This window comes from Balaenoptera ricei, chromosome 6 (genome assembly GCF_028023285.1).
Source record: "Balaenoptera ricei isolate mBalRic1 chromosome 6, mBalRic1.hap2, whole genome shotgun sequence".
Taxonomy (NCBI): domain Eukaryota; kingdom Metazoa; phylum Chordata; class Mammalia; order Artiodactyla; family Balaenopteridae; genus Balaenoptera; species Balaenoptera ricei.
The window spans coordinates 112,713,987-113,002,344 of NC_082644.1; the positions used below are offsets into that span (position 1 = coordinate 112,713,987).

At 39.2% G+C, this 288,358-nt stretch overlaps 5 protein-coding genes and 1 non-coding gene across 18 annotated transcripts; 3 read left to right on the forward strand and 3 right to left on the reverse strand.

Annotated features, from left to right (window-relative positions):
* Positions 1-365: 365 nt before the first annotated feature.
* SCAI (suppressor of cancer cell invasion) lies at positions 366-131,166 on the reverse strand. Of its 3 annotated transcripts, XM_059926572.1 has the most exons (19): positions 131,018-131,043; positions 130,263-130,307; positions 127,051-127,103; positions 63,506-63,637; positions 42,001-42,096; positions 41,346-41,432; positions 40,041-40,139; positions 31,967-32,063; positions 30,815-30,913; positions 30,511-30,663; positions 28,691-28,792; positions 28,024-28,125; positions 27,203-27,281; positions 25,383-25,482; positions 23,178-23,259; positions 12,966-13,038; positions 9,925-10,098; positions 9,632-9,732; positions 366-537 (listed from the first exon to the last, which is right to left on the reverse strand). In XM_059926572.1, exons 4-19 carry the CDS (start codon positions 63,610-63,612, stop codon positions 391-393), a joined length of 1,698 nt encoding a protein of 565 aa, XP_059782555.1. In that variant the 5' UTR covers positions 63,613-63,637; positions 127,051-127,103; positions 130,263-130,307; positions 131,018-131,043; the 3' UTR covers positions 366-390. The 3 variants fall into 3 exon arrangements, with proteins under 3 accessions (XP_059782555.1, XP_059782554.1, XP_059782556.1); XM_059926571.1 differs by lacking the exon at positions 127,051-127,103 and having other exon boundaries at positions 131,018-131,166; XM_059926573.1 differs by lacking the exons at positions 127,051-127,103; positions 130,263-130,307; positions 131,018-131,043 and adding an exon at positions 86,462-86,502.
* LOC132368277 (small nucleolar RNA SNORA64/SNORA10 family) lies at positions 66,335-66,462 on the forward strand. The gene has a single exon (XR_009504018.1). It is a non-coding gene; the product is annotated as a small nucleolar RNA SNORA64/SNORA10 family (small nucleolar RNA).
* A 3,586-nt stretch (positions 131,167-134,752) lies between the features above and the next one.
* On the reverse strand, positions 134,753-165,472 carry PPP6C (protein phosphatase 6 catalytic subunit). Its single transcript, XM_059925601.1, has 7 exons — positions 165,201-165,472; positions 149,391-149,486; positions 143,948-144,013; positions 142,781-142,922; positions 138,764-138,843; positions 138,372-138,581; positions 134,753-137,439 (listed from the first exon to the last, which is right to left on the reverse strand). Exons 1-7 carry the CDS (start codon positions 165,273-165,275, stop codon positions 137,191-137,193), a joined length of 918 nt encoding a protein of 305 aa, XP_059781584.1. The 5' UTR covers positions 165,276-165,472; the 3' UTR covers positions 134,753-137,190.
* Positions 165,473-165,638: 166 nt separating this feature from the next.
* On the forward strand, positions 165,639-190,357 carry RABEPK (Rab9 effector protein with kelch motifs). Of its 4 annotated transcripts, none has more exons than XM_059925607.1 (8): positions 165,639-165,659; positions 171,785-171,849; positions 174,969-175,126; positions 179,886-180,038; positions 184,201-184,362; positions 187,221-187,370; positions 189,616-189,765; positions 190,046-190,357. In XM_059925607.1, the coding sequence occupies exons 2-8, from the start codon at positions 171,797-171,799 to the stop codon at positions 190,336-190,338; spliced, it is 1,119 nt and encodes a 372-aa protein (XP_059781590.1). In that variant the 5' UTR covers positions 165,639-165,659; positions 171,785-171,796; the 3' UTR covers positions 190,339-190,357. The 4 variants fall into 4 exon arrangements, with proteins under 4 accessions (XP_059781590.1, XP_059781587.1, XP_059781591.1 ...); XM_059925604.1 differs by lacking the exon at positions 165,639-165,659 and adding an exon at positions 170,486-170,566; XM_059925605.1 differs by lacking the exon at positions 165,639-165,659 and adding an exon at positions 170,753-170,835.
* Positions 190,358-191,523: 1,166 nt separating this feature from the next.
* HSPA5 (heat shock protein family A (Hsp70) member 5) lies at positions 191,524-196,264 on the reverse strand. Of its 2 annotated transcripts, XM_059925602.1 has the most exons (9): positions 196,159-196,264; positions 195,854-196,076; positions 195,529-195,760; positions 194,948-195,085; positions 194,527-194,639; positions 194,039-194,429; positions 193,670-193,907; positions 193,199-193,366; positions 191,524-192,433 (listed from the first exon to the last, which is right to left on the reverse strand). In XM_059925602.1, exons 2-9 carry the CDS (start codon positions 195,976-195,978, stop codon positions 191,871-191,873), a joined length of 1,968 nt encoding a protein of 655 aa, XP_059781585.1. In that variant the 5' UTR covers positions 195,979-196,076; positions 196,159-196,264; the 3' UTR covers positions 191,524-191,870. The 2 variants fall into 2 exon arrangements, with proteins under 2 accessions (XP_059781585.1, XP_059781586.1); XM_059925603.1 differs by lacking the exon at positions 196,159-196,264 and having other exon boundaries at positions 195,854-196,152.
* Positions 196,265-210,105: 13,841 nt separating this feature from the next.
* GAPVD1 (GTPase activating protein and VPS9 domains 1) lies at positions 210,106-282,829 on the forward strand. 7 transcript variants are annotated; one of them, XM_059925609.1, is made up of 26 exons: positions 210,106-210,234; positions 236,131-236,348; positions 237,146-237,989; positions 239,524-239,610; positions 241,584-241,718; positions 241,865-242,054; positions 245,734-245,894; positions 248,139-248,268; positions 249,367-249,492; positions 251,451-251,624; positions 253,491-253,631; positions 254,685-254,819; positions 255,283-255,402; positions 259,072-259,149; positions 259,279-259,649; positions 262,814-262,901; positions 263,890-263,970; positions 267,360-267,482; positions 268,697-268,826; positions 270,899-271,008; positions 271,702-271,861; positions 272,888-273,075; positions 273,566-273,779; positions 275,796-275,868; positions 277,478-277,675; positions 279,424-282,829. In XM_059925609.1, the coding sequence occupies exons 2-26, from the start codon at positions 236,164-236,166 to the stop codon at positions 279,562-279,564; spliced, it is 4,383 nt and encodes a 1,460-aa protein (XP_059781592.1). In that variant the 5' UTR covers positions 210,106-210,234; positions 236,131-236,163; the 3' UTR covers positions 279,565-282,829. The 7 variants fall into 7 exon arrangements, with proteins under 7 accessions (XP_059781592.1, XP_059781594.1, XP_059781595.1 ...); XM_059925611.1 differs by having other exon boundaries at positions 268,700-268,826; XM_059925612.1 differs by having other exon boundaries at positions 248,139-248,205.
* The last annotated feature ends 5,529 nt before the right edge of the window (positions 282,830-288,358 follow it).

The window sequence follows — 288,358 nt, forward strand, 5'->3', positions numbered from 1 at the left end:
TTACATATTTTCCAAATCCACACATTTAAGGTCCAAGTATAAGAGTTGGGTTTTCCTCATTATACAAAAATAAATGATTTACTCTTCTCAGGGTGAGAATAGTGACTATATGAGTGTAGGATCAGATGTTAGAGGTAAGTATCCGTACCTCAAAACCAAAAAATAAAAATTCCAAGATTAATCGAGTTTTTAAAAGACCTGAAATACTGTATTTTAAAACAGTTACCCTAAAAGTGTGAACAATTTTTTTCAGCTTGTTTTTAAAATGGTGGTCCTAAATTGAAAAATAAAAGCTAAATAACACCACTATGTGTCTGTCATCACATTAGAAAACTGCACCATTTAAAATCTGTGGCAAATGAAAACTTGTTTCAACAGAGGATTTTTGTTTTAATAGTCGTCTATGGTATTCTCAAGGAACACGTTTCGCACATCCAGAATGGATGCTAATTCCAAAATGTGCTTCTGGAGGTGAGGGTTCTCCACTGTTTCATCCCTTGGCAGTTGTGGATATGATTCTGGATAATTTCGTGTTTCCTGGTAAACAAAGAAGAGAAAAGTCAATTTTATAGTTTAAGGAAAGAAAATTATACACATTAATATTACTGTTAATATGAACAGTATTAAGAAGTAACTTAATATTAATATGCACATTCTCCTTCCTATTGGTAATATAGTTGTTGAACATACAAAATTGCTGACATTTGACCATTTTGACCCAAAAAATGATAAGTTCATATGGTTCAACCCAATATATTCATTTAGTGAGTTATTTCATGAATATTTACTGGGGCCTATCATTTCTGGGAACTATGCCATATTGTGGAAACCATATAATTCCTACTTGCTGGGGGGAAAAATCCTAAAATACACAGAATTTCAAAAAGTATTTGTTAATGAATAAATAAATACATGTTTCAGTAGAAATTAAAATGAGAGAAAAGACATGGGAAACGTTGAAAAGGTCAAACTAATGGGCCTGGGCAATTAATTATAGGAGAAGGAGGTGTCAAAAATGACTAAGATTTCAGGAATGGATGACTTGAAAGAAGAGTTGAGAGCTACTCAGAGAAAAAGAGATGTAAAGGAGGAGATAGTTTGGGGATAGTATAAAGCTTCAGGTTTCAGGTATATTTTATTTAACGTAATGGGCTATACAAAGAGGACAGCCCGTCCACCAGAATTTGAAAATTCAGGACCGTATCTCAGAAGACAGGTTTGAGGGCTTCCCTGGTGGCAGAGTGGTTAAGAATCCGCCTGCCAATGCAAGGGACACGGGTTCAAGCCCTGGTCTGGGAAGATCCCACATGTCGCGGAGCAACTAAGCCCATGCGCCACAACTACTGAGCCTGTGCTCTAGAGCCCGCGAGCCACAACTACTGAAGCCCGTGCGCCTAGAGCCCGTGCTCTGCAACAAGAGAAGCCACCGCAATGAGAAGCCCGCACACCGCAATGAAGAGTAGTCCCCGCTCACCGCAACTAGAGAAAGCCCATGCACAGCAATGAAGACCCAATGCAGCCAAAAAATAAATAAATAAAATAAATAAATTTTTTAAAAAAGAAGAAGGACAGGTTTGAGCAGTTTATGTCATACTATATACTATATACATATATAATATATACACTGATACAATCTACATGAAAATAAATATTAAAAGCCGTGAAAATGGATGAGGTTTCTAAGCATATTAGCAAAGAGAGTGAAAAAAAGAGTCCCTAGAAAGAGAGATGAAAGATCAGGGGAAAAAACAAAAAAAGGACAGAAAAGGACTAATAAAAGAAAATAGTTTTTGTAATCACATGGAAGCAAAAGAAGAAGACAATTTCAAGAATAAAGTGATTCTCATTTGGAAATTCTTCTTCATTTGGTACTTTCTATAGACTACAATTTTGCCACATACTTAAAATTTACTGAAAAAATAAATTACCACTTTTCTATACATCTAACATGACGGTCCATATATTCAAAGGTCATTCCTATCTCTCTTGTGCCTGTAGGCCTCAGTAATTACATATTACAGAGACCAAATTTTCGTTTTACCACACTAAATACTATGAGGAGTGACAATAATGAAAAGCTCAAAAACCCTAAAAAAAGAAAAAAACAAAAAACCAGGAACTGCTGGGGGGCTACTGTAATCTGAACAATTCTCTCAGCTCACACAGGGCTGGGACATGTTTGAATTCCGACCAAACACCCCAAGGGTGGAGAATATGTGTTGAAACAGTGGACATATAAAAGAGACCCCAGAGAAATCATGCTTCTTAGTACTAGGCTGAAATAAATCTACCTCTGTATGTTAATGCTACTGTAATAAATCTGCCCTTAAAAAGCTTAAAAACAAGCCAGGGAAAGGTCAAAAAGATGTTCAAGTAATTTAACTCCTGCCAGAACAAAGCCCAACACTCTTTAAAGACAACAAAATACAGAATTCAACATCAGAAAATTCATAATGCTCACAGTTTAACAGAAAATTACTAAACATACAAAGAATTAGAAATATGAGACCCCTAACCAGTAGAAAAAACCAATAAAAACAAACCTATAAATGATAGAGAATACAGTATATTAGTAGGTAAAGACTTTAGCTATTATTATTCATTCAAGAACACAAAAGAAAACATAAATATAATGAGGAGAAAAATGGAAAATGTTATAAGAACCAAAAAGAACTTCTAGAGGTGAGAAAAATGTAATCCCTGAAATGAAAAACTAAATGGATATAGGATTAAGAGCACATTAGACACTGCAAAAGAAAACATCAGTAAAGTTGAAGACAACAGAAACTGAAACACAGAGAGAAAACAGACATTTTAAAAAATGAAGAGCATGTAAATAAACCTTTTTTCACTTAAAAAAAAAAAAAGAGCAAATCAGTGACCTGTAGGACAATATTAGGTTGTTTAACATATATGTAATTGATGCTCCAGAAAGAGAAAGGGAGAAGTAGAGAAATGTTTGAAGAAATAATGGCCAAAAGTATTCTAAAATATCTTAAATATCTTGATATTTAGATAGCTCCAAGATGCTCAATAAACCCCAAGCAGGAAGAAAGCAACAAAGAAAAGCATATCAAGGTAGTACATCATAATCAAATTGTAGGAAACCAATGTAAAGAGAAGATCTTAAAAACAGCCAGAGGAAAACACACATTACACATTGTAATAATAGAACAATTATTCAGAAAATCAGTAAGGCTATAAAGAAGTTGAACAACATTATAAACCAAGGAGATCTAACAGACATTTATAGAACCCTTCATTCAACAGTAGCAGCATATATTGATACATTCATTTCAAGTGTCCCTAGAACATTTACCATTATAGACCACATTCTAGACAATAAAGCAAGTCTCAATAAATTAAAAGGACTCAAACCATACAAAGCATACTATTTGACCACAAAGGAATTAAATTAGAAATCAGTAAGATATCTTGAAAATTCCCAAAATTTAAACACTAAGTAACATATTTCTAAATAACCCATGGTTCACAAAACACCAGAGTGAAATAAATACTGTTTCAGATAAATAAGCAATGAGAGAATTAATCACCACCAGATTTGCACTATAAGAAATGAAAAAGGAAATTCTGTGGTAAGAAAAATGACACCAGATGGAAAATTAAATCTAAAGAAAGAAATCAAGAGTGCCAGAAATAATAAATATATAAGCTTTTTCCTCTTCATTAAAATTTTTTTAGGAATTCCCCTGGCGATCCAGTGGTTAAGACTCCACACTTCCACTGCAGGGTGTGCGGGTTCGATCCCTGGTCAGGGAGCTAAGATCCCACATGCTGCATGGTGTGGCAAAAAAAAAAAAAAAAAAGATAATTGACTGTTTAATGCTATGATAACCACAAAGTATCAAATAGTATATATCATACTCAAAAGTCAAATGACAATAATAGTAGAGACTGGGAGGGAGAAAATGGAATGATACTATTGTAAGATAATTACATTAAATGTGAAGTGATATTAAAAAAGCAAAACAAGAGATACAGCATAAATCTACAGTGTTATTAAAATAAAATTCTAAAACAAAACAAAACCTCAATTAAGTCGAATGAAAATGAAGGCAGGAGAGAAAGAAAAAAGGTACAAACTGCAGCCAGGACAAATAGAAAACAAATAATAGTATATTTAACTCAAACTATATTAAGAATTATACTTAATTTAAATGTAATTTAAAACTACAAATGTCAAGTAAAAGGTAGAGATGGTCAAACTAGATAAAAAAGCAGGACCTAATGTTGTTGAAAAGAATTCCACTTTAAATATTAAGACAGATATAGGTTAAAAGTAAAAGAATAAAACAAGATTTGCCATACAAACACAAACCAGAAGAAAAGTGGTATAGTTATATTAATATTGCACAAACTAGATTGCAGATCAAGGAATACTGCCACACATAAAGACAGTTCATAATGATGAATGGGTAATTTCAACAAGACATAACAACTCTAAGTATGTACAAACTCAATAACAGCTTCAAAATGAACAATGAAAAAACAGCACCAAAATGAGAAACTAACCAATTCACAAGTATAATTAGAGGTTTAGATACTTCTCTATCAGGGATAGAATAAGGAGACAGAAAATCAGATAAGAATATGGAAGACTTGAAGAACACTATTTAATATACTTGGAACATCAAGCTGAATTGACATTTATACATCACTCCATCTAATAATAGCAGAAGCATACATCTAATAGCATATATTAGAATAGCATCTAATACATAGTCTTTTCAAGTGCAGAAAGAATCTTCACCAAGATAATTCACATGCTGGGTCATAAAACAAGTCTCAATAAAGTTAAAAGTATTGAAATCATATAACTAAATCATATAACTAAAGCAGTTAAGCTTAAAGGGTAGGTGCTTGTACTAGAAGAGAAAAAAGGTTTTCAATCTAAGCTTTAAAACATAGAAATTAAAAGAGCAAATTAAAATAAAAGTAATTAAAAAGAAGAAAAATAATAAAGTATGAATGGAAATAAATTAAGTAGAAAAGAGAAAAACAGTAGTAAAAAAAAAATCAATGAAAGTAAAAGCTGTTTATTTGGAAAGATCATTAAAATTAACAAACCTTTAGCTAGACTGGAAAAAAAAAGACAGGAAACATTACCAATATGAGTCATGAAAGATCACTAGAGAGTCTACAGAGACTAAAAGGATAAAGAAATATTATCAACAATTTTTTGGCAATAAATTAGAAAATGACTTGCAAGACACAAGTGATTAAAACTAAGAACAAAATAGAAAACATGAATAGCCTTTGAAACTGAATTCATAATTTGAAACATCCCCAAAAGGAAAACTCCAGGTCCAGATGGCTTCACTGATGAATTCTACCAATCATTCAAGGAAGAAATAATGCCAATTGAAAAGAAACTCTTTAAGAAATACAAGAGAATGAAACACACCCCAACTCAATTTATGAAGTCAGCACTAACCTGATAACAAAACCACATGAAGACATCACAAGAAAAAATTAAATACTATAATCATTCATAAAAACAGATACAAAAATCCAAAAGGAAATACTAGCAAAATGAATCCAACAATGCAAAAGGATAATACATGACCACAAAATGTGTTTAGCCCAGATATACAAGGTTGACTTACTAATAGAAAATCAGTCAATGCTATTCACCATGTTAACAGAATTAATATATATCAGGATCAATTAATGCAGAAAAAAAGTATTTGACAATCTTTCATACCCATTCCTGATAAAAACTCTCAGCAATAGGAATAGAAAGGAGCTCAGTCAACCTGAAAAAGGGTGTGTATGAAAAACTAACAATTAACATTATAATTTATGGTAAATGATTAATTTTTCCCTTAAAACCAGGAACAAGGCAAGGATATTCATTCTCATTACTTCTATTCACCATTTTGCTAAGACCTAGCCCTGAAAAAAGCACACACATACACAAAATAAAAGGCATACAGATTGGAAAGGAAGACGTAAAACTGCCTTTGTCTGAAGATGACATGATCATGTAAATAGAAAACCTTAAGGAATACACAGAAAGGTAACAAAGCAAATACTTCAATTTAGCAAGACTGCAGGATACAGGTGAATTTATTATTATTTTTTTAAGATTTTTTTGATGTGGACCATTTTTAAAGTTTTTATTGAATTTGTTACAATATTGCTTCTGTTCTATGTTTTGCTTTTTGGCCGCAAGGCACATGGGATCTTAGCTCCCTGACCAGGATCGAACCTGCACCCCCTGCATTGGAATGCGAAGTCCTAACCACTGGACCACCAGGGAAGTCCCCCAGGTTAATTTAGAAAACATTATTTGCTGATAATACATAAAAACATTTGTTTCTATGTATCAGCAACAAATAATTGGAAAATGAAATAAAAAATATAATTCTATTTACAAATCATCAAAACTTGAAATACTCTGGAATAAATTTAATAAGACACATGTAAGACCTGTATGATGAGAACCACAAAATATTGGTGAGAGAAACTAAAGAAGACCTAAATAAATGGGAAGATATACCATATTAATTCATTGGAAGACTCAATATTATTAAAATACAACTCTCCACAGATTGATTATATAGATTTAAATGCAATCCCAATCAAAATATAAAATTCACATTGATATGCAAAGGATCTAAAACTATTAAAACACGTAAAACATTTTGGCAGTGGCGGGGGGGCTCACACTACAAGGATTTCAAGACTTATTATAAACCTACAATTATCACGGCAGCAGTATATTAGAGAAAAATGTTATCAGTCAATGGAACAGAATTTAGAGTCTAGAAATATCCCTATACATATATGGTTGACTGATTTTCAAAAAATAACAAAAGTAACTCAATGAAAAAAGGATAATCTTTTCTACAAAAGATACTAGAACAATTTCATACCCATACTGAAAAGAAATTTTAACCCTTACTTCACACTGTAAACAAAAGTTAACTCATATCATAGAACTAAATGTAAAAGCTAAGACTATAAACTCCTAGAAGAAAACATAGGAGAAAATCTTTGTGACTTTGGGATAGGCAGAGATTTCTTAGATAAAACACACCACAAAAGAAAAAAAAATTGATTAGTTCAAACTTCATCAAAATTTTAAAAGTTTAGTCTTCAGAAGCCACTGTTAAGAAAACGAAAAGGCAAGCCAACAGAATGGGATAAAATGCAGCTAACAAGCACATGAAAAGATGTCCAATATCCTCATTCATCAGTGAAATGCAAATTGAAACTATGGGTTGGCCAAAAGGTTCGAATGAACTTTTTGGCCAACCAATACAAAGAGATACCACTATAAATCCAACAGACTGGTTAAAATTTAAGACTGACAACACTATGTGTTGGCAAGGATGTAGAGCAACTTTCACATGCAGTTGCTGGGAACAGAAAATGACACAACTACTTTGAGAAAAAGTCTGGCAGTTTCTTATAAAACTAAAAACATACCTACTCTATGACCAAGAAAACTCAAAACGTTAAGTCTTTGGAAAAGACTTGTATAGGAATGTTCATGGTCACTTTATCTATAATAGTCAAAAGTTTAAAACTGCCCAAGTGTTCATCAAAAAGAGAAGGCCTAGGGGACTTCCCTCATGGTCCAGTGGTAAAGAATCCACTTTCTGATGCAGGGGACGTGGGTTCGATCCCTGGTTGGGGGACTAAGATCCCACATGCCGTGGGGCAAATAAGCCCACGCGCCACAACTACTGAGCCTGTGGGGCTCAATGAGAGAGCTCTCGCGCCGCAAACTACAGAGCCCATGCACCCTGGAGCCCGTGCACCACAACTAGAGAGAAGCCCACGTGCCACAACCAGAGAGAAGCCTGTGAGCCACAACGAAAGATTCCACACACCTCAACGAAGGTCCCGCATGCCACAACTAAGACCTGACGAAGCCAAAAAAAAAAGAGAAGGCCTAAATAAACTGTGATATATTCAGAAAATGGAACTATTCAAAAGGAATGAGTTACTTCTACATGAAACAACACAGATGAATCTTAAGAATAAGCTTGATCAAATAAGGTTTACACTGTATAATTCAAGTTCATGAATAGGTGACATTAATCTGTAGTGAAAATAATAAAAAAAGCATTGTCTCTGGGATAATGGGTAGTGGACTGACTGGAAAGGGGTGTGGAGAAAATTTTCTGGAATGATGCTATGTTGTATGACTTGATTGGGGTTTGAGTTACAAAGGAGTACGTATTTGTCAAAACTCATCTAGTGGTACACTTCAGTTCTGTGCATTTCACTGTATGTAAACTTTACATTAAAAAAAGAAGTAAGTAAATAAATATAAATTTCAGTTATTTATATGCATGATGAAGTGTTGAGGGGTGAAGTCCACAGTTTACTTCAAAATGCATCAACAACTGAGATGAACTGATGATTGAAAAAAGAGAGATGGATAAATGGACAAATATGTGAGAAAGCAAATATACCAAAATGTTAACTGCAGAATCCAGCTAGTGTGTATATGGGTATTCACTGCACAACTCTTTCACATTTTAAAATTATGATCATAAAATGGAAAAAATATCATATTTTAAAACTAAAAATGGCAAAAGACTTTTGAAAATATTTAAGCGTATTTGAAAAAGAACCAAATGTTACTTATAAGAAGTGAAAAATGGCTAAATTTTTTAAAACCTCACTGAAGAGTGTTACATAGTTACATGAATACACAGAAAGAAACAAACTACTTAGAGCAAAACAGACCAAAGACTTGAACACACTCTTCATAAAGAAGAACACAGAGTAACACATATGAAAAGTTGTTCAACCTCAAGAGTAATCCCAGAAATGACATTTGAAACCACAACCAGCTACTACTTACATCCACCAGATCCACATGAAACACAAAGAATGACAGCAACAAGTGTTGGCAAGGATTAGACCAATAGCAACTCTTACACACAGCTACTGCAAGCGTAAACTGGTATAACCAGAGCTTTAACTAGTAAGGCTGAATACATCTATAGTGTCTGACTCTGCAGTCCACTACTAGTATGTTCTGCAGAGAAAATCTTACACATGTGTGCCAGGTAACTGATGGAAGATTTCACAGTGGCATCGTTTATAATAATAACAAACCAGAAACAACCCAAATGGCCATTATCAGTAGATAATGAGTAATTTGGGATGTACAGTCAAACAATTGAATCCTATATAGCAGTGAAAACGGATGAATGAAAGCTACAGTCAGTCATCAACATGGCTCAATCTCAGGAACGTAACAGTGAGTCAAAAAGCAAGATGTAGAAGAATACATACAATATGGATCCATGAACATGTTGTGTAGGAACACAAAAACATGTGACAAAACCATAAAGAAAAGCAAATGACAATTATAAAATTCAGGGTTTTAGTTTCATTTGAGAGGGGAGACAGGATCAGGAGGACCCACAGAGGGGCCTCAAAGGCAATGAAAACTTTCTGCTTCTTAAACTGGGTGGTAGCTACTCAGATGTGCCTTAGATTGTTCATCTTTATACCTTACATATTAATGTGTGAATATTATATTGGATCTAGTCAAAGTTTATTTAATACAAGTGAAATATAATATATGACTCTTAAATACCTAAAATGGCAAAATTGATCTTTAATGATATTCTTTGCCTACCCGAAAAATCTTGTGCATCCTCATGGTGGCTGAACAAAAGATAAATCTTGTGAGAAGCAAGCGAAGAAATTCATCTCCAAAGAACTGGAGAAATGCCTGATCTGCAAAGAGGAGAAAAGTGACAGTAAAAGGATACTTAAGTGGAAAATACATTTCAAAAGGGAAGAAATGTTCAGGAAAACCTTCTCAACTTTCCTGCCTTCAACAAATACCTTTACAAATTCAAACAATTTAAACAATTTTAAACCATTATAGTACATTCTGTTAAGTGTGCAGTTAGATTAGTAGGGTACCTATTGAACGTGAATGGGTCAGTAGCTGGGCAATATCGCGGTTGATTTTTCGAAGATATTCTTGACACTTTTCCCATAGGCCTCTACGCATGCTTGACAATCCAGAGACAAATAGGAAGGCCATTAGAGGATTGTTCAAAAAGAGAGTGAACAGGCTACCTCGTTGAGACTGATCTGTAATAACAAACATGTTATATATATAGACAACAGTTTTGCAAAAGAGAGGCAGTTGAGGAACATTTTAATATACTGACAATGTATAAAATTAAAGCTGTATCATTAAAGTATAATTCAACAAAGTACATTTGGCTTGGAACTACAAAAACATATCCCAGGTACATTGCTTTCTGCTGAAAAAAACTTAAGATAGAGCCTCGTAAACTTAAGAGGAATGGAAAATGAACATATTCCTTTGCTTTTTTTTCCCCTGCAACTAACAACTTCCATGCAAATATGGCAAGTGCTGGATCATGGGCAGCTCCTAATGGAACCCTCTGAGAAGCACCAGAACTGCCAATCTCTTTCATTCTCTTTTGTTAGTTGCTCTTTCTCTTCCTATCCCTTAAATATCAGTATTTTCTTTCTACACATTGCTGATCTCACCTATGCATAAATTTCAGTTATCATTTATATGCATACTAATTCGCAGTTCCCAATCTGCAGCCTAAATAAGCTCCTTAGGTCCAGAACGGCACTGTCCTACGGTAGCCACCGGACACTTCAAAATGATGAGTCCAAATTGAGACACACTGTGAATTATAAAATATAAATGTCTCATTAACATTCATTTCACCTGTTTGTTTCTACCTTAAAAAAAAAAAGTGTGGCTACTAGAAAACTTAAAATCACATGTGTGACTCCCATTATATTTCTATTGGACAGAGGAGCTCCAGACTACTATACTCAACTTAACTCTCAAAGGTAACCTCAAACTCAACATATCAAAACTTGTCAGTAGATTCTTTCCCCTGTTGTTTCCTACAGATCTGCTTCTTATCCAGGATTATCATTTCTACCAGCACCTCAGCCAGACACCTGGCCGTCCATCCCTGCTTCCTTCCTCTCCGATTCCCTCTCATCCAGTCCATCATCAAGTCCTACTGGTTCTCCAGGATTATTATCTCCAGCTAACCAGCCACTGTCCTCACTCTGGCCAACATCATCTCCCCATTTCCATCAAAGCTCCTCCCCAATTCATTATTCACATGCTCGCATGCTTTTTCTCTGCTAGAACACTCTCATTCAATCATTTCCCACCCCCATCTAATTCTACGTATCCTTCAACTCAACTTTAGATATCATTTCATCCACTTTCTTAACCCTCAAGGGCTGGTCAGGAGTTCACCTTACATGTGCTTCCTCCTGTGAAACCCTCAGAGCACCTACAGTAATTGCCCGTTCGGTTGTCTATATCTTCTACCTAGCACAGCACCTGATAAATAAATGTGGAATAAATGCTTGCTGAGTGAATGAAGTGACTCTTGGTTAAAGAGAGAACTGTAGACTTCAGATACCAGAGGTGCAGGGACGTAATTTGACATTCCAAATACTTAGGTATCTGCTAGTTTTGTGTCCAGATGGGACACATTTAAGGGATTAGAGGTCTAAGTTTTACAGCACAAAAAATAGGATACTGGACTAAGAAATGTTAAGGACATATATTTCAATTAATCATATTAATAATAACAATAGCTAGCACATATTGAATACTTACTGTGTACCCAGAATTATTTAATGAGGTAGGTACTATTATTATCTCCATTTGATAGGAAAGAAACTGAGGCACAGAATGGCTAAGTAACTTCCCAAGGTCACATAGCTGGTAAGTGGCTGAGTTGGGATTCAAACACAATCAGTTTGCCTCCGGAGTCTGTGTTTTTACCCTCTTCACAATAAAACCTTTCAGATTAAATAATTGTGGTATTAACCCATTAGGTTCATGCAATTTAAAATAAAGCTGCATCTTGATAGGAAAACTTGATAGCAAAAAGTACTCGCAATTGGAAGGGGTTACATTTCTCCAAAAATGATAAGAAACAGGTTAACAAAGTCCTCAAAGCAGGAGAGCTTTACCGTTGTTTGAAGGTAAGTTCTATCCCTTAGTGATTTGCCTTTTAGATACATGAACTTAGTATTTCTACATGTTTTTCCCTGTTAAATAGCAGAACTTACCTTAAAACAACGGTGAAAAGTCTCCAGCTTCTCTTGGGCATTCAAATGCTGACCATCACTTCCTGTGTCAAACTATGTCAGCAGACAGGACTTCTGGCTGGGAAGTAGCAGTAAAATGCCATCTCCCACAGAGAGACATCAGCACTATTCACAGTTAGGGAGATAGTGAAACAGTGACAAGTACTGCTAAAACAGGATTAAGGTTTGTTTAGTATTTTACCTAGCTTAATGACTGGGAATTAGATTAGATTTTGTGTGTTGCTTACTGAGGACAAATTATTAAAGACAAAAAGGTTTTCATTTCTCAGCCACCTGAGAAAAGGCAGAACACTGACCTGTCTCTCTGGCACCCTGAGAAGAGGTTCTTTTATTTTAAAAATGCGAGGTAAAAATGTGAATAAAAAGACACCCTTTAAGTTGTGCCAGTTAGGTTATTCTAACACTTAGGCATAGATTGAGAAGCGTTCTAGACCAGAAATCTCAAGGTCTTAAAAGATACTTAAAATATGTAGCCAGAGCTGGAGGAAGTCATGCTATATGGATGACGACCAGCACACCTGCAACACAAATTTTAAAATTCACAAATCATGAGCTCCCCAGTAGCAAGGGACCAAAACCACTCTTTTCTCAGGGATGATTTATCATTTCTTTTAGAATTATCTCAAGGCCTAACAGTAGCCCATTAAAGAATCCTGGTTGTTGGCAAGACTTCGGGGTTTATTTCAGACTGACACTTGCCACATTAAACACTATAAATCCACAATTGACCACTATAGGTGGGGGAGACAAAGATCAGAGCAGTATTATTCAAAATGTAGACATAAGTTTATTTGCAACCTACGGATACAACAGGGAATGACAGAACATACCTTGTAAAGCTTTTGGATATGCTGTAGGAGAAAGCAAGCAGACTAGTGGCTGTCCAAATAAGTTTGTGAAATTCTGTAATATATAAGAATTTAAAACTTTCATTAAAGATTTGACCAATGATAGTAATTTTCCAAAGCATATCATTAGTGTATAGATTGGGTCCTTTTACTTATAAACAGATGCAGAAACATCAGTAACAGCTGAAGAGACTGTCATTCAAGTTTAACTAACATGCATAACAGGTTTTCTTAAAGTGGTGAAGTTTATTAAGTGAGCTATTGATTTTTAAAGTAAAGGCACACACATGGTTGAAGTGTCACAGGGAGAGGGTATCTGGCTGTTTATCAAGAGGCTGCTCCACTGGGCAACATACACTAATATTTACAAGGGTAAATTTGCCAAGATCTATGATCTGGCTCTCAGCCTCACAGGCTCTAAAACCTGACTTACTGGTATGTGAAGACTGGATTCATCTCTCATTGTGAATCATATTAATTGCTCATACAGAATGATGTATAAAACCAGAATGTGAATGTGTTAATTTATGGTGAGAATTAAACTGACACTCACTACTCTTTGCATGATTAAGAATATCCTTTCCCTAAAGGCAGATCTACATGGGAAGTAAAATCATAGACTGTTTGGTAAAACAAGAAAGAAAACTCCTAGGAGTAAACTTAATAAGAAGTGAAAAAAACAAAAATAACTAAAAAATGCTCCTGAATGATAAAAATGAAGACTTGAACAAATGGAAAGATATACTGTGTTCTTAGAGGGGAACCCATTCTAAAGATGTCATTTCAATAATTTATTAAAATTTAAACCAACCTCAACAAAAATGGCCACGGATTTTTTTCCCCTGCAACTGAAAGAAATTCTAAAGTGCATACAGATAAGGTACATTAGCCAGGAAAACTCTGAAAAAGAAGAGCAAAGAGGGGGAACTAGACTTATCAGATACCAAAACATACTCCAAAGCCTCAGTAATTAGAAATATGTGCCACAGCATAAGAGGAGGCAGAAAACCAATGCAAGAAAATGAAGAGTCTAGAATTAGACCCCAAAATAGACAGGGCTTAAGGATATATGATAAAGATGATGGTTGGAATTGGTAGGAAAAACTGATAGCTATCTAGAAAAAAAGTTGGCTCCATACTTCATACCAAAACCTAGGATGAATTTCAAATATATCTGATTTAAATGTAAAAAAAAATTAAACAATAACAGTACTGAAAGAAAATAAGGGTTATTTTTGTCATCTAGAAGATCTTCCTAAACTATTATAATTAAGATTAATAAACCCAGTTACAAAAATCAAAAATACAGCATGAACTAAATCCAAAGCTAGATGATGAATTGGGGAAAAATATCTGCAACTCACATTATAAAGGATTAATCTCCTTAATATAGAAAGAGCTTTTCCAAATCCCTAAGAAAAAGACCACTGCCCTAATAGAAAAATGGGTGAAAGGTAACAGGGAATACAATATTGATTGATTTTCATATATGGAACCTTCATGCATTATTCAGATAGATTATTCTATTAGTAGGTCTATTTATTAGCATTTTATTTAAAATTTTCTCATCTATAATTATAAACTAATCTGGGATAGAGTTTTTTGTATGTGCTATTTTTGTCTTGAAATAGTATCATTATCATAATGATTTCTAACATTTACTGAGTGCTAACTATTTTCCAGGGACTATCCTAGGATTCTTAGCTCCTAATCCATAATCTTAACAATCCTATAAAATTATTACAGAGAAGGAAAAAGAGTCTCAGAAAAGACCAAGGAAATACTCAAGGTCATATAAATGTCTTGTGGCCTGTTATAGAATGAATTGGATATTTCTGATATTTTCCATTGCTCTGGAATTGTGCAGATTATAAAAGTTTAAAAAAATTTATTGGTGAACTCAAAATGGCTAGAGCCTTTAAAAAAACTTTTTTTTAATTAATTAATTTATTTATTTATTTTTGGCTGTGTTGGGTCTTTGTTTCTGTGCGAGGGCTTTCTCTAGTTGCAGCAAGCAGGGGCCACTCTTCATCGCGGTGCGCGGGCCTCTCACTATCGCGGCCTCTCTTGTTGCAGAGCACAGGCTCCAGATGCACAGGCTCAGTAGTTGTGGCTCACGGGCCTAGTTGCTCCGCGGCATGTGGGATCTTCCCAGACCAGGGCTCGAACCCGTGTCCCCTGCATCGGCAGGCAGACTCTCAACCGCTGCGCCACCAGGGAAGCCCTAGAGCCTTTTTTTAATGGAGAAAAAGGAGATAACTTTGATCACTTCCCTCATACTATTTCATACCCTGTGATTGGGCTTTCAGATTTCCCTTCTTGTAGTCATTAGATATTTTTTTCCCAGGAAATTATCCATTTAACTGAGACTTTAAAACATCTTACAACTTTAGGGACTTCCCTGGTGGCGCAGTGGTTAAAAATCCGCCTGCCAATGCAGGGGACACGGGTTCGAGCCCTGGTCTGGGAAGATCCCTCATGCCGCGGAGCAACTAAGCTCATGTGCCATAATTACTGAGCCTGTGCTCTAGAGCCCGTAAGCCACAGCTACTGACCCCGTACGCCACAACTACTGAAGCCCGCATGCCTAGAGCCCATGCTCCACAACAAGAGAAGCCACCACAATGAGAAGCCCATGTACCTCAACAAAAAGTAGCCCCTGCTCACCACAACTAGAGAAAGCCCACGTGCAGCAACGAAGACCCAACGCAGCTAAAAACAAATAAATAAATAAATAAATCTTTCTTCAACAGATATTCATCGAACCTACAAACTAGACACTGTTCTAGGTGCTAGGGATACCGTAGTTAAGAAAAAAAGAAAAAAAACAGATTAAAAAAAACTAAACCTGTCTTCCTGGAGCTGACATTTAGATGGGGGTGGAGGTGGCAGGTAGAGACCCACAGTAAACAAAATAAAGAAGTTATATAATATTACAGAAGCTGACAAGTGCTTCATATGGAAAGACAGAATAGAGTAGTTAGCAGCACAGAAAGATTTATAATCAGACTGTATTTAAATCCCAAATCAGCCACCTTGTGCCTTGGTTTTATCAGTAAAATGGGGATAACAAAAGTAACACGTTGCGTTGTGAGGATTAAATGTGTTAGAATAGTGCATGGCATTATATAGAAGCTAACTTATGATTATAAGAAAAATAAAGTAAGAAAAGTGGATAAAGAGTGCTGGGGAGGCATATAATTTTAAATAGGGCAATTAGGGAGAACTCTCTTAAGAGGCTTCAGCTGATTAAACACCTGGAAAACAATGTGGGTATCTTTGGAAGAGGATTCAGGGTTGGGGGAACACAACACAAAGATCCTAAGCAGGAGGCTGCCAGGTATGATTGAGGAACAGCAAGGTCAGTGTGGCTGAAGAGAACTGAGTGAAAGGGAGACCAGCAAGAGAAGATCAGAGATGCACTTGAGGTGGGGAGGAGGCGTGTGAGGGCAGAAAACATGAAGCCTTTACTCTGAGTGAGATGAGGAGCCTTCGGAGATTTTGAGTAGATAAGTGACATAATCTGATTTACAGCCACACCCTGTAGGAGAGCAAGGGCAGAAGGAGGAAGCCTAGTTAGGAAGCTACTGCAATAATTCAGGGGAGAGATGATGGTAGCATGGACCAGGATGGTGGCGGCAGAGGTGGTAAGATTCTGGATATATTAGTTATAACCAATAAAACATTCTGAAATGGATGTGGGTGTGAGGGAAAGAAGAGTCCAGAATGAAACTAAGGATTTGGGCTAGGGCAACTATAAAAGCACAATAGTCATTAACTGACATGGGGAAAGCTGGACCTGGAAGAGGTCTAGAAATTCTGTCCTGGGCATGTTAGCTTTGCAATCTCTATGAGAATCACCAAATAGAGATGTAGAGTAGGTAGATTATATTCAAGTCTGGAGTAACTGAGAAAGGTCTGGGCTGGAGATATAAATGTGGAAAGTGTCAGCATAGAGATAGTAATTAAAGTCATGAAATTATGTAAGGGCATCAAGGGCAGTCTGTTGTAGCTGGAAAAGAAGAGGAAAAAGGACGGAGCCCGGGGGCACTCCAGTGACAGGTCAGAGAGATGAGGCAAAACCAGCAGAGGAGACAGAAAATCAGCTGACGCCGGGCCTCCTTTGCCCTGAGGCAATCGAGCCACTTGCATTTAGGTTTTAAAGGCCTTATGCATAGAAGGGGACAGCAGTCAGAGCTCAGGGTCTGCCTAAGATGGAGTCTAACAGAAAATTGGCCCTGCTAAATTGGAATCCCAAAGGGCTACACCCTTACTGTAAGGATGAACCAAAACCAAATTTCACACCTTCCTGCCCCCCAGGACCATGCCTCGGGGGACCGCAGGAAAATTTTCTTGGTGCTGAGCAGAGCAGAGACAGAGCAAACAAACAAACGAACCAAACAGTCCTGATGGTTGTAACCGTAAGCCAGCCCTCTTGCATGTTTGTAGCCCAGATTCATACCACCTAGGCAATCCCAAACACATGGTCCCCAAATGGCAGTGCCTCTAGGTGTCTAGCAGAAGCAAATGCAGACCCTCTCTGGATGAAAGTACCATCATTCTAGGACTCAGTGAATTTCCCACAGATAATTTTAAGGATAACAAGAAGAATCCAAGGATAACAAGAAGAATCTAATCAAAGATAATCAAGCATACAGGGATACAAAAACAGCAAAGGGTGTCTTTAAGCAGCAAAAGCAGATTTCAGGTGAAAGAATTACTAGATAGATAATAAATAATACAGTAAGTACGCTTATTAAGTTTAAAGAAATAAAGAACAAACTTGAAAACAGAAAATAGGGAACTATAAAAAGGGCAATGAATTATTTGAAAAAGAACCAAACAGAACTTCCTGAAATGAAAAATACCACAACTAACATAAAACTCAATAAATGGGTTTAATAACGAGTTAGTCACAGCTGAAGAAAAGAATTTGTGAACTGAAAGCCAGATCAGAAGAAATTATCCAAATCTCAGCCAGAGAAACAAAAAGATGGAAAATATAGAAGAGAGGTCAAGAGACATGGAAGACACAATGAGAATGATGTATGTAAAATCAGAGTTCCAGAAAGAGATGAGAGAGGATCTGCAGCACAGCCAAGATTTGAAGAGATAATGGCTGAGAATTTTCCAGCAATAACGAAAAACTCTAACCTACAGATTCAAGAAGTCCAGCAACTCCCAATAGGTTAAATATAAAGAAACAAAACCTAGATAACTGCAGAACGCCAAAAACAAAGAGACGGCCTTTCAAAGTAGCAAGAAGGAAATGGAGTGAGTGAGGCTGACTGTCAGAAGAGCTCTTAGGTAATCTTGTTATGAAGGTGAATGCCTTCATAGACCACAGCAACCTACAGTCATCAGTCAAACACTTTAGGACAAGGCTGTTTAGATAAATATGACTGTTTTGACAAATGTGTAAGTCATGTTTACTGGCAGGGATCCACCTCTGTCATAAATAATTAAATACTCAAAGGATTTTCTTCTTACAAAGAAAAAAAAAGCAGAATTCAAAGAAGTGTTCCCCAAAATGACAGGTTTGTGTTTTTTTTAACCCCACTAGTACTACATTACTACAGATAAAGCCTATTCCCTGATGGAAATTTGAGAGCCAAAATGTGAGCCATACTTGTTATGTTACAGATCTCGGCATTTCAATTCCTCTCTTCTGAAATGAGGCTCAGACTAGCACAAAAAGCTCCTCTTTTTCTAAATGTAGAAACAGCTTGGGCTTTGGAATGAGAAAGACTGCTGGAATCAATTAGGCAAGATACTTAACCTCCAAGAGCAGTTACCGCAACTATAAAATAAGGATAATGGTGACTACCTTCATTTAATCATTCAACATATATTTATTGAGAATCTTTTAAGTATGAAGCACTGGGTACATAAAAGTACATGTATATGCAGATATAAACACACACGGGGGACTTCCCTGGTGGTGCAGTGGTTAAGAATCCACCTGCCAATGCAGGGGACAAGGGTTCGAGCCCTGGTCCAGGAAGATCCCACATGCCGTGGAGCAACTAAGCCCGTGCGCCACACCTACTGAAGCCTGAGCGTCTAGAGCCTGTGCTCCACAACAAGAGAAGCCACGGCAATGAGAAGCCCGCACACCTCAACAAAGAGTAGCCCCTGCTCGCCGCAACTAGAGAAAGCCCGCATGCAGCAACGAAGACCCAACACAGCCAAAAATAAATAATAAATTTATATTAAAAAACAAAAACAAAAACACACAGACTTCAGGAAAAACATAGCATAATGCTGATAGACCTTTACATTCTGGGCAGAACAGCTGAGCTTGCTCCAGTGAATATGACTAGACCACGAAGACGTAAAGACACTGACATCAGAGATTACCCAACTAAATGGCCCAGCTAGATCGCCACACTGAGCAGCTCACTGTGACAAGTCCTACCCACAACCTCAGAGATTCCAACCATTTTGCTAGCTTCCACTCTTATATCTGAGCAGAAAGGAAAAATTATGAGTCTCTAAAATGACATATTCAGGAAAAACACCAGAAACAAACCATAATGGAGGAAAGAGACACCATGCAGGGAGAATTTTTAAAATGATCATTGACATTCTCAAAAGGAAGAGAAGATATTTCAACCAGGATAAAAACCAATTATATACGTGTATGTATATATGTTTTACATACACACAGATACATCTATATCTTTGTGAAAGAAACATCTAGAGAACAAATGAAAAGCTCAATAAAAGGGTTAGAAGATAAAGGCAAGGGAATTTCCTACAGAGCAAAAAGACTGGAAGATGGAAAATAAAGGGCAAAAAAATCAGAGGACTAGACCAGGAGGTCCAATATATGAATGACAAAAATTCTCCAAAGAAAGAACAGAGAAAATGGAAGGGAGGAAACCACTGAAACAACTCAAGAAAATGAGCAGAGTTTCCAGATTGAAAGGACTCACTAAGTACATGCCAAGTACCATGGTTAAAAGTAAACCCAGACCAGGGCACTCTGTTAAGAAGCTGAAAAACACTGGAGACAAAGAGAAATCCTATATATTTCCAGGGACTGAAAACAAGTCACACAAAAGAACTCAGAATGCTTTGTACCTCTTAAGAAATACTGGAAGCTAGAAAGCAATGGAACAATGCCTTCTAAATTTTGAAGGGAAGTAATTTCTAATCAATACCAAAACCACCATTTAAGTGTGATGGTAAATCAAAAACATTTGCAGAAGTGCAAGACTTCAAATATTTTACCTCATATTCACCCTTTCTCAGAAAGCTCCATTTTGCTGGAGATGCTACAGTAAAATGAGAGAATAAACCAAAAGGAGAGAGTAAATGACAGTGTCCAAGAGGAAGACATAGGATTCAGGAAACAGGGATTCCAATATAGAAGAGAGATGAAGAATTCCCAGAATAATAATGAAAAGAGATTCGGGGAGGAGAGCTGTGCAGTACATGTAGAGGGCACCAGCCCAGAGGCTTTGGGAGAGAATTCATCCCAAAGATAAAATTAAGAGAATGATGCATCTGAACAACCTGAAAGAAGATTAAGCAGTTGGTGAGGAGCTTGGGGTTGAATTTGTGATAAGTTCAGAAAAAAAAACAAGGAGCAAGATAACATTATTTGCTCCAGGAAAAGTAGAAAGTTGCATAGAAAAGAAAAAGTTTACTATGTGGCTTAGATGTTAAAAGCATTGTATAGTCATAATAATATAAGCACTAAATATTCAGTGAATCAAAATTATGATATGTCTATTGTGTGGATAAAAGTTTATAAAAGGTATGAATATGAAATGGGGATAGGAAGGGGAAAGAGAGCTAAATTTTTCTTCCATAATGGGATATCAATACATGCTGCTTAAAACTGAAGAATCAAGAAATATCAATACCAGCATGTGATTTAGAAAAATAATGGTTAAATACCAAAATAATTAACTAAAAAAGATGTAAATGGTAGCCTCTGGGAAGAGGCAAACAGGGGTAGGGTATGAGAGTGGGAGACTGCTGTTGTTAGTAACTCCTGGTGGAACTTGGTTGAGCAGATCTCACCCTGACCACACAAGGGAATTATGCTGGTACCTGAGACCCACCCCAGGCCAAGCAAATTAGAATCACAGGAGTTGGGACCCAGGTACAAGTGGTTTTGAAGAGGGCTCTGAATGTTTCTGATGCACAGAAAGAGAACTACAGCTTTCAACTATATGCATGAGTTACTTTCATAAAAATTAAAAAGTAATACTGAAATGAAGAAATAACATGAAGTGTTTGTATTTACATGAAGAAACATTTAGAAAACACATATATGTTCATAAAACATTCATATGGATGAAATGGATATAACAAAGTATGTACTGAAGAAATAATACATGTCACCCAGTTCTTTTTCATTAGAAACTTGCAAAATGATAGTTTAAGAATTTTTACGTGCTTTGTGGGAAAAGTAAATGTCAGACACTTTCATATGTTAACACAGAGAACTGCACACTTGATTCAGAGGCATTAACTAGTTTTTTAAAAGACCAAATTAGTCTACGTCATGCTCTTATTTGCCTACTGCATATGGGCTCCCCATTTCATTTCTAAAGATCAGAATGTTCTTGACAATTTAATTTTTTAGAGGAGTGATACTGCATGTGCCATCAACACCAAACACACACAGAAATCTTTCTATTATTCCACTGTTATCCTGGGTGTTGGGATATTGAAATTTAGAATTAAAATCATGAGACATAATTCCAATTATGCACAATGGTGTTTTTTCAAAATCATCATCCAATACGCATTGTACATCCAAACGACACTCTGGAAATAGCAGGTACATAACATGAATGATATTCTTGAGATTATAAAAGATGGTATCAAATAACATCCAATTAAATTGAGAGAAATTAATAGATTGTGAAAATACTTTCAATGCATGCTAGATCATAGTAAGCAATACACTTGCTTACCGTGTATCAACACATTCTGTTACATCGTTAAACTGTAGCAAATGTTTCCTTTTCATTGACAAAGGCACAGAATGCTTTTTTTGAATTCTGTGAAGACACAAAATGCCTGGACTCTTCTGATTTCATATGTTTAAATGGGGCAGCCAATAAACCGTTTCCTTCAGCAGCCTCCCACCCTCTCAAAAAGATTAAAAATGACAACAGCACACTCACAATTTAAGAGAGTACATAGCTAGTTTTCCTAAAAATCAGAAGTTGTAACGTTAAACTTGACAAAATGGGTAGCAGGAAACATGCTGAACAATATAGGGTGGGATGGATGCTCTTGGAATTCCGACTTTAAAAAGTGAAACTAAGCATGAAAATTAGATGGAAAAATATGCTTGGGGTCAGCTTTTTTGGCTACCAGACATTTCTATTGCTCTCCTGAAATAAACCTATTAACGTTTCCTTCCCCATCTAATTATATGAACACCCACAACAGAAATAATTTTAATTGGCAGATCTGTGTTTCCAGCATATTTCTGAGCATACTGTCCACTAATGAAATATTCCAACCACACACAAAGGGCTCCAAAAATTCTGTTTTCATTTTCCTGTAAATTACTATTGTTTGAATTCTAATGTCCAACTTTAAAGTGTCTCACTGCTGCCATTCTTCATACAATCATTGAAAACCACTGCTTCAATAGCAAAATATAAAAGAAAGGATTTTCACATTAAGTCCCTGTTACTTATTTCAGAATTCAGGGTCATCTTTTCTTACTTATTGTCACAAATTAAAAAAAACAATAATAAGTGCATCTAAAACAATTTGTGTTGATATTCAATGACTATAACTCTATAACATGGGATAGAAATTCCACTTAAACTATAGTAGCTCAGTGTATAGAGGGGAAAAAGTTTGAAAATTAGAAAATAAAATGTTCCCATATATTTCAACCTCTATAAAAGAAAACTATTCTGGGTTATATAACAAAAATAAACCTCCCACCAGTGATCTTGGAAATCTTGAATTTTTTTTCCTGCAGGAGGATTTATTATTTTCCACTGAGTGTCCATTCATGCGTTTTCTTCTTGTTTCTATTCATAGCACCAGATCCTGACTAGCATGCACAACCTCAAAAGAAAAGAAAGACTAAATACAAACTGTGTAAAATTAAATAAAATAAAGCAAAATAAAAAGGCACATGTTCAGATTGGTTACCTCAGGGTGGTGCCATAGTGTCTAACGTGCAATAGCGCTCATGGAACTCACCTTATATGCAACACTATTGGATGAATCCACAATGATGAACAGGGGCTTCCTTGTGAAGGGATAGAGATCTCCAGGATGAAGGCTGGGAAAACAACAACAACAGTAACAATGAATGACTGTATAACTCTTATCAGCCAAGTCTCAGAAATCTTATTCATCAGTTTGGTCTGCTCACACCTCCTTTTTGTCACAGCACTGGGAGAAAAACAAAGATTAATTAAGCAAAAGACCAAAAAAGTCTGTATTTACTGGGGTAGACAAGTTAACAGCTTTATTTGGAAAAGAAAAATTCGGACATAATTATTATTCAAGAATATTCAAGCTAAAGAGAAGTCTACATATTTAATATATATATTAATATATTTAAAGATGGATTAATAAACACACATGAAAATCTCAGAAGTCAGCATTTAGGGCCTTACTTAGTATTTAAAAGTTCCTCCTAAGAACATGTTCTGAAAACAAGATGTAATAACACAACAAGATTTCTATTTCAATGAGTCTTTCAAAATCTATATCCATTTTAAAGATTTTTATTATTTTAAGCTATATCTTAATATTGCAGACAATAAGCAGGGGCTCCCCTTCTATTATGTACATTTCCTCTGGACATGTGCATCAGAATCAGCTGGGGTGCTTGTTAAAGATACAGATTCACTGGCCCACAGAAGGCTAAAGTCCAGTAACATGCTTTTTTTTTTTTAAATAATGATTTTTTTAATCTTATTTTAATTAATTTATTTTTTAATATTTTTTATTTTTGGCTGTGTTGGGTCTTCGTTTCTGTGCGAGGGCTTTCTCTAGCTGTGGCAAGCGGGGGCCACTCTTCATTGCGGTGCGCGGGCCTCTCACTATCGCAGCCTCTCTTGTTGCGGAGCACAGGCTCCAGACGCGCAGGCTCAGTAATTGTGGCTCACGGTCCTAGTTGCTCCGTGGCATGTGGGATCTTCCCAGACCAGGGCTCGAACCCGTGTCCCCTGCATTGGCAGGCAGATTCTCAACCACTGCGCCACCAGGGAAGCCCCAGTAACATGCATTTGAGAACCACTGCTTAAGGTCGTGATTTTGGTGTGCATGCTCCTTCCCATGGTTGGTGGACAACGTGGGTAGTTTACAAATATTAATGTAAATGTAAATGTAAATATACAAAATGATGTTGTCAATGAGCAATATCATCAAACCCCAATATATTTCAAATACAGGCTTTTCTGATATAAATCATTTACAACTATGGTCAACTACAGCACCAACACATGGCTTGGGGGACCGTTAGCTATTACACATATAATTTGAAACATTTCCCTCTCTGCCCTCCCTTCCCCACTCTTTAATGTGAAGAGTTATGTTTTTATGTAAAGTGCTATTAGAAATGCAGTTTCAAGCACGTCCAGTTTCCTCTATAATGAGACTGCTCTCTCTCAGCTAGGGAAATTTTAGAGCCCATAATGGCCCAACCAGTGAATGCACTGAGCAAACTTTCATGGATGAAAGCTCCTTGAAATCATACAGCTAACTTCATTTTTGCTATATCACACCAACAGAACCTTATATTAAAAAGCTTATATTGGGCTTCCCTGGTGGCACAGTGGTTAAGAATCCACCTGCCAATGCAGGGGACACGGGTTCAAGCCCTGGTCCGGGAAGATCCCACATGCCACGGTGCAACTAAGCCCGTGCGCCACAACTACTGGGCCTGTGCTCTAGAGCCTGCGAGCCACAACTACTGAGCCCGCGTGCCACAACTACTGAAGCCCACGCACCTAGAGCCCGTGCCCTGCAACAAGAGAAGCCACCGCAATGAGAAGTCCATGCACCGCAACAAAGAGTAGCCCCCGCTCGCCGCAACTAGAGAAAAGCCCACGCGCAGCAACAAAGACCCAACACAGCCAAAAATAAAATTAATTTTAAAAAAGCTTATTTTGATATTAACATGCATCATGTCCTGACTTATTATTTATGTATATATTTATTGTCTCCTCCAACCTGAATGAACAGATCTCCAGTGACTGAATAGTTCCTGACATATAATACATACTCAATAAAAAATTGTAAAATAAATATTAACCAACAATTCTAATTGCCTAAGATAGTCAGAGCCTGAGATATTGCTGGAATCCAAATAAGTGTTATGAATAGCAGTCTAAGGGAACATTCCATTTTACTTAATATTTTATAAGAGAGAACTATAATTTTTATAATACATACCAGTGCATTTCCTTGTGAGACTGATTTCGTTTGTGGATGGCATCTCCATTTATAATATCCCGGTTACTATTAGTAAGTACCCCTCCAAAATCATAAGGACCTATAAAAAGAAAGGGAAGAATCCTAGACTTCAATTGGAGAGTAGCATTGATCTGATGTTCAAACACAAAGGTGTTGGGTGAATCTTTCATTGATACAAGTGGACGATAATTACAAAACATTTTTATTAATTGAAAATTTAGCATTTTAGTTTAACGTAGCATTTAAATGATTTCAGCATGTTGCCTGTTCCAATATTTTAAAAGATCATCTGACCATCTTCATCAGTTCTTCAGATTATAATGAGAAACAAAACAAGAATCTACTGCATCCCATTATTCTGGGTAAAAAAGAGATGGAGATCTGGGATGTTCAAAACGATCTTCTCATTTCAAGCAAAATTAAAATCTCAAGTTCAACAAAATTATTTAAGTAAGAAAGTTGCAGAATGAAGTCCTAATAATTTCTTAAATATAATTTTAAGAGGACCACTAATTATAAAATGTAGGGAAATTTTTGAATGGAACTTGAAAATTCTCACTGACAAAAACTTCATTTTTAAGAAAAGAATTAAAAAAATTTTTTTTTTAATTTTAAAAAAATTTTTTAAAATTAAAAAAAAAGAAAAGAAAAGAATTACCAAATACCAGTGTAGGAAAAAATCCACTATCATTATTATTACATCAACCACTGTAATTCTGGTTTGGGAATTAGCCTTTTCCCACTGGTCCTATCAGTTAGTTAAACTCTTGTGTAAATGGAACAGCAACTGTGGGATGTTGGAATAATCTCTCTCAAAGGACCATTCAGTTAGTAACTACTGTACTTTGAAAAAAGTAAAACAAGATCAATACATTAGGCGGGGCCCAGAAAATCTGATTCAATAGTGTATAAGATATGGAAATAATTATTTATAAATAAAAGTACTAACTTTATCACCAAAAATTTAAAGTATTTATGATTTTGCATCACTTTTCATAGTGTTATATTTTATCCCTTAAAAAAATCACTGCAATGAAGAGAGATTTATCTTGTTTTGTTTTCATTTTAACACTTTAAGAGGATCTGTAGGTCATGCAAGGAAGATGGCAGGGACATGCATTGTATAAAGGAATGCAAATTTCAACAAACAAATGAGGAGGAAAATGTTAAGGATGTTAAGAACAATTTTTTCTTGTCCAGGTAAAGATTTAATTGCCTTGTTTACATCCAAGCTACACATATAATTCAACCAATTTCATATATTCTGGACTCACATGTTCTAGACAGCTTCAAGTTTTTATTCTAAAATAGCATCCCAATATTCTACAGATTGAATCCATAAAACCAAAGAAAGGACACAAAATAAAATCATGTCAAGGACTTGAACTTTCACAGTTACAAAAGTGCACTGATTTCTACAAGACTTTCAGCCACAGTGAAACCGCTGACCAGATTCCCTAACACACTGAAGGCTCAGAAAAATTCAACCATGTGAAGTAGATAATTAGGCTTGGTTATTCCATGCACATATATGTGTTTGCTTAACAGCAAATCTGTTAGAGAAGCATGCATGTAGTATGTGAAGTTGCTGATTTTTTTTAACTTCACCGTATAATATTTCAGCAAATAAAACAGACTGGGGTATCTACAAGATTGCCGATTCAGCAAATAGACCAGGTTTCAAATTTGGGAGCCTCCCTAGAAAACTTGAGATTGTCTGTGGGCTATGGGCCATCGCCTTGTAGAAAATAAAGAGAATTCAAGCCCTGCTCACGACAGGGAGCATTCCTTTATTGTACCTTCACTATCAGAACGACCTGTGGGGAAAACGCCAGTGGCTGACAGGTAAATCAGAAGCACACTATTGGCAGGCAGCTCCTGAAATTAAAGAAAATCACATATACAAAACGACAAACAGAAAACAACTGTTTTATTGAAAGTTCATGACATTTTAAAGTTGTAGGGAAAACAAGAACCTAATTTAACATATAATGGTCTCCCCCAAGAGAAAAGTCACTCTTGCTAGTTCCAACTTATAACTGTCTACACAGCAAAGATTCATTATTAACCTATAACCATTGCCAAAAGTTTTGAAGACAATCTCTGCTTCAAAACCCCATCATTTAAAGAACGTTCTCTGGAAAACTTAAAATGGAGAAGTAAAGATCCTGACTATAGGTCTAAAAGACAAACTTCCATCCGTGCCTTTCTCTATAAACTGAGAGGAATTCCCTACTCATGGTTCTTTCAGACAACCAAAATGTTTCCCAGAGCCACCATTCAGGTGGCTATTCTATTCATAGAACACGCCTATAAAATCTGCTCCTGTTTTTCAGTTCTGCATTGACTACTATGCCTAAAGCTAAGTTTAGCAAGAAAAACCTGGAGGAAGGAGAATGATAGTTAATCAATATTCTCGTTAATTAATGGTAGGGAACATTCATAACATAATAAGCAATTTCCATTCCAAAAATAGCTATGATTAGGATATTCTAAGGCAGTTTTCATTTTCATATTTTTCCTAAATTCTTGACTCAAACATTCAAAGAGAAGAGTGACTCTCAGATTCCATTTAAGGCACACTTTCACCATATACTAAAAAGTACTGGATGATAGATACCTTAAAAGATGCTGCTAAGAATGTGTATAGTTGGCTGAACGTTGGTTTGTAGAGCAGGTACTTGTGGGGGTTTTCTCGCCTGGTAGGCTTGTCAGCTGATTCCTATGTTTACACACAGAAAACAATGCACATACAGTCGGTCCTCTGCATCCGTGGATTCACCCAACCATGGATCAAAAATATTTAGAAAAAAAATTCCAGAAAGTTCCAAAAAGCAAAACTTGAATTTGCTGTGCACCAGCAACTATTTACATAACATTTACATTGTATTTACAACTATTTACATATAATTTACATTCTATTAGATGTTATAAGTAATCTAGAAATGATTCAAAGTATACGAGAGGATGTGCATAGGTTGTATGTAAACACTATGCCACTTTATATAAGGGACTTGAGCATCTGCGGGTTTGGGTATCCACGGGGGTCCTGGAACCAATCCCCCGTGGATACAGACGGATGACTATACAAACTGTACTTGACATATGAATTATCAATGCCTATTTTTACTATCTTCTTCATTAAATATCTTTTTTTATTAGCATTATGCTTATCTATTTCTCCTGTGTCTCATCAGGAGAATTCTTTATTCACACTCATGGCATTCGTTGAATAACAGCATTCCATGAGGAGCAGAAGCAGCAAATTGCAGGTGTAGGGAGATCACCTGCATTCCTGGTTTATTCATCTGGGAAGCTAAATTCATTGGCTCCCTTTCCAGGGCTTGTAACATCCGGAACATGTCAACAGTTAGTTCACTGAACTTAACCTGCAAGGAAAACAAACCTGACCGTTAATGCAGTACGCAGACCTTGAAGTGTTTAATCATATTATTACTCTTGACTTTCATGTGTACCTGATGACATTGGATATTTTATTCCAAAAAATTTCAAAAGACAGAAAGTTAAAAAAATTGTACAGTGACATCCTTATGCTCAATAGCTAGATCCTATAACATTAACATTTTTCTATACTTGCTTCATCATGTCTCGCTCCATCTATCAACACTTCTATCAATCCATCAATTTCCACGGGTATTTTTAAAAACAAAAAGTAGTCACGTAAACACAGAGACCTATATTAGATCTCATAAAACATGTTAACTTTTGGCAAAACAGCCAGGCTGAAATATGACTATGGCCCATTTTAAAATCACTTCATTACATTTTGGCACTACATAATGTTTAAGGTTGAATCCTGAGAATTGCCTGGAGGTCCAGTGGTTAGGACTTGGCGTTCTGACTGCCGGGGCCCTGGGTTCAGTCCCGGGTTGGGGAACTAAGACCCCACAAGCCACGTGGCATGGCAAAAAAAAAGAAAAAGAGAAAAGACTGTATCCTTTTCTATTTTGTTTTTTTGTTTTGTTTTTAACGACTTATTTTTTATTTATTTTTGGCTGCGTCAGGTCTCAGTTGTGGCATGCAGGCTCTTCACTGCAGTGTGCGGGTTTCTCTCTAGCTGTGATGTGCAGGTTTTCTCTTCTCTAGTTGTGGTGCGTGGGTTCCAGGGCGCCTGGGCTCTGTAGTTTCCGGCACACAGGCTCTCTCGTTGAGGCACGCGAGCTCAGTCGTTTTGGCGCACGGGGCTTAGTTGCTCTGTGGCATGTGGGATCTTAGTTCCCCGACTGGGGATCGAACCCGTGTCCTCTGCATTGTAAGGCGGATTCTTTACCACTGGACCACCAGGGAAGTCCCCTCCTTTTCTATTTTGAATAATACTTCTACAGAACTTCATGTAGGCAAGGTTTTAATTTAAATTAAAATGTTTTAATTTAGAAATTTGCAAATTAAAGCTTTAAAATCCAAAATTGGAGAATTATAAGAAAAAGTTAACAACAACAAAAATGATAGATGTAAGGGAAGGATCCAAAATTAAAACTTGTGTAAGTAATGCATATAGAAAAGTGTATCCACTGGTGACTTTTCCAATATCCCATAATTTTCAGTAAATTACATTTCTAGTACCTTAAATCCTCATCGTCATGGGACTATTCTGTCATGAAAAAATATTTGAAATCTGCTTTTGACAAATGTACTTAAAAATAACTCCTCCCCCATTTTTGCCTGATTGTAAAGGTAATATACAGATTTAGAAAGTTGTAAGGAAGAAAATAAAAATCACTTAAAATTTTGCTAAATTTTTTAGAGATAAATCTTTTACGATATTGGTAAATTTCTTCCTTGTCTTTTTCTTGTGCATATATGTATTATACGTAGACATTTTAACATATATAATAAAATAATTCTGTTTACATAGGTCCATATTATTTTCACTTGCCATATCATAAGTATCTTCTTCTGTGATTAAAAATTCTTTCTAAACCATTTAAATGTCTGTAGTACAGTCCATATATAGACACAGCATAATTTAATTAACTATTTCCTAGCAAATGGATGTTAGGATATTTACAAGGAAATAATTCTGTAACAATCAAAAGTACTATTTTTCAAAGTGAATTTTAAGCATAATTCCTTCACAATTCTTTACCTGGTTATTACAATTACCAATAATGAGTGCATCAGCCAGAGACAACTGTCCCACAATCATGCCCTGTTCCAGCAATGGGGCTCCTGTTTCAGCAAGGCGATTAGACGTGATAACAATGGTATTATCATCATTTAATACCATCACAGGGTCTGCCTGGAGAAAAAGCAGTAAGTGGTTGATGGCCAAGACAAAATGTCAATATAAGAAGTTATTCCTTCTTTTTGACATATACACACAATAAAAAAGTATACCACATATGCATTTACATACATAATTATGACAACCTTTCTTGTCAAGAACTGACCTCAATGAAAGCTGCTACTTCTTGAAGCACCAGGTTCCATTCCACTTGATCTTCAGTATTAAAGCGGTGAGTATAATCTTCAATTTCATCCGAGAGTTCCTGATTTTACAATATCATGAAGAGAAATGGTTATCGAAAAAAACCCATAAAAGTAGATTGTATATTGTACCATACTCCTGACAGAAACTGATACAGTTAAGAAGTTTGATTATTATCAATATACGGTCCCAGTTATAACCAAAACAAAGAGTGAAAATTACATGGGCTTGCTTCAAAATCAAAAACTCCAAAATGATAACACATCAATAAGATCTTCATAGAAATCCACAGTGACCCATACCTACTCAGTGCTACATCAGCAATGACTTTAGTAATAGGAAACTCTTAAAGGTAAACCCCCAAAATTTTAACATAAAAAAAAATGAATATAAATTCTTTGTCTTTATATCATACTATTTCTTTTGGAAATAATCTTATTAGTAACTGGGGATGGAGGAAGAAGGCTTGTCAAAACTAGCATGTTATACTGAATCACTTTGCTGTACACCTGAAAATAACACAATACTGTAAATTAACTATACTTCAATAAAAAAAACCCCAAAACTAGCGTGTTATACTTGAGCACCAAAAAATCAAGAAGTATGCCATTGAAACCACTAACTGAATACAGAGTGTAACCAGAACGTAGCATGCAATAATTACAGATATTAAGTGAATCTAGAATGCAGTTAACTCTTAATTACCTGAGTTAATGAAGGACAGAGTGATGCAGACATACTAAAGGAAGGAAAAATCAAAACTCATTCACACCTTTGTAAAACATTTTTCTTGACCTAACTTTTCAATTATTTTCTTAAACCAAATATTTTAACTTTTGTTTGCATTTGCCAACCATTCACTGATGGGTGATGAAATGTAAAATAAGCTGAGGGGACAAAAGTAAGAAATTAAGACAATTATCTCTGGTGTATTTGAAATATGAAGAGCTGGAAAAATTTTTTATCATTACCCTTGTCAGAAGTTACCATACTCTCAAAGTTGTAATGATTTAGATATATCAAAATTATTTTAACCTTAAATCTATTTTTAAAAAACAAAATTATCCATAGACAATGAGAGATTAGGATTTTAATTATTTTAAAGTACATTTACCTTCACCAGATCCTTTACAACATCCATTTTGTTGAGAAGAAGACAAACTACTATAAATCTTGCATAGTATCGTAGCTTCTTAACTACCAACTCAGGTCTATGGTAGATAAATGGAAAATTATTCATGAGATTTAAAAAAATATGCTTTTTGATTTTTCTAACTTTCTGATAGCTTTTTAAACTCTTCTGATACTATTTTGCACAGTTATAAACATTGCTTCCTATAACCTATAGTCTTTTAACACATTTCTTACTCAGTGGTTCATTACATTGTTCATTCATATATTAATTCATTCAACAAGTATCTATTGAAACTTAGATGCATCAGGCACTATGCTAAGTACTAGATTACAATGATTTAAAAAAAAAAAACTATAGACACAGTCCCTTCCCTCACAGACCTTACAGACAGAAAAGTATTTAAAATGTAGAGGAGACGGATAAATACTTAAAATAGTGGAATAAATATTACAATGATGTAATATTACAAAATATTACAATGATTACAATTTGAGCCCACAGGACAGGATCTTGGGTGAGAGAAGGCGTCTTAGCGAGAGTAATGTTTAAGTTAAGACTATAAGGAAGACGTTACAGTAGAAACTAACACAACATTGTAAAACAACTATACCCCACTAAAAAAAATTAAAAAAAAAAAAAGATTATAAGGAAGATGATGGCTTCCCTGGTGGCACAGTGGTTAAGAATCCGCCTGCCAATGCAGGGAACACAGGTTCGAGCCCTGGTCCTGGAAGATCCCACATGCTGCGGAGCAACAAAGCCCGTGCGCCACAACTACTGAGCCTGCGCTCTACAGCCTGTGAGCCCCAGCTACTGAGCCCGTGTGCCACAGCTACTGAAGCCTGCGTGCCTAGAACTTGTGCTCTGCAACAATAGAAGCCACTGCAATGAGAAGCCCATGCACCACAATGAAGAGTAGCCCCTGCTCACCACAACTAGAGAAAGCCTGTGTGCAGCAACGAAGACCCAACGCAGCCAAAAATAAATAAATAAATAAATAAATAAATAAATAAATTTTTTAAATTAAAAAAAGATGAGAAGACAAAGTCAGGAAAATATGAGGCAAAAAGAGTTCTAGGAGGATCAGTCTTTGTTTTGAAATCTTATTTTTCTAACGTTAATACAATCAAGCCAGTTTCCTTATGCTTACTATTTGTATGCCATATCTTTTTCTATCCCTCTACTTTCAAGTACCTGTGTCTTTTCATTGTAATGCATCTTTTGTAGACAGTATATAGTTAGGTCTTGCTTTTTTATCCACTTTGGCAATCTCTGCCATGTATACTCAGGAACTCAGACCATTTACATTTAGCCTTACTGTTGCCTTGGCTGAGTTTGCAACTCTCACTCTGCTATTTGTTCTCTACTTGCCCCTTCTGTGTTTGTGGTCCTCTACTGCTCCCTCCTTGCTTTCTTTTCAGCTAATCAAATACATTTTAGTATTCTATTTTATACCCTCTATCAGCTTCTTACTTATACTCCTTCATTACTGTTCTTTTCGTGATTGCTAGGAATAGCAACACACGTCCTTAACTTATTAAAGGCTATTTACAATCTATATTACACCTCTTCACGCCTGACCCTTAATACTTATCCCTATCTGGAATTCCCTGGCAGTCCAGTGGTTAGGACTCCGAGCTCTCACTGCTGAGGGCCTGGGTTCGATCCCTGATCGGGGAACTAATATCCCTCAAGCCTCACAGTGTAGCCAAAAATACATATATATATTTATCCCTTATCAATTCAAACCGGACATTTCCAATTTCTATTTCCTGTTTTCCACACCCTGCATTACAAATATAATAACCTTACAACAATATATTTTTTGTATATGTTTCCCATTTTCCATAATAAAAATTTTTTAAATTCCCCTTTGACCCATGAATTATTTAGAAATGTGTCTACTGATTAACATAATGATTTTTTTAAACTATGTCTCGTTCTTAATTTTTAATGGAATTGCACCACGGTTAGACAATGTATACTTGAAAAATTATTGAAACTATTTTTGTGGCAAATATAAGTCAACTTCACAAAAGTTTCATATAAGCTTGAAAATTATGTGCATTCGCTTATTGTTATGTGCACTTTCATGCACATTAGAACAAGTTTTCAATTATGTTGCTCAAATCTTACAGTTGCTTATCTTCTTCACACATAAATTATTAAATGTTATATTAAAAATCTCCATGTACAATACATGTGACCATTTATCAATTTCTCCCAGAAAATATGCCATTTTTTGCTTTGTTTATTATTATGCTACATTACTGGGCATATACAAGTTCAGAAATTTTTTATTTTCCTGAGTTGTTCCTTTTATCATTATGAAGTAAAGCTCCATCCTTAATAATATTTTCTGCCTTAAATATAAATAATGTATACATAAATAGAGCAGCATTTCTTCCCCTTAGTATCTGTCTCATTTGTCTTTTCCTATGTACCTTATATCTTTGGAGGACCTCTTGTAGATAGTATATTATTGAATTTTTCTTAAAAAGGCATACTGATAATCTCTGACTTTTCCCTAGGAAGTTTAGATCACTTTCATTGACTATGATTACCAATGTACTTGGACTGGTTTCTACTTTATTATTTCATGCTATAATTATACTTTTCTTCATATATATTCTTTTCATACTTTTTACTGGAATGATCATAATTCACTTTCCTCCCCCTTCAACCTGTTTTGAATTTACACCTTCTCCTTACGTTCTTTAAAAATATTTTTCTTAATATTTTAATAAGCAAACTTTACTTACTCTAAGCTTCCTCTGAACAATAAATGGATCTTATTAGTATGGTTGAATTCTTTATTTTCTCCCTTCTTTCACGTTGTTTTCCAGGATTTGGCCCGATTTTATCTTAATAACCTCAATTAGCCATTATTACAATGATTACTGTCTTATAAAGTCCATGCCTTTTTAGCAAGCCAGGGGATAATTTCTTCTCATGAATCCTTGTATATCATCCTTTCCTTTTAGTTTCAATTTTCCTCTTCCTGAAGAAATCCTTAGAAGTTCCTTTATGTCACCAAAACCAACCATGCCCCTGCAAGGCTGTCATAGCACTGGTCAGAGGGTTAATGACCTGGGGATTTCCCTCACGTTCTTGACAGCTAAGTTTTCCATTTAAAGGGATGGTTGATCCTTTTTTATTAAATAAATTTATTTATTTAAAAATTTTTATTTATTTTTAATTTTATTTATTGTTTCTGGCTGCGTTGGGTCTTCACTGCTGCGCACAGGCTTTTCTCTGGTTGCAGCGAGCGGGGGCTACTCTTCATTGCGGTACACGGGCTTCTCATTGTGGTGGCTTCTCCTGTTGCAGAGCACAGGCTCTAGGTGCGCGGGCTTCAGGAGCTGTTCCACACGGGCTCAGTAGTTGGGGCTCGCGGGCTCTAGAGCGCAGGCTCAGTAGTTGTGGCGCACACAGCACTGGTGCACTGTGTTGCTCCGCAGCATGCAGGATCTTCCCGGACCAGGGATGGAACCCGTGTCCCCTGCACTGGCAGGCAGATTCTCAACCACTGCGCCATGAGGGAAGCCCCAAATTTATTTATTTTATTTATTGATTTTTGGCTGCATTGGGTCTTCGTTGCTGTGCGTGGGCTTTCTCTAGTTGTGGCGAGCAGGGGCCACTCTTTGCTGCAGTGCACAGGCTTCTCATTGTGGTGGCTACTCTTTGTTGCGGAGCACGGGCTCTAGGCACACGGGCTTCAGTAGTTGTAGCACACAGGCTTAGTTGCTCTGTGGCATGTGGGATCTTCCCAGACCAGGGATTAAACCCGTGTCCCCTGCACTGGCAGCCGGATTCTTAACCGCTGCACCATCAGGGAAGTCCCGCAATGGTTGCTCTTTTTTAGCCAGTACTTCTAGGTGTTTTGAAGACACTATTTTAGATCATCTAGGCTGACACACTGTCAGAAGAGGAATTCAAAACGGAAGGAAAATTTGTAGGAGGTTGATGTCAATTCATACTTAAAATATTAATAAGACAATTCCATTAATTTTTTGAGAAAAAAACAGGTTCTATGAATCTATATGATAAATTATACAATCATGTAACACAGGCTACATGAACATATACTGAACCAGGGATTGGCAAACTTTCTGTAAATGGCCAGACGGTGAATATTTTAGGTATTGCAGGCCAAATACGGTGTCTATAGCATATTTAACTTTTCTTTTTTCACAACCCTTTAAAAACGTATAAAGGATTCTAAGCTACCAGACAGTACAAAACCAGGCCATAGTTTGCAGATCCCTGTATTAAATATACATACAGAAGTGAGTAGAGGCATTCTGTTTTGGAAACCACTGTGTTGAACTGCTATCCACTCATACACACGAGAGGCTATCCTATCAAGCCTGAAAACCTGAATGATGACCCACAGCCTTCTGCCTGCTGCAGAAGAAGTCATCCTGTGAAGCTCACGACTGGGAGGTGTCAAGGTCTTCAAGTTTAGTTTCACATTTTCCACTATTAAAAACTTCAGGGCTTCCCTGGTGGCACAGTGGTTAAGAATTAGCCTGTGAGCTCTATTTACAATAGCCAGGACTTGGCAGCAACCTAAGTGTCCATCAACAGATGAATGGATAAAGAAGATGTGGCACATATATACAATGGAATATTACTCAGCCATAAAAAGAAACGAAATTGAGTTATTTGTAGTGAGGTGGATGGACATAGAGTCTGTCATACAGAGTGAAATAAGTCAGAAAGAGAAAAACATATACCGTATGCTAACACATATATATGGAATCTAAAAAAAGAAAAAAAAATGGTTCTGAAGAACCTAGGTGCAGGACAGGAATAAAGACGCAGATGTAGAGAATGGACTTGAGGACACGGGGAGGGGGAAGGGTAAGCTGGGACGAAGTGAGAGAGTGGCATGGACTTATAAATACTACCAAATGTAAAATAGATAGCTAGTGGGAAGCAGCCGCATAGCACAGGGAGATCAGCTCGGTGCTTTGTGACCACCTAGAGGGGTGGGATGGGAGGGTGGGAGGGAGACGCAAGAGGGAGGAGATATGGGGACATATGTATATGTATAGCTGATTCACTTTGTTATAGAGCAGAAACTAACACACAAACAAACAAACAAAAAGAATCCGCCTGCCAATGCAGGGGACATGCGTTTGAGCCCTGGTCCGGAAAGATCCCACGTGCCATGGAGCACCTAAGCCTGTGCCATAACTACTGAGCCTGTAGTCTAGAACCCGCAAGCCTCAACTACCGAAGCCTGCGTGCCTAGAGCCCGTGCTCCGCAACAGGAGAAGCCACTGCAATGAGAAGCCTGCGCACCACAACGAAGAGTAGCCCCACTCACCGCAACTAGAGAAAGCCCGTGTGCAGCAACGAAGACCCAATGCAGCCAAAAAAAAAATAAATAAAATAAATAAATTAAGAAAATAAAAAATAAAAACTTCAGTACTGTCACCACTAGAGGTGACATGATTCTCTTTGGCAAAGTTCTTCTGGCACTCCAGAATTGCCACCTCATCCAACCTGTTAGGACCACTACTTGTAAGATGCCGACTCTTGACACATCTGCCTGAGAAACTGTTTTTCCGGGTGGCTGACTGAAATATCTCCCCCCAGCCTCTGTGTGCTTGGAAACTTCACCTTCTCAGTATCTAACTCTGACCAGATTCAGCCTTAGTCATTTACAACCATCGGGGTTTGCAGCTTCTAGGACAAGTGATTATGTGCTATTGTCTCCTCTGCTAAACAGGATGGGCCACGGAATTGAGACATGCTGAGAGTTGTGTATTTTTGGTGATGGGCAGTCACCTTGGTAATTGTTGGAACATACCATTCCTCCTGGCTTTGACACAATCCTTAGGTACTGAGACAATGCAGAGAGAACCTGGCCTTTGGAGGAGAGATTTTTGCTTTTTAAAGCTACTGTGAAATCGTGGAATACTTTCTTACTCAGTTTTAATCTACCAGCTGTTAATTTTAGCAGCTGCTGCCAACTGCTACCTTGACTGGCCCCCTTGCCCTTGATGAACTGAGAAACAAACAACTTACCAACTGAACAAAATCCTTCCTAAGGTACAGGGAACAAGGTCAAGATTTCACAGACTGGACTGTCCTTTGATGCTAAGTTAGTGGCCTAAGGCAAGAGATTTTGTCATCCTGGTTCCAAATAATCCCACCTCTGTTCGTCTACCCTGCTCTAGGAGGCAGCACAGGAAAACAATTCATATGTGGTGTTTGCTATTAGGGTAGCAAATGATTTTAGTAAGTCAGACTGTTGGGTTTTAAGCCAAGGGACCTAAGGCCAATTTCCCTTTTGGCAAATTAGAAAATGCAGAAAAGTGAATTATATAAGGTATTTTACTATTGCTTAAAATAGTTCTTTGCTTACATGTATTTTTCATACTCATAAAGTGTTACATAGTCCTTTTGCATTTTTTTAGGGATATAATTTATCTCACCAAGAATTCAGACAAATTGTACAACATGAACGCAAAAAAAGGGGGAGTTGGAGGAAAGACATCTATGGTGAAAGTATCTGAAGCAAACCATAAGAAAATCTGAAAGGATAGTAATTGATGGAACCTCCTGATAGAAGGAGGAAGTAAGGCCAAAAAGACTTGGGGGAAAAATGTAGACTTCGGCATCCACACACCTTACTTGTTTCAAGCAAACTCCTCTAGACAAGTTTGAACAAGATTTGCAAGGGAATGAAGGGGATTTACAAGAGTGGGACTTTCCCCAAAATGTTGCTATTTAGCTGGAAAGCTTATGGTAGCCAACCACAAAGTGTTCTCCAGAAAAATAGGTAAAAACTATGTTTTCTTCTATTCCTAAGAGAATATAATCTTTCCACTTATATAACAACTGTGAGTTCTGTTGCTGAGAGTAGAAAGAACTTTCAGATATTCCAACAATTCCTGGAATGCTAGCAATAAAGATTCTCCAGCAGATCCCTGATTTCTTCAATAATTACTTTCTCATCTGGAATCTACCTGTACTCCAAATATGTCTGGGACACCCATGAAAAGGTAATCATCTAAAAGGAAAAGAGAGGGATTTCCCTGTAGTCCAGTGGTAAAGAATCCACCTTCCAATGCAGGGGACACGGGTTCGATCCCTGGTCTGGGGAACTAAGATCCCACATGCCGTGCGGCAACTGAGCCCGTGCCACAACTACTGAGCTCATGCGTCTCAACAAGAGAGCCCGCATACTGTGAACTACAGAGCCCATGTGCTCTGGAGCCCACACACCACAATTACAGAGCCCACACGCCCTGGAACCCGCATGCCACAACTAGAGAGAAGCCCGCGTGCCACAAGAAGAGCCCGCGCACCACAATGAAAGATCCCGCTTGCCTCAATGAAGATCCCGCGTGCTGAAACTAAGATCTGACACAGCCAAAAAAATAAAGAAAATAAAGAAATAAAAATAAATAAATATTAAAAGGGAAAGAGTACACTTGTCCGGCTTCTTTTCATTTTCCTTCTCTCACCCTAGCATTGACCACGCTGCCAGATACATAATAAGTGCTCAACAGATTACTATTGGGGTTGAATAACTTCTACATGATTTCTTTTTTTTCCCTAACAGTGGAGCTACACAACTGCAAAATGGTATTGGATTTATAAAAGAAAATTCAAACAGCATTACAGCCTTTTCTTTAGTCCTGTATGACAGTTGTCAACAGGGTTTTGAATGTATACGAACTAAGATGACACAGGCTAAACAGAACAAAGGTATCAGCTAAGCCTCATTTTGGAGTTGTTTCTTTTCTATGAAACTCTGTGTGACCCCAATCTCTCATAAAGAAATAATCCACCCTTCCTTTGTGCTCTGACTCTACCCTGGTACTGTGACATCTGTTACAACATCTGTAATATTTATTGTTTTTAGGTAACACATCTCCATATGCTTAAGAAGGTCTAGTATATAGCAGGTACTCAATACAGCCCATTAAATGAATTAAAGTTATAAAAAAATGTGTGATTTTCTGCATAATTTCCACAGACTAAAAATGCTGAGTGCTTTATCTTCTTCTTTCTGAAAATGGTAGGTGCATACCTGTCCTCTTTATTGACTTGAGAATAATATGATCTCTGTCTGATTGCAGAATAGAAGGAGAAAGCCTCATTCAGATAGCTGGTCTCAGATGTGCGCAGGCTGTGAGAAGAAAAAGAAACTCTTTACATTTGACAGGATCTCAAACTCTTCACCATGATAAATACTTGTTCCATTATTCCTCTCTTCCTCTACTCCAGGGGATGGGAATGACTATCCTAAATTTGAATCAGCAAAGCAATAATCATATCACCCTTAAAATATATAAAAAGAATAGTAACGATAATAAAAAAAAAACACCTCCCCGCTGCTCCCAAGCCTTTTTTGATGGCAACCCAGAGTACGCATTATCCTCATTCTTCGAAGGGCCTCTCCAAACAGCCTTCCACTCAGTTAAATCTTTCCACCTGGGACCAGGTCTTTCATGACCTTCCCCAAATTCATATAGTAATTTGCCCTTTGGCTCATTTCTTTAGTTTTTTCTCAGAGGACTCAGAAATGGACTAATCCATATTAATCTTCATAGGATGCTGGTGAGTTGGATTTTCTGTTTAACATTTCTAGTTTGTTTTTTTAATCAGAGTCTAGTTGACATACAATAACATTTGTAGTGTTACAAGGGATTTCTTAAGAAAATATTCTACCAGGGAAGGTGATTTTAATGATGGGAATCTGGGTGGCATGCCAAAAGACAGGGAAAGGAAGGAATTTTCTGGCCTATTGAACTACAAATGGTCCAAGCCTTTTTATGAAACACCTGGTATCACTTAATGATAATGAGCGATTTAGATCCTAAAAGGAGCTCTCTTCTTTCCTTGACTCATGGGTGGGACTATATAGATGATATTGCTCTAAGGATAGAGTCTAAAGTATCTTTATTGACTTCATGTAACCTTTTAGACATATATGAGGATGAGCTTTAAGGTATCCTCCTGAAAACCACTCCTTCAAACATACCAGTTATGATATGTCCTTGTACAGTATCAAGATTCAGGTGAAGCCATTAAGAACCATGTAATTCATTTAGTATTTATCTTTGATCTAAAACCAAGATCATACTCCTTTAAGTTTACAAATGAGTCTGACCAAACGAACTGTGTGGAAGGTGAGCCTCTGAAGCAAATAATGTCACTTTGATTATGGAAGGTCATTTAAAAATGCTGTCTTGATCAATATGATCTGAACTTTTAGGATTTCATTTGTAACTCCTCAGTTTTCCCTCCTACCAGGTATGTATCGATGCATACTTCTGCATGCTGTGTTTAAATCAGAACAATGCTTTATGTTTTCCATTTGCAATTCACTTACTAATAATGGTAGTAGAGCTGCCCAATCTTAGAAGCAATTTCCCCTATTTGCCACCGCTTCAAGCCATACCGATTATCCAAGACTTGTCTGTTGTACATAGGAAATAAGAAAATAGAAATAAGAGACTATAAATTTCAAAAAATAACCAAATCTGTTAATTTAATAGGATAAAGTACCACCCAATTCATCATGAAATTTTGAATACATAAATTGAAATTCATGAATTTTTCATGAGAGTTCAACATAATCATTCAATTAAATTCAAAAAGCATTTATGTCTATTTAAAGTAAGTTGAAATATAAAAACAAACTTCTTTGAGCTACATGCATGAAAATTAGAAGCAACACCCCCCTGCCAAATAGCTCTGCCCAAAAAACAACATCTATTTTTAGGATGAAACCATGACTCTGCCTATCCATGTTAGAGTTAATCTGCACCATTTCAGATAATATTGTCTTTAAAAATCAAATAGTATTTACATTTGACAACCTTAAATAAACAGGGAAAAATCAGTTTGTTTTCATTTGGGTCACAAAGATGAAATATATTAAGATACACGAAGAGATAAAAAGCACTGCGGCGGTATATATTAGTCAAAACTGTTACTAATAAAAAATGGACCCTCACTCTCCTTTAACTGTAAAAATCCTTTACCGGTGCTGCTGCTGGAACTTCCAGAGTTTGGTGTAAACATCAAAAGTTCTTCCAAAATAAGACTGCCACTGCTTCTGCCCATATTGTGGCAAATCTCTGTAATGACAAGTAAACATACATTAATTTTAAAACTCGTATGCTACTTGGAAATTGAGTCTTATGATGATACAAACTGGACGGATTTAAAGCACTTGCATTCAGGCTTTCCTTAAAAAAAAAAAAAAGGTACATTTTTTAGAGCAGAAATAGTTCTATTACGGGGGTCCAGTACACATTCTTTCCTGTTCTTCTCTCCTACCTCTGACAGCTCCTTTGTAGGCTCCTCTGTAGATGCCTCTCCCATGAGGTTTCTAGCACAATCTCCCTTCTTTCTGGGTGCTCTTATTCATACTCACTTATATACTGATAACTTCCACATGTTTGTCTTCAGCTAAGAACTCAGCACTTGGAAAAACATTGCTTTAGGGAATAAATCTAGAAGTGGATGTGCAGGTGGTATTGTTCTCAACTATTCTACCCCCTCCCTATAAGTGAAACTATATATCCTTGTCCTTGGGCCTGGCCATTTAACTTGCTTTGGCCGATGAAATATAAGTTATTTACCACATGTCTGAGAAGAAGATTTAAGAGGTATTACATGGTTCAGCATTTTTACTTTTCCCTCTGACCTAAGACCAAGATAGGGCTGCTCCTCAGCCTGGAACACAGAAGGCACATTTAATGGAGCCTCAGAACTGCAGACAACTTGTAGCTAAAATGGGAGCCGGAAATAAATCTCTACTATAGTAAGGTACTAAAATTTTGGAGTTATTACAGCAGCCAGTAGAGTTATTACAGCAAAAGCTAGTACAGAAACCGGTACCAGGACTAGGTTATTGTCCTAAGAAATACATTATGTGACACTGGCATTGAGACTGAGTGTCAAGTAACTGTTACTGAAAGCTGTCATATAATACAGTGGCAAAACTGCATTTGCCTGCAATAACTTGGAAAGTAGATAATGTGACTAATGAACTTGTGGATTTATACAAATAAGCCAGGAAACAGTATGCTACTAGGCACACGTAACAAAATATGAGAAAGAGATGAACTCAAAAAAACTAGCTGCGAGCAGGGCTGAAAAGGAAAAGAGGAAATCCACAAATTCCAGAACTTTCAAGATTGACAAATACAACAATTTCTAATGCATAAATGTAAAAGACCCAGCTGAGACATGCTAGCTATGAACAGCACCTAGACAGTCTCATCCCCAGGGCAAAACCTCTTCATTAAAGCCTGTGAAGAAATTTATGAAAGCGGTGCCAAGTACATTCTTTCAGGGGGACAAAATACATCTGGGGAAAGAATCTAAGGATTTGGCTGTCTTGTAGAAGCTTGATAAGCTCAAGGTTACCTGTAAAAGAGTCTAGAAGTGAGAGAGGGGAGTGTCTCGAAATATTGTGGCCATGGCTATTGGTACATGGAAGCTAACCTGAATCAAACAGAGTCAATGAAATCTTGAGAGCGTTGTACTCTCAAAAGCCATTTGTGTTATAAAGGAATAATAAATATTCATTGATTACAGCATGGAACACTTCTTATCTCACTCATGCAACTGTGGACAGCTAGTAGCGGATGGTCTCCCCTGAATGTTTAGCCTGGCTGGCGGCTAAGGTGCTGGGTCACATGTTTCTCATCTAACAGGCTAGCTTGGGTCCATTTACATGAGGTGGTTGCAAGGATCCCAACAGCAGCAAAAGGGAGGGCAGCTCAGATATGCATTTTTCTTTTCAAGTCTTTCCATCATGTTTGCACCGTCCCATCAGGTAAAACAAATCTCATGGCCAAGCCCAGCGTCAGTGTGAGAGGGGGATGACTCATGGGCATGGATATGGGGAAGGGAATGACTTTTACAAACAATCTGTCACAGAGACCTTATGTTTTTCTTTATTTTTCAATTTCTTTTAAAATAAACAAATAAATAAATTTATTTATTTATTTACTTATTTATTTATTTATGGCTGCATTGGGACTTTGTTGCTGTGCATGGGCTTTCTCTAGTTGCGGTGAGCGGGGGCTACTCTTCATTGCGGTGCACAGGTTTCTCACTGCGGTGGCTTCTCTTTGTTGCGGAGCACGTGCCCTAGGTGCACGGGCTCAGTAGTTGTGGTGTACGAGCTTAGTTGCTCGGCGGCATGTGGGATCTTCCCAGACCAGGGCTCGAACCCATGTTGCCTGCAGTGGCAGGCGGATTCTTAACCACTGCGCCACCACGGAAGTCCCTCTTTCTCAGTTTTGAAAACATGTCTCTTAGAAAACAAAAATACTATACAGTGTATAAAGCAAGAAATAGAAAACACCTTACTGCTTTTCCTTTCTAGTTCCCAGAAATAACCCCCATTGAAAATGCATTTTCTCTATATATTTAAACATATGTCAGTTTATCTATTATTTTACATAAATGTGATCAAACTATATATAATATTCTGTAACATGCTGTTTTAGTTTAATAATATATCAGGTTTCTTTAATGCATATAGAATTACATCAGTATTTACTGTGTACAGTGTAGTATATAATGAACCAATTTACTTAACCAATCCCCTCCTGATGGACAATCATATTGCTTCCAGTTTTTCCCTGTCATAAAAATGCTGCAATAAACATCTTCATACTAATAAACTTGAATAGTTATGTGATATGAGTAAAAGGCAAATTTCTGTAAGTGGAATTAATGAGTAAAAGATTTGCATTTCTGTACCAGATGTTAAGACAATGAGTAAAAAAGCAAAAGGTTTTCCTACCCAAAATTTTCAGACACTACATTACAAGAATGAACTAGTAATTCCAGTTTTAAATCTATTTCCATTATCCTTACGATAAGTAGAAACTCATTTCAGATTACCGAATAGGTTAACTAGAGACACTAGTTTCCAAATTTATTGCAAGTTTTTATCCTTTTTATGTCTCCATGGATCCCTAGTGAGAGGTTGCATTAGGAAGAGCTAATCAGTTATTTTTATTTTTATTTTTTAATTTTTTTTAGTTATTTCTGAGATATACATTTTAAAATAATAACTAGAAATATGACTTATAACATTATACCAGAACATATAAGATTTTTAGGAATTTCATGCAATGTCTGAAACATTTATATTAACATATTTCCATACAAATAACCCCAAAAAAGTTTAGTATTAGTTTTGTTTTTTTTTTAATTTTTGAATTTTATTTATTTTTTTATACAGCAGGTTATTAGTCATCAATTTCATACACAACAGTGTATACATGTCAATCCCAATCGCCCAATTCAGCACACCACCACCACCACCCCCGCCGCCTTCCCCCCTCGGTGTAAATACGTTTGTTCTCTACATCTGTGTCTCTATTTCTGCCCTGCAAACCGGTTCATCTGTACCATTTTTCTAGGTTCCACATATATGCGTTAATATACGATATTTGTTTTTCTCTTTCTGACTTAACTTCACTCTGTATGACAGTCTCTAGATCCATCCACGTCTCAAAAAATGACCCAATTTCATTCCTTTTTATGGCTGAGTAATATTCCATTGTATATATGTACCACAACTTCTTTATCCATTTGTCTGTCGATGGGCATTTAGGTTGTTTCCATGACCTGGCTATTGTAAATACTGCTGCAATGAACATTGGGGTGCATGTGTCTTTTTGAATTATGGTTTTCTCTAGGTATATGCCCAGTACTGGGATTGCTGGGTCATATGGTAATTCTATTTTTAGCTTTTTAAGGAACCTCCATACTGGTCTCCACAGTGGCGGTATCAATTTACACTCCCACCAACAGTGCAAGAGGGTTCCCTTTTCTCCACACCCACTCCAGCATTTGTTGTTTGTAGATTTTCTGATGATGCCCATTCTAAGTGGTGTGAGGTGATACCTCATTGTAGTTATGATTTGCATTTCTCTAATAATTAGTGATGTTGAGCAGCTTTTCATGTGCTTCTTGGCCATCTGTATGTCTTCTTTGGAGAAATGTCTATTTATGTCTTCTGCCCATTTTTGGATTGGGTTGTTTCTTTAATATTGAGTTGCATGAGCTCTTTATATATTTTGGAGATTAATCCTTTGTCCGTTGATTCATTTGCAAATATTTTCTCCCATTCTGACGGCTGTCTTTTCATCTTGTTTATGGTTCCCTTTGCTGTGCAAAAGCTTTGAAGTTTCATTAGGTCCCATTTCTTTATTTTTGTTTTTATTTCCATTATTCTAGGAGGTGGATCAAAAAAGATCTTGCTGTGATTTATGTCAAAGAGTGTTCTTCCTATGTTTTCCTCTAAGAGTTTTATAGTGTCCGCTCTTAAAATTAGGTCTCTAATCCATTTTGAGTTTATTTTTGTGTATGGTGTTAGGGAGTGTTCTAATTTCATTCTTTTACATGTAGCTGTCCAGTTTTCCCAGCATCACTTATTGAAAAGACTGTCTTTTCTCCATTGTATATCCTTGCCTCCTTTGTCATAGATTAGTTGACCATAGGTACGTGGGTTTATCTTCGGGCTTTCTATCTTGTTCCATTGATCTATGTTTCTGTTTTTGTGCCAGTACCATATTGTCTTGATTACTGTAGCTTTGTAGTATAGTCTGAAGTCAGGGAGTCTGATTCCTCCAGCTCCGTTTTTTTCCCTCAAGACTGCTTTGGCTATTCGGGGTCTTTTGTGCCTCCATACAAATTTTAAGATTTTTTTGTTCTAGTTCCGCAAAAAATGCCATTGGTAATTTAATAAGGATTGCACTGAATCTGTAGATTGCTTTGGGCAGTATAATCATTTTCACAATATTGATTCTTCCAATCCAAGAGCATGGTATATCTCTCCATCTGTTGGTATCATCTTTAATTTCTGTCATCAGTGTCTTATAGTTTTCTGCATACAGGTCTTTTGTCTCCCTAGGTAGGTTTATTCCTAGGTATTTTATTCTTTTTGTTGCAATGGTAAGTGGGAGTGTTTCCTTAATTTCTCTTTCAGATTTTTCATCATTAGTGTATAGGAATGCAAGAGATTTCTGTGCATTAATTTTGTATCCTGCAACTTTACCAAATTCATTGATTAGCTCTAGTAGTTTTCTGGTGGCATCTTTAGGATTCTCTATATATAGTATCATGTCATCTGCAAACAGTGACAGTTTTACTTCTTCTTTTCCAATTTGTATTCTTTTATGTCTTTTTCTTCTCTGACTGCCGTGGCTAGGACTTCCAAAACTATGTTGAATAATAGCGGTGAGAGTGGACATCCTTGTCGTGCTCCTGATCTTAGAGGAAATGCTTTCAGTTTTTCACCATTGAGAATGATGTTTGCTGTGGGTTTGTCGCATATGGCCTTTATTATGTTGAGGTAGGTTCCCTCTATGCCCACTTTCTGGAGAGTTTTTATCATAAATGGGGGTTGAATTTTGTCAAAAGCGTTTTCTGCATCTATTGAGATGATCATATGGGTTTTTTTTTTCATATTTAGGCTCAATAACCCTCCTAGATTTTTTTTTTTTTAAGGTGTAGGCTTATTTATTTATTTTTATTTTTCGTTGTGTTCGGTCTTCGTTTCTGTGTGAGGGCTTTCTCTAGTTGTGGCAAGTGGGGGCCACTCTTCATCGCAGTGCGCAGGCCTCTCACTTTCGCGGCCTCTCTTGTTGCAGAGCACAGGCTCCAGACGCGCAGGCTCAGTAATTGTGGCTCACGGGCCTAGTTGCTCCGTGGCATGTGGGATCTTCCCAGACCAGGGCTCGAACCCGTGTCCCCTGCATTGGCAGGCAGATTCTCAACCACTGCGCCAGCAGGGAAGCCCAGATCATATGGTTTTTAGTCTTCAATTTGTTAATATGGTGCATCACATGGATTGATTTGCGTATATTGAAGAATCCTTGCATCCCTGGGATAAATCCCACTTGATCGTGGCGTATGATCCTTTTAATGTGTTGTTGGATTCTGTTTGCTAGTATTTTGTTGAGGATTTTTGCATCTATATTCATCAGTGATATTGGTCTGTAATTTTCTTGTTCTGTAGTATCTTTGTCTGGTTTTGGTATCAGGGTGATGGTGGCCTCATAGAATGAGTTTGGGAGTGTTCCTTCCTCTGCAGTTTTTTGGAAGAGTTTGAGAAGGATGGGTGTTAGCTCTTCCCTAAATGTCTGACAGAATTCACCTGTGAAGCCATCTGGTCCTGGACTTTTGTTTGCTGGAAGATTTTTAATCACAGTTTCAATTTAATTACTTGTGATTGGTCTGTTCATATTTTCTGTTTCTTCCTGGTTCAGTCTTGGAAGGTTATACCTTTCTAAGAATTTGTCTATTTCTTCCAGGTTGTCCATTTTATTGGCATAGAGTTGCTGGTAGTAGTCTCTTAGGATGTTTTGTATTTCTGCAGTGTCTGTTGTAACTTCTCCTTTTTCATTTCTAATTTTATTGATTTGAGTCCTCTCCCTCTTTTTCTTGATGAGCCTGGCTAACGGTTTATCAATTTTGTTTATCTTCTCAAAGAACCAGCTTTTAGTTTTATTGATCTTTGCTATTGTTTTCTTTGGTTCTATGTCATTTATTTCTGCTCTGATCTTTATTTCTTTCCTTCTGCTAACTTTAGGTTTTGTTTGTTCTTCTTTCTCTAGTTCCTTTAGGTGTAAGGTTAGATTGTTTATTTGAGATTTTTCTTGTTTCTTGAGGCAGGCTTATGTAGCTATAAACTTCCCTCTTAGAACTGCTTTTGCTGCATCCCATAGGTTTTGGATCGTCGTGTTTTCATTGTCATTTGTGTCTAGGTATTTTTTGATTTCCTCTTTGATTTCTTCAGTGGTCTCTTGGTTATTTAGTAACGTATTGTTTAGCCTCCTTGTGTTTGTGTTTTTTACGTTTTTTTCCCTGTAATTCATTTCTAATCTCATAGCGTTGTGGTCAGAAAAGATGCTTGATATGATTTCAATTTTCTTAAATTTACTGAGGCTTGATTTGTGACCCAAGATGTGATCTATCCTGGAGAATGTTCTGTGTGCACTTTAGAAGAAAGTGTAATCTGCTGTTTTAGGATGGAATGTCCTATAAATATCAATTAAATCTATCTGGTCTATTGTGTCATTTAAAGCTTGTGTTTCCTTATTTATTTTCATTTTGGATGATCTGTCCTTGGTGTAAGTGAGGTGTTAAAGTCCCCCACTATTACTGTGTTACTGTCGATTTCCTCTTTTACAGCTGTTAGCAGTTGCCTTATGTACTGAGGTGCTCCTATGTTGGGTGCATATATATTTATAATTGTTATATCTTCTTCTTGGATTGATTCCTTGATCATTAGGTAGTGTCCTTCCTTGTCTCTTGTAACATTCTTTATTTTAAAGTCTATTTTATCTGATATGAGTACTGCTACTCAAGCTTTCCTTTGATTTCCATTTGCATGGAATATCTTTTTCCATCCCCTCACTTTCAGTCTGTATGTGTCCCTAGGTCTGAAGTGGGTCTCTTGTAGACAGTATATAGATGGGTCTTGTTTTTGTATCCATTCAGCAAGCCTGTGTCTTGTGGTTGGAGCATTTAATCCATTCATGTTTCAGGTAATTATCGATATGTATGTTCCTATGACCATTTTCTTAATTGTTTTGGGGTTTTTTTTGTAGGTCCTTTTCTTCTCTTGTGTTTCCCACTTAGAGAAGTTCCTTTAGCATTTGTTGTAGAGCTGGTTTGGTGGTGCTGAACTCTTTTAGCTTTTGCTTGTCTGTAAAGCTTTTGATTTCTCCATCGAATCTGAATGAGATCCTTGCAGGGTAGAGTAATCTTGGTTGTAGTTTCTTCCCTTTCATCACTCTAAATATATCATGCCACTCCCTTCTGGCTTGTACAGTTTCTGCTGAGAAATCAGCTGTTAACCTTATGGGAGTTCCCTTGTATGTTATTTGTCATTTTTCCCCTGCTGCTTTCAATAATTTTTCTTTGTCTTTAATTTTTGCCAGTTAGATTACTATGTGTCTCGGCATGTTTCTCCTTGGGTTTATTCTGTATGGGACTCTCTGCGCTTCCTGGACTTGGGTGGCTATTTCCTTTCCCATGTTAGGGAAGTCTTCGACTATAATCTCTTCAAATATTTTCTCTGGTCCTTTCTCTCTCTCTTCTCCTTCTGGGACCCCTATAATTCCAATGTTGTTGCGTTTAATGTTGTCTCAGAGGTCTCTTAGGCTGTCTTCATTTCTTTTCATTCTTGTTTCTTTATTCTGTTCCACAGAAGTGAATTCCACCATTCTGTCTTCCAGGTCACTTATCCGTTCTTCCGCCTCAGTTATTCTGCTATTGATTCCTTCTAGTGTAGTTTTCATTTCAGTTATTGTATTGTTCATCTCTGTTTGTTTGTTCTTTAATTCTTCTAGGTCTTTGTTAAACATTTCTTGCATCTTCTCGATCTTTGCCTCCATTGTTTTTCTGAGGTCCTGGATCATCTTCACTATCATTATTCTTAATTCTTTTTCTGGAAGGTTGCCTACCTCCACTTCATTTAGTTGTTTTTCTGGGGTTTTATCTTGTTCCTTCATCTGGTACATAGCCCTCTGCCTTTTCATCTTGTCCATCTTTCTGTGAATGTGGTTTTTGTTCCACAGGCTGCAGGACTGTAGTTCTTCTTGCTTTTCTAATCAGTTATTTTTAAATTGAAGTTGCTGTTAGAATCTTTAAGACCCCTACCAAGGGGCTACTGCTAGGAAGACAGTATTTTATATAAAAGCATTAGGCAGCAACATCAACTTCATGAGCACTGATAACCCTTGAGTGCTTCTTTAAAGATACTATGTAAAGCCTCTCTGCAAATTTTCAAGTAAGCATTTGCCTATAAGTTCCTTTGCATTTCGAAAACTGACAAATTTAATAAACCTCAGTAATACATCTCGTTAAGGGAGAAAACAGAATTAGAACTCAGTATTTTATCTCATGACTATATAATTTCAGGTGTTCAGTGGAAAGGGCTTTAGGGGAAGGGACTTTTCTATGAGGGCTAAAAGCACATAAAAGGTGGTCGGCCTAAAAGGGTTAGAACAAGGCTCCAAACGTAAGTTGTAATATACAAGTATTTTCTGATTTATAGCTATGAACAATGTTGACTAAATTCTATACAATTTTCGTTAAAAGAATTTAGAGCATCTACCAATCCAGTCTGAAGACTCAGCTATAAAGACAGCAATATCTTTTTCAAAACAGTGTTTAAGTTTTTTTAAAAAAAAACTTCCTAAAGGGTAAGCCCCATGATCACCCTTTTTCTAGTGAAACATCTCGTAGAAGCTATTATACTCTAATATGATTAGAGTCCAAAATTAACTAAGGTACTTTATAAAGAGTTTTAGATAATTTCCTCTACTATTCAGAGCTTGACTCTGGTTTTAAACTCTGAATATACCATTTGGTCATTATTACTGTCAGTAGAGATGGGAAATTAATGGTCCATGGAATTAAATTAAATGGGGCTGTGTGAATTATCCCATAAGCTAAATGACCTTATATTTCACATTTTGCAAAGGCACCTCTGTTATAAATTGGCTGCTCATATTCTTTTGCCAAGTTTTCAGAGGAAATCGAAAGCACGATGCTAATCTCACTGTTTTAAAATCCTCAACTCTTATCAGCGAAAGTTGGGAGACTATTAGTGCAAATGATTAAACCTACTTCTCAGAGGTGTTTCAAATGTAAAGTCGAGATGGCACTTACGAAGTTTCTTCCAAGTTTCTATAAATCGACCACCTTACTAAACTGAATTAGCTAAGATCACTGATGCCTACCAACACCTAAAATCCAAGTCCAATAGCCACTTTCCAGTCCTCATATCAGTTCTCCCTATGGCATTGACATGGCTCATCACTTCCTCACCATCCTGTAACCCTCTCTTCTTTCTGTTCTAACAGTCTCTTTCATTGGCTTCTGTTTCCTTAGTCCGGTCCTAAAATGCATGGCTTCCCCAGCATAGGTATGTGTAATACACGTAAACACACACACACAGACACACACACACACACACACACACACACTAAAATGAGGATCAGAGAGCTTAAATGATTTGCCTGGGAACTCATGGCCAGTAAATTGTTGAGTTATGACTGAAATTCATAACCCCTTTGCGCCTGTAATCTAATACTCTCTCCTTTCTACCACAGGGAAAAACAACCTAGATTTTGATTCTACATTAGTAAAGTCCTTCTCTGAGAGCTCACTCTTGGAATGCTGTTGACAACAACATTGTGACTTGTTTTGACAACAAGTCAAAAACCCTGAGTTGTGTCCTAATAAGCAGAAGATTAGGGCACACAGAGAGACACCTGGGATTCACGTGCTCAAAGAGACGACCATGTGAGGACAGAGCAAGAAAATAGCCATTTGCAAGCCAAGGAGAGAGGCTTCAGCAGGAACCAACCCTGCCGACATGTTGACCTTGGACTTCCAGCCTCCAGAACTGTGAGAGAATAAACTTCTGTTGTTTAAGCCACCCAGAGTGTGGTATTTTGTTATGATAGCCCTAGCAAACTAAAATAGTAAGTGATAAGGTAGCCTTCAAATCCCAAAATACAAACGGGTGGGAACAAATCACCAACAGCCAAAAGACCTGCACGCTATCAGTATCTGTGCAGGAAGAGAGAGAAGAAACAATGGGGACAGAGGATGGACTATGAAGAAGAGAACCTCCCAAAACAGCCAGTATGTATCCACTGGAAAGCACAGTGGACCATTTTGAGAACAGAAGCTAAAAGGTGGAGGAATTCTGCCTGAGCCAATAGCCACATGTGGCTAATGAGTACTTGAAATGTGTCTAATTAGAATTGAAATGTGTGAAAGTGTAAAATATTCAGTGTACTTCAAAAACTCAGTATGAAAAAAAAGAATGTAAAAGATCTCAATACTTTTTCTATATTGGTTACATGTTGAAAGAAAATATTTTAGATATAATGGATCAAATAAAATATACTGTTAAAATTAATTTCACTTTTTTCTTTTTACGTTTTTAAAATCTGGCTACTAGAAAAATTTTAAATCACATTTGTGGCTCACGTTAAATTTTTGTCAGTCAATGCTTCTCTAGATCACGTGACTATGACACCTACTGCACCCTGGTGGTAGCCCACCTCAACTGCAAGTGCAACTATTTTGGGTAGCAAACCATATAAAATGAAAGCAGGCATCACAAGCTTGTACAGATAGTTTAGGGTATTAGCTCTGAAATAACATATACTTTATTATTACCTGTTCGCAGAATTTTGCCTCTAGGAAAGTATTAATTTTTTGAAGAAGGAAGAGAAAGGGGAAGAAAAAGAGGGACAAGAGAAGTAAGAGAGAGCGCAAGAGGGGGTGGGGGGAGAAAGGGGACAGTGGAAAAAACTGTTAACTTCTCAGTTATCCTTTCCTATATAGGAACCAGGGCATCCTAAAAATAGGCTGTTGAAGAAAGCATTGTAGATGATTTCTTCTTTACTTTGAAATATAAGGAGCATATTTAATAAAAATTTCTGCCATTATTTTTATTTAAGATCAATACACTTCACTTTGCTGCACTCCTTTGTATATCTGTTTGTTTATTTATTGCCTCCAACATTTATTTTGGCTTTGAGTATTTGCTCCTCTGGAGTCAAATAATTAGTGATTTGCAGGCCTCTGCTGTTTCAAAAGTCATGGATATCACTGGTAGGCACAGGTGCATATCTCAAATACATGTCTCAAGATGCTGCCTTAAATAATCTCACCAAGTATTCCATTGTGCTTCGACAGTCTTAGTCACCATGGTAACTAGAACCCTGCAAGCACTTAGGCTTTTGATGGTTTTCTGACATTATTCAAAGCTACTTCTAACATCATTCTCACTTCATTACTACTGTAACTACATATGCAAGAGCTATTATAAGCAATACGCCATTCATTTTATCTATTTCTCACTCTGGACTATGTTTTCTTACACGGTGAGTGGATAGAAGAGATTATTTATTATGCACATATTATAAGGAGGTATTTTCAGTCAAGTTGTAGTGATGTGCATGAACCTAGAGTCTGTCATACAGAGCGAAGGAAGTCAGGAAGAGAAACACAAACATCGTAAATTAACGCGTATATATGGAATCTAGAAAAATGGTACTGATAAACCTATCTGCAGGGCAGGAAAAGAGACACAGATGTAGAGAACGGACTTGTGGACATGGCAGGGAAGGGGAGGGTGGGATGAACTGAGAAAGTAGCATGGACATATATACACTACCATGTGTAAAATAGACAGCTAGTGGGAAGCTGCTGTATAGCACAGGGAGCTCAGCTCGGTGCTCTGTGATGACCTAGAGGGCTGGGATGGGGGGTGGGGGTGGGAGGGAGGTTCAAGAGAGAGGGGATATATGTATACATGTAGCTGATTCACTTCGTTGTACAGCAGAAACTAACACAACATTGTAAAGCAATAATACTCCAATAAATAAATAAAGCTGGTTTAATAGATCTACATCAAGCCCTGCTGCCTGATATCAGAAAATGCACCTTTTTTACTTACTGTTGGAATATTTACATATTTGGCTGTATATTGGGCCACTACAAAAATCTCACTCATTTAAAAAAATATTTTAAAAAAGATATTCATGGCTGGGAAAATGAAAAGGCTCTGACAACTTGGATGACAACTTACTACATATAAGGCGAAAAGATACACCTTCAAGAGTAAAGAGAAAGTTTATTGTACCCAAATAAGGCATTACGTATATAGAAACTCTAGCCTTTCATGCACTGAAACATACTTTTTCACTCTGCTCATAAACAGTTAAAAAGCCCACGTGAGGGAATACAAGAGGGTTGCTGCCGTGCTGTATGTTCTCTTTCTTTATCCAAGTACAAGGCCCATAGATATGTTCAGTTCGCAAAAAATACACTTATAATACGTGTACTTTTCTGCAAGCATATTAACACTGCAATAATAAGTTTAATAACCAGCTTGTGAACTCAAGAAAGAAAGAGAAAACACAAAGGAAAGCTTGCCAAAAGATAAGCACCAACAGTGAAGGGAAGGCTGGGAATCACAGGCCCCATGTTAAAAGCTGATTCTGGGACTTCCCTGGTGGCGAAGTGGTTAAGAATCTGCCTGCCAATGGAGGGGACACAGGTTCGAGCCCTGTCCTGGGAAGATCTCACATGACGTGGAGCAACTAAGCCCGTGCGCCACAACTACTGAAGCCCACGCGCCTAGAGCCTGTGCTGCACAACAAGAGAAGCCACCACAATGAGAAGTCCGCACACCACAACGAAGAGTAGCCCCAGCTTGCCACAACTAGAGAAAGCCGCACACAGCAACGAAGACCCAAGGCAGCCATAAATAAATTTATTTAAACAAAAAAAAAAAGCTGATGTTATTCCATCTGGACTCCCACTTCACCCCTTTCCCCAAAGTTCCAAAACTGGTCCAGAGCCACTCCCAATATACTTCTCTTTCTCTATAAGCACTGTGATTCTGTTTTCTATTCAGACCAACACAAAAATGGGGTTGGGAGGGGGACAACCAAAAAACCCTTCTTTTAATTATTCCCAAGGAATCTTTTCTATTTCAAAAGAAATGTGCAAAAACTACATCAACGCTTGAAAGCAGAGATGTGTTTAATTTCCATAACTCAAAGAGGTTCTTTGGAGAAAAGTGTGGGGAAGAATGCCACACATCCCTCCAACCCACCACCATGGGCAACTAACAAAGACCTACAGATCTTCTGATCGCTTTCCAATCGAGGTCTAACAATGAACAAAACGCTTTCATTTATATAAACAAGCACAGAAAATGCACACACTCACATGCACCAGACACCGTGAGAAAATCAGCCCCCCAGAAGAAAGAGACCAAACTGAGCACTAAGAGCAAAGAGTCCCCGCTAAGAGTTAATATGGCTTATAGAACATAAATTTAACAGAGAACTTCTGATAAAACAAGATCATGTAAAACATACTATTTTCACAATTTGCTTTTTTTAATTTAACCACATACTGTGGGCAACTTTTCATTTATATCTCCACCAACATCTTTTTAATAGTTCTATATTATTCTGTGTGTGTGTGTGAAATGAATTTTCTTTAAAAATGAAAAGAAAGGGGCTTTCCTGGTGGTGCAGTGGTTAAGAATGCGCCTGCCAATGCAGGGGACACGGGTTCGAGCCCTGGTCCAGGAAGATCCCACATGCAACAGAACAACTAAGCCCGTGCACCACAACTACTGAGCCCGTGAGCCACAACTACTGAGCCGGTGCACCTAGAGACCACGCTCTGCAACAAGAGAAGCCACCGCAATGAGAAGCCCGTGCACTGCAACGAAGAGTAGCTTGCTGCAACTAGAGAAAGCATGCATGCAGTAATGAAGACCCAACACAGACAAAAATAAATAAATGTTTTAAAAAATGAAAAGAAAAAGGAAAAGAGTCAAAGTACTAATCTCTCAGTAAACTACAGACTTGCATTGCCACTAGCCACATGTGCTCAAACAAAACCCCAAAAGCATATAGAGAAGATATACACTTTACTCACCATAAATCTAGTTTTTGTAGAAATAATTAAGGCTGTTTAAAATGAAGGGGACCTGGGACTTTCCTGGTGGCGCAGTGGTTAAGACTCCACACTCCCAATGCAGGGGGACCGGATTCGATCCCTGGTCAGGGAACTAGATCCCACATGAATGCCGCAACTAAGAGTTCACAGGCCACAACTAAGGAGCCCACGTGCCGCAACTAAGAAGGCACTGAGCTTCAACTAAGGAGCCTGCCTGCCGCAACTAAGACCCAGTGCAACCAAATAAATAAATAAATAAATAAATATTTAAAAAATAAAAATAAAAAAATAAAATGAAGGGGACCCTTCACACAAAACACTGAAAATAAATCCCTGGTGGATTTGCTTACCCACTTTTCTAGGTCAGAATGATATCATGAAATGACCACCACAATAAGTCACAATAATAACATCCATCACCATACGTAAATATCAAATTATTTTTTCTTGTGATGAGAACTTTTAAGATCAACTTTTTAGCAACTTCCAAATATACAATACAGTATTATTAACTATAGTCACCACATTGTACATTATATCCCTATTACATATTTATGCTATAGCTGTAAGTTTGCACTTTTTAACCCCCTTCACCCATTGCATCCCCGCGCCCCTCTTCTGCCGCTGGCAATCATCAATCTGTCCTCTGTACCCATGAGCTCGGTTGTTTCTTTTGTCTTTTGCTTTGGTTTTTGTTGTTGTTGTTTTTAGATTCTACATAAAATGAGATTATATGGTATTCGTCTTTCTCTGCGTGACTTATTTCATTTCAGCATAATGCCCTCAAGGTCTATCCAGGTTGCAAATTCCAAGATTTCCTTCATTTTTAATGGTTGAAGAATATTCATATGTATATATATATTCCACAATTTCTTTATCCATTCATCCGTCAGTGGACACTTACATTACTTCCATATCTTGGCTACTGTAAATAATGCTTCAATGAATATGGGGGTGTATATATCTTTTCAAGTTAGTGTTTTCATTTTCTTCGCATAAATGCCCAGAAGTAGAATTGCTTGATCCTGTGGTAGTTTTAACTTTTTAAGAAACTCCATACGGTCTTCTATGGTGGCTGCACCAATGTACATTCCCCCCAACAGTGCACAAGGGCTCCCTTTTCTTCACATCCTCACCAACACGTGGTATTTTTTTGTCTTTTTGATAACAGCCATTCTGACAGGTGTGAGGTGATATCTCATTGTGCTTTGATTTGCATTTTCCTGATGATTAACAATGTTGGGCACGTTTTCATGTACCTGTTGACCATCTGTACATCTTCTTTGGAAAAATAACCAGTCAGATCTTCTGACCATTTTCTAATCAGATTGTTTGTTTTTTTGATTTTGAGTTGTACAAAAAGGATTAATTCCTGAACCCAATATAGTTTTAAGTACTCAAGAACTAAACTGAAATAGGTATCCTAAGCATTATAATAAACTTCTCTGACAATGAATAAACAGTCCTAAAGATTAGATCTCACACAATTTTTCCATGTATTAGGGTTTCCTACTATTTCCACAGACACAATTTTACTCTGCAGTTATTTTAAAAATAAATAAAACCTTTGTTATAGTTAAAATGGCACCTTAAAAGAATCAAAATGAGGGAATTCTCTGGCAGTCCAGTGGTTAGGACTCGGCGCTTTCAGTGCCATAGGCCCAGATTCAAGCCTTGGTTGGGGAACTAAGATCCCACCAGCCGCACGGTGTGGCCAAAAAAAAAAAAAAATCAAAATGAGAACAGTTTTGAGCTGGTAAAATATATTTATACAACCAAAACACTGAAAAAGAAGGTGAAGTTCACCTTCATTTTCAGGTAACACGCAGTTTTGTTATGTGGCCAAAGGATAGAGATGTACCTGAAAGTGATTTATACATCGTGGAGTGCTATGTGGAAGTGTGTTCTGTCATTGTTACTGTTTCAGCAGTCACAGAGTGATGTGAGTCCAGCAGAGAGTCTCCAGCAGAAAACTACTTGAACTTTATGATTCATTTATGATTCAGAATTAGATCCAGAAAATAACCCTTTTTAAGAAGAGAAATGCCACTGCTAAATTCAATATGCTTCTCAGACATGCTGAATAAAGAATTTCCATTCACAAACACATCAAAATTTCTAGTGTCTGTCTTATTTGAATATACAGATAGAACAGCTAGTAAACTTTGGATCAAATACATAATATCTAGTTTTTTAAAAAGCGGTATAGCAAAAACCACTGATATGAAATGACAAGGTGAAACGTGTTGGGCATATGGTGGACAAATTGAATACATTTTCTAAAAATGCTGAGAAAAAGAATAGAGATGAAAATCAAAAGAGAGTAGATAGTTAATAGAGGCTTTAGATTGCAAATTCAATCTAAGCATTACAGGTATGAACAAGAAAGGAGAAACAAGGAACAAGCAAGAAGAAAGAAAAAATGAATTAATCAATTGAAAAAAAATATGTTTTCTGATAAAGAAATGCCTAAGATCTCATACCATACACAAAAGTTAACACAAAATGGGGCTTCCCTGGTGGTGCAGTGGTAAAGAATCCACCTGCCAATGCAGGGGACATGGGTTCGAGCCCTGGTCTGGGAAGATCCCACATGCTGCGGAGCAACTAAGCCCGTGCACCACAACTACTGAGCCAGCGCTCTAGAGCCCGTGAGCCACAACTACTGAGCCTGCATGCCACAACTACTGAAGCCCACGCACCTAGAGCCTGTGCTCCTCAACAAGAGAAGCCACCACAATGAGAAGCCTGCACACCGCAATGAAGAGTAGCCCCCGCTCACCGCAACTAGATAAAGCCCGCGCGCAGCAATGAAGACCCAACGCAGCCAAAAATCAGAATTAAAAAAAATAAAAATAATTAAAAACTTATAAAAAAGTTAACACAAAATGGTTCACAGACCTAAATGTAAGAGCTAAAACCACAAGACTCTTAGAAGGAAACATCATCCGAGTAAATCTCGGTGATCTCAGGTTAGGCAATGATTTCTTAGATATGACACCAAAAGTACAAGTGATGAAAGAGAATGATGAGTTGGACTTTATTAAAATTAAAAGCATTTGTGCTTCAAAGGACACCATCAAGAAAGTGATGAGACAACTCACAGAATGGGAAAATATATATATATCTGCAAATCATTACATCTTACAAGGGACTTGTATCCAGAATATATAGAAAATGACTACAACTTAAAAATTAAAAGATAAATAAACCTATCTGAAAAATGATCAAAGGATTGGAATAAATATTTTCTCCAAAAAAAAGACATAAAAATGGCCAATAAGCACATGAAAAGATGCTCAACATCATTAGTCATTAGGGAAATGCAAATCAAAACCATAATGAGAGGGCTTCCCTGGTGGCGCAGTGGTTGAGAATCTGCCTGCCAATGCAGGGGACACGGGTTCGAGCCCTGGTCTGGGAAGATCCCACATGCTGTGGAGCAACTAGGCCCGTGCGCCACAACTACTGAGCCTGCATTTCTGGAGCCTATGCTCCACAACAAGAGAGGCTGCGACAGTGAGAGGCCCGCACACCGCGATGAAGAGTGGCCCCCGCTTGCCACAACTAGAGAAAGCCCTCGCACAGAAATGAAGACCCAACACAGCCAAAAATAAATATAAATAAATAAATAATTTTTTTAAAAAAACCAAAACATAATGAGATACAACTTCACACACACTAGGATGGCTATCATCAAAAAGACAGACAATAACAAGTGTTGGTGAGGATGTGGAGAAATTGGAACCCTCATACATTGCTGGTGGTACAGTCTCCTTGAAAAACAGTCTAGAAGTTCCTCAAAAGGTTAAACTTAGAGTAAGTACTATGTGAGCCAGCAATTTCACTCCTAGGTATATATTCAAGAGAACGGGAAACACATGTTCATCCAAAACCTTGTTCACAAGGTTTTGCCTGAGACCCAACTCAGTCAAAAATAAAATAAATAAATAAATAAGTTTATTTATTTAGTAAAAAAAGAAAAAAAAGACTTCAAACCAGGGTGTACTGGGGTCATTTTCTGAATTAGAATAGTGACAGAAAAGAATTCCTTAAAAAGATGCATTTAATCTATAAAGCAAAAGAAACCAAACTAATCTCAAAGATCTCTTCTGTAGCACAAAATAGGAAACAGCAGAGTGTGGGAGTTAAGAACACTGTCTTTGGAATCCTTCATTTAACAATTGTTTGTGAAGCACCTGTGACGTGCAAGTCCCTGGCTTAGATAGCAGAGAAACAGTGACACATAGGGTCCTACTCCTAGGGATATTTCATTCTAACGTAGAAAGACATCATAAGCAAATAAGATCACTTCAGGTAGTGATGAGTTTTATGAAAAAAATTAAATGAATATAGAGATAAGAAAGTGACTGAAAGTGTAGCTTTAGATTCAGTGGTCATGGAGGACTCATTTGATGACCCTGTATTATCTTTATAATTGTAAATTTTTTTAAAGATATATCTATATATATTTTTTTATTGTGAAGACATATTTACTCTCATGCAGTTATTTAATAACCGATGTGAGTTAAAAGCTCCTTCAGTATCTCCAAGGTGAGCAGAAAGGTGCATTACCCAGTGCAGGTTACCCTTCTCACTTAAGGGCATTCTTCTTTGGGGAGGTGGGAATGAAAATGGGCATAGCATTTTAGTTGCTCAACATTATTTACTGTTTACAAAGCCAGGTAAATTACATATAAGTAGACTCCAAACATTCTACTAACACCACAACTAAGCAGCAGAGTATCAAAATGATTAAACCTTAAGCAACTATTAATTAGAGTCAAAAAATCTACAGGCAAGATTTAAAAAACTTATAAAGCAGAAGGGCAATAAACTTATGATAGGCAGTAAACTTAATTCACACAACTTTCTTGTCCTTCCTTATTCTCTCAGCCGTATGTAACTCCATGAAGCAGGCTTTGTAAATGCGTTCCAACTCCTCCCAGTCAGAGGCTTTGCCTTATTCCTAACATTGCATTTTAGAGACTTATTATTTTGATAGATTGGACTTTTTTTTTAATTTTTTTAAAGAGTGTCTTGGCGTATAGTTGGTTAAAGATATATTCTTTAGGGACTTCCATGGTGGTGCAGTGGTTGAGGCTCCATGCTCCCAATACAGGGGGCTGGGGGTTCGATCCCTGGTCAGGGTACTAGATCCCACATGCATGCTGCAACTAAGAGTTCACATGTCACAACTAAGGAGCCCACGTGCCACATCTAAGGAGCCAGTGAGCAGCAAATAAGGAGCCCACGAGCCACAACTAAGGAGCTCGCCTGCTGCAACTAAGACCCAGAGCAACCAGATAAATAAATAAATAAATAAATAAATATTTTTTAAAAGATACATTCTTTAAAAAGAATTTTTTTTAATTAATTAATTTATTATTTTTGGCTGCATTGGATCTTCATTGCTGCATGCAGGCTTTCTCTAGTTGTAGCGAGCAGGGGCTACTCTTCGTTGCAGTGCATGGGCTTCTCATTGCATGGGCTTCTCATTGCAGTGGCTTCTCTTTTTTTTATAAATTTATTTATTTATTTATATTTTTATTTTCGGCTGTGTTGGGTCTTCGTTTCTGTGCGAGGGCTTTCTCCAGCTGCGGTGAGTGGGGGCCACTCTTCATCGCGGTGCGCGGGCCTCTCACTGTCGCGGCCTCTCCCGTTGCGGAGCACAGGCTCCAGACGCACAGGCTCAGTAGTTGTGGCTCACGGGCTTAGTTGCTCCACGGCACGTGGGATCCTCCCAGACCAGGGCTCGAACCCGTGTCCCCTGCATCAGCAGGCAGATTCTCAACCACTGTACCACCAGGGAAGCCCTGCAGTGGCTTCTCTTGTTGTGGAGCACGAGCTCTAGGTGTGCGGGCTTCAGTAGTTGTGGCGTGTGGGCTCAGCAGTTGTGGCTCATGGGCTCTAGAGTGCAGGCTCAGTAGTTGTGGCACACGGGCTTAGTTGCTCCACGGCACGTGGGATCTTCCCAGACCAGGGCTCGAACCCGTGTATCCTGCACTGGCAGGTGGATTCTTAACCACTGCGCCACCAGGGAAGCCCAAAAAGATATATTCTTTAAAATAAACCCTGTCAGTACAATTCCAATCCTAGGGATGTAGAATAAAATTATAAAACATGTGAAAAGAAGACTGCATTTTTACCCAGAAATAACTTGCTAATGAAAAATAACTCACTAAACACAACACTGTAAATCAACTATACTTCAATAATTAATTAATTAATTAAAATAAAAATAACTCACAATCTTTACAATTATTCACTCCTATATAAAGTTTCCCAAAAAAACCTATTTATCCTTAGTATTTTACCCATAGCATGAATTTATTTATGACTGAAACTAAGGTAATGAAGCTTTAGGTCTGAAGTAAGTCAATATCCTAAGAATCTCATGAAATGAAATACGGCTAAACCATTTAAATAAAACAAAATGGTACAAAATTATTTACTCACCACACACAAGAATACACAATCAAAGACACATTTTGACAAAATTGCATATAGCTTCCGCTACCAGTCAAGGCACACACAACTAATGTAAAAATAACTGTCTAGAACACTAGACTGTCTAGAACACTCTTATTTTAGTTAACAGATACTTTATCCTAAGAAAAAGAAAGAATAAAAGAAATAAGCAAATAAACAAGTATACAAAAAATGTAACAGAAGAGAAGCCCCAGGTTCACTTGCATATGCATCCCAGGCTCCTTAGTTATTGCAATGTGTAAAATCAGATGTAAAATAGGTATGATGTGGAGTAAGGTATACAAGACCATCTAACAAAACAGCTCTCTCAACTTGAGTAAAACAATATAAGTTATCCTCTTCTGTTGTTTTCTCACCTGAGAATGAAGAAAAAAAGCATGATCATCTCTAGTACAGACATTTATATAACATTCTATCCATAACTTTTCAGAAACTTACCACACATCAGCCATGGAAAAAAAAGATACAGAACTAGATAAAAGTTTAAGGCATCAAGAGTCCACTAACCTTAACCCGTTGAACAGTTGCTTAGATTTATCCAGAAGGTAACAAAAATCTGTAACTGTTTTCCTCTCTCCCTGTGGGATGTCATCTTCAGCACCTCCAGAGGACATGATTTCTTTAAGAGCAAATTCAGTCCTGTAAGAAAACATATGTCTATTTACCAAGTAGGTGAAAATAAAAAGAGAAACAGACCTTAGTTATATCATCTGATAGCATTTTTTTTATGATACAGACATCTTCTGATTACAATCAAATCATCAAAGTAATTTAAGTATAAGATGGTGTGGAAGAATAGACAATCTCATATTGTGGGTGGGAATGAAAATTGGTACATCCATTTTAAAAAGCAGTTTTTATAATATTATTTCATCCAGTAAATATTATTTGAATGGCTAAAATGTTCCAGGCACTCCTCTACATGATTAAGAAATGTTGATCCTTTTAACCTATTTATCTATTTGATCCATTCTGTATATCCATCCCAGAAAACGATCCTACAAATGGAAAACCCTTTGTCCATAAAGATATTTATTTCGGTACCATAGTATTTAAAAGCTGTTATGAAACCAAAAAAACCAAAGAGGGAAATGGCTAAGTACTTCATAGAACACTAATGACTACACTCTACCCTATCACTAACTTACAGTTATACTTAAGATGATAAAGCAATAATATGGATATACTCCAGTATAAAAGGGATATTAAAAACAACACACATCAAAAAGAAAAAAAAAAAAACCACACACACACAAACACACACGTACATATATTTTAAAGCTATTTATTACTGAATCCAAGCTATCTTCCCATGTAATCCATCATGTTAATCAGCCATTTTAAAAACAGCAAGTTGCCGGATAGTACACATGGTATGAACCTATGCTAAAGAAAAAAAAATTCATTTGCGTTCACACACAGATAGAAGTCCCTGGGACAACACAGGGAAATCTGGTCCCAGTGCAGGGTGAAAAGGCAGAGCAGACAAGGACCAGACACCAGAGATGGTAGTTAGGGGGTGGCACAGTTATTTTGGCAAATATTTTTTTCTCCAACATGGTCTTCAACAGACAATTGCGGTTGCAAGGCAGGAAAATTGTCAGCAAGCCTAGAAGTGTCAAGGGGCTGCAGGGTAACATATGGGTGGCACTGCAGCCAGCTGGTGGGGAAGTAGTTTACAACACGCATGGACAGCACTGGGTGGTCCCTGCGTGTTCACAGGTTCCTTCTTCCCACCACCTCTTTCCGCACGTCATGGACTAGGTGGTTTTAACAAAGGGAAACAGACCTTGAAAAGTGCAGAGTCTGGGAAGGGGTTCCACACTACAGTGATCCTGGGTAAGTCATCTCCCACACTCAACAACCCCCTGCCTTCGTTCTTTAAACCCAGAAGGAGATGCAGAAACAAGGCACAAACTGTACTTTCTCCAGCCCTCCCCATACAGTTCATGAGCCAAGGTGGCTAATATCCCCAGGACACAGGAGTTTACAGGAGAAAAACACAAAATAAAAGTTCAAAATAAACAAATTCAATAAGAAAGGATATTAGATATAAAGCAGGAAGAAAATATCACATAATGAAGCAAATAAAAATACTGGGTATGAAAAATATAACCACTGAAATAAACTTAGTAGATGGATAGACTGAAGAACAGAAAAGATACAGCTGAACAAATTAATAAGCTAAAACATCAGGTTTAAGGTACTCTGCCAAAAGACATCAGGAAGAGATAGAATACACAAAAGAAAATTCAAGAGATATGGAAAAGGTAGTGGCAAGACGTGAATAAAGACACAGACCTACTAGAGAATGGACTTGAGGATATGGGGAGGGGGTGGGGTGAGATGTGACAGGGTAAGAGAGTGTCATGGACATATATACACTACCAAATGTAAAATAGATAGCTAGTGGGAAGCAGCCGCATAGCACAGGGAGATCAGCTCGGTGCTTTGTGACCACCTAGAGGGGTGGGATGGGGAGGGTGGGAGGGAGGGAGATGCAAGAGGGAAGAGAAATGGGAACATATTGTATATGTATAACTGATTCACTTTGTTATAAAGCAGAAGCTAACACACTATTGTAAGGCAATTATACTTCAATAAAGATGTTTAAAAAAAAAAAATTCTGAAAACTAAAAAAAAAAAAAAAAAAGAGATATGGAAAAGGGAAATGAAGGAAATCAACATCCACATCATAGCATATAAAGAAGAGAGAAAAAATCACACGAAGGCAATAAATACTTGCAGAAATAAACTTCTATAAACTTCCCAGAATTAGAGAAAATATAAAACCTCAAACTAAAAGGACTCAAAGAACGTTAAAAGAAAGAAAAGATAAAGAAATAATCCCACAGCCAGAAATATTAAAGTGAAACTTAAGAATCCAGAGAAGCCCTCTCCCATTCCCAACTATCCAGTCCTACAGCCATTAGGTGGGGCAGAGCACAGCAGGTGTCCACACAGAGGGTAGCCTCCTGGGTATCACAGCACAAACTGTGAGGAGACCATCCACATCCATACAAAGGGCCAGCTTGCACGGGATGGTGGCGCCTGAGTGCACTGAGTAGGGTAATCACGAGTGGGGACTGGCATGGGGAGTGAGAGCCTGAGCAGGGTGAGGAGGGCATGTCCACATGGAAGAGTTCAGAGGTAGAGAGAGATCTGTCATATATAGGGGATTCATCAAATAAGAAAATCTTTTAAGGAAAAGGGGACCGAGAGTTCTCTCTGTAAGAGAAAGGAAACACAAACGTGGAAAGGGAAAAGGTTAGAATGAACCCTGTGGATTGAAACTGGAGGTATGGGTGAACTAATGGATGTTTAAGAAGAGTGATATATCTCTCAGCTCCCTTAATCACATTCTGAGTGCGGTTGGCGTATTTTCAGAGAGGGAGAGGAACGTGCACCTAATGCACGACAGACTGGCCCACAGTGGCCACTCTGTTCCTAGAAGTGCAACAGCTTCCGTCTGCATCTGGGGTTTCACCAACCCTCTCTTGTTTTTCCTTTTCCAGCCAAGGCCACTTTTGATGCCATTCCCAAGACCTACAGTTATCTCACTCCTGATCTCTGGAAACAGACAGTGTTCACCAAGTCTCCGTATCAGGAATTCACTGACCATCTTGTCAAGACTCACACAGAGTTTCTGTGCAGAGGACCCAGGCTCCAGCTGTAGCCACCACGTATTTTTATATGAGAAAAGTAAAGTGAATGAAGCCAGTTAAAAAGAAAAAGAAAGAGAGAGACATAAATGTCTGGGTGCGGGGAGGGGGGCGGCGTGATGCGTACATAAGTATACTCCCCAGTTCTGTAAATCTGTCTAGTGAGAGGGCCTGGGAACAGTGACCATTCCCCCCCACGACCCCCACCAATGGTATGAACATACCTAGCACCCAAATCTTGGCTTCTAACACCATTCTCCAATAAAGGGAACCAGAGCTCCTTGGAGAATTGTAATAGTCTAATTACAGCCCTGGAGCAGAAAAAGTACAAGATGAATCTGGAATATCCTGTGCCAGAGAGCAACAAAGTGCTCAAAGAATGATAGAGACATAAGAAAAGGATATAGGACTTAAGTGTCCATCAACAGATGAATGATAAAGAAAATGTGGTATATGTACACAATGGAATATTATTCAGCCATAAAAAGGGGAAGTCCTGCTATTTGCAACAACATGGATGGACCTTGACAGCATTATGCTAAGTTAAATAAGTCACACAGAGAAAGACATATACTGTATGATCTTACTTATATGTGGAATCTTACAGAAAAAACCAAACTCATAGAAAACAGAGAACAGATTGGTGGTTTCCGGAAGTGGGGGTGGGGAGTGATAGAAAACTGTGAAGGTGGTCGAAGGGTACAAAATTCCACTTATAAGATAAATAAGTTCTGGAGATGTAATGTACAATATGGTGACTATAGCTAACAATATTGTATTATACATTTGAAAGTTGCCAAGAAAGTAGATCTTAGTTCTTATCACAAGAAAAAAATTTTTTGTAACTGTGTGAGGTGATGGACGATAACCAAACTTATTGCGGTAATCATTTTGCAGTATATAATACACCAAATCACTATGTGTACACCTTAAACTAATAGAATGCTATATGTCAATGACATCTCAATAAAACTGGGATAAATAAATGAATAAAAATAAAAAATAAAATCAAGCATTAAAAAAGGACCTAGGATCTAGCTTGAGGGAGCGTCCACTAGCCAAATTGGGGATAATTTCAGCATCAAAACAAATAATAATAGTAATGGATTATAACCTGTTAAATAAAATAAGAAATGATAAAGCAATACTGACATAAGTGAATGAATAAATGTAAAATTTGATAGTGAATGGGATAGTTTCAGAGTACTTGCCCACAAAATACACATTAATTCCAAAAGGAAAAAGTAACATCACAACAATGAAATCTGGCAGACATCACTTTGATTAAGTGACCAAAATGAACATCATTCATAATCAGATCAAAGTCCTGTACCACCTGATAGGATGAGAAGTGATATTCCTGCCAAAGAGACATAACGTAAACCTAATCATGAGGAAACAGACAAAACCAAATTGGGAGACATATTCTACAAAATAACCAAACTGTAATCTTCAAAAATGTCAAGGATATTCCCCCAAAGAAAAGGGAAGACTGAAGTGCGATGCCTGATTCAGAGCTGGATCTTTCTGCTGTAAAGGATGTTATTGGGACAAGTGGCGAAGCTTGAATGGAATCTGAGAAATAGATGGTAGTAATACATCAATGTTAATTAGAAAAAAATATGAAACCTGGAATTCCCTGGCAGTCCAGGGGTTAGGACTCTGCACTTCCACTTCAGGGGCCACAGGTTCAATCCCTGGTCGGGGAGCTAAGATCCCGCATGCCGTGCAGTGTGCCCAAAAAAAAAAAAAAGAGAAAAAAACCCCCTAATACAACAAAGTTAACACATTAAAAATATACTAATTATTTAGCACACTAAATGTGTCAACAGATGAATGGATAAAGAAGATGTGGTATATATATATATATATATATATATATATATATATATATATATATATATATATATATATATATATATACAATCGAATATTAGCCATAAAAAAGAATGAAATAATGCCATTTGCAGCAACCTAGAGATGAACCTAGAGATTATCATACTAACTGAAGTCAGACAGAGAAAGACAGATATCATATGATATCACTTATGTGTAGAATCTAGAAAATGATACAAATGAACTTATTAACAAAACAGAAACAGACCCACAGACATAGAAAACAAACTTACCATTACCAAAGGGGAAGGGGAGGGATCAATTAGGAGGTTTGATATTAGCAGATACAAACTACTATATATAGAATAAATGACAAAGTCCTACTGTATAGCACACAGAACTATATTCAATATCTTGTAATAAACCATAATGGAAAAAGAATATGAAAATGAATATATATAATACCTACTTTGCTGTACACCAGAAGTTAACACAACATTGTAAATCAACTATATTTCAATTTAAAAATAATAATAATATGCCGCAACTAAGACCCGGTGCAGCCAAATAAATAAATAAATATTTTTTAAAATACAAATAATAATAATAAAAAAGAAAGTCTAAAACTTTCAAAAGGCAAAACAAAGTAATGAACATACAAAAAAAATACAGTAATTACCGCAGTTGAGTATGCACTGAAACCAGCATATTCACTAGGGGCAGTGTAAAACAGTGCAGACCCTTGATATTCACTGCATGTATCGGGGGATACATTTATTCTTTCTATTAGACTCAGCAATTACACTCCTGGAAACTTATCTTAAGGAACATGTTAACCATCATTACTGATAAATTACTCATAACACAGGGAACTGGTGTTCCCATCCACCCTACACTCTCACATAATTACCTATTCTTCAACCTCACTGAAATATGGGCAAGTCTCTGAACCAATTCTACTCTTACATAACATCACATTTTTACACGTTATTCTCTGCGCCTATTTTGGTCACCTGGCAAGTTTATATTCATAGTTTAAGACATTACTCAAATGACACCTTTTCAGATTTTCCTTGAAAACCTAATCTCTCCCTGGCACTTACATATGATCAAGTTGGTAGAGGCTTCTCCAGTGACACCATAGAAAGTTATACATGAAACAACTGTTTGTTAAAAAAAAAAAGTCTGTCTCACTGTCTAGACCTACACTGTCCGAAACTATAGTTACTGGCCACATGTGGCTACTGAGCACTTGAAACGTGGCTACTCTAAGTTGAGATGTGTTGTAAAGGTAAAATACACCAAATTTAGAAGATTTAGCATAAAAAAAGATGTAAAAATCTCATTAATAATTTTTATATTGTTACATGTTGAAATAATGTTTTGGTTATTTAGTAAAATAAAATACATTATTAAAATTAGTTTCATCTTACTTTTTAATCTGATCATATTTCTTTTTTTACCAATTTTATTTTATTATTATTTTTTATTTTTTTTTAAACATCTTTATTGAAGTATAATTGCCTTACAATGGTGTGTTAGCTTCTGCTTTATAACAAAGTGAATCAGTTATACATATACAATATGTTCCCATATCTCCTCCCTCTTGCGTCTCCCTTCCACCCTCCCTATCCCACCCCTCTAGGTGGTCACAAAGCACCGAGCTGATCTCCCTGTGCTATGCGGCTGCTTCCCACTAGCTAGCTATTTTACATTTGGTAGTGTATATATGTCCATGACACTCTCTCACCCTGTCACATCTCACCCCACCCCCTCCCCATATCCTCAAGTCCATTCTCTAGTAGGTCTGTGTCTTTATTCCCGTCTTGCCACTAGGTTCTTCATGGCCTTTTTTTTTTTTTTTCCTTAGATTCCGTATATATGTGTTAGCATACTGTATTTGTTTTTCTCTTTCTGACTTACTTCACTCTGTAAGACAGACTCTAACTCCATCCACCTCATTACAAATACCTCCATTTCATTTCTTTTTATGGCTGAGTAATATTCCATTGTATATATGTGCCACATCTTCTTTATCCATTCATCTGTCAATGGACATTTAGGTTGCTTCCATGTCCTGGCTATTGTAAATAGAGCTGCAATGAACATTTTGGTACATGACTCTTTTTGAACTATGGTTTTCTCAGGGTATATGCCCATTAGTGGGATTGCTGGATCGTATGGTAGTTCTATTTGTAGTTTTTTAAGGAACCTCCATACTGTTCTCCATAGTGGCTGTATCAATTTACATTCCCACCAACAGTGCAAGAGAGTTCCCTTTCCTCCACACCCTCTCCAGCATTTATTGTTTCTAGATTTTTTGATGATGGCCATTCTGACCGGTGTGAGATGATATCTCATTGTAGTTTTGATTTGCATTTCTCTAATGATTAATGATGTTGAGCATTCTTTCATGTGTCTGTAGCCCATCTGTATATCTTCTTTGGAGAAATGTCTATTTAGGTCTTCTGCCCATTTTTGGATTGGGTTGTTCGTTTTTTTGTTATTGAGCTGCATGAGCTGCTTGAAACACAAAAGACCCCGAATAGCCAAAGCAATCTTGAGAACGAAAAATGGAGCTGGGGGAATCAGGCTCCCTGACTTCAGACTATATTACAAAGCTACAGTAATCAAGACAGTTTGGTACTGGCACAAAAACAGAAACACAGATCAATGGAACAGGATAGAAAGCCCAGAGATAAACCCACACACATATGGTCACCTTATCTTTGATAAAGGAGGCAAGAATATACAGTGGAGAAAAGACAGCCTCTTCAATAAGTGGTGCTGGGAAAATTGGACAGATACATGTAAAAGTATGAAATTAGAACACTCCCTGACACCATGCACAAAAATAAACTCAAAATGGATTAAAGACCTAAATGTAAGGCCAGACACTATCAAACTCTTAGAGGAAAACATAGGCAGAACACTCTATGACCTACATCACAGCAAGATTCTTTTTGACCCAGCTCCCAGAGAAATGGAAATAAGAACACAAATAAACAAATGGGACCTAATGAAACTTAAAAGCTTTTGCACAGCAAAGGAAACCATAAACAAGACCAAAAGACAACCCTCAGAATGGGAGAAAATATTTGCAAATGAAGCAACTGACAAAGGATTCATCTCCAAGATTTACAAGCAGCTCATGCAGCTCAATAACAAAAAAACGAACAACCCAATCCAAAAATGGGCAGAAGACCTAAATAGACATTTCTCCAAAGAAGATATACAGATTGCCAACAGACACATGAAAGAATGCTCAACATCATTAATCATTAGAGAAATGCAAATCAAAACTACAATGAGATATCATCTCACACCGGTCAGAATGGCCATCATCAAAAAATCTAGAAACAATAAATGCTGGAGAGGGTGTGGAGGAAAGGGAACTCTCTTGCACTGTTGGTGGGAATGTAAATTGGTACAGCCACTATGGAGAACAGTATGGAGGTTCCTTAAAAAACTAAAAATAGAACTACCATATGAACCAACAATCCCACTAATGGGCATATACCCTGAGAAAACCATAATTCAAAAAGAGTCATGTACCACAACGTTCATTGCAGCACTATTTACAATAGCCAGAACATGGAAGCAACCTAAGTGTCCATCGACAGATGAATGGATAAAGAAGATGTGGCACATATATACAATGGAATATGACTCAGCCATAAAAAGAAATGAAATTGAGTTATTTGTAGTGAGGTGGATGGACCTAGAGTCTGTCTTACAGAGTGAAGTAAGTCAGAAAGACAAAAACAAATACTGTATGCTAACACATATATATGGAATCTAAAAAAAAAAAAAAAGGTTCTAACGAACCTAGGGGCAGGACAGGAATAAAGACGCAGACATAGAGAATGGACTTGAGGACAAGGGGAGGGGGAAGGGTAAGCTGGGACAAAGTGAGAGAGTAGCACTGACATATATACACGACCAAAGGTAAAATAGATATCTAGTGGGAAGCAGCTGCATCGCACAGGGAGATCAGCTCGGTGCTTTGTGACCACCTAGAGGTGTGGGATAGGGAGGGTGGGAGGGAGATGCAAGAGGGAGGGGACATGGGGATATATGTATACATATAGCTGATTCACTTTGTTATACAGCAGAAACTAACACAACATTGTAAAGCAATTATACTCCAAAAAAGATATTTTTAAAAACTTAAAAAAATAAAAAGGCAACTGTACTTCTATATCCTAAGAACAAATAATTAGAAAGTGAAACTTTAAAGAAAATTATAGCATTGACATTAGCACCAAATAATATCAAATAACTAGGAATAAATATAATGCAGATGTGTAAGACCTCATCACAGAAGACTGTAAAACTCTGAGAGGTAAATAAATAGAAAATTAAGAATATGCCATTTTTTTTACTGGAAGCTTGAAAATTATAAACACATCAATTCTCCCTAAATTGGTCTATAGATTTAATGCAGTACTAATCAAAATCTTAATAAACTTATTCAGATTTGTGGTAATGGACAAGTTGATTCTATAATTTATATGGAAATGCCAAGAGCCAACAGCAGCTAAATTAATCTTGAAGAACAACAAGATGGGAAGACTTACTCCACTGGATATCAAAATTTTTATAAAGTTCCAAGATTGAAGACTGTGGTATTGGTGCAGGAAGAGAAAAACAGACCAATATGACAGAACAGAGTTGAGAAATGACGCACAAGTAAACAGATACTTGATTTATAACAAAGGTAGCAGTGTAAAACAATGAGAAAAAAGTTTATCAAAAAAAAAAAAAAAACGCAAGAAAGGAAAGGAAGAGAAAAAGAGCTAGTGTGGGGTCAACTGGATATCTAAATTAAAAGAAAAATCATGAATCTTGAGTCTTACTTATGCCATACACAAAAATAAATTCTAGGTATACTGTGGATATAAATGTAAAAGGTAAAATAAAGTAGTACTTACATCATAATATAAGAAGCTATCTTCATGACCATGGGGTAAAAACTGATTTCTTAAACAGATCACCAAAAGTACTCATCATGAAGGAAAAACTGCACAATTTAAAAAACCAAGTATGTATTGTGTTGCTCAAAAGACACCATTAAGAAAGTGAAAAGACAAGCCAGAGAGTAAAAGATGTTTGCAATATATATATTTGACAAAGGACTTGTAACCAAAGTAATAAATGAAGAACCCCTATAAATCAGTAAGAAAAAACAATCAATCCAATAAAATAGGAGATGGTGGGCAAAAGGCTTGAATAGATACTTCACAAAGGGGATGGCCAAATGAAAGGGTGCTGACTTTCATTAGTCCTCAGAGAAATGCAAATTAAAGCCAAATGACACATCTACCAGAATGTCTCGAATAGTTTTTAAAAACCTGACAATCCCACATGTTGGAAGAATGTGCAGCAACAGGAGCTACTAGAAAACTATTTAGCAGTATCTACTAATGTGTACTCAGCAACTAGGAAAATATACCAACAGATGTGCACCGTGTGTGCACCAAAAGACATTTACAAGTATGTTCACAGAAGTAAAATTTGTAACTGCCAAAATCTGGAAGCAATCAAGTATCTATCAATAATGAAATAGATAAATAAGTGGAATACTATAGTATAATGAAAATGAACGCACTACAGCCACCTGCAACAACATGGATGGACCCAGCATAACGCTGGGTGAAAGGAAGCAGACCCAAAAGAACACATATCATATGACTCCAATATACAAGGCACAAAACAGATAAAATTAGACCTTGGTATTTGACAGACTGATCAAGATAGTGATTACTTTTAGGGAGGAGGCAGGAAATAAGAGGAATGCTAAAAATATTTTATTTTTTGACCTGGAGTTAACATTGTGAAAATTCATTAAGCCATACATTTATTATGTATAAAGAAAGAAGGAAGAGGGAGGACAAACACCAGACTCAGGTGGTTTTTAAAAGTAAGTTTTACAGGGGCTTCCCTGGTGGCTCAGTGGTTAAGAATCCGCCTGCCAATGCAGGGGACACAGGTTCGAGCCCTGGTCCAGGCAGATCCCACATGCCACGGAGCATCTAAGCCCGTGCGCCACAGCTACTGAGCCTGCACTCTAGAGCCTGCAAGCCACAACTACTAAAGCCAGCATGCCACAACTACTGAGCCCACATGCTGCAACTACTGAAGCCCACACGCCTAGAGCCCGTGCTCCACAACAAGAGAAGCCACCGCAATGAGAAGCCCACGTACTGCAACGAAGAGTAGCCCCCACTCGCCGCAACTAGAGAAAGCCCGTGTGCAGCAGCGAAGACCCAACACAGCCAAAAATAAAATTTAAAAAGTAAGTTTTACCAAATGCTTGAAAAACGTAACACTGAATATACTTCCCTTCCAAGATTCATTTTAATAAATCTAATATAATTTTGACACCAAGGGCAAAAGAAGGGCAATACAAAAAAGCAGAATTACAAGACAAAGTCCATATTATATAAACAGTTGTTACTGCCTCAAATGTTTGTAATGTTAATAGATTATGGATAATTGAAATTTTAATATAAAGCAGCAAACACAATTTCACTGGTTTACTACAAAATAAATGGTAAATTAAGACTTATGAATGAAATATGTCTGTACCTATATCAATTATTTGCAGAAAATATATAATATATGGTAATCTATAAACATTAGTTCTGTAGACATTTATGGGAAGCATACGTGTAAACATACCACATGGGTAACAATAAAAGATGATACAAAGAAAAGGACATATTTTGTTGTGGGTTAAATTGTGTCACCCCGCAAAAAAAAAAAATATGTTTAACTCCTTACCCCTTGTACTGTCAATGTAAACTTATTTGGAAATAGGGTGTTTGCAGATATAATTAAGATGTAAGTTAACATGAGGTCATATTGGAATAGAGTGAGCCCTTAATCCAGTATGACTGGTATCCTTATAAGCTGAGGAAAAAAGATACAGAGACAGACACCCACAGAGAGGAGAATGCCATGTGAAGACAGAGACACAGAGGGAAGAGAGTCAAATGAAGAAAGAGACAGAGATTGGAATTATGTAGCTACAAGCCAAGGAACCGCCAGAAGCTAGACAAGAGGCATAGAACAGATTCTCCCTCTGAGCTTCAAAAAAGGAACCAATTCTGCCAATACCCTGATTTTGGACTTATGGCCTCCTGCAGTATGAGAGCACAAATTTCTCTTGTTGTAAACAACCCAGTTTGCGGTAACTTATTACAGCAGCCCTAGGACACCAATGCATATATGATACAGTCCTAACACAGATTACAAAATAGGCACAGGAGCATAAGAGCACTGAATGCACACAACTGCTCAAAGACTTGTTCTCCTAAGTACAGAGCATCTGGCAAATTATTGACCTGCTTTGTTGACAATTTCTTTTTAAAGGAAGTCTTGACAAAGCAACAAGAGAAACTGCTACTCTGGACTGAATTCTAAGTAAATGGGGGGCAATACAAAAGCATGAAAGAAATCTATGCAGAGTCACAACAGCAGCAGAAAGGGCCTCGGAATAAGACAGAAGCAGCATTCCTGTTCCAAACACTTTCTAGTTTTGTGACTGTAAACAAACAAAAAACTTCAGCTAACACTGAGTTGCACATTTTTAATCTACAAAAACAAGCAATTTACACTTGTTCTGCTACCTCAGATAACTGCTGTGAAGACAGGTGTGAAAGAAGTCTGAAAACACTATATAATGTATAATACAACCATCATTATTATTCTGCAGTTTAGTGATGTTTCAAAAAGATAGGGAACGACCCTGTGATTAGACCTAAAAGGGAAATAGGCCAAGAAAAGAATGGAAGTACACAGGAAATGAAACCAAAGTATAATAAAAAAGATTTATTCTGACAAAGTAGAGAAGATATTTATAGAAATCACATGGTAGGAAAGAGACATTTCCTTATGCATTCAGATTTTTTAAAAGAGAGGTGAAAGAGATGGAATGGCTATATAATTAAGCATCAGCATTAGAGAGTCTCACACATATGTTTTCTCAGCTATAAAAATGGAATATTAATAATAGCTTCCTCATAAAGCTGTTAGACAATAAAATGAACTAATGGATATAAAATTGCCCTGTAAATTATAGTGTACTTTAAAATTATTAGTTGTAAAATTGTTATAAATGCACTCAAAACAGAGCATAAATTGAAAAATAGCAAGCACAAAACAATGTTGAATGTGTGTGTGCATATGTGGGGGGTGATTATGACGGTTTTGCTATATTCAATGAAACAGGAACAAGAAGCTACTGCTTCAGATGGCATTCCTATAATAGGAACCAAATAGAGTGCAAAGCATCTTCACGTATCAAAGAGAGCAGAAAAATATCCTGAATTATATACAAATTATATTCTGAAAACAATTTTTCTGACTTACTCCAACATGCAATTGCAGTTAAGTTTCAAGCTATAATAACAATTCTAAGAGAAATGCATAGGTACCAAACTGCTCATGGTTCAATACAGAAAGAGACTGAATGAACTGAGGGCAAAGAGAGGTTAAGAAAAAAAAGCCAGAAGAGCGAAGGCATGGAGCAGAGGTGATATACAGACATATAGCCAGAAGGCCATTTGTAAGATACTGTCCAGGAGACTACACAGATATCATTTTGCCTACCAAATGTGGAGAAAGAGAAGTGTTTACCTAATACATCCACATATGCAAATTCCAGTACTTATTCAACTGAGACATAGCACACAGCCTAACAGAAAGGAAAGGAAGCCTGTCACTCAGTCAGCCATCTAAAAAGAACAACTATCAGGACTTCCCTGGTGGTGCAGTGGTTAGGAGTCCACCTGCCAATGCAGGGCACGGGTTCAATCCCTGGTCTGGAAGGATCCCACATGCCGCAGAGCAACTAAGCCCATGTGCCATGACTGCTGAGCCTGCACTCTAGAGCCCGCAAGCCACGACTGCTGAGCCCTCGTGCCACAGCTACTGAGGCCCGCGTGCCTGGAGCTCATGCTCTGCAATGGGAGAAGCCAACGCAATGAGAAGCCTGCACGCCGCAATGAAGAGCAGCCCCCGCTTGCCGCAACTAGCCCACGCACAGCAATGAAGACCCAACGCAGCCAAAAATAAATAAATAAAATAAATAAATTCTAAAAAGTAAAAAAATAAAATGAAAAGAACAACTATCAACAAGATACATGCAAAGACTATTTATGAAGCTAATGGGGCAGGAAACACAAAACTATGCAAAATGAAAGAAAGTAACAAATATTTATACCCTGAAGAATGATGTGAGGAAACATGACTTGAAGCAGCCTGGGGCTAATAAATCATAAAAACTGTCTTGGGTGGAAAACCCACAGAGGCAGCGGTCAAATACTATGTAGATCAATTTAAAGGGCCATTTACTCACAACACAAAAACTCGAGAGGGAACAAGACGTTCAGGCAAGAGTCTCAATCAGCTACCACGACACTACTCCTATTCAGTAGGTAAAGAAGCGCAGGCCACACAGAATTTTCCTTTTTTTTTTTTTATAATTAATTTTTATTGGAGTATAGTTGCTTTACAATGCAGACTTTTCCTTCTTAATCACATACAAAGATAGCAGCAGCAGCAGCCAAAGGTCACGCAGACAATACGCTAAACAGGTACTACGGGGACTTCCCTGGTGGTCGAGTGGGTAAGACTCTGTGTTCCCAATGCAGGGGGCCCAGGTTTAATCCCTGGTCAGGAAACTAGATCCCGCATGCCACAACTAAGAAGGCTGCATGCCGCAATTAAGAAACCCGCATACTGCACCTAAGAGTCCACACGCCGCAACAAAGAAGCCTGCATGCCACAACTAAGAGTCCGCATGCTGCAATGAAGAAGTCCGCATGCCACAACTAAAGATCCCTCATGCCGCAACGAAGATCCCGCGTGCCGCAACGAAGACCTGATGTAGCCTAAATAAATAAATAAATAATAAATTAGCAAAAAAGAAAAACAGGTACCATGCAAATCATTTGAGGCCACCCAAAACCAACATCTCAGCATACTCTGAGAGAAGGCTGTTAGTCATGCAAATGTTAGTTAGGTCATACCTAATTTGTATTAAGAAGAATTAAAGGGGCTTCCCTGGTGGCACAGTGGTTAAGAATCTGCCTGCCAATGCAGGGGACACAGGTTCAAGCCCTGGTCTGGGAAGATCCCACATGCTGTGGAGCAACTAAGCCTGTGCACCACAACTGCTGAGCCTGCGCTGTAGAGTCTGTGCACCACAACTACTGAATCCCAAGTGCCGCAACTACTGAGCCCGTGTGCTGCAACTACTGAAGCCCATGTGCCTAGATAGAGCCCATGCTCTGCAACAAGAGAAGCCACCACAATGAGAAGCCCACGCACCGCAACGAAGAGTAGCCCCTGCTCACCACAACTAAAGAAAGCCCGCGCGCAGCAATCAAGACCCAACGCAGCCAAAAATTAATTAATTAAAAAAGAGAACTAGTGACTTCGCTGGTGGCGCAGTGGTTAAGAGTCCGCCTGCCAATGCAGGGGAAACAGGTTCGAGCTCTGGTCTGGGAAGATGCCACATGCTGCGGAGCAACTAAGCCCATGCACCACAACTACTGAGCCTGTGCTCTAGAGCCTGTGAGCCACAACTACTGAGCCAGCGTGCCACAACTACTGAAGCCCGTGCGCCTAGAGCCTGTGTTCCACAACGAGAAGCCACTGCAATGAGAGGCCCGCACAATGCAACAAAGTGTAGCCCCCCACTCACTGCAACTAGAGAAAGCCCGCGTACAACAACGAAGACCCAATGCAGCCAATAAATAAATAATTTTTTTAAAAAACTAAAAAAAAAAAAGATAGTTGTGATTTATACTGTAACAATTTTGCTTTCCTAAATTGCATTTTTTATCTGCAATAAGCTGGAAGCAGAAGTAAGAAAATAATAAACTTTTCAACAAAAGAAAAAGTTATTCTTTTAGCAATAACTGATTGGAGATATCTATATCTATATCTATATATATATATAAGATATATATGTTACAACTTTATTGAGATATGATTCATATACCAGGCAATTTACCTATTTAAGAGTACAAGTCAGTGGTTTTTAATATATTCCTAAGTTTTGCAACCATCACCACATCCAACTTTAGAAATTTTCATCACCCCCCAAAGAAACCCCAGATTCATTAGCAGTCATATCCCCATTTTGCCCCCATATCTTCTCCCTCCAACCCTGGGCAACTACTAGTCTACTTTTGGTCTCTATGCATTTAACTTCTGGATATTTCACGTAAATGGAATCATACAATATGTGACCTTTTCTGACTGGCTTCTTCACTTAGCATAATATTTTCAAGGGTCATCCACATTGTAGCATATATCAGTATTTCATTCTTTTTTATGGCTGAATAATATTCCATTATATAGGTATATCATATTTTGTTAATCCAATCACCAGCTGATGGACATTTGTACTGATTTCACTTTTTACCTATTATGAATAATGCCACTATCAACATTTGTATACAAGTTTTTGTGTGGCCATGTTTTGATTTCCTTTGGGTATACACCAACTAGTAAAATTGCTGGGTCATATAGTAACTCTGTGCTTAACCTTTTGAGGAACTACCACACTGTTTTCCAAAATGGGTGCACCATTTTATAACTGCAGCATGCATGAGGGATCCTACTTCTCCATATCCTTACCAGCACTGTCTTTTTCATTCTAGCCATTCCACTGGGTGTGAAGCAGTATCTCACTGTGGTTTTGATTTGCATTTCCCTGATGGCTAGTAATGCTGAGTATCCTTCCATGTGCTTATTGGTCCTTTATATATCTTCTTTGAAGAAATGACTACTCAGATCCTTTGCCTATTTTAGGGGTTATTTGTTTTCGCTATTATTGAATTGTAAGAGTTCATTTATTTATTCTAGATATAAGTACCTTACCAGAGACTTCCCTGGTGGTCAAGTGGTTAATACTCCATGCTCCCAATGCAGGGGGCTGGGGCTCGATCCCTGGTCAGGGAACCAGATCCCGCATGCCACAACTAAGAGCCTGCATGCCACAACGAAGATCACACATGCAGCACCAAACATCCTGCATGCTGCAACTTAAGACCTGGTGCAGTCAAATAAATAAACAAATATTTTAAAATAAATAAATAAATAAGTACCTTACCAGCTATATGATTTGCAAATATATTCTCCCTTTTTCTGGTTTGTCTCATCACTTTCTTAGGTTGATTATATTTCTATTTTTTCTTTTGTCGTTTTAACCTTTATTTTTATCAAAATAATATATACAGAATTAGAATTCAACAGTACCCAAAAACACTTAAATAAAAAGCAGCAGCCCACTGGCTCACCCTTCCTCCACCAGCTCCATACCACCAGTAACAACAACTTTCAACTCTTCTGGATGATTCACCTGGTAGTTTCCCTACCTAAGTCTACATAAGAAGAATTTCTTGCAATTGCTTGATTCATCCATTTTTGACATTACAGATTTTCTAAAATGACAAATAAGGAATTAGTTCTCTTATACTTCTAGAACCCCTCCCAATATTGTTATATCATTATTTGGGGTTAAATCAGTGAATCTTTAAATTATATACCTTCCAGTTAAATCAATAATTAATGTTTAAATAATGAACCCTTTTATAACTTCATTATATGGCATCAAATAGGGTATTAAGAGAGAGGGAAGATCAGCATATAACTGAGAAAGATCCTCAGACATCTTTAACTGATAGTAGGCTGCACTTCTTTTAAATCCTATTTGTCATTTCTTAAATAATTTTTCACAGTTGTTAGTTAAATGTTATACTGTTTAACCTAACTTCAGAGAGAGAGTCTCTTCATATAAAAAATGCCTTTACCTACCTCAATTACTCATTAGTTGAGGGAAACCATATTCTTCGGGTCTGTGCATGACACTATTATTCTGTGGACACGGTGACAACTACAGAAGTTATAAGATGGTGCTTAAGAAGTTCTAGTAAGCGTCCAAATCTATATGTGTTAGCGAACATGTGCTGGTGACTTTTAATATAATGGTATTTCACGGAACATGGGGAGAAAGATGTGAGAAACAAAGTCAAGAGCGCGTCCCAGTTATTAACACACAGTTTTCATGCAAGATTCAATCACAAAAGCAGCAATCAGATCCCTTCCCTTTGTGAAGGGAGTAAGTGCACACCACTTATTAACAAAGCACATGAATTAGTCCTTGAATTATAATGATAAACAAAATGACATGCAAATTATAAAAGGTACCTTGATTGCCTACATACTACCAGAAAACAGCTTAAAATATGGGATTACTTGTCTAGAGGAAAGTTACCAAGAAAAGAAATCACCCCTCAACAACCCGGACTTGTGGTCACTTGCAGCTGAAGGAAGAGAAGGGCAGGAGGCAGGAGAAATCTAACTCCCAGCAGCCAGAAACTATGCCAGGCACTTTATATACCTATTTCATCTTCACACCTCTCTAAGGCAGGCACTGTTACCAGCATTTAGAGATGAAAAAAGAGGCTCAAATAAGTTATTTATCCGAAGTTACACAATTGGAAAAGTACTCCAAAGTCATGCTCAAAGGAACCTCACAGTCAGCACCCTTGTATGAGAATGCAAAGATTACAAAATCGCGTTGTCTGATCTCATTATCCCAGTGCTTCAGATCCTGTGGGCCCTGTCTCCCCTTCCCTTAAAACATAGCTTAGAGCATTTTTAAGGCTTTTCCCCCCAGTAATTGGAAATCAAATCACTCTTTGAAAAAAACTTACAAGACCCAAAAGAATCACTACAACAAATATTTTTAAAGGAACTTTGGTTATCAGATCATCCCGTTAAGGAATGAGTCCAACTACTAGATATTTGACTTCGGGCATGTTATTGAACTTTTCTAAGCTTTGAGATTTCTTCAACTCCAAAATGGGGATTATAATATTTACCCTTCATATAGCTATTATGATGATTCAATTAGACAATATTCTTAACACTATAGTCCAGAAAGTGCTATAGTCAGTAACATTAAAACTGGTATACGAGTCTAGCAATCACAGTACAAACAGTCCAGTGTTAGTTCATTCACTTGACAAACACTGACTGAGGGCCCCCTATATGCAAGGTATTTTTTAGGTACTGGAGTACAACAGTGAACAAAACAGGCAGAGTCCCTACTTTCACAGAATGTACTTTGTAGTGGAGAGAAAAAAATAAAAAAATAAAATAAATATAATGTTCCAAGTGCTAAGAAGTACTATGAAGAAAACACAGCAGAGAGTGTGATTGGAGGTAATATTTTAGTTAGAGTAGGTGAGGCGACCTCTGGGAAGGTAACACTGGAGGGGTGACCCGAATGAAGTGACAGAGTGAGCCAAGTAAAGATTAGGGAGGCTCAGGTTCCAGGTGGAGGGAACAAGTACAAGGTGCTGAGGCAAGTATGTACTTGGTAGACGGAGGAACAGCAAGAGGTTCTGTCTATAAGTACAACACTGAAAAAAAACCCCAGAAAAACCCAGCTCCTCATAAACAAATATAAACAGGATTCATGGCTGCTGCTTTTTTTTTTTTTTTAATTATATTTTGCAAATTATGTTTTTATTTATTTATTTTATTTTTGGCTGTGTTGGGTCTTCGGCTCGTGCGAGGGCTTTCTCTAGTTGCGGCAAGTGGGGACCACTGTTCATCGCGGTGCGGGGACCGCTCTTCATCGCGGTGCGCGGGCCCCTCACCATCGCGGCCCCTCCCGTTGCGGGGCACAGGCTCCAGACGCGCATGCTCAGTAGTTGTGGCTCACGGGCCCAGCTGCTCCGTGGCATGTGGGATCTTCCCAGACCAGGGCTCGAACCCGTGTCCCCTGCATCGGCAGGCAGACTCTCAACCACTGCGCCACCAGGGAAGCCCAATGGCTGCTGCTTTTTAAGCACTACATAAAAGAGGCAGACGCATAGCACAGGGAGGTCAGCTCGGTGCTTTGTGACCACCTAGAGGGGTGGGATAGGGAGGGTGGGAGGGAGGGAGATGCAAGAGGGAAGAGATATGGGGATATATGTATATGTAGAACTGATTCACTTTGTTATAAAGCAGAAACTAACACACCATTGTAAAGCAATTATACTCCAATAAAGATGTTAAATAAATAAATAACTAAATAAATAAAAATAAAAGAGACAGAGCAAGAGACTAAAATCCAGACACTCATTTCCCAAGCCCAGTATCCTGGTGGGGGCTGAACCTGCCCGTAGCAGGTATGCATTTTTCTGAATGACCCATCTAGCCAGAGAGACTGCCTTGGTCTAATTTGCACATAGGTTCCAGGTAAGCCCCTGCAGCTCCTACAGGACTTCCGTTTCAGTAGAATTTATTGGATCCACAATCATCAAAGTGGTGTTAATATGCCTATCAACTGAGAAATGGAAATAGACTAATTATGTTGAACTAGATTCTATAATGACATTAACAAAGAGTTATAATGTGAGATAATCACAACTTTCATTGTTCTTCTTGATCTTGATAAAATGTTTTAATCTAGTAAGTTAAAATATGGCTGTGTGATATACACTGGATCTGGACTCTGAAGACCCAAGTACAAGTCTCAATTGTGCCATTTTCCCCAAAGTCATTCAGCTGACAGTTTAACCTAACTTCGGTTTCCTCACTTGTAAAGTGAGGAAATTCTATTCAAATGTACTCATTTTCTCATTAAGACATCAAGTAAAAAAGCAAATGCAATTATAAATATTATAATAAAAGGAGACTGATTTTTTCAAGGAAAAAGACCTTGTGTATATCAATTGACGTTAAACTAAAAATCAAATAAATAACACCAGGCTTCCACATTTAAAAAAATAAAATTCTTTGCTGCTGAGGAGTTCCATCTGTTCCTGCTGCTTATAACCCACCTAGAAGGTCAAAATGTGCCATGATGATGATGATGTCATAAAAACAGAGCAACACCGCTGACTGAGGATTTCTCACGAGCGGACCAAGCGTCAAGTTGATCAGAGTCCTCTCATCTGGGCTGATCAAATCTTAATCTTCTGCAGCCCTCTACTCTTGGCAAACTTCAGGTCTGCCTTTAGCACAAGGAGGCAGCTATTTTTTAGCCAATTAGAAGTCATTAAACTGACAAGTGTCTCCACCTTCTCAAAATGTTCCTGGATCAACCCTGTCAGAAACTGTTTTTCTCCGAACGCTAAATTACTCTCATTTAGCTCAGCTGCCATATATCAGTCATTCATGTACATTCACCATCCTCTTACTAAATTGTAAGTTACTTGAAAGCGGTAGCTGTCTGAAGTCTCCTTCCTCAAAGCACCTTGTACAAGGGCTCTGAATATTGTTCCCAGACAACTCCAGAAGATGAATTGATCAAAGGTAGTGAAAAAGTCTGTGTGTACCCGCCATATGGCAGGCCCTGTTCTGGGTGCTGGAGAATTTTTTTTTTTTAGTATTTATTTATTTGGCTGCACCAGGTCTTAGTTGTGGCATGCAGGCTCTAGTTCCCTGACCAGGGATGGAACCCGGGCCCCCTGCACTGGGAGCGCAGAGTCTTAACCACTGGACCACCAGGGAAGTCCGTGTGTGTGTGTGTGTGTGTGTGTGTGTGTGTGTGTGTGAATTTAAGATACCAAAGATGACCAGAAGTAAAGAAAAGCGACTGTGGCAGGGACCTGAGAATCTGCAAAATCTGGAGATGTTCATCACCTGAGCATCTAGGGAATGCCAAATAGCTGGCATCTAGAAAATGAAAAAAGGTAAATGTTCACCCTTCTGAGAAAGAAGTCTATAAATAGATTGGCATAGTGATGTATGAAGAGCCTATAAGTGTCTTGTGAAGACAAGGAAATCCCTCAAATTCCCAAAGCCTTCACCAGACTTCCGATCTAAAAATATGCAGATTGGGACTTCCTTGGTGGCGCAGTGGTTAAGAATCCGCCTGCCAATGCAGGGGACACGAGTTCAAGCCCTGGTCCAGGAAGATCCCACATACCGCGAAGCAACTGAGCCTGTGCGCCACAACTACTGAGCCTGTGCTCTAGACCCTGGGAGCCACAACTACTGAGCCCGTGTGCCACAACCACTGAAGCCCGCGCACCTAGAGCCCGTGCTGCGCAACAAAGAGAAGCCACTGCAATGAGAAGCCTGTGCACCGCAATGAAGAGTAGCCCCTGCTCATTGCATCTAGAGAAAGCCCGCGCGCAGCAACGAAGACCCAAAGCAGCCAACAATAAATGAATAAAAAATGAATAAAAATAAATAAAAATTAAAAATATGCAGATTAATTATCAGGAGACTGATTTCTGGTATCAGCATGTGTTCTACAAAGATATATTTGGTACCAGCACAGAGGCGACATAGCAGAGTGGTTAAGAACACTGGCACCAAACTGCCTGCGCTCAAATCCTGGCTCTGCTACTAACTACTCAAATAGAGCTGTGTGATACTTGCCAAGTTATTTAACCTCTTTGTGCCCCAACTTCTCCATATGTAAAATGTGGATGAAATAGGATCTGCCTCTTCGGGATGTCATGAAGACTAAATGAGAATGTATGTAAAGTATTCAGAAGAGAGCCGGGCACACATTAAATGTCATTATCATAGGATTACCATTTAATTTACCATCTAAACTGGGACAATTTGGTGAATAAAAAGAGACATTATTAATAATGACATCAAGACACTGCAAAAACTTAGACTGTATCAGGCAAACCAGACATATGGTCACCCTATGAGTCAGTGTTCAAAGAAACCTAGTGAGTGTGACTGGAGAATTCCCTCCTTCACCTCTTTACATGCAGGCCACCACAGATGCAAATGCCAAAGGTTAACAAGTGAATTATATTCATCTGCATGCACATGTGTTGGCACTAAATGAGCATACTTAGTTTTTCCTGTAAATGGCTTCAACTGTAATACACCAATCAATATCAGCACAATCCCTCAAGATCAATGACAAGCATCCAACAAATACTGAGGACATGATAACGGTAACAAGCAGAAAGGTCACCTTGCTTGTTAGGTAAGTTGTAAGGTAAGACTTGCTCCTAGCCCTCAAGAAGCTATCCACCAGTTAAATGATTCCTGCAGGTAGTTTCCTCCAATCATTCCCCAGAGGCCACCGCTATAGCAAATACACCAAAGCAGGAAGGAATCTCAGAGAAATACTGAAAAAGATGAAAAGGCGACTTGAAAAATGAACACAGTAAAAAAGAGAAATAAAATACTTCATTATTTTATATGGCACTGCCAAACAGTTTAAGACATTCTTCAAAGAAAAAACAAAATTTGCAAAAAGCATTTGTGACAGATAGCTTTTGTTTTGGCCTACGCAGCATCCACTTCCCTTTCTTTGCAGAATTAATGCTCTTCTGTTACATGCAATCTCATTAGAAACAAAAAATCCAACTCGGAAGAAAACATAATTCAAGAGAGGGAGAAAGAAGGAGAAGGAGAGAAAATGAATCAAGGAAATTGTGTGTGATAATGGCTCAAAAAGAGTTCTCATGTTTTAGAGACAGGTACTGAAACATTTACAGATGAAATGATGTGACGTCTGGGATTTGCTTCAGAATACTCAGGGTCAGGGGAGGGGGTGTGGATTTGGATGAAATAAGACTGGCTATGAATTCATGACTGCTGATGCTTAGTGGTAAGTACATTGGGGGTTAATTATTCTACTTGATTTTCTCTAAGTTTAAAATTTTTCATAGGAAAAAAATTTAGTTCATATACAGTATGGTCTTAACTTTATAAAAGCATTTCTCTATTCTTCTGTATATATGCATGGAAAGATAACGGGGATAATGTTCATCTAGTGTTAATGATTTCTGCATGGTGAGATCTGGGATAGCTTCATTACTTTCATCCTTGAATTTTCTACATTGTGTTAACCTCAAAACAGTAACTGTGCATTACTTCCCCAAACATAATGGAGTGATATGTCTTAAATCAAAAGCCTAAAATCAAATATGACAACAAATATGTTAACATTGGTTAAATTTGGTGCGAATATGGATAATTATTTTCTATTTGTATTTTCTGTATTATTTTTAATTTAAACATTAATCAAGTACTTGTGAAGGTTCTCTAACATAGGTTTCTCAACCTTGCCACTACTAACATTTGGGGCCAAATAATTCTTTGTTGTGTGTGGCTGTCTGGTGCACTATAGAGTGTTTAGCTGCATCCCTGGCCTCTACCCACTGGATACAAGTAGCACCACTACCACCCTACTTGTCGTGACAATTAAAAACACCTGCAGGGCTTCCCTGGTGGCGCAGTGGTTGAGAGTCTGCCTGCCAATGCAGGGCACACGGGTTCGAGCCCTGGTCTGGGAAGATCCCACATGCTGCAGAGCAACTAGGCCCATGAGCCACAATTACTGAGCCTGCGCGTCTGGAGCCTGTGCTCCGCAACAAGAGAGGCCACGATAATGAGAAGCCCGCGCACCACGATTAAGAGTGGCCCCCACTTGCCGCAACTAGAGAAAGCCCTCGCACAGAAACGAAGACCCAACACAGCCATAAATAAATAAATAAATAAAATTTTTTTTAAAAAAATCCCTTATTAAAAAAAAAAAAAAAAACACCTGCAGATATTACCAAATGTGCCCTGGGAGGTAAAATCACCCCTAGCTAAGAACCACTGCTCTAACATAACATATATCTTATCCAAAGCATTCTCAATTCTGCAAAACACAAATTCCCCAATCCTTAAGTATATCCTGCACATCTAAAAATAATTTTCAACATTATATCACTTTCTCTCTTATTCTTAATTCAGTTACAACTCTACTTGTAGTTCAGACTACCTCAAGTAGATAAACCAATTTTGCTGCTACACATTTAATGATTCAATAAAAATTATACTATTTATGACACTTACTTAGTTCCAAAGCCTGAAACTAAAAACCTTAGGCTATATATAGTACTATAACCTTCAAAAATATGGGGAACAAGCATTAAAAGGTTACATAATCCAATCTTCTTAAAATGTACTACTCAACCTTTGGTCGAACTAAACAGTCCCCAAACTAGCCCCAAAGCAGAGTAACTCACACAAAGATGAACGATCAAAGGATAACACAACTATCATCTAGCCTCTTACTACTCAAATGAGATCTGCAGACCAAAAACATCAGCATCACAGCAGAGCTCATCAGAAATGTAGAATCTCAGGCTCCATCTCAGACCTACTCAATCAGAATCTGCATTTTAACAAGCTCTCCAGGTGATGTCCAGGCACATTAAGTTTGAGAAGCAGTGATCTAGCTTTATACAAACTTGCTGGAAGCTGAAGTTTAGAGGGCTATATTCTTGTAATATAGAGAACAAGTTTCTTATACTTAAGGAGATGAAAGAAAAACTGTGTAATTACAAAAAAGCCACAGGATCAAAGAAAAATTAATGTAATCCACCTCTACCACGCCCCCCCAAAAAACTATCTCTAAGCTTATGAAATCAGTCTCAAGGATGACACAAATGCCTTATTTTAAAATCAAGCTGAGAAATCCAAATAGTCATCTATAATGGATCCCTCCCATTAAGAAAGAATTTAATTAACTCTCCCTGTAAAGAGTAAAACTAGTCTGAATAGCATAAAGCTATGGTTCCTAAACCTGGCTGATTATCCAGGAATTTTTAAAAAATATTTATTTATTTGGCTGCATCGGGTCTTAGTTGCGGCACGCGGGATCTTCATTACCATGTGCGGGATCTTCATTGTGGCATGCATGATCTTTAGTTGTGGCATGCGGGCTCTAGTTCCCTGACCAGGGATCGAACCCGGGGCCCCTGCGTTGGGAGCACGGAGTCTTAGCCAGTGGACCACCAGGGAAGTCCCTGTTTTTTTTTTTTTAAATGAAGATTTCTGAGACCTACTTCCAGATATTATGATTCAAGAGTGCTGGGATTGAGAAAGATAGAGAAGATGAAAAGGCAGAGGGCTGTGTACCAGATGAAGGAACAAGAAAAAACCCCAGAAAAACAACTAAATGAAGTGGAGATAGGCAACCTTCCAGAAAAAGAATTCAGAATAATGATAGTGAAGATGATCCAGGACCTTGGAATAAGAATGGAGGCAAAGATTGAGAAGATGCAAGAAATGATTAACAAAGACCTAGAAGAATTAAAGAACAAACAAACAGAGATGACCAATACAATAACTGAAATGAAAACTACACTAGAAGGAATCAATAGCAGAATAACTGAGGCAGAAGAACGGATAAGTGACCTGGAAGACAGAATGATGGAATTCACTGCTGCGGAACAGACTAAAGAAAAAAGAATGAAAAGAAATGAAGACAGCCTAAGAGACCTCTGGGACAACATTAAACGCAACAACATTCGCATTATAGGGGTCCCAGAAGGAGAAGAGAGAGAGAAAGGACCAGAGAAAATATTTGAAGAGATTATAGTCGAAAACTTCCCTAACATGGGAAAGGAAATAGCCACCCAAGTCCAGGAAGCGCAGAGAGTCCCATACAGGATAAACCCAAGGAGAAACACGCCGAGACACATAGTAATCAAAGTGGCAAAAATTAAAGACAAAGAAAAATTATTGAAAGCAGCAAGGGAAAAATGACAAATAACATACAAGGGAACTCCCATAAGGTTAACAGCTGATTTCTCAGCAGAAACTCTGCAAGCCAGAAGGGAGTGGCATGATATACTTAAAGTGATGAAAGGGAAGAACCTACAACCAAGATTACTCTACCCAGCAAGGATCTCATTTAGATTTGATGGAGAAATCAAAAGCTTTACAGACAAGCAAAAGCTAAGAGAATTCAGCACCACCAAACCAGCTCTACAACAAATGCTAAAGGAACTTCTCTAAGTGGGAAACACAAGAGAAGAAAAGGACCTACAAAAACAAACCCAAAACAATTAAGAAAATGGTCATAGGAACATACATATCGATTATTACCTTAAACGTGAATGGATTAAATGCCCCAACCAAAAGACATAGACTGGCTGAATGGATACAAAAACAAGACCCATATATATGCTGTCTACAAGAGACCCACTTTAGACCTAGGGACACATACAGACTGAAAGTGAGGGGATGGAAAAAGATATTCCATGCAAATGGAAATCAAAAGAAAGCTGGAGTAGCAGTACTCATATCAGATAAAATAGACTTTAAAATAAAGAATGTTACAAGAGACAAGGAAGGACACTACATAATGATCCAGGGATCAATCCAAGAAGAAGATATAACAATTATAAATATATATGCACCCAACATAGGAGCACCTCAATACATAAGGCAACTGCTAACAGCTATAAAAGAGGAAATCGACAGTAACACAATCATAGTGGGGGACTTTAACACCTCACTTACACCAATGGACAGATCATCCAAAATGAAAATAAATAAGGAAACAGAAGCTTTAAATGACACAATAGACCAGATAGATTTAATTGATATATATCGGACATTCCATCCAAAAACAGCAGATTACACGTTCTTCTCAAGTGCGCACGGAACATTCTCCAAGATAGATCACATCTTGGGTCACAAATCAAGCCTCAGTAAATTTAAGAAAATTGAAATCATATCAAGCATCTTTTCTGACCACAACGCTATGAGATTAGAAATGAATTACAGGGGAAAAAAACGTAAAAAGGACAAACACATGGAGGCTAAACAATACGTTACTAAATAACCAAGAGATCACTGAAGAAATCAAAGAGGAAATCAAAAAATACCTAGAGACAAATGACAATGAAAACACGACGACCCAAAACCTATGGGATGCAGCAAAAGCAGTTCTAAGAGGGAAGTTTATAGCTATACAAGCCTACCTAAAGAAACAAGAAAAAGCTCAAGTAAACAATCTAACCTTACACTTAAAGAAACTAGAGAAAGAAGAACAAACAAAACCCAAAGTTAGCAGAAGGAAAGAAATCATAAAGATCAGAGCAGAAATAAATGAAATAGAAACAAAGAAAACAATAGCAAAGATCAATAAAACTAAAAGTTGGTTCTTTGAGAAGATAAACAAAATTGATAAGCCATTAGCCAGACTCATCAAGAAAAAGAGGGAGAGGACTCAAATCAATAAAATCAGAAATGAAAAAGGAGAAGTTACAACAGACACTGCAGAAATACAAAGCATCCTAAGAGACTACTACAAGCAACTTTATGCCAATAAAATGGACAACCTGGAAGAAATGGACAAATTCTTAGAAAGGTATAACCTTCCAAGACTGAACCAGGAAGAAATAGAAAATATGAACAGACCAATCACAAGTAATGAAATTGAAACTGTGATTAAAAATCTTCCAACAAACAAAAGTCCAGGACCAGATGGCTTCACAGGTGAATTCTATCAAACATTTAGAGAAGAGCTAACACCCATCCTTCTCAAACTCTTCCAAAAAATTGCAGAGGAAGGAACACTCCCAAACTCATTCTATGAGGCCACCATCACCCTGATACCAAAACCAGACAAAGACACTACAAAAAAAGAAAATTACAGACCAATATCACTGATGAATATAGATGCAAAAATCCTCAACAAAATACTAGCAAACAGAATCCAACAACACATTAAAAGGATCATACACCACGATCAAGTGGGATTTATTCCAGGGATGCAAGGATTCTTCAATATACGCAAATCAATCAATGTGATACACCATATTAACAAATTGAAGAATAAAAACCATATGATCATCTCAATAGATGCAGAAAAAGCTTTTGACAAAATTCAACACCCATTTCTGATAAAAACTCTCCAGAAAGTGGGCATACAGGGAACCTACCTCAACATAATAAAGGCCATATATGACAAACCCACAGCAAACATCATTCTCAATGGTGAAAAACTGAAAGAATTTCCTCTAAGATCAGGAACGAGACAAGGATGTCCACTCTCACCACTATTATTCAACATAGTTTTGGAAGTCCTAGCCACGGCAATCAGAGAAGAAAAAGAAATAAAAGGAATACAAATTGGAAAAGAAGAAGTAAAACTGTCACTGTTTGCGGATGACATGATACTATACATAGAGAATCCTAAAACTGCCACCAGAAAACTGCTAGAGCTAATTAATGAATATGGTAAAGTTGCAGGATACAAAATTAATGCACAGAAATCTCTTGCATTCCTATACACTAATGATGAAAAATCTGAAAGAGAAATTATGGAAACACTCCCATTTACCATTGCAACAAAAAGAATAAAATACCTAGGAATAAACCTACCTAGGGAGACAAAAGACCTGTATGCAGAAAACTATAAGACACTGATGAAAGAAATTAAAGATGATACCAACAGATGGAGAGATATACCATGTTCTTGGATTGGAAGAATCAACATTGTGAAAATGAGTATACTACCCAAAGCAATCTACAGATTCAATGCAATCCCTATCAAATTACCAATGGCATTTTTTACGGAGCTAGAACAAATCATCTTAAAATTTGTATGGAGACACAACAGACCCCGAATAGGCAAAGCAGTCTTGAGGCAAAAAAATGGAGCTGGAGGAATCAGACTCCCTGACTTCAGACTATACTACAAAGCTACAGTAATCAAGACAATATGGTACTGGCACAAAAACAGAAACACAGATCAATGGAACAAGATAGAAAGCCCAGACATTAACCCACGCACCTATGGTCAACTAATCTATGACAAAGGAGGCAAAGATATACAATGGAGAAAAGACAGTCTCTTCAATAAGTGGTGCTGGGAAAACTGGACAGCTACATGTAAAAGAATGAAATTAGAATACTCCCTAACACCATACACAAAAATAAACTCAAAATGGATTAGAGACCTAAATATAAGACTGGACACTATAAAACTCTTAGAGGAAAACATAGGAAGAACACTCTTTGACATAAATCACAGCAAGATCTTTTTTGATCCACCTCCTAGAGTAATGGAAATAAAAACAAAAATAAACAAGTGGGACCTAATGAAACTTCAAAGCTTTTGCACAGCAAAGGAAACCATAAACAAGACGAAAAGACAACCCTCAGAATGGGAGAAAATATTTGCAAATGAATCAACGGACAAAGGATTAATCTCCAAAATATATAAACAGCTCATTCAGCTCAATATCAAAGAAACAAACACCCCAATCCAAAAATGGGCAGAAGACCTAAATAGACATTTCTCCAAAGAAGACATACAGATGGCCACGAAGCACATGAAAAGATGCTCAACATCACTAATTATTAGAGAAATGCAAATCAAAACTACAATGAGGTATCACCTCACTCCTGTTAGAATGGGCATCATCAGAAAATCTACAAACAACAAATGCTGGAGAGGGTGTGGTGAAAAGGGAACCCTCTTGCACTGTTGGTGGGAATGTAAATTGATACAGCCACTATGGAGAACAATATGGAGGTTCCTTAAAAAACTAAAAATAGAATTACCATATGACCCAGCAATCCCACTACTGGGCATATACCCAGAGAAAACCGTAATTCAAAAAGACACATGCACCCGAATGTTCATTGCAGCACTATTTACAATAGCCAGGTCATGGAAGCAACCTAAATGCCCATCGACAGACGAATGGATAAAGAAGTTGTGGTACATATATACAATGGAATATTACTCAGCCATAAAAAGGAATGAAATTGAGTCATTTGTTGAGACGTGGATGGATCTAGAGGCTGTCATACAGAGTGAAGTAAGTCAGAAAGAGAAAAACAAATATCGTATATTAATGCATGTATGCGGAACCTAGAAAAATGGTACAGATGAGCCAGTTTGCAGGGCAGAAGTTGAGACACAGATGTAGAGAATGGACATATGGACACCAAGGGGGGAAAACTGCGGTGGGGTGGGGATGGTGGTGTGCTGAATTGGGCGATTGGGATTGACATGTATACACTGATGTGTATAAAACTGATGCCTAATAAGAACCTGCAGTATAAAAAAACAAACAAAACAACTAATACTAAACTTTCATTGGGTTATTTGTATGGAAATATGTTAATATAAATGTTTCAGACATTACATGAAATTTCTAAAAAAAAAAAAAAAAAGAGTGCTGGGATTCTTTTTTTTTTTTTAACTATTTGAGTCATTTCTGATGATTAGTTCCATTTAAAAATCACTGTTTTAAGAGGATTAAAAAAAAGATACTGTTTTCTTTCTCATTACATTTTTTAATAATGGATATGCATTTGGCCTATTTCAAATAACCAGTATACAATAAAAGACAAAAAAAGGGACTAATGAGTCCTGGAGAAAAAAGTTTAGATGAAAGTGAGATTATGTGGTGTCAATTAACCACACCTAGAAAAAGGTTGGTCAGTCTATTTAGCAATCATGTAGTGCCCTGGAAGAAAGGAATCATTTCTGAGTGTCTAGACTTGAACTCACTTCTAGAATGACTAAAACTAGCAACCCCCTTTAGCACCACACTGTACGTAGAGAAGCTTAGACAATTTTTCTTAATGAATTCAGGATGTTATGAAATATCTGCTAGATTAGTTACACTGCCCTGTGCAAGATAAGATTGCATCAAGGCCTCTAGATAGGTCTGGAGTCTGAGAAATAAAAAGAAGGAAGAGAAATAGGAAAAGAGGAGGGAAGGAAGGGAAAGAGAAGAAGGAGAAAGAAGATGATGAAAAAGAATTTTTCCCCAAAAAAGAATTTCAGTAGCAACCTAGTGGGTTATTTCATGAATCTGTCCATTTCTTATCCGTTCTCCTGTCACTATCCTAATCTAAGTCAACATCATTTATACTGGAGTCTCATGACTGGTTCTCCCCACTTCTACTACTAAACCCCTTACTCCATTCTTTTTTTTTTTAAATTTTATTTATTTATGGCTGTGTTGGGTCTTCGTTTCTGTGCGAGGGCTTTCTCTAGTTGCGGCAAGTGGGGGTCCCTCTTCATCGCGGTGCGCGGGCCTCTTACTATCGTGGGCTCTCTTGTTGCAGAGCACAGGCTCCAGACGCGCAGGCTCAGTAATTGTGGCTCACGGGCCTAGTTGCTCCGCGGCATGTGGGATCTTCCCAGACCAGGGCTCGAACCCATGTCCCCTGCATTGGCAGGCAGATTCTCAACTGCTGCGCCACCAGGGAAGCCCCCTTACTCCATTCTTGATGTAGGAGCCAGAGTAATCTTTTTAAAGCTCCTTGAGATAGAGCCAGTGACTCAAGAAATGGTAAGTTCAGGGACTTCTCTGGTGGTCCAGTGGGTAACACTTCATGCTCCCAGTGCAGGGGGGCGGGATTAGATCCCTGGTCAGGGAACTAGAGCCCGCGTGCCAGAAGGGGCAACAACAGTGTCTGTCTTAGTGCATTTGGGCTGCTATTAAAAATAATCACAGACTGGATGGCTTATAAACAACAGAAATTTATTTCTCACAGCTCTGTAGGCTTGAAGTCTGAAACCAGGTCGCTAGCGTGGTTGGGTGAAGACTCTCTTCCAGGGTGCACACTTCTCGTGATATCATCACACAGTGCAAAGGGGCTGAGGGATCTCTCTGTTGCCTCTTTTATAAGGCACTAACCCGTGAGGTTCCACTCTCATGATTTAAACACCTCCCAAAGGCCCCATCTACTCTGGGGGTTAGGATTTGAACGTACATATTTTAGGGGAACACACTCATACCGTTAACAGTATCCTTAACCACACATCTCTAACCAAGGTCTTCAGGTGGTATGACTTTGGCAGTAATTCCAGGCCTTTTGATTCCCTTGTTCCTGCCTGTTTTTTGAACCAGATTCTCCAGTCTTTCCATCAGTGCTATGAGGTACTTGACAATCTTCCAATAAATTCCTTTGCTGTTTAAGTTGGCTGGAATTAGGACCTGTAATTCCCAACCAAGACCCTTTCCTGGAACAATGCCGTGCCTTTTTCCTTTTTTTTTTAAATGACCTGTCACTAAGTTTAGCCTTTCAAAAATGCGTAGAATTAAAATTTTTATTTTCTTTATTCTAATAACTTTCAATACATCAATACTTAAATATGTAAATATATTTAGATACATATAAAATTCAAATTAAAAATCAGAATGTTCTTCCTTAGAGTCTTGTGATTTAAGGAGGCAGGAAGAAGAGAAAGAATTGTATGAACTGTATGTGTATTGTTAGTCTCTCTAACTCCTATGTGAAGTTTGGTGCTTCCAAGGAATATCCTTTACTTATTGGCAAAAAATATGCTGGATATTTCAGAAGGATATGTGGCTTAAAATATATCTGCATTTCAAAGAAGAGATTACAGATGCTTCATGAACCTTCAAGAATTAAATAACAGTCAACAAGCAATAGAAATTTCAATATTTCAATACCAACATTTAAGAATATAAACATATTCAGAACATAACTGAAAATATAACAATAAAAATGATCTCTTACTGGATGTTAAACCTGGATTAAAAGAGACTTACTAAAGCAGCGTAACATTTATTTACCGCGAAATGATTATACTAGTGTACAAAGTCAAACATAAGCCTTCAAGATATAAACTCTTTCGAATGACAAGATTGTTTTAAACTCATTTGGCACTGTTCAATGTTATACACCAGAAAAAATTTGGCAGGCCAATAACCCATAACATTATAATTGACAAAGATGAGGCATGGCAGTGAGATACAGTCATACTGCTTGTAAATTAAGAAATGGAAAGGGTGGGGGAGAGATGGATTGGGAGTTTGGGATTAGCAGATGCAAACCATTATATATATGTATAACTGAATCATTTGTTGTTGTACACTAGAAACTAACACAACATTGTAAATCAACTTCACTTCAATTAAAAAAAAAATTTTTTAAATAGAAATGGAGGAGGTAGATGTGGGAGAGAACTTCTTTGGTGGTGTTTTTCCTATTTGTTACTGCAAAGGAAACTTCCAATCTAGTTATTAAACTTTCAGTCTGTCTGAGGTAATAGCTATTATGCCAAAAGCAATTACAGAGACTAGAAGTGGAGATCTGAGGTTTTCTTGTTGTTTTAGCTGAAGTAAGATAATTCCTGGGTCTGTGTGCATGTGTTCTTATCCCTTAATCAGTAAGTACATTTACAATTTCAAAACTCTCACTCCTTTTTCCCATTTCTTCTCTATTGGAAAATCACAGATTAAGAAAAACCATTACCCTAGATAAATGTCTCCAATATTACTTTTGATGCAAACATTTTTAGACAATTTTTAAAAACAGATTGAGTAAATAATGAACACGGGAAAATTACATGCCTGTTAGTAAGTGGTGTTAAATTTATATTAATCACTGGTACAACAAATGAATGTATGTTTTGTTTAGTGTAACTGTCTCATTGGAACAGTATCTGTAGTTTAAAACCAGTCTCTGCTGACCTTTTTAAAGCTCTATAAAAACCATCAGCAAAGCCCTTGACTGCTAAATATTCTAATGTGAGATTTGTTTTGTTTTGTTTTGTTTACTGTGTCCATACATAACATAAAATTTACCATTTTAACCATTTTTAAGTATACAATTCAGTGGCATGAAGTACATCCACACTGTTGTGCAACCATCACCACCATTCACGTCCAGAACTTTTTCATCTTCAGATCTGAAACTCTGTACCCACTGAACAACTCTCTATCCCTCCTCCCCGAACCCCTGGCAACCACCATTCTACATTCTGTCTCTATGAATCTGACTAATCTAAGGACCTCAGATAAGTGGAATCACACAATCTTTTTTCACTTAGCATAATGTCCTTTTGAGTCTGGCTTATTTCACTTAGCATAATGTCTTCAAGGTTCATCCATGTTGTAGCATGTGTCAGAATTTCATCCCTATGACAGTTGAATAATACTCCATTATACGTATATACCACATTTTGTTTATCCATTCATCCGTGGATGGACACTTGGGTTGTTGCCACCTTTTGGCTATTGTGAATAATGTGGCTATGAACACCGGTGTACACGTATCTGTTCAAGTCCCTGCTTTCATCCTTTGGGTATGTATATACACAGAAGTGGAATTACTAGATCGTGTAGTAATTCTATGTCTAAATCTTTGGGGAACCACCACACTCTAATGTAAGATGTTAAAAGCACAATTATCAGTGTATTCTACAGACCTATGAGAAGTAGCTCTTATTTTTTTGTGTTGATTGTTCACATTGCCTACATTTACCTTAAAATTGTAACTTGTAACACATTTGTCAGAAGTGGCCCAGGATTTCACATCTGAAAGGGGGAGGGATAGTAATAATAGCAGCTATCATTATCAATAGATTCTGAGCTAAGATGAATACACAGTACCAGCCAGCCAATAAATTAAAGTACAGTCTTTTCCTAAACGTATTTCTCAGAAGGTTAAGAGTTGTTATAATAGGGGTTGGGGGGAGTCAGTCAGTCAAACAGTTTAGATTTTCTCCTGAGGATTTTTCAGACTTCAATACGTCCTGTGACTTTCTAAGAGGTGATATATCAAGCTGTTATTCAAACTTTTTGCCTTTTGTTGAAGATCATGTTGCAGAAATGTTGTGATCTAGGGCAAGGTTCTCAACTGCAACACTCTTAGCATTTGGGCCCAGATCATTCTTTGATGCGGGAGGTTGTCCTGTATGCTGCAGCAGGCCAACAGCATGCCTCTCCCCTGTACACTAGATGCCAGTAGCACATTCCCCAACTTAGGACAATCAAAAATGTCGCCAGACATGGCCAAATGTCCCCTGGGAGGCAAAATCGTCCTCAGTTGAGGGCCACTGGTCTGTTATTATCTCAATAAGTTCACTGTCCATTTCCCCACTTAAATAGAGGCCCTCCTGCCTCAAACTTACGTGTCATCCTCCTTTCCGCCTTTTCTACCAAAGAACAGCTGCTCCTCTCAGCCTCCACCCGTGCACTGGATCCCATTCCCATTTGTCTCACGCCACGATCTGCCCGGCAGTTATTCTCTGGACAGTATGTTTAATTTCTCCCTCAGACTCCAAACATGCTCATTTTTTTCTTTCCTAAACAAAACAAACAAACCCAAACCCTTTCTCCTGCCCCTTAAGTTCTCTCTCTCCTTCTCTGTACAACCAAATTTTCATAAGGATCCATCTTATACTCATGGCCTCCACTTCCACTTTTTTACTTTTACTACTTTTATACATTTACTTCTCTACCCAAGAAAATCTGAGTCTACGGACATTTTTCTATTCTCTCAAAGATCCTACCTGCCCAGTTCAGCGGTCTCCTCAGGGTCCTTCCACTACCTCACATCACAGGGTGTTTTAAAATATTTTTGAATGAACTTCTGAAGAAAATATTTGACCTGGTGAGCAACCTACCTCTTGAATTCCCTGACATTATTCTCTTGGTTCTCTTTTCACCTTATTGATGGCTTTCTCTATTTCTCTGTTTCTTCTGCATCCCCTAAATACAAGTACTCCTTTGGGGATGGTTTTTCAGTACTCTTCTCAACAATTTCCATGACTCCAAATACCCCTAGGAATTCCCTGTTCACCTCTGCCCCCATATTAAATCCTGAGCTCTAAATTAAACTTTTTTTTTTAACATCAATGTGGCATAATTTTCAATAAAAGGAACCAAAAGTAATATTACCATAAACAATAACTCCCACCAAGCAATGCCTTCTGCATGCAGGCACTGAAGAAAGTGTTTTGCAAAAATACATGTTAACTCACTTAATTTCCTCCTCTGCAGCCCTATGAAGTCGGCTTCCTATCCCAACATTATAAATGAGGTTATAATCTCCAAGAGGTTAAGGAACTTTCTCACACAGCTAGTAAATTGTAAATATAGGATTGGAACTACATTTTTACTTCAAAGCCAATTCTCTTAATCAAGTGTATTGTTTCATCTTATCTTCTAAAGTTCTCCTCAAAATTCAATTCTCTTAGCTCTTCTTGATTTCCACAGAATTACAGGATAATTTAAAGTCAACGCTGGAAACTGTACACTCTTGGCCTCTGTATCAAAGAAAACATTATTTTTCTAAGAATCCTAGGGCTAAAAGAAAGTCTGCATTATATAATTCATCTCCAAGCCTGTAGGCAGAATTGTATCTAAACCATTCCAGACAGATGGGTATCTTCTATTTTTAATGACATCTACCAAAGGAGATTCTCGCCTACTAAATTTAGATTGTGAGCCAAAGGAAGGAAGTGTATCTAATTTTATGCTCCAAATAGCTACACCTTCACATACAATTGGCAATATGTATCCTAATAGGATTACTACCCCAAGTAGAAATGAACACAAAATCTACAATCAAATACTAAGGCCAGCCACTAGAAAGGGATTCAGCTAGTCTCTTCAAGTTGACAAGAGAACAAAATCATTCTAGTCCAAAGTATGAAAGAGCTGACATCATATTCTTCCTATTATATTAAAACCCATCTAGCAGAGTAACTGGAAAAATGACAAAGGAGTTTCTAGTATGAGGTATACCTGTTACATGGCTGTAACTAGTTACAAACACTTAACTCCAAATCTTAATGGAGAAGAGTCATGAATGCATCTTAACTGAGTAACAATTTTAAGATTTATAGTTCTACCCTTGCCAACACTTCCTCTAGGCATCAGGCTTGAGGATCCAAACACCTAACAATCGCCCCAAAGATTTCAGTCTAATTCTGCCTGTCAGGTCATCTTCTTTGCCAGCTCTCAACACATCAAAGGAAAAACAAACAAAACAAAAATTTCACAAAAGCTGCAAAATGAAGCGATTTGTTGCAGTGTACTTTACTTAGTAATTCTTTGCAGGGAAAGCAAGGGAAAAAAATTCTCTGCACTGTTCATTACAGCAGAAAGCTAAGATCACTTTAGGATAGTTATCTCAAAGAAGCTACTGGCTAGAGCCAAAAAGAACGCTTAATTGGCCCTTAAGTCAAATACTTTCCCAATTTAACCATCTGAGCATGCTTCTTCACAAAGTTGGGAGGGCTTTAGCATTACTTAAAATAACATAACCCCATGGGTCAAATCGTACTGTAAAATTAAGTTCATCTTTTTTTTTAATGATTAAAGGAAATTTGAAGTGGATAATCACGAGTATAAGTTTTGACTTCCATTATCATATTAAAATCTAGTACGACTAGCAATAAATGAAAGATGATAAACCCAGGGAAATGTTTATATAAAATTACAACAGTACTGTTGGTAGAATTCCTAAAATCCGGGTCATAGCTAAACCATCTTTTAAAACAAATATTCAGGGACTTCCGTGGTGGCGCAGTGGTTAAGAATCCGCCTGCCAATGCAGGGGACACGGGTTCGAGCCCTGGTCCAGGAAGATCCCACATGCCACAGAGCAGCTAAGCCCGTGTGCCACAATTACTGAGCCTGCGCTCTAGAGCCCACGCGCCACAACTACTGAGCCCACGTGCCACAACTACTGAAGCCTGCACGCCTAGAGCCTGTGCTCCACAACAAGAGAAGCCACCGCAATGAGAAGCCCACACACCACAACAAAGAGTAGCCCCCAGTCGCCGCAACTAGAGAAAGCCCGTGCACAGCAAGGAAAACCCAACGCAGCCAAAAATAAATTTTTTAAGAAAAGAGCAGACTGCTCCATCTCCTATTAAAAAAAAATATTCATCAGAAATAGCAAATGTCAAAGATAAAAATACTGACCTGACCCAAATCAGGCAAATCACCAAATATCTTTCTGAAAGTAATTCAAGATGCTTCCCAGAAGACAGCATCTATTTCTATCTAAGTAATAATGAGGTAGTACATTTGCAGCCCAAACAATTCTTTCTCCCATTTGTTTAGTGAATAATTTGACAACAAATTGGAATTCAGGTACAAGGTTTTATTTTGTCACATTCTAATTTTGTAATCACTGTTTTAACCCACCTAAGTAAAAACCTGTTACAAGCACAAAATATATATTTCAAACTAAGAACCATCTTCAATTTAAAACAAAATGGCTTACTCCAAAAAAGTCTAGACTAAACAAAAATGCTACCTTACATTTGGCCGTACAGCAGCAACTGTATAACGCCAAGTTTTATTTGGTGTCTGCTGGAGGCTCATGCAATTTTTTTCTCAGCTGCTTCTCAGTCGTCACCTGACCTGGAAGTGGTTAATTGCTTTATGATTCCAATTCATTTTTTATCACAAACAATCTTTTATTAGTCATTAGGGTAAGTTATTTATAACACAGGGTATTTTTAATAACAGCTTACTTGAGATATAATCCACATGCCATAAAGCTCACCTCTTTAAACTGTATAACTCATTGGTTTTTAGTAAATTCACAAAAATTCTATGTCGATCATCACTACCTAATTCCAGAACATTTTCATCACCTCCTAAAAGAAATCTCACACCCATTAGCAGTCACTCTTCATTTTCCCCTACCCCTAACCCTGGCAACCATGAATTTACTCTCTCTCTCTATGGATTTTCCTGTACAGGATGTTTTACATAAATGGAATCACACAATATGTGGACTTCAATGACTGGCTTCTTTCACTTAACATAATGTTTTGAAGATTCATCAATACTGTAGCACGTATCAATATTTCATTTCCTTTATGACTGGATAATATTCCACTGTATGGGAATACCATATCTAATTTAACTCTTCATCTGTTGATGAACATTTGGGTTGTTTCTACTTTTTGGCTATTATAAATATGCTGCCTTGAAAATCTGTGTACAAGGCTTTGTGTGAATATACGTTTTCATTTTTCTTGAGTATATACCTACAAGTGGAGTTGTTGGGTCACACGGTAACTCTATGTTCTTAACTTTTTGAGGAACTGCCAAATTATGCAAAAGCAGCTACATCACTTTACAATCCCACCAGGTCTGTAGTGAGGGCACAATTTCTTCATCAACCTTGTAATTGTTTTTCTTTTTTATTATAGCCATAGTAGTGGGTACAAAATGGTATCTCGTTGTTTTGATTCAAATTTCCCTAGTGATTAGTGATGTTCAGCATCTTTGCATGTGCTTGCCGGCCAAGTATGTATTTTCTTTGGAGAATTGACTACTCAAATCCTTTGCTGACTTGTAAATTGGATTATTTGTCTTTTTATTAGTTGTAAGAGTTTTTTAATATTCTGGATACACTCCTTATCAGATACATGATTTGCAAATCAATTCTCCCATTCTGTGGGTTGTCTTCCCAGTTTCTTGAGGGTGTCCTTTGAAGCAAAAAAAAGTTTTTAATTTTGATATAGTCCAATTTATCTATTTTTTCTTTTGCCACTTGCACTTTTGGTGTCATATCAAAGAAACCATTGCCTAATCCAAAGTCACAAAGATTTACTTCTATGTCTTCTTCTGAGTTTTAGTTTTAGCTCTTACATTTAGATTTGTGATCCATTTGGAGCTAATTTTCATACATGATGTGAGGTGAGGGGTCCAGCTTCTCTTTTGCATGTGGATGTCCAGCTGTCCCAGCACTTTTGTTGAAAAGACTATTATTTCACCACTGACTTCTCTTGGCATCCCTACTGAAAATCAATTGATCAGAGATGTATAGGTTTCATTTCTGGACTTTCAATTCTATTCCACTGATCTATATGCCCGTCTTTATGCCAGGACCACAATGCCTTGATTACTGTAGCTTCGTAATAAGTTTTGAACACTTAGTTTTTTAAGGAATAAATGAAGAATATTTTTAGACTCAGAAACTCCAATTACAGGAAGACTTTTTTTGCTGATTTCAAACTTATTCTCATTCAAGAGAAATCAGCATGTTAAGCTACTTATGTAACACATTTCAGAGGTATGGCTTTTATGAAACAGCATACTCAGTTTCATATACAAAACTTTATATCCTTTTCTTTTTCATTTCATTTCATAAAAACGGTAGAATCCTAGTTTTTAAGCTCTGTTCCAATACTGGCTCTGCTGTACAGGCTATAATGCAGCTGCAATCTGAGCTCAAAATAAAACTTTTCTATAAAAAGAAATTTTTCTCAAATTAAGTGGCAATTTTTTTTTTGCTTCTTCAAAAATTTCTTTAATGATGTTTTGAGTTGAATGCATTTTTTAAATTGTTAATATCAATGCTCTATGAACCAGAAGTGAACCAAACTTATTTTAAGTCTTGCCCTAGGTAAGATTTCAATGTACAACACAGTTACAAGGACTGCGTATAACTGAAGTTACGGGACCATCTCTATTTCTTTTAATATTCTTTAACATTAGTTGAAAACCTATCTGTGAACCTCAAGGGGCATGCATAATGAAAGACAGAAGAGTGCATCACCAGTGTAGAAGCAGCCTAGAAAGCTTAAATTAAATAATCTCATAATAACCTTCTCTTAATTCTAAGAACCGAAAGCTATTCTTATTTAAAGTGTCAACACTGTTTTTGTTTCCTAAATGATAATGACCTTCAAAGGGGCTTGACAGTTTTTACTTTTGCTGGCAGTCACTAAAAGCGACATACCAACTTTGAGAAGCCATCTGGTGGTGAGAAAACCAAGCCATCACCACACATGTCAAATTTCAAATAACTCACTAACACAACAGTAATTAAGGAAAAGTTCTATTTCCTCAAGTGCTAAAAATGTTCCTATTCCCTTCATGACACTAGGCAAATTACTTGTATCTCAAAGGTACCTTCCTTGTTCCTCTTCCCCACAAAATAAACCAATCCCAGCAGATGTTCCTTCAAAGTCCTTTAGGCTCAATGATTCTGTGTAATATATCTGAATGCGTACAGTGGAAATGGGAAATGTTGTACTTTAGAAATAAAGAGAATCACAGATAAATACTCTGGTACAAAAAAAAAAATACTCTGGTACAATTGCTTATTTATGCTTTCTGTATTTCCATTTTTGGCACAGAAAAGTAAACTGCTTTAACTACTTACTCTATTTTATCCCCAAGAACTTAAAACCCCTCTCTTAATGCATTTCCAAACCTTAATCTCAGAGAATTAAATACTTTATAGGAAAAAGATATAAATAAGTTAATATTTATTCAATATGATCTTAGAAAATTTCTAAGAAAATTTCTAAGAAAATTTTGGTTTAAATTTTTTAAACAGTTTAAATTACTTAAGTGTAAGTAACTGTCTATTCAACATAGAAGCCCAACAGGGACTCCCTTAGTGGCGCAGTGGTTAAGAATCCGCCTGCCAACGCAGGGGACACGGGTTCGAGCTCTGGTCCGGGAAGATCCCACATGCCGCGGAGCAACTAAGCCCGTGCGCCACAACTACTGAGCCTGTGCTCTAGAGCCCGCGAACCACAACTACTGAAGCCCGTGCACCTAGAGCCCGTGCTCCGCAACAAGAGAAGCCACTGCAGTGAGAAGCCCGCACGCCACAACTAGAGAAAGCCCGCACACAGCAACAAAGACCCAACACAGCCAAAAATAAATAAATAATAAAATTAAATAACATTTAAAAAATAAAATAAAAGCCCAGTAAAAAATACAAGCACTGGAAGATTCATTTCCAATGGCCTAGCCATCCAGTAAAATTTTTTTAGCCTGGTAAGCTTTATTTCCTGCCTGACATCCTCAGGGATCTAGTTTCACAGCTCTCCTGTATAATTTCTACTACAATACTTTTCTGGCCTCTCTTGGCACATGTAAACTGCTGCTAGGTAATATTTCTGTTGGCAACAGACTACATATTTTATAGAAGGAGACCTTCAATTGAACCCTCTCCACTTCAAACTCACATTCTTCCCTAACAGGTGAATCTTAAACTAAGTCTACTATAACAAGATGGAAATGTTTTATGGTATTGAAATGTTACATATTCACTAAATCTCCCTGATAACAGAATTAAATTCAAGTTATAATCTCTCTTGAATAGAAATAAAAAATGGTTTTGGTAAATCATATTCTGAACTAGAGTTATTTTTCTTTCAATTGCCCTAGAATTACAGACAGATATCTATTCTACTAAGTTTTAGGAAGTAAAAAAAAAATTGAGTGAAATCTAGAAAAATAAATACAATAATATAAATGGTACTTCCAAAATTTAAGAATACTTTTTTTTTTTAATTTTTAATTTTTATTTATTTATTTATTTTTGGCTGCGTGGGTCTTAGTTGCTGCACGCAGGCTTTCTCTAGTTGTGGCGAGCGGGGGCTACTCTTTGTTGCAGTGTGCGGGCTTCTCATTGTGGTGGCTTCTCTTGTTGTGGACCACGGGCTCTAGTGGTACAGGCTTCAGTAGTTGCAGCACGCGGGCTTAGTAGTTGCGGCACACGGGCTCTGCGGCATACAGGCTTCAGTTGTTGTGGCACGTGGGCTCAGCAGTTGTGGCTCGCAGGCTCTAGAGCGCTGACTCAGTGGTTGTGGCGCACGGCCTTAGTTGCTCCGTGGCATGTGGGATCTTCCTGGACCAGGGATCGAACCCTTGTTCCCTGCACTGGCAGGCGGATTCTTAACCACTGCGCCACCAGGGAAGTCCCAAGAACTATACTTTCAATTCATTATTCCTATCTTTTTATTCAATACATACTCTAAACAACAATACCCACTGTCAAAGAGGTAAAACGTACATTGCAGAGACTGACGGAGCCCAAATGAAGCATTGCAACAACCACTTAAATCAAGGTCTCTCCATTTAAAATCTCAATACAAACCCAAGTATGCTTTAATTTAATTCAAACATCTATTTGGTCCTAAGCTTCAGATGATACTAAGTTTTACCAGAGATAGAACCTGCTTGCTAGTTTACAATCTACCAGAGAGGATAAAAAAGTATACAAATTTAAAAGTATATATTAATATGGTATGACATAGTCTGAAAAAGAACAGGACTGGAAGTTTTATTCATTATTAGACATATGACCTTGAAAGGATCATTTGTCTTCTTAGAAAAACAGCTGACCAAAATTGAAACAAAAATAAAAAAAATCTCAATAGTCCTAAATATATTAAAGACATAGATCTGTAATTAAACAGTTTCCCAAATAAAATCATCACATGGCTTCACCAGAGAATTTGTCTAACCATTTATGGAAGAAAAAGCATCAATATTATGCAAATCTTTCTAGAGAAAAAGAAGGAATGTTTCCCAATCCATTTTATAAACCAGGATAACCCTGATGTCATAACCTAAGGAAGGGCAGTATATGAACATAAACAGATGCACAAATCCTAAAAAATATACTAGTAAATTGAATACAGCGAAGATATTAAAAAGGATTATGTATCATGTACAAGTAGGGTTTATTCCAGAAATGCAAGGTTCATTTAACATTAGGGAAAAAAAATCAATGTAATTCAACACACATTAACAGGGGAAAAAAAAAGAGAAAAAAAAATCATACGATCATCTCAATAGATATAGAAAAAGGATTTGACAAAATTAAACACTCACTCAGGATTTAAAAAAAAGATTTCAAGGACTTCTACTTCTGGCCAAGATGTAGTAACAGGGACCAGATTTACCCTCCTACATTAAACAACCAAAAGAAATCAGCAAAATAGATAAACAATGGTTTTTCAAGACACTGTACATTTAGAAAGAACAACAACAACAAAACCCAGTGATCTCTGAGGACAAAAAAAAGGTGAGTTCTATAATTGCCCCCAAGACACGGCCTTGAGAGCATTTCCAGGGTGTGGTGCAGGGAAAGGGAACCCAGGCAGAGCCCAAGGGATATCACAAGCTGAAAAGACAGAGCTGAGAGTCCAGGGAGACCAACGCAGCTAGAGTTCACAGGGCAGGATATCGTATAGGAGAGAAAATGCTGGAGATGTGCGGGGAGTTCCTCTCAAGTATTCCACTGAATACACATCAGCCCATGAATGGAAGAAAACCACCAAAGACAGAGGAAAGAATCATCAGAGAGGACTAGAGGGAACAACGCTGGGAGTTTACACAGGACCAACAATAGTGTCTGTTCCCACCAGCTAGACTTGGAAAACCTTATAATTCCTTGGTAGAGTATTCAGAAGGGTCTTGCCATAGTAGTAGAGAATGATAAGCCCTAGTGACAATAGCCCTAAATGCTGCCCTGGTCCACCCAACAAAGCTTAAAACCAAGACCCAGAAGCATCAAGATATTTCCAAATAATTTAACTGCATCTCAGGGAAAATATCCAGAAATTTATAAGAAGAAAAACAAAACTCCAATCCCTCCACAATGTCTAGCATCCAGTCAAAGATTACCAGGCATCCAAAGAAGCAGGGGGAAAAAAAGAAAAGAAAAGAAAAGAAAAAAAAAAAAAGGGACTTCCCTGGCAGTCCAGTGATTAAGACTCCATGCTTCCAATGCAGGGGGCATGGGTTTGATCCCTGATCGGGGAACTAAGATCCCACATGCCGTGGGGCATGGCCAAAAATAACAATAATAATAATAAAATAAAATTTTAAAAAAGCAAAGAAGCAGAAAAATACGACCATTGATGATGAGAAAAATCAACCAATCAAAACCAACCCATTATAATAGTTATCATAACTATTATAAGAGTTATGATAACTATAGAGGTAAGAACTGACATTATAATAGTTATCATATATTATAATAGTTATTATAACTATAGAGGCAAGCAAACTTTTCCTATAAAGGGCCACATAGTAAATGTTTTAGGCTTTGAGAGTCATACACTCTCTGCTGCAACTCAACTCTGACAAAAGTCTTGAACAGGCTTGTTACATAACAAACAGGATATACAAATAACCAATAAACATATATACAAATAACCAATACCCCAGTACCAAATACCATTTTCCAATAAAATGAAAGTGTTCCTTGGAGAAATGTCTGAGTCTATGACTGAGGCAAGAAATATACAAGATGAGCCTGGAGCATCTTGTAGTGTTAGAAAGTAAGAAGTGTTCTAAAAAAATTTTTTTATTTTAAACCCACAATGACAGGAGTATGTCAAAGGGATACAGCAGCCAACTGAAGAACTCTCAATGGTCAAGCTGGAACAATTTCAGCAACAACAAAAAATAAAGCAGTAATGGATTATAACCCAAAGTATAAAAACAAATCCTTGAGTTCAACTATATAAATGATTGAATACATAAATAGATAGACAGACAATAAATTAAGTAAATAAATAAGTGGGAGAACAGACAAATCGCCAATGAAGAAGAATTTAAGATAATTTACGTATTTTGCCTTCAAGGAAGTGGTGCATAACATCCATTCTTTGAGTGTGGACTGCACATAGTGACTTCCTACCAAAGAATACAGTATGAAAGGGAGGAATAAAGGAGTAACTTTACAGTGAAGAACTCTGATACTCAGCTAGGCATCAAGGTTAACATTAACAGTGATAAGTCATGTGGATAGCATGGACCCTCGATATGATGTGATGAGAATGACATTTTACCCCATGGTCTTCCCCAGTTGAAAGACATCTGAAAAACTACTTGACCAATACACTTTAAACTGTCAAGGTCGTCAAAAATAGGAAAGATCTGACAAACTGTCACTGTCAAGAGATCTCTGAGGAAATATGATGACTAATGTGGTATCTTATGTGGAACAGAAAAAGGACATTAGGTAAACACTAAGAAAAAAGTAAAATAAAGTATGGACTTTACAAACAGGACACATATATAATATTTTCTCTGATGTCTCTTAAGCATTATATGCTCATTATAAAAAAAATGTAGAAAATCCAGAAAGTATAAAAAAATAAGTAAAAATCCTACTTCCTAAAGATAACCATGATTAATATTCCAAGGCCATGGTTCCTAAAATGTGCGTCCACGCACCTCAGGGAACCACAGCAAACTCACAAGGATGCTGCGGGTTATTTTAAACTTTCAAGGGAAACACAGTGACATCTGTCGGATACTCCACAAACAACAAGCTCAGTGTTCAGCAGTTCAGTGTTAACATTAGATCACTTCACATTCCTTGCCATAATGCCATATCTTTGCCATATCTTTGTGAAGCTGGTTTTTCCAGTGGTTGCTGCAACAAAAAAACAAATACCATGTGAAAATCACGTGGCACAGGAAAGGAGGTGATGACACCCAATATGACCCCAAGATTTGAGAAGCTGTGAAGTGCCCAAGCATCTGTGGTTAAGAATGAAATAAAAAATGTTTTCTTAAAACACACACACACACACACACACACACACACACACAGAGCACTATTATTATACACCTACCACAGTGGTTAAAATTTTAAAATATCAAGCGCTGCCAAGGAAGTAGAGAAACTGGAACTCTCAAGGAAGTGGATGATAGGAGTATAAATTGGTACAACCATTTTGGAAAATGATTGTCATCACTGAGTTGACAAAACCCAATGACCCAGAAAGTCTTTAGATACTTACCCTAAAGAAACTCTTGCACATGTACATCAGGAGATATTTTTTTAAATGTCTGTGGTTGCATAGTTTGTAACTTAGAAACAATTCAGTTACTCACAGATCAGATAATGGGTAATTGTGGCACAGTCATGTAGTTGAGTTCTATATAACACTGAAAATGAAGGTTAAACATCTACATGTATTAACATGAAAGAATCTCAAACTCCTAATGCTGAATGAATAAAGCAAACTGAAAAGGAATACAAGCAGTATGATTTCATATATATATATATAAAGTTTAACAAATCTAAAACTAAACAGTATATTTACAATTACATCCATATGTCAAAAACAATGAAGAAAATACAAGGTAATAAAAACCAATTCAAAGTAGTGCTTTCCTCTGACTGGGAAAGGAAGGAAGTGAATGCCATAAAAGGAGGCATATAAGGAACTTCCAAGAATATTGATAATGCACTATTTTTAAAGTTGGCCAGTGAGACAAAGATGTTTATTTTATTGTTCTTTTTTAAAGTACCCATATGTCCTATATGCTTTTTTGTACATATATTAGATTTCATTTTAAAATAATTAATTAAACTAAACACTATTTATTCAACAAAATATTTCTTGAACACCTACTATATTCTGGATATTTTGAGTGCTTTATGAACAAAGAAACGTCCCTGCCCTCACAGAGCTTACATTCTCCTATAGCTGAGGAAGAAGACAGAAAGCAAAATGCAGCAACACACACACTCTTTTTTTTTTAATTGTAAGAGCAGAGAAAGGGTTATCAGGAGTATAGGGCAGGGCTTCCCTGGTGGTGCAGTGGTTGAGAGTCTGCCTGCCAATGCAGGGGACACGGGTTCGAGCCCTGGTCTGGGAAGATCCCGCATGCCGCGGAGCAACTGGGCCCGTGAGCCACAACTACTGAGCCTGCGCATCTGGAGCCTGTGCTCCGCAACAAGAGAGACCGTGATGGTGAGAGGCCCGCGCACCGCGATGAAGAGTGACCCCCGCTTGCCACAACTGGAGAAAGCCCTCACACAGAAGCGAAGACCCAACACAGCCATAAATAAAAATAAATTAAAAAAAATTTAACAAAAAAAAAAAAAAAAAAGGAGTATAGGGCAAATTGTAGTATGAAACACTCACTGGATTACTCTTGAGATGTTAAAAAGGAAAAACCCCTACTTCCTTCCTATGTAGGGAAAAACCCAGTTCTTCCCTACTATTTTTCTCCTGTGAATCTCCGTTACTACTCACACGAAACACTTCACTCTGGTCACCCAATGTGTGGCGGTTTCCCCCGGCACCACCAAGCAATTCCCTGACACCGGCAGGAATTCAGCTCAATTCTGACACTGTCTACCTGGAGCAAGCATCAGATTCCACAGGTTAAGGGCTCAGTCCCACGAGACTGCCACCTCCCCTACTTCAGATATCAGTCACAAGCCCAGATTACCCCCCGTGCTTCTGACTGACCAGCTACAGACTGGGGGTTCCAATGACCCCCTCCTTAGGTTTGCTTAATTTGCTAGAGTGGCTCACGCAACTCAGAGAAACATTTACTTACTAGATCAAGTTTACTGTAAAAGGATATAACTCAGGAACAGTCAGATGGAAGAGAAGCATAGGACAAGGTATGTGGAAAGGGGTGTGGAGCTCCCATGCCCTGTCCAGTGGCTTCCATGCCACTCTGCCAGCACCTCCCAGTGCTCGCCAACCTGGAAGCTCTCTGAACCCCGTACGTTGGGAATTTTATGGAAGCTTCATCATGTAGGCATGATCGGTCATTAACTCCATTTTCAGCCCTTCTCCCTTCTCAAGAGAATGGGTGGCGGGGCTGACCAAGCTTCTAACCATGGCTTGGTCTTTCAGGTGGCCAGCCCTCATCCAGGAGCCCAACCAGTCACCTCATCAGAACAAAGACATTCATCACCCAGGAAATAATAAACGTTTCAGGGGCTCCGGGTCAGGAACTGAGGGCAAAGACCAATATTATTTTCTATTATCTCACAGTAAAAACTCTTAGGTTTGTACCAGTTTATAAGAAACTAGGGGGAAAAGATCTAAGAGATGAAACCAACAACAATACGTTAAAAGAAAACCATTCTCTGTTTCCAGTATTCTTGAGAATGTCAAGTAGACTATCTAGCCATTAAAAGTCCTCAGAATTAAAAAAAAGAAAACAAAAACACTTAGCACATCTAGATGCTTTTAGAATATCTGTTGAACAAATGATTGTTTACACATGAAATCTGTCTTAACCATCTCATTTTCCGTGCTAGTATTTTTCATAAAATGAACAAATTTTTAAAAAGAATTTATGAAAATGGCTGAACTCTCGGTTACCCTTTCATCTATTATATGTATTTCTTTATCTGATGTCAATTTTCAAACAGAACAACAAAAAAATAGAACATGCTGCAGAGAATAAAGAAATCTAAACTATGAGAGAAGAAAGAAAAACCTGAGCTGTTCAGGAACTCTATGCTGACTGAATCAGAGACTACATTCCTACACCTGAAGATGTTCTTCACCCAGTGACATGGCAAATTACTTGTCCATCATCCAGTCTCAAGCATGAGGCTTTGGCTGTTAGCCAGTAAAATGAATGTCACTTAAACATTTCTGCTTTTAAATCTTGTATCTAAGAGTCCTGTAATAGCACGAACTGTCTAGAAACTGAATTCTTTTCATTCTTAATGGTCTATACTTTCTTTGATACTTAAAAGTAAAAATGCACTAGGTTACCCACAACAACTACTTTTATCTAAGTACCTGAACCACTGGAGAGGAATACTTGCTAAAACTATACTATATCAATTATAGAAATTGGTAAAACAGAAAATAATGGTTTTGGAAGCTTTAAGGAAGTTTGAAGCATTCGAAACCAGAAGACACCCACATCAAGAACTGTTTTCATTTTACTTATGGGACTTTAATAAACCCTCATAGGAAATTATCTCCAGCAAAGTTAAAAAAATAAATTCCAATGTCACTATTTCAGTCTGTAATAGCAAAAAATTTATAGAGCCAGACAAAAACTGTTTTGTCTTGACTGTGCCACTTTCTAGCTATGTTACTTTGGGTAAATCACTTTATTTTCATGAGCCTCAGTTTCTCTATTTGAAAATGGGAATAATACCGTCTGTCTTCTAATGAAGTAATAAATACAACCTTGATCTGCTAATAAACACCAGCACCCTAGGGATTAAGTTATTCTCCCTGGGGCCCCTCCTCCCATTTAGTTCATTTACTCTACTCTGTAATCAACCAAAACACTAAACAATTAAGAATTGATAAAAACACACAGTGAACTGAACACGTCAGATCTATACATTTTATTGCATGCAAAGTATTCATCAATAAATTCAAAGGGCTTGCAAAAAAATAAACTAGTGACAACAGGTAATATATCTGAGACATCACTGCATAATCAGTAAATGCCAGTCATTAAGAAGTCCGAAAACCAGCATCAGCTCACCCCTGTTTTCGAAATCTCTCCATCACCTTCCCTAATCTTTTTTCCCAAAGAGGTCATTCTGCTCTTCACCTCTTCAGTAAACCTTTAAGCCTTGAACAATCTAAAACATGCTTAATAATTCCTTAGTCCCTTCAGACTTCCTAACATCCTTCTGTCCCTAACTTCTTGGGAGTATTTACTCCATCATTCCAGATTTCTGCTGGTTATCCTTCCCCTCCCTAGTCTAAAAATAATAAGGCCAATAACAATAATCGTGATTAGCAGTAGTAATGAACAGCCAACATTTTGTGACAGGCACTATCACTTGATGTGTATATATCACCAAAGTCTCTCAACAACCCTATGAAGTAGATACCTTTTTTTTTAACTTTTTATTTTATTTAAAGTATAGGTGATTAACAATGTTGTGTTAGTTTCAGGTGTACAGCAAAGTGATTCAGTTATACGCACACATGTATCCATTCTTTTTCAAATTCTTTTCCCATTTAGGTTGTTACCATTTTATAGATAAAGAAACTGACTTACAAAGAGGATGCTGCTTTCCAAGGTCACACATCTGGCCTGAGTCATTCCAAAGTCACTGTTCATTATTAACATGCACACAACCTTCTAACTTACAAGGACATGAGAATGGAGTTATCTGGGCAGGGATATTATTGTCCAGTTTTTGCTGTTTTGTACTATTCATTAATTTAAAAAAACAAAATTTAATAAACATGTAAAATGAAAGTCAATGAGATAAAAATCTATACAGGAGGAAGACACAGAATCTGTTTTTCTTCTCTTATGATACTGACAGTGCTCCTGAAGGTAGAAATACATCAGGTTCTTAAAGCTGAGGCAGTTTAATACATAGTATGGTCTCTACTCTAACTCTGGCAAAATGGAATGCCAATTCGGTTATTTTCTGTTGTACAACTTAGTGGCTTAAAACAACCTTTCACTGTGATTGTGAGTCTGCAATTTAGGCAGGGCTTGGCAGAGATAGCTCTTCTCTGCTCTACGTGGGCACCCACTGGGGCAGCCTGGTGGGGATCTGGAGGATTATGATCTGCTTTTAGGACGGCTCACTCGCACGGCTGGCAAGCTGATGCTGGATAGCAGTTGGGTGCTCAGCTGGGGCTGAGGGCCAGGAGCTTCAGTTTCTCTCTTACACGGGCCTCTCACTTGGGCTGGCAGCTAGGTTCTAAGCATCTATCCCAAGACAGGAAGGTGGAAGTACATGGCATTTCAATGACCTAGCCCCAGAAGTCATATAGTTTTGCTGGAGCCATGCTCTACTGGTGGAGACAGTTATAAAGGCCTGCCCTGGTTAGGAGATGGGGACACAGACCTCACCACTAGGTGAAAGGAATGTCAAGGTCACATTGTAAGAACATATGGGATGAAAAATACGATTGCAGACATCTTTGGGAAACACAATCTACCACACCAATGGAATAGTTATGTTCAGAATATATTGAAATTGACTTTTTGCTGGTGTTTATTGGTCTTTATTAAGTAGACTTTTCCTGCAAAAAGCAATGGGTAAAGAGACTGAAAATAACCTTGAGGAACTCCCTGGCGGTCCAGTGGTTAGGACTCTGTGCTCTCACTGCTGAGGGTGTGGGTTCAACCCCTGGTCGGGGAACTAAAATCCCACAAGCTGTGCGGTGGCATGGCAAAAAATAATAATAATAATAATAACCTCCTCTGTGATGAAATGAATTCAGTGGCCTACGAGTAATTACCTTCAGGGCCAAATGATAGAGAAAAACAGAAAAAAGGATGGGTAGGTACTTCCCAGAATAAAAAACATAATAAAATAAGGAAACTGAGCAATCTCTCACTAAAAATTAAACCTATTTGAGCTGGAAGAAACTTTGACATCACTTAGTCCACTGCTTTAATTCTAGCAACTACCAGAAAATTGAGCTTTTCTCATGTACCTTACAGTAAAGATTAGGGAAACCTCTTAATTTTAGTAAAACTCTAAATTCTAAAATGCATAAATTTTTATTCATTCATTTCATTCCCTATTGTCACTGGCAATGAAAATGCTTAAAAATGAAAATGGATCAAATACGTTCAGAGTTAACAGGGTAAGGGAAAAGCTGAGGCACCTGCATCCTGTTTCAAACCCTTTTAAGAACGGTTTATGAGCAGAGAGAACAGCAGATTACATAATAGATGTGGTGAAAAAAAAGATGAATCAAACCCCTGAGGCACACAGGAAAAAAAGAAATGGGGTGGCTAGAAACCAGCCAAAGCTCTAGGGATTTCACCAGCATGCTGTACTGTGTGCTCTTTAAACACGTTCTTATACAAAGACTCCATCCTTAAACCACAGTCCTATCTCCACATACTAGAGCTAGAAATAGCTCCAGAGATATCTAATTCAGTGCTTTCCAACATTTTCAAGTATAAGAACCTTTTTTTAAGAGTAAAACTTCCGTGGCCATCCATATGAAAATTGTTGTGATTTTATTATCTGGTTATGAGAAAAATCAATAATGACAGAAGTACCACGAACTCACTAACACCTCTACTAAATGCTACTGGTCTTTCTGTTACAAGCGCAATAGCATGTACATGAGACATTCGATTTAGGTGAAGTTCTTAGGAAACACTGAATACAATGTCGGGTATTGGTAAGCACGAAGTAAACCATATTTGAAAAGACTGAGACCAAGTAATTTTTAAGAACTTCCTTTTTTAGGTATGTTACAGTAGGATTTCTCCTGCTGTGCTTATGGTTGTATTCAACAACTAATCTCTTCCAACACAAATTCTATAATTCTCTTATAAATTATTAAAGGCATTCCCCTTCCTTTTAACTTACATCTTAAAGATTTAAAACTGGTTTGGGACAATATAGATGCATGTGTCTATTTTATAAAAAAGTAAGAATCCTCTTATTTGTTGATGACAATTTTATTATCACCATCCAGGAGTTACCTCAATAGGTAAATGGCTTGCTTATCTATTAGAAAGAGAGGCTAATGGCAATAATTCTAAATCTAAGATCTTTATTTTGGGCAGCTGTTCTCTAAAAATCTATACGTGATAACTCTACAGTTTGGCAATGATCACAATAGTTTAAAAGTTCTGACAGCTACTTTACAGGCTTTTGGGAAACCATGTGTGAGCACTTTCAACATGGCTCCCCATCCAGGAAGAACTCACAGGATACTGCCAACAAGCACATATGCTTTCAAGGCCCATGGACTATATGGAGAGAGCTTGACAGAAAGAAACCCAATTTCAAAACAAGACTATAAAGAATGGTGCCTAGCCTGAGAGTGAAATGTTTCCAAGACAGCTGCCAAGTTTATGAAAACACAGCACCCCTCCTGCTTAGTTTGTGGTGAAGATGGCCATTTCATGGCAGACTGCATCCATGAAGAGAACCCACAGCTAATAATGCAGAAGCTATGACAGCTTTAGGAGAACTATGGAAAACCAGGAATGAAACAAAGGCCACAAAAAAGACTAGGTTTATGTATTGGCCAGGGTTCTCTTGAGAAACAGAACCAACAAGATGTGGGAGGGTGTGTGTGTGTGTGTGTGTGTGTGTGTGTCTGTGTGTGTGTGTGTACATAGATAATAAGGAATTGGCTCACACAATTATGCAGTCTGAGAAGTCCCAAGATCTGCAGTCGACCAGCTGGAGACCCAGGAGAGCCGATGATATGGTTCCAGTTTGAGTCTGAAGGCCTGAGAAACAGGAGGGCTGCTGGTTTAAATGCCAGTCTGGGAGCCAGCAGCCTTGAGATCCAAGTAGAGCAAGGTTTCAGCTCTCATCCAAAGGCAAGGAGGACTGAGGTCCCAACTCAAGCAGTCAGGCAGGAGGAGTTCCTTCTTACTCAGCCTTTTTGTTTGAGGTCTTCAACTAATTACATGAGGCCCACCCACATTGGGGAGGGCAGTCTGCTTTACTCAAGACTACTGATTCAAATGTTAATCTCATCCAGAGACACCCTAACACACCAGGAATAATGTTTGACCAAATATCTGGGCACCCTATGGCCAAGTGTCGACAGATAAAATCAGACATCATCACAGCTTACTTGACTCTGATTTGCCTACTCTTCCCAGACAACCAAGAAGGGGTCGAAACAGAGTTCAAAACCTGGTGACAGGGCTTCCCTGGTGGCGCAGTGGTTGAGAATCTGCCTGCCAATGCAGGGGACACGGGTTCGAGCCCTGGTCTGGGAAGATCCCACATGCCGCAGAGCAACTAAGCCCCTGAGCCACAACTACTGAGCCTGCGCGTCTGGAGCTTGTGCCCCGCAACAAGAGAGGCCGCGACAGTGAAAGGCCCGCGCACGGCGATGAAGAGTGGCCCCCACTTGCTGCAACTAGAAAAAGCCTTCGCACAGAAACGAAGAACCAACACAGCCAAAAATAAATAAATAAATAAATTTATTTTAAAAAATTAGAGATTTAAAAAAAAAAAAAAACCTGGTGACAGGTACCAGGCAGAGGAAAACTGACCCCTTCACTAGGCAACTACCTTTTGGCTCTTCCCTTAATAAGAGTGAACATGAGCAGGGGACTACCTCCCAATCTGTGGGACAAAAGACCAGGGAGAGAGCAAAGACTCTGAAGATGATGACATGCAAATGGCTGGAGATTCAGTTATCAGCACAGGGACACATCGCTGTCTGAAAGTAAACTGTCCTTCAATGCCTTTAATCAAAAGATAGCTGCTTCCAAAACACACACATGCACAGAGCACATCAGAGACCTCTCCAGAAGGAGAAGAAGCTTAGCCAGAGATTGAGCCCTTTGGGTACAATGGAGCCAGTGCTGGAAGAAAGGAGACTCTCTTTAAAAAAAAAAAATCATGGGCTCACATAACTCAGACCTTGTGAAACCAGGATAATAAAGTCAAGCTGTTGGAGAGGGCTGTAGTCACCTCAAGGCTCAACTAATGTAGGACTCCCTTCCAAGCTCACTCATGTGGTTGCTGGCAGGCCTGGCTTCCTTAACAGGGGGCCCTCCTCATAGGCTGCCTGAGTGACTGCACGGCAGGCAAGTGGCTCCCCTCTATGCAGGGTTGCCTTGCGTCATGGCAGGCAGCCCCCTCCAGAGGGAGTGAGCCGAGAGAGAGAGAGAGGGAGAGAGAGAGAGAGAGAGAGAGAGAGAGAGGGAGAGAGGGAGAGAGAGAGAGAGAGAGGGAGAGAGAGGGAGGGAGAAATACCCAAGGTAGAAGACGAAGACTCCTTATAACCTGATCTGGGAAATGACATCTCATTTCTGTATTCTCTTCCCTAGAAGTGAGTCACTAAGTCCACCCCACGCTCAAGGCGAGAATTAAGCTCCATCTTTTAAAGAAAGGAGATCAAAGAATTTGTACACAGTTCTTTAAAACCACCACAGGGACTAAAAGAATTATTGAAGGGAAAAAAAGAAAAAAAAAGTAGCTGGGTAAGTTATTAAGACATCAATGGATGTTTTATTCTCACTGTATTCCCCAATCCCCAAGAAAACAGTCCTTGCCTCAAGGGAGATTTGTGTTTGTTTTCTGAAAATGTGAGCTCCTTGAGGAGATTACCTGAGGGAAGGGTGGAAAGATAGTGCCTTTGAGGGCAGAAAGGTAGAAACTAGAAGAAAAAAGGCGGTAATTTAACTGGGAAGAGGAAGGAGAGCTTTGGGACTCACAAAAAGAGGGACCTTGCAATTCCACCTCCTAGCAGTGTTCTAGATAAAGGACAAGTGACAAGTCTTTACAGGGAAACAGGTATGTATTGTACCTGGGAAAGCTGAAACCTCTGCACCAGAATCCCCATACCTAGCAAAGATTCTTGTGCCTCAAGTCAGCCGCCACCAAACACCAAGGACCCACACCCTCTTAGACAACATGCTTACCAGGCACAGCCACAGTGGACGTAAAATAACCTTCCACCCTTCTCCTGGTTCCTCACAAGCCTCTCAGATTCTTGTACAACCCTAAGGAGGGGTGGATGCCCATTTTTAATCCCTAAGATTGAATTTTTCATCAGTTTGATAGGACTGGGGGGAGAGGGGGTGTCCCAAGGTTGGATTTAACTTCATTTAAAATAAATAATATATATAGTAACGTTTCATGGTTACCTGATTTTGTGAAATAAGATTCATACTGACTATATGGTCAATTAATTCACTACCTTATGGATATCTTTTACAATTCACTAATCTTGGTGGTTTCAAAAAAAGTTCCAAACAAGTTGTTCCATCAAAATATTAAGATTTTTCCATCACCAATATATTACTCCCAAATTTTTCCAGGCTTTACTCTCCTAATATATAGAATATTAAGCAATTAGTTATATATCCATGTGTATCTGCCTGGGTTCGCTACCCTCCCTGAAAAAATCCTGGCCTTGGACTTCCCAGGTGGTCCAGTGGTTAAGACTACAGCCTTCCACTGCAGGGGGCACGGGTTCAATCCTTGGTCGGGGAAGTTCCGCATGCCGCGCAATGCGGCCAAAAACAAAAAAAAAAATCCTGGCCTTGTGGGAAAGCCATCCATTTAGGTTGGGGATTCACAATTTCCATAAAAAAGAAAAATCAATTCTACCACATAATTCACAAGTCACTTACCTGCTCTCTCAATAGATCCAACCATAACCAGCACTCCAGATTACCTATACTTCAGGATCTTAACCTAAAATATGTCCCAATTGTGTGCTATTCAACCTTTATAAAAAACCTAAATGAAGAAATACATTTTTGGTAGATTATGAAAGAACACAGTATATAATCAATTCTTCTGGATTTACTGCTTTCAAAACTACTTTTAGGTTATACAATTCTTTCTTTCACATAGACTCTCAGGATATAAAACAGATAGTTAGAAGCAGAGAGATACTAGAATAGATAGGTCTCCTTGGAGAATGGTCGATTCTAGGCCTAAGTAGAAAACATACAAGATGCGTCTGGAATACCCTGTCCAACGAGGAAGCTACCAAAGTCTACTGGAGTTGTGTCAAAAAGACCCAAGAGCCAATTTAGAAGAGACTTCCACTGGTCAATATGAACATCAACATGAAAAATAATCAAGCTGGATGGAAATTCATTGCATACGTTTAAATCCATGAGTTGATAATGTTATTATTAACAAAAGAAAGAAAGAAAGCCAGTCACCTTTGGAGCATGCTAGGAAACCAATTCATATTGAAATCTGCTATAAAAAAAAGAAAGGGGTAGGGGGACAAGCATTTATCCTGCTTTTCCTTTTACAAACTGTACCTAAGGAAAATTAAACAGTCAATGAAGAACAGATCAGTTGCCAAGGAGCTGGGCGTGCACAGAGTATGTGACTGCAATAGGACAGCAAAAGCAAGTTTCTGGGGTAATGGAAATGTTCCTTACTCTTCTTGTAGTGGTGGTTATAGGAATCTATACATGTGTTCAAATGTCATGGAACCGTCAATTTGCATGTTAATTAAAAAAACAAAATTAAGTCAACAAGGGAACTTCTCTTTACAAAAGCACTCCAGCTAGTAATGAAGAAGGAATGAAAGATTTAGAATGTCACCATTTGTAACCTCAAATGAAACTATAGACACTGATTACTATGAGTTCCTAACAGCAAAAATAAGAAAAAAGAGGCCTTGATGGAACTACACACCACTCCTATTAAGTATTCTTTCAAAAACAAACAAACAAACAAACAAAAACCAACAAAACCTGAATCTCATCATGTCTCTAAAACTAGTTCTAACTACAAATTTATAAGACACACAGGGAATAGAGAAACATGGTAAATGATACCATGGGGAGAGAGTCAGCAAAATTCAGACTGGAAAAACTGGTCAGTGGTTGCCAGTTGGTCAGTGGGGACAGAAGGGAATTTGGGGGAGTGAGGAAAATGTTTTATATTATGATTGTAGTGGTGGTTACACAACTGTGTGCATTTATCAAAATTCACAAAACTGTACACTAAAATAGGTAAGTTTCATCATTATAAATGTTATCAATATAAATTATACCTCAATCTTTTAGAAAATTAAAAATTCAGATTGTGGGAAACTCTTAATAACAAGCATGCTTTCTTTAACAAATAAACAGCATGGGAGAAAAGAGACAGAGTGGGGAAACTATAGATTTTTTTTAAAAAACTTAAGATCTAATCAACAGATTGCCAGTTCTGAACCTTATGTGGATCCTGAGTTGAACAATTTTTTTTATAAATGATTAGTCAACTGTGGATATCTGAATACTGATGAGATATTTAATGATATTAAGGAAATACTGCTAAGTTTCAAGTTATTGTTAATGGAATTGTGGTTATGTGCTTCAAAAGAGTCCCTATCTTTCAACAATACATACTAAAATGATACAGATGAAAAATATGTATAGAATACACTTCAGGTGGAGTATGTGGGTATATAGGTGAAATGGGAATTGAGCTGATAATTGTTCAAGCTGGGTGATGAACAATTCAGGTTCACTGTAGTATTCTAAGTTTATCTGTATTTGAAATTCTCCATATTAAAAATATACATACATACAGAAAAGTAGATCTAGAGCCTTAGAGGCGAGCTAGCCTGCTTAACCCTTTTCTGACTACTCCTGGCATCCCAACCCCCAGGGAGCCCTTGAATTACTGCCAAGGAACCTCTGGGCTCTTTTTGAACACCGCTGAAAACCACTGCTTGAGCTAGTCTAGGTTTAATTCTTGAATAAAACATTACCATGAAAATACCGAATACTTGACCATCCTGTCTTGGGCTCCCCCTACCACAGAGTCTGCTTTCACGGAATTAAATTTTGGCATTTTGCCCTAGGTTTTCACCGACACATGCTACAAGAAACAGCTTTACCAAAACCACTGCCTTTCTGTAGAGATACTGCTGAGGCAAACACTACCACAAAGAAACTCCGCAATATTCCTGTGTTTCAATGTAGATTAGAAGACATTCCCCTAGTTTTCCACATAAGTACCTCCAGAGTCTGTTTCTCACCAAAGAGTGTACTCGCTGTATAGAGATCTGTCTCCCAGAGATAAACACTCCTTGTTTGATGACTACCTACAGAAAGACTGCAATGGACAGATAATACTGCAAAGACAGAACATCCAAAAGACAAAGCTGTCTGGTTTACTTCCACACCATGTACTGTAACATTCTATTGCCATCTGCACATTTCACTCAACATGGTCTCTCTGGGTTATCTCATTCTTTTCCATGACTTGGATCACTAAGTGTTTGCTGTTGACTTCTAAATCCGTACCTCAAGCCTAATCTCTCCCCTCAGCTCCAGACCCATGTTTTCATCTGCCTGGTTAAAGATGGTACGTTGAAGCACTTTACACTCCATATAGCTAAAATAAACTCATACTCTTACCCTTCTGAACCTGCTCCTGGATCTGCTGCCTCAATTAAATGTGTTCCCATCCAACCCACTATTCAAGCTAAAAGCTCCTCAAGATACTGTGAAGAAAAAGAAAAGGCCAGCCATAGACTAGGGGAAAAAATTCTGTAAAACACATACCTGATAAAGAAGTTTCAGAATATACAAAGAATTCTTATAACTATTATATAAGAAGACAAACAACTGACAAAAAATGGGCAAAAGATCTGAATAGGAAACCACAAAAAAAGTTATAGGAATGCCAAACAAAAACATAATGATATCACTGCACACCCTCAGAATGGCAAAGGGGGTACATATATGTCAAAATTTATCAAATTGTACATTTTAAATATGTGCAGCTTATTGTATACCAATTACATACCTCAATATAACTTAAAAAGAAAAAGAATGCCAAGCATTGGCAAGGACATGGAGCAAATGGAATCCCATACATTGTGCTAGTGGGAATGCAAAATAGTACAGCCACTTTGGAAGACAGTTTGGCAATTTCTTACAAACCTAAACGTGCACTTACCATAAGACCCAGCAAGTCCACTCCTAGGCATTTACCCAAGAGAAGTGAAAACATATGTTTGCACAAAGACTTACTAACTCACATGTTCCTAACAGTTGTATTCATACTAGCCAAAAACTAGCAACAAGCCAAATGTCCATCAACTGGTGAATGAGAAACAAATTGTGGTAAATTCATACAATTAAATGCTCCTCAGCAATAAGAAGAGATTAACTACAGTTACAAACAATAACATGAATGAATCTCAAAGAAGCTAGACACAAAAGACTATATGCTGAATGATTCACTTATATGAAATTCTAGAAAAGACAAAACTATAGTGACAGGAAAAAAAGACCAGTGGTTGCCAGAACCATGACTGCAAGGAAACATGAGCAAATGCGTGTGTGTGTAAGGGGGGGGGGGGGCAGCAGGATAGCCACGTTCTGTATCATAACTGCAGTGGGTGGTTACACAACTGTATACATTTGTCAAAACTCCTCAAATTGTATACTTAAAATAGGTGAATTTTATCACATGTAAATAATACCTCAGTAAAGCTGATTTTTAAAAACACTGGAAGGAAAGGCAAAATAAAAATACTCAAACTAAGGATAGTCACCAGCTATCATTTATTGAGTTCTTAATGTATGTCAGGTAACATTATCATGTATTTTACATTCATTATCTCAATGAATCCTCTCAATAAGCCATTCAGGGACTTCCCTGGTGTCGCAGTGGTTAAGAATCCACCTGCCAAGGCAGGGGACTCGGGTTCGATCCCTGGGCCCAGAAGAGCCCACAGGCCGCAGAGCAACTAAGCCGGTGCGCCACAACTACTGAGCCTGCGCTCTAGAGCCCACAAGCCACAACTATTGAAGCCCGCGTGCCACAACTACTGAAGCCCGTGCGCCTAGAGCCCATGCTCTGCAACAAAGAGAAGCCACTGCAGTGAGAAGCCCGTGCACCGCAACAAAGAGTAGCCCCCGCTGACCGCAACTAGACAAAGCCCACGCGCAGCAACGAAGACCCAACGCAGCCAAAAATAAATAAATAAAATAAAATAAATAAATGTATTAAAAAAAAATTAGCCATTCATTGAATCATCCAGCAAAGAGCTACTGAGTACCTGTTATATGTGAGGCAATGTTCTAAGTGCTGGGAACAGAATAGCAAGGAAAACAGACAAAAATCTCTGTACTCAGGCAGTTTATATGCTATTAGAGGAGAGTAATAATTCTACAAGGTGGGTACTATCTACCTGCATCTGGCAAATACTTTGTCCAAGAGCCCAAAGCTAGTATTAGGAAGAGCTAGGATTCAAACTCTAACTCAGGATTTCTCAACCTCAGCATCACTGACAATTTGAGCAGGACAATTCTTCGGTTAGGAGGTTGTCCTGTATGCTGTAGGTGTTCAGCAGCATTCCTGGACTCTACCCAGTAGATGCTCCGAGTTGCAACAACCAAAAATGTCTCCAGACATTGCCAAATGCCGCCTGGGAGGGAAAATCGTCCCTTGTTGAGAACTACTGTGTAATTTCTAAACTGACACCATAGCCCAAGCATTTTAAAACATCTTTCTTCCCACACCTGACACTGGTCCTGAATTCACCTCACCTAAGACTTCATCATTTGTCAGTCTACATCCCGGCTCTACTCTCTACCATTTCAACAGTCACACGACTGCCAAAATTCACCTTCTAAACCTTCAGACCCTAGATGAAATGTCTGTAGAAACTGCCCTCACTACCAGTACAAAGAATTACTATAAACTCTTTGTATACACACAAAGTCAATTACAGCACCTTATTTTTGTGTCTGTCTTCCCCACTAACCTGCGAGCTTTTCCCCAGCAGGGGCCATATCTCATTCATGTCTATATCCCTAGTACCCAGAACTAGAAAGCATTTGAAGGTTGTTTTTAATTCAACTGTAATTCAAACAAATTACAGACATACACACACACACCCCACACAAATCATACAATAAAGCTTTAATCAACATGAATCCTATTAGGACATGGATCCCAAACAAATGGGGCTTGCTCCTAATAGGATCTGAAAGGATTCTCTAACTAATTACCCAAACTTTATTAACAAACATATTGAAGCCTTCAGAATTTTCCAAAACCACATAGAGATCAAGTTTCCTAATCTTAAAATTCCTCTCAGTCTAGTACAGTTTGTCAGGGGCATTAAATAGCATCACATTATTTTGGACCACCAAAGCCCCATCCCACACTACCTCCCTCTTACCACCAATGCACTTGTTAGTTCAGATGTTTTTACTGGGCACCCCCTCAGTACTAGGGGCTCAAAGAAGAACCAAGGAAGGGAAACAAATGTTTAGTGGTGGGGGGTGGAGGGAAGACACAAAGAACTGGTAACCGTGGGCCATGCAGTGCTTATTCAAATTATCTTAGTTTTTCTTAAACTGTCTTATAATTTGGTCCACTAGGAATGTTCTCAAAAGATAACTCAGCCACTAAACTAATGTCTATCAAAAAGAATGACTTAATAGCAACGATCCTAAAATAAAAATCACATTTTGGGCAACTGTTTCCTAAAATGGAATAGGATATACGGTGTAACAGTCAACAACTCTACACAGCAGGCCAACTCAAAGGGATACCTAAGGCTACATTCAGCAATTAATTCACCATGGAAGTTGTATCATTTGACGTTGAGAATTTTATGGTCACAGTATACAACTCATAAAAACAGCTATAAATAATTTCTGGCTACAACCATTACATCTTCTCTCTATAATCCACCTTTAGAGCTTACCTGGCCATTATTTTTTCTATTTTTAGAGCAATCCCAGACCTGCTTTCTAAAGAAAATCTTGGTCTCGCCCACAGGATCTCTTTAGAGATGTACGCTGGCTGTCCATTCAGGTCAAAATGCTGACTCAATCAGGATCTGACCTCAGACCTGCGGAATGTGTGCCCTCATTGGTGCCTGATGCTTACCAAAACTTGATTACAGAAATAATATTCATGGAACAAATTATTCATTCGATAATTCAATCAAACGTTCTCTAAGTGCCAGGCACCATTCTAGGCGCTGAGGATAAAAAGAGTCCCTGCAGCTTACTCATTCCTCCTTATCTCTGAACCAAGCCAAACCATCGGTGAGCAGTATACCTAAATCCAGTTGCTCTGGCTCTTCGGAGGATGTTCACTGGTATTACCTAAACCTGGATTGAGAAGCATTATAAGAAGCAATCTTAAAAAACAACAACAACAAAAAAACACTTCCTACTATATTTGTCATTGGGTTTTTTTTCCCCCACAAAAGCACAGTGTCCCCATTATGAAAACCAGTGAGAGAAATTTTTCTCTAAAAGTCAAAAAAAGTGTGCCTCTTAAACATGTGCTTGATTTTACAGACACCATGAACGTGCAAGCTGAGCTTTATTTTCTTCTTAGCTTTTGTTCTAGGAAACTCAGAGCCAAATATGGAACCTACCTTTGGTAACTGTGCAGTACCTTCTAGTCTGTATCCTAACTTTGCCACTGATTAATTTTATTACTATTCTCTCATGCTTTTTGCCTTAATATCTTTATTTTTAATCCTTCATACTGTATATATTTTGAAAAGAAGTGGGAAATAAAAGGTATTTAATAGGTGCTTTTTAACCTAAAATTTATTGTATACTTTCTACGTGCCAGGCACTATACTAAGCATTTTACAACCCTATAAGGGTTGAACTATTATTATTTCCGTTATACAGATGAAGAAGCGGGGCTCAGAGAGGTTTATTAACTTGCATATGATCTCACAACTTGTATCTGACAGAGCTAAGATTCAAATTCAGCTCAAACCATTACACCTAGGTGTATCTACAGGCTATCATAGGAACAAACAAAGCAGAGAAGAGGAAGGTGAAGGAGAGGGTAGAAAGTCTGCATGGAAGATGTGATGTTTCAGGGAAGTCTTAAAGGTGGGGAGCTTGCCAAGGAACGGGGAGAAAGTATTCCAGAGAGGAAGAGAAATCACGTGCAAAAACCCAAACATAAGTTCTGGGAATAGCAAACAGGACATAGAGTTACATTCAGCAATTAGTTCATTGTGAAGCATTCACCAGAAAGTTAAGTCATTTAATTACTGGAAGTTTAGTAGATCCATTATTGAGAATTTGGTCGCTATTGAGTACATGGCCACAGTACTCAACTGTGGCTGGAAAGATAGATAGACGTGAAATAAAGGCAGTCTCTTTTTTTTTTTTTTTTTAATTGAAGTATAGTTGATTTACAATTTTGTGTTAATTTCTGCTATACAGCAAAGTGACTCAGTTAAACATACATATACATTCTTTTTTTTATATTCTTTTCCATTATGGTTTATCATAATAGAGGGCAGTGTCTTTTTATGATTACGCTCAAAAGTCTGAATTATGTTCAATAAACAAGGGGAACCACATAAGGATCTTAAGCTTGAGAATTACAAGATCAACTTGCACAGTATGTGAATGAATTACAGATTCAAGGTAGGGAACCCAGTCAGGAGGCTACTCCAAGAGTCTGGCAGTGGGGTAATGTAATTTTTACTTTCCCAATAGTTATGTTAGAAAAAGTCAAAAAAAAAAAAAAAAAAACTGAAAATAATTTGAGTAATACTTTTATTTAATCCAATATATCTAAAATATTATTTTATGAAGTAATTGACATAAAAATTAGTAATGAGAAATTTGCCATGCACTTTTTGTACTAATCTGAAATTTGGTGTGTTTTTTAATACTTAGATATATGCCTCACTTTGGACATTAAATTTTCATTGGAAAAATTTGATCTGTATTTAGATTTCATAATTTACAGATGAAAAAGCAAATTCACATACCCAAGTTGTTCCAGACATAAACATTTTCCAGTAATTAAATATTGGTTTTAAAATTTAAATTAATTACAATTAACAATATTTATTAAAAATCCAGTTCCTCAGTCATGAGAGCCACATTTTGAGTGTTCCACAGCCATATATGGCTACCACATTGGCCCATACAGGCCTAAAGAATGACAAAGGAACTTTGGCTGTTGGCACCTTCCACGATCAGCATTTCACATCTACCTACTGTTAAGGTTTACTGTGTATTAACATCGATAACTTATCAAGTATTAACTATCACAGTGGTCCTACTGGTCACATCCTCACTACCGTAACTTACTTTCCTCTAGGCCAATGCCTACATCCATGAAAAAGGAATCTTCGAATGACTACACAGAATTGCTATGTAGTACCTGACACATGGAATGTGCTCAGAAATGCTTGTGGAATGGATGCATGCTCTTCATTACTCAAGGAACAATGCACTTGCTGAAGACCACCTAAGTCCTTTGTTTCTATCTTTCTATGGTTCAACTGCTTATTAGACTCTACGTACAATGAAAACAGAAAAAGCAGTAAGAAAACCTATTTTCAGGACTTCCCTGGTGGCGCAGTGGTTAAGAATCCGCCTGCCAATGCAGGGGACACGGGTTGCAGCCCTGGTCCAGGAAGATCCCACACACCGCGGAGCAACAAAGCCCGTGCGCCACAACTACTGAGCCTGCACTCTAGAGCCTGTGAGCCACAACTACTGAGCCCGCGTGCCACAACTACTGAAGCCCGTGCGCCTAGAGCCCGTGCTCCGCAACAAGAGAAGCCACCGCAATGAGAAGCCCACGCACCGCAACGAAGAGTAGCCCCCGCTCGCCACAATGAGAGAAAGTCTGAGCACAGCAACGAAGACCCAACATAGCCAAAAATAAATTAATTAATTAATTAAAAAAAAAAAAGAAAACCTATTTTCAATTGTATATTTATTAGAGGCATTATAATATAATGGTTAAGAGCTTCAGCTCTGGAGTCAGACTGCTGGGATTCAAATCCTGGTTCTATCATTTATGAGATGTGTGATCTTATATAAATGCTCAGCCTCTCTTGTGCCTCAGTTCTCTCATGTTAAAACAGAGATAACTGTACACACTTCCTTGGGGTGTTTCAAGGATTACAGAAGATAATACAAATAAGCCCTTGCACATGGTACCTGGCACACAGTAGATGTTCAATAAACATTAGCTTTTTAAACAGAGCTGGTGAAGAAGTTGAAATTACAGCTAACATAAAAAACTAGGCTTTCTCAACTATCCACATCTCTTTCCCACATAATCTTAGATACCAAAAAAAAAAAAAAAAAAGTACAGGCAGTACTTTGAAGTCCTAGAAGACAGAGCTTGCAGATAGTTATATTCATTAACAAAGGAGCTAAGTAAAAAACTTCATCTACTGACAGTATATAATTATGCAGTATAGTATAGGTGCAGCCAAGCAAATGGAAAAAAACACGAAGCAAAACTGGGAAGGCATTTTGCCTTACCTGCTTTTCCGTTTTCGAGGTGGTTTCTCCACTGTGCCAGTCAGTCTGCAGACCAAACAAATAAGATGGTAACTAAAAGTAACATACAAGATCACATCTGCGGGCCCTAGTGTGCCAGTCAAGGACTCAACGCACCACCCTCTAGAACTACAGGCTGTCTAAGCCCATACCTGACCTTACAAATGCCTTATGTTCTGTTTCCCGTAAATACCAAGACCAAGCGATCCTGGGACTCACCGTTCCCCTAATGTCTGCTTAGCCCAAACCCTGCTCTGCCTCCTGGTCTCTCACTCCATCCTCAGCTCCTATTCGTCACAGCCCAGCTCCCCAAAACCACCCAACGCCACCTACTCATTGTCTGCTTCAACACCCCCGCAAGCCCCTCCGGCTTCCCCTTTCCAGTGCCCACCCCCTCCCGACCCGGGCACTGCCCCTCCGAGCCCCGCCCCTCCAGGCCCCGCGCCCCCCGCATTCCACGGCCCCTCCACCGGGCGCGCGCGCCCTGCCCCTCCCGGCCCAGCGCCCCCAGTCTCACCGCTCGGCGCCCCTTCCCTCACACGCCCCTCTCATCCGGTCTGGAGGATGCGACCGCCGCCCAGCCCGCTCCGCCGCCCCTTGGCGCCCCCCGAATTCCCCGCAGCCCGACCGCCCCTCCAGCCTCGGCGCCCCGAATCCTTCACGGCCCCAAGCTGCTGCCCTGGGCCCGCTCCCGCGCCCCATTCCCAACCCCGACCTCCATTCAGCCCCCGCCCCACCTGGGGCCCAGGCGACTCCGCGGCTGCTGGGGCTGCCGGGCTCCTCTGACCATCCGGCTCCTGCTCCGCCGCGGGAGCTGCTCCGGCGGCCGTAGGGCTCGCTCGGGAAGCTGAGGCGGCGGAGGCTGGAGTAGGCGGAGAGGCGGGCGGAGGGCCTCGCGCCTCTGCCAGGCTTGCTGCAGGGCCCGCCTCCTCCGCGCCTCTCCTCGGCTCCCATTGGCTAGAGCCGTAGTGTGGCCGAAAGCCTGGCGGCCGATTGGACGCTCGGGCCGTCGCATCCCGCCACCTAGAGTTTGGTTGAGACTGCAGGTGGCGGCGGAGGTGCCTTAGAGACTGCTAACACTGCCGGGGAGATCTATACGCCACCGTGCGGTCGAAAGTAAAAACTGCATCTCCGGCGCCAGACACCTGCGGCGGGCAGGTTCTTCTGGCTCTGAGTCCTGCATCCCACACACCTGCTGGCGCCCCTCAACACTGCACCACGCCAGGAGCAACAGCTAAGCGCTGCAATTTCCCAAACTCCCCTGGCAGGTGCGACAGTGAGGTAAGTCTCCAAAATGAGCTTCATTTTGAACCACCTCATATCCGGTCCCTGACTACATCATGCTGAAATGGTTAGAGCTCACAGATTAACACTTCACAGAGGATCCGGCAAGAAAACTATAACAATCTATCAACATAAAGTGTGGTTTAGATGCTCAATCCTCTGCAGAAGAGATCACAAGCTTGGGTGCAGGCTTCCAAGAAAGCAAGAGATTTTAAAAATAAATTACCAAGAAAGGAAAATCAACCCTGCAAACAGAATTGATGCCGTAACCAAAAGCAATGTGCTCGGTTCTCAAATGCCTAAATGGAACTGACCCCTGAATGTGTTGCTAACCGTCCTGTGATACTGCAGATGCTTGTGACTTCTACTCCAGCTAATCAATTTTAAAATAAATTTCCTTGCACTTTTAGTGTTGTTGACAGACCTAAGCATGCAAGACTACCAGCACATAAGCATTATAAATCAGTTACCTTTTCTCTTCTACTTTAACAAGGCCATCCTTGAAAATAAGACATAACTCATTAACATATTAACAAAATTCTTCCTCTAAGGTGGAATCCCCTTCAGTCTTTCTGCAATCCTGTGTAGTTTTCATTTGGTAGATCCTCGGCATCTATTTGGAGCTGGGAGGAGGCATAAAACTTTCTCTTAAGCTACTTCTGTTTTATCAGAATACGCTTTTATGCATCAATAATATGACAGCTTAGAGTTATACACACCATAAGTTTGGGGACAAATCTCTTACTGATCTTCACAAATGGTAAAGACGAGACTATAGTTTTTCATAAAGCCGAATTTATTTGGTGTAAAGGGCTGTCCTTTATTCTGAGATGGCTCTTTTTACATCTTTCCTTCTATAAAATGATGATGATGGTAAACTGTAATGGGACCTTTAAAATGGCATTGACAAGGGAAAAAAAAAGTTGAACATCTGTTGGCTCCCCAAATTAATATTTTACATAATCCCAAGATAACAACCATAAATCCCCTCAATACCAACAAACAATATCCACCCTTATAATCACCAAGTCAGAAAAGAGAGAGAACCTCAGAATCATTTGTCAGAGAAGACTAGGGGAGATGTGGTAGGAGGAGTCCTGGTGGGGAGAATCAACTTACTAGGAGACTAATCTTGAATGTCACTCATTATGTTTCTTAAAATATGAATTAAAATCATCTGCTTGGTTTTCAAGGTCTATCACAATTGGCCAACGCCTCTCTGATACATGGTATTGTCAGAACTGCAGCTATTCATTTCTTATGCCTTCCCAAGGAGTACCCTCAAGTTTACCTTCATATCATGTCCAAGTTCTAGTAATCCCTGCTTCTGTGCTTTTACTATATGAAATACATGGCCCATCATTCTAGTATACATTTAATTCACACTTCCTCTTTTAAGTCTTCCCCAATTACTCCAGCTTAACTCAAACATTTCCTTCTCCAAATTTGTTGCACTTACATAAACTACAGTACATCAGCAATTATATATTGCCTTGGGTTATTCTTACTTCCCAACTACACTGAATTTCGGCAAATGATATGTAAGTGGGCCCTCAATAAATGGCAGCTTTGGGCCAGGGACTGGGTATTTTATATGTGCTATTTTTAATCCTGAGATCAACCATGTATGGCATTCTTATTTTAGACACAGAATTTTAAGATTCAGAAAACCCAACTTGCTCAGGGTCACAAAGCTACAATAACCAATATTGCTTAAGATGTACTACTCTAGGATGCCCTAAATGGGTTCACATTCCAGCTCTCTTGTGCAGCCTTGGGCAAGTTACCTATCATCTCTAAGTGTGTTTTCTTGTCTGAAGAAAAAAAAAAAAGGTAATACAGTCATTGAGCCATAGTAGGGGTGACACAAAATAGGGCATGTACAGCATTTAGCTGTGTGCTCAATACAGGTTAGCTGCTATTACTGCCTGGCAGAGCTGGGGTTTTTACCTAGATTGATCCCAAAGCCTATATTCTTTCCACTATTCCATTGCCTCCACAGTCTTTTATAACCCATTCCCATTTATATAAAAAAGCAAAGTGCTGAGAACAGTGGCTGCCCAGGGACTGAGTGGAATATACTTACATAATAATTATTTTTGTTGACACACACACACAAAATTCATAAATTTCATGCATTTTTGAATTAAGAAAACATTTGAATGATCCAAGCCAGCATAAGCTTACCATCATGAGGGTAAGAAAGGCACATATTCACCAAGTGATTAACAAGGAAATAGAAAACTAGTAAGAGGGGAATAAGGTCCTTCTCCAAGCATCTACTGTGTTTGGTTTCATGCTAGAGGACTTTCCAAATGCTTCTTTTTGGTGTTTTACTACTGTATATTTCATCAGCATGACTGCACAGTTTAAATACACAATTGAAAGAGTTGTGATGATCTCATGAAGCTGGGTTCTGGGCACTGGATCCAGGACGTAACAATGAATATTGTCTTTAAAGAACTGGAACACTGAAGAGTCAAATGCAGAACAAGAAAAGTTTCACTTCTGTTTACTAGTCAAGCAACTAAGTGAAGGAATAAGCATTTTTTAATTTTTAAATTGTGTTATATAAAATGCTAACTTCTTGTCGGGACAGACTGCATTAGATAAAATTTTTTGACAAACTTCCTATAATCTTTTTATTAATTTACACTGAGAGAATATAGCACCTTTCATCCAAAGAACTGAAGGTGCTTTACAAACATTAGCATTTAGAAAACAAGTACATTTAAAAATCTGGACTCTTGCTGTTAAATCTCTTCGACTCCAGATACACAAATTTTTTGGAGGCTGATGGAAAGCAATTCTGTTTCTGACAATGAAAGAGGCTCAGAAAGAGTTCGGATTTGTTTTCACAGTACAGGCATTTTCCAAAACCTGGTGCTGGGCTTACAAAGCAAAAACACACAAATCTTAATGCAAAGAACAATATTTCAAAAGTGAAACACAGAGTTTAAGACATCAAAATCTTCCAACAGTTCTAGGCATCCGGACAGAGTAGGAGCTGATGCAGGTTGCATATTAAAGATGTGCTCTTGATCCAGGCTTTTTAGGGTCACACCCAAATGAACACATTTAGAGTGGTGAGATTTTTTTCAGAAAAAAGCATTAACCTAGGAAAAGCTGGCCAAGAGCATATCAGGAAAATGAGGAAAGGGGAGTAATTGGCAATTAAAAGTAGACAGTTCTCACTAGAGCCTAGGACATTTTATTAGAAACCAAGTATATCATAGGCAAATAAAAATGGTTATTACCCCCATTAATACAACATAAGGGATTTTACATTCAGCCTAGATACAGGGAATAACAGAGCCTCCTGCCTACAAATCTATGACTTGCAAGTATTTTCCACCACATGATTACTCTATATAGTACATAGCCCTTATTTATCAGAGGGATCCAAATATTCCTTTTAGGCTTACAGAGTCCAATACATTCACTCTCTCTTCCCTTTACATGTCTAACAGTAAAAACTTTTTTTTCATGCAAAAAGCCATTATTCAGTTGAAGAGAAAAAAATCAGGCAAAACAGAGATGGCAATTAAGGAATGGACAGAATATTATTGGCACATGCCCAACTAGTGACAAACAAATGCAGTACACCATGACTTAAAAATAAAAGTCACATTACACGGGTAACTAAAACAACTACATCAATCTAAGCTAAGGAGTGTCAAATGGGAAGGAAGGGCTGAGGGTTACCAATTTTATTGGTACAACTTAAAAGCAGAAGAGAGAAAGCACTTAAATACAATTTATGGTAACAGAAAAAAAATACTGCAGAAAGCTGTTCCAAGACCACACCAAGGTGTCTGCATCATTAATTTCCAGTGTTTCACAATCAGTAAAATACACAGCTACATATCCCTGTAAGATAAAAATACCTTTCCCCCTGAATTACACTGGGGTCAGGGCAGTAAAACAAAGCTACTGACCCAACAGTTCAAGTGTGTGCAGCAAACGTCTTAACCACTTCTTTCTTACAGCTATACAATTCAAAACTACACAAGGAGCTGTGTGGTTGGGGGAAAAAATCAAAACAGTATTGTGCTCGCTTAATAAAAGAAAAGCCCTGATGAAAAATTATGTGCCAAGAAGCTTAGACTATAAAGATTTTTATTGCATTTTTAGGTAACCTGGAAGTTCTTATCCTGAAGGGGGACAGTTGGTTTTCAAAACTACCTGAACAGATGCTAAAGTGCTTTATTAATTGGCTGGCTTCACAAAGATTTCCTGGAATGACAAAAATTAATTATAGTAGTAAAGGGATACCAACTATTTCATAATATGGTTAATTCCAGCATCATTTATGACCATAGTCATAAGAGACACTGGAACACTTGTCCTTATTAAGTGGACAGTTGCATATCAAGAACTGATCATCACAACCCTTTGGATATTCAAATTACTTACACAAAGCCGAAACATAGTATCACAGACCTTTACAAAAAAGGACAATCTGGTTTTTTCTACACTTTTAAAAATCTGCTTCAGATTACAGTTCACAAGTACAAGAGTCCTGACTTTTCAACCTTTCCAGTTGCAGTTAAAAAATGAACACTTTCTAAAAGTTAAGGTCAAGTGTTACAGTAAGAATGATTCCTATTGAAAAGTACATATATTTTACTTAATGATACTCATGATAGATTGTAAACTGGATTGATCACATTCTACTCAACTGGTATCAAGTGAACACATCAGCATTACAAGTATTAAATGTTCTTCTATTACTAGAGAGGATATAAACCAAAACATTAATATGGCAGTTATTTCTTTAGGCACAGTTTAGTGATTTTTTTTTTTTAAATATATAGTATGGAATTTCAGTTGAGGTTTTAAACTTAATAACCAAAGGGTCAAGAACTCTGATTAGGAAAAAAGAAAAAAAGAATAACTTTAAGCTAACAATGTACACTGTTTAAAATTTCTAACACTTTAACCTATCTGGGTTTTATTTAAGATTACTTTATTAAAAAATACAAGGAATCTGAAAAAAGATCAATACAATTATCTTAATGTACAAAGTCATAAGCTGTAGCAGTTTTTAAACTAAAATTTAAAAACACAACAAGGAGGGCAGCCCTTTAGACCAATTTATTTTATATCCATTTAAAATATCATCCAACAAAGGACAATGAAGTTTACAGCTGGGACAGGTATACATAACTTGAGGCATTTGCAGTCCATCGTGCCCACTGAATAACAACTTTGCTGCTGAAATTTCTTAAAACTTACCGAACTAAAACAAAAGACTGAATAATACAAAAAGAGGAGTATTTCAGTGTCTGTTCTGTCAATTGGCTTTTTTAAAAAAGGAAACATCCTGTTTCCCCTAGACCAGTAAATAAGCAAGAGCTACATGCAGCAGTTTGAGTATTAAGACATTTCTCAAGTCTTCTCAAATGAGTCCAAGGCGGGGGTGGGACGAGGGAGAAAACTGATAGAAAAACATTGCTATAGACACCATAACAAACAATAAATTTAGATAATTTAAAATTAAAAAAAAAGGCAAGAGGCAGCATTTCAGCAGCAAAGTGCTCAATAAAAAGTATATTGTAGAGGGTAATACACGAAAGTTGGGGTAAGAGGACAGAAAAATGGGTCAGCAGGATGGGCGAAGGCCTCAAAGGAAATACGGCGTCGTTGTCCTGGGAGGAATAACACGTTCTGAATCTGGAACTGCCCGGAATAACTTTGGTTCTCTTGTATTTACATCTTTGAAGACCATGATCGAAGCAATATTTCCACAACGATAACAGTAATTAGGAGCAGACCATACTGTTACCAGCTTCTCATCAAACATAAATTTATAGCCTTCATGCACTAGTTGGTGTGCTCTGCAGATGAGTTTTAAGTTGTTGATATGAACAAACTGCAATTTAGAAAGGTTTTGTTAAGTATCCAGCACATTTAAAAAAAAATCAACCTACATATATAAGAAAATAAGCGTTTAAATAAAGTATAAATCCTGTAATTACTAAAGCTCTAATGATTATAGAATCCATTCTACAGTTATCCCCACTAATTTCCATAAGTTATAGAGTCACTTTGGCCTCAGTTATAGAAATCATAGTAACATAATTAGTTAGAAGTTTCTGAAAGAAAAGCATTCTGTAAGTGCTATCAGATATGAAACAAAGTTTTTATGGTTTAATAATAAATATATTACTATCAATATCTATCATTTACTGAGGCTTTAGTATGGTTCTTACAAAATTCTGAAAGAGATTTATTATCCTTCTCTTGAAACTTCAGGAACCAGAGGCTCAGACAGGATAAATCTAGCTCTCTGACTTCATTATGCTGGATTACTTCACCCTGCAGTGTGTGTGTATGTGTAAGTGTGTGTGTATATATATTTTTAACTGAAAGTAGTTAACCTCAAAAATATTGCTTATTCACAATAAATACATATGTCAAATCATTATGTTGTATACATAAAACTAATACAATGTTATATGTCAATTATATCTGAATTAAAAATATATATACAAAGAAATATATACATTAAAAAGTTGCCTATCTTGCCCTTGTTATCTCATTACTTAATTGCAATGTTTGAAAGAAAAGGAACATTTATTTTACGCATAGTACCAATGGATGCTAAAGGAGGTGCTTTTATTACGTGATCTCACTTAACCATTAAGGAAAGACATACACGATAAACTAGACAAGAAATCTGATATCCATAGCCACCACAGTTTGAGTAAACTAGACTAGAAGTTTGGTATCTATAGCCACCATAGTTCTTTATGTAGTCCATTAGCAACCAACAAACCACTTTTCCGAAAATGCTGGCTTTACCTCATTTGTGACCTTTGCACCAAAAAGCCAACCTGCTCCTCGGGGACTGATTGCCCAAGTATCCACATCTTCAGGATCCGACCAAACCAGATCACAAAATGCTCCTTTATGAGGAATTTCCTGATTCCGTTCAATGGTTCGAATTTGATCCAGTGTTTTGATATCAGGAGATAAACCACCATGAACACACAAAATCTGCTCATCTATTAACTAGCAAAAAAGGAAAACAAAGAGTTGAACATATAGTAATAAACTCAGTCGTATATCTAAATTCATCAGTGAGTGCCAATGATATCAATATAATTGAAATGGCTATTAGATAAAAATATGCAAAGTGTTACTGGCAGGAAAACACTTGAGCTTTTTTTTAAAAAAGATTTACATAAACTTACAGCTGCTACTGTGAGCATGTCAAAAACTTTGGTACAGTATCTCCAGGCATTAGCGTTTCCGTATTTGGTTTGGCACTCATCTATGAGAGAAACAAAGAGTTCTCATTAATGAAGTTCTGAATCTGCTGATAAAACTAAGGAATACAGGGGAGTTCCCTGGCGGTCCAGTGGTTAGGACTCAGCGCTTTTAACTGCCGTGGCCCGGGTTCAATCCCTGGTCAGGGAACTAAGATCCTGCAAGCCATGAGGTGTGGCCAAAAAATAAATAAATAAAATAAGTAAAGAATACAACTAATACTAGGACAACAGAAATTTGCTTAAACTAGGATGGCAAGTTATGATACATAGTTAGCCCTAGTAGGTCCTCCATGTAGAACCAGAAGGAGACTAGTGTCTAACTAGTCTAAGAATGTGGTCCTGCTTTTCATTCCAGAAGTGGCTCTAAGAACCAGCTGAAATTATTAGTCAAAATGCTATAATCAAGTAGAGCTAAATATTAATTTCACATAACCCAAAGCAAAAGCTTTTGTCTTACTATTAATACCGGGGGGGATTTCCTGGCGGTCCGGTGGTTGGGACTCCAAGCTTTCACTGCTGAGGAAGCAGGTTCCATCCCTGGTTGGGGAAGTGGGGCTCCGCAGGCCAAATAAATAAATAAATAAACTTAAAAAAAAAAAAAACTGGGCAATTCTATCAAACAGAGTAATGTATTTAAGGTGACTACCTTATTCTAGCAGGATAATTAAAGGAGCATGGATAATTCCCATTTCAACATTTTTCAGGCCTAGGTTGCCCCTTCTGAGATTTTCTGTAAATTGTGCAACTACATACTTGAGTTCCAGTAAGTACCCCTGTAGTCATCACTAAGGACAAACTGCCAATCAGTTCTTACATATTCTCAGCTGAACATTCCCTCTGCTGTCTACAACAGTTAATAGGGTACATTATCTCTTCTCTCAGTTAATACCATGGAAGTTCTGCTCTTTGGCTTCTTCCTTAATTTCGGAAAAAAATGGACGCATCACTGATTGCCCTAAGTACAGCTGAAAATGATACAGGATATAAGACTGTGGGGTATGGTCAATCCTCATAATTTTCTAAATTGTATCTCTACGTGAGGCAGGGTCCTTATTGTAAACGTCTCATGAGACAGCTCTAACGTTGAGCTCAGTTTACCAGTAGGAATCTTGTAAATTTTTCACCTTAACATGTAAGCAAAGCACTTGGTTCATAATAACTGCTAACCATATGTTTATCAGTGTGAACGGAAGGCCCAATATAATAGCTATATATAGACATTTTTACTACTTTAAAATCAATGTTAAGTTCCATGATGACTAAAACTGTCTCCCTCCTGAGGAGCAGATGGGCTTGCTCTTATCAAACAAAACCATAGATGAACACTAGAGCATAGCTGGAGATGAAAAAAAATCAATACTAGATGTTGTGCTGTTGTCATGTTCTTCGGTCAAGGCATCTTGATTAAAATGTCCTCCTTCCTCTCCCCCTTTTATCTCTTTTGCCCTACACTGATAACGTTGGTCAAATTCTGGGGTGTAATTATATATGTAACATTAATCTTACACAGTTGGAGCCAGTTGCTTTCACTGAGCTAACACCACATAATGTATTATCCAAAATACTGATTATTTTGCAAAAGAATCAAACACTTTTTACTCCAAATGATATTTGGCATTTTGTGAATGAAAATCTGAAGTAACTTGTAAAAAGGAGATAAATATTAGCCATCCAACTTTTCAATTCCTATTAACAGTTATATCAACAATAAATTGTCAGGAAGTTCCCTGGTGGCCTAGTGGTTAGGATTTGGGGCATTCACTGCTGTGGCCCGGGTTCAATCCCTGGTCGGGGAACTGAGATCCCACAAGACACACGGTGCAGCCAAAAATAAATAAATAAATAAATAGATAACAATATGTTGTCAAAATTTCTCAATTTAATAATTGATTTAACGGCTTGCAAAATCAGGAGTAAGAGAGTTCAGCTTATCTTTATAATGACAGAAGATAATTCAAAATATAAAGTCTAAAAACTAAAGGGTTATGAGATTAATATTTTCAAATCTCTCAATATCTGCCTTAATTGTGCTCAAGGAAAATTCTTATTAATAATCTCAACAGGGCTTCCCTGGTGGCGCAGTGGTTAAGAATCCGTCTGCCAATGCAGGGGACACAGGTTCGAGCCCTGGTCCAGGAGGATCCCACATGCCGCAGAACAACTAAGCCCGGGCGCCACAACTACTGAGCCTGCGCTCTAGAGCCCACGAGCCACAACTACTGAAGCCCACGTGCCTAGAGCCTGTGCTCCGCAACAAGAAACCACTGCAATGAGAAGCCTGCACACGGCAACGAAGAGTAGCCCTCGCTCGCCACAACTAGAGAAAGTCCGCGCACAGCAACAAAGACCCAATGCAGCCAAAAATAAATAGATAGATAGATAGATAGATAATAATAATAATCTCTACAGTTCTATCTACCTCCTTCAAAGAGCTTCCTAACCTCATTTTGAAAAACTTTCAACCATATAAAAATTTTATAGAAGTAGCTATTTTGCTTTTAATGGCTGCATTCTGGTTATGACCTGAGGTCCTAGTATTCTCTGGAGAAAGCACACAGATTTACAGTACATCCATACAGTATAATACAGTGCAGCTATAAAATAACATCAATGAAGTGAAAAGGCTGGTCACAATATTAAAAAACAAGTATGATCCCATTTTAGCTTGGGGTGTGTGCACACACATATGTATAAACACACACACACATATATATATATAGACTAGGCTCTCAAACTGAGTGTGCAAAACATTCCCTTTCAGCAGATTCTAAGGTCCCACCCCAAAAGTGGCGCCTAGCAATCTACATTTTTTTTTTAATATATTATTTATTTATTTATTTATTTATGGCTGTGTTGGGTCTTCGTTTCTGTGCGAGGGCTTTCTCTAGTTGCGGCAAGCGGGGGCCACTCTTCATCGCGGTGCGCGGGCCTCTCACTATCGCGGCCTCTCTTGTTGTGGAGCACAGGCTCCAGACGCGCAGGCTCAGTAGTTGTGGCGCACGGGCCTAGTTGCTCCGCAGCATGTGGGATCTTCCCAGACCAGGGCTCGAACCCGTGTCCCCTGCATTGGCAGGCAGACTCTCAACCCCTGCGCCACCAGGGAAGCCCCGCAATCTACATTTTTAACAAGCATCCCAAATGATTCCAGTGAGATAAACTGAGGACTACACTTTGAGGCACTGATCTAGAAAGACATACACCAAAAAGTTAAAAATGGTTCTCTCAGGGCTTCCCTGGTGGCGCAGTGGTTGAGAGTCCGCCTGCTAGTGCAGGGGATGCGGGTTCGAGCCCTGGTCTGGGAGGATCCCGCATGCCGCAGAGCAGCTGGGCCCGTGGGCCACAGTTGCTGGGCCTGCGTGTCTGGAGCCTGTGCTCCGCGGCGGGAGGGGCCGCGATGGTGAGGGGCCCGCGCGCCGGGAGGGGCCGCGATGGTGAGGGGCCCGCGCGCCGCGGTGGGGAGTGGCCCCCGCTCGCCACAACTGGGGGGGGCCCTCGCACAGAGACGAGGACCCAATACAGCCATAAATAAATAAATAAATAAAAATTAAAAAAAAAAAAAAGGTTCTCTCAGACTACTATGTATAAAATAATAAGCTACAAGGATATACTGTACAACACAGGGAATATAGCTAATATTTTATAATAACTTTAAAAGGAGTATAATCTGTAAAAATACTGAATCACTACGTTGTACATCTGAAACTAATATTGTAAATCAACTATACTTCAATTAAAAAAAAAGAATGGTTCTCTCTACATATCAATAGTCAGATTTTCAACTGATTGAGGGAAGAAAAGGAGTTAAAGGTGAGAAAGTGGAAAAAGATTATCTGTATTTTCTAATTTTACTATGAAAAGCACATGTATGACTTGTGTGGCTTTCTTTCCCAAAGAGGAAGGTAAATCAATATTCAGAATCAGAGAAATAGAAGGTCTTACCATAAAATCCATACACCTGTGTAATCTGTCTACTCTCATGATTTCCTCGCAAAAGTGTAATACGATCAGGCCATTTAGCCTTTAGTGCAAGAAGGTAAGTGAAGGTCTCCAAACTATAGTAACCTCTGTCTACAAAATCACCCTGTAAAGTAAAAATTTACAGTTACAAACAATACAATAGCAACAATATTTTTTAAAAATTATACCAAAGGGCACAAACTCAGAGACACAGCCCAAAATAACAAAAATGAAGAGTTACACATTGAATTATTTGGAAATTGGGTTTTAACAAAAAATTCAAATGGAAATAAATAAGCTGTTCCTACTAAATGTTTGTGCTAGTCTTATGCTACAGGAGCCTACAGGAACCTGCTGTGCAATTCTCTCAAGGATTTTCCCTGCAAAACCACCATTTTTTCAATTCTCTGTTACCTACATTAATAAATGTTTCTAAAAGATCATGTGTGAATCAAAAAACTTTAAATGAATTTCAAAAATCTTTTTAACTGTATCAAAAGAGCTGTCAACTTGAAGAAAATAGTTTTTTTGTAAAAGCAATTACCATAATTATAACAGTATTCTACATTTAGCTTTGTATTTAACAACTGCATATGAGGATATACTATTTACACTTCCCATTTATGTTTTACTTGGGCCAATATTAGACCAATAGGAAAACAGCTAAAAGATTAGAAAAGTGACCCAGAAATTTTCAGAAGGAAGGAAAATAACGGAAGGGCTCAGAAAAAATTCAACGGTAACATTATATTACAAAAAGAAAGTAAGCAAATATCTACCTTAACAGCAAATGTGTATATGTGTATATCAATCAATCCACAGATTAATAACAGATGAAAATGAATGCTCAAAAAAATCTGATAAAATAACAGTAAACTGAAGATTTATGCCTTAAACCTGTGGTTCTGGGCTATTTTTCTGCCTAACCATTACTGAGGGCTACAACCCAGTCCTGTGTATACAGCAGTTTACAAAAGCAATTATTCTCAACTAGAGGACACAGCAAAATGTAGAAAAGTATAGAATCACCTTTTCATATATTTAAATAGTGATTGTCACATGGCAACGAAATTATTATATAATTTACATGTAGTAAGTCAGATCCCTTCCATTTAAAATAAGTACTTGATATCACTGGTGTTTACATACCATAAATATGTAGTTTGTGTCAGGAACCTGACCTCCAGTTCTGAATAGTTCACAAAGGTCATAAAACTATAAAAGAAAGGCAATATATGCTGATTACAAATTCCTGTGAAGGAGTAAAATAATAAAACTGAGGCCAAACTGTGTAAAGAAGCAGTTAATTAAGAGGACTTCAAATATTTACATTTATACAAAGAAATAAAGTGCAAACTAAACTGACAAGCACACAGCTCCCAAGCCTTAAAAAAAAAAAAAAGCACTAAAATGAAGCTCAGTTATCACTAAAGTCATTCCTAAGTCATTAATGTTATAGGCAACCCCCTTTCAAATTTTTTTCATATTTCTCCCATCTATCACTTGAGAATTTGAAATCATTTATCAGTTACCTGTCAATAAGCTAACCCAATCACCTTGCCCCACCTTCAGCATCTATCTTAAAGAGACAAAAGATAAGGAAACAAGTGGATAAGAATTTCTTTTGAAGAATGAATTTACATGACACTTTGTAGTTTCACATAATCAACCTACCTTCTTACACTCTACTTTGGAAGATGTGTACCCTCAGCTTCTACAGCTGTGGAGAATCTTCTCAATAATCAGTAAAAAAAGAATAGTATATTTCATCATATTCTACTTGACTGAAAATTTAACTGACAAAAATGTGCGTTTGATAACTTCAGTCAACTCGATTATCCTAATCCTACTTCCTAAAGAAAAGTCACAGTTTTTCTGAAAAAGGATTTTAGATTAAAGGAACTATAATATACCATACCAACTACAACCAATAATTTCCTTCACATCTATCTTTCACACTTGAAAGTAGTATTACTACTTAAATTTCTAACACTTAAAACAGTACAGAAATCTTAGTTATAGTGAACAAAACTGAAATTTAAAGATTAACTACTGAAATAAAGTACTACCCTTTGTAGCAATGTTTCATAAGTCTGAAAAGTTGTCACTTGCTTAAAAAAAAAAAACTTTAGAAAGTTTAAAATAAAATTTTCCTATCTTCTTAAAATTAGCAAGCAAACAAATGAAACAAATTCAGTCTCAGTCAACTGGTAGACTATTATTTGTTCAAAATATATGCTGTCCATTTCTACTAAGTGGAATCCCTTCCTTTGAAGGAATATACTTCTCACTTCCCACCGCACAGATATATATATGATGTGTGTATGTATATCATATATCATATATGTATAAATACAATCACACACAATATGAGCAGTAAAAAATAAGTATATATATCTAAATACACTTTCAGTGTATATATATACACATATACATATATGTGTTTGTGTTACTTTGGCCTAGTAACTCCACTCCTGTGACTATAACCTAAAGGCAAAAAAAAAAAAAGCTGTATAACATAAAGAAAATGCATCATAGCATCATTTCTAATAACAGAAGAAACAACCTTCGTGACTAACATAAGGGAATATTAATAAAGTATGATCTACTAATTCAAAGACCTGGACCTTAGGCAGTCATAAATAATGATTATAATGGAAACTATGTAGCAAAGTGGGAAAATGACTAGGGAAAAGAATGGAACACAAAACTATACCTCTAATATAACTATACAATTTTGTTATGTAAAAATTGAGTATGTACACACTCAAAGTCAGGAAGGAAACATTAAAAAGTTTTATGAAACAATTGCTTCTATAAAAGTGTGGTGAAAGAGTGAGTGTCCTTAGACTTTACTACTGATGTCTGTAGAAACACATTCTTGAATAAAAGCTTTGTAAGTTTCCATTTAACTTATATATATTTAATGGATGATCAAAAATTCTGCTTTGGGGACCCATAGTTCCTACTCCAAATTGGTAGTGTTTTCCAAAATTCTTTAATATAATAAATATTTACTGAAAACATATGCAGACAATTAACCTTGTCATACATTACTGGAAGCCCATCTCATTATTTCACAAATAATTTCTACCATCTATTGTATGTTTTTCATATCACACACACTCTGTAAATGTTCTCATTTTAAAACAAAACCAATCCCGAGAAGTGGATTTTATTCCATTGTTAGAGGCAAGGAAATAGTTGGCTAACTCAGCAGTTTTTAAATTTTCTGGTTTCAGGACCCACTCATAGTCTTAAAAATTACAGGTCTCCAAAAAGCTTTTGTTTATACGTTATATGAATCAGTATTAACCATATTAGAAATTTAAAGTGTAACACATACCTTCATACAGGTATGTGTTACAAAAGGGAGGAGAATTTTAATAACCTTTAGAGATAATGGTGCATATTCTTCTTTTAATACATCAAAACTTGACAACTGGTCTCTTCTCAAACTCTGTTAGATAAGTTGGTCTAACACTTTGAATGGGTAACACACTAGTTATTTGGAAAATGGAAATGACATTTCTTTATGTATCATCAAAAAAATATTTGTTAAATCATCAAAAAAATATTTGTTAATTTCATCACTCACCTCATCAGAAAAGTCTTTTAAGTATCAGAAGCTAGTAGCCTCATGGTGGTAAACTCAAATTTTCTAAAATTCCAATATTTCACTTGAAAACTCAAATTCTGTCATCAGCAACAAATAACGTCAATTGTTTTCCTTGAAGTGACTGGCTCACTTCGTTCACTTTTGCAAAACAGTTGCCAAATACCCGTAGTTTGTCATTCATTCTCTCAAGTAAAAACAGCGTTCCATTAAAAAAAAGAGGCTATTTCAGCAGGAGATGCAAAGAACTGCACAAGTACTTTTCTTTTGAGCAAACCATTTTTCTTTGATATGCAGTAGATGTGCTTTATGCGTACTTCCTATTTCATCACAGGGACTACTCAAAAGATGTATCTACTGAGGGGTTAAGAGTGCCAATTAATATTACTGCTTCATCAAGGACATTCTTAAGTGATACTGGCATTTTATTTTACTGTACATGCATGCATGCTGGTGAAGAATACAATGACAACCAGCATAGGCTGGTGACACTCCCTTGATTCATGCTGAGGCACCAACAGTTTTACCCTCAGTTGATTTTGTGCCATCTTATAGACCTTCAAGGGTCCACAGGCTGTATTTAAAGAACTGAAGAGCTAGCTGAAATGGCTTCTTAAACAGCTGTTATGTACCCAAGCAGGACTTAACTTAAACCAAGCTCTGTCTGACACTGAAGTCTACAATCTCCTCACTAGATTATGCTGTTTCAATGCTTCTCAGCAACTGTATGCTTGTCAACATTTCTTATGAGTTTATTTATACTCATAAACCAATCCTGCAATTCCAAAACTGGCCCAAGGGGAAGACAACTGTACAAGTCCCAAAAGATACACCTTACATTTGACTAGTCTGCAGACATTTAGAAGCTCCTCAAGTCCCATGCTTTTGATAAGCAATTGTTTTAAAGGGTCAAGTACAAGAGAAACATGGCTCAATTTGGTGGTAGTCTTAAAATAACATGGGCTGGGAGTTTCCTGGGGGCCTAGTGGTTAGGATTCCAGGCTTTCACTGATGTGGCCCAGGTTCAATCCCTGGTCAGGGAAGTGAGATCCCACCAGCCGTGCAGCCAATAAATAAATAAATAAATAACATGGGCTATCGGGCACCCAAATGAGTTTCAAATCTCAGCTCTGTCCCTTAGTAGCTGTGCGAATTTGGGTTAATTCCTCAATCTTTCAACTCAGTTTCCTTCTCTACAAAATGATCCTACCTCATAGGAACCTTAAAAAAAAAAATTGACATGCAATATGTGAAAAATTACATTATTAACCTCAAAACACAAGATAAATGAAAGCAAGAATTGTACATTTGACTGAAGGTATATATATCAGTAGACGTGCAAATTTATTATCTGAATTAATTTTAGCAGTTTGAAGTTGTCTCTAACTTCCTGACCTCTGATTATGACTATAATTCATATTATTGAAAAGTCTTGGGGAATTCCCTGGCAGTTCAGTAGTTAGGACTCTGCACTTTCACTGCCAAGGGCACGGGTTCGATCCCTGGTCGGGAACTAAGATCCCACAAGCCTCATGCTGCGGCCAATAAAAAACCTTGATAACACAGGTAACCCCTCAATTTTAATATTATAATCAAGGGAAAGCATTACTTGGTTTATTCCAGCTTTTAGAAATATGTTAAGGCACTGTTTATATTAATATCCTTTATGTTAGCAAAATACAAATATTTATTATACTTTTGGAGAGAAGTTACATGGAAATTAAGAAGAACTCCTAAGGTCTACTTTAGAGAACTAGAATTTTAACAGATTAAATATGACATAGTGGGGGCCTCTAATTAGAAGTTGATAACATGCAGATGTCATTTATTATAACCTCACACATCCAGAGAACAGACTGAAAAACCAAAAACAAAAGAGCTAAGTAGTCAAAATAGAACTTTACGGGACTTCCCTGCTGGTCCAGTGACTGAGAGTCCGCCTTCCAGTGCAGGGGACGCGAGTTTGATCCCTGGTCGGGGAACTAAGATCCCACATGCCACGGGGCAACTAAGCCTGCATGCCGCAACTACTGAGCCTGCGCGTTCTAGAGCCCTAGTGCCGCAACTAGAGAGAAGCCGGCAACAAGGGCCTGCGGGCTGCAACGGAGACCCAGGGCAGCCAAATTAAAAGAATAAAAAATAGAACTTTACTCATGGAGCAGCCCTCAATCACAACCAAGCTACACACATTTCTGCTCCTTTAGGCAGTCATAGTTAAGGTCCTGTAGGAATTCATAAATACTATGTTGTTCACAAATATTATGTCTTATAGCCCCAACTCCATCGCATGCACAGAGCAGGCTATGAGTGCTCTGTTCAGCTTTCATTTCCCAGTAAAAAAGAAAAAACTACAAATACACAGTTTTCTAACTAGGCTAAACGCTGACAGTAAGAGTCTAAAGATAAGGTGTACCCCTCCTGTCAATGCTCTGAAACTCTTAAAAACAAACACATAAAACCCCAGCAGATGAAAAAATGAACTGTCTTTCTCATCCCATTCTAGCACTGACTTGCTGTAAAATCATGCACCAATAATTTTATCTTTCTGAACTGCTGCTATTCTCATTCCCACTAAGGAAATGATAAATTTTCAATAAAATATGACATTAAGTGAATAGAACAGAAATGAACAGAATGAATAGAAAATTAGTGCCTAATACCAAAGCATCTCCTATCAATCATAATAACTATGAGCAGTCCACATTTGTATTTTATATCTCCCCCTGTCCACAGAGCAATAATGCTTCACTCTTCACTTTCTAAGTGTGATTTCAACAAAGTCCATGAATAATTTGACCACGGCTTTTATTCACTTTAACAGTAACCAGGAATCATTAATGTCACACAGACTGAGGAATCCTAGCCAACCACCAGTTTTTTTTTTCTTTTTTTTAAATATTTTGCAGCACAACTGGAAACAGACATGGACTATGGACAGACAGTACAAAAGCTAAAAATATCCTCATGAAATTTTACCTGTCCGTGTATGTCTCCACACACTGTTACTGGTGTTGATACTGGCTGGACATTTGACTCTTCCAAGAGGAGGTCACAAACATAGTCACATAGCCGCTGTAAGAAGAGAAAATAAAATGCATCCTTTTATTACAATATTAAAACTAAAGACCAAATGCAAAAAAGACAAGAACTAATCCGTGTATTGTTTCACAGGAAAGGAAACTATGATGATTCTGGGATTCAATTTCTGTCAGCTTTCACCTTCCTCTCACAATGCCTATTCCAAAATGCAAACTCCCTGGCTATACAGGTAATAGGTTCTAGAAGACAGAGAGCTTTGCAAGGAACTGTAAAATGATGTTTTTCAACAAAAAATGTAAAAGTCAATAATTTTAACAGGAAAAGGTTTTTATCTGCTAATTTTTAAAGTACATTGCAAACCATGCACTTACCAAATATGACCCAGCAATTGCATTCTTGGCAATGAAAATTTATGATCACATAAAAACCTGTACACAAATGTCCATAGAAGCTTAATTCATAAAAGACAAAAACTGGAAATAAATCAGGTGTCCTTCAACAGTGAATAGTTAAATTATGGTACATTCACACCATGGAATACTATTCAGCAATAAAAAGAAACAAACTATTGACACATGACAATCTGTATAAATTTCAAGGGATTTATGCTGAGTGGGGAGAAAATAAAAACCCTATCCCAAAAGGTTATATACTGTATGATTCCATTTATACAACATTCTTGAAATAAAAAATTTATAGAAATGGAGACCAGATTAGTGATTGCCAAGGGTCTAGGAGGTAGGGGCAGCAGGAGGAAAGTGTGTATGGTTATAAAAAGGACAACATGTGGACTCCTTGGGGTGATGGAACTGTCTGTACCATGAACGTGGTATTAGATACATGAGACAGATATAACAGTACTGCGTAGAACTAAATACACACACAAATGAGTACAAGTAAAACTGGAGAATTATGAACAAGATGGTGGAGTGTATCAATGTCAATATCCTGGTTGTGGTATTTGTTCCACAGGACGTTACTACTAGAGAAAACTGGGTAAAGGGTACATGGGATCTCTTGGTATTATTTCTTACAATTGCATATAAATCTACAATTATCTCAAAATAGAAAGGTTAACAAAATTAATCGCAAAATGTAAATCTAAAATTTAAGAGTCACTCTACTCTAGGGGAACTTCTCTGGTGGCGCAGTGGTTAAGAATCCGCCTGCCAATGCAGCAGATACGGGTTCGAGCCCTGATCCGGGAAGATCCCACATGCCATGGAGCAACAAAGCCCGTGAGCCATAATTACTGAGCCTGCACTCTAGAGCCCGCGTGCCACAACTGCTGAAGCCCATGCGCCTAGAGCCCGTGCTCCGCAACAAGAGAAGCCACTGCAATGAGAAGCCCGTGAACCGCAACAAAGAGTAGCCCCTGCTCGCCACAATTAGAGAAAGCCCGTGCACAGCAACAAAGCCTGAACGTGGCCAAAAATAAATATAAATAAAGAATCTGCCTGCCAGGGGACACGGGTTCGAGCCCTGGTCCGGGAAGATCCCGCATGTCGCAGAGCAACTAAGCCCAAGCGCCACAACTACTGAGCCTCTGCTCTAGAGCCCACAAGCCACAACTACTGAAGCCCACGTGCCTAGAGCCCGTGCTGCGCAACAAAGAGAAGCCACTGCAATGAGAAGCCCGCGCACCGCAACAAAGAGTAGCCCCCGCTCACCTCAACTAGAGAAAGCCTGCATGCAGCAATGAAGACCCAACACAGCCAAAAATTAATTAATTAATTTAAAAAAAAGAACTCTAGGGACTTCCCTGGTGGTCCAGTGGGTAAGACTCCACGCTCCCAATGCAGGGGGCCCAGGTGTGATCCCTGGTCAGGGAACTAGATCTCACGCGCATGCCACAACCAAGAGTTTGCATGCCGCAACTAAGAGTTCACATGCCACAACTAAGAAGTCCGCATGCCGCAAGTAAAGAAGTCTGCATGCCGCAACAAAGATCCAGCGTGCCGCAACTGAGACCTGGCACAGCCAAAATAAATATTAAAAAAAAAAAAAAAAGAACTGGGGAGGAAATCTTCCTTCCATCTGAGACCAATTAATACTACAGTCAGAGGTCCTACTAGATTTTATGAAGATCTGCCAAGAAAGGACAAATTAAACTACACGAGCATAATGAAATGATTTTAAACATTAATTAAGGAATCTAAATGCTACAATTTACTTAAATATATGAGCGACACACTTTAACAGTTATAGCTACAACACTTTACACAGAGGCAAGCACAGGCGAGAACTCACAATGGGAGGGGGAAGGAAGAGCAAGAAAAAAGTCCCTCCCCCCAAAATGAGGGGAAATCAAGCTGTTTAAAACATTTTCAAAATAAAAAGCTTTGCTCTTATTCCTAGGATAAGTTCCTGATCTTCAAATAGCACCTCAAAGGCAAGATCATCCTTTTGGCCTGGAGTCCTTCTGGCCCTGAGTAGCAAGCTCCTTCTGTGCTGAATGTCCTACAACCCTCAGATGCTTCAATAAACAATCCTTGGTCCAGATATATAATCCATCCATTATTTGTAAAAGGAACAGATACTGGTGAGTGAAACAATGTTTCTGAACTCAGAGCCTTAAGTTTATCATTAAAGATGGTCTCTAAGGTTCCTTCAGTTCCAGTTTGCATTTGTTTAAAAAAAACAAAAATAAAAACAAAAAACCTCAGCTTTTTCCTTCCTATGTAGGGAAAAACTCAGTTCTTCCCTACTTTGTGCTTCTTTCCTATGTGTCTCCCTTACTAGTCACACAGAACACACAGTTTTGACACTCCTGGTCACCAAATGTATGAAGGTTTTTTCTCCCTACAATATGCAATTCTCTGCAGCACCAGCGGGGTATCCTACAATTTAACTCAATTCTGACATTATCTACCAGAGATACTGTCAGATCCCACAAGTTAAGGGCTCAGTCCCACAACACTGCCCCCCCACCAACTCCCCTTCCAATATACACACACACTTCAGACACCAGTTGCAGGCCCAGGTTATCACCTGCGCTTCTAACCAACCGGCTATAGATCAGAGGTTCCAAAGACCTCCTCCTTAGGTTTAAATAATTTGCTAGAGCAGCTCACAGAACTCAGGGAAACACCTGCATTTACCAGTTTACTAAAGGATGTGATAAAGGATACAGATGACTTCCAGATTTAAGAGATGTGCCGGGCAAGGTATGGGGAAAGGATGGAAACCACTGATCTTTTTACTATCACCATAGTTTTGCCTCTTCTAGAATGTCACATAGTTGGAATCATACATACGTTGTCTTTTCAGGTTGGCTTCTTTCACGTAGTAATACGCATTTAAGCTTCCTTCATGTCTCTTCATGGCTTGATAGCTCATTTCTTTTTAGCGCTGAATAATATTCCATTATCTCAATGTACCAGTTTATTTAACCATTTGTCTACTGAAGGACATCTTGGTTGCTTTCAAATTTTGGCAATTATGAATAATGCTGCCATAAACATCTGTGTATAGGTTTTACAGTGGATGTTAAGTTTTCAACTCATTTGGATAAACACCAAGGAGCATGACTGCTACATCATATGGTAAGGGTGTTTAGTTTGGTAAGAAACTGCTAAATGATCTTCCAAAGTGGCTGTACTGGTCTGCATCCCCATCAACAATGAGTGAGAGTTTCCGTTTCTCTACAGTTTTGCCAGTGTTTGGTGCTGTCAGTGTTTTGGATTCTGGCCATTCTAATAGGTGTGTAGTGGTATTGCCTTGTTGTTGTTTTTTTTGGTTTTGTTTTGTTTTGGTTTTGGCCACACCACGCGGACTGTGAGATCTCAGTTCCCTGACCAGGGATTGAACCTGGGCCCTCGGCAGTGAAAGCAAGAGTCCTAACCACTGGACCACTGGGGAATTCCCACCTTGTTTTAATTTGCATCTCCCTAATGACATATGATATGGAGCATCTTTTCATAGGCTTGTCATCTATACATCTTCTTTGCTGAGGTATCTGCTCAAGTCTTTGGCTCTTTTTTTTTTGCCTGCATTGGGTCTTCATTGCTGTGCATGGGCTTTCTCTAGTTGCGGTGAGCGGGGGCTACTCTTTGTTGCGGTGCGAGGGCTTCTCATTGCGGTGGCTTCTCTTGTTGTGGAACACGGGCTCTAGGCATGCAGGCTTCAGTAGTTGCAGCACATGGGCTCAGTAGTTGTGGCACGCGGGCTCTAGAGCGCAGGCTCGGTAGTTGTGGCACACGGGCTCAGCTGCTCTGCGGCATGTGGGATCTTCCCGGACCAGGGCTCAAACCCATGTCCCCTACATTGGCAGGCGGATTCTTAACCACTGTGCCACCAGGGAAGCCCCTTTGAACCATTTTTAATAGGGTTGTTTGTTTTCCTACTGCTGAGTTTTAAGAGTGTTTTGTTTATTCTGGATAAAAGTCCCTTATCAGACATGTCTTTCACAAATATTTTCTCCCAGTCCATGGCTTGCCTTCTCACTCTCTTGAAAGCGTCTTTTACAGAGCAAGGTTTTTGTTGGTTTTTTTAATTTTCTTTTTTTTTTTTTTGGCCACGTGGCTTGTGGAATTTTAGTTCCCCGACCAGAGATCAAACCTGGGCCCTCAGCAGTGACAGTGTGAAATCCTAACCACTGGACCACCACCAGGGAATTCCCATGCAGAGCAAAGTTTTTAATTTTAATAAGCCCAGTGCTTCTCAATTATTTTTTCACGAGTAGTAGATTGTTTTGATTTGTCTGGGTTTTGTTTGGGGGACGGGGAACGAGGAATTTGTGGGGCTTGTTTAACAACTTCATTGAGATATAATTCACACATCGTAAAATTCACCCCTTTAATGCGTAAAATTCAGTGGTTTTCAGCGTGTTCACTGTTGGGCAACCATCACCATAATCAATTTTAGAACATTCTCATCACCCCAGAAAGAAACTGTATACTCATTAGCACTCACCTCCCACCTCCCACAACCCCACCCCCCAGCCCTGGGCAATCACTAGTCTGCTGTGTCTATGGATTTGTTCATTCTGGACATCTAGAAATGGTGCCTTTTGTGACTAGCTTCTTTCACTTAACATATGTTTTTAAAGTCCATCCACATTGTAACATGCATTATTTCTTTGTTCTTCTTTATAGTTGAATAATATTCCATGGTATGTATTTACCACATTTTGCTTATCCATTCATCAGTTGCTGAACATTTGGGTTGTTTCCACTATTTGGCTGTAAGATTTGATTCTGACACACTAAATCTGCAATGCCTATCAGACTTCAAAGTGCCTAAGATGTGCTGTAAACAGCTGACCAAGTGAGTCCTGAATTCAAGGAAAAGGATCCAGGTTAGAGAGACCAATTTGGAGATTGTCAGGAAATATATACTTCAAGTCATGAGACTAGAAGAGACAACTAAAGTGGCTGCTTACAAATAGAGAAAAGGATAAGTTATAAAAATGAGTCTTAATACTTCACACAGAAGTTAGGGACAGAAGGAGAAACCAGCAAAAGGGAGTGCTTGATGAAGTACAAAGGAAACCATGAGAGTGTGGTATTATGGAAGTCCGGTGAAGAAAATGTTTCAAAAAAGGAGTAATCAACTATGTTCAATACTGATGGAAGGGGCTTCCCTGGTGGTGCAGTGGTAAAGAATCCGCCTGCCAATGCAGGGGACATGGGTTCGAGCCCTGGTCCAGGGAGATCCCACATGCCGTGGAGCAACTAAGCCCGTGTGCCACAACTACTGAGCCTGCGCTCTAGAGCCCGCGAGCCACAACTACTGAACCCGCGTACCACAACTACCGAAGCCCACGCACCTAGAGCCCATGCTCCACAACCTGAGAAGCCACCACAATGAGAAGCCGATGCACCACAACGAAGAGCAGCCCCCGCTCGCCACAACTAGAGAAAGCCCGCGCACAGCAAAGAAGACCCAACACAGCCAAAAATAAAAATAAATAAATAAATTTATAAAAAAAACAAAAAACAAACATAGATGAATCTTGAAAACATCATGCTAAATAAGCCAGTCACAAAAGGCCACATAATATTTGGCCAGGGCTTCCCTGGTGGTGCAGTGGTTGGGAGTCCATCTGCCAATGCAGGGAACACGGGTTCGAGCCCTGGTCCGGGAGGATCCCACTGCCGCAGAGCAACTAAGCCCATGCGCCACAACTACTGAGCCTGCGTGCCACAGCCACTGGGGCCTGTGCGCCTGGAGCCTGTGCTCTGCAACAAGCACCACAATGTTAAGCCCACGCACCACGGCGAGGAGTGGCCCTCGCTCGCCACAGCTGGAGAGAGCCCACGCGCAGCAATGAAGACCCAACACAGCCAAAAATAAATAAATAAACAAACAAATAAATTTATTTTTAAAAATATATATATATTGAGTTGGCCAAAAAGTTCCATAACACCTTATGGAAAAACCCGAAGGAACTTTTTAGCCAACTCAATATATGACTCAATTTATCTGAAATGCCTGGAATAGGCAAATCCATGAAGATATAAAATAGATTAATGGTTGCTTAGGGCTGGACTTTGAGGTAAGGGGTAATGGGGAGTTTCTGTTAATGGGTATAGTTTCTCTTTGGGATGATAAAAATGTTCTAACATTGATTATGGCAATGGTTGCACAACTCTGTAAATATATTAAAACCCACTGGGAAAAAAAACCCCACTGAATTATACACTTTAAAAATTAATTTTATGATATGTGAATTATATCTCATAAAACAGTTATTTTTAAATTAATAATATATAGTACCTCTTTAAAAATAATAATTACCACGTTGACCAAAACCACTCAAATCTACTCCTTGTGGATAGAGGTAGCTGTCCTCCCAATCAATTTCAAAAGATCAGTGTTGTACAACATCCTCTTTCTATTATAATCCATTAGACCTGTGATATATAATTTATTATTTGTATAGTAATTAGCTCCCAAAGTTTACAATTACTATTTGCATTTTTTTTTCACCCTAACTCACTTCCATCTAGCTTAAGGGTAGTTCCAAAGAACAAATATGCCATGACTGGCCTGTATTTTTTTATAGTCTTTCATTACCACTTCCCTTCTCAGTCAGCCAGAAAAAAGAGCACTACTTTTTTTTAGGTTAGCCTCATAGAGCAGCAATTTATACTTTTGAATGTACTTTCTGAAACTATACAATTTTTAAAATAAAACAATATAGTGATGTTTTAAAGTACCTATCTCAGGACCTTACCCACCTTTCTTAGGTATAATGCCTTGCTCAATTAATATTTGCGATTTTTTTCAGGTACACTCACCAAACCTCCTCAAAGAGAATTCCACCAAGGTATCTGTAGAAGTGCTTTGCTGTAATTTGTCCAGGAGTGGGCAGAGTTTTCTGTTTGTTGCCAGGAGGCCTGCATGTTCTCAGGCACTTGTCCCACCCACACTCTTTCAGATTGCACATCTTTTAAGAAGAGGCCTAACCTCCATCAGTGAAGGTCAGGGCCCATACCTAATATATTCTCTGACATAAGCGTATATTGTTGATCTCGCCTCTTGCCCACTCTCAGTTACTTGTAAATTTGGGGGCTCCATCAAATTTGGTGTACACCCCTTTAAAGATCAATCATTAGTATGTTACCCAAACAAACCAACCTACTATAAACTCCACCATGAATTAAGCCAGACTGTCCTCTAGAGAGGGCTGTCCTCACCCTGCGTTACACTGCACTCCTTTCCCAATTGCTTTTTCCCAAATTGCACTTTAATGTCATACTATCAACCTGTAGTAAAGGACATTATAGGAAACAGTCCTCTACAGAGCTAGTCATTGCATGGACTATAAACAAGGTGCATAGGATGCTGTGATTAAATAGTTGCCTTCAAGGAGGACTGGGGGAGGAATGTCTCTTTGTTTCTTCCATCAGGGATAGAAGTGATTTCCCTGAGAAGCTTACTTTTATCATCTTACAGACTCTGTAAATTTTTTTTAGTTGATCAGTTTCCATCTTTCTGTAGGCTCCTAGAAAGCTTAAGGCCTAATCTCAAAGAAGTAACCCAGTCATCATAGCTTTTATTTTATATGTACTATTCTTACTTTTCCTATTGGCTCCATCTTGGTTTCCTATCTTTATTTTCTTCTTGTCTCATTTTTCTTACTTATTCTGAATATAATTTATCTTGCTATATTGAATGCTTCTTTGTAAACCACTCTATATCCTTTTTAGAACAAAGTGAGTTATCATTTAACATTCTGAAACTAATCACAGCACAGATTCGTGAGGGACTCTATGTTCTCATTTTGAGTGTTGCAGAATTTGCACCCACATATGACTGGCTCTCCTGGCCCATAATGCCTCCTGGACTGCAAGTCACTTCTGGTGACTGGCCCAAACCCCCAGTGCTGATCTGAAAGTAACAGGAGACCATTAGCTAAAGAACATCACTGTGAAACCCTACCAAAAGCCAGTGAGTGCCTAGCGAACCATGTAAACTACTTAGGCAACATCTTCAACCCAAGGCCAGGCACGCTAACTTGAGTAAAGTTAACAGCTGCCTCCTATAACTGCCACTTCTGCAGTTCCAACAGAGGACTTAGAGCACTAAGCCTCTAAGCCAAAGCCACTGCCTCTCATCGCTCCAGTTCAGCAGCAGCTTACAAATTCATGTCAAGAACACATAAAAATAAGAAGTCTATGAAATCTCAGTACAAACTCTACATATGTCAGCCAACTACACACACAGTGGCCTCTCAGAGCCCAGTCTTGCCATGGGAGAGGCTCCTCCAAAGCCCTTCAAAGCTTTGTTTGCAGCTTGATTTGTAGGAAGCATGGTTTCTCTTTCTGCCCCAAAGCAGTCACTGAGGCAAGATTCTCAATCTTATCCCAAATATAGGGCAAACTACACCCATTTTTCCCCACGGTGCCTAATTAATTCCTAATCCTTGAAAAAGTAGAGGTTCATGGACCCATTCTTAGGAGACCCTATTTCCCTTCTCTACCTTTTCCTCAAGATACTTGTTTACAGATCCACTCTATTCTCTGCTCCTGTCTCCCTGTTCTCTCTTGACCCTCAAACACACTGGGTTTTGAATTTCTGTAATTCTTCATTTAGCTGATCTTGTTATCTGAAACATACTATTTCCTTTACTTACTTTTACATACTGGTATTTATAAAATCTCTTAAGAAATAAAAATCTATCTAAGATTATATTCTACACAGCCTCTGAATAGAGTCTCTACTATAACACAAATCCCTGGGAAGGAAGAGTGGGAGCGGGAATCCAAGATGACAATGATATTCAGATGCTAACAATACAGAAGGAAATATCTGTACCTTCAGTAAAAACCAGAGTTTCTGAGCCCTGGCACTGCCGACAACTCTCTGTTGTGGGGGCTGCTGTCCTGTGCACTGTATGATGTTCAGCAACATCTGGCCTCTACACCCCCTAGATAGCTGTGAAAATCTACAAGTGTCTCCAGACATCACCAAATATCTGCTCAGGGGGCAAAATCACCCCCAGCTGAGAACCACTGGTCTAGACCTTCCTCCTGAGTTTAACACTATTAGAACAATGGCTGGAGCACATTTGGTAATCAATAAATATTTGTTACCCAACAGATCTGTTTATCCAACAGTCTTCTGAACGTTTCTGCCTCAATGTCTTGACTTGGCAGCATCTCAAATTCAGTCTGGCCCAAACCAAACTCCCTTGTATGCCTTAACCTAGTTATTAGTATTTACTAAGTAATCCATGCCAGAAACTAAGAGATTACACTGAACTCTTCTCTCTCTCTCTCAAACCTAGACATAATCTGTCAACAGGTCCTATTATACCATCTTCATTTCCTTTTATACACCACAACCACTTGTCACTGGCTTACTTCAAAAGCTTTTATGTCACGTGGTCTATTGCTTCTATGACATTTTTGTCCCATTCCAACCCAAGGTCCATAATGCTGCTAGAAAATTCCAAAACCCGTCACTGTCCCCCTTAAAAACCTCTCAAGGACACTCCTCTGTCTACTATAGTGTTTCCCAAACTCCATTCAGATATCATCTTTGTGATTTTGTCATATTCTTACTACATACAACAGTGTACCTCTCTAATAGTTTTCTTTGAATCTACTTTTTAGTTAGCCATATTTTAAAAAAATCACAAAGCATGATTTATTTGTTTTTCCCTAAAATATAAAAACATTTCAAAGTGTTTATACATGAACCATCTCAAAGATAAAAATCCAAGTTTATCAGCCTCGTCTTCCATGATTTGGTCTCTGCCTGTCTTCCCTGCACCACCTCGAGCCATACCAGACTACTTCAAGTTGACCAGCCATGTTCTTTCAGATTAAGCTATACCATTGCACACGGTATTTCTTCTGCTTCATGTTCTTTCCTTCCCATCTTGTCTACCTGAAAAAACTCTGCTCATCCTCTCATTGCTCCTCCTTTGTGAAACTATCTGTGGCTCCAGAGTTAGATGCTGCTTCTTCTATGTTCTCTGATATGCTGGACAGCTCTCTATTTTAGCACCTACCACACTATGCAATGATCATTTGTTTACCTCTCTATCTCCCCTACTATATTGAGAGCCCCTCAAAGACAGAGAGAAGTGCCAAATTCTACCTCTAGCATCCACAGGGAATAGTACTTGACACAGGAGACAGTTAAAGAAATGTCTGTTGTAAAGCAGTACGGTTTGATTCAACACACCTTAACTGAGTGTCTATCACATACAAGGCAGTGTTCTAAGACTGTGGAGAATACAAAAATAAACAAGATACGATCCTGGCCCTTCAAGAAGCTTGCAGTCTAATGGTGGAGACAGGCATATTTACTATCATACAAGACAGAACAATACAGTGGTAGTAAAATGGAACAAAAAGTGCTATGGGGCAAAGGTTAGTATAGGATAGAAAGAATGGAAAATTTTTTTGGCCTTGCCAAACAGCTTGCGGGATCTTAGTTCCCAGACCAGATATTGAACCTGGGCCATGGCAGCGAAAGCACCGAGTCCTAACCACTGGACCACCAGGGAATTCCAGAATGGAAATTTTAAATAGCAAATAAATTCAGGTATATACTCTGCTGACTTACTGTGGCAAAAGTCACTTAAACCTCATCAAGTCCTGGCTCTGATATTTGTTCTGCCTATCACAGTGATAGAGTGGACATGAAGGTACTCTGAAAACTGTAAGTAGCTGTGTAAATTCTAACCATTACTAATAATTCTGACTGTGGAATCCAGGAGCCCTGTATGGAGAAAGTGACATCTGAGCTAGAGCTAAAAAGGGCATGGAGGGGAATTCCCTGTTGGTCCAGTGGTTAGGACTCTGCACTTTCACTGCTGTGGGCCCGGGTTCGATCCCTGGTAGGGGAACTAAGATTCCACAAGCCATTTGGTGCAGCCAAAAAATAAATAAATTAATTAATTAAATTAAAAGGGGCATGAAGGGTATTGTATAGAGGAAGCGTAAGTGGTAGTTATGGATGTGAACCCTGGAGCCAGACTGCCTAGGTCTGAATGCAGCTCCTTCACTTACTTACTAGCTATATGCCTTTGAAAAGTTAATCTGCCTGTGCTTGAGATACCTGTCTGTAAAATGGGGCAAATGTTAGTACCCAACTCACACAGTATTAAATGATTTAATATTTGTGCTATATAAGTATTAGATAAGTAGGTAAAAGAAGGAGACTAAGCAGAAGGAAAGAAGCAGGGAAGTACAAGGCACACTGTCAGAAGAGAGCACTCTAATGTGCTCAGAATGGAAGGTAAAAAGAAAGGTGATTAAGAGGAAAAGTATGCTATTTGCCATCCTAAAAGGCTATTAACTGTATCAGAAAGAGCTCTGCACAAAGAGGCTTTCCAACTTAATTCAATGATTAGCTGGACATCCTCAGGCAGATCATAAACTCTACAAAGCTCAGTTCCCCCTCAGTAAAGTGAGAAGAATACAGAACTAGGCAAACTCTGATTCTCTCTCAGCTCTGAAATTCTAGAAAAGGGTCTGGGGAGTCATTAGAAGTGTGCATTGTCCCATAGGAAACCTACTACCACATGCAGCTATTGAGCACCTGAAATGTGGCTGATCCAAACTGGGATGTGTTGTAAATGTAAAACATATACCACATTTTGTAGACTTAATACAAAAAAAAGACAAGGTATTATGTTAGTAATTTTATATTAATTGTATGTTGAAATTGGGTTAAATAAAATATTACTAAGATTGATTTCACCTGTTTCTTTCTACTTTAAAAAATTTAACAATTTGAGGCTCACATTTTCTGAGCATTTTCTACTGGACAGCACTGCTACAGACTATTTTCAGAAGACCCAAGAGACTGTGACTCTGTAGCCAAAAAGACAAAATGCCAAGGATTATCACAAAGGGTCTCAGAAAGATTATGAATGAAAACACTGAAAAAACTATTCTATGGGCTTCCCTGGTGGCGCAGTGGTTGAGAGTCTGCCTGCCAACGCGGGGGACGCGGGTTCGAGCCCTGGTCTGGGAGGATCCCACGTGCCGCGGAGCAGCTGGGCCCGTGAGCCACAATTACTGAGCCTGAGCGTCTGGAGCCTGTGCTCCGCAACAAGAGAGGCCGCGACAGTGAGAGGCCCGCGCACCGCGATGAAGAGTGGCCCCCGCTCGCCGCAACTAGAGAAAGCCCTCGCACAGAAACGAAGACCCAACACAGCCAAAAATAAATAAATAAATAAATAAATAAATAGAATTTAAAAAACAAAACAAACAAAAAAAACTATTCTAGCCCCATAGAAAGCCACAGTCTGTCCCTAACTGCTGTACTGTGTTCATTTTTCCTTGAAATACCTAAAGAAAGATAATATACAAAACCAAACAACTCAGGTAAACAAAATGATCAGTAAGACAGGCAATAAGGTGAGTGACAAGACTAACAGGCTTCAAACCTAGAAGGCTCAAGACTACCATATATGAGACTCTATAAAATCAGATAGAGGCTGAATAAGGAGGTACAAAATGCTCTTCACCAAGTCTTAGAAAAAAGCAAGGGAGAATTCTCTGAAGTTTTATGGAGGCATTTCAAACAGAGGTACAATTTTGCAGAGCAGTGGCCTTATATGAAAAACAGAGATGGCTCAGTGGCCTTATATGAAAAACAGAGATGGTTCAGACTAAACATAAAAGTGAGTTCCAAAAAAGATTACAGCAACTATCAATCCATGGAAGTGGTTACTTCTCCCTGTGCTGCATGTCTGAGGTAGACACTAGTATTCTCCCAACCCCTACCATGGAAACTGTCTTCAGTTCCTCAGTAAAAAAAAAAAAACTGAACACCAACTCAGTGTGCAACTTCTTTACTTACATGGGACCTTTAAGAACTGTCAAAGAGATCAGACAATCTCCAAGTTACAGAACCTCTCCTATGACAAAATACGTAAGTGTAAGTATTCAGTAAACCTGTCTTCCATCATTCATTCTTACATTTGGTCAGATATGGAATCTGTGTCTTCTATGATCCTCTCTGAAATTTTTTTAGTGGGTGAGAATCACACGAACTCTTTTTTAAGACATGTTACGCTTTGGTCCACTCACCTTCACATATCACCCTTATTCCTTCAAAACAGTTATGTACATTTGACCCAGGACTAGTGATTTGACCATTTCCAATTTAGATATAGAGAAATCATGATTAGATCTAGAACATCCTATGCATTTACTATTTTATTTAGTATCTCCAACTTCCAGTCAATTTAAAACACAGGTAAATTTCTGTCTATTTTTCTACCAGAACAAATCTTTTCCATAATGATCATTAAGTGGCCCCAATGATTTCTTTTCTTCCTTTGATAGAATATTTTATTTTGGCTTTAAAGCCTCAGAAAAAGTGCTCCTGGAATACTTTCTTGGCCTGCCTAATTTTAGTTTGCACTACATGCCAAGAGGGAGAAACAGAATTAAATTTCTTTAAATACACCAGAGATGCAGCACAAGAAAATTAATCTGATAAAAACATTTCCAAGACAAAGAAGAAAAGCTTCCACTTATATAGAAAAATTCAGAATTTTTTTTTCTAGTAGTTGGTCCAGGGTGGGGAAAAAAATTTACTAGGAAACAGATACACACTAAGTACAGTCCAATTGTGTTGCAAAGGGAAATGAAATGGTTTAATAACTATATTCTCTTAGGTTAGGAAGGAAATCTAATGTTTATCAAACTAAGAGGTCTAAAGAAAATCCAACTGATTTGTCTTTCAAATCATTTCAATATCCAATATCAAGATACATTTCATAATAAGCAATATTTTACTCATTATAAACACAAAGCTTAAAACTGCTTTACATATCCTAAAGAACAGAAAACTCCACATCAATTCACTGACATGCAAAAACCAACTTTAGTTTTCCAATGAACTGGGTCACAATGTTGCGTTTTTTTAAGGAAAAATTCTTGTTTCCTAAAAAGCCATATAGCAGAAAGAAGCTACAAAACTATCGTCACAAGAGTATGAAAGCTACTAATACTGGCTTTGTCCTCATTTTAATTAAATTATCCTGTTAAAAAGGGGAGAATGGACAAGAATGCCTCCCCTATAAAACAGCACATATAATTAACATACAAGTTAGTTACATTCACAACAGCTCCTGTGGCCTTAAACATTTTGCATACTGTTGACTGATGTTAAATATCAACTCCCTGTACCAAGAGATGGCAAAAGAAAAAACCAATAATATCTTCCTTAAGAGAAAAAAATTCACGGACAAAAATAAATTGCTTTAAACCCACAGCTTAAAGAATAAAAAGAACTCAAAATTATCAACAGTTTACCCACTTACCACACAGCAAATCAAAGTTAATTGAACAAGAACAGGCACTACCACTAACCTGTAAACACTGCTAGTCACCTAAGCACTGGTTTTAACAAACGCATAGAAACACTTGTCAAAAAAGCAGCATCCCAAAGGCTTACATTTCTTTACTCTTACATTCATTCCTTTACCCAAACATAGGTTTACTGTTGCTAGGACTCTGCAGTACAAAGAACGACTCATTTCCTTTGGAAAACCAAAACAATGAAACCTTGAGCTAAGAAGAGACGGGGGGGGGGGGGGTGGAGCGGGGACAACTTAAAGGACAGAAACGTATTGGTGTTTATTGAGAGTCTGTTACTTTATCCACTTAAAACAGCTCAACGACGTGCTCGAAAACGGGTTCATATTGGAATGAGCAGAAGAAAACCAACACTCCTAAAAAGCAACTGGGAGAAGTCCTCGGGCAGCGGGACGACTTGACGTTCTCTCACCCTACCAGACCGCTAGGGCCCCCGCCTGCCCCTTCCCATCTCCATTCCTCAGTCACCTAAACCCACTGGGGCCGCGTTCCGGGAGCACGCTGCATTCCCTGTCAGACGCCGGCCTCCCCGCGCTCCTGTCACCGCTTCTGAGGGGATGACCGCTGCCACTGCCCGCGGGGGCTCGCGTCAGACACCGAGACCCGGGGTCAGGGTGACGGGAGAGGAGTCTTGTAAGCAAAGCCGTGAAGGCTCGAGCCCCGGGGCAGCCCCAAGGCCAGGACGGGCAACCCTGGGGCAGAGGCCGCGACATTCCTTGGGATCCCCGCCGAGGGATTCGGGATGGCATTCGGGGGACTCGGGCTTCCCCCGCTCCCCGCGTGACGCCAAGTCGGAACGAGTCGCCTCGCACCGCGTTAGGCCCTCCACCGAGACGGGACAGGACACCGCCGGGGGTCCCGCGGAGAGAGGAAGGGCGGGCCGGCGGGAGCCCCACTGCCGGAAGGGGGGGAGCCCCGAAAGCAGCGCTCCCGCCCCGGCCAGGCTCACCTTCAGGTCGTTCTCCGGCAGGTATTTGCACAGCCGCGCTATCTCCACATACTTGTCCAAGTCCAGGGGCGCCATTTTAGAAATAACAAGCCCCGACGGCAGCAGCGGCGTCCGCGGCTGTGCTAGCGGCGGCAGCGGCGGAGGCCGAAGCCGGAACACTCCCTACGTCACGTCCGGCCCGTGAGACGCGTCTACGCAGCGGCGTAAAGCTTGACCCGATTTTCCCCGCTGCTTCGGCACGCCCCACGCTCTCTCCCGCGGAACACAGGCTGCAGGTCCCCAGAGGTCTCTGGGTACAGGGAGCTGAAACTACTGAGACCCGTAGTTGTTTACCGTGGGGGGGTGCTGGGATTTGTAGTTTTCTATAGTGGCCAGCTACTCTTCTTTTCCCCCCCTTCCCTTCCTCTAGACTTTCACCTCTGGGGACCCAGCGAGGCTTTTCCGATGCAAAATGGCAAAGTAGGTGACACTAGCCATTCCCTGGTTTCTCACTCCGATTCTTGTAAGCATTCTCTCACCAGAATATCTTCACTTAAAAATTGGGTAAGCCTGGGGACTTCCCTGGCGGTCCAGTGGTTAAGACTATGCGCTTCCACTGCAGGGGGCACGGGTTCCTCCCTGGTCAGGGAACTAAGATCCCGCATGCTGCACGGTAGGGCCAAAAAAAAAAAGTTGGGTAGGCCTGGCCGTATAGTAACCTGTTTGCACCTTTCCAAGGCCTTAATAGAAACCTTGCCTAAACCCTTGGCAGAGATGTCAGGCTACCAACTTTCCAGCCTGGAAAGAAAGGAAACAAATATTAAAGCTCTTCTTAGGCCCAGGCACTATACAAATGCTGTTTTTCTGTCTAATCCTCATAACGATTGATAGCAAAGGAAGGCTCAGAGAGGTTGAGTAACTTGCCCAGATCTCACAGGCTATAGGCAGGGGAGCCAAGACTGGAATAGGTCTGGGTGGCTTAAGTCTACTTCAGTGCGTGTCCCATGAGGGCAGAGAGTTTTTTTGTTGTACCAAGAACAGGACCTGGTACTTAGCACACTTTCAACATTCCTTCACTCAACAGCTATTAATTGGACACTTAACTATATGCCAGGTACAGTTGTAGGTGCTTAGGGTATTCTGCAAACAAAATAGAAGAAGATCCCTATCCTCAACCTGTAGCTATACTGCAGTAAAGGAGACAGAACATAAACCATTAAACAATAATATAGTAAATAACTGTAGAGTATATTAGAAAGTGGTGGGCTTCCCTGGTGGCACAGTGGTTAAGAATCCACCTGCCAATGCAGGGGACATGGGTTCGAGCCCTGGTCCGGTAAGAGTCCACATGCTGTGGAGCAACTAAGTCCGTGCGCCATAACTACTGAGCCTGTGCTCTAGAGCCTGCGAGCCACAACTACTGAGCCCATGTGCCACAACTACTGAAGCCCGCACGCCTAGAGCCTGTGCTCCACAAAAAGAGAAGCCACTGCAATGAGAAGCCCGTGCACCACAACGAAGAGTAGCCCCCACTCGCCACAGCTAGAGAAAGCCTGCGCACAGCAGAAAAGACCCAATGCAGCCAAAAATAAATAAATAAAATAATAAAAGTGGTAAGCGCTAGGGGGAAAAAAAAACAGAGCAAGGGAGATGTAGTGATGCATGTTTAGGAATCAACAAGGAGGTGGGGGAGTTAGCCATGCAGTTACTTGAGACAAATTCTTGAGAGGAGCTGACGCAGAGGCCCTAAGATAAAAGCATGTCTAGAATCTTTGGGAAATGGCAAGAAGATTAGTGTGGTTGGATCAAGGTGAGGGGAGTAGGAGAGGAGATGAGAGAAAAGAACACTGATTTTTACTTTCGATGTAATGGGGAATTATTGCCGAGTCTTCAGCAGAGAAGTAACATGATCTAACTCATTTTAAAAGGGTCGCTCTGGCTGCTGTGTAAGACTGTAGGAGGCAATGATTGCAGCTGAAAGACCAGTTAGGAGACGGTTATATAGTCCAACAGTAGCAGGTGCTCAGTAAATATTTGTTGTTCAAGTGACCCTGGACTGGATCCTCTGGCCCTAAAGTGTATTTTGACGACATGTGGCGAAACTTTATTGAGGTCTCTGGGTGATGTTCTTTGTATTATAACTGTTCTGTAAGTATGAAATTGTTTCAAAGTAAAATTAATTTTTAACAGTCTGTTGCAGAATGGTGCCCACAAGCATAGATTTCTTCATTTATTCAACGAATACCTATGATGTGAATGAGACAGATATGATCCCTGCCCTATGGCACTTACAATCTGATAACAAACATGTAAATGAGGAAAGAATTAATTACAAAGTATGATTAATGGCAAAAAAAGAGAAAAAAAGGGAAAGAAGGAGTGCTGTGAGTAAGAAAAATGGAGTAGAAGAGGCCTACTTTAGGTTGGCAACATAGTGGAGGTAAAGTGTGCAGACTCTAGCACCAAATGGCTAGAGTTCAAGCCCAGGCTCTACTACTCCCTGTGTGACTTTGGCAAAGTTATGTACCCTTTCTGTGCTCCAGTTTTCTCAGTTCCAATGTGGCGATAATAACAGTGCTTGCCTCATATGGAGATGATAAGAATACTTACCTTCTAGGCTTGTACTGAGGTTAAACAGAGTTAATATATGGAAAGGGTTTAAAACAATGTCGTGTACAGTGAGTGCAGTGTGTTAGCTCTGAATATTGGGTGAGCAGAAAAGGCCTTTTTGAAGAGGTAACATTTAAGACTTTAGGGGGGAAAAAAAAGTATAGGAATAATATGCTCAGAGTTTTTGGGAGGAAAAAAAACCCCAAATGAGGGAAAGATGCTATTGTTGTTTGATTTTTTTTTTTTTTACAGTCCTCTGAAAAACTGACAATTCACTTTTCATCTTTGATCCTCAGTAACTGGTAATTAATCCTATTCAAATATCGTCTCAGAATTGGGAAGGGAGACAAATAGGGAGATGGATATGAACGTTCTTTACAAACAGTAAAGTGCTTGAAAGGAAGGTGTCACCAGCATCATTGCTTCCCTTGTTGATAAGTCAGTGAACAGGTAGGTAATGAAGACAATCCCCTCCAGTGAAAATAGGGGGCAGTCCTCACATTACCAAACTGTCTGGCAGTAAGAAGGTCCCTCCTGCAGACCCACCTCATTCAGTGAACCTCACTCTTGACATTCCCAGTTGGGTGAGTTCTTAGAAGAGATGATAGACACATTGGGTGGTGTGTTACAGAGACAGTGTACAGAGCTTGCTGACTGGAATATGTTCTTAGTCTTCCTTGCACGAAACAGGAGATCTGGGTTCCTGTTCTCCCATTTATGTGGGTTAGTCATTTTAACTTCTCTGGGCCTCAACTTCCAGTTTAAAAATAGATCTCCAAAGTTCTTTCCAGCACTTCCTGAAAAGTGATTTCTAGTCTAAAAGCATAGATCCTACAATGAAAATTAGTTGCTATTTTGCCCACAAACCTCTTCCAATTTTTCTTGTTTATGTGCAACTCCAGCATGGCACCTTGAAATGGATTTAGCCTAAAGACACAGGGGGCGAGAGAGCATTCTGCATCTGTGAGCAGAAATCTCCGTCTAGATGCACATGGACGAATGGCAGAGCCAACCTGGCCTTAGTTTTCTTTCCTGAAAGAGAGCAGGAAACTCCTCTTTGGCAAACAGTCAGTGGAGATTTTTCCATTAACGTGGGAACTCACAAAGACTCCAGGTCTTTGGAATAGGATATGTGAGCAATAAAAAGAGCTACAGACTGCAAATTCCATCTTGTCAATAAATTTTTGTTACGGTTTCAAGTAGTGAAAAGATTTACCAAGTTCACCTTTCAGCTGTACTATCAAATCCTCTCAACTGCTCCCTCTTTGAGGTGGGTAATTACTATTCCCATTCTAGAGATGAAGAACCTAGAGCTCAGAGAGGGTGAACTTGCCAAATGTCAAGGTTAGATGGTTAGTGCGGGAGCCTGGATGTGAACCCAAGTATGTCTGTCTGCTTCCCACTCTGCTACCATAGCTCTGTGCAGCAGGCGCTCGTGTGGTTTCCTTCCTTAGCTGTTTCCTCCAATTCCTAGGATACAACAACTCAGCCCTCCTGATTGTGTGGTTCTCTTAAACATAGACATAGGTGAGCCAGCTCTCCATTTTCAGGAAAGCCACAGGGAACCTATGGTTATGAAGGAGACCACAGTAATGCAGATGAATACATCTCACTCAGGACTGGTGTCTAGAGTTCATTTACACCTAGGAATAGCATTACATTTTACATACAACCAGCTCTGCGCCAGTCACTGGGCACTAAGCAGTTTATATACATTAGCTCATGTATTCCCCACCATAACCTTGTGACATAAGTCTTATTAGCTCCATTTTACAGACCGGTGACACTGGGGCCCAGAGAAAAGTATCTTTCGCAAAAATAGATACTTCCCTTGATGAACTTTTTATTCCTTGCACTTTTTACCAGGGTACCTAGTTATTTGTTTTTCTGTTTAATCTCTCTCTAGTTTGTAAACTCCAGGAGGCCAGGGGCCAGGTTTGGCTGGTTCAGCATAGTGCCTGCTATAGTTACAAACGCTAATTATGGAATAAGTCAGCTCTTTAGGGCGCCAAAGCTTGAACTGGCCTAAAGACTGCACAGGGGGACTTCCCTGGTGGTCCAGTGGTAAAGAATCCGCCATACAATGCAGGGGACACAGGTTTGATCCCTGGTCAGGGAACTAAGATCCCACATACAGCTAAGCCTGTGCGCCACGACTACTGAGCCCGCGTGCCACAAACTACAGAGCCCATGCACCCTGGAGCCTGCGCACCAAACTAGAGAGAAAAAACCCGCAGGCCACAACTAGAGAGAAGCACACGGGCCACAACTAAGATCCTCCGTGCCACAACTAAGACCCGACACAGCCAAAAATAAATTAATTAAAAAAAAATAAGACTGCGCAGGGACATTTCACACCTAGGAAAGCACCCTCAACTCTCCCTTTCAGAAACCATTCTAACAACCGCTGGAACTGAAAATATCCTAGCTCCTTTAAAATAGCCCAAGGGATTTGGGTCACCTAACTGGATGCCCAACCCCTGGCATTTCGCTTGTAAGTCGTCTCCAAGTAGCTCTGGCTTACTTCCTCAGCCGGGGAGGTAAGGCCCCAGGACGACCCGGCCAGTTCAGCTCTGGAGAAATACACAGCTGGGTCGAACCCGAGCCGCTAGGACCCCTCCCGGCTCCCTTCCAAGGGCGCGCCCTGGTGACCCGGCCCTGGGAGTGGAGAGCGGTTGGCCGCTGCGCTCTTCCGGGGTCTGGAGGAGGGGCGAAGGTCCAAGAACCGCCCCAATTGGGGCGGAGCCACGGCCCACGACTGGCCTAAGCCGCCGCAGGTAATGCGGTCCGGAGGTGGGGGGCTCCGGGACCCCGGTTTGAAGCGTTGCCGGGGTGGGTGGCTGGGGGGCCGCATCCTTTAAGGGAGTGGAGCTGGGCCGGGTGGAAAGCGCTCGGGAGACCTCCTCTGGCTCCGGCCCAGCCACACTGACGGAAAGGAACCATCCTGTTCTCTCCTGACCCTGTCTCCTATCCCCTAGCGCTGCCAAGCGGGGATGGGACTGGGGGATGGACCTGGCAGGGGCGGCTGCTGGAAGTCTCGGTCCAGGTGAAGTTTACTTCACTGAGCTTTAGGGTTTGGGGACAGCAGTTAGTGGCTTAGGCTGAAGATTGGATTTATCCATTCACCTCCCAGAAATCTCATCCATTTTCTTTCTTCATTCACTCATCCCTCATTTCTACTCTATGCCGGGCCGCTTGGTTGGTTCTCTGAATGAATCCGAGAGGCCCAGCTCGCTTGGAATTTATTCTAGTGGCATTTAGTCTAGAATCTAGAGCGTTTTAAATAGATGATTACATTCAGGGTGATCCCTGCAATGACGACAGATTAATAGATACCTTCAGGTAGAGAATAAAGTAACTTGAGGATGTAAGTGGAAAGCAACAAATCAGGGAAGGTTTCACTAAGGAGGGGACATTTGAACTGGGCTTTGGAGGTTGACTAGGAGTTTTATAGTTGACCAGAAGGGAAGGGACATTTCAGGTAAGGGAAGCAGCACAGGATGCAAGTTATGAAAGGGCCTGGCATTTTAGGGGAACAAATATAGTAAGAACAGTTCAATATAGCAAGAAATTGTAGAGGTGACTTCCTGAAAAGAAGATTGAGACCAGAAGGCTTTGAATGTCATGCTGAGGCCAGGATTTATCCTAGAGTTCAGTATTTCTTGGCCTTTTTAAATGTTGTCTTTTGATAAACATAACTACCTTATGACCTCTGAAAATTATTTTGATATATACCCCTTCCCCATGAAAACCATGGACACAGAAAACTTTAGGCAAAAAACAAAAAAACTGTAATTGGATTATGAAAGTTGTGTCATAGTTGCCTCCCAAATATAAGTTTATATCAAAAGGTTGGTAATGCTTATTCAAATTAATCAGGCCCTAGAAATTGGTACATCAACAGGAAAATTTTTAAAGAGGCAAGTAACCTGATTTGCTCTGTTTTTTAGGTAGAAGATAATTGTAAATGTCTAAAAAGTACCTTTCTTTCTTAGGCATAGGACACCATGAAGCAGCTGCCAGTCTTGGAGCCTGGAGACAAGCCCAGGAAAGCAACATGGTCTGTAAGGAAGGATTCAAACAGAGAAACACATGAGTTTTTTTTTCATTTATGAGTAGTTTACTAACATATTTGATCATCTATGAAAAAGGGTAGAGTTGAAACTGTCTGCAGTTTCTGGTAATTAGACTCAAACTGTCTGAGAAGGTCTTCAGAGGAAAGGTAGTGGGGCAATAATTATCACAGAGCAGATGTTGATCTTATTAAAATCCATTTGCCGGGAAGAGTAAGGCACTGACCATCTGGCATCCTCAGCTCCAACACTGTGTCTTCCCCCAAGCTCTGACTCATTTTTAAGATTTTCAGGGAATTGGATTTGGATTAAACTGGCTTCACTATTTCTTGAGTGCTTGTTCAACCAACCCTTCGTTCAGCAACTAACACTGGCCTGACAGGGCCAGCCACTGTGTAGGTGATGCAGGTACAAAGGTGAATAGTCTCAGTGTAGTGGGGGAACAGTGACCGGTGCTGAAGCAGGGCTCACAGAGGGCTGTAGAGAGGAGGCAATGCTTCTGCAGGAACTTGGAGGAGAGCCCCTGATCTGGCTTCCCTGCGTCCACTCTTGCTCTCTACGCATCATAAATCTGATCATGGCATTCCCTGGTTTAAAAACCTTTTGTGCCTCTCCATTGGTCTTAGGATAAAAACCAGAGTCCTTAAAATGGCCCACTGGGCCCTGCGTGATCTGTCCCTGCCTGTCTTTCTAACCTCAAGTCCCGTTACTCAGCCTTTGTTATCTTTCTCTTCCTTTAACGTGGCTTGCACTGTCCCACTCAGGAACTGTATGTGCTGGTCCCTCTACCTGGATCATCCTTTCCCCCCATCTTTTGTCCCTCTCTTTGCCCAGCTAACTTCTACTCATACTTCAGATCTCAGTTCAAATGGGGCTCCTTCAGGAAGTCTTCTTTGACCACTCCTGTCCCCACCTACCTCTCCTTACAGGGTAGGGTCCCCCTGTGATATGTTCTCATACTATATATCCTGTATATATCCTGTACTCCTTTATAACACAACTGAAATGAAATGGATATTTGGAAATTAATCTGTCTAATGTTTTTCTTCCCAACTAGTCTGTCAGTGCTGTAAAGGCAGGGACTTCTTTTGTCTTATTCACCATGTAGCTGGATAGCTGTGAGCTCTTGAATAAGTCATTTAACCTTTCTAAGCCTCAGGTCCTCAGTTGTAAACCTCAGATGATGATAGTAGTACTGTCCCCAGAGGGGTTTTGTGCAAGTTAAGTGAATCCAGGGTTGTAGCGAAGTTAGCAGCATGCATGGTATGTGGTTAGTGGTCATGCAGGTGGTAATGTAGAATGTGTGAATCTGGACATCAGAAGAGAGATCTGGAAAAGAAATAGAGATTTGAAAGTCACTGATGAACATGTACAGTAGATGGGTGGTAATTGAAGCCATCAGTACATATAAAACTGATGAGGCAAGCAAACCTAGACTGAGAAGAAGAGAACCCATGAGGATTGGGAGAAAGCTGGAGGAAAAGGAGTCAGAGAAGGAAACAGAAAGTGCAGCCAGACAGGTGGATAGAGAACCAAAAGGAATGGGTGTGGGGAAGCCAGGGCAGGAGAAAGGTATGAGAAGGAGGGAAGAGCCAAGAATACCACATGTCAGAGAGGTCAGATAAGACTGGGCCTGAAAAACAGCTACAGAGTTTCCTTTTCCAACCAGAAAGCTTGAAGAAGTGTGCTTTCTCAGTCAGCATTCAGAATAACTTTCCAGAGCAGAATGAATGGATCCTGTATTTGATTTTTTAAAAAAATTAATTAATTAATTAATTAATTTTTGGCTATGTTGGGTCTTCATTTCTGTGCGAGGGCTTTCTCTAGTTGCGGCAAGTGGGGGCCACTCTTCATCGCGGTGCGCGGGCCTCTCACTGTCGTGGCCTCTCTTGTTGCGGAGCACAGGCTCTAGACGCGCAGGCTCAGTAGTTGTGGCTCACGGGCCCAGTTGCTCCGCGGCATGTGGGATCCTCCCAGACCAGGGCTCGAACCCGTGTCCCCTGCATTGGCAGGCAGATTCTCAACCGCTGCGCCATCAAGGAAGCCCCTGTATTTGATTTTTCAAAGTCCTGGTTTTGGCTTCCATCAGATCGAGCTTTATGAGTAATCTGGAAAAGCTCTTAAGAATCAGTGAATGGGGCTTCCCTGGTGGCGCAGTGGTTAAGAATCCGCCTGCCAATGCAGGGGACATGGGTTTGAGCCCTCGTCCGGGAAGATCCCACATGCCGCGGAGCAACTAGGCCCGTGCGCCACAACTATTGAGCCTGCGCTCCAGAGCCCGCGAGCCACTACTCCTGAAGCCTGGACTCCTAGAGTCCGTGCTCTGCAACAGGAGAAGCCACCGCAATGAGAAGCCCGCGCACCGCAACGAAGAGTAGCCCCCGCTCACTGCAACCAGAGAAAGCCCGCGCACAGCAACGAAGACCCAGTGCAGCCAAAAATAAACAAATTAAATTAAAGAAAAAGAAAAAAGAATCAGTGAATGACGGAGAATATTGCATGGCAGAGGGAAGCATCACTGACTAGTGACAAGAGCTTTGGGGCTGTTCTCATGTGATTACACATAAAGCTCTAGCCATCATTAACTGAGTCCTTCCTGCCATGTTACAAGATTGCATCTCATTCTTCACAGCTGAGAACTATTGCTGTCTTCATTTTACAAATGAGGAAAACTAAGGTTCAGAAAGGTAAAGTGACTTCCAAAAGGGCACACATCAAGAAAGCACTTGAACTGGGACTTGAACTAGGTCTGTCTGAATTTGCAAATCGTGTTCATAACTACCATCCTGTGCCAGGACACACCATTGGACATTTCTGGGTATCAGTTTCCCCCTCTACCAAATGGGGACAATTACTAGCCCAGGGCATCCCCATTAAGTTAATGTGAGATGAAAGTAGTGACAAAATTGAAAAGTCAAAGGTTATGTGCAAAGGGAAGGTACTGTTCATTAATTAGGAAAATGCTGCTTTGCTGGATATGATTTAAAATGACTGTGTATGTATAAGACCCTTCATTCTGGTGAGACTGTTCCATGAGGAATGCAAAGAACATACCGCTGCATTTATTCTCTGCTCAGGCCTCCTGAATATACCCTCCCTTTGGCAGGTACACCTTGACCCCGGCTGGAGACAGCCCCTGTGCTCGGGTTGGCCATAGCTGCTCATATTTGCCCCCTGTTGGTGATGCCGAGAGAGGGAAGGTCTTCATTGTTGGGGGAGCAGATCCAAACAGGAGCTTCTCAGATGTGCACACCATAGATCTGGGTAAGACCAACAGCTGTGGGGAATTCCCTGGCGGTCCAGTGGCTGGGACTCTGCATCTCCACTGCAGTTTGATCCCTGGTCGAGGAACTGGGATCCTGCCTGCCACTCGGCGTGGCCAGAAAAAAAAAAGACCAGCAGCTGCGGAGCACACGCCCTATATGGCCAGAGAGCAGGGCTTTGTGCTGCCGGCCATGACCATTCCTAAGACTATCAGTTCAGACCAGACAGCAGGGTTTTCCTCTGAGAAAATGAACATCACTGAGAGGTCCCTAAGGTCTCAACAGACTCCAGGAATATATCCACCCAACCAAGACCTCCTTGATTTGGGGGAAAGAGTCCATATGGAGCCCTGGATAACCAGCCATTCATTCATCACCTATTTCTCTGGGAGGCATTGATGCCTCCACCTCTTCTATCCACGTAGCCAATTAATCACCAAATCCTAAATATCTCTTTTTTTTAAATTTTTTAATTTTTTTTTTAAATTTATTTTATTTATTATTTATTTTTGGCTGTGTTGGGTCTTCGCTGCTGCGTGCGGGCTTTTCTCTGGTTGCGGCGAGTGGGGGCTACTCTTCGTTGCCGTGCGCGGGCTTCTCACTGCGGTGGCTTTTCTTGTTGCGGAGCACGGGCTCTAGGCGCCTGGGCTTCAGTAGTTGTGGCTCGCGGGCTCTAGAGCGCAGGCTCAGTAGTTGTGGCGCACGGGCTTAGCTGCTCCGTGGCATGTGGGATCTTCCCGGACCAGGGCTCGAACCCGTGTCCCCTGTGTTGGCAGGTGGATTTGCACCCCCGGGGAAGCCCGATATCTCTTATTTTCATCCATGTCTGTCCACTTGCACTGCTACTACTGTAGTCCAAGCATCATTATCTTTCAGCTAGACTGTTACTACAGCCTCCTCACTGGTCTGCCTGCTTCCAAGTTTACCTCCTGTACACTGCATTTTCCTTACTTAGCTGAGTATTTTCTAAAATATAAATCTGATCATGTCACTCCCCAATTTCAGGCTATCCCCAACTTCATTTCTTAGCTCCCCCAAACCCACACTTGCTCCACTGAATATCCTTCAGTTCCTTGAACTCTTTTGGTCTCCAACCCTTTGCATATACAGTAAATCCCCTACATAAGAATGAGTTCTGTTCCAAGAGCGCATTCGTAAGTCCAATTTGTTCTTTTTTTTCCTTAATTTTTTATTTTTGGCTGAGTTGGGTTTTTTCATTGCTGCGCGTGGGCTGCACGTGGGCTTTCTCTAGTGGCAGCGAGCGGGGGCTGCTCTTCATTGCGGTGCACGGGCTTCTCACTGCGGTGGCTTCTCTTGTTGTGGAGCGTGGGCTCTAGGTGCACGGGCTTCAGCAGTTGTGGCTCGTGGACCTAGAGCGCAAGCTCAGTAGTTGTGGCGCACGGGTTCAGTTGCTCAACGGCATGTGGGATCCTCCTGGACCAGGGCTCGAACTCATGTCCCCTGAATTGGCAGGCGGATTCCTAACCACTCCACCACCAAGGAAGCCAATCCAATTTGTTCTTAAGTCCGACAAAATTAGCCTAGGTACCCAACTTTTACAGATAACGCCAGACATGTGAACAAACTTAAGTGATTTGGACATGAAAGTTTGCAACTCAAAGGTTCGTATGTAAGGGACTTACTGTATTGTTCCCTCTGCTTGGAAGGCTCTTCCTTTTCCTTATCATCTGGCTACTATTCATCTGTCGGATCCCAGTTAAATGACACTTTCATCAGGAACGTTGCCCTGATACATCTGCCACTAGTTTAGGACTAGTTTAGGCACTGCCACTGTAAAGGAGAGACTCTTCTGTTTTCCTTCTCTATTCCCATGCCTCCTCTCAACGCTAGTCTTCCGTACTTCCCTTCTGACTGACAGATGTGTGGGGATTTCCCCCCACACCAAATAATTCTGCAACACCAGCTGGACGTCCTACAACTCAGTTCAGTTCTACCTGGAATTAGCATCCGATTCCACAGGTGAAGGGCTCAGTCCACAAGACTCTCCCTGCTCCCCTTCAGATGCCAATCACAAGTCCACCTGTGCTTCTGACCGACCAACTATAAATGGGAGGTTCCCATGTCACCTAACTCAGGTTCCATTAATTTGCTAGAGAAGCTCACAGAGTTCAGAAAATAGCCAGATAGAAGAGATGCATAGGGCAAAGTATGTGGGAAGAGGCACTTCGTGCCCTGTCCAGGTGCCCCACCTTTGCAATACCTCCATGAGTTCACCAACCTGGAAGCTCTTGCAACCTCTCCTTTTTTATGGAGGGATAATTGATTAAGTTATGACCATTGGTGATTGTCAACCCTCCGGCCCTCTCCTCTCCCCGGAGTTGGGGGTAGGGGGCACTGTCTGGGGCTGAAAAGTTCTAACCCTGTAATGTCATGGTTAGTTCCCCTGGCAACCAGCTCCCATCCTTAGGGGCTTTCCAAAAGTCACCTCATTAACATAAACTCAGGTGTGGTTGACAGGGGGTTTGTTATCAATAATAAAAGACACCTTTATCAGTCTTATCACTTAGGTCATCACAAGGATTTTCAGAGCTCTGTGCCTGGAAGAGATGAAGACCAAATATGTATTTCTTAATGTAAATCACAATGACACAACCACTCTCTGTGTTTCCATAGTATCCTGTACTTTCCCATCTTTATCCCCCTTCACAGCCCTTTTCACATGTGATTGTTTGTTGTCTGTCTTCCCCACCAGAGTATAAGCTCCTTGGAAACAGGGAACATGGTTATAATGGCATGGTTATATTGCTTCTCATTGTGTCCCCAGCCATTACCACAGTGCCTGGCGCAGAGTAGGTGCTTTATAAGTATTTGGATGAATGAATGAGCGACTACTATGTACCACACAATGGCAGAAGAAAATTGGTGTTTTGTTACATGTTTTTTTGGTTTTTTTTAAAGCTTTTTTTTTTTTTTTAATTATTAGCACCTTTAATTATTATTTATTTATTTATTTATTTATTTATTTATTGGGCTGTGTTGGGTCTTCGTTTCTGTGCAAGGGCTTCCTCTAGTTGCGGCAAGTGGGGGCCACTCTTCATCGCGGTGCGCAGGCCTCTCACTATCGCGGCCTCTCTTGTTGCGGAGCACAGGCTCCAGACGCGCAGGCTCAGTAATTGTGGCACACGGGCTTAGTTGTTCCGCGGTATGTGGGATCTTCCCAGACCAGGGCTCGAACCCGTGTCCCCTGCATTGGCAGGCAGATTCTCAACCACTGCGCCACCAGGGAAGCCCTGTTACATGTTTTGTTAGGTCCGTGTGTAACGTTGCTGTCTACTCTTGTTTTTTTTTTTTTAATAAATTTATTTATTTTATTTTATTTATTTTTGGGTGCGTTGGGTCTTCGTTGCTGCGCGTGGGCTTTGTCTAGTTGTGGTGAGCGGGGGCTACTCTTCGTTGCAGTGCGTGGGCTTCTCATTGAGGTGGCTTCTCTTGTTGTGGAGCACGGGCTCTAGGCGCGCAGGCTTCAGTAGTTGTGGTGCACGGGCTTAGTTGCTCTGCGGCATGTGGGATCTTCCTGGACCAGGGCTCGAACCCGTGTCCCCTGCATTGGCAGGCGGATTCTTAACCACTGCACCACCAGAGATGCCCCTGTGTATTGTTTTGATCTCAGTTGTTTACTAACCAAATGTGCAGGAGAGTCTGCATGTAAAACTTGAAGTGGTTTGGCCTCTCTTGATAATCTTGGAAGATCTGGCATCAGTACGCCTGTATGTCTACATGGTGACAGTTTTTTGTAACTGAGCTGCCACCTATCAGTGGGGCTCTCATTCTCCAATTTCCTCCAGTCCTCTGTAGGCATTTGAATTTCTACACCCTGTACTAGGAAATCAAAGGTAAATTAAATCTCTTTCAGCTCTCAAGAAGCTTGCTGTCTAGTACAGTTACAATTCTGTCGTGACCTATTACTAGCTTTGTGACTCTGGCTAAACCACCTAAACCATCTGGGCTTCAGTGTCCCATAAAATAGGGATAATAACTTGCTTCACTTGGCACTTGTAATGATCTAACAAGATAATGCCTGTAAAGGTCATATGTAAGTGGTTTACTAATTAAAATAACTAATAAGTTAGGTATTAATAGTCTGTGAAATTGTTTTAGCCAGAAGTCATTTACTTGCAGGTAATAGAAACTCTCTTAAACCAGCAAAAAAAAAAAGAAAGAAAGAGAATCCAAAGGCAGGAGATTTGGCCTAGCCTCAGGAGAGAGTGGAAGCAAGAATTAGAAAGCTGTCAAAAACCATCTACTTCCTCCCCCACTCTCTGTGGAGAGATATGCTTCTTTATGTAGATGTTTCATTCTTCTCTTCCCCATACTTTGGCTTTCTCTCCTTCTCCACACATGGTAGAAGATGGCCACCCAAACCCAGAAATCTATTTGAATTCCAGATTCTTGGGAGAGAGGATCTGATTGGCCCGTTTTGGGTCGTGACTACCTTTGACCCTATCAGCTAAGCCTAGAAAGTCAAGGTGTAGTACAACCAAGTCTCCTGGGATCTATCCCTGGGGTTGGGAGAGTGGGGACAGTTCCCGTAGAAGAGGGTTTATGGACGAGTCAGACGTCCCCCCCAACAAGTGTCTGATATAAAAATTTTTGGAGGTTGACCACATTCCCTTTAAGTGATCTGATGGTTGTTCACTTATGTTTTTGACCCTTTTCTCCTCAGTACCCTCCCCCAAGTTTGTTAACCAGTATAAGCCATTGGCAGCCCCAATCTAGGAACTGGGTGAAATGTTTTCTAGGAACACACCAGTGGGATTTAGCCACCTCGGAGGGCCTCTTGCCCCGGTACGAGCATGCCAGCTTTGTTCCCTCCTGCACACCTCACAGCATCTGGGTGTTTGGAGGTGCCGACCAGTCAGGAAATCGAAATTGCCTACAAGTTCTGAATCCTGGTAAGTAGCCAAAGGTTATTTATTTACCAAAATGAATAAATAAATCCAATTCCAATTCCTGTACCAAAGCCCATGTGGATTGTACTGACTAATCCATTTAACTTTGCTGACCTCATAGAAAATAGAAATTTTAACTTCTGGCAGAATCTGAAAATAATAGAATTACATTTTGTTTTCCTCATAACGTGTACAAATTATCCATTTCTTAAAAGCCAAAGCTGGAAGAGACTTCAGAGAAAAGCTATGCCAAGTGGGCAACCCAGGTCTCACAAGGGGAAGTGACTTTCCTAAAGTCACCAGGGAGCCAGGGACTGGGGCAGGTTAGAACCCAAGTCACCTACAGCGGAGGTCTCAAATGGGGGCGATGGTGCCCCCCAGGGGACAGTTGGCCATGTCACACCTCGGGGCAGGGAATCAACTGGGTAGAGGCCAGAGACGCTGCCATACATCCTGTAATGCACAGGAAGGCCCCTCACAATAAAGAATTATATAGTCTAAAATGTCAGTAGTGCCAAAGTTAAGAAACCCTGATCTAGATCCTCCTAGTATGTTTCTTTTAGTCAAAAAGTGCAAAGCTCCTGACTAGTCTCACTGGCAGTTTTATCACAGAGGAAGCAGTTTGGGGACATCACTACTGCGAGGATGTTGCTGAACCACCCATGGGAGGTGGACCTGACTTTTTGTCAGTTAAAAACATTTTTTGTTGTTGTTTTTCTCTTTATAAATATAATTTATGTTCATTGTAAAATATTTGAAAAGTGTAAATAAGTGGACAAAAGCCATCCACAATCCTGTGACCTAAGGCTATTAATAACAGTTCTGTGTACTTCCTTTCTGTCTTTTCTCTGCATTTTTATAAACCTGAGATCATCCTATTTCACCACTACGCTCTTGTATCTTTTTCTTTTTAATTTCATAATTAGCACAGAAATAATTCCCTATTAATAAGGCTTTGTTGAAATCATTTTTAATGGCTGCATCACACTTTTTTAAGATTTATTTATTTATTTATTTAATTTATTTTTGGCTACATTGGGTCTTAGTTGCGGCACATGGGATCTTTCCTTGTGGCGCATGGGCTTCTCTCTAGTTGTGGCTTGTGGGCTTTCTCTCTCTAGTTGTGGCACGCAGGCTCCAGGGCGCATGGGCTCTGTAGTTTGCGGCACGCGGACTCTCTAGTTGAGGTGCAAGGGCTTAGTTGCCCCGTGGCATGTGGGATCTTAGTTCCCTGACCAGGGATCGAACCCGCGTCCCCTGCTTTGTAAGGTGGATTCTTTACCACTGGACCACCAGGGAAGTCCCTCAATTTTTATGACAATACCATAATTCCCCTGGTTTTTTTTTTTAACATATAGGTTGTCTTCAGATTTTTATCATTATAAATAACAAAGCAGTGAACATCTTTGTTCAGAAATCATTGACTGTATTTCAGATTATTGCCTTAGGGGCTTCCCTGGTGGTGCAGTGGTTAAGAATCCACCTGCCAGTGCAAGGTACACGGGTTCGAGCCCTGGTCCGGGAAGATCCCACATGCTGTGGAGCAACTAAGCCCGTGCGCCACAACTACTGAGCCTGTGCTCTAGAGCCCGCGAGCCACAACTACTGGGCCCGCGAGCCACAACTACTGAAGCCCGCACACCTACAGCCCATGCTCCGCAACAAGAGAAGCCACCTCAACGAGAAGCCTGGGCACCGCAACGAAGCGTAGACCCCGCTCGCTGCAAGTAGAGAAAGCCCACACGCAGCAACGAAGACCCAAAACAGCCAAAAATAAATAAATAAAAAGAAAAAAAAGTTCTTCCATGTTTAAAAAAAAAAAAATTATTGTCTTAGAACTCATGCCCAGAAATAAAAGAACTAGATAAAACACTGGACTTTAAGGCTTTTAGTACATGCTATCAAATTGCTCTCCAGAAGGATTTTTTTTTTAACTTTTTTTCTTTTTGGCTGCACTGCGTGGCTCGCGGAATCTCAGTTCCCCAACCAGGGATTGAACACAAGCCACGGCAGTGAAAGCCCAGAATCCTAACCACTAGACCACCAGGGAATTCCCTATCCAGAAAGATTTTTTTCAACTTATCCTCTCTCCAACTGTGTTTAATAGTTCTTGTTTCACTCCTGACCAGTATCGAATTTATCATTTTTAAGCACTGCTAATTTGATAGGCAAAAAAAACCCTTGTATCTAATTGTTTAAATATGCATTTTGTTAATTACTAGTAATCTGGACATTTTTCACAGAACAGTCAACTCTTGCCCAGTTCCCTCTATCGATAACAGATTTATTTTTACAACAGCTGGTCTTTGTCGTTTTGGGATAGTAACAGTTCCTACCTTGTTAAGTTTGGCAAGAATTTAAATTAACTCAAATCTGGCACATACTTAATGCTCAATAATTGTTGTTGTGGTTGATGTAGCTATGGTTCGACAGATGGAAATCAGTTTTAGATTGGATGGAGATCAGTTCCTTTGATTTTCAGTGATGGCATCTATTTAAATAAAATACAGTGAGAATTTGGAAAGCTTTTGTCAAAGGAATTGATTTTCCACCAGATCCTTTTTCTCTCCTAGAAAGTATAGTTTGACACCATGCCCAGGAAATATGAAAGATGTAAGTGAATCATTAGTTGCGTTTGTTACTAAGGCGAGTCACTCATCTGGCTTAGGACTCCTTTCGTATTATTTGTGCTAACGTTTGGCTTGGCAGCCACACCATCCCAGGATCTTCTGACCCTGGAGGTTGTGCCCCTTCTAACTCCCCCTAAAATCCAAAAGCTATCCAAGATCTGTAGCTATAGAGACAATTACGTTATGCTTTGTTTTGGGTTTTTTCTTTTTTTTGGCCATGCAGCTTGCGGGTCTTAGTACCCCAATCAAGGATCGAACCCGTGCCCCCTGCAGTGGAAGCGTGGAATCTTAACCACTGGACCACCAGGGAAGTCCCCATTATGTTTTGGATATAGGCTGAGACTTGTTTGGTCTCCAGGCTCATGTTTTGAGTCCCACACATATTACACATGCTTCGTGCGCCACTTTGTATACTGAATGAAGACCTTTACAAAAGGCACAGAATTTCCCAGTCAAGAAATAATTCCTGGGAATTCCCTGGCACTTTCACTGCCGTGGGGTCAGGTTCAATCCCTGGTTGAGGAACTAACATCCCACAAGCCATGTGGCACGGGAGGGAGGGAGGAAGGGAGGGAGGAAGAATTCCTAGTGTGTTGTAGTGGAATAAGTACGGGAGTTTTGACAGATCTGTGTTCAGAGCCCTGCTCTACTACTCACCAACACTGTGACCTGGGAGAAAGGATTTAGACTTTCTGAGCTTCAGTTCCCTCATCTGCAAAGTGGAGATACTTTCCACCCGCCTCCCAGGGTTGACTGAGGATAGTGGGGATGGCAGAGTGCTCAGGGCAATGATTCTGCACAAGGGAGGTGCTCAGTTACCGCTTGTGTTTCTATAAAATTCATGCTTCATTCTGAAAAGAAATAAGCTTCTGTACACCTACCCACGTGGTGAAATTTTATTTTCAAGTCAGAAGAGTGGAAAATACATAGATCTTGGTGGTGTTGAAACAGAATTTGAATCCCAACTCAGCCATTTACTAGCCATGTAACCTTAAATGAGTGACTTAATCTGTCTCTGCTTCAATTCCTTATCTGTAAAATGGGGAAACTAGTATTTATTTAGCACTTACTGTGTAGTAGGGACAATTACTGCTACTACTGAAGCTGTAATAATATTGTCTACTTTCTTTTAGTGGCCACATATCCTGAGAAACTTGGCACATTTAGTTTCTTGCATCTAGTGGGAATGAATTTTAGCAGCTGTTGGGCTCCTCTGAATGGGCACAGGGCAGGGTACTCAGTCATCAAAGGGGAGTAGGGTTCAGAGAGGATGTTTGAAGGCCTCCAAAAACAAACTGGCCTCATTCTTAATTGTACTTGTGGCTTTTCAGTCTTGGGAATTTGGGTCTATCTGGACAAACTCTAAGTATTGCCCCCTACCCCTCCTTGAATTTGGTGGCATGAGATCCCCGCCTAGACCTACACTGTCCGCCTTAAGGATTGGGGTTTGCAAAATGACCTTGCCCAGCCCCAGAGTTGATGTCAGAGGCCCCTCAGCCTGGGTGTTTTAGATACCTACCTTCTCTGTGGACCAGAAACGAGGACTTGGACCACGCCAAAGGTGACCAGCCCACCCCCATCCCCAAGAACATTCCACACATCATCGGCAACCATCGGAAACCAGCTGTATGTCTTTGGGGGCGGAGAGAGAGGCGCCCAGCCCGTGCAGGATGTGAAGCTGCATGTGTTTGATGCAAGTATGGACTCGGGGGAACCCTGGGGCTGCCACTTACCTGGTCAGGGTTACCCCGGCCTGCAGCTTACCCGATGAAGGAAGCAGAGGTTAGAAAATGACAACCTGGCTGTGTGTCTCACTTCTAGACTTCTTCAGTATATCTCTTAGCTGATATCTTCTACCCATAGCAAAATTTGCATTTAAAAAGGAATAATTGATCAATTTTAAAAATTTAAACAGTATAGTTTATAAAGCAAAAAAGTAAAATGTTACCCCTTACACCTTTCCTTCCCACTCCCCAGACAGAGGTAAACACTGTTAGCCATTCCTAATGTCTACCTCCAGATTTTCCTGTACAATTATAAATCATATGCACATGTGTTTATGAACATCTATGAATTTTCTATGGATTTTGAAATTATATAAAAACTTTAAAACACACACATAGAATTATTAAATTATAAATGTTGGTCTGCCTCTTACTTTTGCAGGTCTAAGGGCAGATCTTAGTACTAGTCGAAAGTATAAACTTTGAAGCCATAGGACAGGGACTCAGGACCAGATCTGACATCTAGTTTCTGTATTACTTTAGACTAATTTCTTAATCTCTCTAGGCCTTAGTTTGCTGATGTGTAAAATAGAGATAGTAATAGTGCCTACCACAAAGAGTTGGAAAGATTAAATGAGATAATGTGATACAGTGCATAGCACAGTGCCTAACACATAGGAAGCACCTAATGAATAATCATTGTATTATCATTATTATTCCTTCATTTGATCACACATCATGGATCTTTCCTAAGTCAGAAATTTCCTTGCAAAGCATATCTTTGTGTGGGAATCCCTATTCATTCAGTCATTTTCCTATTGACTGACCTTTTTGCTGACAGTGTTACAGTGAATATATACATTAATTTCTGCACATGTTACAACAATTTAATATGGACTAGATGCTAAGGAGTGGAATTACGTAGGGTCAAAATGGTATGAACATTTAAAATTGTGAGACCTCTTGCCAAATTTTTGTCTAAGTAGTATTTATTTACATTTCTTCCTCTTACTAGTGGGCATTTATGAATAATACTTTACAAATAGCATGTGACAAAAATAATTTTCATGAGTGTTTTTGCAGCCTTTTTTGAGAAAAGGCAATAAGCAAAATTTCGAACTTACAAAGTTTAAATTAAGAATTAAGACACGTCACAGTATGACTTTATCCAGAAAGAATGGACTGTGTGATTCTTTTAAAGCGGTTTTAAAATTTTAAATAATATTGGTTTTGAATATATAAAACTGTAAGAGAGGGCTTCCCTGGTGGCGCAGTGGTTGAGAATCCGCCTGCCAATGCAGGGGACACGGGTTCGAGCCCTGGTCTGGGAAGATCCCACATGCTGCGGAGCAACTCGGCCCGTGAGCCACAACTACTGAGCCTGCGCGTCTGGAGCCTGTGCTCCGCAACAAGAGAGGCCGCGATAGTGAGAGGCCCGCGCACCGCGATGAAGAGTGGCCCCTGCTTGCCGCAACTAGAGGAAGCCCTAGCACAGAAACGAAGACCCAACATAGCAATCAATCAATCAATCAATAAATAAATTTTTTAAAAAAAAAAAACTGTAAGAGAAAAAAATATATACGTATATATATATATGTATATATATAAAAAATACTATCACCCCAAAATTGTTAACATTTCAGTACAACTACGGTGTTTTTTTTTTAAATAGCAGAGATAATTCTAGGTGTACTATTTGTATCCTGTATTTTTCACTTAAGCATTTCCCCTGTAATCACAAAGTTTTTTCAATGTTTTTAATGAATACATAGTATTCTATCATGACTGTAGCAATAACTCACCCATTCACCTGTTGATGGACTTAGGCTATTTCCAGTTCTTCTCTATTACAAACAATGCTGTGGTAAACATATTTAGGCATAAACTTTTTCTGATTATTTCAGATTGTATTCTTTGGAACTCTGGGGGCTCCTTGAACAACCTTCAGGCATGTCACAAATGGTAATTCAGAGATAACTTGTTTGGCAGGCTTTTGTCTCAGATAATTTTTGTAGCACTCCTTTAAGACTTATCTGGTATGTTGAAATGATTGATTTTCCTGAATTCTATATATGTACAATTTTGAAGATATGAAGGGTTTTCAACAGGTAAAATACATCTGCACTATTTGGATCATACCCATATTAATAACTCTCATGTATTGAGTACTTTCTCTGTGCCTGTGCTTTCTATACATTATCTCATTTAATCCACACTTCAACCCTGAGAGGTAGGTATTATCAGGTAGTTTCTCCTCATTTTACAACTACAGAAACTGAAGCTTATAGAATTAACTGGTGCAAGGCCACATAGTTATTCAGTGAAATAACCTGGTTTTAACTCCAAATCCCATCCTCTAACCATTATCCTATACAACCACTTCAGGAAGCCCTGCTAACTTTAAAAGTAGTCTATTTTTTTCCCCACCCTTCCAGCAAATCAATTAAGAATATTGTCTTAAAAAAGAGAAACCTCTGAAGGCCTGTCCCAGAAGTAGACTCATTCTTTTTAACTCTGGGGCCGTTCTAGGTTGAAGAAACTTAAGGGAGGTCTTTTTTTGATTCAAAGCAAGAAGTGGTTCCTTAATGCCCAGTAGAAGGGGCAGGCATATTAGGCAGTGAATTCTCCAGCCCTGGATGTGTACCAGCAGAGGCTGTAAAGGCTGTGGACGGAGGGAGGCCTGGGTTGGGTTGGCAAGTTGCAGTGAATGACCCCCCAGGTCCCTCTCTGCTTGGAGCATCTCTGCTTGCTGGGAGGTGAGGCTTAGTTATATTTCTCGTGTTCTTTCTTCATAGCTTTGTCATCTAATATCACTGAATTTATTTTTCTAGATACCCTGACCTGGTCACAACCAGAGACACTTGGAAAACCTCCATCCCCCCGGCACGGTCATGTGATGGTGGCAGCAGGGACAAAGCTCTTCATCCATGGAGGCTTGGCAGCAGACAATTTCTATGATGATCTCCATTGCATTGATATCAGTAAGTAGGGTGGAGAGCATGGGGGCTTGTCTGCTTAGGATTAAATAAAATATGCTTTGATTGACTAGAGCCTTGCTCTTGACCAGCCAGCAGAATCTTCACTAGATTCTGTGAAATGTGGCCTGAATAATAATAAGAAATAACAATAAAAGCACGTATTTCTGTTTGCCATGTACCTACCCATTATTTCTTATCCTTCCAACAACCCTGCTCTTTCATTAAAATTCATTATGCTTTGTGTTTCCCGACTGGATTTCTTTCAAGCAATACCCGTTAACCCCATGGATAACTTCTAGAGTGTGTCTGGAGGTGGACAACCAGAACTGTCACGCTAAATTGTTAAAAACACTGAGAAGAGGAAAGTTAGGGATAACATGAGAATTGTCTTTAAGTGTCTGAAGGGCTGATGTGCCCTAGAGAGCCTGGACTCTTTCTGGATCATTCTTGCAGACCATGAGCTCCTTTAGGGCAGGGACTTTGTCTCTTTTTTTCCGCCAGTATATTTCCAGCATTGAGCACAGTGTCTGGCAGGTCGCGAGTGATGAGTGCATATCTGTTAAGAGTGGACAGATAGGGACTTCTTTGGCGGTCCAGTGGTTAAGACTCTGCGCTTCCACTGCAGGGGGCATGGGTTCGATCCCTGGTTGGGGAACTAAGATCCTGTATGCCGCACAGTGCGGCCAAAAAAATTTAAAATATTAAAAAAAAAGTGGACAGATGAACAAATGAATATGTTCTGCGTTGCTCCAGACGACAGGAATTGGAACTATGGGCAGAATGCATGAGAACTGCTGTGCAGTGTATCGGGCTACCTTGCCAAACAATAGGTTCTCTGGTTTGGTGACATCTGAGGCCGGCTGACACTGGCTTGGATTCCTGCATTGCCTAGGATATTTGACTGGACTGGGTGATTCTACCTTCCAACTCTGAGTTGCTGGACCCCTGCCTTGAACTGACAGATGGAAAATATCTTCACAGAAGCATTCCTTGCAAGCAGTCAAACAGAGTTTTAATGCTTATTTTATTTAGTTTTTTCTTTAAAAAAATTTTTTTTAATTAAAAAAAATTTTTTTTGGCTGCATTGAGTTTTAGTTGCGGCACATGGGATCTTCATTGCAGCATGTGGGATGTTTCTTTGCAGCGCACGGGCTTCTCTCTAGTTGTGGCGTGTGGGTTTTCTCTTCTCTAGTTGTGATGCACAGCTCCAGAGAGCGTGGGCTCTGTAGTTTGCGGCACGGGGGCTCTCTAGTTGAGGCGCGCGAGCTCAGTAGTTGCGGCGCATGGGCTTAGTTGCATCACGGCACATGGGATCTTAGTTCCCTGACTAGGGATCAAACCTGCATCCCCTGCATTGGAAGGTGGATTCTTTACCACTGGACCACAAGGGAAGTCCCTTAATGCTTATTTTAAAAAAGAAAGTCCTTTTCTCTTGTGCAAGGAACTACTTCCTAACTATTTTTCCTCCTTTCCAACCCAGGTAGTTCTCTAAAACCTAAAATCCAGTGATATCCTGCCTCATTTAAATTCTTGTCTGAAAAGTTGCAACTACCTGCAGAAATAGGTTGGAAATAGGTGCTGAGGCAGCACGTTACAGCATAGAGAACACAGGTTTTGGAGTCAGACCTGAGTACAATTCTAGCTCTGCCACCTGCTAGCTGTGGGATCTCCGACAAGCCTCTTTCCCTCTCTAATCCTATTTCTTCATCTTTAAGAAGAAAGAAGGTAGGCAGAAGTAATAGCAATTGCATACCGCTATTAAGAGAATGAAGTAAGCAAGATACTTAGTGTCTAGCCAGTACTCACAAAGTTGCTTTCTAAGGAACTGTATTTCAAACATGCACGTGTGTGCACATACAGGCATGCTTGCACACACAAAACACACACACACACACACACACTTGGAACCTCACCTACTTCTGGGCTCCAAAATACTTAATGGTGATGGTCACCAAAGACCGGATCACATTCCTCAGTGTGCTCCAAAGACCACCCACATCAGAATCACCTGGGATGCTTGTTAAAATTATAGATTACTGAGCCCCTCCCTCCCTCCCTGGACTAGCCAAACAGAATTTCAGCTCCCCCAAGTGATTTTTGTGCACACCAAACCTTGCTATAGGATCTCTCAGAGCTCTCAGTGAATGAAGTTCAGTGATTGGTTTGCAAACTGCAGGAGTCTGACAGGTTAAGTTTGAAACCACAGTCTAGGCCATGTTGTACCTAAACACTTTCTATCTCTTGGCAGGTGACATGAAGTGGCAGAAGCTAAGTCCCACTGGGGCAGCTCCCACAGGCTGTGCTGCCCACTCAGCTGTGGCTGTAGGAAAGCACCTGTATATCTTTGGAGGGATGACTCCCACTGGAGCCCTGGGCACAATGTACCAGTATCACATAGGTGAGCAGGTGTTGTTCGCTGTGGGTCTTTAAGCAAATGTGACCATTCTTTGAAAAGTATCACAATGCTTTGGTCTTTCATTTTGGTCCCTCCACATCTAAATCCAAAAGAATGACAACCAGACTTTTAGGGAATGACATCATCAAAGCAGTAACAGTGCCATTAGGGGTTTTCCCCTTTTATTTCCTGTTTCTGTTAGGGCTCAGGTGACACAGCACATCACAGAGCATTTCTGGAAATTTCTTAACACAGACCCTTTTTTTTTTTTTTTCCAAAATAGAAAAGCAGCATTGGACCTTGCTTAAATTTGATACTTTTCTACCCCCTGGACGATTGGACCATTCCATGTGTATCATTCCATGGCCAGTGACATGTACTTCTGAGAAAGAAGATTCAAATTCTGCCACTCTAAACTGTGCTGCTGAGAAAGGGGATTCCACTGAGAAAGGAGTAACCGAAGGTGGTGACTCTCGTGAAGAAAGTCAGACTGACACACTACTCTGTTTTGTGTTTGGTGGGATGAATACGGAAGGGGAAATCTATAATGATTGTATTGTGACTGTAGTTGATTAATAAAACTACATTTTTACTACTTTTAAATGTCAATTACTTTCAGAAAAGTTAAATGAAACCTTAGTTGTTTCATACCTCCAATATCTTCTGCACTATATATCCCTTTGGCTTTTACCTACTTTGGTAGGTAAAGAGATGAACTGGATAGCCCAGGGCAAAAACCTCTATTATATAAAGGGTTTTACCAGCAATATAACCCAGGTAACTGAGTAATAGATTGGCTGATTGTTAAGAATACTAATCACAAAAATGTTGCAGAAATCCTAATTGCTAGATACAACAAGCAGCTGTAGAAATTAGGGAGTGGACATTCACAGGTTGAAGTGTTTTTAATATTCATTAGCTGCTCCTCAGAAAGAGGTGCAGACTGTTGGCTTTTGGTATTGAAAGCCACTGGGGACAGGGACAAAGACTGGCCCTTATCTGTCCCCACTACGCCCTATCCCACTGCACATAGCACTGCAGGTCATTTTTAACGTTTGTATGGACGTTGGCCTGAAGATCCTCTGTCCAAATGCTTTTGGGCAACGCAGCAGAGGTCTGGGCCTCAGAGTAAAACTATCACACTGTCAGGTCCTAGTTCCACAAGTTAACCTTTCAGCTGGTTGCCCATCTATAGAATACCTATCCTTGGGCTGAACTGGATTTCATGTTAGCATGATACCCTGCCCTTTATTGAGCATACTTATTAAACTTTAGTAGGGCTAAATGTAGGTCACCATTCTAGATCCCACTCCTGTACCACTGAGATGGAGACTGACATAGCTGAGGTTCAAAAATACACCTTCACATTCTAAAATTATGAACTGAATCCAGGTGTGTAACGTTATCATCAGTGATCCATCACTCTATCAAATCTCAAAGGAATCCAAGCAGGTATAAAGCATCATTAGTAATAAAAGGCCACCAGAAGTTTTTGAAAGGTAAGGGGAAATGGGAAATTACAATTATGCTCAGGAAAAGTCCACTCTTGGGCACTGTAAAATGGCCCTTGCCTAGTTAAGGATATGGATGAACCGCCCACCCCTTTTCTTAGATTAGGTTAGGCAGATTTCCAGAAATGACTGAATAAAAAAAAGTGTTTTCCTTACCTCAAAACGCCAAACACTCCCCTCAACCCGAGACTCTAACCTTAAAATAAATGACTAACCTAATTAGAAGCTTATCACAAAACTTAGACCAGTGTAAATAACAAACATTTATTGGTGTCACTTATGGTAGAAAAAAGTTCCTACACCAGATGCACATGACCCAATTGTTAAATAGAACATTTTCAAGGTGAACACAAATCCTAACCCAGCTTTTTTACCCACTTTTGATGATAGCCAATTCTTCCTCGCCCCCCACCCCGAGACATGTGAGCAACTGCTAATGAAAAGCAGTAAACAGCCACTTGGGCTATATAGCATTTTCAACTCCACTCCAAGGTGAAGATTCCAATTACATTCGAGACTTAAGTTCTCTCAATTTTCTCCTAACGAAAGTTCCTGAGTCCAGTTATTTACAATATTACAGCACTAGCAGAGCAGTGTCTACAACTCATCTTTGTCTGCTGGTTCCTCATCACCAGTTGGGGGAGGGCCTGCACTTCCATAGAGTTTGCTGATAATTGGCTGAACAATTTCTTCTAGCTCCTTCTTTTTAGCTTTGAAATCTTCAATGTCAGCATCTTGGTGACTTTCCAGCCACTCAATCTTTTCTTCTACGGCTTTTTCCATGGTCTCCTTATCTTCAGAGGAAAGTTTACCTCCCAGCTTTTCTTTATCTCCAATCTGATTCTTTAGAGAGTAGGCATAGCTTTCCAACTCATTTCTGGTGTCAATGCGCTCCTTGAGCTTTTTGTCTTCCTCGGCAAACTTCTCAGCATCATTGACCATCCTTTCAATTTCTTCAGGTGTCAGGCGATTTTGGTCATTGGTAATTGTGATTTTATTTTTGTTGCCTGTACCTTTGTCTTCAGCTGTCACTCGAAGAATGCCATTCACATCTATCTCAAAGGTGACTTCAATCTGTGGAACCCCACGGGGAGCAGGAGGAATTCCAGTCAGATCAAAAGTTCCCAGAAGGTGATTGTCTTTCGTCAGGGGTCGTTCACCTAGAAGTCACACAAAAAAAAATTTGTTAGCTGTTACCGACAAACATTAGTACATCTGGATCCCTGTGTTTCAGTCTGTTAGAGCCTGTAGTGTCAAGGGCACTCTATCAACCTAGAAGTGGGTCACTGTTGGGAAAGGAACAGTGAGTTAAGTTACTAGTAACTCTTAATTGAATTTCATCTATTTTATAGCAGTATGAACCCTTTACTTGTTCTTGTATTTTAATATTTATTTTTTTAATTTATTTATTTGGCTGCGCCAGGTCTTAGCTGCGGCATGAGGGATCTTTTAGATGTGGCAATGCGAACTCTTAGTTTCAGCACGTGGGGTCTAGTTCCCCGACCAGGGATTGAAACCGGGACCCCTGCATTGGGAGTGCAGAGTCTTAGCCACTGGACAACCAGGGAAGTCCTTCTTCTTGTATTTTTGAATTTACTTATTTTGGCCATACCGTGCAGCATGTGGGATCTTAGTTCCCCGACCAGGGATCGAACCTGTGCCCCCTGCAGTGGAAGCGTGGAGTCCTAACCACTGGACAGCCAGGGAATTCCCCCAGAAGGTATTTTTAATGGGAAAGAGTGCTAGATAGCTAGATAAGAAATACATTTTAGTACTGGCTCTACCAAACTCAACTCTAGTTAAATTAGGGCCCTCCCACCTGAAAATAGCAGATATTTCTTTCCCTAGACATTTCAATAAAGTATGTTAAAAGAAGTCAAGCTCTTCATAAACATACCATGGTATTAACAAATGTAAGCAATTACCTTCATAGACCTTGATGGTAACAGTTGGCTGATTATCAGAGGCTGTAGAAAAGATCTGAGACTTCTTGGTGGGCACCACAGTGTTTCTTGGAATCAGTTTGGTCATGACACCTCCCACGGTTTCAATACCAAGTGTAAGGGGACATACATCAAGCAATACCAGATCACCTGCAAAGTTAAGTTAATAGAGCTAAGTTCTAATTCAGGAGTCACAGGAGCAATTCCAAGCAGACCCCACAAACAATACAACTTCATCTTCTCCATCTTGCCACTTGATTAGGTTCTATGCAAAATCATTTCAGAAGCAATGAATTAAATATAGTTGCTAAGGATCTTGAGCCTGTGCCAGGTCTTGACCTCACTGTACCCTTTACTAGCTGTGTGAGCTTACTGCTCATAATCTATTGCTTTCTAAAGCAACAGCTAATTATACTCTGAAGCACTATGGAAGATGCTGTGACACTGACTTACCTGTATCTTGATCACCAGAGAGTACACCAGCCTGGACAGCAGCACCATACGCTACAGCCTCATCTGGGTTTATGCCACGGGATGGCTCCTTGCCATTGAAAAACTCTTTAACCAGTTGTTGAATCTTTGGGATTCGAGTAGAGCCACCAACAAGAACAATTTCATCAATATCAGACTTCTTTAAATCAGAATCTTCCAGCACTTTCTGGACAGGCTTCATGGTAGAACGGAACAGGTCCTAGAATAAGTGACAAATTACTGTGATGATGCCTGTCATACCCAGGTATAATCCAAATACCTAAATGCATTGTCCCAAACTCATACAGTCTAACTAGATCTCATTAGCAAAGCAAAAAACAATGAACATACCATGTTTAGCTCTTCAAATTTGGCCCGAGTCAGGGTCTCAGAGAAGTCTTCTCCTTCATAGAAGGACTCAATTTCAATTCTTGCTTGATGTTGAGAAGACAGGGCCCGTTTGGCCTTTTCTACCTCACGCCGGAGTTTCTGCACAGCTCTGTTGTCTTTCCGAACATCTTTGCCAGTTTTCTTTTTGTAGAGCTTGATGAAGTGTTCCATGACACGCTGGTCAAAGTCTTCTCCACCCAAATGAGTATCTCCATTAGTGGCCACGACTTCAAAGACACCATTATCAATGGTGAGAAGAGACACGTCAAAGGTTCCACCACCCAAGTCAAACACCAGGATGTTCTTCTCCCCTTCCCTCTTATCCAGGCCATAAGCAATAGCAGCTGCTGTACTGTTAGGAGAATGAGAAAGAAAAAAAATAAATAACTTAGTTAAGTTTACCTTTCCCCATTTGGCAAATATGCCATCTTTTTAAATTTAACACTTACGGCTCATTGATGATTCTCATAACATTCAACCCAGCAATAGTTCCAGCATCTTTGGTTGCCTGGCGTTGGGCATCATTGAAATAGGCTGGTACAGTAACAACTGCATGAGTAACCTAAAATGATAACAAAAGATAATTAAACATATTTTATCACACGGCTTAACCTTTATTTAAGTTACAGCCAAGCCATCGCTTTATTAAAATGGGTATAATATATAATTTTATACCCATGGATTTGCAAGCATTAAGTGATAACACATGAAAGGTGCTAGTATTGTTTGGCCTACAGTAAAGCACGCAAGTAATTAAAACTGATGCATGGATGTCATTCAGATTTTTAAAACGATGAAAGCATCAACACAACACAATCAATCAAGAATAGTAATAATAAAACTGCTTGACATTGTTCTAGAAATACTTACCTTCTTTCCCAAATAAGCCTCAGCAGTTTCCTTCATTTTAGTGAGAACCATGGCAGAAATTTCTTCAGGAGCAAATGTCTTTGTTTGCCCACCTCCAACATCAACTTGAATGTACGGTTTAGTTTTCTTTTCAACCACCTATTTTAAAGAATAATTATTTTCAGACGTAGAAGCAATGACATTTTAAACTTTAAAAAGAGGAATGTCTGAGACCCACTTCTTCACCCACAGTTTGGTTTACTTTGGTCCTTTGGAGCTGAATATTCAACGGAAATACTTTAAGGAGTATAGGTGCCTGACAATTACAAGTCTCTTCAGTTCTAACCAGTCTCTTAATGCTAAACTACTGTGGACAGAGTAGTTACGCATGAAATTTCTTTGCCAACCTTACTTTCTTAAGTTCTGTAACACACTGAAACTATTAAATAAAAATTATAGATACACCATGTCTGTATCCTTTTTGCTTGTCTCTGCACTGTTTTTCAGTAACTTCTTAATCCTAAATACTCCCACCCCCCCCAACTTTCTTTTTTTTCTTTTTTTTCGCACTTTCTATTTAGAAGAGAAAAACCAGGTCGAACCTTGAAAGGCAAGAACTTGATGTCCTGCTGCACAGACGGGTCGTTCCATGTACGGCCGATGAGCCGCTTGGCGTCGAAGACCGTGTTCTCAGGATTGGAGGTGAGCTGGTTCTTGGCTGCATCGCCGATCAGACGCTCCCCTTCAGGAGTGAAGGCCACATAAGAGGGCGTGATGCGGTTGCCCTGATCGTTGGCGATGATCTCCACGCGGCCGTTCTTGAACACCCCGACGCTGACGGAAAAACCGAACAGAAGAAATCAGCGATACTCACGGCAGCCCAGGAGGCCACTCCCCATTCTCCCGTTTTCCACAAACCCCACTTACCAGGAGTACGTGGTGCCCAGGTCGATACCGACCACCGTGCCCACGTCCTCCTTCTTGTCCTCCTCCTCTGGCCGCGCCGCGCCAAGCATCAGCAGCAGCACCGCAGCCACCAGGGAGAGCTTCATCTTACCGGCACCGTCGTCCACTCACTCAGCAGGCAGGCAGGGCTTCGCAGGCAAACCAGCCACAGGCCGCAACACGAGAGCGCACCGACGTGCCCGAGCTGAGGACGACACAGCCCGGGGTCAGGAGAAGCAGTGTACAAGGCGAAGGGCAGGTCCGGAACTGCAGGCCGCGGTACCTACCTCTCACACGCACCAAAACCCCAAATCGATGCGCCTCTGAGCGCTCAGTCAGCGTCAATCGCGCTGTTGCCTACTCCGCTTATATAACCTCCCTCCAGCCCCGTCGTGGAGGCTGCCGATTGGCGAAGGCCCTGCTCGTTGGAGGCCGCTGATTGGTCCAGGCCACCAAGCTGGCCGCTGCGGATTCGAAGCGGCCTCCTCCGCAGCTAACGTCACTGCGACGCCCCCTGGGCTGACTCATTGGCTGCTGGGCGCGCCCAACAGCCACCAATGGGAGGCAACATCCGCCCCATGCTCCGGCTCCATTGGTTTAGCAGCTGCCTGTCCGTGACGCGACTTCCCACTCCGAGGCGGTTTCCGTCGGTAACCGCTGAGGTCCCGCCTCCACGCTGGGCCCTAAGGGAGGCGGGAGCCAGTCCGGCGTGCTTGATTCCCCCGAGGCAGTGGGACCTGCGTCCCTTGCTTCTCCCCTACCCGCCCGCCTCCCCTTCCTCCCGAGGGAAGCGGCTCTTCCTCCTCCTCGCCTCCATCCCGTCCCAGGCAGGCAGGTATCAGCGTAGATGGTGTGATCACCTCAGAACAAATTTCTTTGCCCTTCACAGCCACTACGGGTACTAGAGTGTCCAAGCCCCAGGGCCTTCTATTGCTCACCGGGCCGCAGCCCCCGACTGGGGCCTGGTCTGGGCACTGCCCGGCCGCGAGTCATGGCTCCTACTAGCCAGTTATGTCTCCCCGGCACCCCCTGCCCCGCTATCTTTGTCTATACCAGGCCTCTCCACATTGCCTTGCCCCACGGTAAGTCCCAGGGCAGGCCTGGCCGAAGTAATTGACTCCTAAGTAATTGACTCCGGAGTCCCCTCCCCATGTGGCAGCTCTCCCCTGAAGAGCTTACTAATGCCATCACTCCCACCCTGGGATGTATCATTTTTCTAGCTTGTCACCCCCTGTCTTTCCTCTCCCTGCCCATCATTTCCCATTGTGGATAAGATTATCATTTACAAGGCCTTCCTCATCCTTTTTGGATATGTTTTTACCTTCACTCCTTCTGGAAAAGGTCTGATCTGTGCTTAAACGCATTTGATGGACAAAGACGTCTTGATAATGCCTTACTCTTGTAGCAAAAAGTATAAAGGCTGCTATTTACTTCAGGCTTACTATGTGCCAAGCATTAGTCGGTCTCCTGTGCCTTTTGGTCCTTACAGTTCAATACTTGGCATTTCCCATTTTACAGATGAGAAAACTGAAACCAAAAGAGATTAATTAACTAGCTTAAAGTCATAGAGCTGATAAGTGATGGAGTTAGGATATCCAAGTCAGCTTGACTCCGTAGCCAATGCTCTTAACAATTTTTAAAAATGAAGTTCATTTATTCAACAAATCTTTTTGGAGGACCTACTAGAGAAGGGCCAGAGGCCTGACACAAAATATTTTTGAGATGATTACAGAAAATTCATGGGACTTAATCATAGTCAGGAGTTAATGACTCTAGTATTTTTTGCACTTAATGTTTTCTTGAGATTCACTAGTATGAGCAATACTGTGTTCGAATAGCACTGAAACATCTTACACACAGTTGACTAAGATGCTGAGCCTAGGAGTCAGTACTCAAGAATTCTCCTATCTCCTTTAGTGCTCCTCAGGGTTATACTGGTGACTCAGAGTTGACTCCATTCTTACTACAGAAGTTGCATCATCCATCTCTTTCAACAGGATTTGTATACTGCTGTAACACTGACCCTTCTTTAGGTTACATTAGTCCATTATCAAGATAGAAATCACCATTCCACCACATTACAGCTACGTATAATTTCAAGCAAATTTTCTGTATATATCATAGTCCATATCCATTAAAAATGGAGCTCTTAGTTTCAGCCTCACTCTTGATTGATGGAGTAACCTTTGCAACTCTACTTTTTCTGAGATTTAGAAAAGTAATATCTGGCTAACTGCTAAAGGGAATTGAGTATATTGGTGGTTGTAGTATCTTTTAAGCATAAAGTATATTAGGTATGTTATATATTATAATATATTGCAAAGTGCAGTCATTTATGGATTGAATAGGAAAGTGCATAGATAAATCTAGTTTGCTGAATCGTAAATGCCAATAATAGTGTCAGTGCCAAGTTATCAATATTTAAATAAGTGCTAGACACTATGCTAAATGTTTTAAGTGCATTATCTCTTTTAATCCTTATGAAAACATTTTTTTAAACCCCTAATTTTAGGGCTAAGGAATCCGAAGCTCCAAGAGGCAAAGAAACTTGCCCAGGAGATCACACAGCTGAGAAGATATGGAGCCAGGATTTGAGCTTTGGCAGTTTAATTTTTAATTTCTATAGTCTAGGTTGTCATCCTGAGCTTCAGGTTTAGAAGACTTACATATCGTTTTTAGGATATAGAGTAGTTACATAGTTTACAAGTATTTTGATATTGGGCGATAGACAAATGTAGAGTTTATCCAGTAATTTAAACCAGCTCATTTCACTTGTGCTCTTATGGGTAAGAAAATAGATTTCTATTTCCCATCTGATCTCAGAAAGCTAAGCAGAGTTAGGACTGATTAGGATTGAATGTTATTTAGTCCCCAAATCTTCCTTTCTGAAAGGGAATTAAAGGCATAGAGCAAGAAGGAAAAGTCCTATGTAATTGACAAGTTGAATGTTGATTGACAAGTTGAAGTTCTGATAATTAAGAACTTTTCACATGCTTTGTTGGAGAGAATATTCAACTAAGAGATAGGGCCCATGACCATAGGCAAAAACAACCTCCCAGAGCTTCAGTTTCTTCATCTATTGAATGTCGGGGATTTCGGTCCCTGCCTGTCTTAGTGGCTTGTTTCAAGGATCAAATGAGATACTGTATGGGAAAGTTGTAGAATAGTGGTAATGCTATTATTTATCATGTAAATATACTATGAAAATAAATTTTAGAAGCTCTTCAAGAAAACCACCTCTTGAGAGTGAATTTTCAAGATTACTTTCAATGGGAAATAATAAGTTTGGTGATTACACTGAATTTGACAAAGATTTTTGGAAATGCTTTGAAAAGTGCTACATCTAATTACTCTCTTGGGGACTTCCCTGGTGGTCCAGTGGGTGAGACTTTGCGCTCCCAATGCGAGGGGCCTGGGTTCCATTCCTGGTCAGAGAACTAGATCCCACATGCACGTCTCAACTAAAGATCCCGCGGCGAATATCCCACGGTGAAGATCCTGAATGCCGCAGCTAAGACCCAGGGCAGCCAAAATTAAAAAAAAAAAAAAATCTCTCTTATATTGGCCACAAAGATGTCTTTTTTATTAAGAGGCTGGGAATAATTCCTTAGCCTTCATTAAACAAGGGAGTGAAAGAAAAGTATCTCCCTAATACCTGAGCTGGGAGTAATAGGAGGTATGAATCATGTAAGACTTTTTAGTACTTCTGAAAGTGCAATGTGCTATTCAATAAGTTTTTGTCTTCACTTTTAGAAAATGAATTTAATCATTAATAGAGAAACTTCCCCACCCTTCCCCCCACACAAAAGTAACAAACAGGGCTTCCGTGGTGGCGCAATGGTTAAGAATCCGCCTGCTAATGCAGGGGACATGGGTTCGAGCCCTAGTCCGGGAAGATCCCACGTGCCGCGGAGCAACTAAGCCCATGTGCCACAACTACTGAGCCTGAGCTCTAGAGCCCGCGAGCAACAACTACTGAGCCCACGTGCCGCAACTACTGAAGCTCATGCGCCTAGAGCCCGTGCTCCACAACAAGAGAAGCCACCACAATGAGAACCCGCGCACCACAACGAAGAGTAGCCCCCCGCTCGCTGCAACTAGAGAAAGCCTGCGCGCAGCAACGAAGACCCAATGCAGCCAAAAATAAATAAATAAAATAAATAAAATTTAAAAAAAGTAACAATGCATTTTCTGTTCTTCACGTGTTTTTTTGGAGAAAGGTATTTAGGAGGGCATGTTGTGTCAGTGTGATGGGAACGATCATGGGGTTTGCAAGCATTAAAAACTGTGAGTTTGGGCTTCCCTGGTGGCGCAGTGGTTGAGAATCTGCCTGCTAATGCAGGGGACACGGGTTCGAGCCCTGGTCTGGGAAGATCCCACATGCCACGGAGCGGCTGGGCCCGTGAGCCACAACTACTGAGCCTGCGCGTCTGGAGCCTGTGCCCCGCAACGGGAGGGGCCGCGATAGTGAAAGGCCCGCGCACCGCGATGAAGAGTGGCCCCCGCTTGCCGCAACTGGAGAAAGCCCTCGCACGAACCGAAGACCCAACACAAACAAAAATAAATAAATAAATAAATAAAGTAGCTATATAAAAAAAAGAAAAGAACGCAGCTAAAAAACAAACAAACAAAAAAAAAACTGTGAGTTCCAGTTCTGGCACTAACTAGCTGTGACTTAGGGCAAGTCACTTGATCTCTCTGAGGCTCTGTTTACTAGTATGTAAAATGGATATAATTCTGCCTCCTCACAAAACTATGATTAAGGTACTTGATTAATTGTAAAGCATTTTAATTTTATACATAAAATGTTAGTTTTAATTTTTCTTCTGTCTTAAGTTTTCCTTTGAAGTAAAATAAGCTACTGAGGATAAAGAGCTACCTCTATAGCTTCTGAGTGATAATATTTGATATATGTCTTAAATTTCTAAATTTTTAAAATAGGAAATATATATGCATGGTGTAAAATTCAATGGGTGCAATATACAATATACAGTGAAAATAAGTTGGCCTGCCACCCAGTCCCCAGCCCTGTTACCCTACACTAATGAAGGTTACCACTGTCACTACTTTCTTATGTTGCCTTCTAGAGATGTTTTCTTCATATGCAATGTGTATGTGTGTATCCCTGTTTTGTTTTTTTAATTTTTTTATAGCCTCCCTGCTTCTTTTTTAAATTAATTAATTAATTAATTAATTAATATATTTTTGGCTGCGTTGGGTCTTCTTTGCTGTGCACGGGCTTTCTCTAGTTGAGGTGAGCAGGAGCTACTCTTCATTGCGGTGTGCGGGCTTCTCATTGCGGTGGCTTCTCTTGTTGCAGAGCACGGGCTCTAGGCCCGTGGGCTTCAGTAGCTGTGGCTCGCGGGCTCTAGGGCACAGGCTCAGTAGTTGTGGCACACGGGCTTAGTTGCTCCGCGGCATGTGGGATCTTCCCGGACCAGGGCTCGAACCCGTGTCCCCTGCATTGGCAGGTGGATTCTTAACCACTGCACCATCAGGGAACTCCAAGAAGACGTTGTTCTTAATTATCTGCTAAAAACTTATTTTTTTAAACCTGTCTCTTTTATATCTATATAATTCAATTGGAATTTATTTTTTAATATATGTGAGTTGTATATAGTGTGAGTAAAATTAATTTTTTCCCACATGGATACGCAATTGTCCCAGCACCATTCTTCATAGTAGTATTTTGTTAGCCTCTGTCTTAATTTCTATAGCTATATAGAGCTGGCCCTTGAACAACACAGGTTTGAACTGCATGGGTCCACACGTGTTTTCAATAGGAAATACTACAGTACTACACAATCTGAGGTTGGTTGAATCTGTGGATGCAGAACTGTGGATACAGACGAACAACTGTAAGTTACATTCAGATTTTCTGCTATGCAGAGGGTTGGTGCCCCTAACCCCACACATTGGTCAAGGGTCAACTGTAATAAATTTTGATATCTGGTAGGACAAGTCCTTCCTTCCACATTACTCTTCTTCAGGAGTGTTGTTGGCTAATCTTGGCGCTTTGTATTTCCATATAAATTTTAGAATTAGCTTATAAAGTTAGCAAAACAAAATTTATTAAGTAAAAAAAGCAGGGCTTCCCTGGTGGCGCAGTGGTTGAGAATCTGCCTGCCAATGCAGGGGACATGGGTTCGAGCCCTGGTCTGGGAAGATCCCACATGCCGCGGAGCAGCTAGGCCCGTGAGCCACAATTACTGAGCCTGCGCGTCTGGAGCCTGTGCTCCGCAACAAGAGAGGCCGTGATAGTGAGAGGCCCGCGCACCGCGATGAAGAGTGGCCCCCGCTTGCCACAACTGGAGAAAGCCCTCGCACAGAAACGAAGACCCAACACAGCCAAAAATAAAAAAATAAATGTACAAAAAAAAAAAAAAAAAAGCAGGTTACTCGATAGTATGAGAATACTATACCATTTATTTTTAAAATAAGCTTTACAAAGTATTAAGTTTCTATTTAACTTATTTCTGTATTCTAGAATTTCTTTAATTTGCATGAATTTGGCATTTAAAAATTTGTTATCAGGAGTAAACAATTTCCATTTTGAAATGACAATTTATGATTTATCAGTATGATGAAATATTATGTAGCCATTAAAACTGTTGATATCTGATTTTCAAAGAGTATATAAATTGTAAGCATATTACTTTTTTTGTCTATACCTTTTGTTATTAAAAAAATCTCTGTTTATCTATCAGGAGCTTAACAAGCTTGAAAAACTTTGAGAACTTAAAACTAAGTAATACAAGACAATGAAAAAAGTTGTCAGTGAAAGATGTAAAATATGATTACGTTAAAGATATTTCATACATTATAATTAGTCATGGGCTAAATTCAAATACAGATAATGCACGAAAGCTTTATGCTCCATTAACATTACAGCTCCTATCAGTCTGGACATCCCTTGCACTGGTAGAAAAATAAGTTTTATAGTAGATTTCATTGTGCTGAAGTGTGAGTTGCATGATTTATGATCCTGTTCTACAGGAAAGGATCCTCATTTCCAGTATTCTCAAGTTTTAGGCTTTTATCCGTTGTCCTCGATTTAGCCAAAAATTTAAAATTCCTTGGCAAATGTTACAAAACCATACGACTATGTGAATACACTGCCTTAAATCATAAGCTCCATCAGCTTCATAGTAAATCGACCTCTGAGTATCACTATTTCTGAACCTGCCAGTGGGGGCCAGTGCAGGACAACCAAGGGCCCAGAGCATGGAGTAGGGCTGTGACTGGAATCTTGTCCTTTACTTTCAATTGGACTGTTTAAGTGCAAAAAGGACTTTATGAAGGATATTTTGTGCCACCTGTGTATAGGACAGCTTCCATGTCTGTCTCTCTGGATTTTCCAGAGGTTTAGAAAAATTTTCCCATTAAGAAATAACATATAGTTAATTCACATGTATTTTTTGTTATTCAAAACGTGATGAGTCAACCTAAATGTCCATCAACAGGGGATGCTAAATTAACTAGGGTAGATTGTACTATGGAAATATTGTGCAAGGTTCAAAACAATGAGGTAGATTTTTATGTATCTATATGGAAAGATGCCAGGATTTACTATTACATGAAAAAAGCCTTATAGAACATGGAGCAGTATGTACAGTGTGATTCTATTTGGGTTAAACAACCCGCCACCAAATCTGGGCAGATACCTATCAAATTGACAAGAGTGGCTCCTGGATGGAATTGGGTGGGAATCAAGAGGAACTTTTGACTTATTTGTATTGTATACATTTTTTAAATTTTTATTATTTATTTATTTATTATTAAAATTTTTACATTGGAGTATAGTTGATTTACAATATTGTGTTAGACTCAGATGTACAGCAAAGTTATTTAGTTATACGTATACATACATCTATTTTTTTTCAGATTCTTTTCCCATATAGGCTATTACAGAGTATTGAGTAGAGTTCCCTGTGCTATACAGTAGGTCCTTGTTGATTATCTATTTTATATATAGTAGTGTGTATATGTTAATCCCAAACTCCTAGTTTATCCCTCCCCCCCACATTTCCCCTTTGGTAACTGTAAGTTTGTTTTCTAAGCCTGTGAGTCTGTTTCCGTTTTGTAAATAAGTTCATTTGTATCATTTTTTAGATTCCACATTAAGTGATATCATGATATTTGTCTTTCTCTGTATGACTTACTTCACTTAGTATGATATCTCTGGGTCCATCCATGTTGTGTATTGTATACATTTTTAAGAACAAGAATTAATATATTACTTGTCAGATTGAAAATAAATTTTATAAAAGAAATGTAAGAAACAAAAAACGACTAAGTTAGCCTTTAGCATTGAATGTTTGCCTGCTGTTTGAGTTTGAACTATGTCAAAGCATAACATTTGTGTTTTGCTTTATGGTAAAAAGCTTTGACCTACATCCTTTGGCTTTATCCTCATAACAACCAGACGGGATAGATAGGGTTGGTGACGTTTCTGTTTTACAGTTGAAAATACAGTCTCAGGGACTTCCCTCGTGGTCCAGTAGGTAAGACTCCGAGCTCCCAGTGCAGGGGGCCCAGGTTCCATCCCTGGTTGGGGAACTAGATCCCACATGCGTGCCGCAACTAAAGAGCCAGACACCCTGTGTGCCGCAGCTAACACCCGGCGCAGCCAAAACAAACAAATAAATATTTTTTAAATTTTTAATTAATTAGTAATGGAAATAAAAACAAAAATAAACAAGTGGGACCTAATGAAACTTCAAAGCTTTTGCACAGCAAAGGAAACCATAAACAAGACAAAAAGACAACCCTCAGAATGGGAGAAAATATTTGCAAATGAATCAACGGACAAAGGATTAATCTCCAAAATATATAAACAGCTCATTCAGCTCAATATCAAAGAAACAAACACCTCAATCCAAAAATGGGCAGAAGACCTAAATAGACATTTCTCCAAAGAAGACATACAGACGGCCACGAAGCACATGAAAAGATGCTCAACATCACTAATTATTAGAGAAATGCAAATCAAAACTACAATGAGGTATCACCTCACTCCTGTTAGAATGGGCATCATCAGAAAATCTACAAACAACAAATGCTGGAGTGGGTGTGGAGAAAAGGGAACCCTCTTGCACTGTTGGTGGGAATGTAAATTGATACAGCCACTATGGAGAACAATATGGAGGTTCCTTAAAAAACTACAAATAGAATTACCATATGACCCAGCAATCCCACTACTGGGCATATACCCAGAGAAAACCGTAATTCAAAAAGACACATGCACCCGAATGTTCATTGCAGCACTATTTACAATAGCCAGGTCATGGAAGCAACCTAAATGCCCATCAACAGACGAATGGATAAAGAAGTTGTGGTACATATATACAATGGAATATTACTCAGCCATAAAAAGGAACGAAATTGAGTCATTTGTTGAGACGTGGATGGATCTAGAGACTGTCATACAGAGTGAAGTAAGTCAGAAAGAGAAAAACAAATATCGTATATTAATGCATGTATGTGGAACCTAGAAAAATGGTACAGATGAGCCAGTTTGCAGGGCAGAAGTTGAGACACAGATGTAGAGAATGGACATATGGACATCAAGGGGGGAAAACTGCAGTGAGGTGGGGATGGTGGTGTGCTGAATTGGGCGATTGGGATTGACATGTATACACTGATGTGTATAAAATTGATGCCTAATAAGAACCTGCAGTATAAAAAAACAAAACAACTAATACTAAACTTTCATTGGGTTATTTGTATGGAAATATGTTAATATAAATGTTTCAGACATTACATGAAATTTCTAAAAATCTTATATTTGTATTTGTATGGAAATATGTTAATATAAATGTTTCAGACATTGCATGAAATTTCTAAAAATCTTATATGTTCTGGTATAATGTTATAAGTAATAATCCTAGTTATTACTTTAAAATGTATATCTCAGAAATAACTAATTTTCTTGTCAACTGCATTATTATGAACTTTCATCAAATCTTTAACCGTGGTCATTTTTAAGTCTTTTGTCATTTACAGACAGTTCTGGATGTACTCTGATGATTTTGCAAATATGTTCCTATAAAAGGGTTTCATCTTCAAGAAATTCATGGAAAAGACTCTGACAAGTACAGGTTTCTGGTAACTGACTGTACTGCTGAACTGAATGAATAAGCATTTTCAGAACTCTAATGAAAAACTGATGAACTCATAAAAGTGCTAACAAAAGATCAAGATGAAAAAAAAAATTAATTACATGGGACTGAGTGAACTGATGAGGATGAGTATAATTTGTGTGACTTTCTGTCTGAATTTAAAAAAAAAAAAAATCCCACAAGGATTCGGAGGCAAAGAATATACAAATCAATTTTCACTGCAAAGTAAAGGAGCTGTTACAGTGAAGGATTACTGGACTGAATGTCAATATTATGACATAGTATGAGTGTGTTTCATGTTTGGTAATTGCAATCATTGTTGCTTTTGTTGTGGTCATCCATGTACAATGCTTGGTGTCAGTCTATTTATCTCTTGTAAAAATAAAATACAGTGTGTGTGTGTGAAAAAAAAAAAGTAACCAAAATATTCACAATAAGTAAATGGCTAGGCAAATTAACATACCTTGATAAATTATGACATATTATTGTGTGATTATTAAAATTAGGCATTTTAAAGGAATGGGCATATATTGTAATACTGATTAAAAGTCCTGATCCGTAATTATAGAGTATAATCAATATTACTCTCATTAACATGTTAAAATATGCATAGAAGAAAGACAGGAAAGAAGTACAAAGATAGTAACGATTCTATCTAGATGGTGTCATCATGGTGTTTCAGTTTCTTTTTACAAACCTATGTTTTTACTTTTTTACAACATGTATTATTTTTATTTTAGTGCATTTATTATTTATCAAAAGTAAGCCATGCCCTATTCAAAGAAAAAAATTGCATTAGACTTTCCTATCCTGGAAGTAGGCCTTTGTGACAGGCTTTAACAGTGCAGTCCCCAAAGGGTAGCCCGACTCTCACTGTTATGGCTGATCATTTATTTGGGTTAGTCTTAACACATTATGAAAAAAAACCTGAATTATAAAGAGGTCCCATCCTCCCCTTAATCTTTTTCAAGGTAACAAACATACATAGAATGTGACCATCAATTTCCAGACATGATCTTTCTCCTCTGTTCCCCTGCCATCTCCACCCTAACCCATCCCAAACAGATTTATGTTGAATGCCTCCATGAGCCAAACAGAAAAGCTATTATCTAAAACTATAACATGACATTGAGATGAACTATTACTTTGACGTGCGAGACCTTGGATTATTGTTTTAAAGTTAGTGTTCATTTGCTATGTGAATATTTGGTGTCTGTATTTGGTAGGAAAATGAGTATGTAAAGCAAGAATAACTAAATGAATAGAAACAGGTCTTATGATAAAAACTCTAAAATACTTGAAAAAAAAAAAAAGAAAATACAGTCTCAGAGTTCATTCTCTGCTGTACTGGTTTCTATCCATGTTATTGCTATATTTACGTATCACCTAGTTTATAATTTAATTGACTCAGATGAGACACTAAGATTAATCTTTGCACAAGCTGTAGCTATCTACACCCAAGTATGTACTGCTTCAAATTAATTCATTTCCCAAACTGTGTGCCAAATAGATTAAAAAAATTGCACATAGATGAAGTCCTTGTTTTTCTCCCTTTCGTCTTGCTCTCTCTCTTCCTAATTTTTATTTCTTCCTGGATATGGCCCTGCTTTTCTTTCTGGTATGGTTTGCTCTCAATTAACTGTCGTATTTCTTTCCTAAGTATAGATGCATAATAACTTAAATGTTACTTTTCCCAGGGGCATGTGTTTTTTAATTAGGATCTCTTGAGGAACAGCCTCCAAATTCAAACGAATGCAGGTATTGGACTAGATGATCTCTGATACTCAGCTCTAACATCCAGGATTCAATGTTTCTAACACTAAAGATAACATTTCAGGGGGCTTTCATGGATGTGAGGAAAAAATATTTTTGTCCAGAAATACTTGCCAAAGACCCCCAAATCACTTGGCATAGCACCTGCTTTCTTGTCTTACCTCCAAGACTGGCTGTGCACAAATGAAGGAAAGAACATTAAAAAAAATTCTGAGTGTGTCACTCCTCTCTGCTTCTGTGGCAGAGTGGTCTGCAGAGTGTGAGGTTGAGCGTGTGAAGAACTGAGCTCTGATCAAGATCTGGTACGAATTCTGTGACTATGGACAAGCAATTTCATATCCCTGTATGTCAAGGAAGGCTGAGTGATGTAGTGGAAAGAAAAAGGCTTTGGCCATGGTTTACTGTTTATTCATCCCATTCATTTTTTTTTTTTTAAAGAAGATATGTATTACATCCTAGGTAGTATGGCAGGTTCCAGAGAGACAGTGGTGAATAAGATGGGGTTCTCTGCCCTCAAGGAGTACTATTTATTGAGTGTCTTTTCACCTCTTGAGTTCACTTTCCCCTGTGTAAAAGGCATTGAGAAAAATACTTCATATTCCACAAGAATTAACTGTTGTTGTGATCCATTGTTCTAATGTGCAGGTTGTGTTCCTTGGATGTGCTGGCTGGAAAAAAAGATTGAGAACAACTTACCTAGTTCAAGCTCTTCATTTGTAGGTTGACAGAGAAGGGCTCAGAACAACTAATTGACCATCCCAGTGCCCTTTTTACTTACTACACACAGTGTGGTTTCTTCACAACCCTCAAGAGCTTTTTGCAACTTTTGGGGCCCTTTCCTTTCCTCTTAACCTGGCCTGTGTGCTCCAGCCCACTTATAGTACTGTACTCAGTGTTAAGTGAGAGCAAATTGTGAATGCATTCATTTTGCTCAGGCTGGGTTCTTCCTTAGCAATCCTCACATGCCATTTCTTTCTTCAAATCCAACCATTCAGTAACTCCCAAGTGTTACTTCCTTCTTAAAGGCATGGCCCCTCAATTTGATGAAGACTTTCGCCAGGAATCTGGAGCACTTTGTACCTTAGCTTATTATTATGATCCTTAATCTGTGTGAATTATCCTTTTACCCTAAATTGTAAACCATATCCTGTTGCTTTTTTCATTCCCTTGTTGCTTTGGACAATGTTTTATAACAGAGCTGAGGAATAATTTTTGATCTGATGGAATTCTTGATTCAGTTGAATGGCAATATGATAGCAATAATACCTGACCAGTTTACCATAGAATGCTCTTGTGGTAATAAAACAAGGCTATAAATCTGAGGCAAATTTTGACAATTTTTAAAGATAATACATCAAGGAGGATGACTGAATGGAAAGCAGTCTGGGAGCTGAATCAGATCTGAAATTGTTGCAAAACTGACGCCTTTTTTTTTTTTTTTTTGGTCTGGAGACTCCTAGTGTTGGAGGATATAATCATTGTGTTCAATTTTTTGAAAGACTATCAAGTGGAAAACATTCTATATCGCTCCAGGCAGCATAACAACTAGCAATGGAAGTAAAAGGGAAGTAGATTTTGGTTCAGCAGAAGAACTTTCTAACATTTAACGCTGCCCAACAGTTGACCAGGCCTCCTTACTTAAGGAAGTGAGCACCCTGAAATTTGAACTGTTTGAAATAGAAGTTGGATGACTATCTGGCTGGAGTGTACAAGAGGGAATTCCTGCCTGGGCCGGAGGTGGACTAATGATCTTTAAGCTGTCTTCCAATTCTAAGGTTTCTAGGACTGTTCAGCTCAGTTAACTTTATGTTTCAAAATATCTGAATTGTTTTTATAAAAAAATTTGTATTAGATAAATCGTCAATCGACCTAAAAAACTGTATGGTCAAGTAAAATTTGATAAAAGGAGTGGGAAATCAGGTTTAAGACTGAAAATCCAGGTAACACAAAGGCAATTAATGACCCTTTTGACAGAAAGGAAGAAGAGGGGTGTGTGAGTGTGTGTGTTTCAAATGATGTGTTCTGGCCAAGTGACACTTGTTATCTAAAACATAAATGCTCTAAATTGTTTTACTTCACACATACTTGCTCAGCCGGATTATTCACATCCAGCAGTACCGTACGCGGAAGCAAGTGCGAGTGTTTGGTGAACAATTTTCCGGAAGCCGTTTCGCGGTACCCCAGCAGCTCAAGACGGCTCCAGCCTGCAGCGGACTTGGGTGGTAAAAGCGGAAGAAGCACCGCTGGCTGCCGGCCTGAACTACTAGTCCCAGGGGCCCCCGCGGCGCCGCGCACGCGCCATGGCGTGGCGGCAGCGCCGCCGCAGGACGCAGGGAAGCCAACTAGCGAGTGGCGGCGGCGGCGGCGGCGGCGGCGGTGGCGGTGGCAGTTCGCCGCGAGAGCAACGGCTCCGAGGCCGAGTGGCGGTCCTGCGCAGACCTCGGTGCCCTCCTCCGCATGATCTTCTTGGTGAGTGCACGTCCCCGATCCAGCCTCGCGGAGTGCGCGGCTCCTTGCCTGGCGGCCGTGCTGCTTCGGCCTAGGGCCGCAGCCTGCGCTGACGGTGGGCCGCCGGGTCCAGCTGACCCCTGGGCCCTTCCCTGCAGTGAGGGGAGAAGTGGGGGTGGGGGCACACGGTTAGGTCCAGGGGAGAGATGTGACGGCGCTCAGGGGCCAGGGCAGCCTGGGGCGGACTGGAGGTAGGGACGCGTGGGGGATGGGGTGGGAAGGGACAGGAGGACCGCGGGGTGGCTTCGGGTGAGAGGCAGAGGCGAGCGACCTGGCAGCCAGGGAACTGAGTATGGAAGGCGAGGAGGAGGTGGAATGTCTTCGGAGTGCCGCTGGTGAAGATGTCTTGCTTCGGAGACTCTTGACAAGCTGGACTCACGGGTCGGGCAGCCCACCTACCAAAAACGTACACACCATACTTGGCATCTTTCCACTTCCTGTTGGAGGTCTGTAAGTGAGGAGCCGTTGGTTGCTTCCATCTCCTTTCCTTCAATTTCGCCTTTTATTGACTGGCAAAATTTAAATGGGTGCTGGATAGGCAAATCATAGAAATAAACAGGGTTCTGTGTATACATCTGCGTAAAAACAGGGAGGCATGGTGGTATGTTCAGATGAGAGCTAGATCAAAGGAGAAATCAGTGTTTTTATTTTAAAATTTGTGGCAAAAATCAGTTAGAGCAAGGTTTTGAACTAGAAAGGATTTTTAACCTGGGATTCACCAGTTGGTGGATAGAAATCAGGGGCTCCTTGAACTAGAATGGGGATAAAATCATGTCTTTATTTTTATTACCTGATAACTGTATTATCATTTCCTTCAATTATGAATATAAGCAACAAACCGCAGTAGAATTAGCAATGCCTGTAACTTTGTCACCAATAAAAATTACAGATATTTTTGTGTCATGTTTACAGTTGTTGCACATATCTCAAAATATCATTTGTGATATACTCCAAGAAACATTTTAAAAATATCATTTATGCTTATAATTTTTTTGAATTATGGTATTACTGGATCCACTGTTAGATCTTGTTACTTAATGTGATAATAAAGGTGTACATATATTGCAATATCAGGGTTTTTTCATTGTTTTGCTAATATTCAGTATAATTAGGTTTTTTTGTAATTGCATATATTTAATTATGCATTTAAAAGCAATCTGAGAAGGGGTCCATAGGCTTTACCAGACTACCAAAGAGACCCATGGCACAAAAAGATTAAGAATTCCTGAAGTAGAAATAAGTTTTGGGGATCTGTAAGTCTGCCTGGAAGAATATTTTTCTCATTAGATAAGAAAAAAGTCAAGGCAGATAGGACGATAGTGTAGATGAAGGAGGGAATTTTGTCATCAGGGAAGTAAGAGAAAAGATTTGACTGGGATCAGAGTAATAGTTTTGAAAGATAGAATAGACCACAGATATTTCTTTCAGGGTACTGGGGCATCGGCAAAATAATCTGAGGAAGAAAGGGAAGTGAGTACTTTGGCCCTTAGATTTTTGTGTTAAGGCATCTCCTAGTTCCAAGTGATTGAAGGGGTTGAGCCCTCCAAGCTCTTGTATAAGCCTGTGAAAGAAAATTTTAGCATGTGCTGGTTTTCTTTAAGTCATGTAGATAGTGTGGCTTTTAAAGGGGTGAGGATATTCTAATTTTCCTTTTTTTTTTTTTGGCTGTGCCGTGTGCAGATTGTGGGATCTTAGTTCCCCAACTAGGGATCGAACCCCGGCCTTGGCAGTGAAAGTGCTGGACTGTCAGGGAAGTCCCCATCTATCCTTAAGTGAAAAACTGCAGGATCTCTCTTCAAGTATATTTTCCTATTGCCATTCTTCTTTTCATATATGATAGAAAGTAAATGTGCAGATTATAGAGTTGAAGAGTTGCTAAGTCATTTTCTTGAAATTCCATTTTAAATTCTTGTAGTTCAGCTTCATTTTGGCATCAGACTTCTCACTGACAAATCACTTTTAACATTTTTTCAGAATATTCGTGATTTGAAATTTGCACCTGTTTGTAAAGCACCTGTCAACATCTTGTGTGAGATTTTTTTTTTTCCTCTAAAATAATAGCAGTAATGAAAAACCACTGCGGCAGACTATTTCTGGAAAAGATTAAGGGGAGGATATGGAGAATTGAAGAAGAGTATTTTGTGAAACAGATATTGGTGCTGAAGTAGTTTGTGTTGAATTAAACACACCGTATTACAAATCACTGCCTTGGTGAGGTCTTGCCTGATACTTTCTGGGTCCTTACACTGCCCCCTTGGTCATTCTTTCTCCCCTGCCCCTTTATTTTATTTATAGCACATATCTATCTGGCATATTATTTGTATATTTATTTTATACATAAAGGGTCAGGAAAATTTAGATTGGAGATACTACTACTGAATGAGAGAGTGGGAGACTGGGGAGTGCTGTGTGGAGATGCCATTTGAACTGGACCTTCAGTCATAGATGTGATTAGCTGTAGGGATATTGGAGAAAGGCTTCAGGTGCAGGGAACAACTTGAACAAAGACAAGGATGGAGGAGTTTGTAAATCAAATAAACATCTAAGTCAGTCAGCTTGCCTCCCTCCCTCCCTCCCTCCCTCTCTCCTTCCTTCCATCCATCCATCCATCCATCCATCCATCCATCCAGTGTGTTAGGTCTGTAAAAGGGAAAACGGGAGAAAAGATTATGTATAAAGGTGGCTTGGGACGAACAAAGGCTGAAAACTCTAGGCTCCCCAGGTGATAGTATGTGACCGTTTGCCTCCAGGTGGATCTCTCCCTCCTAGAGCCCACAACAGTGAAATTGCTCACAGGGAACCTGAATTCTATATACTGAAGAACCAGAGAGGCAGCCTGGGGAAATGAAAAGAGTCTGGGCTCTGGAGTCAAATAAATCTAGTTTTGAATTCCTTGTTTGCTGCATGATAGCTGAATGATTATGCAGTAAGTTATTTGACTTTTCTAAACCTGCTTCCTCAGTTGTAAAATGGAGGTGATAAATAGCTATCACAGAGGATTAACTCCAAAAATAATAATATATGTAAAACCTCAGTAACATGGCTTTCACTCAGTAGTTGGTAGCTATCTTTTGGTGTTCCAGCTTTCAACTTGGTTTCGTCCTTTTCCACCTTCATACCACATCCCTGACTTTAAAACAAGTGCTACTCTTCTGGTGCCTTCCTGGCCACTGTCACAGCGTTGTCACTTCCCACTTCACCCAGTTGGCTCCACTGTGAGTTTGTGAGCAGCTTTCCAGTGATGGCACTTAGCAATTTACCAGGTGATGCTGCCTGATAATGGCATTCTGGAAACGGCAACAATATGTATGAACTTTTATTTGGTGAAACTAACAGTACAAAATTTGTCGCTCTTTAAACATGATGTGCTTTAGTTTAAATTGGTTTATTTGGAAAAAGTACCCCTGATATTTGCAGAAAATTGAAGCAAAAAGAAATATTCCTAAGTGTAAGATGTTTCACTTTTATTTATTATTATTATTTTTTTAGGAGTGAGCGTATTGGGGAGTTGGTTATACATTACGATTCTCCAAGATAAAGTATGATTTTTGGGGGGGGGGGCGGGTAAAAGTCTGATATAAGTGGAATCCTTCTTACTTGCTTTGGAAAGACCAAAAAAATTGAAAAAATTTTTTTCTTAAATGATTAAATTTTCCCCTTCAACTTTATGGTTTTTTCACCCACACATTTCCTTCTCTGGAATTAATTTTCTCTTAGGTAAGAAGGATTTCAGTTATGTATTTTTTTACATTTGAACTACCTAAACTTGTGTTTGCATAGAATTATTTGTGACCTTAACTCTTTAATCCTAATCAAGATATTTTCATTTGTAAAGGAACTAGGATCAATACTTTCTGTATTGTGTACACATTTTAGATGAAGCTTTAGACACTAAATTGTTTGATTTCTGGTTTTTAAAACTATAGATAATTAACATTTCCTTCTTTATGTTTACCTATATTTTCTGATTTTTTTAAGTATGTTTCAATATGTATTATGATTTTGTAAAAATATTTTCAGAAGGGTAGTTCTTCATTGTTTCTAAGCTGAAACCCAGTTTTGAACTCTGCAATGCAAAGGTCAAAAGTAGTGGTGAATATCTGTTGATACTTCAAGTTCTCATATTTAATATATATAAATGAACAGTTGAGCAAATGTTTAAAAAAAATACAGACTTCTGAAGGGTCTCTATAATGTATTTTTTCTTTTTTTTTAAGTTTGAAGATGAACCAGATAATTGTTAAGTATTTATACCTGAAAGGAAAATATAACTTAATACTAACACTGTAATTAAATTATGTATATTTAGCCAAAATTATCTTCATATTCATCTTTTTTGTCAGCCATTTTAAGAAGATAAGCCTCTACATAAAACAAATGAAATATTGCCATTTGCAGCAACATGAGTGGACATAGAGAATATTGTACTTAGTGAAGTAAGTCAGAGAAAGACAAATATATGATATCACTTATATGTGGAATCTGAAAATAATGCAAATGACTCTATTTTCAAAACAGAAGCACACTTACAAATATAGAAAACAAACCTATGCTTACCAAAGGGGAAAGGGGATGGGGGGATAAATTAGGAGTATGGGATTAACAGATTCAAACTACTATACATAAAATAGATAAGCAACAAGGATTTACTGTATAGCACAGGGCACTATATCCAATACCTTGTAATAACCTATAATGGAAAATAATCTGAAAAAAAGATTTATTTATCTAAATCACTTTGCTGTATACCTGAAACTAACACAATATTGTAAATCAACTATACTTAAATAAAAAGAAAAAAATATGTAAGGCTTTAAGCATACGGTAACTGTAAAAACAGGCAAGATGTCTGTTCATTAATCTAAGATGTCTGTCTGAAAAGGTGCTTGCTTGGTCTTGCTCCCATGTAATGCCTGTACACCCACGCAGGAGACTAGTGGGAAGCGTGTCGTCAAACATGTTCAGTTCTTCTTTTTTTTTTCCCTTACCTAATTTATGTTTTCAGTTTATTTTCCGTGAATTTTTGAAAGGATTAATATTGGAAAATTTAAAGGACAAATTTAGTTGGGATATTAGCCTATTTCCTTTTTTTCAGGATCAGAACCAAATTATCTTCCCAAGCAATCTAAATTTTATCCAAATACATCTATTTTAAAAGTTTTTAGGACTTAGGCTAAAGTCATCTATTTTCAACCCACTTTGAACTGTCTCCTTTCATTTTCTAATGCAGAACTCTGACCCATTTCTTGATTTTACTTTCACTGTTTATAAATCCTGACTACCTGACAAAAATACATTAGGTCTAAAAGTCATAGCTCTTAAGGCACAATTGCAAAATGTTTACAAATATGGATTTCTATGTCAGAAAAGCTTAGGAAAGAATAGATTAATTCTTTTTGCAGACTTTATTTCATCTTTACCTCCTTTAGAACCAAGGAATCTAACTTCGATTTCTCTAAAATAAAGTGCCTTTTAATATCTAATTATTCAAGGGTGTGGTGGGCCAACTTGGATTCTGATGGAACGTAACTTATTAAGTAAGTCTCCCTCTGAGTAAGTTTCTATTCCATCATTCCAAAACATCATAATAACAGTAATGACAGTAATTGCTAACATTTATTGACTTCTATTTATTTTTGAAAAGCTATTTAACTAACAAGATTTTCTTTTTTTTTGTTCTGGAAGGTTCCTTTTAGGTAGAACACAGTGATAATAATGCTGTCTGAAGTTTGATAATAAATTTTTTTTTAAATAAATAAATAAATTTATTTTTAAAAACCCACAAACATCCAAAAGGAGGTATCAAATAAACAGTTGGATAGACACATAGATCAGTATCAAAAGATTGATAAAAGGAATGATGCAAAACATCTATGAACATTTTTGCACAATCATAATATAGAGGATAAAAACTGGACACACAAAACGACATTAACGATAGCCTGATCTAAAAAAAAAAAAAATGGTTATGAAGGAACCTAGGAGTAGCACAGATGTAGAGAATGGACTTGAAGACACGGGGAGTGGGAAGGGTAAGCTGGGACAAAGTGAGAGAGTGGCATGGACATATATACACTACCAAATGTAAAATAGATAGCTAGCGGGAAGCAGTGCAGAGCACAGGGAGATCAGCTCCATGCTTTGTGACCACCTAGAGGGGTGGGATAGGAAGGGTGGGAGGGAGATGCAAGAGGGAAGAGATATGGGGATATATGTATATGTATAGCTGATTCACCTTGTTATAAAGCAGAAACTAACACACCATAAAGCAGAAACTAACACACCATAAATGTTTGTAATTTTATGAAGTACCATTCTGGTAAATGTGATGACATAGACATGTCAATCTGCTGTTTACATGCTTTCCTTAAATTTGAGGGTGTACCCTTGGATCTTGAAACAGGCTTTACCAGTATTACAGCTCAGCAAAAATGCAGCTGAAGCTCCAAGTTCTCTTTCTGCTCTTCTGTTTGGTAGTTTTGTATACCCACTGTATTTATGGAAGAAGCTAAGTTTACGCTGGGGACCAAAGCTTCCTCAAAGCATGTGGGTGGTGAAATCTTCCTCTCAAGAGTTCTAAGGGTCTTAGGTTTTTTTTAACTATTTGGTTTATCTTGATCTCCAGATTTATATATGTCTTAGTGAGATGTCATTAGAGATTGTTGAATAAGAGGAAATTAGATTTGGTGGTATATAACTTCAGACTAATAAAATTAATGAAGGTTTAAATAATTATGAAAGTTCCTGATATGCATTTCCAGATTAGGTGGACATTTTTGTGTTATTTATTGCCTTTGGGGAAAAAAAAAAGGATATAATTTTAATACCATTGCAGTTCTCCTTGTTGGTGTGTAGCATGTTATTGTTGAATTATACCTAGAAATTAAGTACTGTGTCCTTTTTGTTGGACTTGAAAATTTCACATTTTTTATTATTCACAGAATTTGTCTGGTCTTGAGTGTTTAAGTAATTGTACTAGTATATCTTTCAGCAGGGGAGGTCTTAGTGCCAAATTTTTATTATGTTTTCCTTTTTTAAAAAATTTAAATTACTAAAGTAATAAATGTTCTTTGTTAAAAAAAAAAGAACAACTAAAAACAATGCAAAAATGAAAGCTTTTTTCCCCTGCATGTATATTCATATACTATATGATTTGGATTTTTTCTCCCCCCCCCCCCCCGCCAAATTATAGTTAACACTTGTTCTTGCTAAGTGCTTTACATATGTTAACCTGTTAAACCCTCACAAACTTATGAACATACCCTACGAAGTAAGCTTCAATTTTACATCCATTTGCAGATGAAGAAACCGAGGCAAGGAGAAGTAATTAGCCAAAGGTTGCTTAGCTAGTGAGCAGCAAAACCTAGATTTGAGCTCAAGTCGTCTTGCTCTGGGGTTTGTGTTTTAACACCTGTACTGCCTCTGGGATCTTACCATGCATATCGTTCTGCAGTTTGCTTTCTTCACTTAGTGGTACGTGGTAGATACCTTTCCATGTACCTCTACCTCCTTCTTAATAATTACGTAGTATTCCATGGTAGGGGTGTACCATAACTTACTTAGTGTCTTTCAAACTTAATCTTGTTTAACAGTCCCATTAGTAATGATTTCAAGTAATATTTTAAAAAGCCAAGGTTTTTGAATGGAATAGTGAGGATACATTAGTATTTACTAAGTAATGCATATTAGCTGTCCAAATGTTTTGATATTCTGTCAGTTGTGTGGTCTAACAAAATCTGAGCTTAATCCACAAGCCATTTATTATGCATGAATTTCATTATTTTTGTGGTTTGTCTTTTTTAGTTCTGGAAAATTAATTAATGTATTGGGGGTAAAATTGACATCTGTATTTTATTTATTCACTTTTGGTAGGGTCTGGAGTTTTGCTGTCATAACAAGAAGTCTTGTACTGTTAATTTGAACTTTGGATACTATCTGGCTTTATATTATATACTTACATCTTCAAAGTAGTGTGCCTTTCAGTTCCCTGTACTTGTGCCAGGAATAGTTGGTACTAAGTCCATTCTTTTTTTCTACAATGTTTACTTTTGTTTCAAAAATACCAACTAAAGATATTAAAGTATCAGTTGTTTCCAATTTTTTTCCCCTCTCATGATATACGTTTCTTAATTGTGAGGAAATATCTTTTTTGGTACATTAATAATTATTTCAAACATGCTCCTTGGGAAGTTAGTAGATGTTTTCAACTTAAATTTAGTTACTGTTCTTCAGTCATTTTGGAATTGAGTTAGCAGCAGGTTGGCTGATTCCTAACTGGAGCATTGCTCGTCATCATTCGTCACTTATTTACTAATTTTTTAATAAATTCAGACATTGATTTAGCACCTGCTAAATGCCAGTTTCTCTGCCAAGTAATGGGGATACCAAGATGACTATGTCCCTACTTTAGGGAACTTGGAGTTTTGTTGAGAAAACAACATTTTGTTGCAAATAGTCTATGAGAAAGTATCTGAGTCAAGAGATTGGTAAAGGCTCCTCAGTTTGAGCTGGGCCCTGCTGCCTACGTGGGGCTCAACTGACCACTAAAAGGAGTAGGCAAAGGATTCTAAATAGAGGGTATGTGGAAATCCAGTCTGTGACAACGACTCAAAAGTGTCATTAGAATGTCATGTATCCCTGTGAGAATGTGGGTCCCTCAGGAGCAAACCTTAACCTGTCCGGTTCCTCAGTGCCTAACACTTCGTAGGTGTTTAATAAACATTTTTTGAATGCATGAGTGAAGGATGTATGTTAAATGAAGCTTACTGTGCTTGTCTGTCCATTTTTTGGAAAAAGATGAGCTCTTTATTTTTAATACCTAATGATTTTTAGAGTATGTAATTTAGCAAAACATAAAATGAATAAGAAACTATTCTTGCATTGGAGGAGGTAAGTCTTGTAAGGGGAAACACATTTAGGCAAATCATTGTAATTCAACATGATTATATTTATAAAAAAATATTTGCAAAGGACACCCATCTCTGGTATGAATTGGTTAGGTCCCTTAAAAGTGGTGGGTAATTAAAATAAATCTTCAAATTAAAATTATTTGATTGATAAAATACAGCTAACATTGTAGTAGGTCATTAAAAAATGGCAGTTATGTCCTTTATTGCCCTATCACATTAGTATAAATAGTACATAAATACTATGATGAAATGTACCTGTTTAATGAACAAAAAAAGTAACTGACAGTTCTGTCAAGGTGTAGGCATCAGTATATAACAAAGTTAACCATGCTTAATCCTTGAGTAACATCATGATTTTTCCCAAATCTGCAAACTGCTTATACTATTGTTTATTTTAAATGTCTTTTTTTTTTTTAATTTGGACACCTTTAAAAATTTTTTTAAAGAAGCTTTATGTTATTACCATAATGAAAGGCTACCATCTCTTGCCCTAAATAGAAAGCAACTTGAATATAATAAAAACAAAGCAATGTTATAAAACCTAGCTTGCTACTGTTTGCAGAAGGTGCTGAGTTTGAGGCCTCTGTCTTTAATTAAAAGGAGAGATTAGCAAGTGTTAGGGAAGTGTTGAAGAGAAATTGGCACCTTGCTTAGATTTTCTGCATGATGTAAATAGAAGAACTGAAAGAGACTTTAAAATGGGGTAACTTTCCCACTCAGTGTCATAAGGGAGGAAGGATGCACCCTGTTTGCTGTCAGGAGCAGTTCCCCCAGAGCTTCACAGAGGGAAGAGATTTGGGGGCCGGGCCTTAAAGGAGAAATCTGAGTTCACTTGAAGGTAAGGAAGATCTGAGCCTCTTAAGCCTAGATAATAGCATCTGCAAATGTTGGAGACTTTAGGATATAGTATGGCAGCAACATCTGATTTTGGGGAAGTGGAGAGATGGTGGGAGATGAGATAGGAGTTATAAAAAGAGGGATTTATGGTTGAGAGCTTGATACCCTGTAGCATATTGTTGACATTATCCTGTAAGCAGTGGAGAGTAGCATAACAAGGTTTGTGCTTTAGGAAGATTGCTTCAACAGTAGGAAGGAGAGACCAGGAAGCAGACTATTGAGATGATGAGACTCTAAATAGTTTGAAGGATTGGGAGGAAGATGATAATCTTGAATTTTCCGAACCTTCTCCAATAAAGGGCCATTTTAATCTTATGCGCTCCCACATTGGAAGAAGGCAGATGATATGCTAAGAGTATAGATCACTTTGACAATATTGGTTACTATCTGAGGTTACCTGCCCACAGAAAATCCCAGTTAGCTCATAGAGAAAGAGAGTGAGGTGACCAAGATGTTCTGGAACCAGTTAGGGAACTCGGATCTATTTGGAGATTCGTAGAGTGTAAATTATGGGAAGGGAATGGTACCCATAATTCCTTGTTTTTCCATTGAAAAACTGAATTCCAGAAAGATTATATTAATCACTAGAGATTATATAGCTAGTTTTGAGCTCATTGTATTTTACTTTAGAGTGCTATACCCAGAACTCTGTTAGTACATTTACATCTTTTTTTAAATGTTTATTTATTTATATATATATATATGTATTTTTTTTTTGGCTGCTTTGCGTTGGGTCTTCGTTGCTGTGTGCGGGCTTTCTCTAGTTGTGGCGAGCAGGGGCTACTCTTCATCACAGTGCACAGGCTTCTCGTTGCGGTGGCTTCTGTGTTGTGGAGCACGGGCTCTAGGTGCACAGGCTTCAGTAGTTGTGGCTCGCGGGCTTAGTTGCTCCGCGGCATGTGGGATCTTCCCAGACCAGGGCTGGAACCCGTGTCCCCTGTATTGTCAGGCGGATTCTTAACCAGTGCACCACCAGGGAAATCCCACATTTAAGTCTTAAAAGATATTTTAGATAGGGACTTCCCTCCTGGTCGGGGAACTAGATTCCGCACGCATGCCGCAACAAAGACCCAGTGCAGCCAAAATAAATAAATGAATACTAAAAAAAATTAAAAAAAAAAAGATACTTTAGATAGCACCTGCTGTGTGTGTGTGTTTAATTATCAGGGTAATAATCTAGATTAGTCCCTAGTAACTTTTGCTAAACTTTCATATACCCTTTCTTTAGTAGAATTTAGGTCATTTAGTCCTGAAGTCCAACTAAACCTGACTTCATCAGGCAGTTTGAAACTTTCCAAGAAAGAGGGAGTTGTCCAGCTACTGACTGACATATTAATAGTTGTTGAAAGAGTGGGGTGATTAGAAGAAGTAACCTTGACTGTAAATTAAAGCACTCACTCTTGGGAGGCAAATGGCTTGGTGGGTAAAAGCTGGGTGAACCAGATACACCTGGATTCTAGTCTCAGCTTTGCTAGTTATTAACTTGACCTTGGGAAAATAATTTAATTTCCTCAGTTTCCTCATCTGTAAAAAGTGGCTAAGAATACTTACCTTTCACGAGTGTTACACAGGTTAAATGAGAATGTCCATGTAAAGCACCTGGTTGGTGCCTAGTACATGACGAGCCTGAAATGCATGGTAGTTATTATTGTTTTTGTTTCCTAAGCACCCATATGCTTTACTACCACCAGTCAAAACTCTCCTCTTAAGGCTCAACCATTACTACTTATAATGGCTTTTTTTTAAAGTTTGATATTAAATGGAAATTAATATAAAAACTGGCTTTTCTTAAACAATTCTGGCTAGGAAATATATTTGCCTTGCTTCAATTGACCAGGATTTAGTGCAAAATGTAACATAGTTGTGGAAATTTTGTGTCAGGAAGTTTCTGTATTTCATTTCTGATCACAGTGAACTGAAAGATAAAATAGTCTTAGTGTGATAGTTTAAACATCGTAATGTGTTACCAGATATAAATGGGTTCTGGGACATCATGGGATAGCTGCTAATCCTTCTTCTAGATGGTGGTTGTTGGAGACTGATAAATTATAGTGTTCACATGCATTTCTCAAATTTGTATATTTTTTTCATACTGAAAAAAGTTGCTAAATTGGATGCTTGGTTTTAGAATTATGTTATTTATGTAATTTATTTATTTTTTGGCTTTGTTGGGTCTTCATTGCTGCACGAGCGGGGGCTACTCTTTTTTGCACGAGCTTTTCATTGCAGTGGCTTCTCTTGTTGTGGAGCACAGGCTCTAGATGTGCGGGCTTCAGTAGTTGTGGCATATGGGCTCAGTAGTTGTGGCTCGTGGGCTCTAGAGTTGTGGCGCACAAGCTTAGTTGCTCCGTGGCATGTGGGATCTTCCCGGACTAGGGATCAAACCTGTGTCCCCTGCATTGGCAGGCGGATTCTTAACCACTGCGCCACCAGGGAAGTCCCTGTTTATGTAATTTTAAAAATTTAAATAGACTTTACTTTTTAGAACAGTTTAATTTACAGAAAAACTGAGATGATAGAACAGGGAGTTACCATATACCCAGAATCAAGTGTCTGTTATTATTAACAGCTCATATTGATGGCGCATTTGCTACAATTAGTGAGCCAGTATTCATAATTATTATTGACTAAAGCTCATACTTTATTCAGGTTTCCTTAGTTTTTTAAAAAAATGTTTTTATTATATTTTATTTTTAAATTTATTTTTGTCTGCGTTGGGTCTTTGTTGCTGCGTGCGGGCTTTCTTCTAGTTACCGCGAGTGGAGGCTGCTCTTCATCGCGTTGCGTGGGCTTACTCATTGCAGTGGCTTCTCTTGTTGCGGAGCATGGGCTCTAGGCGCACAGGCTCAGTAGTTTTGGCTCACAGGCCTAGTTGCTCTGCAGCATGTGGGATCTTCCCGGACCAGGGCTTGAACTTGTGTCCCCTGCATTGGCAGGCGGATTCTTAACCACCGCGCCACCAGGGAAGCCCTCAGATTTCCTTAGTTTTTACCTGATGTCCTTTTTCTGTTCCAGGATCTCATTCAGGATACCACGTTACATTTAGTTGTCATCATCTCTGTAATTTTTAACCGGATCATCTTAGACACATTAATTTATTTGCAAAGCATGCTTTATTCTCAAATTTCAAAGCCATACCTGTGTGTGGCATATTATGTTACTAAAAATGCTCTTTGACTGAAGATAGTTGGTCTTTAATTTCACTTTTAATAAGCCTTTTACAAGTGTAGGTTTCATCATGTTAGCAAGTTGTCTGTCTCACCTCTTTAATTATGACTCTGATATTTCCCACTTATTTTCATGGAAAGGTTCGTTTTGGTCACTTCTGTCATGTGATGACATGGAGTATGTCTCATTGTGTCCTAGTGAAATGATGAAAATTACCCTGCCTCTTTTTTTGGGTGGGTGGTGCCTGCACCGCACGGCTTGTGGGATCTTAGTTCCCCGACCAGGGATTGAAGCTGGGCCCTCTGCAGTGAAAGCACCGAGTCCTAACTCACTGGCCTGCCAGGGAATTCCCTACCTTACCTCTTTTTAAAAAAAAAAAAATTATTTTTATTTTATTTTTGGCTGCGTCGGGTCTTAGTTGCGGCACGTGGGATCTTTTTTTTTAAATTAATTAATTTATTTTTGGCTGCTTTGGGTCTTCATTGCTGCGTGCGGGCTTTCTCTAGTTGCGGCGAGCAGGGTCTACTCTTCGTTGCAGTGCACGGGCTTCTCATTGCGGTGGCTTCTTGTGTTGTGGAGCTCAGGCTCTAGGCACGAGGGCTTCAGTAGTTGTGGCTCGCAGGCTGTAGAGCGCAGGCTCAGTAGTTGTGGTGCATGGGGTTAGTTGCTCCACAGCATGTGGGATCTTCCCGGACCAGGGATCAAACCCATGTCCCCAGCATTGGCAGGCGGATTCTTAACCACTGTGCCACCAGGAAAGTCCCTTGGGATGCTTTTAATTAGAAATTTTCATCAAAGAAAATATGAAACATGATTCTCATTCCATAAAACATTTGAAATAATTTCCCCCTACTTTAGAGTCCTTCTTTTGAGTCACAGGGGTTTGTTCAGGCATAGTTGCTAACATTTATAATATGTGTATCCTCCTTGAAACTTTTAATGTATTTTCTAATTCACACATTTCACCTTATCAGGTTGTGCTTCCTCTCCATGCTCTGTATTACAGTAGGTATGCTTGCTTATCAGCAGTTGACAGGCTTTTTCTGTAAAAGGCCAGCTAGTAAATATTTTAGGCTTTGTGGGCCATATGGACTCTGGCAACTATCTAGCTATGCAGCATGAGAACAGCCACAGATAATACATAAACAAAGGGGCATGACTGTGTTCCAGTAAAACTTTATTTATACACGTAGGCAACTGGTCGAGTTTGGCCCACAGGCTGTAGTTTGCCAGCCTCTATACTGTTGTTGGAAGGATACAAAAACCCCATGTGCTTCACTCCTTCAACTAAAATCTCCCTGCTGGGCTCTCAGTGATAAGTCTTCATAACATGAGTTGAAAAGCTTAAAATCTGACTTGACATGTATGGGTATAATTGCTTTTATTTTTGTAGAAAATGTGGCAAGTGCAAGTGAGCTTTTAAGAATTTTATAGAATTTCAAAGTCCAATTTTTGACCACTCCAAAAAGAAATTATCTAACTTGGAAAATGCTGGCAAATTTCAGGGAAAAAAAATTTTTATTATTGTGAAATGTGCCTAATGTTAATTTAAAAATCCTTTGATTTTACTTATGTTCTTTTTCTCAGAGCACCTTGTGACAATGCAGTTAGCAAAGATATGTGAGAACTTCTTGTGTTTGGCAGTGGTATTGGGGGTTGGGGATACATAGGTCTAAGAGATGTTCTCATCCTTTGAGGGGACCCTTCATTCTTGCTGGAAGGACAAGATATAGACACTAAAGATGAAAATAGGGAATTCCCTGGCGGTCCAGTGGTTAGGACTTGGCGCTTTCACTGCTGAGGGCCTGGGTTCAGTCTCTGGTCGGGGAACTAAGATCCTGCAAGCCGAACACCTCGGCCAAAAAAAAAAAAAAAAAAAAGGTGAAAATAGAAATTAACAGTTCCAATTTAATGGCATGGATAAGCACTGCTTTAAGAGTTCGGAGTTGGGATTTATCACTGGGGGCAGACTATATGGTTGGGAAGGAAGGTTTTATTGAGCCAGGCCTTGGAAATTAGAAGGAGCAAATAAGGTGATATAAATATAAACATGAAGGTGAATTGAAAATAAAAATGAAAAGGCAGATTTGCTGGAACAGGAGGGTTCATATAGGGAAATAGTGTGAGATCGGACTGGAGGTGAGGGTTAAGGCAAGGTTGGCCCTTAAACATTAGGTTAAGGAGTTTGGAAATTATCCGCTAAGAAGTAAAGAATAAATGTAAATTTTGAGCACTTTTGTTTTTCCTGTAAGTCTTCATGAAACTTTCCACATAATATATTTAATGTTTTCAGTACGGTGTGCTTATTTTAATTAGCATCTATTGATAATTTCATAGTGTTTACCTCTTCTTTTCCTGTCCATCAAAGACTACACCTCTGTTCCTCCTGTGTTATTTCTACCTCTGCTTATGATGTTTCTAACATGAATAGGTTATTGAAATACCTCTTTTTCATTCATATATTCATTCAGCAAATGTGTACTACTGAATGCTCGTGATGTGACGGGTTCTATTCTAGTCAGTGTGAATAGGGCAGGGAAGAAATTAGGCAAAAATCCCTCCTCTTAGGGAGTTTACATTTTCTTGGGGAGATGGACAGTACATAAGATAAATAAGTGAAATGTATAATATGACTAGTGCTAACAAGAAAAACTAAAGCAGGGAGAGGTAATATGTGTGTGTGGCAGGGCAGGGGTTGGAATTTTAGGTAGGGTGTCCAAGAAAGACCTCATTGAAGAAGATGACTCTTTTTTTTTTTTTAACTTTTGGGTTTATTTATTTATTTATTTTTATTTTATTTATGGCTGTGTTGGGTCTTCGTTTCTGTGCGAGGGCTTTCTCTAGTTGCGGCAAGTGGGTGCCACTCTTCATCGCGGTGCGCGGGCCTCTCACTGTCGCGGCCTCTCTTGTTGCAGAGCTCAGGCTCCAGACGCGCAGGCTCAGTAATTGTGGCTCACGGGCCTAGTTGCTCCGCGGCATGTGGGATCTTCCCAGACCAGGGCTCGAACCCGTGTCCCCTGCATTGGCAGGCAGATTCTCAACCACTGCGCCACCAGGGAAGCCCCGAAGATGACTCTTGATAAGACCCAAAGGAAGTGAGAGACCTGGGTGGTGAGCAAGTACAAGGGTACTAGGGTGCAAGTATACCTGGCATGTTGGAGAATATGGCTGGAGCAGAGTGAATGAGGGATCTGGTAAGAGAGTGGTCGTATGTCCTTGTTTATGTCTCTTGTCTCGATGAAATTATTAATAGTGTCCGCTTTCACTCCCAGTAGTGTCCTAGTTTGGATGGTAAGTTGTATGGTCTTCTGGTAATAGGAGGTGAGGTCAGAGAGGTAGGGGGGATGGAGGCAGACCATGGAAAGCCAAGAAAAGAAGCTTTTGGAGGATTTTGAGCACAGGAGTGATGTGATTTGACTTCGGATTTCACAGGCTCACTCTGGCTGCTGTGTTGAGAGTAGGCTGAGAGCAAAAACTGAAGCAGGGAGCCTGAGGAACATCTCTTCTGATGCTTCAGTTTCCTCAGTGAAGTAGGAAGCAAGGAGCTGAGAATAAGGAGAGGGTAAGAGGCTGGAGATTTGAGGAGAGATGGTGGTATGAATTAGTTGCCTGGGAGAGGGGGGGAGTGATGGATGGACTGGGGAAGTAATAGTGTGCGTATCATGCATCAGTAAGGGCTCGTATAGGGTTTGTGATCGTGAGTTTAAAGTGATATTTAGCACGATTGTGTGTGTTGGTTTTCTCATACACAGGTATAAATTAGGAGTAGGCAGAACGTTTTTTTTTTCTTTAAGATTTTTGGATGTGGACCATTTTTTTTTTTAAGTCTTTATTGAATTTGTTACAATATTGCTTCTGTTTTGTTTTGGTTCTTTGGCCCTGAGGCCTGTGGGATTTAAGCTCCCCGACCAGGGATCAAACCCACACCCCCTGCATTGGAAGGCGAAGTCTTAACCACTGGATCGCCAGGGAAGTCCCGCATTGGATTTAACTGGGACTGAGGTTTAGTCGAGTGAGGGGGGCAAATTGAGAGTACATTCAGCCAGTGATCATAATGACTGACCATGGGGTTTATGCTAGCTGGGTAAGGAGGGAAGCAGAGACAGGAGGAGAGTGAAGGTTAGCGAAAAAGGTGGTAGGATTAATGGCTTGAAAGTCTTGGTAGGGTCAAATGATCATTGGAGTTTGGGGGTGTTGAAGGAAGGAGAGAGACTATAGTATATGATGGCAACAGGGGTGGGTAGTAGGTCATATAGTCTGATGAACTTGATTAAAGAAAGAAAATTTAGCAAGTTATCTAGTGTTCTGGGTTTATTTAAAATATCTTTTTTTAAAAAAATTATTTATTTATTTATTTATTTTGGCTGTGCCGGGCCTCAGTTGTAGCACATGGGATCTTCATTGCGGCATGTGGACTTCTTAGTTGTGGCATGCATGCAGGATCTAGTTCCCCCACCAGGGATCAAACCCAGGCTCCCTGCATTGAGAGTGCAGAGTCTTACCCACTGGACCACCAGGGAAGTCCCCTTACGTAAAATATCCTTACGAGAATGTCTTTGAAGACATTTGGGACCACTGAAGGGTTTAGAAGGTGAGTTCTTACGTAGATCAGGTGGAGCATTACTTTCATGTGTTAATTTTTTTAAGTGAAGCTATATTTGAGGGTTTTAATTTCTGAATTGCATAAATTGGTTCATATTTTGCTATGTCATTGGAAACATTTTATGCATCCTATTTTGAACAGTAATTAGACTGTGAACTCCTTGAGATTAAGGGACCTGGCTACGTTCCAGCAAAAGTCAATAATGTATTTGTTGAATTAAATTGTATTAAGGCAGCAAGAAGGATACGGTTTGAGAATTTCTAAAGTATTTTCCTCTATCATTTTATAATTAAAAAATTCTAACATACAGAAACTGTTGAAGGGTAGTACAGTGATCACCATATACCCACCAACCAGATTCAACAGTGGTTTACATTTTGCTGCCTTTAAAAAATCTTTTAGTTTTTTTGAGCCATGTACAAGTGAGTTCCAGACATCCTAACAATTTACTTCTACGTACTTTAGTGTGCATCTCTTAAAAATAATTCACCTGTGTAACCACACGATTTCTGAGTCATTCTTGTAGAGATCAGGACTATAATAACAGTGTACTGGCTCTATCACCTCTCACCCCTGTGGCCTTATGTAAGTTACATAATACCCCTGAGCCTCAGTTTCTTTTGTGGCAAAGTACCTGTCTCAGAGGGATGTTATGAAGATTAAGTGTGTAAAGTTCTTAGAACCATACCAGGCACAATTTTCAGTTTATAAAGTGTTTTCTCATACGATACGAAATTGTGGTGAATAACACCACCACCAACCCTTGTCACCAGAGTTGGAAACTTCTACCTCGCCTTCCCCATGTGTAGGTGTAAGCAAATCTTGTATTTTCTATCTCCAGTATCTCTCAAATTTGTCCTGTTCTTTCCATTGCCACTGCAACATTTCTTTTTTTGTTTGTTTTTAACATCTTTATTGGAGTATAATTGCTTTACAATGGTGTGTTAGTTTCTGCTTTATAACAAAGTGAATCAGTTATACATATACATATATTCCCATATCTCTTCCCTCTTGCGTCTCCCTCCCTCCCACCCTCCCTATCCCACCCCTCTAGGTGGTCACAAAGCACCAAGCTGATCTCCCTGTGCTATGCGGCTGCTTCCCACTAGCTATCTATTTTACATTTGGTAGTGTATATATGTCCATGCCACTCTCTCACTTTGTCCCAGCTTACCCTTCCCCCTCCCTGTGTCTTCAAGTCCATTCTCTAGTAGATCTGTGTCTTTATTCCCATCTTGCCCCTAGGTTCTTCATGACCATATATATATATTTTTTTAAGATTCCATATATATATGTTAGCATACAGTATTTGTTTTTCTCTTTCTGACTTACTTCACTCTGTATGACAGATTCTAGGTCCATCCACCTCACTACAAATAACTCAATTTCGTTTCTTTTTATAGCTGAGTAAATATTCCATTGTATATATGTGCCACATCTTCTTTATCCATTCATCTGTCGATGGACACTTAGGTTACTTCCATGTCCTGGCTATTGTAAATAGAGCTGCAATGAACATTGTGGTGCATGACTCTTTTTTTTTTTTTGCATGATTCTTTTTGAATTATGGTTTTCTCAGGGTATATGCCCAGTAGTGGGATTGCTGGGTCATATGGTAGTTCTACTTTCAGTTTCTTAAGGAACCTCCATACTGTTCTCCATAGTGGCTGTATCGGTTTACATTCCCACCAACAGTGCAAGAGGGTTCCCTTTTCTCCACACCCTCTCCAGCATTTATTGTTTGTAGATTTTTTGAGGATGGCCATTCTGACTGGTGTGAGATGATATCTCATTGTAGTTTTGATTTGCATTTCTCTAATGATTAATGATGTTGAGCATTTTTTCGTGTGTTTGTTGGCAATCTGTATATCTTCTTTGGAGAAATGTCTGTTTAGGTCTTCTGCCCATTTTTGGATTGGGTTGTTTGTTTTTTTGATATTGAGCTGCATGAGCTGCTTGTAAATTTTGGAGATTAATCCTTTGTCAGTTGCTTCATTTGCAAATATTTTCTCCCATTCTGAGGGTTGTCTTTTCGTCTTGTTTATGGTTTCCTTTGCTGTGCAAGAGCTTTGAAGTTTCATTAGGTCCCATTTGTTTATTTTTGTTTTTATTTCCATTTCTCTAGGAGGTGGGTCAAAAAGGATCTTGCTGTGATTTATGTCATAGAGTGTTCTTCCTATGTTTTCCTCTAAGAGTTTGATAGTGTCTGGCCTTACATGTAGGTCTTTAATCCATTTTGAGTTTATTTTTGTGTATGGTGTTAGGGACTGTTCTAATTTCATTCTTTTACATGTAGCTGTTCAGTTTTCCCAGCACCACTTATCTTTTCTCCATTGTATATTCTTGCCTCCTTTATCAAAGGTAAGGTGACCATATGTGCGTGGGTTTATCTCTGGGCTTTCTATCCTGTTCCATTGATCTATATTTCTGTTTTTGTGCCAGTACCATACTGTCTTGATTACTGTAGCTTTGTAGTATAGTCTGAAGTCAGAGAGCCTGTTTCCTCCTGCTCCATTTTTCTTTCTCAAGATTGCTTTGGCTATTCAGGGTCTTTTGTGTTTCCATACAAATTGTGAATTTTTTGTTCTAGTTCTGTGAAAAATGCCAGTGGTCTTGCCTATCAACAATTTCTTAGTCTTTCTAAATCTAGTTCCATCCAAACCACCTCATCTTTTTCCTTCCTGCCAAAGTTTATGTTCTCAAATGTAAATTTATGTTAATCCGTTTAAACTCTTTTCCCATCTCCTACAGTGCAAAGTCCCAGTTTCATTTATTTTTTTTAAATTAATTAATTTATTTATTTTTGGCTGTGTTGTGTCTTCGTTGCTGCGCGTGGGCTTTCTCTAGTTGCAGCGAGCGGGGGCTACTCTTTGTTGTGCGCAGGTTTCTCATTGCGGTGGCTTGTTGCAGAGCATGGGCTCTAGAGCGCAGGCTCAGTAGTTGTGGAGCACGGGCTTAGTTGCTCCACGGCACGTGGGATCTTCCCGGACCAGGGATCGAACCCGTGACCCCTGCATTGGCAGGTGGATTCTTAACTGCTGTGCCATTAGCAAAGTCCAGTCCCAGTTTCTTAACACTGGCTTCTGTGTACCTTCGGTCTCTGTGGCCTTATCTCATTATACATTTCCTCCCCTACCCCCAGCCTCACTCTTAACACACACAACACGTGCCCCCAGACTGTAGCAAGCCATGTGTAGTTCTCTGAATATACTGTGTCACACACTTCTGTGCCTTTGCTTGATTGGCTGCCTGTATCTGGAAGTCTACCCCTACCCATTATCCTCTTTATGTCTGGCAAATACTTATCCCCCACCCCCCATACTTGTCTTTTAAGACTAGGCACAGGTACCTAACTCCTCAGTCATTCCTTCTCTTTTGTCTGTACTCTACATTGTACAGCCTTCATTCAGCCATAGTATTATACCCATAACATTTTGGGGCAGCCATCTGCTTGCGTGTCTGCCTTGTTCTATTGGATTAGGAAGTCCTTGAGGGCACATACTAGATTTTATCCTTTTTTTGTATCCCTAGTACCTAATATGTTTCTCATGCCAGGCACAAAATAAATGTAGATACTGTGTCCACATTTTATGGATGAAAAAACCCCTGAGGTTCAGAGAATATGCATTATATACCCAAGGTAACAGAACTAATTAATGAAGCATACAGATCTTTTTTTTAAAGATTTTTTGATGTGGACCATTTTTAAAGTCTTTATTGAATTTGTTACAGTATTACTTCTGTTTTATGTTTTGGGGTTTTGGCTGTGAGGCATGTGGGATCTTAGCTCCCTGACCAGGGATCGAACCTGCACCCCCTGCCCTGGACCACCAGGGAAGTCCCCAAAGCATACAGATCTTTAAGAGCCCATTTCAGTACTATTTTCATTAACTGTAATGTTTCTCATAGTTACAGCCATTTGTTCAGTGATTCTGTTCTTAGTCTGTGGATTTAGAGCCCCCTAGAGGGTGTTAGAATTCCCTCATGGAAGTCTGCAAAGTCATACGTGTTTTCTTTAGGCTGAGTTAATAAGATTATATATGTATGTATGGCACCAATTTTTTTGAATGTACCCAGATGCTTTTGTGAGTTAATAGTGAATCATCTTGGTGAAGTAGACATATTTAAACCTTTTGAGAGGAAAGCACTCTGAGGGTTTTAATACAGGAGACTTGGAATAATAGCTTTGTATAGTTTGCTAGGGAATTGATAAGGTACAAGAAAGTTTTTAAAGCAGTTAAATTCAAGTTAGATGATAATATCTGAGACTTTTCTAGTCATCAGTAGTTCATTAAAATAAAAGAAAAAATTTTAATTTCTGAAATCAAACTTAATTAAAAATTGTTGAATCTATTTCTTTAAATAAGGTGGCTTTAAATATATTTCCATCTGCTACCATAATGTTTAACTCTTTTTTTTAGTCTTAGCACCAAAAATATTTATTTCATATATATGAACATATTTTCATTGGATCTGTAAACATATTGAGAGTTCTGTGAGCTAGGTTGTCACCTCTTTCAGAATCTGAATTCACTACAAATTGTATTTTATCAATTCCAAATAAATCCATTATGAATCTGATTGGCTGGGACAACTTTCTTTTTTCTAGCTTTATTGAACTATAATTGACATATAACATTGTGTAAGTTTGTCATATAATGATGATTTGGTACATATACATTGCAAAATGTTTACCACAGTAAGGTTAGTTAACACATCCTTCACCTCATGTAATTACCATTTTCTTGTTACTATGGTGAGAACATTTAAAGCTTTACTCTCATAGCAGCTTTTAAGTATATAATCATGTTTAATTCTTTTTAAAAAATTTTTATTGAAGTATAGTTGATTTACAATGTTGTGTTTAATTTCTGCTGTACAGCAAAGTGACTCAGTTATACATACATGTATCCTTTTTCATATTCTTTTCCATTATGGTTTATCACAGGATATTGAATATAGTTCCCTGTGCTATACAGTAGGACCTTGTTTATCCATCCTATACGTAATAGTTTGCATCTGCTAATCCCAAACTCCCAGTCCTTTCCTTCCCCACCCCTAATGTTTAATTCTTTTTTTTTTTTTTTTTTTTTTTAAATTTATTTATTTATTATTTATGGCTGTGTTGGGTCTTCGTCTCCGTGCGAGGGCCCCCCCCCCAGCCGCGGCAAGTGGGGGCCACTTCTCATCGCGGTGCTCGGGCCTCTCATTATCGCGGCCTCTCTTGTTGCGGAGCACAGGCTTCAGACACGCAGGCTCAGTAATTGTGGCACACGGGCTTTGTCGCTCCGCGGCATGTGGGATCCTCCCAGGTCAGGGCTCGAACCTGTGTCCCCTGCATCGGCAGGCAGACTCCCAACCACTGCGCCACCAGGGAAGCCCCCTAATGTTTAATTCTTAATGAGAAGTATTTTTCTAACTTAATGACTGCTGCCTCGGCACAATGTTGTATTCTGCTATTTGGCCCACAAGAGCTTCTGTTGCTGAGATAAAATGTTCGTGGGTCTGGCAGGCATTCTAGCTTCAAGGGTATAGCTTAAATAATAATGCTTTAAAATATGTGTGCTATTTTTATCAGTTTGTTTAGCTACTAGATAAAGAATTGTGTGATTTCATTCATTCCTTTGGCAAATACTTATTCAACTCCTGCTCTGAACCAAGCCCTCTCCTCAGCCCTGAAATTAAAGCAGTAAGTCGACAAAACAGACAAATCTTGGCCTTGGCAGCCCTTGCCTTTCAGTGGGGGAGCCATACTCTAAGCATGATGAACATGCATGTAACAACAACGCATGCTGGGTTGGGGCAAGTGCTTTAAAAAAAAAAAAAAAAAGGCCAGAAGAGGGAATAGGAAGTGATGTTTTCTGTTTTAGAATGATTTGTCTCAGAAAGCCTTTCTGAATAGACATTTGAGCAGAGACCTGAATGAAGTAAAGGCACCAGCCTTGCATAGGCATCTGGAGGAATAGCCTTCCGGAGAGAGGGTTCAGCAAATGCAGAGGCTTTGAGGAAGGGGCATGCTTGATCTGTTCAAGAGGAGGCCAGCGTTTCTGGAGCTGTGTGAGCAGGAGTTAGAATGGCAGGAGATGAGGTTGGAGGAATAGCAGGGTTAAATCATGTGGGACTTTCAGATTTCATTCTAAGTGTAAAATAAGCCTTTGGACAGCTTCTAGTGGGGGAATAAAGTGGTCTGACTTAAATTTAAAGGATGTTCTATGCTATGTAGAGACTCCAGTAGTACAAGAAATGAAGCAGGAGTTCAGTTAGGAAGTAGTGGTTAGAGACCTTTGGGTGAGAGATGATGATGGAGGTGGTGAGATGTGTTTTGAAGAAAGAGTCAACAGGCTATGTTGATTGATTGCAGTGTGAAAGAGAGCAGGCAAGGAAAGTCCAGTGTTGATAAATAGACACGGGACTTTTTTTTTTTTTTTTTTTGTAATTGACAAGGAAATTTAGTTATTTCTGAGATATACATTTTAAAGTAATAACTAGAATTATGACTTATAACATTATACCAGAACATATAAGATTTTTAGAAATTTCATGTAATGTCTGAAACATTTATATTAACATATTTCCATACAAATAACCCAAAGCAAGTTTAGTATTAGTTGTTTTTTTGTTTGTTTGATTTTTTTTTTATACTGCAGGTTCTTATTAGTCATCAATTTCATACACATCAGTGTATACATGTCAATCCCAATCGCCCAATTCAGCACACCACCATCCCCACCCCACCATGGTTTTCCCCCCTTGGTGTCCACACATTTGTTGTCTACATCTGTGTCTCAACTACTGCCCTGCAAACTGGTTCATCTGTACCATTTTTCTAGGTTCCACATACATGCGTTAATAAACGATATTTGTTTTTCTCTTTCTGACTTACTTCACTCTGTATGACAGTCTTTAGATCCGTCCACGTCTCAACAAATGACTCAATTTTGTTCCTTTTTATGGCTGAGTAATATTCCATTGTATATATGTACCACATCTTCTTTATCCATTCGTCTGTCGATGGGCATTTAGGTTGCTTCCATGACCTGGCTATTGTAAATAGTGCTGCAGTGAACATTGTGGTGCATGTGTCTTTTTGAATTATGGTTTTCTCTGGGTATATGCCCAGTAGTGGGATTGCTGGGTCACATGGTAATTCTATTTGTAGTTTTTTAAGGAACCTCCATACTGTTCTCCACAGTGGCTGTATCAATTTACATTCCCACCAACAGTGCAAGAGGGTTCCCTTTTCTCCACACCCACTCCAGCATTTGTTGTTTGTAGATTTTCTGATGATGCCCATTCTAACTGGTGTGAGGTGATACCTCATTGTAGTTTTGATTTGCATTTCTCTAATAATTAGTGATGTTGAGCAGCTTTTCATGTGCTTCTTGGCTATCTGTATGTCTTCTTTGGAGAAATGTCTATTTAGGTCTTCTGCCCATTTTTTGATTGGGTTGTTTGTTTCTTTAATATTGAGCTGCATGAGCTCTTTATATATTTTGGAGATTAATCCTTTGTCCGTTGATTCGTTTGCAAATATTTTCTCCCATTCTGAGGGTTGTCTTTTCCGTCTTGTTTATGGTTTCCTTTGCTGTGCAAAAGCTTTGAAGTTTCATTAAGTCCCATTTGTTTATTTTTGTTTTTATTTCCATTACTCTAGCAGGTGGATCAAAAAAGGTCTTGCTGTGATTTATGTCAAAGAGTGTTCTTCCTATGTTTTCCTCTAAGAGTTTTATAATGTCTGGTCTTACATTTAGGTCTCTAATCCATTTTGAGTTTATTTTTGTGTATGGTGTTAGGGAGTGTTATAATTTCATTCTTTTACACGTAGCTGTCCAGTTTTCCCAGCACCACTTATTGAAGAGACTGTCTTTTCTCCATTATATATCTTTGCCTCCTTTGTCATAGATTAGTTGACCATAGGTACGTGGGTTTATCTTCGGGCTTTCTATCTTGTTCCATTGATCTATGTTTCTGTTTTTGTAGACACCGGACTTGAAGGATACATGCAAGGTATTTACAGTGGCTGCCTCTGAGCACTGGCCTTATTAAGAGCTTTTCTCTTTTTCTTCTTCTTTTTTTTTTTTTTTGCTTATCTGTATTTATCAGTTTTTCTGTACTGAACCTGTAATGCTTCTGTTGTAAAATATATATATAGATAGATTATTTTAAAACTAGAGCTAACCATGATACTAAATGTAGCCTAATATTTAATGTGTTCTCCTACTCCCTTTGATTTTTGGAAAACAATTTAAGTGACATAAAAATTTTTTCTTTTTACTCTAGTGATCAGCCTTTGTACCTTCTCCACATTTGAAGATGGTGAAGCTAGATATTCATACTTTGGCCCATCACCTCAAGCAGGAACGCTTATATGTAAACTCTGAGAAACAGCTCATTCAGAGGCTCAATGCAGATGTACTTAAGACAGCTGAAAAGTTGTATCGTACAGCATGGATCGCTAAGCAACAGAGAATTAATTTGGATCGGCTTATTATAACCAGGTAAAGAGAAGGTTTTGAGGTCTTAAATGTTATGAACCACTATAATTCTGCTTATAGCAGTTAATAACTGCTAACTGCAAATAAACAAATCTATTTCCAACAAAGTGCATGGTTTAAGATATTTTAAATCAGCATCTCAATGGTGAGTCTTTGCTTATTTTGCTTAATTAACCTATTAACCTAAGCACAGTTGTAGAGAATTATAACTTAAGCATTAATATTTTATACCATACCAGTTAATTTTGTATCTTGGCACTATATAACATTTTATTATTGTAGAGAGTAAATTATCTTGTGTTCTGCTTTTCTCCTAATATTATTTAATATATACATTTTCATGTTTTGCTATTGTATATCTACTTTTCAGTTTTAGAAACCTCATTTTTCACTGTGTTAATACCTTATTGTTCTGTTGTTCCAAGAAGCAGTTTTTAAGTCTAGAAATAGTGGTGCTGTGGTATACTGTCGAGAAAAGAAGCCAGACATAGAAGAGTACATACTGTATGAGTCCATGTATATGAAGTTCAAAAAGAGGCAGGACTGATCTTCAATGATAGAAGTCAGAATAATGGTTATTTCTCAGTACTCTTCATTGAACCTGACTTAATATGAAGAATTTGTCCTACTTTTTGGTTTTGACTTTCTTTACACATTTAGATGCTGGTGGTCTAAAAGATTTTAGCAATTCTGAGTGATCTCATTGCCATGACCATCATCAACTCACATTTCCATGTTTTAGTATGGTATATTATTATTGTTGTTAATTTTATTATTTTGCTTGTTTGCTTGTTTTTTAGTGCTGAAGCTTCCCCTGCTGAATGTTGCCAACATGCCAAGATTTTGGAAGATACACAGTTTGTTGATGGGTATAAGCAGTTGGGATTTCAGGAGACTGCTTATGGAGAATTCTTAAGTCGATTAAGGGAAAATCCTCGCCTTATTGCCTCCTCTTTGGTTGCTGGAGAGAAACTTAATCAGGAGAACACACAAAGTGTTATTTACACAGTTTTTACCTCTCTCTATGGCAACTGCATTATGCAAGAAGATGAAAGCTACCTCCTTCAGGTGTTGAGATACTTGATTGAATTTGAACTTAAAGAAAGTGACAACCCCAGGCGACTTTTGAGGAGAGGAACTTGTGCCTTCAGCATCTTATTTAAACTTTTTTCTGAAGGACTGTTTTCTGCCAAACTTTTCCTCACAGCAACTTTACATGAGCCAATCATGCAGCTGCTTGTTGAAGATGAGGATCACCTGGAAACAGATCCAAACAAGCTAATTGAGAGGTTCTCCCCATCTCAACAGGAAAAACTCTTTGGAGAGAAAGGCTCAGATAGATTCAGGCAGAAGGTTCAAGAGATGGTGGATTCCAACGAGGCCAAACTAGTGGCTTTGGTGAACAAATTTATTGGTTATCTCAAACAGAACACATACTGCTTTCCACATAGTTTGAGATGGATTGTGTCACAGATGTACAAAACTCTCTCCTGTGTAGATAGACTGGAAGTTGGGGAGGTCAGAGCAATGTGTACTGACCTCCTGTTGGCCTGCTTCATTTGTCCTGCGGTTGTCAATCCAGAGCAGTATGGAATAATTTCTGATGCTCCTATTAACGAGGTGGCAAGATTTAATCTGATGCAGGTATGCTTTTGCTAGGCATTCAGCTTAGAGTCAGTTGATGGGGCAGTGGGAGTGCGAACAGAAAATATGATGACATTATTCATATATTCTTACCATTCCTTTTCCCCAAACTGTCCTAAATATTTGCTTCTTACATTGTGTTGGTTTTTAAATGGAGTCCTCATACACTTGAATGTATAGTTGAATTTAATTTTCTAGAACAAGCCCTTACCCCTTTCCCATGATTTCAAAATCCAGAATGACTGAAAATTGAGTGTCTTTTATACTTCATTTGGTAACAAAACCTAACCTGAACTAACATGAGGCTATTTATAATTGTTAGTTATTCCATTTCATGTTCATGAGTATTCATGTTTTGCTGCAGGAATGTCAATGTATCTGATTATAGGAAGCCAGCCTAAATACTGGACATGTTACATGTATGCAGTAACCAACCTTTCTAAAATCTCCAAATTTTGAAATCTGAAACTCCTCTGGACCTAAAAGTTTCAGAAAGAGGATTTTTGGATCTATGTTAGTGCTTTTTTCCCTAATCATCTGAACTACTGAAATCGTGTTATTATTTCTTAAGGGATTCTTTTAATTATATCTTATCCCCAGAAATACTGTGAGGAAGAGACAGAGTTTATTTGGAATAGAATATGTCTTGTCTTTGGATGATTTTTTTTTTAATGATAAGCTTTTTTTTCATGATCAGTTCTATCATATTGGGGTGTTTAGAAATTAACTATATAGGCATCCCTGAAATAAAAATTTTTTATCATCTCTGAAACACTAAATTTATTCTTATGATAATGTTGTTATAGTTTTATTTTTGTCATTCCATTGGAGGTTGAATCACATCTTTTCAAAATGAGTAAAAGGCGGGATTGTCCTAGGTATGAAGATGATGCTGTATGATAATAAGTTTCAGCAAAGTGTCTTTAGAGAGAGTGGAGTAACAGTTCACTTTTGGCAGTAAAGAACTGGCTCTGTGAATTAATATTTACTTTCAAAACAGCTTATGTTCTGAAGGAATTCTTTGCTTTTAAGTATAGAAAAAAAATTTACCTTGAGTACTTTATGAACTATAGGGAAAAGTACTTAATAATAACTTGAGATAGTTTGAGTCAGCTTTTACAAATTAATTAAATTTCTAAACACATGAAAAGTACAGCAGCAGAAACAAAGGTGTGTACCTTCATTTCCTAATGTTGTAGTAATGTGCATTAAAGACAAAGCAAAATTTCCTACTTATTCTTTATAACTCAATCTAAATGTAATAAAATATAGTAAAAGCTGACATAGACAAGATGCACATTTTATTTGGTATCCTATTTTGTATGCCTGGTCAGGTGGTGTGAATATTCTTTTTTTTTTTTTTTGAATTTTATTTTATTTATTTTGTTTATACAGCAGGTTCTTATTAGTTATCCCTTTAGTGTGTTAATATTCCTATGAAATAGATTTATAGAATGGAATGGAAGTGCTTTCACAGTGAGGACTGTGTAAGTGTCTACAGCCTATGTCTTCCCACCTCTGCTCTGGGTTGCAGGTTGGCCGCCTTTTGCAGCAGTTAGCAATGACTGGCTCCGAAGAGGGAGATCCCCGGACAAAGAGCAGCCTTGGAAAATTTGACAAAGTAAGAGTGAATACTATGTCGTGTGAAGTACTGTTGATAGAAAGTTCTGCTAAAGTATTAGTGAACCTAACTATTCTCCTTATTAAATCTTGTCCCTAGGTGATGTGTAAATTAAATACTCTTTTCAATTACCCTTGGTTTGGCTATAGAGGATACAGTGTTGGATCAGCAGCATTTAAAGGAAGATGTCATCTGTATAGCAGATTCACTTTGCTGTACAGCAGAAGCTAACAAAGCATTGTAAAGCAACTATACTCCAATAAAAATTAATTAAGAAAATAAAGGAAGGTGTCATCAAAGATTACTAATTCTCAAAAAATATATATATAAACACCAATTATACTTCAATTAAAAAAAAAAGATTACTAATTCTCACTTATAGAAATGTTGAGGAGATGCCATTGTAATGAGAGCCAAAGAGCTATTAAGATTATTTTTAAAAGTTTGATTTAGGGCCTTCCCTGGTGGTGCAGTGGTTAAGAATCCACCTGCCAATACAGGGGACATGGGTTCGAGCCCTGGTCCGAGAAGATCCCACATGCTGCGGAGCAACTAAGCCCATGCACCACAACTACTGAGCCTGCGCTCTAGAGCCCATGTGCCACAACTACTGAAGCCCGCGCGCCTGGAGCCTATGCTCCACAACAGGGGAAGCCACCGCAATGAGAAGCCCGTGCACTGCAATGAAGAGTAGCCCCCGCTCACCACAACTAGAGAAAGCCTGCGTGCAGCAACAAAGACCCAACGTAGCCAAAAAATAAATAAAATTAAAAAAAAACCAAAAACGTTTGATTTAAAAAAATTGTCACTAAATCAAGTCTGTGAATATATGAATCAGCAATAAATGTATAATTTTAAGTGTATTTCATAAGTTAACATAGCATTGTTCAGTTGGTATAACTAAATAAAAATTTAAGGGACTTCCCTGGTGGTCGGTGGTTAAGACTCCACGCTCCCAATGCAGAGGGCGTGGGTTCGATCCCTGGTGGGGGAACTAGATGCTGCATGCCACAACTAAAGATGTCACGTGCTGCAGCTAAAAGATCCCACACGCCACAGTGAAGATTCCGTGTGCTGCAACTAAAGACCCAGCACAGCCAAATAAATAAATAAATAAATATTTTAAAAAATAAAAAAAATTTAATTTATCATACTTTGAGTAGGCTGTACATTCAATGTAAAATTCAAAGGTTAGATAGTGAAGTTTCCCTTCCACCTCTGATCTCTAACCTTCATTTCCTCCCTAAGTGTTCTTCATGTTATCAATCTTTTGTGTGTCCTTCAAGATGTCTGTATGTATACAAGCAAATTCCTAATATATTTTCCTAATTGCGAATGGTAGGACTGTGTGCACTGTCTGCCTCATGTTTGTTTCATATACCAGAATATCTTGGAGATTATTTTATATCAGTTCATAGAGAGTTTAATTTTTTTAAATGTTAGGTTTAATATAATTTTCAAGAAGAAAAACTTTCTACATGCTTGTCCACCTCAATCAGAAATTTTGTTCCCTTTATTTATTTTTAATAAATTTATTTATTTATTTATTTATTTATTTTTGGCTGCATTGGGTCTTGGTTGCTGCACGCAGGCTTTCTCTAGTTGCGGCGAGCGGGGGCTACTCTTCATTGCGGTGCGCGGGCTTCTCATTGTGGTGGCTTCTCTTGTTGCGGAGCATGGGCTCTAGGCACATGGGCTTCAGTAGTTGTGGCGCGTGGGCTCAGTAGTTGTGGCTTGCGGACTCTAGAGCGGAGGCTCAGTAGTTGTGGTGCACGGGCTTAGTTGCTCCACGGCATGTGGGATCTTCTCGGACCAGGGCTCGAACCCATGTCCCCTGCATTGGCAGGTGGATTCTTAACCACTGTGCCACCAGGGCAGGTGGATTCTTAACCACTGCGCCACCAGGGAAGTCCCTGTTCCCTTACTTTAAAGGGGAAGTATTTCACTGTGATTTTTTTCTCCTGTTTGAACAGAGCTGTGTTGCTGCTTTCCTTGATGTGGTGATTGGAGGCCGTGCAGTGGAGACCCCGCCAATGTCCTCCGTTAATCTTCTGGAAGGGTTGAGCAGAACTGTAGTTTATATAACCTACAGTCAGCTTATTACTGTGGTAATGGCTTCATTCTTTAATAGGACTTTCTCAAAAGTCATTTATCTGAACATGGGCAGAGTCATAGATGAGTACATTGTGTGAGAAATATATATTGTGTTTGAAAAATTGATTTCATAAGCTACATGTCCTTTTACTTTTGCCAGGTGAATTTTATGAAGAGTGTGATGTCTGGAGATCAACTGAGAGAAGATAGAATGGCTCTTGACAATTTATTGGCAAACCTACCCCAGGCAAAGCCAGGAAAAAGCAGCAGTTTGGAAATGACTCCCTACAGTACTCCTCAGCTGTCTCCAGCAACCACTCCAGCAAATAAAAAGAATCGATTGCCTATAGGTAAAGAGAATTTCTCATATTGAGGCTTTCCTTTAAATTTAATATTTCTTTCTTAGCCTTTGTTATTGCTTAGCATTTGGGAATATAGTTTTAAATAATTTGGAGAAGTTCTTCTCTTCATTTTTACTGGTGGTAATTCAATTTTTTTTTGGCTGCCTTGGGTCTTTGTTGCTGCGTGAGGGCTTTCTCTAGTTGCGGCGAGTGGGGGCTACTCTTCAATGCGGTGGCTTCTCTTGTTGTGGAGCACGGGCTCTAGGTGCGTGGGCTTCAGTAGTTGTGGTATGCAGGCTCAATAGTTGTGGCTCGCGGGCTCTAGAGCGCAGGCTCAGTAGTTGTGGCGCATGAGCTTAGTTACTCCACGGCATGTGGGATCTTCCTGGACCAGGGATCGAACCCGTGTCCCCTGCATTGGCAGGTGATTCTTAACCACTGCGCCACCAGGGAAGCCCAGGCTTTAGCTTTATCTAGACATACTTGTCATAATTAGTTGGAATCATGCCACTTACAATATACTTTGTTTACTGTAAGTCATCATTTGAATTATGTAGCCCTGTTCTTTCCACAGAGTTCTAAATAATATAATAAAATTATTTTAGAAATTTCTATCAGTAAAGTTGAAAATATATAGTTATTATTTTTTCATTATTATTATTTATATATTTATATATTTATTTATTTATTTATGGCTGTGTTGGGTCTTCGTTTCTGTGCGAGGGCTTTCTCCAGTTGCGGCAAGTGGGGGTCACCCTTCATCGCGGTGCGCAGGCCTCTCACTCTCGCGGCCTCTCTTGTTGCGGAGCACAGGCTCCAGACGCGCAGGCTCAGTAATTGTGGCTCACGGGCCCAGTGGCTCTACGGCATGTGGGATCTTCCCAGACCAGGGCTCGAACCCATGTCCCCTGCATTGGCAGGCAGATTCTCAACCACTGCGCCACCAGGGAAGCCCCTTTTCATTATTATTAATAGCCAGTCTTTTATTGACTGAGTTAAGATCTTTGTTATTTTATAAAATAAGGCAAAACTTCTGTTTTGTCAATTTTAAGAAATAGGTTTAATTAAGCCTTATTTCCTTAGTAAACATTTATCCATAATAAATCTATATAATCTGTAATAATATCTATATAAATCCACAAACAAATTAAGCATATGTATACTATGTACCAGGCACAGGGTAAGCATTTTCTAAATGTTCTTTCACATTTAATTCATGCAGAAAATCGACACAAAAAGTGGTCTGATCACTGTCCTGCAGGCGGGGCACTGTGTTCAACACTGGTGATACAAAGACCCTTAAGTCATGCCCTTACACTTAGGTTAGTTGCTGATAGTCCAGTTGGGGAGAATGAGAAGAGACCAGTACCCTTCAGTGTACTGAGTGTCTGATGGAGATAAGCATAGAGGGTTATGGGGACACCTAACTCAGCGGTGTGGTGATGCTGTCAGGAGAAGATCCGGGAGCAGGTGAAGGCTGCGCTTTCTCTTGGAGGATGAATGGAAGTTAGACAAAGTAAACAAGACACAGAGAGAGTGTTTAGACCAAGGGAGCAGAGTATTTTAGTGCCAACTTTTTAACGGTCATGAGGAGCTCAGCAGCAGTTAGTGGGCATGAATAGTTATTATATTTTATACATCCTGAAGAATGGGATTTCATTTTTAAACTCCCAGGAGCTGATTTGTTAAGAATTGTCAGTTTCTTAAAATTAATCTACCTTACTTTTAACATAATATGGAATAATATTATCAACAGGAATGTGGCATCATATTCTTCAAGTCTTTGGCTTTCATCATCTCAAAACGTCAATTTTCAGAATTAAAAGTAGAAAAAAAAAAAGAAACTTGACATTCAATGATTTTTAATATTATAGGCTATTAGCACTTTTTTAACATGAAGAAATAAATGACTTTTGGAAAAACCAGAGATTTTTTTTTTCCATGATTCACTCGTGTTCTTTTGTTTCTTTTCATCCAGAGTGTCATTCATTAAATAAGAGTATAATGGAAAGTAAATTTCAGATGTTTGCCCAGTATTATTTTGTATAGTCATGTGACCTGGTCATTGAACTTATTTCATATTTTTAAAAATGTGTCCATTATTCAGAGGGTTGATTTTCTTTCTGTTTAATGCTTTCGCAACCCAGGACAACAGTTCGCAGCCATAACTGCCTGGGGTTCCTTAGCCACCAATCTTACTGCTCATATTACTCTAGTAACCCCTTTTGGTGGGTAATAGGCTGTTCCTTTTCTTATGTAACTTCTATTTAAGAATTAGTTTATGAAATTTTGCTCCATGTGCATGTTGCTTTTGCTTTATGTAAATTGGTACATGAATTTTGATTACTTGCATTTTTATAAATTATAAAGTTTGTTCCTTAAGATTCACGTAGTTGTTCATGAAGTTGAAGTTAAGTTTACAATTCAAGAGAAGACAGTGAGGGTCAGCAAAGAAAGGTGTAAGTGAACCTGTTTTAGACTTTTGGAAGTTGATGTGTGCCTTGAGTTTTGAAAGTAAGAGTGATTGATGAACTGATCTACAGCATTGTGGAGAGAACATGATTGTTTATAGTTCTGTCTTCAAGTAGGTCAGCTTTCACCGAAACTGAAGTTGAAAGACTTTTATTATAATTGAGTGTTTGTGCTTCATGTCTGCACTTTTATTTGCCCTGAAAGAGTATCTATTTAGTATTCTGGATGTATTGAATCTTATTGTCCTCTGACAAAAACCTGACACTTATCACAGAGGACTAAAGTTCATAGAGAAATTGTCACAAGCTATCTAAATCTTTCAGTTTCCAAAAGTTCTTGTAAGGGAATTCCCTGGCCGTCCAGTGGTTGGGACTCCGTGCTTTCACTACCGAGGGCCCGGGTTCGATCCTTGTTGGGGAACTAAGATCCCACAGGCCGCTCAGTGCAGCCAAAAAACAAAACAGACAAACAAACACAAAAACCCACCAAAAACAAAAGTTCTTGTAAGATCTATAGGATGGATTACTTTAGAAAAAGGTATTACTTATTTACTTATAAGTAGGGGAAAAACACCCCCAAGTAATTAGATCCTTCATTAATTTAGAATGTTCCCATAAAGCAGAAAGGAAACTTATATTCAAACAAAGAGAACTCTTCTGCATCTTTAGGAAGAGGTTAATACATTTCAGGAAAAACTGTGTTTTCAAAAACTGATTCTGGTTTTGTCAGCAGTTGCCAACGTGTATAACTTTTTATGGCTATCAGATTTCTATATGAAATTTTCTAATGCTTTTAAGTTTAGTTATTAGTATGGGAGACCTGTGGCAGTTAAATCATTTTGTAGGAGAAATAGTTGAAGATATTATACCTTGAAAAGATAAGGAATAAAGTAATGCTTTTCTTGTCACTCCCAAGTCTTAAATTGATTGGGACGTGTTTGCTGTTCTGCAGGTGAAAACTGTGTGTCACTCCCTGCCAGGTGAACATGGTTCATTGTTTCTGTTGATCAGTTTTGAAGGAGAATTTGTATTAGTCATTAGTAGAGTAGCTGGGAAATATGCGTTGTTTTTTCTTTTTTAATTCATATTCTCACCACTCTTTTTTTGTGCATGTGCAAATGTTCTACATTAATAGAAAATATATTTTTGTATTAATGTGCCATTTTCTTCATTTTGTCTTTTTCTGTAAATTATCTTACTTGAAATTTTTTTATTAGCAACTCGGAGCAGAAGCCGCACCAATGTTCTAATGGACTTACATATGGACCATGAAGGATCAGCTCAAGAAACCATCCAGGAAGTGCAGCCAGAAGAGGTGTTGGTCATTTCCTTAGGAACAGGTCCCCAGCTTACTCCAGGGATGATGTCAGAAAATGAGGTATGACTGTATTGTTACACTTAACTTGTCGCTATTACTGTTAAGAACTTCAGATTCTTTTCTTCTCAGTAAAGGTCACTTGCTTCTATAAATCAGTATACATTTACCAAATATTTTTCATTATCTTCAGTGGGTCTGCCATGATACCCCATCAAATGCTCAACTCCCTATGAACAGTTCTGGAGGTCCTTCACATTAATAAACCTGTGGCACTGTAGTTGGTAACCAGATCCATACCAAAAGGAGTTTTCCTAATAGTAGTAGAAGAGGCAGGAAGCCAGGAAGTTGTGTTATGGAAATTGAGGAGACTTCTACAGTGACCTGTAGGAAATATTTTATGTTTCTTTTCTTTTTAATGATATAGTAGTGGTATTCCTGCTTTAAAGAGCCAAACAGTATTTAGAAATAATTTCTGTTCTTTGGCTGGTTGGGAAGAAATGGAAGAGATAATTGAAAGGAAAACTAAGTAAAATATTTTAAGGAAATGGGGTTGGGGATATGAGAATCAGTTTTAAGATATTTGTAAACAGAAGAGCTTGGGACAGAAGCAAGAGGAAAGAAGTTTTGACTCTAAACATAGGAGCCTCTTCTCATAGATTGTGACCTCTTGAGAAAGAAGCATTTTCTTACCTTCAGCAGTGCCTGCTTATTATTCAACAAAGCCTATTCCTGGCCTGGGAAGAAGGGACCAGTTATAGTGGTTGATACAGTGATGATGGTGATTGATTAAGCGGCGTGACTTGTAGGAAAGAGGACCATCAAAATCCACAACCCTGTCCCCCCACACACATTCAAAGTGAATAAGCTGGCAAAAACTGTCAGAATCAGCTTTTTAGGAACTCTAGAATGTAATAAACTTGTGGCAACCAGGAGACTGCTTAATGAGGAAAAGAACTGCTGTGTTTCAGTAAGAGAGTCTGTGGCATTTTACTCCCCCTGTTACCGTCCCCCGACCCCCACCCCAGTGGCAGCCTTGAAGACAGCCGCCAGCATTCCTGTGCAGGGAAATATCTAGACTGTGGTATGATCCTTTTTGTTTTCGTTAATTCATACCACTCTTGAGGCCTTTAGATGGATTTTTCCTGAAGATTCATTGCACATTGCTCACTCTGATGAGTGTGAAGGTTCAAGTTATCTTAAAAATACAAAATGTAAAATCTTTATGTCTGCATTTAATTTCAAGCAAATAGGGAAAAGATTCTATTTTAAAATGACCTTTTAAAAGCATCACATGAGTAAATATATAGAGCCATTAGAAAACCTTTAATTTACTTACTTAAATGCGGAGTCAAAACAGCACCTTAAGGGTTTGTTTTTGGTTTTTTTTGGCTTTGTGTTGTTTTTTCCTTTTAATTGAGGACACTGTTCTTCACATTCCAGCAGCAGCCTAGGAACCCAGTGGCTGTGAGTTCAAGTTCCAGGTGTGCTTAATACATGCTGTGACATCCAGCAAAGCACTCAGTTCTTCATTAAGTTGGAGATACACATACAGAGCTGAGTTATGAGGTTTGTGGGGAGTGAGAAGTAATTGTTATTTGGAAATCATCTAACAGATAGAAAGCTCTGTAAAAAGGCAATCCGCTCTAAGCTAGATGTGGCATAGAAGTCATACTTCGGCTTCTGGTATGGACTTTGTGGCTGTGTGTATGGTGATCAAGTGGAGGTTCTAACTAGGCTGATTAATTCTGGTGCCTACAGAATAATTTGTTTACATGTTTTTTTCCTATTAATTAGTTTATTAACTTTTAGAAAAATGCACACAAAATTAATAGGTCACTTTACTGTGCCAAATGCACATAATGTGCATCTTTTTATTTAATCCTCAACAACTCCATGGCATATATACTGTTACTATCACCATTTTATAGATGAAGAAGATGAGGCTCAGAGAGCTTAAAAAACTTATCCAAGTTTACATAGTTGGCCCATGGCAGAACTGGGAGGACCAGACTGCTGAGTCTGAAGCATCCGACTCCTGCAATCCTAATCATTGCTCATCAATGTCCAATTGCCTGTTCAGTTGCTGAAACTGGTAGGGTGATGGAAAGACATAGGTTCAGTTCTTCTAACTGGTACACTTTTATCCCAGGGATACTTAAAAACTTGATTGGAGCCCTATAAATGGGTTTTCAGTTAAAAATGATAATTTAATATTAAGATGAACTTAAATATGCATTTGCCATGGTTTGTTTTCTTATCAGTAATCTCTCAGTTGTGATAAACTAATGGCATTTTATTTTTCAGGTCCTAAACATGCAGCTTTCAGATGGAGGACAAGGAGATGTCCCTGTCGATGAAAACAAACTCCACGGTAAACCTGATAAAACCTTGCGCTTTTCCCTCTGCAGTGATAATCTGGAAGGAATATCTGAAGGTGAAGGGTTACTTCATTCAAGGAGTTGTGTGATTCAAGTAATATTTTGTTTTGTGTTCTTTAAAGGAGCCTTAAAAATTACAATTATGCCACCTGTGCCTCTCACTGAGGAGAGTAATGAAGTTTTCCTCTAATGATCTTGAACAGTTGGCTGTAAAGATTGTTCCTTTGAATAAAATTGAGATTGCACGAGACCTTTGGTCACATAAAATGGAGACGATCTAAGTCTGCATTGAGACTTGAATAATACCAAGTTTTATTTCACTAGTATTAACATATACCAAAGCTTGTAGAGCTCCTTTAGAGGGATATAATGCATGTCTAAATGGAAAAAAATGGACTCACTAGTATTTCAGGGTGTTGTGTATACTGCTAATGTTTTAATGAAGCAGAAAGATACAATGGAAGTAGGATAGGAATAAAAAAGAAAATTAAAAGGCAAGATTGTAAAGTGAGAATATGTTACTCCATGTGCTAGGACAAGCTTTTTTAATGAAAAAGTTTCAATTTGACTAACATTTTAAAATAAACATAAATGGTAATAACTTTTCCTTTATTTCTCACTTTTGAAAACATAAGTAGTGTACATTCATTCTAGAAAATGAAGGAAAAATTGAACCATCTGTGACCTTACCATTCTATTAATAACAGTTAACATTTTGGTTTTTTTATAGCAAAATTAGTCTTACGCTGTTTTGTAACCTTTTTTTGTTTAACAATATAACAGTAACATTTCCCTTTGTAATTTAGCATTCTTAAATAACATGGTTTTTAATGGCTATTTTCTTTAACTTCAAATGGGCATTTATCATAATTTATTTAAACATTCTTCTGTGATTACACATGTAGATTGCTTTCACTTTTCAGACATTGTAAGAAGCACTGCAACAAGCGACCTTAGGTGAATTTTTGATTAGTTCCTTAGGATAAGTTTCTTAAAGCAGAATTTCTGGCTTAAAGGGCGTGTTTATTTATAGGGTGTAACAGCATTAAAAGCACTTTAATCAGTCTTTTTAGTCTCTTATCAAGGCATGAAAAATTACATGGTGGCTCATGACTGTCAAAAAAAGCTCACTCACAGTATAAATGTTTCTCTAGGTCCTTCAAATCGTTCTAATTCAGTATCCTCACTAGACCTGGAAGGGGAATCTGTTTCAGAACTTGGAGCAGGACCTTCTGGGAGTAATGGAGTTGAAGCTCTACAGCTGTTAGAGCATGAGCAAGGTAAAGTGAGGTTGAATTCAGCTGTTCAAGCAGCAAAGAATTTACCTGGTTGCAGAATAAACAATCTGTTTCCATGTAAGTTGGCTGTGTTCAGTTGGTTATGTAATGACCATTAAACTTGCATTTACTCATAGTTCCTTCAGTTCTTAAAAATGTGTTTAGTTGGCAATTCCCTGGCGGTCCAGTGGTTAGGACTCAGCAGTTTCACTGCGGTGGCCCAGATTCAGTCCCTGGTTGGGGAACCAAGATCCTGCAAGCCTCGCGGCTCGGCCAAAAAAAAAAAAAAAAAATGTGTTTAGTTGCTAAGTGGATTATTCAGGCTAAAATTACATAGAATAATTAAAATGAATTGCTTGAATTCTGTAATATTTGGTATTTCAATTCTGTAATATTAAATTTTTAAGGGATACTAAGATAAATACTCAGAGCTCAAGGAACTTAGAATAGGGAGAGAATGGTACACAAATGATTAAAATTATCATGAAAGTGCTTTGGCAGTTCTGAGTGAGAAGTACATGTGGTTGAAAGTGTAGGGAAAAGCTTATTGGGAGAAAATAATAACCTCAAAGCCTGGCTGGCATTGCATTGGCTGAAACTAGAGATATTCTAGGTGAAGGAATAGTAGTATCAGCGAGTCAGGGAGGTGGGAAACCATAGTACTTACTCAGGAACTGTCAAGTAGGGTGAGGTAAGGACGAAAAGTAGGTGGATCCCTTTTGTGCTTTAGGAAGATTAATATGAAAAAGTCCTTTGGATTTGTTCATTTAAAGATCAGTGGTGGCTTTCACAGGAATGTTGGGGGCAGATGCCCTCAACTGGATTTGAGGCAGTGACTTTAGTGTGTGTAAAAATCACCTGGGGAGTTAGAGGGAAAAAAAAGGCACTTCCCATGTCTCATTTCTAGAAATCCTGGATCAGTCTGTTTTTGGAAAGGAAAAGAGTATTGCCAATTGGGTTTTGTGTGGGGTGAATGAAAGTAATGCTGTGTTTTTACTGGATCAGTTTGTCACTGTATTATTTAGGATTAAAATTTCTGCAGATAACGGAAACCTAAAATTGTACTAGCTTAAGGTAGGACGAATATCGCCTCTTTAACAAGCCCTCTAGGTGATTCTGCTGTGGGTGCTTGGCAGCCTGCACTCGTGAAGTACTAGGCTAAGAAGTGAGTGGGGACTTCCCCGGTGGTCCAGTGGTTAAGGCTTCGCGTTTTTTGTTTTTTTGTGTTTTTTTTTGGTATGGGTTTATCTGTTAATTATTGCCACAATAATGCCACGTAACAAACCACCCCAAAACGTGGTGCCTTAAAACAGTAAACATTTATTTTTGCTCTCAAGTCTGTGGGTCAGCCAGGTGGTGGTTCTGATTTGCACCGGGCTCATTCATGCATCTCTCATCATCAGTGGTTGAGTAGGGAGCTCTGCTAATCTTAGCTGGGGGTCCGTTGGTCACTGGGGAGCTGGCTCATCTAGGATGACCTTTGCTTTGTTCCATGTGGTTCCTCATCCTCCAGCAGACTGGTTTCATCTTGTCCTCATGAGAGAACCAAGGATGAGAGAGAGCAGAGGTTTCTAAGGTCTCTCTTGAGGCCTAACCTCACACCTGGCACACTTCCTCCTTACCTTTTGGACAAAGCAAGGAGCCAGGCCTGTGCAAATTCAGAGAAAGGGGAATATATCCCAATTCTTGACCAAAGTCACACTCTAGAGGACAGGGAGACAACTGATTGCATGGATGGCCCCAGTTAATTTACTGGAAGGGGGAGGACATATGCAGAGCTCAATTCAGAGAGGGAAAGAGTACATCCGTGAGGGAATAATTCAGTGTTTTAGTACTATGTGCTGAGTGTTAATGTTAAAATATGTAACTTGAAGTTCAAAGACAAAAAGGTCTTTAAAGTTGATATAAAAAAATGATAGCTGTGCTACCATTTTTTAAGTGCTTAATTTTGTTTTTGATAGCTACAACCCAGGATAATCTCGATGATAAGCTAAGGAAGTTTGAAATTCGTGACATGATGGGACTGACAGATGATAGGGATATATCAGAAACAGTGAGTGAGACGTGGAGTACAGATGTCTTGGGAAGTGATTTTGACCCTAACATTGATGAAGATCGCTTGCAAGAAATCGCAGGTAACTGCTATTTAATGTCCCTGAAGATTGCTGTTTATTCGTATCCACCCACCCCTCATGGGAGAGAACTTCAGTGCTCTGACAAACATGGTGTGTATGTTAGCAGTAACTGGGAAACTGAGGTAATTGTATGTGACAAGGCATTTGTGTATTTCTTTTTTCTTTATTTAAATATAGGTACTATTTTCCCCTGTCTACATTTAAGTGCCCCTCCCCCTGCAAAAAAGAAAAAACAGTCTTTTGAATCAACTTCTTGGCAATTCTTGTTTGCAGGGCATAGTATATGCGTTCTTAGTCTATGATTAGCATATTCTTCTTTTGAGACTAAACACCTTGCCTTAACATGAAAATTCTTACAGGTTATAGCCATAAAATCTTTCAGAATAATATGATACTGAGATTCTCTAAAAACCGAATTTACTTCTGGAAGGTTTAATTCAGTTCCAAAGAATGACCAGTTTTTTCTTTTTTTTTTTTATATCAAGTTTATCGAGATACAATTTACATATGTTAAAAGTTACCCTTTCTAGGATATTGTTCTGTCTGTTCTGAAAGATTCATACAGTCTTGTAATCACCATCTTTATTTTCTTTTTAAATCATGGAACATTTCAAACAAATATAAGAGAGAACAGTATAATGAACACCATGTACCCATCACTCAGCTTCAACAATTACACATACATACGTGGCCAGTTTTGTTTCATCTCTTCTCCCACCTTGTTATCCCCTCCCCCAATTATGTAATCACAGGTTAATCAGGCAGGTTCCAGACATTATTTTATTTGTAATTATTTCACGATGCATCTTTATTTTCTAAATTTTTAAATTTAATTTTTATTTTATATTGGAGTATAGTTGATTTATATTTATTTAGTACAGTGTTGTCTTAGTTTCAGGTGTATAGCAAAGCGATTCAGTTATACATATATCCATTCTTTTTCAGATTTGTTCCCCATATAGGTTATTACAGAGCACTGAGCAGAGTTTCCTCTGCTGTACAGTAGGTCCCTGTTGACCATCTATTCCATATATGGCAGTGTGCATATGCCAATCCCAAACTCCTAATTTATCCCTCCCCCCATCTTTCCCCCTTGGTAACCATGACGTATCTTTAAAAGGTACCTTTACCAGTTTTTCCAAAGGTTCTTCATCTACTGAAATAAAATTGTTCTTTTATTAGGTTTAATCAGAAGTAGTGGAGCATTCTGAACTTGAGTATTTTTAACACAGGTGTACAATAATGTTTAATCTTTCTATTTGTATTTTTAAGTAGTGTAAATAGATTTCTCAATTGGTTTTGCATTATTTTGTTCCAGATGTCAAAGTACAATAGTATTTTTCCTGGCCTTGAGCTGTATTTGGGCAATAAGCTGTATTTGCAGTTGAATGAGTGCTGCAGAGGAGATGTGTGTTTTCCTGCAAATATATTTTATTGCTCTGAATATGTGGCTCATGTGGCAGAAGAAAACATATTTGGCCAGTATAACTTTCTATGGTTAAATGTCTCTGTTTGAGTGTTTTTAATCCCTAAAGGACTATAAATATTAGAGAGATGTTAGGGACATGTAGAATTTGCTAAAAAACCAAGGTGAAAGCTAGTTGAAATGACTTGTCCTAATGATCTGTGTTTTCTCGATGGAGACTAAGGTGAACAGTAGGAAACTGATGAAAAGGAGCTTGTGTTATTGTGACCAAAGTGGGAAATTTATGTTTTTAGTGGTGTTATTGATTGAAATTACTCTTTCCTTGTCTTCTTTCTTGTGAGTAGAGAGATTTTGTTAGCTTAGTGTTTGGCTTTTTTCCATCATCACTGCTCTTTCCCTGAGGACATTTGTTAACCCTTTACTCCCCACTGGTTATACAGGTGCAGCAGCAGAGAACATGTTAGGCAGTTTACTGTGCCTGCCAGGTTCAGGGTCAGTGCTTCTTGACCCCTGCACTGGTTCTACCATATCAGAGACAACAAGCGAAGCTTGGAGTGTAGAGGTATTGCCAAGTGACTCAGGTTAGTATGCTGTCATTGTTTGCTTTTTGATTTGCACAGAAATTTTAAATGTAAGGTATCCTAATTTCTGTATTATGTACATTTTGTCAGATATACATTTGACAAGTATGAGGCCATCACATTGCTAAGAATTTCAAATGGAAAATTAGGGTATTTTCTGTCCATCAAGAAAAAAATGCAGTGTTGGATGGCATAGGCTAAGATGGCAGGTGCTTTCTGACTCTGTTCACTTATCTTGGAAGCAATCGTTAGTAACGCATCAGGATTCTATGTGGGACATTGAGTTCAGTATCTCCCACTAACTTAACACAACCACTCTGAGCGGTTGGATGCCTGGTATGCATGTTTAGGTTTGGAGAACTTGACCCAAAGACACCTAATGTATTTTTGAAATGCACTGACATTGAGGCTCTGGAATCCTGAGAATTATTTTGTGCAGGATTATTATAAACACATATAAAGTATTTTGTACTTTCTTTTATGTATTGCATTTCTGCTTTTTTTCTGATTATGAATATAAATCCTTGTCTTCAACTAAATGTCAACTACCAGAATGCAAATATAAGTAACTATATATCTGAATTACCTTCTTTTTGATCACTTGGCTCAAGAATAATGAAACAATCTTGATATGTGTTTTTTTAATGTTACCACATTCAGACATGCTAACCTTTACATAAGGAGACAGTAGGATTAGCTCAGTATTGAACATCCATAGGAGTTATTTTTTAGAAAGTGGTTGATTTAATGCTGAGCTGTTCTGTATTCTCTCGTTTAGTTTACTTGTTAACCAATAGAATACTCTATGAGATTAGTGATCTGGAAGCAGAGTTTTCATCTGTGCACAGTGAACTGGCACATGTAGGATGAAAATCACAACCTAGACCTCTTTAACACTTGATCTAACTAACTTTGCTAACTGGCCCAGACTTAAAAGTCTATTTACACTGATTTCATTCATGCCCTGGTAGCTTTTTTCTTCTGGGTTGCAAAAGCTGAAACTGTGATGTGCTAGTAGAATCACTAATGTGATACCTCACTTTTTCTGTTTAGAGGCCCCAGATCTAAAGCAGGAGGAGCGACTACAAGAACTGGAGAGCTGTTCAGGACTGGGTAGCACATCTGATGATACGGATGTCAGGGAGGTCAGTTCCCGCCCCAGCACACCAGGCCTCAGTGTTGTGTCGGGTATGTCTGGCTTGTTTTAAGGAATAAGGATTTGAAGGTGTGTTCCCACCTCCCCATTTATAAAGTTGATAGCAAAGAGATGTATTTTATTTAAGATATGAGTAATTTCCAGGAAACAGTTATTTCTGTGGGACCTGACATCTATGAGAAGTTAATGTGTGCCGTTATAGAGCCTGTCAAAGTAGTTGACAAATGGTCTGTGTGTGTTCCCTCTATAACTCTATCTGTTCTTGGTAGCCTCTGCTACTGTATTTAGACATCGCATGATAATTCTGATTATGTTGTACAAATCAAGGTAAATATATTTAAGCAATTGTACAATAAGGGATATAATACCAAACAACTCACATGTAAAGAACTGAGACACAAAAAATGTGAGAATATATACATTTCTCCAAAATTCATATACTTTTTATGTGGTTATTTTGTTCTTGCTGTTTATTTTTTACCATTTTTTTTAAAGGCATAAGTGCAACCTCTGAGGATATTCCCAATAAGATTGAAGACCTGAGATCTGAGTGCAGCTCTGATTTTGGGGGTAAAGATTCTGTCACTAGTCCAGACATGGATGAAGCAACTCATGGTAAGAAGGGGAAGTGAGAATGACTTTTAGAAATGATCACAGCCATGGCTGAAACTGGCAGCCTTTAACACATTGCTGGTGATGGTATCAACTGTTGCAGCACTTCAGGGTGTAGTTTGGCAATATGTGTGTGAGGCCTTAAAATAAGGTTCACATGCTAAATTTGGTTCAGTTAGTCCACTTTAGGAATCAGTCATAAGGAAACAGTTCATGTATGGAGAAAGTCTTATGCACAAAGATGTTCTTCATAATATTTATATTGGCAGAAAATTAGAACCAACCTAAGAACTGAAAAATAGAATGGCTAAGTGAATTTTGATGTAACCACTTATTAGAACTTATACAGCTATTTTTTAAATGCTTTAAAGAATATGAAATAACTTGGAGAAATACCCAGAACATAATACCACTTGGAAATTTTATTTTTAAAGAATTTTATATATAAGATAATAAAATGTTAAAAAACCTATCCTAAAGAAAGCACTGAGAAGAAGTACCAGAGTGCTAGTAAGTAGTGGTTTTATATATTGGGTACTGGGTTTGAAGTACTTTTTTTGTTTTGTTTTTTACATTTTTATTTATTCTAAACCAAAGTTTTTTATCCTCAACACTATGGACATTTTGGGCCAGGTAACTCTTTGTTGTGGGGGCCTGTCCTGTGCATTGTAGGCTGTCGAGCAGCATCTCTGGCCTCTGTCAGAAGCACACCATCCCCCTCCCTCTCGTGCAGTGATGAAAACTAAAAATGTCCCCAGACATTGTCAAAGTATCCCTTAGGGGGCAAAATAGCCCCAGCTGAGAACCACTGTTCTAAACCAGCAGTTTTCAAGTGTAGTGTCCATGGACCACTGAGGGCCCTTAAGACATTTCTGGGGGCTGGGGAGGTATGAGGGCAAAACTGTTTTCACAATAATAAAAGGTAATTGTCCCTTCTACCATATTGACGTTGCAAAGGTGGGTAAATTTGCTGAGGCCTTAGCATGAAGCAAGGCAGTGGCACCAGACAAGACTAGCGGTCACTGTATTCTTCTCTCACAGTTTAAAGAAAAAAAAAATTTTTACTTATGAATGTCTTTGATGAAGCGGTAGAAATTATTTAATGCTATATCTCAACCCTTGAGTACACATCTATCTAATATTGTGAAGGAATAGGAAGTACCCCTAACGCATTTCTGTTGCATTCTGAAATACGATGAAGTGTTTCAAGGAAAAGCACTTATATGATTGAGTTGAGAGCTAACTAAGTAGCTGTTTTTTTTTCTTGTTTGTTTTTCATGAAACACCATTTTTACTTGAAAGAATGACAAACTGTAGTTATTCATGCTTGGATATTTGGCAGGCATTTCTTGAAAATTAACAAAATGAGCCTGTCATTTCAAGGAAAACAATTGACAGGACAGAGTTTGTTACCAATGATAAAATCCAAGCTTTCAGATAAAAATTAGAATTTTGGAAAACTCGTGTCTACCTCCACGAGCTTGACAGCTTCCTGCTATTTAAAAACTTTTCTGGTGAGATTGGTGGTGATATCAAGAATGTCATTTTTTTGATGTTATGTGATGAAATGTGTCAATATTTGGAAGATCTGCATATCTAATTGAACCAGTATTTTCCAGATGATCAATGTATGATGTTACAAAATCATGCTTGGGTAAAAGGTCCATTCAAAGTGCAAGACAGACCAATTAAATTTTAATGTAACAGAGTACAAAAAGTTCACTGATTTGGTTTCAGATTCCAAATGGTTTAAAAAACTACTACTTAGCAAGATTTGGTAGAGTATCAAAGAATAATATCCACAGTTTTCTGAAAAGGCTGTTAAAATGTTGTCTCTTTTCTACCTGCATATCTTTGTGAGATCAGCTTTTCTTTATATATACTTTAACCACAACAACATGTGCAACAGATTGAAAGCAGAAGCAGATATGAGAATCTAGCTGTGTTCTATAAAGTTATACATTGAAGGAACTTGCAAAAATGTAGAAGTGTCACTCTTCTGGTTTATTATTTTGGAAAATATAATTATTTTTCATTTAAAAGGGTTATTTGTGTTATCATTTAATAAGTATATGTAAATGAATTAACATAAAATTTTAATATAAAATTTATTAAAAGTTAAAAATTTTTATTTATATATTCTTTTCAGTTTTAATTTCTAATATGGTAAATATCATTAGATTTAACCAACATAAGTAAGCTTTTAGGGTCAAAAAATTTTAAGAATGTAGAAGTGTCCTAAGACCAAAATTTTGAGAACTGATATTCTAAGCTTTCATAATGATACACTATTTCTAATTTTTAAAAATGAAGGTAATTATAAGACACAGAACAAAAGGAAAATCAAACGGCAAAATAGTACTATTATTCATTATCAAAAAAGAGCTCAAGCTTCCCTGGTGGTGCAGTGGTTGGGAATCCGCCTGCCAATGCAGGGGACACGGGTTCGTGCCTCGGTCCGGGAAGATCCCACATGGCGTGGAGCGGCTAGGCCCGTGAGCCGCAACTACTGAGCCTGCGCGTCTGGAGCCTGTGCTCCGCAACGGGAGAGGCCGCGACAGTGAGAGGCCCGTGCACCGCGATGAAGAGTGGCCCCCGCTCGCCGCAACTGGAGAAAGCCCTTCCACAGAAATGAAGACCCAACACAGCCAAAAATAAATAAATAAATTTATTTAAAAAAAAAAAAGAGCTCAGACTCAAAAAGTTTAGAGGAATGGTTTCTTTTATATATTTGTAAGTTTTAGTCTGCATATTTTAATATCTCTGATTTTGGTTGTTTAGACATATGCTTAGAGGAGTCATCTTTTACTCTGTAGTTTTAAAATATTGTACTTTAGAAGTTCAAGTTTGTTTTGTAGTATAATGTAGTATTACTAATTTTTTAAATTTATTTATTAATTAATTTATTTATTGACTGCATTGGGTCTTCATTGCTGCGCGAGGGCTTTCTCTAGTTGCGGCGAGCAGGGCCTACTCTTCGATGCAGTGTGCGGGCTTCTCGTTGCAGTGGCTTCTCTTGTTGTGGCTCTAGGCGCGCAGGCTTCAGTAGTTGCGGCACACGGGCTCAGTAGTTGTGGCGCACGGGCTTAGTTGCTCCACAGCATGTGGGATCTTCCCGGACCAGGGCTCGAACCCGTGTCCCCTGCATTGGTAGGCGGATTCTTAACCACTGCACCACCAGGGAAGTCCCGTATTACTCATTTTTGTTACGAGTTCTCTTATAAATTGTCTTTTGCTGAGAGCAATATTAGAATTTCAATTTTACAACTTTTAATTTATACTCCTTCTATAGATAGTATTGCCCCTATTTTTATAGGTGGAGGGAAGGTGAGATTCAGGGAACTTGTGACATTCTGAAAATTTTGATGATTTACATCTTCTGGCTCTGCTCTTTGCATTAACCATAGTACAGTTTGGCCATTAGAAGTAATAGGCAGTGGATGCTAGACTACTTAAATGTAATTAAAATCCATGTAAATATGTAGATAAAAACATAAAATGAATTTGAGGTAAGCAGAATATGCTATTTATTAGATCATGTTTTTTCTGATATGCCCCTCAAGTTGTAATTGGTCAAAATGGAAGACTGTGGAAGAGAACCTTTTTCAGTGTTGAAACTCCTACTGAGTCATGAGTTCTGACTTGGTCACACAGTTTGCCCATCTCTTTTAGGTGCCCACCAGCTGACCTCTCCTCCTTCTCAGTCAGAGTCTCTCCTTGCCATGTTTGATCCACTGTCTTCACATGAAGGTAAAGTAGTCAAGTGAACTTTTTGACTCTTGTTTTATCATGGACAGAAGAACAAAACCAAAACCCTTTGTTCATGCCTTTGTTGGACTTTGTTGTGTCTCAGCTGCAGACTTTTTTTCTGTGTTCCAGGGGCTTCTGCTGTAGTAAGGCCAAAGGTTCACTATGCCAGGCCATCGCATCCACCACCAGATCCCCCAATCCTGGAAGGAGCTGCAGGAGGAAACGAGGCCAGGTTGCCAAACTTCGGTTCCCATGTCTTAACTCCAGCTGAGATGGAGGCATTTAAGCAAAGGCATTCTTACCCTGAGAGATTAGTTCGCAGCAGGAGCTCTGATATAGTGTCTTCTGTCCGGCGACCTATGAGTGACCCCAGCTGGAACCGACGTCCAGGGAATGAAGAGCGAGAACTCCCCCAAGCTGCAGCCATTGGTGCTACTTCTTTGGTGGCTGCACCTCATTCATCATCTTCATCCCCGAGTAAGGACTCCTCAAGAGGAGAGGTATGGGACGCAGGCCTTGTAGAAGAACTTGCTAATTATGGTCAGCTTTAGTGTTCCATCTGCCTAGTTCTCTTGATACCTGAAATTAATGCGGAATATAAAAATCTACGATGAAGGGTGGACAGTAGTCATGATTAAAGGTGATTTGTCAATCCTATATGTCCATGACCGTAACCCATAAAAGGCCTTTACTTTGGTTTTGTAATAATGTATCTTGCATTTTTATAATACTTTTAACTTTCCTCCAAGCAATTTCGTATCTCATTTAAACCTCACAGTTTCCTTCAGAAATGGTTAGAGGAAGTACTTTTTTTCTTTTTTTCCCAATGTGTTATTATTTTTAATTTTGAAACAATCACAGAGTTACTAAAAAGTTGGAAGTAGATACAAAGAACCTCCCCTGCAGCCATGTGAGAGTAAGTTGCCACCCTGATGCTCCATCACCTGTGAGTACTTCAGTGGAAGTTTCCTACGAGCAAGCACCTTCCCCTACACGTCATAGTGCAACCGTCAACATGAGGAAATTAAAATTCATACATTAATAACAATGTATCAATACATTAATGATAATTTTCATACCCCGTTCATGTGTCCCCTGTTGTCCCAGTAACATACTTTATAGTGAAAGGATCCCATTCAAAATCACATCTTGTATTTAGTTGTCATGTCTTTTTAGTCGTTTTTTTCTTTCTTTTCGGCTGCGTTGGGTCTTCATTGTTGCGCGTGGGCTTTCTCTAGTTGAAGCGAGCCGGAGCTTCTCTTTGTTGTGGAGCATGGGCTCTAGGCACGCGGGCTTCAGTAGTTGTGGCATGCGGCCTCAGTAGTTGTGGCTCGCGGGCCCTAGAGCGCAGACTCGGTAGTTGTGGCGCATGGGCTTAGTTGCTCCGTGGCATGTGGGATCTTCCCGGACCAGGGCTCGAACCTGTGTCCCCTGCATTGGCAGGCGGATTCTTAACCACTGCACCACCAAGGAAGTCCCTTTAGTCTCTTTCAATCTAGGACATTTCCTCAGTTTCTCCTTGACTTTCATGACCTTTATACTCTTCTTTAAAAATTTATTTATTTATTTATTAATTTTTGGCTGCACTGGGTCTTCGTTGTTGTGCACGGGCTTTCTCTAGTTGCAGTGAGTGGGGGCTACTCTTCGTTGCAGTGCATGGGCTTCTCATTGTGGTGGCTTCTCTCGTCGTGGAGCACAGGCTCTAGGCGCGCAGGCTTCAGTAGTTGCAGTATGCGGGCTCAGTAGTTGTGGTGCACGGGCTTAGTTGCTCTGCGGCATGTGAGATCTTCCCGGACCAGGGCTCGAACCCGTGTCCCCTGCATTGGCAGGCGGATTCTTAACCACTGCGCCACCAAGGAAGTCCCTATACTCTTGAAAGTTACAGGCGTTATTTTGTAGAATGTCCCTCAATTTGGGTCTGCTTGATATTTTCTCATGATTAGATTCAGGTTATTCATCTTAGGCAGGAATATCACTACAGTGACACTGTGTTCATTTCACTGCATGCTACCAGGTAGCACACAATTTAAATTTGTCCCACTACTCTGGTGTTCACTTGGATCGTTTGATGAAGGTGTTATCTGCCAGATTTCCCTACTGTAAGTTACTCTTTTCCCCTTTGTAATTAATAAGTATTTCCGGGAGGAGAGAGGATGTTGAAAATATGTAAATATCCTGTTCTTTCTCAAATTTTAAATTTATCCACTTATTAATCGTATCTATGGTCTCATGATTTTCTGTTTTTAGTCAATGGGTTTGTTACGGCCATTTATTTTGAAGCCCAGTTGTCCCTGATTTGGCCAGTGGTCACCCCTTCAAGCTGACTCCTGTGTTCTTTTGACATTTGGGTATCTTTCTTTGAGTATCTCTCTGCTTTCTGGAACAAAATGTTATAAGCTTATATTGTATTGTGTCTGCTTTAGTCCTGGAATCAGCCATTTCTCCAAGGAGCCCTTGTTACTTTTAGTAGAAAATGGTTTTTAGAAATCAGGATCTGGCTATTAGGTGTGCTCTTTGCTGTAGGGGTGTAGCTGCTCCCAGGGCCTCTCAGTTGACAGAGCTAAGGAGAGAAAGTGTGTGTGTGTGTGTATGTGTGTGTGTGTGTGTACATGCACATTTACATGTGTATTTATTTCTATATCTTTCTGTTTATATGTATAGAACCATTTCCAGTCTAAAAACAACAGAATTCATTTCATCTTCCTTCCATTCCATATTTGCAGTTCCCTTCTCCAACAGTGAGAAAACTGCTTTCTTCATGTATGTACTTATTTGATCAGTCCCCCTGTATGTAATCAATATCCCGTCCCCACCGCTAAACCCTCCCTGGATGCCATTGCTCTGCTTAGGTTCTGATATCCCATTCACATGGATGCCCTTAGAGAAGGTATTTTTAGTTCCAATTTTGTAGATGAAAAAACAGAAATAAAATGATGTGTCTAAAGTCACATGATAGGTTAGTAAAGGAATTACAGTCCCTGCCTTTTGACATGTGGTCTTAATAATAACTCATTATAATCCTAAAGGAATTACAGTCCCTGCCTTTTGACATGTGGTCTTAATAATAACTCATTATAATTGGTGATCAAAACATGAACTTTGAAGTTGGTCAGATCTAGGTTTGAGTCCCAGCTGTGTCCCATACAGTCTGTATAACTTTGGGAAGATGAGGAGATAACCTTCTTTAGCCTCATATTTCTCATCTATAAAAAGGGCTTAATAATAGTATTTATCTCTTAAGGCTACTGTGAAGTTTAAATGAGATAATATATGTCCTTACGTTCAGTGTTCGGCACACAGTACATACGTAGTTTTATTATTAATGTTACTGCTACCATCTCTACTACCCCTCTAGATTTTATGTGCATTGCATTTACTCATCCCATATGAGTATTTATTGAGTGCCTACTCTATGCTAGACTCTGTATTAAGCTTTTGGTTTACTGACAGTAATGAGATAGTGCCTACCCTCAAGTGATCCATCATAGTCTGGTGCTTGAAGGGTATACATCCCTGTTCCAGAAGTTGCCTGTACAACAATAAGAACAGTTTTGCTTTGAAGAAAAACTAGTGGTTTTTGTATTTCACAGACTAACTAAAATCCTTTTCATAGTAATTTATCCTGCTGTCCAACTCCAAATAAAGCATCAAACTTTTTCTACAGACTGAAGAACGCAAAGATAGCGATGATGAGAAATCAGACAGGAACAGACCTTGGTGGAGAAAACGTTTTGTTTCTGCCATGCCCAAAGGTAATTTTATAAAATATCAGAATGTGATATCAGCAACAAGAAGTAAAGCCCCAAAATCTCTTTCAGAGAGCCAAAATCTGACCTCCTCCGTGAGGCCTGTGGGGCCTCAGTTTCTTGCTGTTTTGAGGGTATGGAAAATGATTTCACTCAGGTGAATGCTAAGGTACAGCTTTGGAAGTGACAGTTCCTGTTCTTTGCAGGAAGTGGCAGTGGTTTCATAAATGAAAGTCAGGCAGGTCACGGTTGTTTAAATATCATATACCATTGAAGTTAAATATATAGGACCTTTGACACATGTATTGCTAATAATTATTTCAGGAAAAAGGGATGCTATTAGTAAACAAACATTGAAAATTTATCCTTTACATTCCTGGAATAAACTTAAGCTTCTTATGTTTATGTTCATTGAGAATGATAATACTCTGAATATTAGTGTTTATTCTGGAATGCAGTTGTGTAGAATTGTTTGCTTTTCTTGTGAATAGCCTGACATCATACCAGTAGGTATTGAAATTTGAGTTGGCAAAAGCATCTCTTCCAGGAAGGAGAGATGATGCAGGATTAGAGGGAAGAGCTTCTTCCAAAGGCCTCTTCTCGGCACTGTGGTGCTCAGGAGCTGAGGAGTGCTGCTTTCACGCCAGACTCAAGCCCACTTCAGGAGGAGAGACTGAGGCTCAGAGCTTTGAACGTGTTGTGTTTTGAGCAGAGGTTAAGAGGCAGTGGTTTTGATTCAGTCCCAATAGATTCCTGTTAAATCATTCTTCCTGTGACAGATGACCCCAAAGCAGATTCTGGAAGCTTCTTTAAGAACCTTCAATGCTATTTTAAGAATGATTGTCAGTTGACACTCAGGATTTCTTAGCTTTTAAACTTTTCACCTTCCTTCCACTTAGAAATGTTGGCACACCAGTTAACTCCAGAATGACTGCTGTCTTCCGAGTAGTGCAGTATGTTGTATGTCACACTACTGACTTTATTTAATTTCCAGCTCCTATACCATTTAGAAAGAAAGAAAAACAAGAAAAAGACAAAGATGATCTGGGGCCTGACAGATTCTCAACACTCACAGGTTTGTAGACCCATGGACTTCCTGGCTCCTTCATTCCCAGAGCACATATTTCATGACACTTTTTCTTGGGTGCCGTAAGCGTTGCCTTCTTAGAAGAGCGTGTCTGTGTGTGTACAGTGGGGAGCGTGTTCTTCATGGCTCTGTGGTCTCCAGTTGGCGGCCACAGTGAGTCTCAGTGCGCTCTTCCTGCAGACCGCCACCACCATCATCATCCTCATTATCATAACGTCCGTGTACGATGAGGCCCCTGACCCTGAGCCTCTAGGCACCCTGGAACCCGACATCTTAGTGGGGTGATGACACACAGTGCCTTTTAGGAAAGCGTGGTGATGGTTTTAGTGCTATGCATGCCATATCTTTGGATCATTGATTGAATAGTTTAATGTTGATCGTAGAATTCTAAATTTATTTCCATCTATAGTTCTTGATTATTCAGGATCATTGTGAAATTCTATTTTACCTAATCATTTCCTTTTTTCGTGATAAGTGTTCAAACAATATCGTAAATTTATAAACTTTACTAATTTTTTACAGCTTGAATCACTTTAACGTTGCTATCTGACCCAAGGAAAATACAACTAGGGGTTGGGTTCTTACCTCATTCAGCATTTGTATTTTTGCAGCTTCTTTTTGGCATATCATGAATGAACACCCTAGAAGGAAAAGGTATGAGAGGTAGTGTGGATGACCCAACCTTGAGTTTGATAGCTGTATACTGTCTCCAGTGACTGAAGGACGTCTAGAAGGAAATTAATTTCTCACCTCTCTTTTTCTTGTCTTGATTTTAAATTATGTTATCCTGCTAAGGTAAAATGAAGACTTTCATTTAAAAAGGGGATAGGTTTCAAAAGAACATCCTCCTCCGAGAGCCCAGTGTAGTACAGGTAGAACCCCATCTCAGTACACAGTTATTGTCATGTCTAGTTCTAAAATAAATGTAGACGTTTCCATGTCCTAGTGTGCATCCCTGTTTATTTGATGAGGTGACTTTCCTGGAATAAAGGGTTTTAAACAGCAGGAGCTGTGATTTCAGGCCAGGTTTCCTGCTGAGAGCAGTCAAACCTATCTCATTCCGTCAACAAATGCTTGTTGAACATCTGACTCATGCCAGGCACTGTGCTAAGTGTGGTAGGTGTTCAGTCAAATCACACATGACTCTTGTTCTTTAGGGACTTACAGCCTGATTGAGAAGCAGTGGAAAGGCATCCTTTCGGCAAGATTTTTATGTTTTCTTACCATGCTCCTGGCTTTAGAACACCACCACCATTCACAGAGTAGAATGCTCTTAATAAAATCTCAGGTTTTCAAAATGTTGAATTAATAACTTTGGAGAAGTTATAAATTATTTTTTTACTCGTGTCTTTAGGCAATATATTTTTCTTAGTCTTTGGTGCCTAAACTGTAAGCTAAGTAGAGTAAGTTTTTTTCCATAAAATATTTCATTTTGTTTGTGTTTGATTCAAGCAGTTTAGCTTCCCTACTGGTGCAGAAATTTCTACCCACTCCTAATTAATGACCCAAAGAAAAGTATCATTAAATCAGTTTTTTTAAATGTTATGAGAGGGAATTTCTTAACAGTCTGTCCATAATCTCGCCGCCTTAATTTTCTTTTTTTCATGTTCTCTCCCAATCTTTCCTTATCTATACATGGCTTTTCATGATGAAATCAGAGTGTGTATGTAACTTTGTATTCTTTTACCGCATGTTATTTCATAAACCCTGTCCCAATTTCTGCTTGACATAGTTGGTTTTTTAATAATTTTTATTGGCTCTGAGATCATCTATCGTTATTTTATTGCAGTGTGAACATTCTCTTGCTTTTCGATATTTAAATTGTATCCATTTTTTTTTTTTACTATGGAAATACTGCTCACAGCTTTGTATATATAGCATTTTTTGTATATTTTAATTATTGTCCTCAGATAAAATTTTTAAGAACGGTGTTACAGAAATAAAAGTTATAAGCAACGTTATTGCTTTCACTACATTTAACCCTTTTTTAGAGCCCTCAACAGCACTCAAAACCAATAGCAAAAAAAAGATTTTGTAATGATAAAGGTTTTATCAGTTTACATTTTGAAGAAGATCAGATTTTATTAGGACTCTATTATCATGCATTCAAACATCATTTTAGCAGAAAGATTATATTATTTTGGAAATCGTTTCTCCCTACAGTTTACCACAATTTTACGGAGACACAAACACTAAATATTTTTTTCATGGAAATAAAAGAAGAGCCTATGAGCATACTACTTAACCTCCTTCTACCTTGATTTCTTCTTCTTAAAAATGGGGGTGATAGTAGTACCTCCATGTAGGGTTGTTGCAATGATTAATTGAGATCATTCATATAAGGTGTTTAGCACAGTTCCTGGCACGTGGTACATGCTCAATAAATGTTAGCTGCTGTTAATATTAGCTGCTATTAACACGTACACATATATAAATTCTAGTGATTTTTATCTGTTTTAAGACTTTTTAAAAAATGGGATACTACCAGAATGTAGACATTACCTGCTTGGCTTAGATCTGTCTCAGGAGTTTGCATTTCACTATGGAACTATATTTTGTCCCATAGATCTGTAGCACTTCTTTGCTTTGTTAACTGTTAATTAGTGACTCTGCCATCTGACTCCAAGAAAACATTTTGATGTGCTGATTTTGCTGACCGGATAGTGGGCCAGTCAGTAACCAGTGCTGCACCTGTGACTGTGATAAGCTTTTCCTCTGTGCACCCCAGGTACAATTCTGGCACTCCCCAACAGTGTCTAGATTCTCTAGGAGTGCCTCTGACACCATTGCACGCACAAAAGTGCTCTAATCCAGCAGCTGTACTGTCATGGTGAGATTTAGTAAGATGGAATATGAATATCTGAAGTTTCCAAATGTGGTGTAGCAAGGGAAATTTATGAAGGAAGAGTGGAGGAAGACATTTTAAAAGTATTATTTAAAAGGGTTTAATTTGAAGTTTGAGTCCTTTTTTTCCTCCTTCAGCACAGAGATGTCTGAATAAATGAAGTCTGCATATAAAAGTGCAGTGTTGGAAGTCCTGGTAGCATGAATTGATAATAACAGTGATTTGAGTGTAAACACTTTAGAAACCCATCATCCATTCAGTCTGCACTGAACTTTTTGACACTGTCATGCAGAATTCTGGCGATGATGAGAAAGTGGAGTAGTCCTCCCAATTTCGCGCTTTGGCGAGGCTCTCAGACCTGGAAATGGGATGAGTAGGCGGCTGCACGGTGCCTCTTATAACACTGAGATATGTGCTCTTTTAAGTCTTACCTCCTAATCCGCCTTGGGGATTATGCTACTGGTGTCGTACTAACATCAGAGTGGGCGCAAACCAAGGGGAGCTAATCCTCGCCCTCTCCTTTCCCCTGCAGATGACCCGAGCCCTAGACTCAGTGCACAAGCTCAGGTTGCTGAGGATATTCTGGACAAATACAGGAATGCCATTAAACGAACCAGTCCCAGTGAAGGAGCACTGGCAAACTACGAAAGTGCAGGTGATAATCATGATAAAGAATGGAATAGTAACTTTCGTATCACAGTGATAAAGGTGGTCCGAATTAAAGGTAACCTTGTAATAGCTACTTTTGAAGAGTTGTCAGAAAAATATGGTACAGTTCCCAAGATAAATTAGAGTGTCTCTGGAAGAATCTCTGATAAACTGGTAACATGAGTTGACTCGTGGGGGGGACTCATAGGGAGCCTGAGAGGAGAACTTCCTACATTTTTTTTTTTTAATTTATATTTATTTTGGTTGTGCCGGGTCTTAGTCGCAGCATGAGGGATCTTTGTTGCGGCACGTGGACTTCTTAGTTGTGGCATGCGGACTCTTAGTTGCAGCATGCGGGATCTAGTTCCCCAACCAGGGATCGAATCTGGCCTCCCGGGGTCTTACCCACTGGATGACCAGGGAAGTCCCATCCTACACTTTTTTGTTGGTTTTTGAAAAGTTTTAAAATAACAAAGAAGTTGAAGGAATAGTACAGTGAAGGTCTATATTCCATCTACCTAGACTTATCAGTTGCTAACATTTTGCCACATTTTCTGTATATTTTTTTTTCCTGAGGCATTTAAAACTATCTCCTAAGAATAAAGATATTTTTTCTACATAGACACAGTATCTTTATTACACTAGGGAACTTTTATTTCTTTGATTTTATACATGCATGTATTAACTAAATTGATTAATTAAAAACATAAAAACAACTGTGGGAACCACAGGTCTGTCCTGGCTGCATTTGTGAGTTTGTACCCAGCTCATTCTCAGGCAGTGAGAGCAGCCCTGGTAATGAGGACCGGAGACCTCAGTGTGGCCTGGCCAAGGGGTTCACAGCCAGCTGTTGTCTGACTGGGCAGGATTCCATGTCTGTAAAATGAGGGTGTTATGTGAAATGATTTTTGAGGCCCCTTTTAGCTCTGTAGTTCAGTAATCGTGATTACAGAGTATTATCTTTACTAAGTTAATAAAGACTTTCATTGTTTTAGATTAGGATTCAGATAAGAAGTAAAACTGTTTTCAACAACTGCTCTCTTGATATATTATCATTGCAATAATTTAAGTGTTTGAAGTTCCTTTTTTCCTTTTTCTTTTAAAGAACTCTTGTTGGAAGGCACAAGTTAATTTATTGTTGAGTTGCTCTGAATACCTACCAGTGCCAGAATGTTCCAGATTAACCTGCTTATCCTTTTGGGGGGGCTGGGTTTTGTTTAGAAGTTATGGGTGATGGTGAAAGTGCACACGATTCGCCTCGTGACGAAACCCTGCAAAACATCTCAGCTGACGATCTCCCAGATTCTGCGAGCCAAGCCGCCCACCCTCAGGATTCAGCTTTCTCTTACAGGTATTTCTTTTATAGGATTTAGGACCTTTGGGTTTGAACTTTTCATCACCATTGCAGTCACTTCAAGTCAGGTGTTTCACTGAGTCACTTAATAAGTGTGTAAAGCAGAGAGAGAAGAATGAAATACTATTCACTGAGAAGACTTTGCTTCCCTTTTGGATGTCATACATCAAAGGCTTTAATTCAGGGATTGAAAGCAAAAACAAGAAAACCTCATATGCTCACAGGGGCCACATAAGTAATTTATTTATTTTATTTATTTATTTATGGCTGCATTGGGTCTTTGTTGCTGCGCGTGGGCTTTCTCTAGTTGCGGCGAGCGGGGGCTACTCTTCGTTGTGGTGCGCGGGCTTCTCATTGCGGCGGCTTCTCTTGTTGCGGAGCACGGGCTCTAGGCTCACGGGCTTCAGTAGTTGTGGCATGTGGGCTTCAGTAGTTGTGGCTCGAGGGCTCTAGAGTGCGGGCTTCAGTAGTTGTGGCGCATGGGCTTAGTTGCTCTGCGGCATGTGGGATCTTCCCGGACCAGGGCTTGAACCCGTGTCTCCTGCATTGGCAGGCGGATTCTTAACCACTGTGCCGCCAGGGAAGCCCCACATGAGTAATTTAAATGGAACAGTGGCAGTGCCTGTGCCTGTGTAGAATTCTCAGCTCTGTGTGTGAGAGGTGCTAGGGCAGGACCGAGGTAGAAGGAGGGTCTGCTGCAGAGTTGTTGAATGACCCACTGTCCCCAGTAAGCCTACTGGAGCCCTCCCAGTTTGTCATTCTCCTCATTACCTGGGCAGGTCTCTCCATTTCTAACAGGGCTTGAGAAAGAAAATGACTTTAGGAGCCTGAAAAATTTGCTTTTGTTTCATAGGGTACCTGTGTTTTTCCAGACACGGATTATCACTTTTAAAGCACTGATCATCCATCCTTCTCTCTGTTTTTATCTCTGACTTTGCCTCTGTCTTACTCTCTCTGTATGTACAAAAATGGAAGAGTACAGTGATGTGCCTGTTACCCAGATTTAACAGTTACTAATACGTGGCCCATATTGTTTCATGTTTACCTCCTCCCCGAGTTAATTTAAAGAGACTCTAAGCAGCATATCATTTTATTTTATTTATTTACTTTTATTGAGGTATAGTTGATATATAATATTATATAAGTTTCAGGGGTACAACACAGTGATTCACAATTTTTAAAGATTTAAATTTTTATTTTCCGGCCACGGCTTGACTGTTATATAGATTCGGAGTCTCTGCAAAGTAGGCAAATATTACATTTGTTTGGGTTGATTTGTAAGTTACTCGTTTTAGAGGAAACAAACCAATAAGGAAGGACTCAGAACTAGTCAGATGAGGTGGACAAGTGATAACCCTGCAGGAGGAGCAAACTCTGGCTTGTTCTCAGAGGTGTTTCGACTCCTTTTTTTGGATGGCAGCCTTGGACGCTCTGAAGAAGCTCTGGTCCACGCCCTACATTCCCCTCCCAGTATGAAGGGCTGCCCTGTTGTGGAGGGTGACGCGTTACTGAAGGGTGCTCTGCCTGGTGGTGGCAGGTGGTTCAGTGGCGGAAGTTGAAAAGAAGCAGGTTTTGGCTCAACACAAAGTTTCAAGCAGCAAGGCAACAGAAAGAGCTTCTTGTCGGGGGTCAGCTTGTCTTGTGGCAGGATCGACACTTCTCAAGAGATGTGGTAGAAGGCTTCCTAAGTGTGGGTGGTGAGATGGATATGATGACTTTTGCTGATTCCCTCCCAGCTCGGGCGTAATCCAGCTTTGACTCTCCTCGTAGTGCTTAGCATAGAACTCAGCGTATGTTAGAAGGTCAAAAAGGATTTGTTTGATTCTGGTGACTTTACCGAATGGTCCTTGCCCAGAGCACTTTTGCAGGCTTGCACCTCAGTTAACTAGAAAGCCCACTCCTTAAGTGAGGTGTCAGTAAGTTGAAAATTCTCTTTTATTTATGACCACTTGAAACATTTGAGTCCTGACATGGTAGGCTATTGATTTGTATAGTAAATATGATAATAGTTCATAAATTATGACCATATGTGGACAAAGAAATTAATGTATCTTCAACTCATTCTTCAGAGATGCAAAAAAGAAACTGAGGCTTGCTCTTTGTTCTGCGGATTCTGTTGCTTTCCCAGTGCTCACCCATTCAACAAGGAATGGTTTACCAGACCATACAGACCCAGAAGGTAAGTTGCTGCCTGATAGTTTATTTTTTCCTATATTTATACATTGAACCATATGAAATTGCCAGTATTCAACTGTATTTAAACTATACAGCAGGGCTTCCCTGGTGGCGCAGTGGTTAAGAATCCGCCTGCCAATGCAGGGGACACGGGTTCAAGCCCTGGTCCGGGAAGATCCCCCATGCCGCGGAGCAACTAAGCCCGTGTGCCACAACTACCGAGCCTGCGCTCTAGAGCCCACGAGCCACAACTGCTGAGTCCGTGAGCCACAACTACTGAAGCCCGCGCACCTAGAGCCCGTGCTCCGTGACAAGAGAAGCCACCACAATGAGAAGCCCTAGCACCGCAATGAAGAGTAGCCCCTGCTCACCACAACTAGAGAAAGCCCGCACGCAGCAACGAAGACCCAACATAGCCAAAAATAAATAAATAAAACAAAAAAATTTATTTAAAAAATAAAAATAAAAAAATAAACTCTACAGCAGTTCTGTACAGTTCAATGTAATACATTTATATTAGCTATCAGTTAAGGGCACTTTGATTACTGGTGGCTCATTAAAATGTTCTCTGATTGATACTGCTTAGTTCTACTGATACAAGCATAATTGACATCCCAAAGGCTGAGGGATGACCTTCAGCTTATGAAAAGCCTGTGGAAATTCTCAACAGTAACAGAATTTTTATTTTTTTATTTAGACAATGAAATTGTCTGCTTCCTAAAAGTTCAAATAGCTGAAGCAATTAATTTACAAGATAAAAACTTAATGGCTCAACTTCAAGAAACAATGCGTTGTGTGTGCCGCTTTGATAACAGGACTTGTAGGAAACTACTGGCTTCTATCGCCGAGGACTATAGGTAATTACACCCCACATGTTTCACTTATACACCTCTTTTCAGCTGCAAGTATTTTCTTCTCGGTCCTTGTTTCAGAAATGAATCGAGGCTCACCACAAAGTGCTTGGCTATGTTTACCTGGATGTAGATTTCCAAGGAATACATTTGGATATTTAGTCTGGAAATGTAGTTATAAATTAGCAGCTCTTCCTAACAGAGTGCAGTTTACTTCAGCTTTGCCCCATCTTTAGCGGAGGGGGCGCCAGGATAACTAGGATATCATTTCCCTTTTTTAGAGGGATAGAAAAGACTGCTTCCTTGGACCAGGGAAGCAGGTGTAGGTCTTGGAATCACTACCCTTTGTCTGTTGCCAGTCCCTTGCTGACATTAAAACGTAGTTGAGAAGCTTAGGAAGTAAAGAGGCTTAGGGAATGGGTGCTCTAATGGTTGCTACGTTTAGACTATAAGCAAATAATTAGTGGTATGTTTAATGATCTAGCAGTATATTAACCTGTATTTTGTGGTTATTTTAGTCATTGTAGCAATCAACTTCCTGTTAAGTATGAGGTTCTACCAGCATGGAGACTGCTCCAAAATAACAGACCAACGATGCAAAGGAACTTAGTAATGTTTAGGGAATTAGGGGGCTAAGTGTTCAGCCCAGTAGATGATTTTCTTGACACACATGCAGAATAGTTCTGTTTCTTTCTCTTTTTTTTAAATTGTAGTTGATTTACAATGTTATATTAGTTTCAGGTGTACAACATAGTGATTCGCTTTTTTTTATAGATTATACTCGATTTAAAGTTGTTATAAAACATTGGTTCTATTCCCTGTGCTGTACATTACATCCTTGCATCTGGTTCTGTTTCTTGATCTGGAGCATAATGAGTCCTCAGGGTGGTTGTCTGCAGCCTGACATGCTAATTTGTAAAACCAAAGTCTTCGAAGTAGTTTTTTCATTTAAGGAAAAATCAGGACTCTTAGTCTCCAAAGAAAGTGTGCACCATGTATGTCTGATGTCCTGCAGAGCATATTTCCTTTTAGGAAAAGGGCCCCCTATATTGCTTACCTCACTCGTTGTCGACAAGGACTGCAGACCACGCAGGCTCACCTGGAAAGGCTACTACAAAGGGTTTTGCGGGACAAAGAGGTGGCCAATCGATACTTCACCACTGTCTGTGTGAGGTTGCTGCTTGAGAGCAAAGAAAAGAAGATCAGGGAATTCATTCAAGGTAACTAGAGACCTTTAGGTTAAGCTGTATGTTATTGGGAAGATTTGGGAATTTTTCTTTTGCTGCTTTTTTTGAGTACCTACCTAAGAGCAGTTCCTTAAATTAGCAATTATTTCTTAGTTATTAAACCTTGATGTCAAACCAATAAATTCCATGTTTATCCTGGATTGAATATCTATAGTTTATTAAAAAGTTGGGAGAATTACAAAGTTTGGGAGCCACACAGTTTTTCTTTCTTTTTTTTTTTTTTTAAAAACAAAGCATATCTTTTTGTAACAAACCTCTTGTTCTTAAACTTCTACATATTTCTTACCGTTCTCCTGTTTTTAATGATTTGGCTACATTATCTCCCAAAATAAACCATGCCCAGATGCTTTTGGCTTTAAGAGCATGGTATCTGCATAGCTAGTGGATTAAAATGAATTCTGATAATTTCCTATTTGAAATTATTCAAATACTGTATTTTAAAAATCATTGTTTTGCATTGGAGACTTTCAGAAACTCACAGCAGCTGATGATAAGACTGCTCAGGTGGAAGATTTTCTGCAGTTCCTTTACGGCGCCATGGCCCAGGATGTCATATGGCAGAACGCGAGTGAGGAGCAGCTTCAGGATGCTCAGCTCGCCATTGAGCGAAGTGTGATGAATCGGATCTTCAAACTTGCCTTCTACCCTAATCAGGACGGGGACATACTCCGTGACCAGTGAGTGCTTCTAAGTGTAACGGCCTGTGTTGGACTGAGTAGGAATATAGCAGCCAACCCCGTTATTTTAGACAAGCTATACGTGAGGCTTAGTATCTGAGTAGTAAAGGAAAAAATACATGTTACCTTTTTTCACCAGAGTTATCAGAAAGAAGGAAAATGCTCTGTTTTCAGAGATGTGGGGAATCAGGCTGGAGGGTGTATAAATTGGTACGGCCTTTGTGGAAGGCACTGCTGTTTACTCTGCCTCAGCTAGCTGTTCTTCCCTTCTTTCTTCTGTCTACTCTTATCCTTCAGATCTTGGCTCAGACATCACTTCCTCGGGGAAACGTTTCCTGGCCTTTCTGACTAGGTTAAATGCCCTGTCAGCGCTCCCTCAGGCCTGGATACCTTTCTTTAGCACTTGCCACAGTTGCAGTTTTACATTTGTTGGAGGCATGGTTTCTCAAGCTGGCACTACTGACACTTTGGGCCAGATAACTCTTTGAAGTGGGAGGCTGTCCTGGGCATTGTAGGGCATTTAGCAGCATCCCTGGCCTCTACATGCTACAGGCCAGTAGTACCCTGCCAGCTGTGAGATCCAAGAGTGTCTCCAGACATTGCCAGATGTCCCCTGGGGGCAGAATCGCCCCTGTTCCTGACCACTGGTTTGTGTGATCGTTGGATGAATGCCTGTGTCCCCCACTGGATTGTTGCCTCCTTGAGAGCAGGAGCGTAACGCTTTTACTCATCACTCCATCGGGGCGTCAAGCACAGTGCACGACTTCTGTTACAATAATATGCTTATGATGTGTTTGGAATGAAAAGTTATATATTTGAAAATCAAAATATCTGGAATTGCATGGTATATGAATTATATCTCAATAAAGCCTATTTTTAAAAGTAAGCCTAAAAAAATTAATCTTGAAAAAAAAATCTGGAATGATAACAGTGGTTATTTTGGGGTCGTGAGGCTATGGATGACTTAGCATTTTTTTTCCTCTTCTGCATTTTCTTGACCACTGCTTTATGATGCTGTTTCTGCCCCAGGCATGTTGAGATGGCCACCGTGCCCCCCCAGCAGTGACATTGGCTCTCTGGGTGACTCTCAAGGGCCCATGTAATAGGACCTCAGGGTGGGGCATTGGTGGTTTCCGTAAGATTGTTTTTTTTCATGGAAATTTTACGATATTGTATGTATATTTGAGAAAGTTCACTTTCCTGCAGGTGGGTTAGGCTTGTTCCAACCTGCCTCTCTTGCTTGTTCATAGTCTCAGAGGCTTTTTACCCCTCCCCAGGTTTCTGTGTGGAATTTGCCAAATGGGCCCTGTTTTCTTTCCAGAGCACCAGTGTTTGGCTTCCATAGTGGGATGAGGAATGGGGACATTCAAACTGTACTTACTGCAAAGAGCACCTTTGAAGCAGGTTCTTCCTACCCTCTCTTCCGTGGTGTTTCTGTGGGTTTGTAGAGTGGAGAGTTAACCCTGTGTTCTGGAAAGAACACTCGAAGTCAGGAAAGCTGGGTTTAGCCTCTGCTCCTAACCACTGTGTGGCCTTAGGCACGTCCTTCTCCTTTTTAAGCCTAGTTATTATCATCTCTGAAATGAGACGTGGAGTGTCCTGAGAGTCCCTTCTCTTGTCTAAGCATCTCTGATCTTTGGTTTCTGACCCCTGATCCCTCTACTTCCTCTCAGCCTATTTACCAATTAGTCGTCCAGTTAGCTTCTAGGCTAAGGGCTCCTCTGCTTTCTCCCTTGGAATGCTGTCCTTCCTAGTCCGGGAAAGGAGGGCTTCTCTACTCTTCTCCCTGCATCCCCTTGGCTCACTCAGCATTTCTAAGCAGATCCTAAATATGAGATTTTTTTTTTGACAAGACAGAGTACTTATAGCTAAGAGAGAGTCTCAACTCTATTTGTAATCTGTATCTAGAAGTAAGTCTAAAACGTTTTAAATGTTTTGAAAAAAATCAATTACGACTATCTGTGTACCTTATTTTCTGAAATATATATTTACTTATGTATTTTTGGGGGTTTTCAGAGTTCTTCATGAACATATTCAGAGATTGTCTAAAGTAGTGACTGCAAATCACAGAGCTCTTCAGATACCAGAGGTAATACAGGTTTATATAGTGTGGGTGGTATTATTTAATTAAAAATTGCTTGGTGTACCATGTGCATGTTACCAGTTTTTCAAAGAAGCAGAATGTAATAAGTTGTACAACACCACTTGCACTAGATGCAATTTGGCCTAACTGTAAAGTTCTCAAAGGTCCTTCCACGGATTAAGATCCCCTGGCATGGGAAGGGACCTTAGTAGTGGAGAGGAGGGAGGGCCAGCGTGGAGGAGCCGCGGCCCTGACGCCAGCCGCTGCAGGCGGGGCTTCCTGTCCAGAGCTCTGCTCCTCCTGGGGCAGCAGTGCTCTGCACTGATGCTTTTATAGGCACGTTTCTGCAGGAAGGTCCCATACGAAGAAGGGATCCGGTGGTACTTCGAAGAGTGTGAAAACTACTGTCCAGGAGAGGGAATTGAGTCTGAATGTGACCTCAAAATTACCTTTTAGTTATTGATATTAGCGTTTTTATCTGTCATACAACTCTTACAAAATCTGAAAATAGGAACGTTTTAGGTATACGAGTTTTCTGGTTGTTTTATTAAAATCCAAACATTAAGGGGACTTCCCTGGCAGTCCAGTGGTTAAGACTCTGTGCTCCCAATGCAGGGGGCACGGGTTCATCCCTGGTCGGGGAACTAAAATCCTGCATGCCGCATGGCGTGACCAAAAAATAATAATAATAAAATCCAAACATAAATTGGCATACAATTTTTTTTTTTAAATGATTTGGTTTGTTTGTTTTTTTTTTAAATTTATTAATTTATTTATTTATGGCTGTGTTGGGTCTTCATTTCTGTGGGAGGGCTTTCTCTAGTTGTGGCAAGCGGGGGCCACTCTTCATCGCGGTGCGCGGGCCTCTCACTGTCGCGGCCTTTCTTGTTGCGGGGCACAGGCTCCAGACGCGCAGGCTCAGTAGTTGTGGCTCACGGGGCCCAGCCGCTCCGCGGCATGTGGGATCCTCCCAAACCAGGGCTCGAACCCGCGTCCCCTGCATTGGCAGGCGGACTCTCAACCACTGCGCCACCAGGGAAGCCCTGGCATACAATTTTTAATTGTCTTCGATTTCTAGAACTACTGCAACAAAGGTACATATTAATTTTTAAAGTATCTTAAAAGTAGCTTGCTTGTGCTTTTGGAATCAGCTACAATACAGAGATAAGTTCCATTCTAGCTCTTTAAGAAAGATAATTGTTTGAAATTTTATGAGTTCTAGGTTCTGTGTTATCATATGCCTCTATTAATATATATCTGGGTGGTTTTTTTGTTGGGGGGCCACGCCGGGGGCTTGTGGGATCTTAGTTCCCCAACCAGGGATCAAACCCAGGCCCGTGGCAGTGAGAGCACAGAGTCCTAACCAATGGACTGCCAGGGAATTCCCCTGGGTGGTTTTATTTTAAAATGCAAAGCAAATAATTTAAAAGTTTAAAAGTTAAGCTTCAATCCTAAGCGGGAGGACGGGGAGGAATCGCAATTTGGTTTTACTGGAAAAAGGGAGAGGCAACAACCTTACCCTTCGGCCTCCTGACGTGGAGGTTGCTCTGGTCGCTGCACGTAGTTGCCGTTTGATCCAAGATCTGTCTGACTGTCTCTGTGTTGTCTCACTTAGGTTTATCTTCGGGAGGCACCGTGGCCATCTGCACAGTCAGAAATCAGGACAATAAGTGCTTACAAGACACCCCGGGACAAAGTGCAGTGCATCCTGAGAATGTGCTCCACGATCATGAACCTCCTGAGCCTGGCCAACGAGGACTCCGTCCCAGGAGCCGATGACTTCGTCCCTGTTTTGGTTTTTGTGTTGATAAAGGTGGGTCCTTCACTACCGTTAGCGAGAAGAGTTTATTTGGTGTCCTGAGTCGGGTGGTGCAGATGTCACCAGATGTTAGAGACCTTGGCTCTTTTACAAGTTTCAAGCTCTGTGTTACCCAGAAAGGAAGTATCTAATGTCAAGTTTTGTTCTGTCCAGAAGTTAGGATTTTCAAAAGAAAGGAAGGGAGGACTAGATTCCTAGAACATTTTCAGCTTTTAAAGCAGTGCCTGAAGGTCTTGGTTGGAACTCAGTAGGTAATTACTGAATGAATGAATAAATGAATGAATGAGGGCAAGTTCTTTTTATCATGTTTGGTTTTTGTTTTGTTTTTTTTTAATAAATTTATTTATTTGTTTTTGGCTGCGTTGGGTTTTCGTTGCTGCACGTGGGCTTTCTCTAGTTGTGTTGAGCGGGGGCTACTCTTTGTTGCGGTGCGCAGGCTTCTCATTGCTGGGGCTTCTCTTGTTGCGGAGCACAAGCTATAGGCGTGCGGGCTGAGTTGCTCCGAGGCATATGGGATCTTCCCGGACCAGGGCTCGAGCCCATGTCCCCTGCATTGGCAAGCAGATTCTTAACCACTGCGCCACCAGGGAAGTCCCTATCATGTTTCTACCATCTTCTTTCTCATTGAATTCTTCATAGTACTTATCACATAAACTACTACATTTACCAATCATCTTTCTCCTCTTTTAGCCTCATATTTTGTAATTGTACCATATTATTTTTTAAAAGTACTGACACTTCTTTTCCTTTTTTGACTTTAAAGTTTCATCATTTAAACGGTTTATTTTGAACATTTTGGTCGGGGGGTGGGGAACCATATGGTTTGGGTGCACACAACCACCAAATAACTGCATCACGCATGTGTTCCAGTCAGCTCAGCCCTGTGTTGATGTCTAAAGTATATTTGACATATAGCTTACTAATTCTTAATGTTTGCAGTATTTCTGCAACCTGAACTCTTAGCTCAGAGTCAGAACCTGTAGGATCAGTGTGTGATCAGCCTTCATAACTTTTCCTGTTGCCCATTGCTCCTCTCTCTTCCACAGGTGATGTGTTTAGTCTCTACGCAGAGCCAGTTTAAGCTCCTTTGAAGGAGCAGGGCTTAGCCTGTCCTCCTAACTTAACACACCTGTGTCCTTTCTCTCCACATGAAGGTGAAAAAGCAGGAAATGTTCTGTGTTACCTCTTGCAGCAGAGGACATACTCTCTTTTTTAGTTTTTTTTTTCACGGCTGATTCTATCTGGACTTAACTAACCAGATATAACTCAATTTGCCTACAGCATTTCTTTCCTTATCTAACATTCTGAAATCCTGGGATGTTGAGTAAATCCACTGGGATTAGTTCAGCTTCTTTAAGGACCAGAGAGGTCAAGTGCTTTGTTAGGATAGAAAGCTCTAGATAGTTCAGCTAGGATTAGAACCTGAGTAGCCTTTCCAATACTGTTGCTACTCATAGTAGCTAGGGTTTACACATTAGTTCCAGAAAGGATTTGGGGGATTATTTTCAAAAAGACTGGTATCTCTCTCTCTTTTTTTTTTTTTTTGCTGCACCGTGCACCTTGTGGGTTGTGGGGTCTTAGTTCCCTAACCAGGGATCGAACATGCGCCCCCTGCAGTGGAAGCATGGAAACAAGACTGGTATCTCTCTCCACAGAAAAACATTTGAAGATGTTACCGTAAATGATATTTGCAGGGCTATACAGCTGAGTAATTGACTCTTTTTTATTTTTCACTTCTCTAGGCAAATCCACCCTGTTTGCTGTCCACTGTTCAGTACATCAGTAGCTTTTATGCCAGCTGTCTGTCTGGAGAGGAGTCTTATTGGTGGATGCAGTTCACAGCAGCAGTTGAATTCATTAAGACGATCGATGACCGAAAGTAACCAAGACCAAGGCCCACCAAGGCAGCAGACTGTTAGGGGGGCATACGGATCTCTTAGAAAATGTACCAGCTGCTTTGAAGGCTGAAGATTGTTTTTGTATAATATTGTACAGTGTTGAGACCTTTTAAAACAGATCTTTACTAAACAGATTAATGAGCTAACAAGCAGGTTCTCTTTTCTTTGGGCTCTTTTCCTTTCTGAGTTGCATATTTCATTAATTTCTTGTCCCCAAGTAGAGACTAGTACTGCAAAAAGGGACCACATTTTTCAGGTATTTTGAAATACTGAAAAAAACAGAATCTCCTAGAAAATTCCTAGATTTCCGTTTATGGATACCCATTCTTTCTTTTCATTAAAAAAAAAAAAGAGAGAGAGAGAATAGTACACCTCTTTTAAGATGCTGTCTAATCTTATATGCATCTAATGGAAGGAAAATACCAGTTGCACTGAGGATTATAATAGTGGTGACATTAGTGGCATTATCTATAAATATACTCACCTAAATTGAAAAGCTAAGAAGGAAATGTAAATATAATATATATTTATATTTGATGTAATATGGACATCTTCAGATTCTAATAAACAAGGAATATTGCTGATAGTAGGTTGTCATGTACCCTCTTGTAAAATGGTTTCCTTGACAAAATTTAAGCTGAGCTTAAAAGCAAAAGGCGAACAAATACACAGAAGTATTTATTAAAGTGTAATACAGTTTATTGAACTTTCTAGGTGTGGAATTTGATGCCCAGGGCTGCCTTTGATGAAGGGTATAGAAATCACTGAGTACATCACTTAGACATTTCTCACCATGGACGTCTTTGAGCCCGCAGTAGGAGGTAGACTCTTTAATTGCCATACATTACATACAAAGGAACAGTAGATATCTAATACGTTCTTGTGGTACTTCTCATCTGACATGCTAAATATAGTGTAGAAACCCCAAACAGAACTCCTTACAAACCTTTAACTGTAATATATTTTTGATGATGATTCACATTGAATGCGCATACCAGGAATTCAGTGAATGTCATTTTATTAAAAACTAATTTGTATTGTCTGCTCTAGTGATACAAGTTTTACTAGTGATAAACTATTTTAATCAACCGTACTATTCTTATGGGAAAAAAATCTATTTTGGCAGGTTTCTGTGCCTTTGTTTCCCTCTTCTGAACAAAAGTATGTGTTTCTGTATTTTGGTTTGATTGTATGTTGATAATTAATCAGGAATGGGTTTTGGTGTCTGAGAAACTGGCCAAGGAAGCCCACCAAAGCTTCAAGCACAAGTCTTATACATAGGTCATCACTAACTGGTTTCACTTTTTATGTTTCCTAAACATGTTTAGCTTCTATTATAAAACTTGGTCCCTTTGAGGGAACTTTGAGTCTCTTGTTGCTGGCAGCATTTCCAGGCGTTTTTAAGGGAACTGTGACCAACAGCCTTGAGCAGATGAGTACAGAGGCTGTCTCCTCCCTCTCTCCAGGAACTCTGTGCTCCATTGTTCCTAGAGAAGCTGGGTTTTCTTTATGCCTCGACCTCTTGTTCCTTTATTCTAAAATGCCGAGATAACAAGTTGCATAGGAGTGTGGGATGTGGTTTCTGCCTTTTAGGGGGAGATCAAAATTAAAGTAGTACTAAAAAAATGTCCTCTGAATGTTGGATCAAGAAATCTGTGTGTACACAGAGTCGTGTGCTTCATGGGCTGTAACTGTCAAGCTTGTCTAGATCATAGAAGTCAAATCCCATCATAAATACTTTACAAGACAAACAAACTGTCTATCACGATTTCTAAGGCCTAGGGGGAGTTTAGCATTTGATTCAATAAATGTTAAGTCAATAGAAGACTTGGAATAGTTGAAATTCATTGTTTTGGGATTTAACTCATAGGTCAATGAGAGATTTCTCTCCCCCATGATGGTTACTAACTCTAGTCCATGTTGTCACTGTGGAAATAAATATGAAGATGTGGACATTGCACAGGGCTCTTTCCTGTGACGGAGAAGGTGGTGAGTTTGGGGTGGTGGGTTTGTATCTTGTGGAGGCAGGAGATTGGGCTCTGCAGTGCTTGAGACAGTGGTGAGGGTAGGACCCCAGGGATTTGGCATCAGAGTTACACCTGAGGCAGGTGGTGGCAGAGAAGCACAGCCCAGCTCTCTAAGCTGTTTTCCTCTGGAAACCTGTCAGGAGTAAGGACAACTTCAGCATTGACCATCGCTGGTTTAATTTCATGGCAGCGTTTATTATAGTGTTGATTTCTGAGTTTAGGAATTGGTAACTGTCTGCATGGCAGTGGTGGGGTGTGAGATAGGGAGTAATTTGATTTTGCTCTTTCAGGAAAGAGGAATAGTCGTTCTTTAGATGTTTCTTATCACACTTCCTCCCGGTACATAGTTTATATGAAGGATTGTGCAAAAGTATAAAATCACATATAGGAAACATTCGGTAGCCACCGATTATTACATGGAATTTACAAAGGTAATAAATGTTAAATGTTCACTGAAATCTTGTGGAATTGTCTAATGAAAAATCAGTTTATATTTTGTATTAATACTCTGCTTCTGGAGACAAGTAATAGAAATACAGATTGAAGATTGTCCTTGTAAAATTATTATTTTTTAAATCTAGTAAACATTTTGTTTTCTTTCTCTACTTTAGGTCAAGTCTCAGCCACAGTTACTGATTTCTCCTGCTTTTTCTTTTTAAAAACCTGCTTAGGAAAGCCTTTTTTATACAGATATGAAATCGCTGTAAGAGGATTAGGCTTTGTGAAGGATCGAAAATAGATATGGATGTGATGCATGGTTTTTCTTTCCCTGTTGTGTCCTGGAAGCCTTTAATGTAGACTTTCAACATACATGTTCCTGAGATGCATAAGTGAGAGAACAAAAACCCGCGCCAGACCGTGAGGAGGCCGCACTCTGGCCACGAGAAACTGTAGCTGACCGCGTGCCATTCGGCACCATTTCCCCGTTGCCTACCATGGGAATTCCATGGGCCAAGTGAAGGTCAATGTTGTGAAGTTGTAACACTTCCTCTCTCTGATGAGATTGAGTGTGAAAAAGGAAAGTAGGAACACACTTGCTCAAAATTGTTAATGGATTGCGTAGCAGTGATAGAAACGTTAGTGGACTCAGCTTCCTCCATTTATGTGTGTCCTAGACTTTCTCTTCCCACCCCATTCCTGCTTTATTTCTTAAGGAAAAGTCTGCCTCTTTTTAGTTCTTTTAACTCTAGTAAGTTTATTCTATGTGTAATTGCCATACTTTGGGGGGCGGGGGGGGGGGGGTGGGAGTCAGAAACAGTCCTGAAGCTCAAAGAATTTTCTGTGAGTAGATGAATAGCGATGAGATATTTGAGATACTTTGAATGCCAAAATGCTTGAGAATGTTGCCAGATTAATAATCATTTAATATATTTTAGAGTGTAGGTTACCCAAGGAGTAGGGTGACCGGGAATAGCTTTATTACTCTTGAGAATACTTGGAGAAAGGAAGATACGGTTTGCTTCAGCATCAAGGTAGGTGCGGTTGAACTGTGGGGTCACCACGGAGCCGCGTGTCCTACAGGCCTGTGCTCAGCGCAGGTTAACTTCACGAGAGAGGAAGTCCTCTACACTTGGTTAATGGCAGACAGTGTGGGCAGGGGCCACACGCCTTAAGAATTCACCTCTGCTGAGTTGATATTCTGTCTTGTCTACTGTATTCTTGTGCTTCACCTGTATTAAAAAGCTTTGTACTGCCTCTCCTCTTGAAACTGATAAAACCTTATATAAGCCTCGGCTAATGAGCTTGCACCATCTTGTATATGTACAGGAAACCCATCCTGTCTCCTAATGTGATTACTCATGTATGATATCATTGTGTAAAATTGATTAAAAAGGGAGAGCAGTTGAATCCATTGGGTTTTATGTTTCCATCATCTATTTTGTATTCAGAAGCGTTTCTGAAAATTTCTTTGACTTCTCAGATATTACTGATGTTCTCCATGAATTCACACTTGTCTTTTTCATCTGAACATCTAAGGGTATTTGTTAAGTGCAGTACAGGAAGGAATTAGAATCATCCAGCAGTTACTAAAGAGATGGTGAACATTTACTCCTTTAACCCGGTTCCCGTCTGACCCCTGTATTTGGTAGCTGTTCATCAGCCTTAGTTCTGAGCGCAGAAGTTCTAATCACGGTAGTCACTGAAGCCTTTATTAATCTCAGCTGAGGGGAGTTTCTGTTAGCCAAGGAGCCCTTGTCTCAGAGGCAAGCTCACTCCACTCGCTGGTGGAAAAGCGCTTTCCCCATATTGATCGCACTTCATTTGGAAGGGAACACTTAAAAATTGGATTAGGGCTCAGTTTTCAGTCAGTCTGTTCAGTATTAAAATTAATACTGTGACTTGCCTAGAACTGAAAATAGAATTCAACTTTTCTTGCCAACTTGGAATTACCTGTGTCACCTGGACTCTTGTTATATTTGTGCCCACTCAACGCTCTCTCTAAGTAACTGGCTCTGCAGCTTTTCCCAGAGGATGCAGAGCTAGTGATGGTGTTTAGCGAGGCGTCCCTGCAGTGCTGCCTGTAATACGTGTCAGGATGCTGGAAAGTGAAATCAGGTCGGAAGCTCCTCCTGGCTGTAATGTGTCCTCCACCTAGAGATGGAGTATTCATTGAAAAGCTTTTGCTTCAGTCATTTCATTCCAGAAGAATCCTACCCCATCTTCTTAGGGTGTCAAAATGCAGTACATAGACTTTAAAAAAAATTGATCCAAGAGTCTGGAAAATCTCTGGTTGCGGGGATCCAGGAAACATCTTCCACATTTTGTGCTAAAATGGAAAAAGCTCTCAGTTCCCAGTCATTGAACCTGCTGTAGACAGTGAACATGAAAACCATGGTAATCTTATCTCTGTTAACTAGGAATTCAGCATATTGCTGGCCAAAAACATTAAATTTTATGCTCCTGTGAAAAAAAGAGTATCCAGTGTGATTTTTTAAAATAGAACATTTCACTTCAGCTCTCCTTAGCCCTCCTAGTTTGTAGTTTTGACAAAACTTTTGTTACCGAGGCTGTTGGTTAATATACATAACTGCTCATGTTTCATATCAATAATTCCTGGTGAGTTCAGTCCAAGGGATCTATCTGATCTGACTCACTCTGACCAAATGAATTATAACCTTTGGGGGTGGCACCCAAAACAGGTCCATTATTAAGTGCCCTAGGGAGTTCTAGAAACCATTGTTTTCCAGACTTCACTGTTGAGAATCACCTGGTACTCTTGTTGGTAAATCAGAATCCATAGGGGATGGGACAGGAATCTTTCAACAAGTACTCCAGGTGACTTATTCTCACGGAAGTTTAAGGAGCACCATGAGTCAGCATTTCACAAAGTATGGACCAGTGGACCACCTGCACCGTCCACCTGGGGATGATAAACGGCCAACTCATTATCCCACCCCAGGCCCATTGAATCAATTTTGGGAGAAAAGCCTGGGAAAAAAATCTGCATGCCTAGCAAACTCCCCTTCTGACTCTGATGCTCACTAAAATTTGTGATCTGTGAAAAAGGTGTTCAATTCCTAAAGGCTTAGTTAGCTCCACGTCCCCAAGAGGTCTGAGGGAGGAAGTCCCTTTTAAAGGATAAAGGACCTGGCGTCCAGTCCATATCCTGTAATGACAGTTTTTTTTTTAATTTGCTTAAATCTAAATATTATCTGTATTGATAATCTGTCTGGTTATGTAAAAACTGTTTCTTTCCCAAACCTCAAACTACTAAACATCTGATAATCCTGGTGTTCAAATTTCTGTATGAAAACTTATTTGTCTAATCTTCCTCATTGTTTTAGCTTTTAACATGGCTGTTTCATTTCTGTTGTGTTTAGTTTCCATTCATAAGTGGTGTCCCATGTAAAATAACAGCATTGGTTCCAGCAGCCTCTGGCCTCCAAGTGGAATTTTGCCCCCGAAGGGCAGCCTGGCCTGCCCCCTGCTGAAAGTGAGAGAACCTGTAAGCAGCGAGCTTCCCCTCCTATTTCTGGTCCCCTCAGTCGCTATGTGGGTTCCAACTCCTCCCTCTTGCCTGCTCACTTTTTGATCAGTAACAATCCCTGTTTTCCTTGTTGTGGCTGTGATGGTGACAGTTGAGGCTGAGTCTGCTGCAGCTTAGGGGTAGCAAGCTGGGAGTGAGCCAGCCCGGTGGGGAGGAAAACTGGAAGGAGGTGCGTGCATAAGAAAATACCAGGCGATAGGAAGGGGAGGTGCTAAGGCCATCATCCTACTAGCACAGTGTCACGGTGATGCCCAGAAACACCTCCTCCACAGCAAAGCTGGGCCACACCAATGAGACTAAAGAAGTGTTTTCCCTTTCTGGATCACTCTTACCACTTATTGGAAAGCCACAGGTTTCAAGTGGTGTGTGGTTGTAACACCAGGTCCAGGGGCCTGAAGACGGTTCTAATCTTAGATCTGCCACTAACCAGGTCTAAGGCAAATGAAAACCTCTTTGAAGGGCTTTTTCTGAGTTGGGCTTTATTACCTCACCCATGTGATCCTAGACATCCAGTCTTGGTGAATATATACGTATATATGTACCTATACATATGGATGTATGAATATGTATATGCATATATGTACGTGTATACGTGTGTGTATATATACACACACGTGTATACGTATGTGTGTGTATATATATACACACACACATATATATATGGTTTTGAAATATTTCTCCCATGCTAGCATTTAACTGAGGGACGTAGTAAACTTCAGTGACACTGCAGAAGTTGCCAGAAGGACCATGGGTGTTTGGAAGCCCTGATGGAAGAGGCTGCCCAGTGAGCTGACTCAGGGAGGGACTTGAGACTCCAGCCAGTGAACACAAATTTAGGCACCAAGCTTCTTTCTAATCTGGTTTAATGAACTTGAATCAGGACTGATGTATTACGGGTGACAAGACACGGGCCGGGTAACCCTGGAGTGGCACTCCTCTCCGACATCAGCCAGCAGAGCAGAGGAGCAGCACCGGCTCTGCCTCAAGATATCCCAGGAACACACGAACCACCTGTGAGCACAGAAACCACTCCACCTGTTTTTAACTAAAAGGTTCCCTTGTGCGCTTACGTCTATGCTGCTGTGATCATGAATAATAAAAACAGTGACACAGTTTCTGAAACTTCCCTTTATACTGTTGACTGAAAAAAACACAGCATGAGAGCTGTGAGTCCAGTTTTGTTTGGGGACTTACTAAGGAGACAGCTCTCAAATAGCTCTGAGGAACTGCTCTGAAGAGTAAGGGCAAGGTCAGTATATATATGATTTTGGTGGAAGGGGTACGTGCAATCAAGCACACATCTCGGTAGAAGGTTGCTGTTAGTCAGGAGAAGCGAATGTCTCCATCAATGATTTTAGTGCTTTTCTAGGTATGAGAAGATGCAAGAAATTGGGTTCATAAACTTTTCTCCTGAAACTACCTGAAGGCCTGTTCTGCCAGTTTTCCCAGAGCACAGAGTGCCTCATTCCTGATCTCCACCCTGAAATCCTTTCAGGGCTGTGCTGAAGGTCAGCGACTGCAGTGGCTAGTGACCTAATCCTTATAGAACCAGATGGCGAGTGACTTTTTAGTTGTCAGTACCCTTCTGGATTTGGATATTTCAATCCTTAAGTGCCCTACCCCATCCCACTTCTCCGGTTCCTCACTGCCCCCAATCCCTGGATCGCTCACACCCCCCCTGGAGAGTCCACTGAGGAAGCATGTCCAACGTGCTCACTACCACAGCTTTTTCTCACCTCCATTATCACAATGACCCCCTGACTGGTTTCCATGCCTCCCTTCCCCCACCCCTTACCCCTTTCTCCTGGAGTTAGTCAAGTCTGATCAGATTCCTCTTCTGCCCAAAAGCTTTTCCTTCCTATTTTGTTTCCAGTCTGGATTTTCATCCTTATGCCTCTGTCCCTTCTTCCCCTCCGGCTCCGCTCTTAGCCCTCAAACCTCTCATCTTTACCCCAAAGTAAATCATGCTTTGCCTGCATCACCTACAAATTGGCACTTGCCGTCTACCTCTACAAGGATCAAATTATGAGCCGCTGCAGCTGCTGACTGACCTTCAACACCCCCTGAAAGGAGTTCAGGGTGGAGGTCAGGAGTGAGTCACTCTGTGCTCTGGGAAAAAACTGGCAGAACAGGTCTTCAGATAGTTAGATATTTTCAGGAGATGATTTTATGAGCCCAATTCTTGTATCTCCTCGTATCTAGAAAAGCACTAAAATCCTTCCTGGTGACGTCTGCTCCTCGTGACTAGTAGTAACCTTCATGAGACTAGCGGAAACCTTCTGCAAAAAAATATGTGCTTGATTGCATGCACTCCCCCTTCACCAAAATCACATATATACTGACCTTCCCCCCTACATCTTTGGAGCAGTTTCTCAAAGCTATCTGAAATGCTGTCTCCCGGGCTATGGTCCTCATTTTGCCCCCAATAAAACTTAACTCACAACTCTCACGTTGTGCTTTTTTTTTTTTTTTCCGGTCGACGCCTGCCTCTGAGCCTCTGCCTTTGCTGACTCCTCTGCTTTCAACACTCTCCCTAACCACCTTCCCCTCCAGCCTCCAATGGCTCCCTGGGGAGGAAGACTCCCCAGACGCCGCCATCCTCCCCGTTCTCTCCAAGGAGGCTCATCCCCGCTACACTTCTCTACCACGTAGTGCTCTCTCTGGAGCCTGTGCTCTCTTTGGGGACGTCCAACCCCAAATGGCAGGTGTCCCCAAATGTCTGCAGACGGGGGTGGGTGAGAAGCCAGACAGTAGCCCTTGGATC

Bases quoted from the DNA above. Each gene is read 5' to 3' on its own strand.
- SCAI (XM_059926571.1), bottom strand. From the start codon at position 131,070: ATGGTCAGAGGAGCCCGGCAGCCCCAGCAGCCGCGGAGTCGCCTGGGC. The intron at 32,064-40,040 runs GTATGCACCTAC...TATCTACCATAG, and splicing joins CAAGTCAATAAAGAGGACAG to ACCTGAGTTGGTAGTTAAGA. The intron at 28,793-30,510 runs GTAAAGAATTGT...TTTTCCTTGCAG, and splicing joins TTGGTAATTGTAATAACCAG to GTTAAGTTCAGTGAACTAAC.
- PPP6C (XM_059925601.1), bottom strand. From the start codon at position 165,275: ATGGCGCCCCTGGACTTGGACAAGTATGTGGAGATAGCGCGGCTGTGC. The intron at 138,844-142,780 runs GTAAGACCTTCT...TTTCTCTCATAG, and splicing joins ACAGGTGTATGGATTTTATG to ATGAGTGCCAAACCAAATAC. The intron at 137,440-138,371 runs GTAAAGCCAGCA...TCTAAATTGCAG, and splicing joins GTGCAAAGGTCACAAATGAG to TTTGTTCATATCAACAACTT.
- RABEPK (XM_059925607.1), top strand. From the start codon at position 171,797: ATGAAGCAGCTGCCAGTCTTGGAGCCTGGAGACAAGCCCAGGAAAGCA. The intron at 187,371-189,615 runs GTAAGTAGGGTG...ATCTCTTGGCAG, and splicing joins TCTCCATTGCATTGATATCA to GTGACATGAAGTGGCAGAAG. The intron at 189,766-190,045 runs GTGAGCAGGTGT...TTTCCAAAATAG, and splicing joins AATGTACCAGTATCACATAG to AAAAGCAGCATTGGACCTTG.
- HSPA5 (XM_059925602.1), bottom strand. From the start codon at position 195,978: ATGAAGCTCTCCCTGGTGGCTGCGGTGCTGCTGCTGATGCTTGGCGCG. The intron at 195,086-195,528 runs GTTCGACCTGGT...TCTTTAAAATAG, and splicing joins TCAAGTTCTTGCCTTTCAAG to GTGGTTGAAAAGAAAACTAA. The intron at 193,367-193,669 runs GTAAGTCAGTGT...TTAACTTTGCAG, and splicing joins CTCTGGTGATCAAGATACAG to GTGATCTGGTATTGCTTGAT.
- GAPVD1 (XM_059925609.1), top strand. From the start codon at position 236,164: ATGGTGAAGCTAGATATTCATACTTTGGCCCATCACCTCAAGCAGGAA. The intron at 242,055-245,733 runs GTAAAGAGAATT...TTTTTTTATTAG, and splicing joins AAAGAATCGATTGCCTATAG to CAACTCGGAGCAGAAGCCGC. The intron at 268,827-270,898 runs GTATTTCTTTTA...CTCATTCTTCAG, and splicing joins GATTCAGCTTTCTCTTACAG to AGATGCAAAAAAGAAACTGA.